Source organism: Panthera pardus, unplaced genomic scaffold, assembly GCF_024362965.1.
Source record: "Panthera pardus isolate Hobbes unplaced genomic scaffold, ASM2436296v1 HiC_scaffold_15, whole genome shotgun sequence".
Classification (NCBI taxonomy): Eukaryota; Metazoa; Chordata; class Mammalia; order Carnivora; family Felidae; genus Panthera; species Panthera pardus.
In genome coordinates, this window is record NW_026526710.1 from 10,138,510 (window position 1) to 10,409,588 (window position 271,079).

General features: G+C 46.3%; 2 protein-coding genes and 4 long non-coding RNA genes across 9 annotated transcripts; 2 read left to right on the plus strand and 4 right to left on the minus strand.

Annotated features, from left to right (window-relative positions):
- The first annotated feature begins 46,155 nt into the window (after positions 1 to 46,155).
- Positions 46,156 to 198,812, plus strand: SRRM4 (serine/arginine repetitive matrix 4). Of its 3 annotated transcripts, none has more exons than XM_053902090.1 (13): positions 46,156 to 46,711; positions 155,668 to 155,814; positions 160,130 to 160,216; positions 162,481 to 162,552; positions 165,133 to 165,159; positions 166,975 to 167,025; positions 170,227 to 170,325; positions 173,915 to 174,071; positions 187,404 to 187,708; positions 192,004 to 192,207; positions 192,939 to 193,028; positions 193,532 to 193,672; positions 195,352 to 198,812. In XM_053902090.1, exons 1-13 carry the CDS (start codon positions 46,581 to 46,583, stop codon positions 195,677 to 195,679), a joined length of 1,839 nt encoding a protein of 612 aa, XP_053758065.1. In that variant the 5' UTR covers positions 46,156 to 46,580; the 3' UTR covers positions 195,680 to 198,812. The 3 variants fall into 3 exon arrangements, with proteins under 3 accessions (XP_053758065.1, XP_053758066.1, XP_019322857.2); XM_019467312.2 differs by having other exon boundaries at positions 46,159 to 46,711; positions 192,918 to 193,028; XM_053902091.1 differs by lacking the exon at positions 155,668 to 155,814 and having other exon boundaries at positions 46,157 to 46,711; positions 192,918 to 193,028.
- On the minus strand, positions 166,692 to 193,849 carry LOC109277556 (uncharacterized). Of its 2 annotated transcripts, none has more exons than XR_002085201.2 (4): positions 193,729 to 193,849; positions 172,024 to 172,184; positions 167,721 to 167,786; positions 166,692 to 166,805 (listed from the first exon to the last, which is right to left on the minus strand). It is a non-coding gene; the product is annotated as an uncharacterized LOC109277556 (long non-coding RNA). The 2 variants fall into 2 exon arrangements; XR_002085202.2 differs by having other exon boundaries at positions 167,721 to 167,819.
- On the minus strand, positions 187,864 to 192,022 carry LOC128777005 (uncharacterized). Its single transcript, XR_008422140.1, has 2 exons — positions 191,941 to 192,022; positions 187,864 to 188,418 (listed from the first exon to the last, which is right to left on the minus strand). It is a non-coding gene; the product is annotated as an uncharacterized LOC128777005 (long non-coding RNA).
- A 14,492-nt stretch (positions 198,813 to 213,304) lies between the features above and the next one.
- LOC109277557 (uncharacterized) lies at positions 213,305 to 220,523 on the minus strand. Its single transcript, XR_002085203.2, has 4 exons — positions 220,254 to 220,523; positions 218,975 to 219,193; positions 216,916 to 218,010; positions 213,305 to 214,463 (listed from the first exon to the last, which is right to left on the minus strand). It is a non-coding gene; the product is annotated as an uncharacterized LOC109277557 (long non-coding RNA).
- Positions 215,517 to 229,222, plus strand: HSPB8 (heat shock protein family B (small) member 8). Its single transcript, XM_019467313.2, has 3 exons — positions 215,517 to 216,356; positions 222,515 to 222,578; positions 228,222 to 229,222. Exons 1-3 carry the CDS (start codon positions 215,990 to 215,992, stop codon positions 228,379 to 228,381), a joined length of 591 nt encoding a protein of 196 aa, XP_019322858.1. The 5' UTR covers positions 215,517 to 215,989; the 3' UTR covers positions 228,382 to 229,222.
- Positions 229,223 to 235,473: 6,251 nt separating this feature from the next.
- On the minus strand, positions 235,474 to 238,650 carry LOC109277553 (uncharacterized). The gene is made up of 2 exons (XR_008422141.1): positions 238,274 to 238,650; positions 235,474 to 237,112 (listed from the first exon to the last, which is right to left on the minus strand). It is a non-coding gene; the product is annotated as an uncharacterized LOC109277553 (long non-coding RNA).
- Positions 238,651 to 271,079: the final 32,429 nt, after the last annotated feature.

Here is a 271,079-nt window from a genome sequence, read left to right on the forward strand (position 1 = left end):
ATTCCCTTGTACCCAGCTGCTTACTGTCTGCCTCAGATCTTTGCTTCCCAGACCATGATCTTCTGGAAGACAATGACTAGATCTCATTCATCTTTGTATCCAAGTTCCATGAACAGTAACAGGAACATGATAGATATTCAAAAATGGTAGCTCAAGATGGTGATTTCTTTTTCCTCAGGCGAGACTGAGTTTGTATAAAATCAGCATTTCTTTTCTTTTTTTAAAAAAATTAAAATTCAAATTAGTTAACATAGAGTGTAGTATTGGTATCAGGAGTGGGATTTAGTGATCCTTACATATAACACCCAGTGCTCATCCCAACAAGTGCCCTCCTTAATGCCCATCACTCATTTAGCCCATCCCCCCCACCCACCTCCCCTCCAGCAACCCTCAGTTTATTCTCTGTATTAAGAGTCTCTTATGGTTTGCCTCCCTGTTTTATCTTGTTTTATTTTTCCTTCCTTCCCCTTATGTTCACCTGTTTTGTTTCTTTAAAAAAAATTTTAAAGTTTATTTATTCTTGAGACACAGAGAGAGCCAGTTGAGAGGGGCAGAGAGAGAGGGAGAGGGAGAGAATCCCAAGCAGGCTCTGCACTGACAGCAAGGAGCCCGTTGTGGGGCTCGAACCTACTGTGTGATCATGCCCGAGCTGAAACCAAGAGTCAGTCGCTTAACCAACTGAGCCACCCAAGCACCCCATCTGTTTTTTTTTCTTAAATTCCACATATGAGTGAAATCATATATTTGTCTTTCTATGACTGTAAAGTCAGCATTTCTTAAAGAATACTAGCCCAGTAAGGTGAAATGCTAAATATTCAGAGTGGATACGTAGTCTTTGTCTTCATGACAACTCTTCTTTTGGGGAAATGCCTTTCCCCCTCTCCCATGCTTAGTTTATTTTCAGAGCCTACTTCGTGCCCCAGGACACTGAAATTGAATTGGACATGGGTCCATGATCCAAAAAAGGTAAATTGGGAAAAAATTATTTCCTTCTGTATCATAGATTGTCAGCTTGAGACTTCCGTGGAGCAATATCACTGTCCAGTGCAAAAGCCAAGAGATGTTCAAATACATGAGAAGAAAATACAGGGGAAAGAAAAAGTGAAAGAGGGACTGAAGGGAGGAAGGAGGGGGAGAGAGAGATAGAGATAAAGAGAGAGAGGGAGAAGAGAGGGAGAGAAAAAGAGACTGGTTGATTGATTAGATGGCATAATTTGAACCCCTGGATCCAGTTATCCTAAAGTATATACAATCCTAGGATTTAGAGTTATATGAACCAATGCATTCTTTTTCATTTAAACTAGATTTAGTTGGGCTTCTCCCATTTGCATCCAAAAATTGCAGCCAAGATTAATACAATATTATATTTGCCTCTTAGACAGAAATCCTACTGGAACATAAAAGACTCTGACAAGTCCTGTAGGAAAGAAATCTGTCTCACTTTGTAGCTGTTTTTTTTTAAGTTTATTTACTTATTTTGAGAGAGAGAGAGTGCAAGCTGGGGAGGGGCAGAGAAAGAGGGAGGGAGAGAATCCCAAGCAGTCTCCATGCTGCCACGGCAGAGCCAGATGCAGGGCTCGATCTCACAAACTGTGAGATCATGACCTGAGTTGAAATTGTGAGCCAGACACTCAACTGACTGAGCCACCCAGGTGCCCCTGTTTCAGTTTGTTTAACCAAGTCTCTCCCAAACGTATTTGATCCCCAATGCCTTTTGTCTAGTAACAAGTATTAATATTTGTAAGCCTACTGTTTCTACACTTTGTGAAATATGGGACTGAAACATTTGCTAATTAGGCTAAGAGAGCATACATTTAATAAGAGAAAATGAAGGTAATTAGTGTGCACAAGGATCAGATCCATGACTTGGGTCAACATAATGGGGAGAGGGCTAATACACTGAGTTAGGGGAATTCTCTGGCTCCAGAAGACTTTGCAGCACTTTAGTTAATAATACTAGCAGTAGAGGGGCGCCTGGGTGGCTCAGTCGGTTGGGCGGCTGACTTCGGCTCAGGTCATGATCTCGAGGTCCACGAGTTCGAGCCCCGCGTCGGGCTCTGTGCTGACAGCTCAGAGCCTGGAGCCTGTTTCAGATTCTGTGTCTCCCTCTCTCTGACCCTCCCCTGCTCATGCTCTGTCTCTCTCTGTCTCAAAAAAATAAATAAACGTTAAAAAAAATTAAAAAAAAAATAATACTAGCAGTAGAGTAATAGTATTAATTCTACTACTACTAGTAATTAAGATGATTAATATTGATCATGCACTTACTGTGTGCCAGGAACAGTGCAAAAGCTCAGAGAAGTTGAATAACTTTTCCAAGGTGACAAAGCGGGGAGGTGGAGGGATCAATATTTGAACCCAGGTCTGGCTGACATGGAGACCCAGGCTCTTTGCCACTAAATGTTCATCCTTGAAAACTTGAAAATAAATCATCTAACTAGATGTATTGGATATTTAAAAAAAATTTTTTTAATGTTTATTTATTTTTGAGTGAGAGACAGAGTGCCAGCGGGGAAGAGGCAGAGAGAGAGGGAGACACAGAATCTGAAGCGGGCCCCAGGCTCCGAGCTGTCCACACAGAGCCTGACATGGGGCTCAAACCCACAAACCACAAAATCATGACCTGAGCCAAAGTCGGACACTTAACTCACTGAGCCACCCAGGCGCCCCGATGCACTAGACATTTCTGATAACTACTGGCACATTTACATTTCACCAAGGAATCCAGTCAAAGAACCTCCTCGTGTTTTCACAAGCCTGTTTTCTGCTACACCCTAGCTGAAGCCACTCATGTGAATTGTAAATACATGCTAATATCATTATATTGTCATTTGTCTCAGCGCTCCTTTAATGGGCCCAGTGTTTTCAGCTCCAGGGAGGTACAGTGCGGAATAGAAATTTTGAAAAACAAATCCAGTACCATCTGCATGCTGCTGTTTGGGGACTGTGGTTGTGATGTGAGCACAAGAGAAAGAAGGTGTCTGTAGGTGGATGCTGGCCATTTTGCCCCAACGTGCGACAACTCTGAAGGACCATTCTAGCTTCAGAGCACCCCACAGGGTTAGCCATGGCCATCTTGGGGGATGCCTTACCCCATCCTGCTTTCCCTTCCTTCCTTCCCCAGGCGTTGATCCCAACAGTGCCCCTAATAAGTGTCTTGCACACTAAAGTCTGTCTCAGAGGTGGCTTCATTTTAAATATTCATATTTAAATGTGCATTTTAAATATTACCAACTTTTCAAATTCAGACCTTCAATCTCCCCTAGAAAGTCTTGCCTGACTCCCTTACACCATCATATATCCCTCTCTGCTCCCTTGAGTCCTTGTATATAACTCAATTAGAGCATGCATCACATTGCACTGGATTATTTACTTTTGTGTTTATCTTTCACTAGACTATGGGCAGCTTAAGTGTTTTATTCATATTTGTTCCTCCAACCCCATTCATAGCTCAGGGTCTGGCACAGAATAGTTTCATAGTAAATGTTTGCTAGAGGATTCCAACCTCTTAAACTATATAAATGCTTTAATAGAAGTATTTTTTTGTTTTGTTTTTTAGATGACTGAAACCAGCTTGAGGGGATACAAAAATATATTCACACACAGAAATTAAAATTTTCAGTGAACATAACTTTAAGAACATCTGGATCAAGAGGTCCAAGTGATGGGGTGTCTGGGTGGCTCAGTCGGTTAAGTGTCCAACTCTTGATCTTGGCTCAGGCCATGATCTCATAGTTCATGAGATTGAGCCCCACGTAGGGCTCTGTGCCGGCAGCACAGAGCCTATTTGGGATTCTCTCTCTCCCTCTCTCTCTCTGCCCCTCTCCTGCTCACATTCTTTCTCTCTCTCTCAAAATAAATAAATCAACTTAAAAAAAAGAGGTCCAAGTGAATGATATGTACTCAGTTTTTCCATCTCTCGGCCTGTTTTGCCCTCTTTTGTCTTCTTTCTCAGCTGGGCTCTCAGGAATGGCAGCTCTGAGCATACATCCCGTTAAATAAACAAACCCAAGGGAAAAAGAATGAATGTCTCTTGATCCCAGTAAAAACCCAGAGCTGAAATCTCACTGGACCAGCCTGGGTCATGTGCCCATGTGTGAACCAATCATTGTGGCTAGCAGACTGACTACACTCGGGTTTTTTGCTCATCCTTGGAAGGCAGAGGGTGTCAGTCCTACCAGAATCCACAGCCTGAAGATGGGAGAGGGGTGGATAACCAAGGTAACTTACTGGTGTTCTTATCAGAAGAAGGGGGATGGATCAGGTCAGGCCAAACAAAAGATGTCCACATTGCATGTTAGGATTCTATGTTGGGGATGTTAGCAAAGACAAGAGGAGTATAACCCACTGAGGAAAAATGCTGTAGCAAACAGCAGATCCTAGAAGCCAGGTAAATGAGAGTGACTCTTCACTTTATACAGTTAATCAGGAAGCTTCCCCCTTCTTCCTTTGGTATAGTACCCTATTACATTTTAGTGTTTTCCCCCAGATTATCAGATGCACACCTGTATATGAAGCCATGTATGCCTTTGCCATGAGAAAGTATGCAAAGTCTGGTTTATCTGACAGGCTAACCTGGAGACATGCAAAACCCCCACCACCCCAGAGGGATGCAGGATAAGTGTCCATCAAAACAGGTTATTTGTGAGATTAATCAAGAAGATTTCTGTGATGGGAATTTGGGAACACTGAACTCAAAAATTTTCAATGGGTGTCTTTCCTGCAAGACTTCTCAGAGACTTTAATGTGCTAATGATCATTAAGATTTTCCATGAGGGGGAACAGATGGCAGAATTTCCTGACTCTTCCACATGGAACCATTTTTGGGACGTGCATATCACAAGGCTAGTGTTACAGAGAAAACATTTCGGGTTGGCTCCACAATACCATCTTTCAAAAACATTTGCAAAATTCTAATAATGGAATTTGATTGTTACATAGTCAGAGCTGTCAAACATGAAATGGATTTGTATGTTTATGGGGCAGACCATTGAACATAGGTATAGCTATTAAACAGCTCTATTTTAAAAGGAATTTCATTGGGTTCTTGCAGACATAAACATCACCTCAGAAGGTCACGAATCCCTTTTCCCCACCAGATTATTTATCCAAGAACATGACATTAAATCCCTTTGCTATCACAGCACAACCTTGTTAAGTTCTAGTGTCCCTTCAATCATCCTTTCAATCCCAGGCCACCATTTTGTCCATTCTTTACATTTTCTGTGCCTGTTCTTACCTCCAGGCCTTTGTTCTGGCAGTTCCCCCTGCCTGAAGTGCCTTCTTCAGCACCCCGTTTTATGGCATCCAATTGGGTACAGCCTACTAGGCTCTCCTCCCCAAAGCTGAGTCCTATTTGCCAGATTATAGTTGTGTTTTGGAAGTCACAGCTGTTGGGGGGAGAGGAAGAGTGTCTAGCTGTGTGTATACATGTGTGCACACGTATGCTGGGAGGGTCAGTGCTTGGGACTCAATGATAGAGATTTCTGGTTGTAGAATGGTTGTGGAGGAGATGAACGTCCCTCTTCCCTCTATGGTCTAGGGACACACTGAAACAGCCTGGAAAAGCAAGGAGTTGTAAGGAGAATGAACAGGGAGCTACAGAGAACTTAAGTCTTATTCCTCTTTTGGCACTTCTTGGATCTGTGATTTTTGGGTGAATCACTTTCCTGTCTGTGTCTTGATTTCTTCCTCACTAAAATGATAGGATTGGAATAGACTGGTGGTTATCATACTTCACTGATCACTGGAGTCACGTGGAAAGCTGGTTAAAAAACAGTTTTCTGGGCTACAGTCCCTGGAGAAAGGTTTATAACTTTGGGTGATGCCTGAGAATTTGAATTTTAACAAGCTCATCCAGGTGTGGGAAACATTGAGCTAGATTATTTCTAAGACCTTTTTTCCAAAACAAAGCATTGATTGATAAAGTCTGTCCTTCTGGAGTAGTGGGTTAGTCAAAGTCTCTCTCCACACCATTCCTACTACCATGGTTCTAATGGAGCCGTCAATCTCAGGACACCATCCAAGACTCAAGTCTATCCAATCATAAGACCACAGCCCTCTGGTCACTAAGAAGAACGTTTGGAAGTCATGTGACCAAGCCAAGCCAATCAGAGCTCTTCCCTTAGACATTTTGCTTGGAGCTAGAGGAGAAATAGTCTGTTCCCTTCGGTCATGGAACTCGGAAGGTCCTTATCCAGGACTGCCAGGTGCCATATGCTCTGCCTTATGAAGAAGACCTGTCTGTTGCAGGAGAGTGTGATGCTGGGCAGAAAACAGCTGGAGTGAGATGGGCAGAGTCAGAGACAATCCCACTGGCCTCGTTTCTCTGGTCCCAGTAGCTGCCCTAATGACTTCTGTCTATTCTGTGAACTAACCCCTCCTCTGTGAAACAGGAAAACCCCCTTTTGCATAAGCCAGCTGAAGTTGGTCTCTGTCACTTTCAACTAAGAGAATCCTGTGGTAAATTCAGGATTCAAACCTCAGTCTGTCTCTAAAATCTGTGTTTCTTCTCACTGCTATTCAACCTTGTCTTCTTCAATGGTGGCAAACAGCTTTTTCCATTGATGCTCCTCTGCTCCCTGCAGAAAATCTCTGCTCCTCCACCAGCTCCCGCAGTTTTTAAAGCTTAGCCCTCCTGCATGAATCTCACTGTGCTCTTTTCTTCCTCCTTTCTGTTCTGGTACTTCTTTTTGCACAAGTCATTTGCTAATGATCATTTACTGCCATGGACCATAATTTCTCATATCTATATTAAGCCTTTGTAACTTTTTTGTTCTATCTCCTCAATTAAATTATAAGCTCCTGGAGGGCAGAGGACATAAACTATATTTTTAAACACATTCTCCACCACTATGGGCACAGGGATGATCAAGGCAACTCCACTTTTGTTGATTTGTAAGTGGAGGAGCTGGGATTCAAACCCGGGTAGGGTAGCCTCAGAACCTTTGCTTGCAGGTTCTATGTCATCCAAAGCCACAGATGTGATGGATTGGGGACTTTAAGGAGAGGACACCCAGAGGAACCTGCCTGTTCATTTGGGTTGATTTGGAGAAAGGCACCTCACTCTGCAAAAGCAGCCACATCTGCCCAGCAGCAGGCAGAATTCCCAAAGGAAACAGAAGCCTCCTTTATAAATCTGGCAGACATGATGTAAGTGCAAGTCGTTAACCTTGGTTCCCTCACCTCACTTCCTTCGAACACTGGGAATGATGGAAGCTGCCCTCGTAAGATTCAGAGCTCAGGCTCCCAAATGATGTGAGACTCACATCTCTCCAGAGCCACTGCCTGGGGAGAATCATTCAGCCTCTGCCCCAGCTACAGATGAGCCCTCACCCTGAGGGGCTGCACCTCGTACTGGGAGAGTCAGAAACAGAGACCCACAGGAATCCTGGGACCTGGTCCCTGCCCTCAGAGAGTCTGGAATTTATTTGAGGACACAGCTCACATCCACACATGAAAGCCAGTTTGGAATATTTATGAGGCTGTCCAGCATCCCATGTAAACAAACAGTGCATGCTGCGTACTGGTAGAGCTAGGCTGTTTTGGAGCAGAGAGGGGCGTTGCAAATTATCTAGTTCCGGGGTCACTGAATGGTGGCCCATGAACTGAATTGGCTTGTAGATGTGTTTGACTCATACAGTGTTTTGTGTTACTTTTATATCCTTTGAGCCAACTTTTAAATTTATGAAGAATTCATATAACATACAGGTCTGGGCTTCTGTTAAAAAAAAGTAGGTGATCTGCCAGCCCTAGGCTTTTATTTGTGCATGGAATGTACCTGGGTGGAGCTAAGAAGAAGCCCTTCTCAAGCAAGGACACAGGGTTTCAATTTGCCAGAGTCGTGACCGGTTCCTATTGCCTCCCCCACTCCGAGGTCCAGTGTCATTCACTACGTATTGTTGCACGTGTACTCTTGTTTTCCTTATAGTAGAAAAATCACTCTTTATTGACCTGCTTTTCTCATTTAAATCATCAGCCTTGTGCATTAAGCTTTCTGAACGTGTCAGATCTGGTTTCTTCAATACTCTACATTAATGAAATTGAGACTCAGAGACAAGAAAAGATTTAAGCCTGACATCACAGAACCCATCTCTGAGCTCAGTCCTAGTCAAGAGGACTGGAGGCCTGGGTCTCAAACCCTCACTAGCGCCTGTTGACTGTATGTTCCTGGGAAGGTTGCCTCAGCATTCTGAGCCTCAGTTGGCCCATCCATAAAATAGGCACAAGAATAACCACTCTACGGGCTTATTTTGAAGGTAAAAAGAGATAACTCTAGCACTTTGTAGATTTTATAAAGTGCAGGGAACCCTAATAACACATCTGTTTATACAGTGATCTGAATATTCCAGTCTTCATAGTCTGTGTTTAATCTGGGCCTCACAGTTCCTGCCATTGGCTTACTTAAATCTTGGCAGTGCTGGAAAGAACCTTCAGCCTTTTAGACTTTGATTTGCCTCATCTTCCATCTTTTTAGGTTGGATAACAGAAATGTTATATTCTTGGCCCTGTATCATATGTGCTTTAAGTAATTTATTGATCCCTCTCCCAGTGCATAGTTTTACAGACATACCCCCTGAACCCTGAATCAAAATCAGAGAAAAAAATCAATTCCTTTTATGGCCCAAAATAGCAATAACAAATGGTATTTCCTGAGCTATGGGCCAAGCCCTGTGCAAGGCAGATCCTTCACATGCATTTAAAGTACACAGTGGCCCTAGGAGCACCTGGGTGGCTCAGTCAGTTAAGCATCCAACTTCAGCTCAGGTCATGATCTCACAATTCATGAGTTCAAGCCCCGTGTCGGGCTCTTTGCTGACAGCTCAGAGCCTGGAGCCTGCTTCGGCTTCTGTGTCTCCCTCTCTCTCTGCCCCTACTCCACTTGTGTTCTCTCTCTCTCTTTCCCTCTCTCTCTCTCTCTCTCTCTCTCAAAACTAAACAAACATTTAAAAAAATAAAGTTCACAGTGGCCCTATAAGGTGAGTGTACTAGGTGTCTATTGCTATGTAACAAACCACACCAAAACTTCACATCTTAGAATAGCAATAAACACTTACTACCTCACATATAGTGTCTGATGTCAGGAATTTGGGAGTGATTTGGCTGAGTGGTTCTAGTTCAAGGTGGCCCATTTGGTTGTAGTCTTATCTGAAGGTTTGACTGGGGCTGGAGGATCCTCTTCCAAGGTGTTTCACTCACATGGCTGGCAAGTTGGTGCTGGCTACTGGCAGGAAGCCTTGTTCCTTTCCATGAGGACCTCTCTGGGTACAACTGCTGAGTATCCTCATGACATGATGACTGGCTTTCCCCAGACCAACTGATTCAAGAAAGAGCAATTCTCCAAGGCAGAGGCTACAGGGTCCTTTATGGTAGGCTCAGAAGCTATGTGCTATTATCTCAGCAATATCTTATTGGTTGTCTGAATCAGCCCTATTCACTTTCAACAAGGGCTACATGCAAACTTGAATATCAGGAGCAAGGATCACTGGGGGCCATCTTGGAGGCTGGCTAGCACAGCAAGGAGTCCTATCATTCTCATATTAAAAACAGAGCAACTAAGGCTTGGAAGGATTGTATAACTTGTCTACAATTACATGCACAGTATTGGCCGAGCTAAGATTCACACTGAGATCTATCTACTTGTAAACATGCAAATATATACTCTCAACCAACAACCATACTGCATCCCAAGTATTTTCAAAACTGCAAAGCATTCTGCAAGCCCATTCTATTAGTTGATAGGATTTTCTAGGAATAGGTGTAATTTCGCTGATGAGAAAGAGATCATTCAATCACTCATTCACTCAATCATTTGTTCATTTATCTATTTAACAAATATCCATGGAATATTTGCCAAATTATTTGTTAAATAGATGAATGAATGGCTTGACCAAAAAAAAAAAAAAAAAAAAAACCACAGCTAATAAATGCAGAGCAGGATACAAACTGGGATCTGTAGGACTCCTAGTACAGTGATCTTTCCACCACCTATAAGGTTGTCTTGAATTTATTTTATGTGTCTTCAGAGCATCTTGATGAGGCCGAGAGAAATGAATTGACTTTCCACAGCTGAAAAAGGCACCAGCTTCCTTCCTCTAAATAGCTCTGAGCCTTGGAGCAGACAAGCATTCAGACCTGCACGAAAGATTTAGCTGGAGTCATGATTTGTATCTTACAGAATTTGTAATTATGGGATCAAGCCTCAGCCCCTAACATGTTCCAGGCACTAATCAAAAGTATTGTTGTAGATGGCTAACAAGCACATGAAAAGATGTTCAACATCACTAATCACCATGGAAATATAAGTCAAAACCGCAATGAGAAAACCACTTCACATCCATTAGGATAGCTAGTATGAGAAAATCAAAAGAGCAAGTGCTGATGAAGATATAGGGAAATTAAAACTCTAGTGTACTGTTAATGGGAATGTAAAATGGTGCAGTCGCTAATGAAAACAATAAGGTCGTTCCTTAAAAAATTAAAAATTAAATTACCATGTGATTCAGCAGTTGTACTCCTAGGAGCATACTCTAAAGATTTGAAAGCAGGGACTCAAAAGAGCTGTTTGTACAACCATGTTCATAGCATTATTCATGATGATTAAAATGGAAAAGAAACCCAAATATCAATCAGTGGATGAATGGATAAATAAATGTGCAGTGTATACACACAATGGAATATTACTCAGCCCTGAAGAGGAAGAAAATTCTGACATCTGCTACAATATAGATGAGACTTAAAGCCATCATTCTAAGTGAAATAGGCCTATCACAAAAGGATAAATACTGTATGACTCCACTTCTATGAGGTGCCTATGTAGTCAAATTTGTAGGGATGGAAAGTAGAATGGTGGTTAGGGGGCAGCGAGGAATGGGGAGTTGTTTAATAGGCAGAGTTTCAGTTACCCAGGTGAAAATGGTTCTGTACGTGGATGGTGTGATGCTTGCATCAACAGTGTGAATGTATTTAATACCACAAAACTGTACACTTAAAAATGGTTATGATGGCAAATTTTATGTTCTATATATTTTACTACAATTAAAAAAATACTGTCGTTCTGTAATTACATCCTGAAGACAAACCCAATGACAACTCATCTTATGGAAGAAGAAACAGAGGTTCTGAGATGCTAAGTCACTTGTTTAGAATCACATGGCTAAGAAGAGAAAGAGCTGGAAGATTTCAACCCAAATCCTTTCCATTAAAGTACACAGCCTCTCTTTCGCCTGCTCCTGGATTTGCTGCCCTAGGGAGGCATGGTAACCGTTTCACCATTGCTGGGCAGCGATTTGTCAGTCCGCGAGTGCCTTGGGGAGGCAGTTGGCTTTTATGGTCTGAGATCAGGCTGGGGAAGAGAAAGAGGCACTGGGGCCCTTGACTGGGGACAGCTGGGATCAGAGCAGCATGTCTGCTATGAGCTTGTTCCTTCGAAAACATTTCGGGTGGTCCTTGGCTGCACAGCTAGGATAATTAGCTATCCCAGAAACACCAAGAAAGACATTTACAGGTCCAACTGCTGTCGTTGGATATTTTCCTACACCAACTGGGCCAAATACCCTCAGTTTTTAAAAATCCTCAACATGCTGGGACTCGTTTTTGTTTAACTTGCAGGTGGGAGGGGGGTGCTAAGCATGACAGCATCACTTCACCTCTAGGAAAGAGAGTGGGAGCTGACTGGGCGCTGTCCCCTCTTCCCTCCCTTATTTTCCAAGGTTTGTGCCTATATTTTCCACCTGCAGCCCCTTGCTGGGAAAAGTGACACTTTAATTCAGAACAAGTGAAAAGGAGGCTACGCTCGGCTTAATGAGAAGTGACCGGGGAACACGCTGGATTAACCAAGGGAGACTGTAAAGTGCTGTGTAAATATCAGCTGCTGGACTGCTGGGGGTGGGAAGGGATCTGAGCCAGCCTGGAAACAGCCACAGCTCCCGGAGGTGAGACTGAGCAGGCAGATTTGCAATTCACTGAAACTTGGGATTTGCTGGGTGCTCTGAGACAGATGAGCTGGTTCTGAAAAGAGCTTCTGGGCCTTTCTGGGCCTGGCAGGAGCGTCTTACCGGTTACGATTCTGACACCAATTCCAACATGTGGGTTTTCCCCTCGCCACACCAAGCAGTTCTCCGACACCAGCTGGGTGTCCGAGAATTCAATTCAATTCTGGCATCATCTACCTGGTGGTAGCATCAGAGCCCACAGGGTAAGGGCTCAGTAATACAAGACTCCCCAACTTCAGATGCCAATTGCAGGTCTAGGTTGTCAGCTGTGTTTCTGGCTGGCTGGCTATAGATGGGAAGTTCCAAGGACCCTCTCCTTGGGTTCAATTAAACTGCTAGAGCAGCTCACAGAGCTCAGAGAAGGTTTTACTTACTGGATTACCCATTTATTATCAGAGGATATAACTCAGTAACAGCCAGATGGAAGAGATTCAAATGGGGAAAGGGCAAAAAGCTTCCAGTGTTCCCTCCAAGCAGGCCACTCTCCCCTGAATCTCCACGTGTTCACCAACCGAACCAGAAGCTCCTAGAAGCTGTCCTTTTGGGTTTTCATGGAGTCCTCACTACATAGGCAAAATTGATTAACTCATTAGCCACTGGTGATTTAATTTAATCTCCAGACCCTGTCCCCTCCCTAGAGGTTATGGGGGTAGGACTGAAAGTTTCAATGCTCTAACCCCATGGTTTGCTCCCCTGGCCACTAGTCCTCATCCTTAGTTTACCTAGGCGCTTTCCAAACATTTCTAAAACAAGACACCATCATCCTTTCATCACTTAGGAAATTCCAAGGGTTTTACAAGCCCTGTGCCAGGAATGAGGACGAATACTAAATATATATATTTTATTACAAATCCCAGCATCATACTCATCATCCCTTATCATCAGGGAAATGGAACAAATCAAAGCTACAATGAAATATCACCTCACACCTGTCAGAATGACTAAAATCAACAACACAAGAAACAACAGGTATTGGCGAGGTTGTGGAGGAAAGGGAACCCTCATGCAATGCTGACGGGAATGCAAACTGGTGCAGCCATTGTGGAAAAGAGTATGGAGGTTCCTCAAAAAGTTAAACATAGAACTACCTTACAATCCAGCAGTCGCACTACTGGTATTTACCCAAAGAATCCAAAGCATGAATTGAAAAGGATACATGCACCCCTATGTTTATAGCAGCATTATTTACAATAGCGATGATGTGGCAGCAGCCCAAGTGTCCATCAGTTGATGAATTGGTAAGAAATATAAGAATGTTATGCAGCCATAAAAAAGAATGAAATCTTGTCATTTGCAATGATGTGGATGAAGATAGGAATTATAATGCTAAGTGAAATAAGTCAGAGAAAGATGAATACCCTATGATTTCACTCATATGTGGAATTTAAGAAACAAAACAGACAAGCAAAAGTAAAACAATAGAGAGAGAAAAAAAAAAAAAGCAAGAAAGAGACTCAATTACAGAAAACAGACCAGTGGTTACCAGAGGGGAGGTGGGTGGGGGGATGGAGGAAATAGGTGATGGGGATTAAGAAGTGTACTTTCATGATGAGCACAAGGTGATGTATGGAGCTGTTGAATTACTATATTGTACACCTGAAACTAATATTGTTATATTATGTATATGTTATGTTAACGTATGTATGTTAACTGTATGTTAACTAACTGGAGTTAAAAATAAACTTTTGAAAAAATCAGAGTGTCACACTGGTTTATAAGCGTGGGAGACCTGGTCAAGGAAGAAAAGAAGAAGAAAACCTTATTTATGGAAAACTTTTCAGAGTTTCTGACTCAGCAGAGCCAGGGCTCATGCTGAGTTGATTTCACATGCAGGTGGCTAAAAGCTTTGGAGCTGTACATGTCCACCTTTGGACCCTGCTTCTGTCCCTTGATAACTAATTGAACTTGGATTTGCCTCTTGACCTTTCTGAGCTTCATGTTCATCATGTATAAAAGGGATTAATGAGACCCATCTGATGGGTTTGTTGAGGGAGCTGGAGAGGATTAGGTCTGTGAGTGGCGCACAGTCAGCACCCAGTACATGGAATTTGTTAATGTCATTGCTGCTCTATCATATCCATGGCTCATCATCCCAATGTTTATGAAGAACAGTCAGTCACTGATGGGTCTAGAAAGAAGCTCAGAGGGCAGGCAATTTTTAATATTGGTTATCTCTCTTTCCTCCTACAGCAGGGACCAGCAAAGTTTTTCCACAAAGGGCCACATAGTAAATATTTTTGGCTTTGCCAGCCGGGTGGTCTCTGTAACAAGTATTTAACTCAAAAGCATCTATAAGCACTGTCAATAAATTGGCATGGCCGTATGCCACAGGCTGGATTTGGCCCCTAGAAAACACTTGATAAGTGTTAGCAGAAGGGTCAGATCCATTAACAAGAACCAAGATATACAAGATACCCAATAAGTATTTGTGGAATGCCATTCATGAAACCTGAAGGAAAATTATCTTTCTTTCTCTGGTCCTCAGTTTCCTCATCTGTAAAATGGGAATAAGAAGATGTGTTTCGGGGATGTCATGAAGTTCCAGTGAACAGTGTGGTTGAGAACACTTGGTAAATCATGCAGCTTCTTTAACAATAGAGCTGTTTTTACAAGTACCATCTTCAGTATCCTCCTCCTGCTTCTTATCTCCTTAGTAAGTTCCCAGCCCTCAGCTCTCCCTCCCTTAATCCTTGTATTTTTTTTAATTTTTTTAAAAATGTTTATTTATTTTTGAAAGAGAGAGAGAGAATGGGGGAGGAGCAGAGAGAAGGAGACAGATGATCCCAAGCAGGCTCTCTGCAGAGCCTGATGCAGGGCTTGATGCAGGGCTTGAACTCATGAACCATGAGATCATGACCTGAGCGGGAGTTGGACACTTAACCAAGTGAGCCACCCAAGTGCCCCACCTCTAATCCTTTTAGACAAGGGCTTATCAACCTTGGCATTTCTTACATCTTGGGCCAAGTAGTTCTCTATTATGAGGGGCCGTCCTGTGCATTGTAGGATGGCTAGAAGCATTCCTGACTCCTACCCATTAGAGTAGATGCCAGATGGCCCCCTCACTCCCCACCAATTGTGGCAACCAAAAATGTCTAGAGACATTGTCACATATCCCCTGGGAGGCAAAATTGTCCCCTGGTTAAAAGCCACTGCATGAGAACAAGCCTAACACATATACCAAGGCAAAATTTTGGATGAAGAAAAGACCTATGGCAGTGTCTGGGGCATTCTGTGCTGTGGGAGATGCATGGGAAAATGATTACTCTTCCTGCAGAGACTCTAACGTACTAAAGTATGACCTTGGACAAATGACTTAACCTCTATGAATCTCAGTTTCCTCCTAAGTTAGGGTAAAAATTCCTACATCCCCAGGGTTGTGGGGGAAGACTCAATGGAGTAATATAAACAAATTGCTTAGCACACAGTAAGCACTAAACAAATCATAACTGTTCTCTTTTACTGTGTTTTTTTGTGGTAATTGATAATATATTAAAATTCCCTTCTGCCTCTGAAATTTCAAATTTCTTTTCAGCAATCATAACAGTTTGCAAACTGGAATGAATGGACTAGATCTGATCTTTAGACGTGTTTTATTTGACTTGCAATGTGATTTTAAAATGTTTGAATCCAGGTGCGCCTGGGTGGCTTAGTCGGTTAAGCAATCAACTTCAGCTCAGGTCATGACCTCATGGTTTGTGGGTTCGAGCCCCGCACTGGGCTTTGTGCTAACATCTCGGAGCCTGGAGCCTGCTTCAGATTCTGTGTCTCCCTCTCTCTCTGCCCCTCCCCCGCTTGCACTGTGTTCTCTCTCTCAAAAATAATAAAACATTAAAAAAATTTTTTTAAATGTTTGAATCCATACCTTACATGTAAATGTCAGGAGATTTCACCTGAAGTTTCATATTTGGTGCTTTTCCTAAAGAAGTAGGTAATTGGCTCATGCTGGGACTGGAGACCCACATGGCAGCCAGTAGCTGGTGGCCACCACCTCCCTTAGACGAGGAGCTTGCTTTTATGTTCCCCTAACACCTCACCAAGCTCTTTCAGCTTCACTTAACGGTGTTTTCCTCTTGGTATCCATAGATGTTTGAGTTTGAAACTCCTGTATATGGAATTTTTTTCAAGGCCCTTAGAACTGATGATTCTTATCCAGGTGTTTTAGTTCCTTACTTAACACCAAACCTCCTTCCAACCTAAGAGAGTGAGTCACTTACAACTCACCTTGTCTAATTTCACTGTCCTTTTAACTGTCTCATTCTTGACAAGGAGTCAGACAGAACTGTCTCCAAACTGTCATCTCAGTTTGGGGTGCTGTTCAAGTTTAAGGCTCCAGGACCCCCATCCTGTCATCTCTTCCCATTCTCCTGACCCACATCCTCCCCGAGTCCAATATCCCCCAGCGAAACCAGAACTGGCAGCTTCTCGACAACCGTTTATCAGAAGCAAGGAAATAACAGCTTTTAAACACAGTTCTTATGCTTGAAGACTGTGATCAGATTCCGAACCATTTCCAGAAGTGCCCCTTGGGGCCCAGAGGGAGACGTGGTTTCCATGCTAACAACTCCTTGCTGGCTCAGTCACCAGTCCCTCAGAAGGGAAGGTGGGTCTTACCCCCCAATGGCACTGGAGGAAATTTAAATACAAATACCCACCAGGAATAACACATACAGAAACACCAGCATCCTCCCCCCTTGATGGGAATGTGTAATCAAATGTGTTGTGCATGAATGCAGCTATAAACCGAGAGACTTATGGCACTCTTCCTTCCAGACACCCTTTCCAGTTTGCCAAGACCAGTGGGCCAACTGGAGGGACAAGGGGAGCTATGGATGGGAAAAGACACAGTTCTTTCCTGACAGGGTAATAGCCTCTCCCTCAGATTATCTTGGGCCTTAAGTGCTTTCCTGGGAGTGATAAAACACTAAGTAGACAAAAGAGAAAACAGAAAATTAAACTAGGACAGGCTGGGGTGGTCGGAAAGATGCCTCATAGATATACAATTATAATATATGCAAATTACTTAGAGTTCTCTGGTATCAAGAAAGCACTCCATATTAGTGATCATATTTATTATCATCTGATTGGCTCTGCTTCAGAGGCTGGAGTGAAAACTGGAACAAACATCTATGGAGTACTTCTGATTTATGTCCACGCTTTCAATTGTCATAACAATCATACATGGGTATTGTTACTGTCTTTTAGAGATAAACTGAGGTTCTGACTGGTTAAATAGTTTGCCCCAGGCCACACAACCCCACTAATGGTAGAGCATGGACCCATACCCAGGCCTGTCTGGTTCCATAGTCTGTGATCATATCTACTACACAACACAGCACTCCCTTATTTGAGTCTGGGTAGAGAACAGTGTTGGGTCTCTAGGGAGGGGTATAGGAGTTTGTGAACTTCTAGAGGCAACAGATATGTCTACCTTATCTGTCATTTTATCCCCCGTGTCTAGTGTAGCCCCAGAAATATAGTAGGGTGCTCAACAAATATTTGTCGGATTAATGAGAGAGCAAAGATTAATGCAAATGTATGTATCTCTGGTAGTGGACTTCTAGGCAAGGCAAAGGGGTATGTTTGTATTATCATTGTCTGTTTAATTTTCCTTCTCTGTCTGTGATTGTGAACACCTGTTTCTGTGAGGGTGTCTGTGTTAGCTTGCCAGAGCTGCCATGGCAAAATAAACCACAGACTGAGTGGCTTAAACAACAGAAAATGTTTTCCCAGTTCTGGAGGCGAGAAGTCTGAGACCAATGTCAGCAAGTTTGGCTTCTTCTGAGGCCTCTCTCCTTGGCTTTCAGAAGGCTGCCTTCTCATGTTGTGTTCACGTGGTCATCTCTCTGTGCATACGTGTGTCCAGTCTGTGTCCAGTCTCAGTCCAGTCTCAGTCTGTGTCCTAATTTCCTCTTCTTAGAAGGACACCAGTCATTATGGCAGTAACCTGCCATAATGACACCATTTTATCCTAATCTTCTCTTTAAAGGTCTTATCTCTAAATAAAGTCACATTCTGAGGCACTGCGGGCTAGAACTTCAATTTAAGAATTTGAAAGAAGACATAATTCATTCCATAATAGTGTCTGTTTTGTTCATTTTCATATCTGCAGAACTTCATAGGGGGTCTAGCACACAGTTGGCTAAGTAGGTTGGATAAATGTAGGGATGAAGGAAAGAATAGAATATGGAAGAATGGATAGAGGATGGGTATATGGGTAGGTGGATGGGTGGATGGGTAGATGGATGGATGGATGATGGGTAAGTGGATGGCTAAGTGGGTGGATGGGTGGGTGGGCGGATGGATGGATGATGGGTGGATGGATGGCTAAATGGGTGGTTGGGTGGATGGGTGGGTGGTTGGGCAGATGGCTAGATGGGTGGATGGATGGGTGGATACATCTTGGCTGTGATGCTTCACCATTATGAGAGGCCTCCTGCCAAGGTCTGACCATTAGACAGGCCCTTGTACTTGTATAATATCATCTGATATCCAAATTTGAATCCTGTTTCTACCAAAGGTCTCTGCTTTGTTTTTCTCGTCAGTGTTTATCACCATCTTACAAGCTAAGTATTTTGCTTATGCATTTTGTTTATTGTGTGCCTCCCTCAACTAGATCCATGAGGACAGAGGGTTTTCTCTGTCTTCCTTGCTGTTCTGTTCTTGGTGTCTAGTACAAAGCTGGCACATGGTAGATGTTCAGGAAATATGTGGTGAATGAATAAATAAATGAGTTAATCTCCTCCCTTGGCCCCCATCTAGATACCTTAAAATCCAGCAGAAGGCCAGCTCTATTCCTCTGAGAAACCTTCCCTGACCATTCAAATTTTCAGTGATCGTCATGCTTCTCCAGAGGTGGAAGGTGTATTGGGCTATTCTCACCAGCTGCAAACTATGCTTCCTCAGTATTCATATGCCTTGATTAAGTGAATCACATAAAATAAATCAGCTTGTAGCTTTACAAAATACAAATTCCCTAACCCTAACCCTAAATGGACTGAATTCAAGTGTCTGGGTGTAAGGCCCAATAACCAACATTTCAACATTCCTCTTTCAGCATATTCTGAATTACATGATCCTTGAATCAACTTTGAGAAACGGGCAAAGTTAAACCCTAGGAACCCAAGGTCAAAACTGCTTGGGAATGTAGTCCAGTCTCCTGCATTTATTTCTTGTAAATAGCTAGCTTTTAACTTTCCCTCCATCTATCTTGGAGGGGCTGGCATTTCTTCTGACAGATGTGTACAAACTATGCCACATGGAGATATTTTCTGATTATAGATGCTGGATCTGGGGGAGGGACACAAACCCCAACAAGTGTGATGAAGTCCAGACCCTTTGGTGTTTCTGTCACAAGGTCCCAAGTGCTTCCAGGACGTGGGCAAGAGAACTGGTTCTCAGGGCAAAGGTTGCAGATCCAAGGGCAAAGGTCCCAGGGACCAACTGATTTATTTCCTTGCTTTTGTTCACGTGTTCCTTCTTAGCCTCTCAGCTCTCACCCTGTGTCCATGGGCTTACAATGTGGGTGGTCATGGTATTATGTTGGAAGGAAGCTAAAGCTGTAGGGGGAGGGGGTGGTAAAGAAAGAGGTTTTTTTGTTTTGTTTTGTTTTGACCCTTGTTAGGCCTTAGATGTGTTTGGAAACTGACTAGGAGCTCTTATTTCCCTCCTGCCCTTCCTCCTTCCCCTCTTTGTCCTCTTCCTCTTGCTTTTCTATCACCTCTTCTTCCATTTCCCCCATCTTCCCTCATTTCTTTCCAACAGCTATCATCTATTGGGCACTTGCCATAAGCCTGGCTCTATATCAAGACTCTTACATTGTTCTATGGAGTCCTTGCAACACTCTGGGGTCTATTCTATCACTTCTCCCCTTAGGAGGAAGCTGAGGCTCTCAGAGTTAAAGTCATTTGTTCAAGGTCACACAGCTTCTTACAAGGCAAAAATGGGATTGATACCCAGGTTGTAGGATACCAAACAAAGCTCATGCTTTAGAAACATGATGCAAGGACAAATAAAACCAAATGCCTGCATGAGACATTTAGACCATAGGGCATGGTGGGGAGTGTGGCAAACTGAAGAACCCTGGTGCTGAATAAAGGAGGCTGCTGCTACTCATCTCCATCTGAATGTTGTCAGGTGGGGTCTTCTGATTTCTCAATAGAAGCTGGAAATCCACATTTTGATGTGAAATCTTTTGATTTTTAAACGCCAGCAACTAATTATTTTTCATTGTATAAGTCAAGAATGCCTACAGTTTGAATTTAGCCTGTAGATCACCAATCTGTGACCTCTGCTTGAAACATCCACTAGATTGCAGCTTCCATGGGCATGTAACATCATGACATCCATCTATGACCCTGGATTCTGTGAGTCAGATGGATCTTTGTCCTCTTGGGCATTATTCCATGACTCTCAAAGAACTATGTCAGTTATGAAAAAGGAAGGTCCAGATAACCCCAAATAACATGTTGAAGAGCTGGACTGTTCAGTACAGTAGCCACTAGTCACATGTAGCTGTTTATATTTAAATTATTAAAGTTAAATAAAATTAATATTTCAATTCCCTAGTCACAGTAGCCACATTTCATGTAGTTTTATAGCTCCTATATCAGATAGCGTGGATATAGAACATTTCCATCATCACAGAACATTCTACAGGACAACACCATTGGCAATCAGGCTCTGAGCCTACCCTCTTCTCTGCCCCCTTCCTCTTTCTGTTTCTTAATTCCCTAGGGAAATCCCCATGGGTGACAAGAGAGCTTATCTGGACGGAGAAAAGAAAATCATTTTGTATGTGTTAATGGGAGAAAGCTATTTGATCAATTCACCTTCCTCTCAATAAACATGTATGTCACTAATGTCCTTCTGAAAACATTTGCCTAAATTCTTGGAAAGTATTTCAGAACAGACAGAGGAGCAGCAAGCCCTGGGAAGAGAAGTTTTGAAGGCTCACAGTACCAGCAGTCTACACCTGGGAACCCGCCCCCCACCCCTACCCCAATGCTGTCTACTGCTGCTTCTCAAGGACACTATTGGTGCAAGTTAGTCCAAACTAGTCTTCACTCAGTAATGGGAAAGAAAATTAAATGGGGGCTTTCAAATGCATCAAGGAGGAAAGAGTTCTCGATGGGAATGTAGGACAGCTAATAAGATAAGACAAGCTTGAAATTAATGATGATTCAAAAATGCCAGAGTTACCAAGTTTCTTTTCTTTTTTTTTCTTCTTAAGGATTCAGTGAGAAAGACAAAGTGGAGAAATTGAAACATTTACCAGACATGAAGAAATTGCTAGAATAGTTATCAGCCAAGAAGTAATTAGAAATGACTTGGATACGTTGAAACGTCTGTAGGGTTGGCAGAGGGGAAGGCATAGGTATAAAGTGAATCTGCCAAATTGTTCCATGATTCAGGACCTGAGTGGGTGGGGAACAAGAATATCAGGAAGAAGAAAGCCAAAGGAAGAGCTATCTTTGCAGAAAGGATAGCCATCTGGAATCGTGACAAGGAAACTTAATGAAGGATTGGAATGAGCAACATAAAGAGAGAGGAGTGAACATTTTCAAGGTGGTATCAAACTAATTACAAGAGACAGGAAAGAGGCAGTCAAGAAGTGGCAGCTTTATTACTGATTTAAAAAAAAAAAAAAAACCTTTTGGAGGACATAGATTGCTAATACTCTTTTGAATTGAACTTAACCCCCAACCCAACCTCAAGCAAACCAATAGGACAAAGTTTGCTCTACTAAGCCCAAAATGTACCTTTTCTTCAGGTAGGCAGATCCCAAAAGAGAATACTGATGCACCAATCAGGTGGGGCAAGAGCCAGGAGTGTCACTCTCCTGGAGGTCCCTCTACAGGGAAACATGAAGAGTAGGGAATAAATGTTCCCTCTTCCATACTCCATCACCTCCAACAATATGAGATTGTCTGAAGAAAATGGTATATTGGCTTTAAGGATATAAGGTATTCAGAACTGCAAAGTTATCAGAATCTGAGGAAAATGGATGGGACCGCCTGTTCTATTCCACTCTTTTCCAGGTTCCTTGTTATTAGATTTTTACATGGACAGACTTACTGAAGCCTGTCAACTGCATGGCATATTTTCTCCTTTATTGCTTCTGCCTTCTGTGGGTTATCACACTGATTCTACTGAGTTAGTTGCTATTATCATCTCTTCATTTTACTGATGAAAAGTGGGGGTCAGGGATGTTTAATACCTTGCCCAAAGTCACTCAGCTAGTAGGTGGGGAAGCCAGGATTTGGACCTAGGCCTGTGCCTTTATCCACTGCCCTCCATTACTGCCCTAGGACAGACAAGAAACCTGACTGACCCAGCCTTATCTCTTTGTTTGCATACCAAACGATGAAAGGCATGTGTGGGTCCACAGGCATTTAGAGACTTGTCCTATCTAGCAGAAACTGAAGCCTCTCCCTTGTGCATCGCCTGTTATAAATGCAACACAGGTAGTGGATGGTTGAGAGGGCAACTCTAGAGTCAGGCAGATCAATATTCAAATCCAAGCTTAGCCACTGACTTGCTCTGTGACCTTGAACAAGACACTTCTATTCTCTGAGCCTCAGTTTCCTCACATGTAAATGGAGATTTTTCCATCTCATAGAATGTTACAAGAATTCAGTGAGATACTGAGTATTAAAATGTAACAGAGTGAACATTGAATAAAGCCATATTGTTCTTTTTGTTATAGAAGAGTCAGAATAGGAAATGCTGAACTTTTCTTTTCTTTTTTTCCTTACCCAACATGATAAGCCTCCTCATGCTGTTCATCTTTGCCCACGGTGTTCCTTTGCCTGGAATTCTCTTCCCTCCCCTTGACCCAGCTCTCCCAATTTGGTGACCTCCCGTTTGTGTTCCAAGACCTAGCTCCTTTTTGGAGCCTTCTCATATTCAAGCAGAATAAGCTTCTGACTCTACAAGTATCTACTAAATCTCTACTTCTTTTCTCTATTAAAACTCTTAAAAAATGATATGATATGATATGATATGATATGATATGATATGATATGATATGACTGTTCTTATGACTTGTCTCTCTTCCCAACTCCCAATAAGGCTGGAGATTTTTAAAACTAGAGAACCATTATGGGTGACGGGCATCGAGGAGGGCACCTGTTGGGATGAGCACTGGGTGTTGTGTGGAAACCAATTTGACAATAAATTATATTTAATTAATAAATAAATAAGCAAACAAAAAACTAGAGAACCATGCCTGAGTCATCAAAACGTCCCCTTATTTAATAAGAACACCATGTTAAATCCCCAACAAATGTTGGAGTAAAGGAACATTTAGTGTATTTTGTTATCTATTGCTGCTTGACAATTCGCCCTCTTGAAACAACATGCTTACTCTCTCATAGTTTCTGTGGATTAGGAGTCTGGGCATGGATTAGATAAATCTTCTGGCCCTGGGTCTCTCACAGGGCTGCCATCAAGGTATGGCCCAAGGCTGTAGTCAACTCAAGGCTCAACTGGGAAGGATCCACTTCCAAGTCTGCTTATGTAGTTGTTGGCAGGATTTAGTTCCTTTCAGATTGTTGGATTGAGACCTCACTTCTTCATGAACTGTTGGCTGGAGGCATTCTTTTGATTCTTTGCCATATAGGCCTCTCCATAGAGCATTTCACAACATGGAACTGCCTTCATTAGAGCGAGCCAGAGAAAGGACAAGAGTGCCAGCAAGAGAGCGCTAACAAGAGATAGTCTCCTGGAATCTAATCATGGAAGTGACATACCATTACCCTTGCTGTGTTGTGTTCATTAGAAGCAAGCCACTAGGCACGGCCCCTCACCAAGGCGAGGGGATTACACAAGGCTGTGAATATCAGGAGGCAGAGATCATTGGGAGCCATGTCATTGGCTGCCTACCACACTTAAAAATGCAGAGGGGAGCCGAGGGGCGGGAAGAGAAGGGAAGGAGATGCCAAAAGGAGAGAATGGGGAGAAGATAGGGAAGAAGAAATAAGAAAGAAGAGAAAGGAAGAGGAGGAAGGGGTTGAGTTATCAAACACTGATTGAACATCTGTCTACTTGTTCCTAGTAAGGTGACACAAAGGCATGCATGCCATAACATGGCTGCACCCTGTGGGTGTCCATCAAGCTGGGGAAATGAAACACCCACATGAGAGATGAGTACATGGCAACTCGGGGTTATCTGCCAGGTGGGCAGCAGACCCCAAGTGTTAGGAGATTTAGATTAAGGTGAGCTCATTGGGTCTGGTATGCTGGGAAAGGTGACATTGGAGCTGGGCTTGTGATGTGGTAGATTTGGGAAGAGGCAATAGCACAATATGGTGAAAGGCTCAGAGGTGAGAGGCTTCTTAAGTAAAAGGAACTCCAAAATTCCTGCCCTGGAGGATTCTAGGAGAGCCTTAGCGGGAGACGAGGCTGTGGAAACGGATGGTGACCAGGCCTTGGAGGGTCCTAACAGCCCACAGAACATTTGAGTCGCATTTTTTGGACCACTAGGAGTCCTTGATGGTGGTTGAGTGGAGCCCATATCAAGTAAGGTTAAGCACAGAAGTCTGGAATGAGAAACACTGGCTTTCCAATCCCTGTTTACCATCCGAGAGACACTCCTTGGGCAAGTGATTTAAGTTCTCTGAACCTCAGTTTCTTCTTCTTTAACATGGTACCATTTGTTGTGAAAATGAAACGGAGTAGCACTATACAGTGCTTATTAGCACAATGCCTGTTATATGATGAGCTTTCAACAAGAAGTTAGTTACTGTTGTTGTTGTTGTTGTTGTTGTTGTTGTTGTTGTTGTTGTTTCTGCATTGGGGGTGGGGGACATGATTACCCTGACACAGAGGATTTAAAAATGTCAAAGTCTTCCTCTTAGTGGCAAAACATTCCTCTGGCCTTTTCCCTTTTCTCTTCTTGGTTGTGGAGCATGACAGATGAGCAATGAGGACTTAAAAGTGACAGATGTGTCCATCTAGGATAGCACAAAAAGGGGAGGGACAGGGGGAGGCAGGACTGAGGAATGACCAAACAATGCCTGGAATCATGGTCAATGGTGCTACAGAGATTTAAGGAACTATCTTTATAGAAATATAATTCAGAGGCCAAGGCAAGGGCAAGTTCCCAGAATTTGCCTGGGGCACTGGCACAGAGGGTCTCATTCAGAGGGAGGGGTCTGACTTGGGTTCCAAAGACCAGAGGGTCCTTGGAGGTCATGTGCTGGACATCCTTCCTTGTACTGTGTTGTTATTCTTTGAAGGAGTTTGTTGACCTGAGCAACTGGAGAAGGGATGATTGGGAGGGTCTCAGACTCAAAGTAAATTAAGATCCTGAACTCTGGGATGGTGGGGTTTTGTCCTAGGGATGTAGGGAAAATTTGTTTGTTTTTTTCACCCATCATTTTCCACCCCTTGACTCTGTTAAGCATATTTATTCAGATAAAATGCACCTCCCTGGCCATCTCCTGCTGTAGTCTTTTTCTTTTCCTCCATCCCATCAAAACTTACCAGTCATGGGTTGTAGTCCCTCCAGTACATTTTACTCTCTTATCTCATAAAGTGGTGTTTCTCGGAATTTGAGCCAAGTAGCAGTGCATTTTCAATGTTGAAACTTCCTTGCTGAGATAGAGATGCAAACAGAGATACAGAGATATGAATATATCTCACCGCGGAAGTTGCTAACTATTTTGTCAAATACCTCTTAAAACTTATTCCATAAATGACAAGTTATGGGGGTTTTTGTTGTTTTTCGGTTTTTTACTCCAAAGAAGAAAGGCTAGACTCAAATAAAAGGCAATTCTTTCAATGAAATATGTTTAGCTTTTTGAGAAACTCCCCTCTACTGCTTTTGTGTGTGTGTGTGTGTGTGTGTGTGTGTGTGTGTGTGCGCGCGCGTGCACACATATGTACTGAACTATCATTTGGAAACTGCAGTCATAGGCAATTTATGCTAAGATGTTAATGACTTAATTACATGTTCATTCATGAAATATCAAGTTCCTTCTATGTGTTAAGCCCTGGACTAAATGCTGGACTTACGGAGATGAAGGAAACTTGGTATCTGAGACCAGAGGATTCATTCTTGATTAGGAAGACATTTGTGAACAGTGATGTTGACTCCAATTCAATATGTCAGAACGACAGGGGCATTTCTGGAAGGTTAAATAAAATGCTATGGGTGCAACAAAGAAAAGTGTGGAGAAAGCTTCACAGGGAGGAGGAAATGAGGGGAGGAGAAGATAGTAAGAGCTGCATTTATGGATTTACAGGATGCTAGATACTTTTTTTATAATTAAAAAAATTTTTTTTCAGAGAGAGGGAGAAGGGAAGAGGGGCAGGGGGGACAGAGAGAGAGAGAGAGAGAGAGAGAGAGAGAGAGGGAGAAGGTGGGAGACAGGGAGGGAGAAAGAGGGAAAGAAAATCTCTAGCAGGCTCTGCACTCAGCCCTGAGCCTGACATGGGGCTTGATCTCACAACCCTAGGATCATGACCTGAGCCAAAATCAAGAGTCAGATGCTCAACTGACTGAGCCACCCAGGTACCCCAAGGCACTTTAATGTCACCTCATTGTAATCTCCACAACAACTTGTAAGGTGGATGTTATGATTCTCATTTTACCATAAAGAAAGGAAGCTCAGTTGGGAAAGTCCCTTGCTAGAGATCGCCTAGTAAGAGTCAGGTATGGGGTTTGAATCAAGCCCTGCCTGATTCCAAACCCATGGATATAACCACCCCAGAAACTTCCTCAGAAAATCTTCGATGTCTGTCTGCTCTTGTCCATAGTCCTGATACTATTGACAAGGACATGAGACAGGGAATGCAAGCTGGAGTTACCTTGTCAGGTGAACTGGCCAGATAAAATGGAAGATTTCCCGTTAAATTTGAATTTCAAATAAACAATGAAACTTTTTCTAATTTATTTTTGAGAGAGAGAGTGAGTGGGAGAGGGGCAGAGAGAGAGAGAGGAAGACACAGAATCTGGAACAGGCTCCAGGCTCTGAGCTGTCAGCACACAGCCCAACGCGGGGCTCGAACTCACGAGCCATAAGATGACCTGAGTCGATGAAGTCAGACGCTCAACCCACTGAGCCACCCAGGCACCCCTGAAACGTTTTTAATATAAGTATGTCCCAAACATTACATGGGACGTACTTAAAAAATTCATTGTTCATCTGAGATTCATATTTAACTGGGTGTCCTATATCTTTATTTGTACGTCTGTCCACCATATCAACAGACCAATTCATTTCCATTTATCTTCTAACTAGAGCTTTGAGAACCTAAAAGTTCTCCCATTGCCACATTGAAATTGGATTTCAGCAAAGCAAGATGGATTTAGGTGAGCCCCCGCCACCCCCCAAAACTTTCTGAGCTGTCTATTTGTTTCACTCAAGCATATGATGTAGGGAGAGAATGTCATGGAACAGACTGGTTTCCAACAGTCTCTAAAAGAAAGGCAGGGGCAGAAGAGTTCTAGACCTTTCCAATTTGAGGATTCCATGATCCTATGGGGGCTTTCTAGGGCTTCCCACCCCATCCTCACATTCTCTCCTCTTCCGGGCAGCTGCACCTCAGCTTTTGCCTCCTGTTTCAAGAATCTCTTTGTAGGCATTGGTGCACCTAACCAGTGGGAGCTGGGAGGGAGTACACTTTCAGAGCACTTAACAGCGACAAGAGCTTTCCTTTCTTCTCTTCTCCCTGCTATTTGACAAACAAGAGGGTTGTTTAATCACAGAAAGCAGACTGAAGTGGAGTTTTTATCTTGAGCCATTCACTAAAGGGATCAAATTTGGGTTGCCTTTGAAGAAATGAAAAAGAATGGCTTCTTTCCCTTCTTCTTTCCTGTTCCATCAGCTTTAAAAAAATTGACAGTTTGAAGGGAAAATGCTTACTGCATGGAAAAGGCATAGAAAGTTCCCTGTTGGTTAAAGATGCATAATCAAACCTTTCAGGCTAATGAAACATAACACTGTCCTACAGAGTTCTTTCTTTTTTGTTCTACCATATTTCTGAAAACCCTCTGACCCAGAGCTTCACATTTTTGCCCTCTGTATTGCTAGGACTGCCTAAAATTTGGGGTCTGATAGTTACGTTAATCTTAAGATTGCTAGGAAGTGTGGACTACTGTATGGGGAGAAGGAAATATAGAGGCAAACCCTTTGCATACATTATCTCATTTAATCCTCCCAACAATCCTATCAGATAAATACTGTTCTGCCTGCTTTGCAGATCAGGAAACTGGGGCTCAGGGAAGCTCTGGCCAGATGATGTAAGATGAAGGTTTGGGGAATCATGGTCATCAGGTGAGAGTCAGAACACAGAGGCTCATGCTGCAAATCTGACACCCACTGAAAGACTTTGTTGACTCACCCTCCTTGCTCTTTGCCTTCAGGGTTACTCACCCTTACTCTAATAATATTAAACCCAAAGCTACTCTTATAATGTAGGTATTTTTCTTCTCTCCTCTTCACATGGGATGATGTAGAACAAGTCAAAGTTTTCCCACCTTCCTGACAGTTCAGAAGGAATAATCCAAATAAGGGCAACTTGCTCATTAGAAAACAGATACCGGGATTTTCCAAATACAGGTGTGAGTGGCATGCTGGTGCTGGTCAGTGATGGGGTTTGCTGACCACTTTGGAAAAGTCCCTGGATTCTAGCCTATAGACTGCATCTGTTCACTAAGTGATTAAAAGCATCGATATATAGCCACTAGGGCAGACTTCAGAAATATGCCTGGTATGGTCAATTCTCTGCTGCAATTTTTTTTCTACCGTGTAATGGGCAATGATCTGGTTATCAAGGGTCAGAGCTTAAAATACACAATGAAGAGTTGGAGGAGGGTTGGGATTAGGGCTGAGAGGGAAAAGAATTCAGGTAGTAATGATTAACCATGTCAGTCCACTCATTCATTCATTCAAATATTTGGGCAATCACTCGGTAATCTTTATTGAGTCCCCACTGTGTGCCAAGACTTGTTGAGAGTGTTGGCATTACAGCTATGAACACAAACAGATGCTATCTTCCAACAAAAAGTGTGTATTCTAGTAGGTGGGAGGGATACAGATAGCTTTGAGTGATGAATTACATTATTCATTATGTAATTAAACATGTGGCAACTGTTTCAAAGGAGTTATGAGTGTGTATAATGGAGGGGGCTGACTTCATGGGAGAAATCAAGCTAGTCTTCTCCAAGGAGGGGAGATTTTGAGTTGAAATCTTAAAGATGAATAAGAATTAATTAGGTGAGACATGGGTGGCAGCAGGGGTGAGAAAGAGTGTCCCAGGCAGAAAGAGTTGATGTGCAAAGATTTAAGGGAGAAGAAAAGAACAGGGTGGTAAGCTCTTCCTCTATCACTGGACCCTCCATCCCAGGGTTTGGGACATTTCCTTGCCAAACAGAGCTAGCGCTAACCAACAGGAGGCTTAGAGCCCATCTATAGCTCCCAGGATTCTTACCCGTCTGGAGCTCTAGAATCCATTGGAGTCTGATGGAAACCCAATAAATAGTTTTATCCCAGGATAATGCACACAGACACATAAACACAAACTTTGCAGAGAGCTTCAGGGGCTTCAGTGACCCCATAGACCTCTGGCTTCAAATACCTTAGTGTGACATTCAAGTCCTCTCTACATCTCTAGGTTCTTTTCTGGCTGCATCCCCAGCCCCAGTACCCATAAACTAAGCTGCTTCTGGGAAGAGGCTCTGTTCTCTCCTACCTACCTGCTTTAGCCTAGGCTCTCTCTTCTGTCTGGGACCTTATCTGTTCCCACCTCCACTCTTGAATAATTCTTATTTATCTTTCATGACTGAGCCATTGCTTCCTCTAGGAATCTTTCCATAACTCCCCTGAGCTGAGCCAAGGACCCCTCTCGAAACTTTTCCCATTAGAACATCAGTTATTCTGAGGGGCGCCTGGCTCAGTCAGTTAAGTGTCTGACTTTGGCTTAGGTCGTGATCTCACTGTTCATGAGTTTGAGCCCCGCATCAGGCCATGTGCTGACAGCTCAGAACCTGGAGTCTGCTTTGGATTCTGTGCCTCCTTCTCTCTCTGCCCCTCCCCTGCTCTCTCTCTCTCTCTCTCTCAAGAATAAATAAACAGGAAAAAAGAACATCAGTTATTCTGAATGTTGGATGTTGCCTGTTTAATGGTTTGGTTTCCTCCTACTGGATTGTGAGTTCCTTGAAAGCAGGAGCTATAGTTATAGTTAGACCCCCAGTGCCTAGTACAGCACCTTGCATTAGTAGATACTCAGTAAAAATTTCCTGAATAAATTAGTAAGGTGCCCTAACTTGTCCCCAGAAGTTCACTTCCTAGCCTCGTAGCTTTGATTCCTGTGGACCTGAACCTCCTTGGGTAAACACAGACTCCAGCTGACTTCTAAGCAAGGGACGCTGGTTCACAATTATCATTACACTCAGGCCTTACAACCCCCATCTCTCTGAGCAACAGGAGCCACTCTAAAGAGTTACTCACTTCAAATAAGCCCCACACTGAAGCACCAGACTCCTTGCATCTTCCAGGCGTCTTTGGACTTACTCCTACTGCTGGATCACTCCCCATGACTCCAGAACTCACTAAATATCATTATACTTATGAGCTGACATTTACCAAAGCACTTAATGTGGATGAGACCACACTAGACTAGGCTTTTTTTTTTTTTTTTTTTTTGAGAGAGAGAGACAGTGTGAGTGGGGGAGAGGTAGAGAAAGAGGAAGAGAGAGAAAATCCCAAGCAAACTGCACTATCAGCGCAGAGCATGATGCGGGGCTTGAACTCACAAACCAAACTGTGAGATCATGACCTGAGCTGAAATCAAGACTGGGATGCTTAACTGACTGAGCCACGCAGGTGCCCCTAGACTAGACTTTCTTAAACCTTGCTAGCTAGTCAAAGGTCTCTAGACCAGCATCCATGGCATCACCTGGGGGCTGGTTAGAAATGCAGAATCTCTGGTCCTACCTCAGACCCACTGAATCAGAATCTGAATTTTAATGAGATCCCCAGGGGATTCTTGATAAGCACTGGAACATAGTTTTTCATTTTGGTTGCACATTAGAATCACCTGGGGATCTTAAAAAAAAGTGGGGGAGGGGACCGGACACCATCTCAGACTAATGGAATCAGAATTTGGGGGAGTGGGGCCAGCCCAAGCATCAGGAATTTTAAGAAGTGTCCCAGTGATTCTAGTGTGCAGCCAGGGTCACCAGGGATAGAGGACCCAGCTGCAGAAGCAGCATCGCCATTATCATATCAATTCCTGGTCAGTGTTTTGCCCCACTTTACAGATGGGTAAACTGAGGCTAAGAGAGAGGTTATCTCTTACCAGGAGTCACAAACTTGGTAAGTGGAAGAGCCAAGAATTTGTATCCAGGTCTTCAGGCTCTATCCCCAACTTGCATTTAAACAAAGAAGCTTTTCTATTTCTTGCTGTACTAATGTGTGAGTTTGTCTCATGGGTGGGGATCTTGTTCCCCAAAATTTGGCTTTTAATTTGTTTAGGAGCAAGCCTTTCTTTAACATAACTAACCCAGAGTTCTAAAGCCAGGATGTTCACATCAGTTCTCTCTGTTTCCTAACTTTTCCCTAAATGTAGGAGCTTTCCCCCAAGCACTTGAGTGAAACTGCTTTATTTGCTATCCATTCATGACCTCCTTTCTTCTGCAACATACTGCTTACCCAGACTCTTAGGCATACAGTTGTAGACTCTTAACTGTGTGTGCTGTTGGCTCAGTATCAGAAAAACTGGCTGCCAAAGGGTAGACTCTTCTTCCCAGAGGATACCCAGCACCTGTCACTCTCCATGATGGTGGCCTGGCCTGGCGGTTTCTCCCCTGCCTTGGTTAATGCCCACGGTCTGGAGTTGGTAGACAGTTCAGGAGTCCAGTTACAACTCTTAACACCTCCTCAGTGTATGGCCTTGGGCAGATCCTGAACCCACTCCAGCCTTTTTCAGTTCCTTGACATGTAAAATGAGAGGTTTCTAAAAACATGAAACATAGAATTCCCATATGATCTTAGCAATGCCAGCAACTCCCTAACTCTGTTCCTAGGCATATACCCAAAATAACTCAAGCAGGGGTTCAAGCAGATGTGTGTATACCAACATTCATAGTGGCATTATTGATAGTCGCCAAAAGGTAGAAACAACCCAAGCATCCACTGATGAGTGAATGGATAAGCCAAAGGTAGTGTGTATATACAATGGAATATTATTCTGCCTTGAAAAGAAATGAAATTCTGACACATGCTACTACATGGATGAACTCCAAAAAGATCATGTAAGTGAAATAAGTGAGGCAGAAAAAGATAAATAGTGCATGTTTCCACTATAAGAGGTACCTAGATTCATAGGGACAGAAAGGAGAAGATAGGCTATTGGGGTTGTTGGGGAATGGAAGAGAGGGACTTAGTGTTTAATGGGTACAGAGTTTCTGTTTGGGATGATGAAAAAGTTCTGGATATGGATATTGGTGATAGTTATACAAGATTGTGAATGTTCTTAATGCCGCTGAGTTGTATACTTAAAAATGATAAAAATGGCAAATTTTAGGTTATGTATATTTTATCACAATTCAAAATGCAAAAACAGTTGGGGGAGGGGGATTGGACAGGTGGGTCTGTAAGGTTAGTGATTCTGTGAACTTAACTTCAACTTTCTAGGCTTGGTTAGAAGCCATTGATTTTACTATTTATTTTAAATACATGCATTTAGCCGTGCCTGGGTGGCTCAGTTGGTTAAGCCTCTGACTTCAGCTCAGGTCTCGATCTCACAGTTTGTGAGTTCAAGCCCCGCGTCAGGCTCTATGCTGACAGCTCGGAGCCTGGAGCCTGCTTCAGATCCTGTGTCTCCCTCTCTCTCTGCCCCTCCTCCGCTCTCACTCTGTCTCTCTCTGTCTCTCAAAAATGAATAAATGTTTAAAAAATAAAAAATAATAAATACATGCATTTAATCCACATTCCAACCTCCTTTTGGCAGCTGGCTATAGAGCATCTAAGGCTCTGTTCCTGATGCTTAATCCTGATCTGATGTGGGTCTTTTCCACCAATCTGTGGCAAAAGGAGTAAAAACCCACTATGGACAATATTGTGTGTTTTTCAACAAGTGAGATTTATCAATTCAGGAGTAAATTCTTTATTCTGAGGTATTTTCCTGTCTCCTACATTTTGGATATAAAGTATACTTAATTTTGTGAAATGATCATAATTATTTGCACCTGACCAAAAAAACCTGGCAGCCTCTATTTATTTTGCTTATTTATATTCTTAAAGTTATATTTGCTTGTGGAAACCCAATATCTAGGAACACTCACTTCTAACTTAGAAGAGGTCAATAGTCTGGGTGTGATGGATGGACAGAGGGACAGATGGCTCAGTGGTACCTGGAGTGGTGGTTGAGAAGGGACACTCATCAGTGGTCTTAGAGTTCATGAAGATCCCCTCCTCTCCTCATACCTGCCTTCCTGCCCCCACCCACACTTTCTAGCACACTTAACTCGCTTGGACTCCTTGCCTTCAACTGGCTTTTTTTTTGGGGGGGGGGGTGGATTTCACGGTGGGAGTTGTCATGGTCTTTGTGTGTCTTTTATTCTCTGAGTTTAGTTACTGAAAGCACTGCACAGGGTGAGGGTGGCAGGTTGCACAGGAGTGAACAAGGCAGACTGGTTTCCTCCTTTCTGGAGCTGTGTTTTAGCAGAGGGAGACAGGAAAAAAAAAAAAACACATAATAAACAAGATGATTGCAGGTGGAGATAAGAGCTGTAAAAAAAAATAAAACAAGCTGATTGGGGAAATGAGAGCAGGAGAACTGTTTACTGTGTGGTCAGAGGAGACTAGCATTTGAACTGAGATCTGAATAAGGAGGAGTTAGTACTTTTAAAAAACGTAGGGGTAGAATGTTCCAGGCAAATGGAACAGTGAATGCAAAGGCTTAAAAGTATGAACCAGCTCTGTTGTTTTGAGGAACACTTAGGAAGGTAAAAGTCATGTCCTGCTTTTCTTAAAGTTCCTCGAAAGCTCCTTATTACCCTGAAGATAGAGCCTTGATCATATAAGGTTTTTTGGAACCTTGCATCACCCTCCTATCCAGGCATACTCTGGTCACTCATCCACAAAATCCTGTTCTCAGTGTTTCCCAAAGATAAACTTAAATCAGTCACCTGGAAGGCTTGTCAAAACACAGCCCTCTGGGTCCCACCTCTTAGAATGTGCAATTCTGTAAGTCTGGGGTGGGGTGGGGGGCTGAGAATTTGCATTTCTATCAAGTTCCAGGAGATGCCCTTGCTGCACTTTGAACCCCTGGTGTGCTCTAAGCTCTGTCTTATTTCTAGGTTCTCTCCCAGGAGAGAGTTCTCTCCCAGGAATGTTCTTTCCCTCTCCCTGCCTCCTTCCCCTGGATACGTCAAACTTTGGCTCTCATTTTTCCCTGATTGCCCCAACGCAGAGAAGAGTGCTCCTTCCCTGTGTATCTTCAGTTCTCTGAGTCTAGCCCATGATATCACACCACAGAGTCACGGCCAGTTGACTTGTCTGTCCCCCACCCCGGATTGTGAGCCTATCGAAGGCAGAGATTTTCTTCTTATTGAAACCTCAGCATTTGGTACAATCTCTGGCATGTAGTCTGTGCCCAATAAATTTTATAAGTGTGTTATAATAATTAAAAGGGTCATGTGACGGGAATCACTTTTCTAAGAGTCAGCCATACTCTCCGTGGTTTGGGGCCAGAGCCACATTAAATGGTCCATTTAATATTAATTCTGGCTTCCTTCAGCTCATGTAGAAACCCACAGAACTGTCTTTCAGGTCTTCCTTCCTTATTTCTTCCTTCTCCCTTCCTTATTTCTAAGTTTCTGAAAGCAGGGAGTCTGGCTTTTGTTTCTGAGTTTCCCCACCTCCCCACGTCTCAGGAGACCTGGCCACCCCCAAAATCATCTGGCATGGGTCTAGTCAGCACCATGTTCTTTGTGTTCAGTGAACACAGGTTCTAAAGATTGTTCAGGGCCTCTGACTCAGCAAGACTCGTGAGTGGAATGGTTAAGAGCAGTCCCACCACTCAGCCAGAAAGCACATTTATAGCCACATTAGACATTTCATATTGAAGTACTTTTACTCAGCTCAGTAAATGATTTCCCCTCTGATCCCTCTCCAGGGCCCACTGTCTGCACTGTCCTGGCCACCAGAGCCATATCCTTGGTACCCAGACTGCCCTATACCTAACATCTATCTGATCAGTCAGCTCCATGCTGTGCCAGTTAAGTATATTGAATATCACCCCTGGTTAAGAGCATGGGCTTTGGGATTGGAAAAACCTAGATCTAAATCCCAGCCCTTGTACTAACCATCACCTGTGTTTCTTTTCAAGCCTCACTTTCTTCATACCCAAAAGGTGGATTACAATAATAGTTTCCCTCTTGGATTGTTATAAGGAGGGAACGAGATGATGTGTTAATTAATTGATTGGTTTATTAATTAATGCTTAATCCAAAGTGAGGCAGATAGTAATTGCTCAACAAATGCTAACTTCTGCTATTATTAAAATTGTGGTTATGAATAGTCTAAGCAGAGAAAAACATAAAGAGACTATAGAATGTCACTTCTGAGGGGGGGTTGCTGATTGGTGCTCAAGCCTCAGAGCTGCTACAGAGGTCAGGTGGGAAATATATACGCATGAAGAAGCTGGATGAGATGCAATTAGGAGTGGTGGCACTAGGTGGCATTAGGAGGGTCTGTGGCAAAAAGGAGAGCATCTGCCTTTGACCTGTCATCACTCAAATTTCCTATTTTCACGTATTTTGCAGAAATCCATCTGTAGGATAGAACACATCTGTAGGCCATATTTATTCTGTGAGCTGCCAGTTTGAGATCTCCAGGAGCCCAACCCCTAAATTTCACAGATGGGGAAGCTGAGGCCAGAGTTAGGTGTAAGAGTTGCTCAAGTTCAGTGAGGACAGGAGTCTTGGCCCTTCAAGCCCTCTATGCATTGCCCAACCTCACATAAAGATCCCTTGAAGGATATGGATGGGGCTGGGAGTGATAAGCTGTGATTCAAATTCCCAAATAATAAACCTAGTGAATTCTCCATAAAGTCTAGTTGGGAGGGAGTTCTTAAACAATAGCATTTATCACTTTTCTAAAAACAAAATTCTAAGACACATGTATTTAATCAGCTTCCTTTCCAGAGAAAAATGGCACCCTAGCCATTCTGGCTATATACTCTCAGACAAGTGCCTTCACTTCTACAGAGCCTGCTTCAGAGTGTCACTGCAAGAGGTAAATGCTCTCAAAGCGCTTGTCCAGAGAGAAAAGATTAAATACACCAGAAGTTATTCTGGGCTTTTGGGTTGTCAGGAGCTTGTGTAGAATCCAGCTTGCCTATCAGGCAAACTAAGTTTCCAGGAGGAAAATGATGCATTAACAACCGTGGTCACATCACTACACTGACTATCGATTTGTTTGGTAATTATTTCTGCAACATCCAATCCAGGGGCAAAGTGGGAGGAAGGGTGCTGCTGCAGAGAGGTATCCCCAAAGCCCCTGGCTGCAGAAGATGCCTGACTCCGGCTCAGCCTCCACATCTGCAGTGTATAGGGGCGTATGAACAGACTTTGCTTTTCTCTTTCTTGTTCTTTTCTTTTTTTTTTTTTTCTCTCTAAACCAAAGGTCAGTTGCCTTTGTCTTCTGCTTCAAAACATTCCAAGAGAGAATTCTGTATTCCTTTCAGTAGAAAAGAAGTAGCAGACAAGACAAAGTGAGCCACATTCAGAAGTTGCAGCCTATCTTTAAAAGCAGAAGGCACTGAGGCAATGTAACACCACATACACACACACACACACGTGCACGCGCGGACACGCACACGTGCGCACACACACACAATAAGGTGAGCCGTGGCAGATGGAAGGCTGCTTTTAGATGCAAAACTGGATTCTCTCAGCCAAGTTCTCTTTCCAGCTTCCTGTTTAGAAGAACGTGGATTTGTATGTGCACACACAAATCTAAATAAGACATCAGCTTAGTGTAGTAGATGTGATGCCCAGTGTGTACATGACAAATACGCGTTGCTTGTAAATCAAGGAGCTATGCTCTACACCTCTGCACGAAAGGCTGTTGCATCAGGGGCGCTTGGGTGGCCCCATGGGTTAAGCATCCAACTCTTGATTTTGGCTCAGGTCATGATTTTGCGGTTTGTGGGTTTGAGCCCCGCATTGGGTTCTGTGCTGAGAGTGCAGAGCCTGCTTTGGATCCTCTCTGTCCCTCCCCTGCTTGCCCTCTCTCTCTTACAAAATAAATACACTTAATGAAAAAAAAGGCTGTTGAACCAGACGCTAGCAGTGCCTCTTCCCAGGCCAGGAAAAGGTAGTGTCAGGCTTTTCCACAGAGAAATAATCCAGTGTGCCCTGAACATTAGTTGTGTAAATACAACTTCAGAATTTCTGTAGCATTTTGTCTCACCTGTGCTCTTATGATTTGCACTGTTAAAAAATGAAATAATTCTGAATGAGAAATATTATTTTAAGTAGAAGGATAAAGCATAAAAGGTTTTAAAATTATATATGGAGGGGCGCCTGGGTGGCTCAGTTGGTTAAGCGGCCAACTTCGACTCAGGTCACGATCTCGCGGTCCGTGAGTTTGAGACCCGCGTCGGGCTCTGTGCTGACAGCTCAGAGCCTGGAGCCTGTTTCAGATTCTGTGTCTCCCTCTCTCTGACCCTCCCCCGTTCATGCTCTGTCTCTCTCTGTCTCAAAAATAAATAAATGTTAAAAAAAAAAATTTATATATGGAAGGGGAAAATGGGGGTAGGTAGATAGGATGTCTAGACTTGTCCCACTATACCTTTTTGGCATTTTTGACTCTAGAAACATGTAAATATTTGACATAATTTTTAAAAAGTTGTATTAAAATATAATCCCTAAAAATCCAAAGTAAAAGTAAATAAATAAAACTTAATGTGATTCTATTCCAATTGACTTAATACATAGTAAGTTGACAGGTTAAAAAACTCTTAAACTGGGTCACCTGGGTTGCTCGGTCAGTTAAGTATCCAGCTCTTGATTTCCACTCAGGTCATGATCTTGTGGTCATAAGATTGACCCCTGCATCAGGTTCCATGCTAAGCATGGAGCCTGCTTGAGATTTTTTTCTCTCCCTCTCTCTCTCTCTCTCTCTTTTTGCCTTTCCCCTGCTTGCGCGCGCGCTCTCTCTCTCTCTCTCCTCTCTCTCTCTCTCTCAAAATAAATAAATAAACTTAAAAAAAATCTCAAACTGATTTTAGTAATCATATTATAGGTGGCAATGTAAGTCTGAGTGTTCCAAAATAGGCATGTGTGGTATTTGGGGAGAAAGGAAATGAGTAATTATGTTGGTGTTGCTAAACTTGGATTTCTGGCATGTCAACAAGGAAATACAAATGTAAGATTTATGATTTATAAGAAAAACCTTCAGCTCTTATTTGAGCTAGACATGTCAGTAGAAACTTGATATATTTTTTGTCTAAAAATAAAACTTCCTAGGTCTCTACGCTAAAAAGTCCTAGAAACAATGACTGACTAACTCTGTCAGGATGAATAACCCTGGAGCCCACTAAAAGGAACCAGTTCTGTTTGGAGAAATGGCTGATTCCTGATCTGGGCAGTTGAGTTTGAGACATCTTGATATATCAGAAAGCAACAGAGGGCCAAAGGCTTCTAGGGTCATATCAAAGGACTCAGAACCCAATTGAATACTCTCCTGACTAAAGGTGGGACAATTATAGCATTATTGAGAATACTAATAGAAATTAATTGAAACATATTAAGTATATTTAAATCTGTAAGTTCATCCTAAGGGAAAAAAATAACACTCAATAATACCTTAATGAGGTTGGTTAGTACACCAACCCATTATTTTTTTAACTAGTAAATAAAGGGAAAGGATCAAGTATTTATTCTGCCTTTTCTTTTTTTTTTTTTTAATTTTTTTTTTAACGTTTTATTTATTTTTGAGACAGAGAGAGACAGAGCGTGAACAGGGGAGGGGCAGAGAGAGAGGGAGACACAGAATCTGAAACAGGCTCCAGGCTCTGAGCTGTCAGCACAGAGCCCGACGCGGGGCTCGAACTCACGGACCGCGAGATCATGACCTGAGACGAAGTCGGCCGCTTAACCGACTGAGCCACCCAGGCGCCCCAATTCTGCCTTTTCTATACAAGAGTCCCCTGAGTTGCCCAGATAGTTGATGAGAGGATACTTCTCTATAGAAGTATTATAGCTAATACATGAAAATTAAGTGATAGAACACCACCACCATTTTGCAACTTCTAATACGTTAATAAATTAGGCAAAGATTTCAATGTCAGTTAGCATGACAAGAAAAGAGAAAAAAAAATCACACATTAATAACTGGGTGGAATTCTTTTGAACATAAATCTGATTAAATTTCTAGGTCCTACCATCACTTAACAGGGAATAGAGGGCACAGAGAAACATTATCAATGCTACAGGTATACAATCAGAAACATACAGATTATGGGAAAGTTTGCTAGACAAACAACCAAGTTTCTTATCAAAAATAAAGAAAAAAGAAAAATGGAATGTATATATGTAGGAGGTGGGGGATGGGTTTACAGATTAAAGGATACTTAAGGAGGCTGCATCAACCAAGCAAATTAATGGGCCTTATTTGAATCTCAGTTCAAACAAATAAATAAACAAACACTGAAAGACAATTGCAGGAAAAATGGACATTAATGAGGAAATTAAGGAGCTATTGTTAATTTTGTCTGATAAGATGATATTACAGTTACGCTAAAAAAAAAAAAAAGCAGTTTCTATCTTTTAGAGATACAGCCTGTAGTATTTCCAACTGGAATAACACAGCGTCTTGGATTTGCTTCAAAATAATTTAGAAGTATAGAAAGTGGGTTAGAGTAAAAAAAATCAACTATGGGGCGCCTGGGTAACTCAGTCGTTTGAGCATCCGACTTCTGCTCAGGTCATGATCTCACAGTTCGTGAGTTCGAGCCCCGCGTCGGGCTCTGTGCTGACGGCTCAGAGCCTGGAGCCTGCTTTGGATTCTGTGTCTCCCTCTCTCTCTGCCCCTCCCCTGCTCGCACTGCTATCTCTCTCTCAAAAATAAATAAAACGTTAAAAAAAACAAGTATGTATCAATAGTTGTTGAAATTAGAAGTGGACACAGGGGATCATCATGCTAGTTCCTTTACTTTTCTATCTGTTTGAAATTATCTGTAGTAAAAGGTTTTTTGAAAAGTGAGTCACCTCTTTACCTAACAAGTTTATTTAAGAGGACATTTTAGGAAATGAAAAACCAGAAAAAAAAAAAAGAAATGAAAAACCAGTATCACATGCCCATAGTGGAAGATAACTATAAAAATAAATTCAACGAAAACAAAACTATGTTATTAAATTTTAGTTGTCCAAGCTTCTGAATCTGAAGTCAGTTTTTCATTGTTGAAAAGTAGGTACTAATAGATGTGTTCAAGACATTTCAAGGTATGGAGATTTACCTATAATGGTTAGGAAGAAAATTGATAAAAAGGAATATTTTCTCACCACATATGACCACACACTCCAATGGTAGTTAAAGCTCCCATCTGCCTTGGTACCACCTAAAATTTTCTCAGGGAGTACCACCAGGGTTCCAAGGAATATCACTTTGAGAAATAATGGCGTAATTATCATTGGCTTTTGAAACTGGGCTGAATAATTGCATAGAACACACTCTTCCATCACTATTTTCTCTGGTCTTTCAGCCTCTTCCTTGAGTATATGCAACTCTTTTTCAATGGGAGGTCATTGCACATACCAAATCTTCTTACCACCCTGAGACTCAGTTTCCAAATCTGCAAAATTCAGATAATGGTAGTTCGTTGCGAAGATTAAATGGTGATTATAACATCCAACATAGTAACATATATATGATAAGTGCAGCTATTATTATTATTATCTGAGACAGCAATGAATGTGTTTGTCTTACAGACTTTTGGGAACTATCTGTGTTAGTCTAGTGGCATTGGAAGCAGTGTATATCTATGTACTAGAAATGTACAATCGACAGCAAAGGTGGGATTCAGATTAGCCATAAGGTGAAACTTTCCAGCAGTGAGGATTAGTAAACCCTGAGTAGTGCAATCATTCTTTCCTCCCCAAAAGTCTATGTGAAGAAGTACAGAATCTTATAATTCGCATAGTTTAGAACAAAGTTTAAAGGCACAAGGACAGATGAATTGGTCTCATTATCATATTTCCTATTATCTCAGAAATTATTTGAATCATTCATTGTTCATTGGACATCTGGAAATGGGAACAGACTGTCAAGTACCCTGATGTCCCTTGATGCTGGTGGATAATGGTTAATATCATTATACTCAGAGAAGTCATGGGCACAGAGAGAATAAGGGTTTTACCTAAGGTAACACAGTAACATTAGTGAAGTGGGGTGCAAACTGCTTCAGAATGAGGGGTAGCTATTTTTCTGAGCTGCAGATGCTGCCCTTCTTGAATCACTAAGAGGAAAAATACATAAAAATATCTTAAGCTCATGTCCTAAAGTGCCTGGATTTGCAAATCATGGAATCACTTCTCCCTGTTTTCCCCTTTCTCTAATGAAAGCACAATACCAAAAGGCAAAGAAGCACCTTTTAGACATGGATGGCAAGTTGATTTTATCTGGAAAGCCAACTTTGGCCAATTAGTGGTAACTTTTTTTTAGTTTTTTTTTTACATTTATTTATTTTTGAGAAACGGTGAGACAAAATGTGAGCAGGGGAGGGGCAGAGAGAGAAGGAGACACAGAATCTGAAGCAGTCTCCAGGCTCTGAGCAAGCAGTCAGCACAGAGCCTGATGCGGGGTTCGAACCCACGAACTGTGAGATCATGACCTGAGCGGAAGTTGGACGCTCAACCGACTGAGCCACCCAGGCGCCCCAAGTGGTAACTCTTCTTTTTTTTTTTTTTTTTCAATTTTAGCTGAATTTTTATTCCATTTTATGGATATACTACAATTTATGTTAATCCTTTCTTTTTTTTTTTCAATATATGAAATTTATTGTCAAATTGGTTTCCATACAACACCCGGTACTCATCCCAAAAGGTGCCCTCCTGTAACTCTTCAAAGAATGTGTTGAGAAGGATTCTGAGGTCTTGTCACAGAAAGAGTGCTGTGATGGACTGACTGGTAGACTGCTGGTTGGTGTCTGCCCCAGCCCACCACAGAGGATAGGCAGCAATTGTGCACATATTTGTTTTCACTAACCAGCATATCGACAGGTCTCAATTTATGAGGTGGACTGCTTGTACCTGGGAAAACAAAGCAATTCCCTGAGGGAATGAGAACAAGATGGTTATTTTTTTTTTATTTGTTAATGTTTATTTTTTTGAGAAAGAGACAGGGACAGAGACAGAGTGTGAGCAGGAGGTGGGGGCAGGGGCAGAGAAAGAGAGGGGACACAGAATCCGAAGCAGGCTCCAGGCTCTGAGCTGTCAGCACAGACCCCGATGTGGGGCTCAAACTCACAGACCAGGAGATTATGACCTGAGCCGAAGTCAGACACTTAACAGACTCAGCCACCCAGGTGCCCCTAAGATGGTTATATTTTGATAAACTGATAGAAGAACTGGAGTTTATGTCATATTAGAGAAGCCACACCTACAGTCTAAGTCGCATGTGGCACAGTCGCTGCCTATCTCTGTGCTCTGCTGGTGGCTGAGATCACTAATCCATCATAGTACTCTTTCTGGGACAGGACTTCAGAATCTTTTTTTTTTTGTTTTTAATTTACATCCAAATTAGCATATAGTGCAACAATGATTTCAGGAGTAGATTCCTTAGTGCCTTTTACCCATTTAGCCCATCCCCCCTCCCACAACCCTTCCAGTAACCCTCTGTTTGTTCTCCATATTTATGAGCCTCTTCTGTTTTGTCCCCCTCCCTGTTTTTATATTGTTTTTGTTTCCCTTCCCTTATGTTCATCTGTTTTGTCTCTTAAAGTCCTCATATGAGTGAAGTCATGATTTTTGTCTTTCTCTAATTTCACTGAGAATAATACCCTCTAGTTCCATCCATGTATTGCAAAGAGCAAGATTTCATTCTTTTTGATTGCCGAGTAATACTCCATTGTGTATATATACCACATCTTCTTTATCCATTCATCCATCGATGGACATTTTGGCTGTTTCCATACTTTGGCTATTGTTGAAAGTGCTGCTATAAACATGGGGGTGCATGTGTCCCTTCGAAACAGCACACCTGTATCCCATGGATAAATGCCTAGTAGTGCGATTGCTGGGTTGTAGGGTAGTTCTATTTTTAGGTTTTTGAGGAACCTCCATACTGTTTTCCAGAGTAGCTGCACCAGCCTGCATTTCCAAGGACTTCAGAATCTTTCTTAACACATTCTTTAGATAGCCACTACAAGTCGGTTGATGTTGGCTTTCCGGACTTGGTAAGGTGGAAAGAGGACAAATGTTAGGCAAGGAGGCCCCAGAATGTGAGTTAGACTGTGTACCCCTTCAGGGAAGGCACCATGTCTTGTTTACCATTGAACCCTCCATGCCCAGGATTATACCTAACCAATGTAGGTATTGATGAATGATTATCAAGCCAAAAATGGGCTGACTTACGATGCTAACAGGTAATGATTCCAACAGCAGCAGCAACAATACTTCCCATTTAATGGGTATTTGCTAGGAACCAGACACTGTGCTACATCCTTTACAGGTAATATTTCACCTAATCCTCACAAAAACCATCGAAATATGGGTTAATATCTCCATTTTGCAGATGGAGAAGCTCTGGCAGAGATTTGTAACTAGCCCAACGCCATCCAGCAAAACTGTGAGAGAGCCAGACTTCATACCCTAGTTCTGTCTGACTCTAGAGGCTGTGCTCTTAACAATGCAAATAATAACTTCCTTTGTAGTAAACTATGTTCCAAATGCTGTTCCATACCCTGCACGTGCATTAGGTCCTTTAATCCTTACATTTAAACACACGATAGTTACACTCTATGGAACCTTCATTTTACTGATGAGAAAATTTAAGCACAGACATGTGAAGTCACTTCTCCGTGATCATGTAGTTAGGAAAGGGCCGAGCTGGAATTTGAACCCAAGCAGCCTGGCTTTCAGGCCCTGAATTTATCTACCCAAGACTCTCAATTTAGAAGCCTCACCACCATGGGTTATCTGATTGTTTTGGAATGCCTTGGTATCCCAAGGACCCCCAAGCAAAAACAGAAGCTATTTTTCGCAGACATCCTTTGATTCCGACAGAGTCACTGTGGGTAAGTCACTTGACCATCCTACACCTCAACTTTTTCACCTTTAAAAGAGAGTAAAAGCAGCTTTCCTTCCCACCTCCTGCTACAGTTCCAGGGTCAAAAGAGGCAATGTTATGCAAATGGCACTTTATCAGCATTCTGGGAACTTAGAACTGGAACGGGCTGAGAGATGTTGATTGATCTTGTGGGGGTAGAATCCCAGCTACATCTCCTCTGCAAGTGATTCAGTTCAGACCCCAAATGTCATGACTAAAGATGGTTTTAAATATCCCAGGCTACTTAAGGGGCCAGCCCTCAGTGGCATTTAAAATGACAGTCAACTTCAGGGTGGGCAGTTGGGCCTGAAAGTAATAGCAGAATGGGGTTGGGCTGGAGGGAGGGCAGGAGACCTACTCTCCACTTTCCTCCACCTCCAAGCACCCCAGCCGGAACCCCACCTCCTGGCTGCCGCAACCCACTTCAAGAAGCCGGCAAATGCATAGCTAGTTGCCGACCAGAAGGGGTCGCTGGAGAGCGAGCAGCGCTCTCAGTCTCCCTCATAAGCGGGCTCACAAATCTCCAAATACACACATATCCAAAGCTATATACGTTTCTGAAGCCATACTCGGTTTCTCCAGGGTTCTTTCTTCCTTCTTCTCTCCCATATTGTTCTCTTTGCCTTCCTTCTCCCCTTTCTCTCCCATTCCCCACCTGTTCCTTTCAAAGAATTTCTGAAGTTCACATGGGTGTCCAGGTCTCTTGGTTCCTGTCCTTACCAGCATCAGCAAGAAGCATGGGTTTATCCTGGCTGTGATTCAGACTTGGTGCCAGGCGCTTGGAGACCTTTAGGACTTGGCAAGGCTTCCTTCCAGGAATTTGCAACCTGGGTAGGGGGAGTAGTAACTCTGCTGAAATTAAAGGGCTCCAAGGGAGAGATGCACCGAGGGGTCCTGCTACTGTCTCTTTTTCTTAATGAAAACCCTGGAGGTGACACTAGGGAAATTTTGGCCATACCCTCTCCTCTAAGGGTTTATTTGTGATTCTAGACTCTTACTTTCTGGGATTAGTGTTGAATTGGGATGGGGTAGAAGATGGGGAGAGAGATCTAAAAGTAACTCCCCCTGTAATCCTGATTTCCCCCTCAAATCCCTCTCCCTACCCGCTTTACTTTTCCCAAAGGGACTCCTCTCCTGAGACAAGCTATTTTAATTTCTTAGCATTTCTTAACCACTTTTCAGTGGTTACAGCTGAATTCCCCAGGAGTGGATGGGATGGGGTGGGGTGGGGTGGGGACACTTTTTCCTTTGGACGGGTTTGGCAAAGGAGACATTGGGCTGGCTGGCTGTGAGGCACAAAAGAAATCTTCCTTACAGCGCCACATGCACAGATGTATCGCTGCGCCCCTCTGCGGGCGGGGACCCGGCTTGGCAGATGGCGAGAAGCCGAATTGGGTAGGGATTGTCCATCAAATGGCACTTTCTGGGTGGCGGGGATCTCGCGGCGTCCAGGCGCAAAGAGGAATACAAGGGACCCCCTTTGCTGGCCTAGGCAGTGCCTTCCAGAAGTGAGGGGGTCATGTTGGTTTGGGCGGATAGGTTAAGTTTTTTTTTTACTTCCCTCTTCAATAAAAGATCCGCTACAAGACTTGCGAAGGGGCTGAGAAGGGAGGTGGCCGGGCCCAGAGGGCACCTGCTATGGTTGGCGAGGAGAGCAGGCTGGGAAGCAAGATCTCCTGCACGGTTCAGTTCGGGGGTGCCGGGATTGCTTCTCTGAGGGGTCAGCGCTGCAACTCTGTCGCCTCGGGGCAGCGGTGACAGGCACACGCCCCGCCCTTTCTCCTCCCAAGACCTGCGGGCTTTTGTTATGCAGATGGCGGCAGGAGGCTGTGCCGGAGGAGGAGGGGGTTGGTGGGGAGGAGGAGAGACGGAGAGGGGGGAGGAAAGTACAGCTCGCGCGACCAGCCTCCTCTTCCAACGTCACATTGTGCGAGAGACAAAACCCGGGCGCGCCTGAGCTCACACGCGCACGCACACACAGACGACCCTGTCGCCTCTTCTCTCCTGGCGCTGCCGAGAAAGCCAGCCCTGCCTTCCCTTCCTGGGGCGCGGAGGCTCAGCAAGCTCAGAGCTCAGCCCAGAGACAACACAGAAGGCGAAGAAAGACGGTGGATAAGCCTTCTTTCTCCCCTGCCTGCCCGGGCTGAGGCGCCCCATCCCCCGCCCTGAACCCCGATCTCTCCCACCCCACCCCTCTCTCTTTCACGTGAACTGAGCCCGGAGCCCGGTGTGCCCCCGTTTGGAATCCACGTTTCAGCACTTCGGACAGCGCCCGGGCGCCCCGGGCCCCTTTGGGTTGGCTATGGCGAGCGTTCAGCAAGGCGAGAAGCAGCTTTTTGAGAAGTTCTGGCGAGGAACCTTTAAAGCTGTGGCCACCCCGCGTCCCGAGAGCATCATTGTCGCCAGTATCACGGCCCGCAAGCCGCTGCCAAGGTAATGACCTCCTTCTTAAGAGGAAAGAGACCCTGATGGTCCTTCCTTCTGGCCTGTGTGCCCCAGAGCCCTGAAGGGTGGATGCAGGCGGCTGGGCCAGGGCGCCTGTCTTTTCCCGTCACTACTCGGTATCTCCCGCTGGAACATGGGAACTAATTGCCTGTGTGAGGTGGCGGCTGGTGAGAAGGGACAGGGAGTCTTCAGGGGGAGCAACACTCAATGGTCTGCTGACCTGGCAACTGCTATTTGAGAGATTTTGCTTTCTTAGGGTGGGCAGTGTAGGTGAGATAGGACTTAACTAAGAAACTTTTCTTGGTATCAGAGCCCAGAGGATGGGGGGAGGGGGCGGGCAAAGGAATGGTGGTTCAGGGTGGTCGGGGGTGTTGTACAAGAAGAGAAAAAGAGGGCTGAACGAGCTCTCAACAGTGTTCAGAGGTAACGGCACATTTCTATACTCAGCTCAGAAACTAGCGAGCTCTGAACATTCGACAAAAGCCCATATGCTGTTCCCTCAAATACACCCTAAACAGCACCCTCCTCCACGCCTTTCTGGTTGCCACCGTTGCTGAATCCTCTCCTCTCCTGCTTCCAAAACCAGTACTCTGAGCTCTGGAGTCAGGGGGGAGACTTCCAGGATCATGAAGATGATCTTGGAAGAGTTTTATTTGGTTTTCAAAAAGGATCTGATTGCTTTGAACTCAACCCTTAGATGGTGAAAACAGTGTGATGGGAGGAATAAGGGAAGAAAAGAAAGGCAGAAAGAAGGAGAAGAGGTTGTGGGGTGAAATGGAGAGGAGGTGGGGAAGAACATTCCAAGACAGAGAAAACCCAATCCTTTTCATAAAGCATCCAGTTTAGAGGAGTTTGAGAATGAAAGGAAGACTGTGCCCTCTGTCAGGGAAAATCAAGGCAGTAGGAAAACTCATCTTTTGCTGGTGTTGGATGAGTGGTTCGGTGGGAGAAAAAGAAAGAAGTGGACCAGGGGAGACCACTTGGAGGAGAGAGTAGATTGAAAACATGTCTGTGAGAGTGGTTCAGAGAGAATGCCTGTTCTGGCACCACTGGATCTGAACTTTCCAGTGGGTGTGGGGTGGATGAGAGGGAATCATATCTGAAGAAGCAAACTCAGACTGGAGAACTTTTCACAGTCTGATAGGAACCTAGTTCATACAGGTCTTTAGAAAAATGGGTACCTCATGTTGGGAATGGGTGGACCAGAGTCCGGATGTGGCCAGTATTTGTGGATTGGGGAGGGCGGGGGGACACCTTGTGACACAGTCTGGAGAAAAGGAATCATAGCAGCAAATGCCATCAAAAACTGGTGTTTCTCTGCTTGAAGAAAGGTTCTTTGTAGAGACTTTTGACGTCAGCAGGTTTATCTTCCTGGGTTTCAGCCATCCATTCCACCTTTGGAGTGAACCTATGTTGGCAAGTCCATTGCTGTGTTAGCCAAAGAATATGCCCTTGTAGAAGAAACTAAAGACAATTTCATTGAAAACTACAAGTGTGACATTTGGCCCGGAGTCTTCCATATATTTAAGGGATACAGGAAGAGGAGAGGAGATTCCTGGTGGTATTTTAATACAGAAACTACCTAAGTCCACCTGACCTGGCACGTTCACCCTTTCCCTGTCTGTCTGTGACACTGTCATGCCCCTTTCTTAGTCATATTCTCAATCATATGAATTGCCCAAAGTCTCCAAACCCTCATGCTTTCTGTAGCAAATCTTAATATCATGCATCTGATACTCTTATAATAGCCAACCCTCCTCCCCCAGGTATCATTTCTCTCTAGGTATCATTTAATGTCCTGGGTCTCCTTTCCCCTGGAAACCACCCCTGGAGTGAAAGTCTGAGTCATAAGCCCCTAATTTATGTCATGCTGGGAAGGATCCCCTTCAATACTTCTGTAACAGGTGTGGCCTCTCTGTAGGATAGATTTGTTTTATAGCTGTTACTCCTGGTTTGGGGTGGAAAGTGAGTAGGGAGCTTTTGTATCCAAGTCTTCATGGAAGGCTGGGTTTGAGTGGTCTTTTAACAGACTGTCTATAAAACTGGAATCATCCCCATTCTCATTGAAGCCAGCCACATCCAGTGCGGAGGTCAATTTCTACCTCCTTCCTAATGTTGCATGCTTACTTAACAGTGGAAGTACCATGTTTCCAAAGCTGAGTTCTCAGGAAGGAAAGAGACAGAGACACTGGCATAGCATCAGCTGAGTGCCAGTGGCTTCATCTAGAGGCAAGCTAGGGACTTGGTCTCATCAGAAATGTCTTTTAGTTCCATAAGTCAAGCCCAGCACATAGTTAGCAGATCTGTAGGGAGATGGAGGAAGGAAAACACCAGGCAGTTCTGTTGGTTACACACTTAATATGTGTTTATAGATAAGGGTTACCCTTCATCTGAATGAACTTCCCCAGGATATTTTCAGTGTATCTCTGAGGATAATTTAGTACCAGGATAGAAGCTTACATTCAATTGGTTGATTTCATAGCGCTATGCATACATCATACAATCGCACTCCAAGCAAAACCTCTCCTTACCTCCCCTCTTCCACTCCCCCACCCTCCATGAGGCATACTTGATGAGGCAATAGCTTTATATGTATCAAATTGCAAGCAGATGTCTGACTCAAATGTCAGAACAGTATAGCAGAGTGGGAGGCAGTATATCATAGTGGTTAAGGGCTCAGACTTGAGTTTCAGACAAACCTGGATTCCTGTTCTGGCTCTCCCATTTAGCTGAGTGTCTTAGACAAGTTTCTTTACCTTGCTGAGTCTGTTTTGTCAGCTGGAAAATAGAAATAATAATAGTAGCCATCTCAGACATTGAGTTATGAGGATTGAGTCAGGTAAAACACTTCCCACAGTGTGTGGTACATAGTGATTGCTTAACAGACATTGCTTCTAAAACAAACAGTTCAGAGTTTATAATGGCCAAAGGAAATGAACATTTTCTTTCAGTATTGTGTTCTTCAGGCCTACCTGTTTCTCCCCCAAATAATGCTGGCAGTAAACATTATGGGATTTCAGCTTCTGACAGGCAATGCATTGAGATGGAATTAACACACAGGAGGTGGGTTGGGTGTGGTCCCATAATTCTGTTCCCTGAGGGAAGGTTAGCTGCTTTCTGAAATGACTTTTTTAGTTATCGGGTGGAGGGCTGCTGAAGAATCATCTAGATCCTGAATGGATTGGTATAACATCGCACAGAGTATTCTTTTCATTTGTGTAGCAATGACCGGGTACTATTGTCAATCTAAAGAAGGCTCAAACTCCTTGAATATCACAGTTTGAACCCCTAGTTCCAATATAATTTATTATTCATATCAATAGTGAAAAAGTTTGCTGTGAGTGGTTATCCAATGGAAGACCTAACAGGGACTACCCCAGAGGAACCAGGACGTATGGTTGCCATAGTGAAGCCTCACCCTATACCAGCTGGAAGACAGTCAGCATGAATCAGAAGACACTTGGAGAGTAAGAGACCCCTCTTTTGTCTCCACCAAAGAAGTATAGTCATTTTTCCTGACATTAGTTAATTCTCTTTGTTAATTATTTGGTCCAGAAAAGTTTGCACCCAAAAGTTTAGGCTCAAAGTGGGAAACTTAAGTGTTTGAGGCTAACTCCAACTGTAATAATCGTATCACCGAACAGTAGCTGAGGGCTTAATGAATGAGTAAAAAACCCATTTGAAATTAGCGTATCAATTGTTTGTAGATGCAGGAGTGTTTGCAAAGGTCTAGAAAGGCGGCCCTCTTAAACAGCATAAGCAATTCTCTTTACAATTCTTTTGGCACGCTATTAATTTTCTTCGAAAATCCTTTCTATGCAGAATAGTCCAGAAGCAGACTTCAGCCCAGGTCTGTCTAAAGGATCATAAATTCCGAACTATTGGAGATTTTACTGCATAAAGGGAAAGATGGCCAAATTGTAAGGCAGGAAAAATCCCTTTCAACCGTTTAATTCCAGACTCCCCCTTTGTGCCAAGAGATCAGTTAGCACATTTGTGCTGACTCTGTCCTCGGGAGCAGAGTGAGGGGCAGCTGGGAGGTGATTTCCTGACAGCCTGTGGTTAAAAACCAAGGTACCAAGGGTTGTGGAGAATGCTTGCCCTGGCGATGAATGATCATTTTTCCCTGGAAAGGGAGTGTTATTGTTTGGTCGAACCTTTCTCCTTCTGAAAGGTGAAATTTGCTGAATGGTGTACAGGGGTCAGTGGGGGTGTGGGGGCGTATTATTTCTGACACGGCTGTTTTCACTTGGCAACTGTGCTGTCTTAGAGACTCGGGCTGCGGTAGATGCTGAATGAAAGTTGGACGCATTAATTGAATGAGTCCACACGGTCCAAATCCGTATCAGATTCGCTCTCTCCCAGCCCACCCCCACTCCTGATGGGCTGGGGATTCTGATCAATGCAGCCTAAGAGACACACACTCTGCAGATAGATTTGACTCTGACTAGTGTCAGAAGGAAGCTCTCTGGATATAGATGTCTGGCTGGCTGAGTGAGTAGACACGTCGGCTGGTGTGGGTACAGGAGGTTGGACTAAATACCACCTGGAAGTGTTTTCCAGGCCTGTGTGAACCTCTGTTAACTCCATCCCCACTCCAGGCCACCAGAAAAAAAAAAAAAAGAGGGGGGAACACCCCTAAAAAACTAACTCCTCTGGTAAGGAAAGAAGCCTGGGTCACGCGCCTTCCCACACTGTGAGCACCTCCAGCATGCCGCAGGGGCACAATAAATTTTTAAAAATATCCTTTCTTCCAGAGTGGCTGGATTTACCTTCCTGTGAGGTGGAAAGGCTTTCAGGGGCTTAACAAAACCAGAGTTTCTCAATTGCTCGTTACCAAGACTTATCTGAGATGTGACAGAACACCTCTGAAGGGGAGAATGTGGAACAGTTAAGAATTTGGGCTCTGAAGGGGCGCCTGGGTGGCTCAGTCAGTTAAGCATCCAACTTCAGCTCAGGTCATGATCTTACGGTTTGTGAGTTCGAACCCCGCATAGAGCTCTGTGCTGACAGCTCAGAGCCTGGAGCCTGCTCTGGATCCTGTGTCTCCCTCTCTTCTCTGCCCCTCCTCCACCCTCTCTCTCTCTCTCTTTCTCTCTCTCTCTCTCTCTCTCTCTCTCTCTCTCTCTCTCTCTCATAAATAAACATTGAGAAACAAAAAAGAATTTGGGCTCTGAAGTCAGATCTGCTCAGGCTGAAATCCTGCTGTGCAATTCGTACCTTTGGAATCTGCTAATCACTTCAGCTCTCTATGCCTCAGTTTGCCCGGCTATGAAAGACTGATCTCATGGGGTCATAGTGAAGGGTGGATGAGATCATTTATATAAAGAACATGACACAGTGCCTGGCCAAGACCTCCATTTAACGTGCTCTTGTTACCAAGACATGAGTTACCTAATGAGATGTCGGGAGAGAGTGCTAAGCCCCTCACCACCTGAGCTGGGTGGGCTGCTTGGTGGTGATGGTTGGGATTCCTTGGCCTTACCACTTGACCATCCCAGTGCTCTGTATAAGTTTTTGATGTGGTTTTAGGATTCCCTAAAGAGCCACTGGAGATGTGTAGAGCTGTTTTTAAAACATCTGACAAACTCCAATGGCAAACTAACCAAAACACATGTTTCCTTTTACTATTTTCACACACTTAATAGCTCCATGACTTTTGGCCAGACCTTGACCTTCTCAATCTTGGTTTCCTCATCCATAAAACGGGGCTAATATTAGCAGCCCCCTCCAATAGCTGTTGAGAATATTGACTGGGCTAATTTATGGAAAGTGTTGTTTGGCACACAGTAAGGGCTCCATCAGTGTTAGCTCTTACCATTAGTAATGAATTGCAGTTTTTATTATTACTATGTGCCAGGCCCATCAAGGAGGAACAGATGAATGAAAGGCAGTCTCTCCCTTGGAGGGCCTCAGAGTTTAGCAGCAAAGGTGGGCACAGACACCAGTATATATGACATGAAGCAGATTGTCTTAAGTACTGTAATATAGGTAGCAATAAAGAAAAGGAGATGTGGAAAACCAGAGGAAGGAGGCACCCTCCTTGAGGCATGAAGTCTTTTGCTGGTAGTCACACAGTTAGCCTTTGTTGTCTGACCTGTGAAATGGGAATGATTCTTTTATATTGTCAATTTTACCTACAAATGCAACGAACATCAGAATGATTAAGGTATTTGTCGCTAGTAGAGTCTCAAAAAAGACCTTCTCCCCACCCCATCCCCCCCAGAAGAAAAAGCAATTTACACTTTCAGGAGGGAACATTATCTGTTGTGGGGGAGGGGGTCATAGTCAGTGCTATTAAAGGAGGATTGTGGAAAGGAACTGCCCTTATATAAAATTTCCAACTCCTCTGTCATTGGCTCAAGCATGCAGACTCTGGTGTGGGCCATTAGGTTTCTTGTCCTTCATGGTCTAGCTCTGGCTGAAACAAAATCCAGTCTGCATTCCTTGAGCAGCCACCAATGGTGGGGGGATTGGAGTGAGCCCACACATGTTAAAGAGAAAATAACCCAGAGGGAATGAATCACCAAAGTGAAGAGGCCACATGTGGCTAAAAAATAAAGTTATGCTTCCATTAATTGGACACTTTTATTGAGCTCCTACTTGATATGGCTGTGAACAACACCAGTCCCTGCTGTCATGAGGGAGAAAGGTAATAAATGAAGAAACAAACAAACAAACAAATCATATAAGGTCAGGTTGCAATGAGTGCTATAAAGAAGAATAAAGCAGGGGAACGGGACAGCAGGTGAGGATGGGGCTGCTTTGTTGTATGGAGTGGTCCAGGGACCTGGATGCAAGGAAGGAGCAAGCCATGAGGATAACTGAGGGGAAAGTGTTTGAGACAGAGGGAACATCAAGTGCAAAGGCCCTGAGGTGGAAGCATGCTTGGTGTATTTATTTATTTTTTTTTAATTTTTTTTAACGTTTATTTATTATTGAGAGATAGAGAGAGACAGAGCATGAGCAGGGGAGAGGCTGAGAGAGACAGAGCATGAGCAGGGGAGGGGCTGAGAGAGACAGGAGACACAGAATGTGAAGCAGGCTTCAGGCCCCAAGCTGTCAGCACAGAGCCTGATGTGGGGCTCGAACTCACAAACTGTGAGATCATGACCTGAGCCGAAGTTGGACGCTCAACCGACTGAGCCACCCAGGTGCCCCGCTTGGTGTATTTAAAGATAGCAAGGAAGTCAGTGTGGCTGGAGCAGAGTGAGTGACGGGAAGACTAACAGGGATGACTCCCTAGATGCAGGCAGGAAACATATCGAGCAATTAACATTGTAAGCCAGTTAAGGACTTCCCAGACCCTTGGCTTCTAGACTGGGAACGGGAAGAGGGTAACAGGGGTGCTCCTGCCCTCTCCCTCGGGGTCCTGGGTCTGATCTGCTTCTCTTGGCTCCTCTCACTGACTCGAATGCAGCCAGGATGACTTTGAATAGCAGTGTTAGAAGCTTAGCTGGGCCCCTGCATGTGTTATGGACAAGCATGAAATTTACAATCTCTCTGATTGTGATCAATCAGATTAGGAAATTGAAAAACACACTGTTTAGACTTCCAAATAGCAGTGGCAAATCTTGTTCCCATGACGGTGAGGGTTCGGTCTATCTCTCATATCCATGCGTGCAAATTTAGACTATCCCTCTCACCCAGCTGCCCCCCTTCACTGCACACCTTTGAAGCTACAGTCTGCTTACTCTCAGTCTCTCCCTCTCTCTCCCTCCGCCCCCCCCCATCTTCATTTGAGATTTTGCTGAGGGAGCTCCCATATGTCACAGCCTCTGTGCGGAGCTCCGTGAAATAAAACACAGAATTAAGATGTCATAGAGACAAAGCCAAACCAAATACAGGAACAATGCCGAACCCTAAAACAGTCATTAAGTAATTCACGTCTACATGTGTCTGTTCAAAACAAATATTAAGATCCTCTGGACGCAAATGTTTCTCATCAGGAGAATCCCCTCGTCGCCGGATTCCCTGGGCTTACATCCCGCTGACAGCTTCGCTGAGCAGAAACACCAGTGGATCACTGTTCTCTGGCTTCATTAAAAGTTGAGCTTATGCAAGTGAGCTGGAATTTTACAAGACAGTCACCACTCCTTCGGGAAGAGAGGTGCCATCTGGGCCTGAAGTGTGTATTCCTGGTGTGTGTGTGCACACTCACTCATGGGAGAAAGTGTGTTTGGGGCTCCTTATGGCATCATGGGCCCAGCCCTGTGCTAAGCAAGCATGTTTGCTCTGTTAGCTAATTCTGTCTTCACAGTAACTCTGGGAGAGACGTATTTTTAAGACTGTCTTAGAGATGAGGAAACTGAGGCTCAGAGAGTGGCAGTGACCTGCTCAAGGATGAATGGCTGGTAAGAGTCAGAACTGGGATAAGAACCCAGAGCTCTTGATAGATGTGTGTGTAGTCCAGTACACTTTGCAGAGGAGGAAAAACAGACCAGGGAGGCGGTGAAGGCGTGTCTTGTTCAAGGTCATACAGTTTGTTAAGAGGTGAACCTAGGATCTGAACTCGGGTCTGCCTGATTACAACTACATTCTTCTCTACCTGCTGTACATCCTGTCACTGTGGTTTGGCTTTTAAGGTTGTGGGTGTTTTTGTTTCATCTTGCTCATCTTGTTTTATGTCCCGTCGGCTTAGGCAATAGCTACTGTTACAATCCCAACTCACGCCACTCTCTAGAACGCTGCCTTTCCCTCCTTACCCATTCTCCACATCAAGCCAGAAGAACCTCTTTGAAAAGCAAGTCAGACCATATATACCCCCTCCACCCATCTAAAGCCCTCATCACTGACCCTTGGTTTGCAGAATGCAGAGCTGATCCCCTGCTAAGGCCTCAATATTCTCCATGGTCTAGCTTCTGCCCACCTCCCCAAGATTGTTTCTGAAATGCTTACCCTCATTCCTTCTGTTCGGCCATATCCCTCTCTTTTGAGTCATCCAAATTTCCCATGCCCTTTCTACCACAGGGCCTTTGCACATGATGCCAGGAAAGCCCTCCCTCTCCCCTGGTGGCTAATTTATATCTACCGCACTTTCTGATCTCAGCTCAAATGCCATTTCCTCAGGGATTCCTTCCACAATGCTGTCTGAGTTACAGACTTTCTTATCATCCCAGTACCTCTCGTGATTCTCAACATGGCTGTAATTTTGAGATCATTGTTAAAGTGTACCTCTCCTAAGAGACTGAAAGCATCATGGGGACAGGGACTACGTCTATGTGCTCATTGGTGATCTCTCTCATCTGACACAGGGCAGGAGGCTAAGCAAGTGCTTGTTGAATGCATGAATTATAACACTTTCCCCTCATCAAGTCACTTTCACACCTAATAGTCAAGCATATGGAATTGCCAGTACTAAAAAACAGCAATATTAATTCCTTTGATTTGCAAGAGAAACATTGGAACTGCTGAGGACAGGACCACGTCTGTCTCTTTCCTGGCTGTATCTCAGCACCTAGGACAGTGGTCCACAGTTGAGGATCTTTGTTGAATGAACAAATAATGAGGACGTGCAGGAATAAACACATGGTACCGAAGGGGAAACCCAGAAACTTACAGAGGTATGGCATCAGAATTTAAAAAAAAAAAAATTATTTAACATTTATTTAGTTTTGAGAGACAGCGTGAGCGGGGGAGGGGCAGAGAGAGAGGGAGACACAGAATATGAAGCAGGCTCCAGGCTCTGAGCTGTCAGTGCAGAGCCCAACGCAGGGCTCAAACTCACAAACCATGAGATCATTACCTGAGTTGAAGCTGGCCGCATAACTCACTGAGCAACCCAGGAGCCCCCAACATCAGAATTTTAGAGCTAAAGAGACTTTCAAGATCATCCAATCTCCTCCATGAGGAGGTCTGAGGGCTATGTTTTATACTATGTGTAATGTATTGGAACCACAGTGTGCATGTATTTCTTACTGAGACCGATGTAAGATCAAAAGATCTTTAGGAACAGGGTGCCTGGGTGGCTCAGTTCGTTAAGCGTCTGACTCTGGTTTCAGCTCAGATCATGATCTCACCATTTGTGGGTTGAAGCCCTGCATCCAGCTTTGTGCTGGCAGCACGGAGCTTGCTTGGGATTCTCTGTCTCCCTCTCTCTGTCCCTCTCTGCCCCTCCCCCACTGGCACTGTCTCTTGTCACTCTCAAAATAAATAAACTTTTTTTTAAGTGCTTAAAAAAAGGTCTTTAGGACTCACTGCTCTAATTCAGATCTTCATTTTGCAGATGGGGGACTGAGACCCACAAAGGGAGAAGGATTTGCCCAAGTTTCATAGCCTGAGTCAGCCTGGGTGAGCTCTGGGTTCAGTGAAGTGGTGTTTGCCCAATGTCGTGTTTGTGTTTGAACTTCCCTGCTGTGATCAGGTGACCAGACACTGCTCTCTCTTGCCACCCTATCCCCTACTGTGAGATAAGGCATCCTGCCCTATAAAGACCTCCTGTGGCATATGCTGCCTGAAGCCTGGTCTGGGAATCCTGATGAGATGTCCATCTGTACCCATCCTGTGCCTAACAGAGCAGGTGAGCAGCTCTGGCTGTTTCTGGGATCATGTTTCAGAGCTTCCAGCTGATAAGGAGGATTTTGTTTGGCCAGCTTCCCTTGCACAGCCAGGTGGCAGGTGATTCTGGGGCTCAGCCCACTCCCATAAGGGGTAGGTGTCTGTGCAGTGGTGCAGGATGGGCTCAGGGCCACTGTTCACCATGTGGAGAGCTGTTTCCAGCAGGAACCCACCATCATAACAGCACCTTCTATTGGTCAGCTCCTTACAAACCAGTGTCGCGTTGCTGTGGCATTCAGCCTGCAGTCAGGATGGGAGGGCCAGAGGGCATCTTTGAGGAACTCAAAGATGGGGAAGCTGAGGCACAGAAAGAGCAAAGGAAGCTTCACAGAGCATCAGAAGGTCACTTGTGCAGTTATAGCTGAGATACGGGCCACTTGACACCCAATCCTAAGATATCAGAGTGCTCAGAGTTCCTTGGGGAAGAAGGCAGAAAAACGAATTTATTCCCATTTTACAAATAGGATGAGTGAGGCTCAGAGATGTGAAATGACTTGTCTGAAGTCATATCATGAAATAAAGCTGCATCATCATTGTTCATTCTCATTTGGCCCTCACAACAGTAAGTGCCAGTTTTGTGTCCATTTTGCAAATGAATAACTGAGGCTCAAGGTCTCCAGGAACAAACCCCGGGTCTCTTGACTCCAAGTTCAGGGTCTCCATCCCACCGTGGGACAATATCTCTGACCCCACAAGCTTGTGCACTGAGAATAGATCCAAATTCATTCCTATCAGAAACAAAGAATCGTGATTACCAGGATCCCTTTTTTAACTTATGCAAAGGATTTTATATCTCCCTTCTGATTGTTCATTCATACCTCCATCCAGCAGAGAACTTCTACTCAGGCAAAGCATAATAATGAATAAAATTTTCTCTTACTCTCAAGTTGTTTACCTGTCTATAAATGTATAAAAAAAGACATGTCTATAAATAACAAGCAATTAGCAGGCAGGGCAAGAGTTAATGTCATCAAAAAGTGAATCAAAGTCCAAACAGGTAAAGCGACTTGCCCAAGATCATACAAGTTAGCTGTGGTGCCATGCAATTTTAGATCTCTCCTATTCAATAAACCAAGATCTATGCTAGGCAGTTCGTAGATATTATTTCACTTTATCCTCATGCCAACCCTATGCAGTAGATACCGTTGTCCCCATTTTGTAGGTGGTAGAAGTGAGGTTCAGAGGATGTAAGCAATTTGGCCAGGGTTCTCACCTTGTGGGGGTCTGAGTTAGAATTACAGCCCAGATGTACTGGTCCAGACTTCTCTCTTACCCAACATTTTCTTCCCCAGAGGCGAGATATGGAGCACAAAATGTCACTTGTGAGACCTAGCTATTCTCCTGCTTTTAAGGTTCTAGATGATCACGCTGGTGGAGGCTTACTCCAAGACTGGGCTCAGGCAGAAGGGCATGGGCCTGTCCAGCAGTGACACTGACCTCACGGGGGTGGATGAGGGCTTGCCCCAGGGTATTGATGGTTCCCTCCCACACTGGGCAATCACTCAGAAGGAGAATCAGCCAGTGGAAAGTGCCTTTCACGGTAGAAGTGCTCTTCCCAGCAAGAGGATTATTGAACCATCCCTGAAGAGGGATAACCCTTTAAGACAAGGAGACAAGAGATATTGATAGTTAACCATGTGTTTTCTTGACCAGAACTAAACTCAGAAACGGCAGTGAAGAGGACCACAAGCTGAATCATTGGTGTTGAGGAAGAGGGTCGGATAATAGATATTTGTTAAGCACCAGGATTTCCTACTTTCTTGCACTAACTTGGAGGGTGATTAAAAATAGCCTTCCTTACATTATAAGTGAGAACACAGGTCCAGAAAGGTAATTTTACTTGTCCAAGTTTGCCCAGTTTGGCAGAGCTCAGACTATTGGCCATCGGTTCACACGTTACCATGGAGACATCCATCATTCCTGCCTGCATGGCACCTTTCTGTTCTTGTGGGTTTTCCCACCTTCATTCTGTCTCTCCTCTCCCTAGCCTGGAGGCAGTCTCTTTCTACTCTGGAGAAATCTTTCTTTCCTTTGTGTTTCTTCAAGACTCTCTCCTAAGTCCATAAATCCCCCTACCTCTACAGGCTTTGACTTTTTCAGAAAGAAAAAGCTAAAAACACTCTCATATTCTTCCTGTTTTCAACCCATGATGTGCTTAAATGGTAAAAAAAAAAAAAAAAGAAAAGAAAAAAGAAAATACAGGGAGAAAAAAGCCACACAGGTCAGTATCTCAAAATATTATCCCATTTCATATCTCCTTAAATCCCTTAAGCTTTTGAGATGGTAATGTTATTATCTCTAATTAATAAGAGAGGAAGCTAAAGTTCAGGAGGATTATGTGACTTCTCCAAGGTAACACTTAGATCCAGGATTCAAACCCAAGCTTGTAAGGCTCCAGTAGTCAAGATTTTAACCACCATGTCCCACTAATGCACTACTTGTGAGAAAAAAAAAAAAAAATCAAAATTGGCCGGAGACAAGGAGTGACTTCCCAAAGATCCTTCAGCAAGTCAGCAGATCGGGAACCCAGTTTGCTGATTACAGGCACATCAATGAGTACTGACATTTAATGGGCATCCTCTGCGTGCATCTGACCTATGCTCCCATCCTCCAGTCTCTAAGGAGGTTATATTCAACTGAGCCCTAGAATAAAGTTCAGAGAGGAAAAAGACATTCCTTAGAGTGTTAACCAAACTATAGACCTATGTACCCGAGTGGGTAAGGACAGGATGGTGAAAAAATGTTTCATAGAAAGTGTCAACAGCTTCAGCTTCAACTAATTGGTAGTAGTTGCCTGAAGCACTGTGTTAAGATGACTTCTGGGGCTGAATCAGTAGCAAAGAGTGTTTTGATTGATTAGTGATGTCTGTCATTAGTGCAGGAAAGGGAGGTGACAGTATGCATGCCATATATTTATCTTTCCCAGGATGGGAATGCTACAGTTCTTGGAAGGAGCAGATCAAGTACCAACCATTGAATACTTACTCTGCTGCCATGCTTTTTACATTCATTGTTTCGATGTCTGTTGATCTCAGGACACCCTCTCTCCCCCATTTTACAAATGAGAAAACAGAACCTCAGAAAGATGAGGTTCCCAAGGCTAAAGAAGCTAGTCAGTGGTTAACCAGCTCTGATAACTACTGGTAAATACATAAGCTATTAGAGTGATGAATAGACTATCAATAGGTGAGCAATCCCAGAACTTGTTAATTAGTGTGTAAATGTATATATTTGACCAGAGGGCTTTGTCTTGTTTATCCCCATACACTTAGTAGCTAGCACAGGGCCCAGGACACCCAACATGTTGGACAGCCAGCACCCAATGCATAGTTACTTAGAACTACGGACAGGTACTGTGCTAGATACCCTTAAAGGGGTGCTTCAGAGAGTAAAGAGATTTGGCTATGCATATATTGACAGGGAAGACAGGATCAAGGGCCAGCCTGCCCACTGCTGATTCTCAAGATGCCAAGCTAAGCGGACACATTTCATGATCTCCTCAGGCAAGTCAGGGAGCTGAAGCAGGACAAGGGGGAGGAAACGGGTGTCCTGCACCAAGGGAGCTATTTCTGGCTTTGTGTTCTGCCAGCAGGATGCTGGGAGGCTGTAGGAGCCGGATCTGCTGCTGGGGCTTACTCAGAGTCAGGACAATGCCAGCTTCGTCTTGCCTGGAACACCTGAATGCCATGTAAGAGGGGGACGGCAGTGGGGAGGGTTGGCTCCTCATGGAGACCAATCTTCTTCCGCCACATCTTTTCCCAGCTGTGTCCAGCCTCTGTCAAGTTTGGGGGTGATTTATCTTATCTGCAGAGTTGGCATATTACATTTTTAAAGAGTTTCAAATTATGAAGCATTATGAGATGAGTAGAATGATTTTTTTTTCTGTTTCACAGATGAGAAAACTAAGACTAATCAAGTTATTTATAACAGCAGTAACAACTACAACAGTATAAGTCAGACATTATGCTAAGCATTTCATACATGGTAACTCATTAAAGCTTCACAATATTGAGATTTATTCCCTGTGAGACAGGGAATATTGTCTCTGTTTTGCAGATGGGGAAACTGAGGTCCAAAGAGGTCAAGACTTCATTAGGCTCAAGTCCCATCTGATTCCAGAGCCCATGTGGCTTAATCTCCGTGCTGTACTGCCTCCTTGTCAAGCAACTAATTCACTTATTAATTAAGAATTTGCATTTATGTAGTGTTTTATGTTTTCTGCATACTTTATGTATATTTGTGTCTTTGAGTTGTACTGTGGTTGAACTCTCATACTATAAAGGTAGATGGAAGAGGTATTCTTTTTTGCTTCACATCCTTTGACACATCAGAAACGGTGCCCTGAGTCGGAAAGATGCTTCTACTCTGCTCTGTACCGTGCTTTGTACGGCACATTTGATATACACGATACCTTGAATAGTACAGCAACGTAATCTCTGCACTGTACTGTGTTTCTCTTCCCCAAGCCTCGATTTTGTTATCTCTAAAATGGGAGAGAGAACCTTCTTCCAAGGTTACTGTGAGCATTGGAGACGATAAACTAGAAAGAAGAGCCTAATATACCTGATACATCAAAGAAGCACCCAGTTATATACTGTGGAGTCTGCCATTTTATAGGAGTGAGCAACTACTTCCCTTGCTGGTTCTCTTTAAAGATGGGGATGAACAATTATGAGGTGACTGGCTGGAGCTAGCCTGGTCATCTGTAACTGAGAAGTTGCACCAAGTTTATTCTTAGCATCCTCTTCTCTCCCCTGTGATCCCCTGATCACCAGAAAGGAAGGGACTCGGGCCCAGGAGCCATGAAATCTCCGATATGTTTAACCCCAGTGGATGGATGCAGCATTTCCAGTGATGGGTCCTGTGTTCAAGACCTTGGTGGTGTTGGTTTCCACCTGAACAGTGCCAGGCCAGAGCTTTAGTCAGGATTGGGTTAAACTGTTTCTAGGTGCAAGAGGCACCTCTGAAAAAGTACAGGCAAAAAGAACACAGAAAATGTATTTACCATTGGAACATAGATTTTGTGATTACAAGTCATCTAGCCACGCACAGCCCTATCCTCGGGCTGTAATTATGCTTGTTCTGAGGTTTCTCAAGAAAGCTAGAGATGGAGGCATTTCACCAGAGCCTAACCTAAGTGAAACCTTAGTGCTATCTGGAGTCATTGGATTGTTTGACCATTGGAACCTGGGAATCAGTGCCACTGGAGAGATGAAGACTTCCACTCCTCCCTTTCTTTCTTATGAATCACTCAGACCACTGCAATCAATTCCTAGCACTCCTTTCTCCAAGAAACATATTCTCTGACCCTGTCTGCTGGCTGCTGATACCATTTGGCCTCAAAAAATAAGCAGACTAGATATCACCTTGGATGCTGCAAGGTCATTAAATGAGGAAAATGTAGTTAGGGTAGGCAAGAATGACAGCTATAACAGATAAAGCTTGGGATCTCAGTGGCTTAATATGATCCAATCATGTCCTGCTCATATCTCCATCCTATGTGGGTTGAAGAAGGGTTTTTCTTCATGTAGCCATACAGGGACCCATTTCCATGGCATGGCTTCAAGTTTCTATGGCATGATCCAAATGAAAGATGAGGAAAATGAACCAAGGTGGAGAGATCCCACTTGCTCTTAACTGCTTCAACCTGGAAGTAACCCAGCACTTTCATTTACATTTCATTGGTGGAAGCTAGTCACAAGATCCCATCTAGGTGCCGAGACAACTGGGAAGTGTATCTAGTAACATGTCTGGGTGGAAAGGGAAGGGAGTTTGGTACCATCCTCTCTCATAATGGGAGTTGCCTGACATTCCTGAAATCACATACCAGTAAGCATCTGAGGTCTGCCCAATAAGTTTTTTCTCCCTATGAGAAGAGGGAAAGAAAAATAAGTTACTGTCCATTGAGCATTTACTACGACTCAGGTACTGTGCTAAACTCTTCACAGGCATTAGCATGTTTAATGTACATATTTTTTTTCAAGTATATGCTGTTGTTCCCATTTTACAGACAAAGGGAGTCCCAAAGAAAGGAAGAGAATGATTAAAATCACACAGCTAGAAACCTCTGGTGCCAGGATTTGAAGATAGATCTTAACCCTTTGACCACACTGCCCACATGAAGTGCAGCGTTCCAGATGTTTGGGGGAGGATAAAACATGGTGACAGACAAAGCGATTAGCCAGTGCATGGGCCACCATTACTGTTTATTTAACACTGGTTACAAAAAAGAAAACAAGAGAAGAACTTAGCCTCTAGAAAGTTCCTTTTTGATCTTTGGGAAGTAATCTCCCCTGATTGTTTTTTCCTTTGCAAAACCACTTACTCACTTGAATGTTCAGTAACTTATTTATTCAGTGTGTTTTATGTGACAGGCCTGGTGCTGGATGCTTGGGAAGTAACGATGAACTAGACACAGTCTCTTCTCTCAAGGAGGAGAGGTAGGGTATCGGATGGATTCATTCTCCCCAAATTCTTAGAGATTATGAGAAAGGACACCAGCGATGTCGGAAACTTGGGTTCTGATTGGCCGTTGGGATGGGATAGAAACCCAATTGACTGGAAGGGTCTCTTTCCCATTCATGGGACAAACCAAGTAAGAAGGCAGATATAAAGGACTGTAGTAGTGTTTATTTAGGTCTTTCCAGAACGTTTTCCTTTTCTGGATAGTGACAGTGCCTTACTTCCATACCATTCAGGGCCACAATAGACACAATTATATTTCTCAATTACCATAGACACTCTATTGATATAGAGTTAGCATATGATACTAGGAGAGCCAGTCTCAGCCCTTCTCTGGGATCAAGTACAAGGGAGGGGCTCTCATTGGACTCAGATGGTGAGAAAGGCCAAGCTGGATAGCAGTAGTAATAGTAACACCTAGCATTTATTGAGTGTTTACCCCATTGCCAGACACCATGCTAAGCATTATATGTGAACTACGTTGCTTAATCCTCACAACCACCCTATAAGGTGGGTACTTTTTCATCATCCTCATTTTACCATTGAGAAACCTGGAGCTCAGAGAAGTGATAGCACTGATTCAAGGTCACACATTTAGTAAGAAATAAAACAGGGATTTGAACCCCAGACCCTGTGCTCATAGCCACTCTACAATATTGCTGTATTATGTCTGTTTAGTTATATCTGTGTCCTAGGGAAGAAAGGTATGTGAGAAAGCTCTGTTAGCCTTGGGGTACAGCCTGATCAAGGACCAGGGGTGAGTGGATTGAACTCATTCACTTGGGCTACACTCCTCTGCCTCCCCTTATTCCCCAAGAACTGTGTCATCCGATCAAACCCCCAAACTGCAGGGCTTTTTACCCTCATTGTCTCTAGCCTGCCTGAGCCCTGGTCCCCAGGGTTCTGTGACATCCTTGAATTCCTGATGCTCTCGGGGACATGCTGCAAAAGATTGAAGTCAGCAATTGTGTAGATCGCTGACTGTCAAAAATGAGGGCAATTTTATATATTTTTTCGGTTCCTATTTCTTCTACTTGCTTTCCCTCAAGGGTTTGAGATTGTTAAGCAGGTGAGCTGGTAAAGGTTACAAGGGGAGGTCACCAACTAAAAGTGAGATATCTCCAATGCATGGATATCCAGACATAGCTAAGATACCACTCCCAGCACGGCCCCAAAAGGAAGTCCTTTTAATGGGCAGTAGAAAGATTGGAGGGACACAGGAAGGTCCCTGTCCTCTCATATCTCAGTGGGATCTTTGGACCTGTCAACTACACACCACAAAGTCTTCCTAAGCAAACCATCATAGAGAAAATGCTGAATTATCTTTGTATTCTCTCTAGGGATGACAATATTACAAAATTGTCATATGAAGAGGCGATCAGAATATACAGCCAAAAATTCTAGGGAATAAAGTATGATAGATGTGTTTCAGAATGTTAATCAATAAAAAAAAAAGTGCTATAGGGGCGCCTGGGTGGCGCAGTCGGTTAAGCGTCCGACTTCAGCCAGGTCACGATCTCGCGGTCCGTGAGTTCGAGCCCCGCGTCAGGCTCTGGGCTGATGGCTCGGAGCCTGGAGCCTGTTTCCGATTCTGTGTCTCCCTCTCTCTCTGCCCCTCCCCCGTTCATGCTCTGTCTCTCTCTCTGTCCAAAAAAAAATAAATAAAAAACGTTGAAAAAAAAATTAAAAAAAAAAAAAGTGCTATACTCTGGATTTGGCATGTTAGTAGGTTTTCCTGGGTTTTAACTTTTTATCATGTGTTACCTTCTCATTCTAAATAAATATTCACATAAGGACCTAACTTCATTTTTGAGATTTCATACTCTTTTTCTTTAAAAAACGGCTCCCAAACTGTGTAAGCTTCAGGCCTCACACACTTGGTTATGCTCCTGGTTCAAAGATTCCAAAACCATAGGATTCTGTCTTGTTGTTATTGTTGTTGTTGTTAAGTTTATCTATTTATTTTGAGAGAGAGAGAGGAGGGTGGAGGGACAGAAAATCCCAAGCAGGATCCACGCTGTCCATGCAAAGCCCGATGCAGGGGCTTGAACTCACCAAGCATGAAATCATGACCTGAGCCAAAATCAAGAGTTGGACACTTAACCCACTGAGCTACCCGGACGCTCCTAGGATTCTGTGGTTTTTATGCCACATGGATCCAGCGTTTGTCATCAGCTGAGCCCTTTGGGGTTATTCCTACCCTCTAGGAGACAGTGTCCATTAGGACCTTTGGTTCTTAGACCTCACAGTCCTAGAAGTTCCCCCTTTGTGCCCCAAATATTTGTGAACCAGGACGGTGAACGCCAAGGGGTTCAGCAAAGCCCTGCAGTGTCGATGGCATCTGCTTCTCAATGGAGGAGGGGCGAATGAGGCAAAGAGCTCTCCGAGGAGGCCTGCTTTCCACTGGATTTCTACATTCATTGGGGTTTCTCTATTTTCCATCCCACGCTGACAGATCGAGTGAGAGAACTAGGTAGGTCAGAGTGAGGAGAGGCTCCAGCCCCAAGCAAGTAGGCCGGAGTGTGGCAGCCTACTCAACAAGTCGGCCAAGAGCCAGGACTCAAACCCAGGGAAGAGACCAGCTTTCCTGCATGCTCTGCTCCCTCAGATGCAGAGAAGGCTCTTTGCTTCCTGCTGGGGAAGAAGTGGAGACAGTTTCCAGAGCCTGGAAAATAAGTATGTCCCAGATGCCACCAAGCCACAGGCTCTGCTTCAGGAGCTATTTTCCTTCGTTCTGTTGGCAATACCCCAGGCTTCCTCCTCCATTATGATTTCACTATAGTTTGGGGGCACCCAACTGGTTTCCCCAGAGAAGATGGAAAAAAAAAAAAAAAAAAACACCGCTAAGCTGTATCACAGTCTCTGTGGCTGCAGATTCCAGTGTCTACAGTTGCACAAAAGCCTACTTTGAAATAAACAGAATGAAAGTTGTACAACAGGCTTGGTCCTGGGTATAGACTCCCCAAGCCCTAGCTGACTGTGGGGGAGAGGGGAAGGACAATGGGGGGACCATTCCCCCTTCTGAAGTTCTCCACACGAAGTTCTAGGAGTTGGGGTGGGGGGGAGGGTGGTGGCTGGTGGTTAACTGTTTCCTAGCCTGAGCCTAGAGAGGCTGGATCCTAATCTCTCAAAGCTGAATGGGCTCCATTTTGCAGATGGAGAAACAGAAACTCAGGAGCCCTTCTGAGATGTTAAGTGGAATTGTCCCCAGGGAGATTGTAATATGGCAGTTGCCAACCTTGGCCGCACGGTGGTATCCCCTGGGGATCTTTACAAAAATACGGATGCCTGGACCCCACATCCAGACATTCTGGTTTAATTGATTCGAGGTGATATCTGAGCATCAGGAGTTTTTAAATGCTCTTTAGGGAATTCTAATGTGCAATGATGATTGTGAGCCGATGGGGCAACTGTGAAGGAACAGAGAGATCTGTGTTTGAGTCTTAGCTCCACTATTTCGTAACTGTGTCCTTGAGCAAACGATTTCATTCGTGTGCACCTAAGTGTCCTTCATCTGTAAATTGGAGCTAATGGTAATATCTACACCATATAGGGTCAAAGTAGGAACTAAATGAGATAATAGACACTAAGTGCTTAAAGCAGCACCTATCACATTGTAAGTGATCAACACTTGTTGGTTTTATCATTGTCATTGTTGTTGAGATTGTATTACTAATATACATCATTATCCCAAGCCCCCATGTTGGGAAACGGAGGCTCAGATTGCTAGTCCGTTGATGGAGGGATTGGAATTCAAGAGACCCGATTCTCTTGTTCTGACAGGAAATGAGCTGTGTGACCTTGGGCAGATCTCTTAACCTCTCTGAGTTTAGTCGCCTCATCTTGCCAGATGGATCTCACAGCCCTTGGCCATCTACCATCCAGAGAAGTTGTGAGATTCCAATAAGATAATGGATTTGAATGAGCTTTGAAAACGGGAATGCACCAGAGGAATTTCAGATATTATGATTATGATGGCCATTTCGTCCCCCTCGTGCCCTGGCTGGCCCATCTGTTCTGGGAGCTTTTGGGTCTCTCTCTGCCTCCTTTGGCCGCCAGTCCTGAACTGCTCAGTCTGACATTTGGGCAGGTTCCAGGGAGGATTCTGCCCCTCCTCCATCTGCCCCTCAAGTTAACTCTTTTCTGTCTCCTCATTTGGCCTACCAGGCCCAATATCTGACTCCAAAGTGTGTGGTGATGGTATGTGAGGAGAGGTGCTCATATTATTCTCTCCCTGGGGTTAGGAATGAGCCAAAGATCTTGGATTTCAGCCAGTGGAAGAGTTGGAAGTTTCCTGAGATCTTCTAGATGGAACAGCAGGTTCCAAGCAGAGTGGAGAGGTAGAGTGGGGATTTGAACCCAGTGCCCTGAGCCCCCATCTAGTGTTCTTGTGCTATACCATCCCCACCCCATGGCTCTGAATGCAGAGTGCTTGGCTTTGGAACATGGGTCTCCTCTAGTCCCTCAACTTCTCTTGGAAGAGTTAGTGCCTGTGGCAGAATATCAGAGATCAGAGCAGGGATGTGGGAGGCGGGGTGGGGGGGGGTGGAATTGGGTGGGTGGGAGGTGGGAGTTACTGCTTCCCCCAGGAGCCTGGGCTGTCTCCCTAGGGGAATTCGTGACCTTGATGATCTTAGCCAAATCATGTAACTCCTCTGAGATGCAGGTTCCTCAGCCATGCGATGGGAAAACCACCACCTGTATATCTACTGGTCAAATGAGACCATTAGTGAGGAGGTTTGTAACCTCTCTTCCTCTCTTGCCTCTGATGCCAGTACTACTGCTGGGGATGAGGGAGATGAGCTGATTCTGCCAGCCCCATCCTCTGGCCAGAGAGCAGAACGGGGTGGGGGATGGGGGGGAACCAGGCACAGGCATCTGGGCTGCTCAGAGCTGTGTGGGCTGGGAGGAGCCTGGGAGAAGGCAGGGCCTGCCTGGGATTGGCAGCTGCAGACCTGCCGGCAGATGGTCTCCTAAGTGGGCCACCCCAGGGTCAGCTTTATGGATTTGTGCATTAACCCTTCTCTCTCCAGCAGCCCTCAGACACTAGTTAGTTTTGACTTTGACCTGACCCACAGAAGCTACCAGGTCTCTAACTGAGCTGTAGACTAGACCCTGGCCCGCATCTTACCACTCCCTTCCCCCCACCAAGGGACAAACCATTCCTTGCATGTATGGGACACTTAACAGTATGCAGAGCCAGATTCTTTGGATCCTCACGATACTCAGGGCTGGGCAAGACTGATGATTGAACATACTTTTAATATTTGTCATTTGTCTTAGTACCAATTTTGGTAAATATTAATGTACAAAAAAGAAAGTATCACTACACACTGTGAATATTTTGGAGTTTAGTCTTCTGGATTCACTAACTCACTCTTATTCTTTCCCCCTCTCTCATTTTCTTATCTTACTACTTCTTTCACTATGTCTTACTCAACGTGGGATAATATTGGGTATGTTTTTTTCACTTCATATTTTTTTTCTAATTTAACAATATAGTCTGAGTATGTTCCCATGCCAGTAAATACCCATCCACCTCATCATTTTTAATGCCTGCATAGTCTTCCATGGCAGATATTTATCAAAAGTAACTTACTCATCTCCCATTGTTGGGTGACATCATAGGATAGAGGAGGAAGCAAATTCAGAGAGGCTCAGTAACTAGCCCAAAATCACACAGCTTGTAAATAAGAGCTTGAACTTGAACTTGGGTCTTGGGACTTGAAATTCAGTTCTCTTTTTTAGGGTAAAAGAAGTTAAGGTTTAAGAGTGCTAGTGCTCTACACCAATATGGAACCAACCTCACTCCAAGGGGGAATCCAGACAAGCCTTGCTTACTGATTTTTCAGTTCACTCAATTCTGGGTTAGAGTCTCAGTCTGATCTCTATTGGCTGTGTGACTTTGGGCAACCTCACTCCCCTCTCTGAGCTTCAATTTCTTCACCCATAAAAAAAAGACTATTAAAATCTAGCTTATCAGGCCATCGGGGGGATTAGAGTAGACAAGAAATTGCTTGCCAAGTATGTGACACATAGTGGGTACCTGACGGTGAAGCTAATACTATCCCATTGTTGCTAGAATTTTTGGTATTATTACTTACAAGAATATGAATAATATTAATAATATAATCTAATATCTATTAGCATTTTCTAATATCTAATATTATCTCATGCTATCTAATATCTAATAATATCAGAGCTCTAATAGTAGTATTAGCCCCAGTCCCAGGGGCTGTAAGACTTCCAGCAAGTCCCCTTACCTCCACTGACCTCAGTTTACCTGTCTGAAAGCAGGATGCTTCCCTTGATGATTTCTGAGCGTGATTCTATTCTCACTCCCAGCTCCCTATGAGAATGCATGTTAACCCTTGCAGGCCTGGTCTGGCTCCTCTCCTCCATCAATGATTTTTTTCTCTTCCCCCACCAGCCAGAGCCAACTGGCCTCCCCTCCCCCACCAGCTCTCTGGGCCTTTGACACTAATTGATACGGAGTATTCCCTCTAATCCTGCCTCTGCCTCGGGGGCCCTTGTTCCTAGGGCATCTGCTTGGTGAGAGGAGGAGGAGGCAGGGCCTACCGCCACCCGCCTGTCTGCCATCTGGTCCCCTTCCCCTCCCTCTTCTCAGAGCCACCAAGAAAAATCTGTAATGAATCTGTGGCCCCCCGCCCAAGGGGGTGGGGTGAGACCAGGCACATGCTGGCCGCAAACACGAGTTCGAGCTGGAACACACACACACACACACACACACACACACACACACACACACACGCTTATAGACACAATTATTAGCAAAGCTTTTGTGCAGCTCTCTCTGGCCTGCTCCGGCTGAACAGCTGCTAGGAGGGCTCAGGAGTGAAATGCTAACAGGAGGGGAACTTTAATTATCCTACCGAATGGCATCTTTGGCAGCCCCCAGGGACTGGACGAAATGGGGAAGAGGGAAAGCAGGGGAGAGAAAGACAATTAAATAAGAGAATCCATCCGGGGGCAAGAAGGGGTGCGCTAGCTAGCTAATGGAGAGGAGTGACGGGGAGATTCACGTGGCTCCTCACCACAAAGAGCCAGACCTTTCTCAAATCCAGGGGTTGAAGAAAAGATCTGGAGAAGTTGCAGGTTCCCTCTCTCTTCCTGGGTCCTTCTGCCCTGCATGGCTTTCTCTCACACAGGCGACAGGTCTGCCTTCCAAAGCTTGGTGTCAAGGGCAGGACTTTGGACTCTGCACATCTGGGTTCTAATTCAGCTCTGCTCCTTGCTGGCTCTGTGACCTTGAGCCAACTACTTCACCCCTCTGAGCCTTGGGGTTCCTCTGTGTGAAATGGAAATAGCAGTAATACCTACTCACGGGGTTGTTGAAGCAGATAAGATCATTCATTCAAAGAGCAATGTTTATGGAGGGTGTACCAGGCCCTATGCTAGTCAGAGTTACAAGAGAACATAAGAGAGACTGGGGAGGAGGGGAGGTGCAAACAATGCACAAGGAAACCAACTAACAAAAAAAAGTAAATTGTGACTAGGGCCCCAATGCCAGTTACTTCAAGGAACTTTTCCTTCCTCTCCTGTCAGCCACAATTTTTCCCCTTTCTTTCTTAGTTTCTGAGCTGGTGTGTGGCACTTCTGTAAGGGGATATTCTAATGTTTCATGACTGTTTGCCAATGCAAGTATATTTTCCCTGTGTCAAACAGCATCAAGCTCAGCGCCTGGTACATAGCAGGTGCTCAGAAAATATTTTCAGACACACCTACGTATCTTAAGCAGTGGGGGGTGTAAAGGACCAGCCCTTACATGGGAGGCCAAGAGGGGATTATGCACTTCAAAAATCCTCTTTGTTCTTTTAGAGTTAAAAACTAGACATTTTGCACCCTCCAGATTGGCATAAACTAAAATGTGTGATAACAGCATATTTTGATGAAGAACAGGTATACCTGTACGTTCCTGGTGGGAGTATAAACTTGTATGATAGTTTGGCATTTGTCAAAGAAAAAAAAAAAAGTTGCCTACTCTACGCCCAGCTTTTGATATCATTTCTAGAGGAAAAAAGGAAGTGAGTTCGAGAGTGTTCATTGCAGCCAGGTTTGTTGTGGAAGAAAGACCACGAACAGCCCAAATACCCTTCAGGAGGAGAAATCGTTAAAGAAACACTGTGTAACTGTGAAATACAGTGCAACACTTGAAAAGGATGTATCAGTATAGATTTCTAAGAGATTGCGAGAGAAAAAAGCAATTTGCAGCATGATGATAATATTTTGTACGCTGTGCATACACAAAAGCGTTCTAGGTGTCTGTATAAGTAAGATACCAAAGGGCACCATATACTGTATATAAATATATATGCATAGAAAAATTTCTCAAAGGCTGTATACCAAACTGCAGGTGACATGTCACTGCTGGAGAAGGGGCCTGGGACTTGGTGGGTTTTTAGCTTGATCTCGGTGGCTTATGTATTTAATGAGAATGTTTTCATAAATGTCAAGATTCTTCTCTGTTTTAGTTTTGTACACAAACATTAATTTTAAAAAAGAATGGGTAGAGGGCAAATAAATAGCAAAACAAACAAACAAGTCCTACAAAGAAGCTTAGGATTTCCATAGTCAGGTTTTTCAACCTTGGTGCTGTCAACATTTGAGGCCAGATCGTTCTTCATTGTGGGGACCCTCCCTGTGCACCCTACACCCTAGGATGTTTAGCAGCATCCGTAGAATCTCCCTTGCCCCCTAGTGTGACAACCAGAAATGTCTCCAGAGATTGCCAAATGTCCCCTGGGGAGCCAAATTGCCACTGGTTGACATCCACTTATCCAGTCCTGGAAGTCCAAAATGGCTGGACAATCAGGACTTTAGGGCAACTGCTACAAATCAAAAGATGTCTGAAAGCTTTGGAAATTAAAAAACAAAAAACCCACATTGAGTGGTCTCTTGCCTTCTTATGGGACTAGGGAGGAGCAGTTGCTCAGTGGAAGGAGCCCAGATGGAGTCTGACAGCCTGACCTACAGCTTCCTGGGTAGCCATCTTCACATTTATGAAATGGGGAGACTAGCATCTCTTTTATGTGGGTCACTGTAGGTCTTGGGCATCTTGATACAAATGGCGTGGGTGGAAATCAACATACCTAGTTTCAAATCCCAAGTGAGTAACCTTGGGCAGGCCACTGCACCATCCTAAGTCTCTGACAGGGGGATGATGATAATACCAATACCAATCTTGTGGGTTGGGTTTGAAGATTAAATGAGATAATGTCTGCAGGCCCTTACCAGTGCTCTGGTATGGTTGAGTGCTCAGTAAATGGTGGCCATAATGCTTTGGACGGCAATGTTGTTGATTGAACATTAGCCACTGACCTGATATAATCCAGTAGGATTTCCATGGGGAAGGGCATCAGAGTTTTTCTTTTCCACCTCCCCCCGGAGGCCAGATGTCTGCCCTAAAGTGAATGGGCACCGTTCATTCATTCATGCAGCAGGTGCTCACTGGGGACCAATTCCTTTGGACAGAGATGAATCACACAGGGTTCCACCCACAGAGAGCTCCAGGGCTCCACTATAACCTGGCATCTGACCTGGGACTCACCTGGGTGTCTTTCTAATCAAGGTTCCCGTGACACAATTCCCAGGAGGACGTCCCCTGACACAGCAACACTGCTTGGAGACAAAGCTTTCTGTGAACCATTCTCTACCACCCATCTTCCCTGCCTCCATAGTCAGCCTTTTCTACCTGTCTTCCTTTTCCCTTTCAGAATTGGAGGGCAAAATGATGGCAACCTTAATAATATAGTTTTCTGTTATTTTTCCTGTTTTTCAACTTGTCTGTCTCCCCTCTTCTTTTAATCAACCCAGTGATTATCTTTGTCTTCGACAGTGGCCCTCTCTCTTTTTTCAGCGTCACTCTAGCTGACTCAACCAACTTCTCCCTTCAATACCACGTGGCCTCCATCTTTGCTCTTTAAACCATGGTTCTTTGCTATTTTTTCTGCAAAGACCCTGCAGATTTCCTTTATTGTTTTTTGTCGGTTACCCCTTACCTAAGCATTTCTAGTTTTCCTGTCCCAATTGATAATACCACCCCTGCTTAGTGATTTTCTCTGTTGACATTTCTTATGTCTCTGTTTACTCCTACCCAAGACAGAGTCTGACCCAATTACCTTCTCAACTTTAGGGAAGGCAGGAGAGAAAAATCTCACCAGGTGTTTTACATCAACCCGGGAGATAATGCTATTTACTCCCAGCATGCATTGGGCTACAGGTGTAATTAACAGAAGGATAGGTGAAAATTGGATCCCCCTCTAATGTCTCCAGATATTCCTGCACAATGGGGAAGCATCGTTATTATTTCTTTAACTAAGTGACATGAACTGCAAGAATATCAGATCGATGTTTGCACATGAGTAATAAACAAAACAAATTTTGGAGTTAAACAATTAAGCTGCTTACTTTTCTGTACCAATTTATCCCTCCAGCAGCGTAAAGAACATCAGCAATGACAACACCACTAAAGGACTCCTAGTATCTCTAGTTCAGTGATGAGAAAATCGGGCCCAGAGAGGTTGAGCAGTTAACTCAGTGTAACATAAGTGTAAATAGAACATGAGCTGGGGTGAGTACTCATACTGATTTCTAGACTTTAAGGGCAGTACTGAATCATCAGCTTTCTGCTATTTTTAAAACAAGTTTTAATCATGAAAGTAACACATGGCAATAGTTTATCAAAAATACTACAAAAGTAGTGAAAGGCATTTCACTACTCATATCTGCTAGAGACAATTACTATTTTGCTTTCTTATACATCTTTCTAGAAATGTTTCCTATGAGAATACTATATACTGCATCAGGAAATGTGTCTCTTCTTCTTAACTTTGTATCTTGGGTTTTAAAATATATCACAATAGGGGCGCTTGGGTGGCTCAGTTAAGCATCTGACTTCAGCTCAGGTCATGATCTTGCGGTTCGTGGTCCGAGCCCTGTGTTGGGCTCTGTGCTGACCGCTCGGAGCCTGGCGCCTGCTTTGGATTCTGTGTCTCCCTCTCTCTCTCTCTCTCTCTGCCCCTCCCCCGCTCACACTCTGTCTTTCTCTCAAAAATAAACATTAAAAACATTTTTTAAAAAATCACTACATTTGGAGTTTCCATGTTCTTTGTTAGAAGTAGCTACATTGTATTCTTTTGTGTGGATGTACTATTTTTTATTTAATCAATGCCCTGTGACTCACAATCAGGTTGTTTTCAGGATTTTTGCTACAACAACAAAAAAAATACTACAATAAGCATTTGGGTACATCTTTGTTATACACTTTGGGAGTAAGTATATATGCTATAAATTCATAGAAGTTGAATTGTTAGAAATTCCCAGAAGATACTGCCCAATTGCTCTCCCCACAGTTTGCAACCCCTGCCCCTCCCAAGGGCATGGTCTTTTTTCCTTGACCTTTGTGAGACTGCGGGGGGGGGGGGGGGGGGGGAGTGCGGGGGGCGGGGAACGGGGAGGATTATCAATCTCTTTCCTCCATGCCCTTCTGAGAGTTAGAAGTAGTGTCTGCCTATTTAAGTTCCCTTACTTTAATAATGAATAAAAGCACACATCTTCACATATTTGTTGGTCATTTTGTATTTTTCTGTGATTGCTTTACCTCTGATGTCCTTCATCCATTTGGTAGAATCGAGTTGATTTTTTTTTTTTTTTTTTTTTTTAGTTTGTAAGAGCTCTTTGCATATTAAGGGAACTATTCTTCTATCTGTCATGTGTGTTGCCTCAAATTTTATTTTGTTGCTGATGAGAATAGAGATTCAGAACAGACCAAAAAAAAAAAAAATCATAGGTGGCTTTTAGAGAAAAGATAGAAAGTGAAGCTGGATTCTGTCTCCCTCCCAAGTCCTACTCATACCAACAATGATTTGCTGTAACAGGTAGAGAGCCATGAGTCAGAACAGGTATGAGGACCTAATCTCTCCTCCTACTGGACCTGGGTTCCAATGAGGGCATGTATTAGGACAAAGAAAAACCATCTGCAAGGAGGATCCTGCTATTTCCCAGATCCAAGGTACAGTTAGCAGCCTGGCCCCCATTCCCAAAATGCCACTCCCATGTTTTTAAAGACCAGACATAAGGTAGTATGTGGCCTACAGGAACTCCATAGATTTTAAATTTAGGAAGGCACAGGGGCGCCTGGGTGGCTTGGTCGGTTAAGCGTCCGACTTCGGCTCAGGTCATGATCTCACAGTCCGTGGGTTCGAGCCCCGCATCGGGCTCTTTGCTGACAGCTCAGAGCCTGGAGCCTGTTTCAGATTCTGTGTCTCCCTCTCTCTCTGCCCCTCCCCTGTTCATGCTCTGTCTCTCTCTGTCTAAAAAATAAATAAACATTTAAAAAAAATAAATTTAGGAAGGCACAGGAAGTGAAGAGGTGGGGGTTCCTCTGGGACTATTCAACTTCAGAAGGTGGGGAAGGGATGTGCTTTCTCTGCTCAGTGAGGGACCAGCACATCAATGGCCACTGAACCCATGGGAATATATTTTGGCAAAAACCTAAATCCCATTAGAATGAGAATTTCCTACAACCCAGTTACACTAGCCTAGAGAAATCCTCAGATGTGTCCAAATTCTGTTCAAGAAATTGGTTGAAGACATGACTGATTGGGTTAATGTTTCTTAGTATAGGATTGATGCAACTGTGAGAAATTAGGAACAACGTAAGTGTCCAACAAAGGAGGAATTTTTAAATGATAAATCACCATCTACCCAAACTATGGAATGCAACGAAGCAATTGAAAGGACTGAAATATTAAGTTTGGGCATGGAAAGAGGGCCCGAGGGTGTTTTGTTGGGTGAAAAATGCCAGCTGCAGGTGGACAGATGGATAGGAGAATAACTAGGACTGAAGGATCCTCCTTTGCTTCCCCAACATAGAATCGATTCATCAGCAAGTCTATCAGTTCTATACGTAGCCTGAACTCCTTCTCCATCCCCAGAGCTTCTGAACTAGTCAGAGTTGCCATCATCTCTCACCTGGACTCTTAGGGACTGTCTTCCAAATCTCTGCGTCTATAGTCACTGGAGTGGTCATTGAGAAACCAAGCCAGTGCCTGTCACTCCTCTGCTCAAAACCTGCTCTCCTCTACTGTGATGAAATCCCAATGGCAATGACCTCAGCCTCCTTCTACCCTTACTCCCTACCCCCATCTGCCCCCGACCGTTCCTTCCTCCACATGCTGCTGCATCCACAGGGGTCTCCTTGCTGGCCCTCCTGCATACCATGTTCTTCCCAGACTTAGAGCCTGCACACTTTGCCCTGGACTGTTCCTCCACCAGATTTGTGCATGGCCAGGTCCTCCCTATTCTTTAGATCTTAGCAAACATGTCACCTGCTCTGAGAGGACCTCTCTGGCCATCTGTTGTGAGTGGAAAATGTCCCCTCTCAAATTCATGTCTCCTCGGAACCTCTGAATGTCACATTAATTCGAAATAGAGTCACTGGAGTTGCAATTTAAGATGAGGCTGTACTACCCAGGGATACAGGAGTGCTGATGCATAGGGGCACTTGTACCCCAATGTTTATAGCAGCACTTTCAACAATAGCCAAATTATGGAAAGAGCCTAAATGTCCATCAACTGATGAATGGGTAAAGAAATTGTGGTTTATATATACAATGGAATACTACTTGGCAATGAGAAAGAATGAAATATGGCCCTTTGTAGCAACGTGGATGGAACTGGAGAGTGTTATGTTAAGTGAAATAAGTCATACAGAGAAAGACAGATACCATATGGTTTCACTCTTATGTGTATCCTGAGAAACTTAACAGAAGACCATGGAGGAGGGGAAGGAAAAAAAAAAAAGAGGTTAAAGAGGGAGGGAGCCAAAACATAGGAGACTCTTAAGAACTGAGAACAAACTGAGGGTTGATGGGGGGTGGGAGGGAGGGGAGGGTCGATGATGGGTATTGAGGAGGGCACCTATTGGGATGAGCACTGGGTGTTGTATGGAAACCAATTTGACAATAAATTTCATATTAAAAAAAAAAAGATGAGGCTGTACTAGATAGAGTACAGTGGACCCTTAAGCTAGTATGACTGGTGTCCTTATTAGAATAGAAGAGTCACAGATATACAGGAAACAGCCATGTGAAGGCAGAGGCAGAGGTGGAGTGACGTAGCCACAAGCCAAGGAACACCTGGGCCACTAGAAGCTGGAAGAAGTGAAGAGAGACCCTCTCCTGAGTCCTTGGAGGGAGCATGGTTCTGACAACACCTCGATTTTGGACTTCTGGCCTCCGGAACTGTGACAGAGTCAATATCCATTGTTAAAAGCCACCTGGTTCATGATGCATTGTTGTGGCAGCCCTAGGAAATGAATACACCCCTGCCCCAATCAACCCTTGCCCCCAAACACCTTCCACATCACTCTATCAAGGGATCCTTCCTAGAAATGCATAGGCTGTGCTCTTTGCCCTCAAGAATTCAGGGGCCAGTAATATATGATTTTTAAGAAAAACAAAAGGCTATTGCACTTCTCCAAAAGAACTAGTTTTCTAATCAAGAATTATGCAAATCCTATAACTCAGACTTTGTAATTTTCCTCTTTGTCTGCCAGGAGACTCACACCCCAATTGTGGATGAACACTCGTGACCCTGGGAAAGATTGTACCTTACAAATCCTTGCTGTTTTCCCTTCATTACCCTTGACTTCTGAGTGTCATTTATTTCTCTTAATTCTGATTTTGCATCCTTTATTTGTGTGTTTACCTATTTTACTGTGGCTTGAAGAGCATATTGGTAGTTTTTTTTTTTCTTCTTTTACACCATCATGCTATGAAAGTGCTTGAGAATGGCAAGGGGACATAATGCAGCCAGGCAGCCTGAGTCTGAATCCCAGCTCCAACACTTACTGGCTCGGTGGCCTCACTGAGTCAGGTTAGTTCACATCTCTGTACCTCAGTTTTTTTCATCTGCAAGCTGGGAATAAAGTAATACCTACCTTATAGGATTGTGGTGAGGACCGAATTAGATAATATTTATAAATACCGTGGGGTCTGGAACATGGTAAATACTATTATGCTTGTTAAGTAGCCAACTTCAATATCTTTGTGAAATAAAACCTCTCCTGAGGTGGGAGCTGCATTGTCCATCTGCAGCCTGGGCTACAAGCTCCTTGATGTTCTTTATTCCATTTTGCATTTCCAGCTCCTATGGCTGGCACTGATAGCTGCTTGAGAAATCTTGGTTGGATGAGTGAATGAATGAGTGAATGAATGGATGAAACCTAGTTCTTTCACCCATCAGGTGCACCACGGTAGACAAGTCATTGTCCCCTTCTGGACTTCACTCTCCTCAGCGTGAAACTGATATACCTTAAGGTTTCTTCCAGTTCTAAAGTTTCCCTGATTCTATGCCTAAAGTGGCACACTGTGCACTAAAGGGTCCTTGGGTGAGACATTGCCCTGTCTCTGGATACTTTCTTCTGCAGTTTTCCCCTACAGACCATGGGCCTGGGTGTCTGGGCTGCCCATGAAGCACGTGCTCAGTGGGCAGGCAGCTGCTGTGCTCCCTGAGCTGGGGAAGCCAGGAGGAAAGCAGGAGGAGGTGAGGGTGGCAGGATTAGAAGGGTCTTAGGAAGCAGGGGTGGAGACATGTGTGGGTGAGTAGCACTATGCAGGGGACACTGGGAGACTAGAATCTTGGGGACTTGGAGATTCCTAAAAGCAGGAAATAGGAGTGAGTTCTTTACACTGAAGGAGGTGAAGAATGAAAGCGATCCAGAGTGAAGGTTTTCTGGCATCCTTTGGGGAGGGGTCCATCTCATTTTTTTTTTTTTACATTTTTATTTATTTTTGAGAGACAGAGCACAAGCAGGGAAGGGGCAGAGAGGGAGGGAGACATAGAATCCAAAGCAGGCTCCAGGCTCTGAACTGTCAGCTAAAAGTCGGATGCAGGGCTCGAACCCATGAACCGTGAGATCATGACCTGAGCTGAAGTCAGACGCTTAACCGACTGAGCCACCCAGGCACCCGTCATTTTAACTCCAGCATAGACCCTCCCTCAACACCCTCTTTCCCACCCTCGACAAGTGCAGCTCTGTCTCACTCCTCCCAGCCCTCTGCTCCCACCCGCCAGCTGCTCTCTGTCCCATCCTCTGGACTCAGACTGCCCTGTGTTCACTTCCTGCCTCTGCCACTTAGTGGCCCTGTGATGTTGGGTAACTTACTTAACCCATGTGAACCTCAATTTCCTCATCACTGATGGGGGGAGGATAACTTAGTAGGTTGTTGTGAGTGTTAGATGAAATATTGTAAACAGAAGACTTAGCACAGCGTTAGGACATAGTATGAGCTCACAACATGCTAGCCATTATAATTATCAGAAGAAGAAGAGAAGCAGAGAGAGAGAGAGAGAGAGAAATGGGGAGGGAGAGAGAAATGCATTTGTTCAGGCACCTGAAGAAAGAAGACCGAGATGAATGGGTTTAATTGAAAATACTGGGTAGCACTCACACTGAAGAAGAATCCCATGGCCAGTACTCCAGAGTAACAGAGGGAATTACTCTGTCCAATTTTCTTTGTTATAAGTTGAAGTTTGATATCCTGGATTTATTTAAAGTGGGGCGTATCCACTCTCAAGCCCCCTAGGAGTCATGAGGACCCCACTGAAGATTCTAGAGCATCCATCCTGCCATCATTCCTAGTGGTGGCTGAAGTTTGTGTCTCCCTTAGGATGCTTTGGTTGCAAGAATCCCAGACTCAGTAGAAAGGGGTTTATCACAGAGAGATTCCCCCAGAACACAACCGCTCCAAATTGCCAGATACAGCCCTCGCTCTCCATCACCTCCTAATCTGCTCCCCACAACCGGCAGACTGAGTCTCCTTGTCCTCAGTTTCACATTCCCTGAAGAGAGGACCTGATTGTCAGAGGCGACGTTGTGCAAATCAATTTGACGTAAATCAAATCCTAATTTAAATGCTCTAGGGGCTGGCTCCTTAAATATTTTAAGAGAGGCTTAAAAAAAGGAAGTTGAACACAAAATCCTTTGTGCAATATCAACAACGAAGCCCTAATCCAAGACATGTCGACCATCCCTGGGTTAAAATCACCAATTTTCTGCAGGCGGAAGCTGCCTGCAGACCCAAGCCTGCTGTCTCCTTTCCCGCAACCAGCATGGGATTCCCGCAACCAGCAGTCCCTGCAGATCCCTGGGATTTAAGTTCCCCCAAGCATTTTCCCACCACCCACCCACTTCAGCTACGTTTGTTTTCATTTTTTCACTCGCAGCCCGAAACCCCAAACAACAGCAGCATTTTGCCTTCTGTGACAGCAGCTGCCACTTCACCCTGTTACCTCCCCAAATAACACATTATTCATTTTTAACCCCACGCTTCAGAAAAGCCCCTTTCTCTGTCTACACAGACATCCTGCCTCAGTCTCCCTGAAGTCAAACTGTCTCCCTGAGAAATTCAATCTATGGCCCCAGCCACACATCTCTTCTCCAGCTATTTTTATTTGAAGAGTAGGGCTCTGTGAGTATTGAGCATTTCAGAGCGGGAAGGGGGGTGTTTGAAAGGGAAAGGAAATACCAGCAAATTCATAGAATGGCAGGGAATCAAGGGGTCCAAGAGGCTACATGAACTAACAGTTTTGAATCCTGCAGACTAGGGTGTTTCGTGCAGCTAGAAAGGCATTTTTCCCAGAAAAAAATCACACACATATCACAGCACCAGGGCTGCTGCATAGCCACAAGGTGCCTTTGTGAGTTAGAGAAGGGGGTCCCCTTCTCTGGATGGACTTCAGCCTCCATTTACCCCCTGAATAGGGTATCCCTGTGCAGATAGCCACTTGTACAATTGAGGGTGGTAGCCCTGTGTGAACTCCCTGCTAGGGCTTTCCCTCTCCAGTTTAGTGCATACTCTCATGTTGCTGATGGAGCGCTGAGTTCTCAGGGTGGGGAAGTGACATTCTCAAGGTCACACACGGAGTCAGTTACCTAGGCTGAGAGTCTTGACTCTGTGCCCTTCTTGTGTTATCCCCCTCACCCCACATACACAGACCCTCCCACCTACCTCCTGATTAAATAGCCAATTGATTATCCTCACTCTACTCCGAGGCAAAGCCACCAGTGTAGTAGATAAAAATCTGTTGTCTAAATATCTAAATTAAATCCTTGTAGAAGATGCTTACATTGAAGTGTTGGTAAACCCAGTGGCCCCAGGCAGGGAAGAGCTATTTGCCTTATCAGTACAGTCTGGGTTGAATGATCCGTTTCCAACAGCGCAGGGAATGAAATCATGAAAAGGATAAGAGTCAGGATGGAGGGGGCGTGAGTTGGGGCTGGTGGCACTGAAAAGGTGCCACTCGGAATGGGGAGGCTGTCCTGAAGAGGGTTGTTCAGGTGTGTTAAAGACAGGCCCAGTGTGAAGGCACAAATGAATCGCCCAAAATAGATGAGATTTCTCTCAGTGGTAATTGCGGAGCCGGCGAAAGGTTTTATATCGAGAGCACCGGAAGGAAAGAGCTGGGGAAATAAAGAGGATCTTATTTTGGAGCCAAGAATGAGGAAGGGCTCTTTTTTTTTTTTTTTTTTTTTTGAAAAGGGGTGAAGGTGGTCTTTTCCAAAGAAAATGTGGTCCTGTTGGATGGATGCTGATTGCCCTGCAAAAGGGCACTATCGTGGCAACAGGTGAGTGACTCAGAGGCAATGGAGAGGAACCCTGGGTTCCATTGGTTGCCTGACTGACTTTGCTTGTACTTGCTCCTTCTCAGCCTTCGTTTCTTCAATGAGTGAATTACTCTATTAGGCAACAACAGTTGCAAACTGAGTGTTGAACCAAGGAAACTAGGCATGAAGAGCACCTACTGTGTGATTCCATTTCCATTTAAGCGCAAAAACAAGCAAAACTCATCTAGAAGTTAGAACAGTCAGCAAAGAGAGATGAAGGAGTGACCAGAAAGAAGTGAGCACGGGAGAGTGTTTCCAGGAATTGGGAATATTCTGTTTCTTAATCTGGTGGAATTCATTGAGCTCTGCCTTGATAATCTGGGGGCTCTTCTGTTAAGTCTGTATCTTTTTCTTAAAAGTTTGCCTAAACAAAGAAAAGGAGCTGACCCTGTATTCAGAGTCTCTCTGAAGAAATAGAATCTGTAGGGAAAGGGCCACCTGGAATTCAAGGCAGACAACTAAAGAGTTATGGAAAAGAGACACAGTGACAGTCAGGAGAGATCAGCTGATTTGTAGGTAGGGCAACGTATGGTTTCATCAGAGAATAAGGACTCTTGGGACACCTTGGGTCACCTGGGCAGGCAGGAGCCTGGGCAGACCAGAGAAGGACCTATGAGGGGATATGCACACCACTGCCCCCCAGTGGCCGCTGAGGCCAGAATCCCTCTCCTACAGGGCTGTGAATTCAGGCTTTTGTCCTATCCCACCAGGGGTCCTATGCCTGAACTGAAGTTAGTAGACTTGGATGTGTTTATGTCTCAATCAGAAGAGGAGAATGCTTGTTTTCTTTCTCTAACAGAGAAACCTCCACTCCACCCTCTGATGCGGGCTTCATGTTTGTGTGTTCATTTCAACACTCACTCTGTGCTGGTCAATGGTCTAAATGCTAGGGATATAACCACAGCCAAGACGATCACCCCAAGGGCCAAGATTCTAGGTGGCTGTTGAAGGCAAAGAGAGGATCTCCACAGGATTTTCTTCACAGACAAAGAGCTCCTAAGTCAGCAGTAAAAATTTAAGCCAGATGCCAAGCAGAACTTCCTGACTGCTGGATATGAAGGAGGGAAGCTTTACTGGACATAGATTTCATATATCATGGAGCTGAGTTGCAGGCCATAGCCCACCCAGTATTGGCAGAGGGATTGTGAAATTTGTAAATCATTATATACACCTCAAATTGAGGCCCAGACCACTGCACCAATTAGAGTGTTTTCAGTCACTGCCCTACCCCTCCCCCAAACTATAATGGAAAATGGCTTAAATAATAAGGAAAATGTATTCTCCCACTTACAGGAAGCCCTGCAGGAAGATTGGTTAACTCATCAACTCAACTAGATCTCAGGTTTGGTTCTGCCATTCTCAGGGTGTTAAAGATGTTTCCCCTCACCATGACGCGAAGGCCACCGTACCTCCTTCCATTATGTGCAGACACAGTAAGACAGAGCATACTTTCTCATGTCCTCTTGTAGAATTATATCACGTGCTGTACCTAAGCCAATTACTGCTGAGGAGAATGGGCATCCATGATTGGTTTCAATCAATCAAAATTCATTCTCTGGTACGGTAGGAGAGCCCAGCCTCCCCCCAGTGAGGCATGCTGTCTTGCCCCAGCCCAAATGCCTGAACAGAATCAGGATTCTGGTTAACAAGGAGTCATTCCTGGATCACTTGGCAAAGGGATGAACACTGTGACTGGCTTACCACTTGAGTGGTAAGGTATCTTTATTCTTCCCTCACTCCTTCTAGACCAGGAGTTAGGGGGACTATGACAGCTGAGATCCCAAAAGGTGTAGCAACTCCTTTGGTCCCAGTTGAGAGCCATATGACAAAGAAAGAGGCCACAGGTCTCAGGTCACATGGCCAAGGGCCACCTGTTGTGTCTTGGGGGAGCAGAGCTAGGCAAGTCCTTAATATCATCCCAACAGCAGCCCACAGGCACTGAGCCCTTAGTGCATACCAGGCTCTGGTCTCCTGAAAGCATCCAGTGTGATCTCACATGCAGATCAGATCATGTCACCAAGCTGCTTAAGACCTTCCAACATCTTTTTTTCTTATTATTCCGAGAGGAAAACTCCAAATCCTTAACTTACCCTCCACAGTGCTGAATGATTTGCTTCTCTATAAACTCACACCATTCTGCCTCTCCTGCATTTACTCGACTTCTTTCCCTTTCTTCATTGCCCCAGACCCAATACATAATAGGTGCTTAATAAATATTTGTTGCATGGATAATTGCTTTTCCCCGGCCAAAAATCTTACTTCCCCTCTTCCACATTCTAGTTAACTCCTATTTATGCTTCTTCCTTAATGATTCCTTCTCTTCTTGCAAATGAAACCCTCGTCGCAATTCTCTCACAGAATGCTAGACTTTTCTTCACTGTGCTTATCACAATTGTTTTTGGTATATTTATGTGGTTATTTATTTAATGTCTGTTTTCTCCATCTATTTGTGCATTTCAAGAGGACTGTCTATCTTTCTGTCTTCCCTGTATTCCCAGTGCCTGACACATAATGGGGCTTAAAAATAGTAGCTGAAGCCCTGGGAACAGGGTGGTCTGGCATCATCCAGCATATTAGGGGCTGATGAGGGCCAGAACCCAATTCTGCTGGCTTCCAGCCCCAAGTTCTTTCCTGGAGCCTGGGAGGCTCATGGTGCATTTCTGTGTGATTACCAAAGGTGCCCTCTCTGGGTGGTTGAGTTCTGGCTGATGCAGCCTGATAGCAGGGCACACAGGGTGGTGGAGAGAATGTGGGCTGGGTTCAGCCTCTACAAGTCCTGTAGGCTGGACACCTTTGTGCAACTCATCAATTGCACACACACACACACACACACACACACACACACACACACACAGAAACCCTGCTCTTCACAAGTCCCTGCGCTGTGTGTATTCTACTCTAAACATTTCCTTATATGTCCTGGCTGGCCCCCTCCTCCAACAGGCAGCTTGTCAGCTTTGATCTTTTAATCCAGGATTCGCTAGAGCATGATTGACGTGCTTTTAAACTGAGCCTCCCTGGGGCTGAGAGCTGCTCCCATGGAAGCACAGGGACAGACAGTCTGGCCAGGTCTCTAAGCTGGATCTTGGGGCCTTAAGACATTTTCTGGTCCCTCTACATTCCAACCAGGCCGATGTGGGGGGCATAACATACATGTCTTTCAGAGCTCTATCAGGGACTCTATGTGTCTCCCCAGCCTTGTATTGGGGCTATAAGAGGAGAAGGGGACCATCAATTGATAAGCATCTATTGTGTGTCAGGTACCGTTCTGGGTACTGGGCGAATAGGAAAAATGAGAGAACATGCTTCTGCCCTGCACAGAGCTTGCATTGTATGTGGGGAGGCACCTGAGTTAAAAAAAAAATACAGCATAGACTAAGGAGTGCCTTGACAGGGGTCTGGGAAGACTGTTTTGGGTATCCAGAGCAAAGGCATGGAACCTCAGTGTGTGTGTGTGTGTGTGTGTGTGTGTGTGTGTGTGTGCACAAAGGATAAGGATCTCCACAAGCAATGACACTTGTACTGTGACGTTAGCCAAACACGGAGCGTAGGAGTGGGGTAGTGTTGGGGCAGAGGAGCAGTGTGTACAAAGACTAGGAAATAAGGGGGAGTTGTCTGTATTTCAGGGTGGTCAGTGTATCTAATGCAAGAGGTAAGCAGTGAGAGCTGAGGCTAGACATGTAGACAGAATCCAGATTATAGAGGTGTTAGTTCTGTGAATCCAAGTTTTCTAGAAGCAGTTGCCAAGACAGGATTACACATGGAAGGGTTTTACTAGGGGAACTGCCTGAGAGATAAATGGGGGTGGGGGGAGGGAGACTGGGAAGGCTGGGAGAGCATCAGACCTTGGAAAGAGGGAAAGGAGGAGGAAGAAAGCTTGAGTGGAAGCATCGTAGCCAGCTGTGCAGTCTGTGGAAATTTCAGCAAGGTTCTTGAGGAGTCCTCAAGCCAAAGTTGGCCATTAGAGGAGTTGTGTGTGTCCCTGCTTTGGTATCCAGCTAGTATTCCAGCTTCTGACTGGAAGCAGCCAGTGGGAAGTATGACCTTCCCTTCTACAGAGGTCAGAGCTCAGCATTGCAGGTCTTGGGTCAGTTATGCTGCCCGTGGTTGGAGATATGGGAGATACATGCTTATGACTGTCACATCTGAGTTTGATTTTCTTCTAGGGAGAATGGGAAGCCACAGAAAGCTTTAAGCAATTTATGTTATTTTTTAAAAACATCACTCTAGTGGTGAGGATAGGTAGGGAAAGATCATAGAATAAGTTCAAAACCAACAATTATGGGGTGGAGTTGTTGTAGAAACACAGGGAAGAGATGATGTTGACCTGGACTTGAGGGTTATGGGTCAGTCACATGCAGAAATGGACAAATTGAAGTTATATTCAGGAGACAAATAATTAGAACTTGGTGGCTGTATGTGAGAGGTGAAACCAAGGACTCAAAGAGACAGAGACAGAATGAGGAGAACATCCATCACATATCATTGGTGTGCTAAATATAGTATGTGGTACAACAATTTCGTTTAATTGTCACAACAACCTGGTAAATGTTATGGTTCTAGATAGTGGCATTGGTGCCCCCCAGTCCATCCACACCACACCAAGTGATCAGCCTAAGCTAATTGTGGACATCCCATTCTCTTACCTGCAGTTGTTTTAGGAATGAGTGTGTGACCCAATTTATGACAATAAGACATAAAGAGAAGTCTGCTGGGAGACTCTGGAAAGATCTCTCCTTTGTAAGAAAAAGTCATATTTAGAGATGGTCTTTTCCTTTCTCTGGACATTCTGGTAATTTGCATATGATGTCTGGGACTGTCAGCCAATTTGAAATCATGACAGAGCAGCCTGAGAGCACAGCCCTCACATCAAGGATGGGAAAGCAAAAAGATGGAAGGAACCTGGGCTCTCAGTGACATCACTAAGTCAGTTGATAAACCTACCCTGTAGTCCACCTGACCAACTGGACTTCGTGGAGTTAAGATCATATATATTTACTTACGGTTTGCGGCAGTTTGAGCCAGAGCGTTCTGTTTCTAAACACATACAAAGTATAATCCCTGTTTTATAGATAAGTAAATGGAATCTTAAAGTTATCTATCATGGATGATAGATGTCAGAGTCTGAACACAATCCCAGGTCTTCTGACAAGGTCACTTTCTTTTGTCAATGACATTTTTCCTCTTTGTTGTTTTTTTAATGTTTATTATTTTCTTTAAGAGAGAGTGGGGGAGGAGCAGAGAAAGAGGGAGAGAGAGAGAATCTCATGCAGGCTCTATGCTGTCAGCACAGAGCCAGACATTGGGCTCAAACCCACAAGCCACAAGATAATGACCTGAGCCGAAATCGAGAGTTGGACACTTAATCGACTGAGCCAACTAGGTACCCTGACAACTTTCCTCTTTGATGTCAACTCAAATCAATTAATAAGGATAAAGCTAGATCTCTTGCCCTGTATGATCTTAAAATACAGGGCAATGAGAGTCAGATCTACAAGCACTAATTGTGCCCTTGCTGTATACTCTGCATGATGCAAATCATTGGGGAGGACATAGATGACCTAGTTATTAGCCCTGCTTTTGAAGTTTATGATATAACTGAGGAGAAATGAACATAACTGGAGACTAGAATAGTAGATCATTTTTAAAGAGCACTTATTGTGTACTAGAAAATGGGATAAGTATTCAATACATCTTATAGTTTATTCCTCACAACAGACAACAGAGTATTTATTATAACTATTATTACTATTATTATTAATAAATTACTATTTATTATTTATTATTACTATTTATTATTACTATTATTGCTATTTACTATTACTATTATTATTATTACTATTATAATAATATCAGATATAGAGGCACAGAGAGGCTATTAAGTCACCCAAGATCACAAAACTGGTATAAATGGAATTTAGGGCAGCCTGACTCCAGAGCCTGTACTCCTAACCACTATGCTATACTGCCTCTCCTAACAGAGATCGATTCATGCAAGATAGAATGAAGCCAAATGGTGTACATACAGGTTGATAATAGCTAAAATTCTTAAACACGTATGTGTAGGTACTTTGCACATGTTATTGCTAATCCTCAGTGGTTCTCAAACTTAAGCATGCATTAGAAACACCTGAAAGGATTGTTAAGGAAAAAAATTGCTGGATCTTACCCCCAGTTTCTGATTAAGCAGGTATGGGATGGGAAGGGGAGTCTTGGGATTTACATTTCTAACAAGTTTCCAGGTGATACTGAATGCACTGTGAAAGCCACTGCCTTAGAATAACTCTGTAAAGGAGAGATTACTACCCCACCCCCCGTTTTGCAAGCGGGGAAACTGGCTTATAGTAAACAAATCATCTGCCCATACCTCACAGTGGGTAAGTGCCAGACCCAGGATTTGAACTTGGTTCAGCCTGACTCCAAAGTCCATGTTCTATCTATTGCACCACAATACCTCAAGATAGAAATGCACCACAAATTTGGGAGAGAAGACTGTGGGCTGCTCAGGGAAGGTTTCCTGGAGGAGGAGGAGACCTTGAAGGAAAATGAATTTAAATTAGCCATTTCCGGCTATAGACATGACCAGAGGAACACTGGTCTTGCCACATTATAGCATGCAAACACTCCTGCTTGGATTTCTACTTAGTGGGAGGCATTGTGGTGAGGACACACAGTAAGAGCTGCTCCATAAAAGGGAGGTATGGGCAGATTACATATCCTGGAGAAGGATAATAGCAGGGATCTCGGAGGCAGGAAGGGACTGATTAAGGAAACCACTTAAAAGGTAGACACAGGTGGGAAAGTAAGTACTATGCCCCATACCCAAAGGTGAGGAACAACTTGCAATATCTTCTTTCGTGAGAGGGGATGAGTAGCCTTTACACCACCCCTATTCATTCCCTCAAGTAAGAATGAAGAACATGGCTTGGATATGTGCCCATCAGAATCTGCTCCCTTATTCCCATACTAATTTCCTCAATCAAAGCCAAGGACAAGGGCAGTGATTTCTCCTTTGTCATTGAATGAAAAGTGATAATATTCTGTGACTGAAGGCACTGCAATTGTTAAGCCTCAAGGAAACAATCAATGAAGACAGAGACACAAGTGTGAGCAAACACTTCAAAAACTATAAACCGAAGAGAGAAGGTTTATGCTGTGTGGTCATCAAGGTTAGAAATTGGACCAATAGGTGGAAATCCCCAACTAAGAACGTGCTAATAATTCTTGATGTCATCTGTCAATCCGGTCATCAAGCCATTCACAATTTCTAAGTTTGGGATTTATTTTTTTATAAATGATCTGCCAATATTCCGCTCTGTGCCAGGGATGGTCCTAAGAGCTTGTTGTGTCAAACAGAAATGGTTGTTGCCTTCATCGTTGGTCTAAGTCCATCTTGTTCCAACTTAGGCTTAGTTTTGAAGTTAAAATATTTTAAGCCATTTTTCAGTGAGAGAAAATGTGTATAGTCACAACTAACCCTTGTCCTATACCCCCGCTTCTTCCTGCAGTAATAATACACGCCTTGGTTGTAATGAAACTTGCTGAATATGCCAAAAGTCACATCACTCCTAGTCCTTTCTCCTCCAGGGAGCGGGAGCCTTGGATTAAATGCAGACATGACATGGTCAGGGACACATTAAGCAGGCTGCACCACATAAACGTGATAGGAGTGCATTCCGATGTAGGAGAATGCGTTTCTCCATGAGGACGACCTCCCAGCTAATGGCCCATCCCTCAGGGACCCACACAGCTGTCCCAAGGCATTTCTGGGGTCTGAGAGAGAAAATCCATCAGCCATTCACGACGAAGCTGGGGAGCGCTTCAGCTCTCTAATAGGGTCATTAGCTGGGTAACAGATGAATCTGAACAGCGACAGAAGGGCGGAGGTAACTGAAACACGAGAGAAAAATACACAGTGAGCTTCCATATTTTCTCAGAACACATGTTGTCTTCAGAATTCCCTCTACTGCCCAGCATCATGAAATGTCAGAAACCAAGGGATTTGTAAAGAGCAACTCAGAGAACCTGGGGTATGCCACAGGATGAGAAAGAACCTAACCGCAAGGGAGGGATGACAGATTTCCAGAAAACGGCAAGCTAATCCTGCAGAGCTGTTGATGATATCATAGGGCACTTATAAATGCACTCTTAGTGATTCTGTAAGCCCAGGAAGTCAGGCAGAATGATTTGTGAGAAACCAGGGACCGTGTTCTAAGCAGAAAGTTTAGTTCTGGCTTAGGAATTTATTCCATTGTTGACTTGTATTAATTAAGCCTGCTTTCTGACTATAAAAAAATGATACGTGTTCACTGGGGAAAGTACAGCAAAAAAGAAAATAAAAATTACCTCAAATCCCATAATTTAAAGATAAATGCTGTTAACTTTTTATTGATATCCCTGCAGTCTTTGGTCTATGCATACGCATACATCTCTCTGTTTTGCGAAATTAAAATCATATTTTATAAATTCATAGTTTTAGAAACTGTCTTTTTCACACTTACCAATATATCATGAAATTTTCATGAGTTCCCCCCCCATATTGAAAACTATTTCTCATGAATACTATTTTAATGCCTATATTGTATAAATACATCTGGTTGAAACATACAATAAGTGATATTCAACCGGTTTTAACCTACAAAAATGGCAATTTCATATGGTTCACTGGTATTATAATTGATTTCTCCAGCCTTATATTCATTGACATTTAGACTGTTCCCAAATGTTCTCAATTACAAAAATTTTGCAGTGAACTTCATGTGTCCAGATCTTTGCACACATCCATGATTATTTCCTTCTGGTAAATCCTTATGTGCAAGTTATATATTGCTGTGTAACAAATTAACTCTATACAAACTAGCAGCTCAAACAACACACATTTTTGGCTTAGTTTTCATGGATCTGGTTTAACTGGGTCTTCTGCTTCAGGATCTCTCATAAGGCCGACATCTAGGGGTGGGCAGAGCTGAGGTCTCCTCTGAAGGCTCAGCTGGGGTAGCATCTGCTTCCAAGTTCACTGAGGTGGTTGTAGGCAGGATTCAGGCCTTTGTCAGCCATTGACCTGAGACCTCCCTCAGGTCCACGCCATGTGGCTTCTGCATAGAAAAGCTCACAACATGGTAGCTGTCTTTGTTAAAGCCAGCAAGTGAAAGAGTCTGCTAGCAAGATGGAAGTTATAATCTTAATGTAACTGAATCACAGAAGAGACAGCCCATCACTTTTGCCATTTTCTTTCGGTTAGAAGCAAGTCATAGGTCTCAAGGGGAGGGGGTTACACAAGGAGATGGAGATTTGGTGGGGAGGGTATAGTCATCTTAGAGTCTGGCTATCACATTCCAGAAGTGACTGCTAGGTAAAACTGTAAGAACAATTTTTAGTGTTTTGAGATTTATGGATGAATTTCCCCTTGCCATAGTTGCATTAATTTGTCTTCCCACCAGCAGTAAACAAGAGGACCTAGCTGTCTGCAGTCTCACCAATGCTGCCTATTTTCATTTTTTAAAAAGTCCTTTCAATCTGATAGGGAAAAGATGTTATCCTGTTTTTATTTGTATTTTTTCCATAACATTTTTTTCATGTATTAATTGGTCATTGTATTTCTTCTTTTATAAATTTCCAATTCATGTCCCTTGCCCATTTTTTTTTTAAAGGCTGTTCACAGTTCTAATATAATAAGTGTTTCAATAACTATCTGTAATGCATGTTTTAGATGTTTTTCAGGTTTTGTCATTTGTTTTAAAATCTTGGTTGAGGGGCACCTGGGTGGCTCAGTCGGTTAAGCGGCAGACTTCAGCTCAGGTCACAATCTCGCGGTCCGTGAGTTCGAGCCCCGCGTCGGGCTCTGGGCTGACGGCTCAGAGCCTGGAGCCTGCTTCCGATTCTGTGTCTCCCTCTCTCTCTGCCCCTCCCCCGTTCATGCTCTGTCTCTCTCTGTCTCAAAAATAAATTTAAAAAAAAAAGTTAAAAAAATATATATATAAAATCTTGGTTGAGAAGTTTACAAAAATATTTAATATTCTACATGGTCAAATCCAACAATCATGTGCTTTGTGATTTCTTCTTTTACCTTTATTTCCACCCCCAAATCAGGTATGTTAGCATCTAAAGTTTATTTTTTATAATTATTTTATTGTTGCCTTATTTATCTTCAACTCTACAAACCAGTGGTTCATCTTTTCTCTCCTGTCTCAGCTGGGTGATGGTGTGATAGCACCTCACTAGTGTGGATTTCTGACTGAGAGCAAGGGGCCCCAAGTAGGGTGTCAGAATCTATCTCAGTGGCATGGAGGAAAAGGATGGAGGGTGGAGACACTAGTCCTGTTATTTCAGGATGTTGTTTTTAGTTTTGTTGTTGTTGTTGTTTTGCTTTCTTGCATTGATTATAACCTTTGACGGAAATTGTAAAATAAAAGAGATAGTAGCAGGTGTCTTTGTCAAAAATGTTCCTAGTGTTTTGTCATGAAGCATGATGTTCTTTTGTTCATTCGAAATTGATATTCTTTATCAAATTTATTCCCAGTTCAGCAACATTTCAAAATTATCTATAATGAGTGTTGGTTTTTAAGGGGGCATTAACTTAAGCAACCCCAATATTTTTTCTTATTTGACTTATTGGGATAAATCTTATGGGTTATGGCCCTTTTATCTCAATAAACTTCTAGTTTCCATTGGGTGTTATTTGATGTAGGATTGGCATTTGCATTTACAGTGAGATAATTGGTGGTTGTTATTATTATTATTATTATTATTATTATTATTGTTACTATTATTTTGGTACTAGGTTTATATTAATCTTTTTAAATACTTTGGGAAACTTTCTCCTTTTTCTGTGTTTCATTACATTTTATAAGATATGGGATTGCTGATTTTTGGAAGTTTGAAAGATCTTTCTCTAGAGCTATCTGGGTCCAAGACTCTTAACAGAGTTAACTATGTAACAAACTGTTCAGATTCTCTGCCATCACTGGTCTAGTCAGTTTTTCTGCCTCTTGTGCTAATACGGTAATTTATATTTCCCCTATAAGTTGACTATTTCATTGAAAGTGTTTAAAACATATCAGCTAAAAGTTATAATTATAGTCCTGTCATAAGTTTTGATCTGTAATTATGTTCCTAATTTTATATATATATATTATATATATATATATAATATATATATATATATTCATTTCTTTTACCCTTGATTAGATATGATGAATTATCTATTTTAGAATGAAGTTTTGTATTTAAATATCAATTCTATTAGCTTTTAGTTTTTTTCTAATTCATTAATGTCTTTATTTATTTGCATTCCTTTCTTCTCTTGTATTTGCTGACATATTTTAAAGAAAACCCTAGAAATCATTTCATTTAATCACTGCATACTTCAGAATGCATCTCTTAAAAAATATTTTTCTAATTTCCTTAGATATATTTTGTGGTTCTTCTTCTACTTTATTAGATTGCTTTTTCTTAATTGATTTTTTATTCTTTCTTAAAAGAAAAGCATTTAAGACTATGAATTTACTTCTGAGTACAGAACTAGCAGCATGTATTAATAAATTTGATGTGTAATATTCTCAATACCACAGTTTTCAAAGTTAGCTACAGTTAAAGTTTTGGTTCTTAGTCTAATAACTATATGGAATTAATACATATGTTCATATATATCCCTCTAGCTTTCTTGTTTAAGTATTTTAGAAGCAATTCTAGTTTTATTGCAGTGTGACCTGTTTTGCAGGTTGCTTTCCCTGGGAAGCAGGTTCTGAGGAGATTAGCATGCAAGGAATTTATGACAAGGGATTCTGGGGTCAAGTGACACCTGTGGTAGGGAAGGGAAGGAAGGGGAACAAGTTGAGCTGCAAGAGAGTCTCCATGGAAGCCTCAACTAACCCCACAGAGAGCTTTGAAGTTGGGAGAACCCTTCAGAGTTGCCTGGAGTTGGGGTAACTGTGAGGGAACGCATTTATTACCCGCATCAATCACTGAATGCAGGCTGCCTCTGAAAGGGGCAAAGCTTTGGACTCTTGCAGTAGGAGCAGTCTCTGAAGGGTCTGACAGCTGAATGCTGTCTGCTGGCAGGACTCCCAGGGGCTGGGAGAATACACTCTCCATTATTGAAAATGGATCTGGGCAGGATATCCGAGTCTCCACTACAGTTGCAGAAATTTCTAACTTTGGGATTTATTTTTTTTATAAATTATCTGCCAATATTCCAGAATCATGTTTATTCTTAAGAAGGCTAAATGTCTAATATATATAATCTATATAATTCAAACTCACTGGTTTTTATCTACTTGGTTTGTTGAGGAATATTAAAGTATTCTCAAGTAATTATGAGTTGACTGTTTCTCCTTGTATTTTTTATTTAATTTATTTATTTATTCATTTATTATAATTTTTGCTTTATACCTTTTGAAGTTGTGCCATTCAATACATAAATACCCACAATATTGTATCTTCATTATGGCATGAATCTCCTGCCCATGAAACCCCCTCTTTGAATATTGTTTTCCTTTGGTTTGGATTCTGTGTTCATTGATATTTTCACCCCTTGTTTCCTTTTACTTGTCTGATATATCTTTGGCCATACCTTTATTTTCAAGCATTTTGTGTTATTTTCAAGGTATGTCCCTTATAAAAAGCATATAGTAAAGTTTAATTTTTGGTTTTTAATTTTTGACACACAACTGAGAATACTGGTGTTTTGATAATGGAATTTAACCCCTTTATAATTATAGTCATAACCAATATAACATCTTACTTTATGTCTTATTTTAATATTTGCTTCATTTTCTGTTTTCTAATGTATGAACTATAGAATTCATTATGTTGATTAATTTCTTACTGGGCCGCACTATATTCTTGAATTTTTTTCAGAATATATAGATTACAACATTTAATACTTACCTTTTTTAAAAATTTTTATTTGTCTTTAAAAATTTTTAAATGTTTATATCTGGTGGCAGGCGGAGGTAAGGGGAAGAGAGAGATGGAGACACAGAATCCGAAGCAGGTTCCAGACTCTGAGCTGTCAGCACAGAGTCTGATGTGGGGCTCAAACTTATGAACTGTGAGATCATGACATGAGCTGAAGTCAGATGGTCAACCGACTGAGCCACACAGGTGCCTCAATACTTACCTTTTTAAAATGTGGACTTTTTACTCTTCAGTTGGAACATTGACTTCATTAAGTACGTAATCTCTGGATCATGATATTTCCCCTCAAAACTGTACTGTTCATTACATTTCTTGGTGTAGAAGTTTGAGGACTGCCTGATTTGGGATTTTCCCCCCCTTAATATTAACCTTTCTTCCTGCTTTGCTGGTAAAATTGCTTCTTATCATTGAAACTGAGAAAATTTCACCAAGATATATAGTTGTTTGTCTTTCTTCATTTTTTTCCTGTAACTTGCTAAGTCTGTTTGATCTGCGGATAAAAGTAATTATTCAGCTCAGCAAAGTTTTCTTTATTATTTATTGGTGCTCTTGCCTCTCCTCATTCCACAATGTTGGATGTTGTGGATCCATTCTCTGTGTCTTTTATTTTTCTTTTTTCCTTTACATGTGTCTGAATCAGGGGATATTTTCTTGAACTTATCTATACATTTTTCTTTTAATGCTCTGTAATATGCAACCTACTGTTTAATGCTTCTATTGCAATTTTATTTTGAATTCAGCCAACATGATTTTCATTTCCCTGGAATTTTCCAGATTTCATGGGTACCACTCTCTGATGATCTATTCTAGCTATATAGATGCAATGCCCTCTTTTATCAAGAGGGCATTTATATTAACTCTTTATGGTTGAGTCTTCTTATTCCCCTCTTCTAAACTTTGAGTCTTTTCATATGGCCAAGCATTATTCTCTGTTTGCCCATGCTTACAGAGTAAGGTCCAAGCTTGTTATAAATTGGAAGCCTGTGTGGGTTCTAAGAGGGATTTAGTAGATCTTTGGTAGGATATTTCAGGCCAGATGGAGAGAAAAGGGAAACATTTAGATTTATTGTAATTTTCCTTTTCCTTTTCATAGATTCAGCTGCTTGGAGAGATAAGAGAGGTAGCTGGAGCCAAAGATATCTTTGGCAAGGAGCTTTGCCTGTACAAAAGATTTTCTTTTTCTTATTTGTAGGGAAGCCAGAGTGGCCTCAGTTTTGGTCAGCAAGATCACAGCAGTGCCCTGACTTTCTTCATGACCTAAGTATGAATCAGTGCCATAGTGAATTCCATCTGGTGTGGCCATTGGCTTCACTTCACTTTCCAGAGATACTGGTGGGTTCCAAAATTGTTCCTTGATGACTTCATAGCCCACCCTGGCTTCTTGCCAGGTGTTTATAAGGTTCAGCTATTGTCTCTTCCATTTATTTCTACGCCCTTTGTTTTCAGCACACAGTGGCTTAAAACTGAGCTTGGGCCTTTCTTCGTGTCAACCCTATACCTTGCTGATAATTTTGTATGTTCTTCTGTCTTGTGAGAGTTGCTCTTCTTCAGCTTTTAGCATAAACAGAGCGTCTTATGGTCGAATAAAGGAACAACACTGTTTTCTCTCTATGTTTATGGTCTGTTAGTCATTTCAGATGGCATTTTGGGGGCCACAAGGGGAGCAAGATGGATAACGCCCCTGGGGAGTTCTTGATTGCTTGACAGCAATTATGAGTAGTGCCTTAGGGAATAACTGTCCAAGTTTAAGGGAGAAAGAAAGGGGAAAAGAAGTTGAGTGCAGAAAGGTAAGGAAGTGAGGGGTAAAGAAAGAAGACACAGGACAGAGAGGAGAATGAGCCTACAAGTTGGTCTGTGATGCCCACTTGAACCTTATGGTATCTTCCACTGCTCTAGCTAACTATGTCGAGGGTCCCTAGGATGTCCCCAGATCCTCTGGTGGTGTTTGAGGAGAATGATGATGCCAAGGGTACTGTTTTGGGTGAACTCCTTGCCAGTCTTCTTCACTTCTGCTACCTGCTGCTCGAGGGAAAGAGAGCACCCAGAGGAATTTTTTTTGTCTTGTTTCCAACAGGTCTTAAAAATAGGTTGTGATGGGGCGCCTGGGTGGCTCGGTCGGTTAGGCGTCCGACTTCAGCTCAGGTCATGATCTCACGGTCCGTGAGTTCGAGCCCCGCGTCGGGCTCTGTGCTGACAGCTCAGAGCCTGGAGCCTATTTCAGATTCTGTGTCTCCCTCTCTCTCTGCCCCTTCCCTGTTCATCCTCTGTCTCTCTCTGTCTCAAAAATAAATAAATGTTAAAATAAAATTAAAAAAAAAAATAGGTTGTGATGGGAGCAACAGGGGATGCTGAAGGTAAGGCAGATGTCCACACCCCCTGCTGGTAAAAGCAAGCAGTAACACCATCTCTTTTCCTCCAGGTCTGGGGTAGATCACTGGTTTGGCCTCTCTTGCTCAGATGGGGACAGGAGGAGGATGGGGGCAGAAGGGGAAAGGGAGGGAGGGAAACAGAGAGAGAGAGAAGTCTCAGAATGAATGCCATCTAGACTGCAAAGTGCCATACCATATGAGAAAGGAAATGCCCTAGGAGTTAAGGACTGTTATTGGAAAATAGACTTTCCTGTTTAGAATGCAAGAGAGTGAGGCCATGTGGTTGGAGCTGGAGGGGACACTAGAAGACAAGAAGAGAGACAGGGCACCACTAACCCTTCAGAATAAGGATTGGACTTCTCTTAAATTTATATAGATGTCTTTGTGCTTCTCCATCACATTACAGTCTGGGTGAAAAATTATCCCAGGCCTACCAAGGAAAATAGTTCTGTGTGAATCAAGGTTTTGTTGCCAAGGGCCACGTTAGCACATGGAATTGCTTTATGGGTCAACATGGCTGATTTATTTATATGTGTACCCTGTGGGTGTCCATTAGGCCTCTCAGACTGTGATCACCACAGGGACAGCTGGCTTATATATATGTTGCCTGAGCACGTGGTAAAATCCCTGTAACACATTTGCTAAAGATAAGGAGAAGGAAGGCATGAAAATGTATCTGGGCTGCCTCTGAGTCCAGGGCTGCTACCCAAGACACCTGGGTTCTTATTCAGACCCCTTAATTGCTGGGCACATAAATGGTAAATAGCATCATCTGGCTGAATTTCAGTTTCCTCAACTGTAAAATGGGGGTAGCAATATTCCCTGCTGGTCTAGAATGTCAGCGAGGTTTCATTGTGGCTGAAAGACTATAGGAATGACTAAGTTTAAATATATAGGAATGGAGGCACTTGCGTGGCTCAGTTGGTTAAGCGTTCGACTCTTGATCTCGGCCCAGGTCATGATCTCACGATTCATGAGACAGCCCCACTTTGGGATCTGTGCTGACAACGTGGAGCCTGCTCGGGATTCTCTCTCCCCCTCCCTGCCCCTCCCCTGCTCATGCTGTCTCTCTTTCCCTCTCTCAAAAATAAATAAATAAACAAACTTTAAAAAGAGTACTGTAGGAATACTACAGCAGGAGGCAATAATACTATTATATCCATCTAGTTATTCATTCAGCAAAACCGTTACTGAGTGGAAGTCATCTCCACTACTATGGGCCATGCCCTTTGGTAGGTGCTGGGGACACAGCCATGATCAAAGTAGGCACCATCACTGTCTTCACTATGCTCACAGCCCAGTGGCTGAACGCATAACTAATCCTTCTTCCCTGTCTTGCTTGTAGACTTGCTTCTTTATCTTTGAAAGTCGAAACATTTACCAAGATTTTTAGGTGTTTGTCTTTTCTCATTATTTGTTCCCAGAACTTGCTAAGTCTATTTGATTTGCCGATAGAAGTCATTCTTCACTTGGCAAAGTTTTCCTTGTTTTTCTGCCTGATCTTTTTTCTCCTTCTTATTAGACAATATCGAGTGTCCTGCATTCATGCTCCCCATCTCTCTTTTTTTTTTATCCTCCTCTTTTCCACATCTTCATGGAATGTTACAAGGATATAGTGTCCCCAGGAACTTGCTAATGAGTCCTCTCACTGCCCACGTAGACCCAGGTTATTTTCAGCTCTTCCTGGAAAGCTTAGGATTCTCCCTCACTGTCCCTCACCTTCCATGAAGATGGGAGGCAAGGGGGTGGGAAAGAGTTGGATTGGCCTCTTGATGTCCAGCTGATCTCTTGGTATCTGGCACCACTTACTAAGAGCAGATTTGCCTGCCTCAGTCCTTCGTGTCAACACTGTTTAAATACAAGAAGCCACAAGAATTAAGGAAGTCAGGGATGGGACTTGGCTCAAACACAACAGGCATCATTTCAACCTTTATTTTTCAGAGCACTCTAACAGTTGAATCAAATGAGTTCTCATCACCAACAAGCACTGACATATGATGTTCTGCCATAGAGCTTTCTGGTGCTCCCCTTAATGTACAAGACCATGATGCTGTGGTTGGTGTTGACATATTGCACAGTGCCAAGAAGGCATGTTTACACTGTAGCCCGTGTAAAGGGATGTCCTTGAGCACACAGGAATGTCTCCAGGTGCACCTGGCTGCAGTAGTCCCCTAGTGATAGGATTAGGGGTGACTTCAATTTCCTCCTCCTCTTCTTCCCCCTCCTCCCTCTTCTCCTTCTTTTGTTGCATGTTTCACATGTTCTATAATTTTCATGTTTTAGCACTAGTATCACCAATATTATTATTATTTGTTTCGGGAACTTAGCATATCACTCCTCACATCAAAGTTTGAACCAATGTGCAGGGTGATCAGTTGGTGCTGATTTGCTCACGACTTTCCTGGTTTTAGCACTGAAAGTCCTGTATATCAGGAGTGCCCCCCACCCCCAGTCCTGGATAAACCAAGATGGCTGGACATCTTACCAATGTAATATATAAGCAATGTGGCAGCTGAATAATGAAACAAAAAAGAAAATACTGACATGGATATTCAGTGCTGGACTTGGGAAAGCTGGAATAGAAAATGTGACCTGGAATGAGGCTGAATTGTGACATTTGCCTTTGATACCTGAATGAAATACTGGAACTTGACATCCACATTTTCAGAAGTGGCTGGAGATGGAGAAAGCTTTCCTCACTCACCTAGACGTGGGGACAGGAGACAGTGCGTAGAGCATGTGCACTGCCTTTGTATGCAATGACCTCACACACTGATTAAACATGACCTAGTTATTTCCATACTCTGACCAATTGGACTGACAATGTTCACCTGGCAGAAGAGGCCAGAAATTCTCCTAATAACCTTCCCAGAATGGAGAGAGAATGGGTGGAAGTCACCTCCGCTAAGTGGCAAGGTATGAATGTGAGGGAAGGAGGAAAGAGGCACCTGTCCCAACATCAATGGCAATGAGAACAACAGTAGTAATAGAGGCTACACTTTACTGATTGTTCATTATGATCCAGGCATCGTATTAAGCTTCTTACCTATACTCTTATTTGATCTTCATAATAATCCTTACTGTCTAAGACATGTTACCCCCATCATTCAAGTGATGAAACTGAGGCACAGACAGGTGAAGCCATTTGCCTAAGACACCCAGCTAATAGGTGCACATCTGGGATTCAAATCCAGTTCCATCTGAGCGTAATAAGCTGATCTGGTCCTGAAACCACAGACCTCAGAATCTAGGAATGACCTTGGAAATCACATGGCCTAATGTCTTCAAATCGGAAGATGAAAAGAGCCTCAGAAAGACCCCAGGACTTTCCCAAGAACATAAAGCCAGTTAGTGACAGAGCCAAAAGCCAGAGATCAAGCCTCCTGACTCCCAGGTCAGTGCTCTTTCCAACTGACCAGCAGTCCATAAGGTAGTTAGAATCCCAGGTAGGCGAAGCAGGTTGTGCAGTGGGGTGAGTGGGCGTAGGGAGCTGCAGGCAGGCTTGGTGGGAGAGAGAAATGAGGAAGAGGCTGAGGGTACAGGATAAAGAAGGAGCCAAGAAGGAAAGGGGTGAGAAGAGGGGAGATGGGGAAGGAACAGGAGGAGGCATGATGTTAGAGAAACAAGATCTGCAATAAATAGGAGGGATGCTACAGAAATTACTTTTTGAATGGCATTTAATTGGTTTATTAGTGTCATTCAGTTGTGGTTTGATTTGATTCAAACCTCTGATGTGTGTGGTCCACCACCCACTGAGGACACTGCTTCACAAACAGGCTTCACAAACAGCCACAAATGGCAGACGTGAGAGGAGGAGGTGGGGGGGGGGGGATGACAGAAGATGAAAGAGAGGAAAAGCAGGGTGGTGTGGAGAGGTAGGATGGATGGAGGTGAGGGAAGGGGATAGAGACAGAGAAGGAGGGGAAGGGAAAAGAAATGCGGAGGGTGGGAGAGAAGACAGAAGAAAACCAATGCAGCAAAGAGGAATTCAGGATCAATGGAGACCAAGGGGGTCAGAAAGCTACAGAGTATGGATGCTCAAAGGGGCAAAAGCAAAGAAAAGGCAAACAAGAGAGATAGGAGGCAGGGAAGGAAGAAAAAATTTCAGGGGCACCTGGGTGGCTTAGTCGGTTAAGCGTCTGACTCTTGATTTTGCCTCAGGTCATGATCTCATGGTTTGTGGGTTCAACCCCCGCATTGGTCTCCATGCTGAGCAGGGCGTCTGCTTGAGATTCTCTCTCTCTTTCTCTCTCTCTCTCTCTCTCTCTCTCTCTCTCTGCCCCTCCCCTGCTCTCTCTCTCTTTCTCTTTCTCAAAATAAATAAATAAACTTAAAAAAAAATCAGGCACACCTCAGAGATATTGCAGGTTCAGTTCCAGACCGCAGCAATAAAACAAGTCAAATGAATTTTTTAGTTTCCCAGTGCATATACAAGTTATATTTGCACCATAGTGTTGTCTATTAAGTGTGCAATCATATTATGTCTAAAAAGAAACCCGATGTCCATAACTTAATTTCAGAATACTTTATTATTAAATTCTACCCATCATCTGTGCTTTCAGTCATTATCACTGATCATGAATCACTATAACAAATATAATGATAATTAAAAAGCTTTAAATATTGTGAGAGTTACCAAAATGTGACACAGAGACACAAAGTGAGCAATCCTGTTGGAAAAAAAAAAAGGTGCCAATAGACTTCTTTAATGCAGGGTGGCCACAAACCTTCAATTTGTAGAAAACTCAGTCTCTAACAAGCTCACTAAAATGAAGTACAGTAAAATGAAGTATGCCTGTGTAAGGGGAATAATGAGTTATAAACACACACACACAGCTATGTCCCAGGCATCTCCTGAGGACTCATTGGCTAGACATTCTCTGGACTAGCGGGCACCAGGGGTCTGCCTGCCATGGTCCAGGCTATTCTCCAGTCTCCTGCAAAGGAAGCCCTCCTTTGTCATCAGTGCTCTGTCCATCCGAATGATGGATGAGCACATAGATGAGCAGCTCCCTGTGGATACCTCTGGAGACAAGGAGATCCAGCTGGGAGGTACAGACTGGTAGCATCTCAGATCTGCAAAGACACAGTCTTTTTCACAGATAGGGAGTTGGGGGCCCAAAGAAGGGAATGGAATCAGAAGTGAAGTTTCCAAAGCTGCTTGTTCTGCCTCCTAGATCAGAGCTGGAACCCCAACGTCGGGTTGTTGGGATAATTTCATGCAATGGTTGTGGGTACAGGTGTTGGACCCACACAGATCCAGCTGTGCAGCCTTGGCCAGGTTAACTTACCTCTCTGAGCTGCACTTTCTGTAAAACATAGATCAAGGTTGCTATAAGGCACCAGGGAGATAAAAATATATCAGAAGTATTTGGAAAAAGCCTGGCACATGCAAAGTACTTGATATGTTATGATTTTTATTATTAATAAAAGAAGGCACTGAGACACCCAGAAGAGTCAGGCAGATTCTCCTTAGCTAGGACTTGAGAAGGGCTGTATGGCATTGTGATTATGAAAATGAATCCTATAAACCAGAATGGCTGTGTTTCAATTCCAGTTCTGCTACTGAATGACCTTGGTCAAGTTAATAACCTTGCCGTGCCTCAGTTTCTTCATCTGCGAACAGGGATGACACTAGTTCCTACCGCACTGGGTTGTTCACCAGGATCAAATGAGTAATACGGAGGAAATGCTTAGAGCAAGGTCTGATCTGATCCCTAGTAGGTATTAGATACTTTTAGATCTCAGTATTAGTATTTCTGGGGTATATGGATGTGGGGACCAAGGACCAAAAGGTGGATACACCCAGAGGCACATGCAGTTGATGCAGAGCTGAGATTTGACCCCAGACCTGACCGTTGGCTTAGGATTTCCCAAGACCCAGAATCCCTGTTCAAGAGTCTTCGCACATTGCCACACTTTCCAAAGGTGGTGACCCTCCACTCCAACCCTTCCCCATTGCCAGCAATGTGTAGCTTCTCAAGCCTTAGCCACATCGTTGATGCAGATGCCTTCTTTTGAGGAGAGACAGCAGAGAGTGTTGTGACCCAGACTTTGGAACTCCCAGACCTTTCTCTACCGCCTCTCACCCCCCCCCCAGCACACATAGGCATCCACACCCAGACACACACATGGACACGCCTCCCTCTCCAAGTGTAATTACAAAAGCTAAGTCAACGTGGCTGATAGTGACCGACTGGGAACATGGCTGGATGTGCTTCCAGTGCTGATTCCAGGGGCCAGTAATTTTCATATTCATCTGTGAAATGGGGGTGACATGACTTTTTATGGAACAGAAAAAATGCGTGTGTAGCTAATGAGCTGTAATTCGGAAGAGCTCCTGTCTTGATTGGGACTAACTCTTTTTATAAAGAAAATAATTAACAATCACAATGATTCACTGGTGGAGAAAAGAGGTCTGCTTTGGGCACCATTAATTATCCCAGAGCTGGTGTTCTGGGCCTTTTTATCTCTTCTTAGACTGGCCTAATGGCCAGGGAATGAGAGGGAAGCAGAGATCCTGCTTTACCCCCATCGAAAAGCCTTTGCCACAGCCCCTGTGAGGGTGGGAGGGAGAGGAAATCACAAGTGTAACCTCTTAGCCAGGGTAAGATCTCTTGGCTCCTGTCCACACTGAAGCTCACTCAGGGAATCTTGGAGCTGGAAGGGACTCTGAACTTTGGGTTAAGTCTGGAGGTCTGTGTTTGAATTCCAGCTCTGTGGCCTTTAGCGAGTTACTTAACTTCTCTGAGTCTCAGATTGCCAGCAGGACCTGGAAGGGTCATTGTATGGATTAATTGAGAAAACCTCTGAAACATTGTGGAGCTTAGCGGACATTTTATAAATTATTTTCATGAAGGATTCAGAGTTCAGTCTCATCATTGTGCAGTTAAGGCCCGGAGAAGCAAGAGAACTTGACCAAGGACACACTGTTTGTGGTAAATCTGGGATAAGAACCCAGGTTTCTTTTGGACCTGTTGTTACTATCTTTTGTTTGTGTCTCACTTCACCATGGTGTACCTGAACTGTTCATTATCTAATCTCTCTTGATTAGATCTATCCAGATATATCCAGAACACTGATGTGACATTGCTTCAGCCTGAATTATCTGAATACAATTTGGCTTCTATTTCACAGGTGTAAGGGAAGTATGGCCTGAAGTAGAACATGGGAGGATGCTGCACTCACAAAGTTCAGTGTTTTATGGCTTGGCTATTCCATTTTCTTACTGGATGGCATAAGCAAACCTCTCAAACTGGCTGTTCTTGTTTCCTTATCTTTAAAATGGAGATAGTCATTGAATCTCTGACATAGTTCAGGAGATAATGTCCATAAAGTAACATTTAGCAAATATGTTTATTAGCTATTGCCACAATAGTGCTATGTAACAAATCACTCCAGGATGTCCTTTTTAAAAAATTTTTTAATGTTTATTTATTTTTGAGAGAGAGAGAGAGAGAGTGTGTGTGGCGGGGGGGGGGGGGGGGGGGGGGAAGCAGCAAGAGAGAGAGGGACACAGAATCCGAAGCAGGCTCCAGGCTCTGAGCTGTCAGCACAGAGCCCAACGTGGGCTTGAACTCACAAACCACAAGACCATGACCCAAGCCAAAGTTGGACGCTTAACCAACGAGTCACCCAGGCACCCCTCACCCCAGGATGTCTTAAAGCATTAATCATTTATTCTTATTGATGCATTGGCAGGTTTAGGTTGAGTCTAGCTGGGTTTGGGTTTAGATCATTCATTTCTTTGGGTCAAGTGACTACCCAGGACAAGTTCTCATGGGATAGTAGAAGTGTAAGAGAGACAAGCAAGAGCACACGATGTCTCTTAAGGCCCAAATTTGGAACTGCCACTGTCATTTCCACCCATACTCCATTGGCCAAAGCAAGTCATATGGCCTCCCCAACCTTAGTGGGGTAGAGAAATAAACCTACTCCTAGTGGGAGGAACTCCAAAGTCACATGAAAAAGGGTGTGGACGGAAGGAAGCAGGAAGAACAGAGAACAATAATACAATCTACCACAATATACAGTAGATGCTGGCAGTTCTTACAAGAGGCAAATATTTGAACTCAGTAGTTTGAAAACTAATACTGCCTTATGTATGCATGACATTTTACAGTTTTCAAAGTTTCCCTTTCTCAAATGTTCTCATATGTTGCCTTCACCACAACACAAGAATTAGAACATCCGTTTTACAGTTTGGGAAACTGGGTCTCAAGAGTAGTAATGGGGTGGGGGGGGAACTGGGTCTCACCTCCCAGATCACAGAGCTGGCCTAAACCTGGGTCCCTTTACCTCAGCCCCATATCAGAGCTGGATCCAGGATCTCATATGGAAGGAGATGGTTCCCAGTCTCTCTTACCTTCCTTCTTTTCTTCTAGAATCAAATCATCAAGACATATTCAGTCTGCCCATGTGATGGGGAAGAAGGAGCTAGACAGAGCAGGCAGAATAAGCATAAATCATATGCTGTGGGGTTTATTCTCACTATCTTCCTATGGTAGAGTTCTCTAAATGCCACCTGGTGTTGAAGGGCATGGAAAAGAGAACTGGGTTCAAATCCTACCTCCAGCTCTTATTTGTAATTTGATCTTGGGTGTGTGAATTGATTTCTTTGAGCCTCAGTTTCCTTACTTGTGAATGGGCATAATAATAATAGCTATTGCAGAAAGAGGTTGTGAGGACCCATTCCTTAATTCAAGAAATATTTATTGAGTACCTACTATGTGCCAGACACTATTCTAAATGTTAGAGGTATAGCCATAAACATAAGAAAGTCTTTGCCCTGTGGAGCCTAAATTTTAGTGGAAATAAAGAGGCTATCGGCAGATGTACCAGAAAATACACAGTATGATAGATGGTGATAAATGCCACGGGAACAATAAATCAGGGTATGGGGGTAGGGAAAGCCTGGAACTGGACAGTGGTCCCAGGTACCTTTTATATCATGTTTAAGGAAGGCCTCACTGATGAAGGGATATTTGAGCAAAGATTTGAAGGAAATGTGGGAACAGTCCAGGTGACATCTGGGGATGCTTTCCCAGGCAGGGATGTGCAAATGCAGGATGGTTGGGGAAAGTTGAGAGAAGAGGAGAATGAGAAAATTGGAGAGTCAACAGGGGGCCAGTTTGCACAATGATTTTGGGTGATTTATAAGGACTTTGATCTATACTGTTTATATTGGAGTGAGATGGGCAGCCTGGGTTTGAGAAGAACAGGGACACAGTTTGACTTCCATTAGAAAGGGTCATCCCTTAAGAGAACAGACTTACGGGGACTAGGGCAAGGATTTAATGAGATACTACATGTGAACTACTTAATATAGAGCCTGATATGTTTTAAATGATCAGGAGTGCATAAGTTGGCTTGGGCTGAGGGCTTTGGTAACAAGACCACAAAGCAGATGGCTTAAACTCTAGTTTATTTTCTCACATTTCTGGAGCCTGGAAGGCCAAGATCAAGGTGTTAGCAGGTTCAAGTTTCTCTGAGGCCTCTCTCTCCTTGGCTTAGAAATGGCTGCATTTTCTCTGTGTCCTCACATGGTCCTCCATCAGTCTCTGAATTGTCTGTGTTCTAGTCTCTGCTTCTTAAAAGGATACCAGTCATATTAGATTAAGGCCCACCCATAAAACCTCATTTTACCTGAATTACCTCTTTAAAGATCTTATCTCCAAATGCAGTCACATTCTGAGGTACTGGGGGTTAGGACTTTAGCATAAGAATTTTGGGGAGACATAGTCAATTCAGTTTATAATACATAGTAATAACAAATGCACTAGTAAATTGGGGTGCTGGGGTGGCTCAGTCAGTTAAGTGTCTGACTTTGGCTCAGGTTATGATCTCACTATTCATGGGTTTGAGCCCTGCATTGGGCTCTGTGCTGACAGCTTGAAGCATGGAGCCTAGTTCAGATTCTGTTTCTCCCTTTCTCTCTGCCCCTTTCCCACTCTATCTCTCTCTCTCTCTAAAATAAATAAACATTAAAAATTTTTAATACAAAAATAAAATAAATTTTTAAAAACCTAATTGTAAATTATTGTTACTATCTTTATGCCCCATTTAGGACGTCTCTTGTCTCAGCCAATTACACACTCTTCTGTCTGAGCAATACCACCCAAGGACTGACACACACTTTGAGCCTTTTCCTACCCCCTTCCCCACACTCTTTAGTCAACAAATATTTATTAAGCACAGACTCTGTTTCAGGTAGTGGGATACTGTACTAAGCAAGTACAGTCAGGCTGTTCAGTTGTTCTTGACATGACATGGTTTTGAGAACCTTCACCATATTTAACAGACTGTTCGAAATCTTGTCTGGATCTCCTTTCAGGAAGTACTCGCTGGGGAGTCTGGGTGGTTCATTCAGCTAAACATCTCTTTTTTTTTTTTTTAATTTACATCCAAATTAGTTAGCATATAGTGCCACAATGATTTCAGGAGTAGATTCCTTAGTGCCCCTTACCCATTTAGCCCATCCCCCTTCCCATAACCCCTTCAGCAACCCTCAGTTTGTTCTCCATATTTATGAGTCTCTTCTGTTTTGTTGCCCTCCCTGTTTTTATATTATTTTTGTTTCCTTTCCCTTATGTTCATCTGTTTTGTCTCTTAAAGTCCTCATATGAGTGAAGTCATATGATTTTTGTCTTTCTCTGACTGACTAATTTCACTCAGCATAATACCCTCCAGTTCCATCCACATAGTTGCAAATGGCAAGATTTCAGTCTTTTTTTTTTTAATGTTTTTATTTATTTTTGGAGAGAGAGAGACAGAGCATGAGTGGGAGAGGAGCAGAGAGAGAGGGAGACACAGAATTCGAAGCAGGCTCCAGGCTCTAAGCTGTCGGCACAGAGCCCGATGCAGGGCTTGAACCCACAAACCGTGACATCATGACCTGAGCATCCTGAAGCCGGACACTCAACTGACTGAGCCACCCAGGCACCCCAAGATTTCATTATTTTTGATTGCCAAGTAATACTCCATTTTATATATATATATATACACACCACATTTTCTTTATCCACTCATCCATCAATGGACATTTGGGCTCTTTCCATACTTTAGCTATTGTTGATAGTGCTGCTATAAACATGGGGGTGCATGTGTCCCTTCGAAACAGCACACCTGTATCCCATGGGTAAATGCCTAGTAGTGCACTTGCTGGGTTGTAGGGTAGTTCTGTTTTTAGTTTTTTGAGGAACCTCCATACGGTTTTCCAGAGTGGCTGCACCAGCTTGCATTCCCATAAGCATCCGACTCTTGATCTCAGCTCTGGTCATGATCTCACGGCCCCTGCTTGGGATTCTCTCTCTCCCTCTCTTTCTACCCCACCCCCCCCCACCCTCTCAAAATAAATAAACTTAAAAAAATAAAGTAAACATAAAAGAAGTACTTGCTGATTACTTACATGTGCCAGACACTGTTCCAGGCTCTGGTGATGATAATGCTGAGCAGGACAGGGCTGTACTTTCAGGAAGCTCCTAGAGATTTGTTCAGGGTATCCAATCACATAAACAAACCCATCCTGATAAGTCAATGGGTGCTAATAAATGTTCCTCTTTTAGAGATCTTGCAGTTCTTTCGAACCTGAAGCATATGTTGTCTTGGATGCTAGCTCACTTGTTGGCATCTACTAGTTGGTGAGGACAGGCGTCATGGCTATCATTTTTCACTACATATCCAGTATGTAGCATCATGGTTGGCATACAGTGGGTGCTCAGCAAATACTTGCAGAATGAATAGATGGACCTCAAGGTGCACTATCTGATATGGTAACCACTCACCACCTGTGCCTCTGTCTGTGTAAATTAAAAATTAAGCAAAATTAACTTTCATTATTCAGTGTATTATTTACTTAAGATTAAAGTTATTACTGAAATTAAAAAGACATTTTCTCCGTCACCCTAGCCACATTTCCAGTGTTCAGTAGCCACGTGTGTTAGTGATTACCCTAAGGACAGCACAGATACAAGATACACAGCGTCTCCACCAGTACAGAAAGATCGCTGATCTGGAACACTGCTTCTCAACCGGGAGTGATTTTCTCTCCCAAGGGACATTTGGCCACATTTGGAGATGTTTCTGGTTGCCACAACTGAGGGGTTGCTACTGGCATCTAGAGAGAGAGGCCAGGGATGCTACTCAACATCCTGTATCCACAGGACAACAACCCCCTGCAACAGTAGTATCAAGATTAGGAAACCCTGTCCTGAATTATCTGTCTCCATGAGGGCTAGTCCAAAGGGTGTCCACCTGAGGCACTTTGTATCTACATGAGGTTGTGCTGCGTCTTGGTGGATGACAGCTCACATATCTATAACACTCGACAGTTTACAAAGTTGAGCTGTCCTATGTAATTCTCTAGGGCTAGAATCACTCCCACTTTATGAGAAAAAGAGAGCGAGGCTCAGAGATGTGATGTCTCAGGAGGGAGCAGAAATGGAACTCAAGGGTGCAAGTTAAAAGGAGGCTAGGTTTTCTCAGTTAAGGAAGAATTTTCAAGCCATCAGAGTTTTCTTCAAGTAGGAGTGAGTTTCATATCATTGAAGGTATTCTGACTGAGATTTCTCCATGGGGCTGTGTTGCCCACAGTACTCCATGGAATACTAGCCCGCAAGATTACAAAACAAAGGCTCTATTGCACAGATTTTTGAGAAAGGCTGCATAATAACCCATTCCCTTCTGGGCTTTCATATTGCAGTGAATACATTACAGGCTCTGATAAGTCCCAGCAACAAAACTTGATTTTTTTTGTTTAACCCAGTGTTTCTCAATCCCATTTAAGTAGACGGTCCCATTCTCATGCCATATAGGGGAGCAAGCAACCATTAACATAGAGCCAGTGTTCAGTGCAGCACTTTTCGGTAAATGCAGCTTTACAGCTTAGTCAAGCATGGAATGAATTATCAAACAATCCCCCTGTCCCTTGGGTCTGTGTATACTTCTGTTACTGTCTGTGTGACCACAGGCAAGTCTTGGTGTTCGGCGAGTCATCTGGTGTGTCTGGATCTGGGCTAAATGACTTATCCAGGGCCACACAAGTAGCATGTACAGTTCGAAGCTTGGCAGGCATTTATTTATCATTTTCCTCCTTCTGACTCTTGGGAGTATATTTGATTCAATGCGAAGTCTTTCTGCTCCAGAGCCTAAATCAGACGCAGTGGGTCCCTATCATCTCTCTGATGCCACATTCCCAAGGAGAATTACATCACCTGCCTTGTTTAAAATATATCACCGTGGCAACAGCGGCTGTTCTTATGTGGATGTGGATGGCTCCCATGTAGCATTGGATGTGGGTGGGTGCTGGCTTTTCCAAAAGAGAGAAGTAGGGCATGAGTTTCATCTGATAAGAACCATGTGTGTCTGTCAGGTGGAAATTGGGTGGATGTAGATGTCAGCATGCAATGCAATGTTTGCAAGACGCACCTGGGGTAAGACCCTTGGGAATTGAAGACTTTTGTTTTTAGTTTAGCTTAATTCCAACCAAGTACCAACATAGAGATAATCTAGGGTGCCCAACTGATGAGAGAGAGTGACAGAGAGAGAAGACATGGTGGAACATAGAAAGAAAAGGTCCTTAGAGGATAGATAGAGTTTGGGGTGTGTGTTTTCCAGGGTACTGGACCCCTATTATTTTTTGTCTGAGATATTTTAGGTGGCCCCATGGACACAGCTTGAAATAACATGTAATAACAAGGAGAGAAAGCAACTGCCCTTTCAGTATGCTTTCTATCCTTCCCTGTTGTCAAAGATTTGTCTCAGTTTGGGACTACCATGTTTTTAACACCTCTCAACACTCGCTAATCTTCCTTTCTTAACAAAAGAGGGAGCAGGTGTCAGGCTCAGAGCCTGGGGCGGGTAGCAGTAGATAGCTAGAATTTAATAATGTTCCTTTGTTTTCATCATATCTATTTTTAGGGCTATCTTCTGTTTCTGAACAGGACACTGGTTTAACAGTTTCAGATGTGAGATGAGGTTTCTTTTGAAACTAAATGTATTAGGTCAAAAAGCAAGTCAATTTCAAAACTAATATTAAACAAACGCAGGTATAAGAAATACATGCATAAATGGACAAAAATCACGACTGGCCTTGTGTGAGCAGCTGAGGTTTAGGAAATGTTTCGAGTGATACGTGGCTTTGGAGAAACCAGGTCTGGGTTATGGGCCAGCTCCCTCATGTACTAACTGTATTGTCTTGAGCAAGGTTTTGAGTCTCAGTTTTATAGTCAATTAAGTAGGGATAGAAAATTACCTATCTTATATGGTTAATGTGAAATGATCATATAAGATACATAGTAAGGGCTCAAAAAGGGATAACTCCCACTATACATATTTTGTGATTAACATTAGTTTGTATACATAGTGCCTGTAAAGGTATCAGGTTTGGGGTAAAACAAACTTCTCTCTGGGGCGCCCGGGTGGTTCAGTCGGTTGAGCGACTGACTTCAGCTCAGGTCTTGATCTCACAGTTTGCGAGTTCGAGCCCCGTGTCAGGCTCTGTGCTGACAGCTCAGAGCCTGGAGCCTGCTTCTGATTCTGTGTCTCCCTCTCTCTCTGCCCCTCCCCCCTCTCATGCATGATCTGTCTCTCTCTGTCTCAGAAATAAACATTGAAAAAAAATTTTTTTAAACTTGCTGCTCAACGTCCTATAATAGGAATATTTATTGAGTACTAACTCTGTGCCAAACCCTGTTCTAAGCCTTAGACATGTCTAATCTCATTTAACATTCCCAGTGATTCCACAAAGTTAGGGGATATTAGTATCCCACTTTACAGGTAAGGCACAGGTAAGTAAAGTAACTTACCAAAAGTCACACAGCTAAAAGGCGGCAGAGGCAGGCCTCAAAACCAGGCAGCCTGATTCTAGCATGCATGCTCTTAACTACTCTCATGGAGGGGCGCCTGGTGGATCAGTCAGTTAAGCATCTGACTTCGGCTTGGGTCATGATCTCACAGTTCATGAGTTTGAGCCCTGCATCAGGCTCTGTGCTGATAGCTCAGAAACTGGAGTCTGTTTCAGATTCTGTGTCTCCCTCTCTCTCTCTCTCTCTGCCCCTCCCCCACTCATGCTGTCTCTCTCCCTCTCTCAAAAATAAACATGAAAAAACAATTTTTAACTACTCTTGTGGATACCAGAAGCCCCTATATTTTGTAGATGCACAGTAAATTTTTTTGTTGATGATGAGAGAGATTGTATTAGTTAGGAGTCCTTTGGTTTCCAGGGACATAACCACACCAAGGTAGCTCCAGTAATGAAGAGAAGTGTTGATTCTCATAACTTAAAAGTTGAAAGGCTACAGGTCTAGCTGGATCCAGGAGCTTAAAGACTTGTCCCCCTATTGATTTCTTAGGCAAGCTCTCTTCTTGGAGTGACAAGAAGGCTTTCATTAGCTCCAAACTTTCATCTTATCCTTTTTAACAACTCCTAGCAAAGGAAGGTCCCTTCCTAATGGTTTCAGTAGAAGTCCCAGAATTGAGTCTTACTGGGTCTAATTGGCCTGGTTTAGATAGGTGCCTACCTATGAGCCAATCACTGTGGCCTGGAGCTGGCCTGAAAACACCTTTGCCTGAGTCAGGTGGACTGAAAATGAAAAGGGGTGAACCCTCAGAGAAGAACCCAGTGCTTGTGTTATAACTTCAGCAAATGGATGCTCAGCAGGGCAAACTTTGCTGCCTGCAAAATCTTATAATCTTCATTGGGAAGATTCATGGGCTGGGGGCCTGCATCAGGAAGGAGCAGACTGGGGTTTCATGACCTTTCTTCTGCAGATTTGCTCTGTGACCTTGGACAACCCTGTAAGCCCTCGTGGGTCTCTGTGTCTTTGGTTGTTCAGTGACTTCTTGTCATCATGCCTCCCAAGATTATTTTAAAGAGCACATGAAATAGTGTTATTTATAAATGTGATTAACATTGCAGCTTTTCTTCCTCCATGGTTTCTATAAAAAACACACTTTAGTCCAGGTTTTGGGGGTTCTTTTCCCAAATAGCTAATAATCCTCTCCCAATCCCCATGTTACCAGTCCCTGCTGGATTTTTAAGGCTTGCCTTTATCGAGAATAAAGTACCACAAGAATAAAGGGCCACAACATTCAGTATGCACTTTGAAATAAACAGTTTCAAAGAGCACAAGTGAAATCAAGTGACATCTTACCAAGATGTCTACATGCCAAGATACTACAGGGCAAAAGCTGTGCTCACTATTTTGCAAGCACCACCTCCTTCTGTTGCCCTGACAACTGTTTTGTCATGGGTAACAAGAGGCAGGGAGAACAACACAGGAGAGCCGCGTTCAAATAACACCAAGTTCAAATAACACAAATAATGCCGGAGAACTGAGTTCAAATCTGCCTCTAAAATAGAAGCAGGACCCACCGCAAGCCTGAGCTTCAGTTTCCTCATCTGTAAAATGGGAACAACACAGAAGCTATGTCGTAAGGTTATTGGAAGGACACAATAAGCTGTAGAACATAAGGTGCTTAGCAACATGCCTAGCACCTAGTGGACACCTGCCCTAGGTCACAGGGTGGGTGGGCTCCAATTCCAGCCCTGTCTGCCTCCAGACTCAGGCCAAACTGCCTTACAACAGAAACACATCTCTTCTGGGGTCATCTTGAGCTTCCAGCGATTCAGGGTCTCTGGCCCCTCCAGTCTGTCCAGATTTGCTCTGTATACTCAGGCTACAAATTGCTGCTGCAATGTCCTGAAATAACTCTGCTCTTCCGGCCAGCCCCCCTCCCAGGCTCCCTCCCACTAGGCCCAGAATAGCCACATACATCATGGCTCCAAAACAGCCTGCAGGATGCTTCCTCCCCTTTGATAATAGCTCAGCCCTGTCTAAATGCTGGCATAACCAGGGCCACAGTGCCTGATGCAGCCACAATTAGGCTTAGGTATGCTATGCCATCATGTAGGGATACACTTTGATTTCACTTGTGAGGAGAAGTCACACCTGTCATTATACTTGGCTGGGGATGGAGGCTGGACAGATGATGTTATCTCACTGCCTTGATAGAGAAACCAAAAGGCTAGTTACAGGTCCATAGCCATGGTCTTATGTGACATTTCCACGTGGCTTTCCCATTTATTAAGAAAGCCAACATCCCTGTCTCGCTTATAATTTCCATGCTGTGGCCTGTAAGGTTTTGCCAGACCCGATTCCAGTGCCCACCTTTCAGACATGATCTTACTCCTCTCTTCCCTTTTTTCATTTTGCTCATGCCTGTTTCTCCTCTTTTTAGGTCTTCAGACTCCCTAAGCACTCTCTCTCCTGCCTCAGGGCCTTTGCTCAAGCTGCTGTCTCTGCCTGGATGCTCTTACCTAGCCCTCTTTTGAATGGCTATTTCCTTATTGCCATTCAAATTTCAATCAAGTCTTTCCTAGTCCCTCTCAACCCTGCTTTCCTTTGTTGCACATACTGCAAATTATAATTATATTTTTTCAGAACATTTATTTCTTTAATGTCTGTCTCCCATACTAAATTGTGAGCTCCATTACAGTAGAGACCTTACCTGTCTTGTTCACGAAGTTTTCTCCAGATCACAGTGTGTGCCTGACCCATAAGAGCAGCTCCATAAATATTACTGAAGGAGAGATAATGTTGACCACAATGTTATATGGGAAGCATCACCACCCCCCCATTCAACAGATGAAAAGACAGAGGCACAAAGTATGGAGGAGTTTTCCAAGGTAACCTTCAAGGCTAGGAACAGAACAGAAATCAAACTCATTTCAGACTCTCAATCCAGGGTTCTTTCTACCCCTCACAGCTGCTTTTAGAACAGTGATGCAACCATGATTTTCCCCCAAGTGATGCGAGGACAGTCTCCTCCGAGCAAATAGACTGAACTAAATCTTAACTCATGGATACTTGATCACTGAAAAAGAAGAATGGGGGATGGTGGTCCCAGCAGAGGGAACAGGAAATGCAAGGCATGTAAGTGCCTCATAGCAAGCACTGAGCATATGACAAATATTTCCTTAACTTACTCATCCATCCATTCACTTATTTGTGCCATATTTCCTTGAGATCTATGTGCCAGACATTTGGGGGGCACTAGAAATACATAGGTAAATAATAATACAAGACACCTATAATATTAGTTAATATTTATCGAGCCCATGTTGTTTTAGACACTGTTTTAAGTGCCTTATGTGGACTATCTCATTTTTTAAAAAATGTTTATTTACTTATTTTGAGAGAGAGAGAGAGAGAATCCCAAGCACATTCCATCCTGTCAGCACAGAGCCTGACGCAGGGCTTGACCTCACGAACCGTGAGATCATGACCTGAGCCAAAATCAAGAGTCAGACACTTAACTGGCTGAGCCATCCAGGCACCCCTGGACTATCTCATTACATTACCATCCTAAGAATGAGATCTACTCCCTAAGACTGGTACAGGAGTCATGCCCATTTTACAGAGGGGTAGGTGGAGGCTTAAAGACATTAAGTAACTTTCTAGGGGCCCCTGGGTGGCTCAGTCAGTTAAACGTCCAACTTGGGCTCAGGTCATGATCTCACGGTTCGTGGGTTCAAGCCCCGCGTCAGGCTCTGTGCTGACAGCTCGGAGCCTGGAACCTGCTTCCGATTCTGTATCTCCCTCTCTCTCTGCTCCTCCCCTGCTCTCACTCTGTCTCTCTCTCTCTCTCTCTCAAAAATAAATAAAGATTAAAAAATTTAAAAAAAAAAGACAGTAAGTAACTTTCTCAGGTCACTCAGGTAGGTAGAAAAGCTGGAATTGAAATCCAGACAACATAAGCCAAACACTCAAGTTAATAACTCAAGTGGTCATGTCGCCCCTCCTGTAACTCTTCTTTGGAAGAGGGTCCATCATGTTACAGAAGATTTCCAGAAATAATGGCAGGAGCATTCTTGAGAAGTATGAGCCGCTTGCATAATCCCTCTCCACCTCTTCTGATACTCCCTACAGTTTGAGACCCGCCAGCCACTGTTGTTCCTGGAGCACACCCTCTGGCCCCATTCTCCTGACCCTCCCCCACTCCCTTTTCTCGCAGACACTTGTCCCCTTAACACCCTTCACCTTCTCTCTAAGGTTGTCCCTGCCCATGGTGGCCAAATTCAGTACCACCCACCCCACCTGCCGCTGTCTCTGATACTCAGCAGACTCTCCAGTTGAGAGGTCTGTGATCATTTATTCCCCTGAGCAGAGCCAGACATGGAAAAAGTTGCCTTCAAATCCTGCAATTACCTCTCCCTGGATTGCAGCTATTTAGCCGGAGACACCTCCGCCCGGCCCTCCTGCGTGCCCAGCAAGCATAAGGCCTGTGAATAACAGAAGAGCATTTTAGGGCTCTTAGGGCAGTTCCCAGCCCTGAAATCACTTCTGTGTGTGTGTCTTGGCTTAAGAAACATTGATTCTACCAATTAAATGCCCTCTCCCCTACCCCCTCCTCAGGACTTCTACTTCACCCTTAGTCCCTTGCCCACTCTGCTGAAGAGGCTCAGTAATGTTCATTCATTCATTCATTCATTGTGAAAGGCACTGAAGTAGACTCTGGGGGTATAACACTGAGCCAACCAGATACAGACACCTGATAAGAACTTACCTTTTCTCTCTCCCTGGGTGACGGGGCTACAGAAGATGGACACTTATCAAGGGCTTGGGTAGCCAAGGACAGCTTCTGGAGGAGGTAATGACTAGGACAAATAGGACAATGGATGACTAGGATATAAACAAGACAGAAAGCGAGATATAAATAGGAGTTGGCTAGGAAAGAGAAGTAGTGGAAGGTGAACCCACTATGTGCAGACTGAGGTGAGAAAGCCAGGCCCACCTAGGGAAATGGCTACAATGTAGCGTGGTAGTTGGGAGTTGAAAGAGAGGGAGATGGTGAGTATAGGAAGGGATTGAATTCTCCTGAGCATCACAGAGTCAGGATCTTACCTTGAAGGCAATGGGAAGCCTCAGAAGGTTTTAGGCAGTTACGTCTTCTGTGCCTCTCATGTCAGTGCTAAGCTGGTTCTTGACTTCTCTTTTGTATCTCTCCTAGGAAATCTTTGTCCAGGGCCACATCAGATCCTGGTAGCCCAGAGCAGGCTATATATCAAGACCGAAGTGTTCAGCACCTCTGGGGAAAGGAGAGAGGGTGCACAATCACTTCGTGTTGGAGATAGATGGAGGTTTGAGCTGATTGGCTCATTAGGCAGTTCTCTGCTTGATGCCAATGCAATCCCTTGGTGCTGAGGAGCATGACTAGAAGAGAGGAAGTAGCCTTAGGGTGGGCTGAGTCCAGGCACTGACCTTGACCGCTGTGTGACTTTGTGTAGATTTAACTTACATTTCTGGACCTTGGTTTTTCCATTTATAAAAGGCAGTGATTGGAGGACCTTTCAACTTTAACATTCCATGAGTATAGTGGGTATCAAAGAAAAGGAAAATGATATTGGAGACAACTGAGACCTGAAAACATCTCATATGTTAGTCAATGATGCAAAATCCCCCTTTTTAACCACTTTGGCAGACACATGGACAAAACAACAAAACAAAACAAAAAATTAAAGAGAATGATGGGTCCCAAGGAGAAATGGCTATTGATGTGTTGATGTGACGCTCCTGTCCCACACTGCTAAACATTCATGGGCATTTCCACGTGTGTCCATGCAAGCATTCCCATATATTCGCGCATACATGACATGGATGACTAGATGTGTGTACATGCACATGCATGCACACATGTGCACACTCATACACACCCTCATCCATTTACCCAAACTCCCTGAGTACCCCAAATATTCTTTACAGGGGTCAGATCTCTGTAAATGTTCTACCGTTGTACCTGAGTTTGGTACACACACACACACACACACACACACACACACAAAGAATAAGTTTTTGTATTTTTTAGAGCCTACACAAGCAGAATATCCCAGGCCCTAAGATGTTCAGCCAAGTTTTAGTGGAAACAAAGGAGGTGAGGTCTGAGTTAGCTGATTGGGAATTAGTCAACCCCTCCATGCATTGTTTGTATGTATTTTTTTATTTTTATTTTTAATCTTTATTTTTGAGACAGAGAGAGAGAAAGAGTGAGAGCAGGGGAGGGGCAGAGAGAGAGGGAGACACAGAATCAGAAGCAGGCTCCAGGCTCTAAGCTGTCAGCACAGAGCCCAATGCAGGGCTCGAACCCATGAACCGTGAGATCATGACCTGAGCCAAAGTTGGACGCTTAACCAACTGAGCCACCCAGGCGCCCCTGTTTGTATGTCTTTGACAAGAATCTCTCCCAAGTATGGCCCAGAGAAGTATAAGGACAGAGACTTCAGCTCCATTTCACTCAACTTCCCATTCCATCTAAGCCTTGGATAACAATTTCCATATGCTGGATTCTCTGCATCTCAGATTCTAGGTCTTCCAACTTACTAAAGACATAATGACATCCAAAAACAGGCTTCTGGGATGAGATCCGCTCACTCCTGTTCTTATCAAGCATCTTATCAACCTTAGCTCATAGTCTGAAATGGGAGGGCTGAACATAATCCTCACCAGTCAACCAAATTCTGGTCACTGGCTAGTTTAATAATGAAGCCCTAGACTCCATCACTTTACTCCCCACCTCCTCCTTTAGGACACCCTACTTCCTGGTTTCATCTGAACATGCCTGCTCCCTCCCTGCACCTCTTAATGTGGAGTGTGCGTGTGTGTGTGTGTGTGTGTGTGTGTGTGTGTGTGTGTGTATCAGCATGTGTGGCAGGGCTGTGTACACAGTGGCAGAAAAGTCCTTGAAGGTTGAAAGAATGAATAATGGAAGGGAAACAATCCCCCTTGTCAAGCCCCAGACCGAAAATTCTTCAAGATGGACTCAAAAATAGCAATGTTTCCCGCATGTTAATTAATCTGTTCCAAAGGTGGGGACAATGTCCTTGAGATTGGAGGCTAGAAAAGAAAAAGGTGTAGCCCTGTGTGTGCACTTGGCGTGTAGGCAGAACTTCTGCTCAAACCCAGGGGCTTTGCTGATTCATGTCCCTGAGAGCCCCACAGTGGTTCAGCACCGGGGACAGCGGTCATTGATTAAACAATTTAAAGATGCAGTGAATACAACCGTGGAACACTTACCTGGCTGCAATTCTAGCCATCCTTACCTATTGAACCTACTAGTTACATCACCTTTCAGATGTCTCTTTATGAGAAATGTGTGGTCCTGAAAAATTCTATGTAAATCTATATTTTATAATGTGGTCCGTTCAGAAACACGTTTATATATTTCCAATAAATCTTCCAGGAGGATAGTGTAGGAGTTTTGAAGCTTTAGTCGCCCCGATTTCTGAAAAGATAGATGTGTCTAGAGGATATAGTATGACTTAGTGGTTAAGAGCATTGTAGGAATATATCAGGGTTTGTTGTCACTATTGGCATTTTGGCCCAGATAATTCTTTGTCTGGGGAAGTGCCCTGTACATTGTAGGATGTTTGCAACATCTGCAGCCTGTATACACTACATGCCTATTATACTTCCTCAGTTGTGACAACCAGAAGTGTCTCCAGATACTGTCAAATGCGCTCTGAGGCCAAAATCTCCGGCATTTATTGAGAATGTATGGAATAGATGTATCGGATCTGAATCCTGTTCTGCCACTTATTAATGGCCTTGGGCAATTGTTTTTTGTGCTCCATGGTTCTTTCTCATATGCAAAATGATGGCAACATTTGTAATTACCTTATGGGGCTACTGTAAGGACTGAATAAGCTATCGTTTGTCAACTTGTTCAGCATAGTGATAAGGCACAGTAAGCCTTCAGTAGATACTAGTATCATCAATAAAGTGGTTGTCTTCTCCTTCCTTCTCCTTCTCCTTCTCCTTCTTCATCACCATCTCAGCCATTTAACTCCAGAGATCATGCTGTCATATTTATAAATCATTCATTCAGAAAGCATTGCTGTTATCTATTAAATAGTTGATACTCTGCTAGGCAGTGAGTGTTCAAAGATGAATAAGGTACTGTCTCTTTCCCCAAAGAACCAGAAGTCCCAGATTTTATCTCATGGTCATAAGTGCATGTTACTCCCATGGTAAGTATGCATGAAACTTTATCCTGCATGTATCAGTAAGGATAGGCTTAGTCTTCCTGCAGCAGCAACCAACCCCCAAATGTTAGGCTTATGACAACAAAGGTTTCTTTTTATGGTCACACTACATGTTCATCATGAGTTTACAGGAATCTCTGCTCCATGATGTCCTCTGTCAAGAGCCCAGATCAAATGAACCTCTACCACCTGGAATGTCTGTAGTTACTAGGGCAGGGGTAAAGGGAAAATGGTGAACTGTACACTTGCCTTTAAAGGCTTCTATCCAGAGGTTACACACAAAAATCCCTTTCACACTTCATAATTCAAAGCAAGTCATGGCATCATACTTAAATTTGAGGGGGAGGGTAAGTATAATCCTACTATGTGCCTGAAAGCAGAACTGAGATATTGATTAATGGCCTTAATAACTAGTACACAGCCATTTTATAAAAGCTAGCCATTTGGCTTGTGGGGGGATATTGTGAGCAAAAGTGAAAGATTCTATCTAAAGCGCTCCCCAGAAACAACCCAATAGTTCCATCCTTCTAGTGATGAGTAAGAAGCAGTACCCCACACAAAAAAATATGGCATCCTGTTCTCTTGAGCATGGAGAGAGCAGACAGGAGAAAAAGAGGGAGGAAGATGGAGAGAAATTAATGGAAGCCATGAGTCTGGTGTTCCACCTCTATTCCTAAGCCACAACATCAGATTCCCAGTATTTAACATGCAGTGATATTAGACTACATTCTTAAAACATCATAAAAGGGCTCATGCTTTTCAGAAGAAAACAAGAAACAAAACAATACCCCCACATCTGGTTGTTCTTGTTATCTTCTGAAAATAATTATAAGGAAATTTTAATTGGAGTGGGGTAAAACCAACTCCATTGATTTATAGCTCAAATAGGGATAATCCACATCAAGGCTCCATTGGCCATTTCATTTTGGCTTCCAAAGTCTCCATTATTAATTCATTTCTAAAGTGATCTCTCTCACTCCCAAGGGGTATATCCCAGTAACTACGTGCTTACAATACTCTATTTGATTAAAATTTAACAAGCTATGTTATTGGCAAATAAACTATTTATTTCAGTGCTGTTGCCAATGCCAAAAGGAATGTTTCGAACAAAGAAATGGAATTGACACACTAAAGAGATTGTCATTAATAATTCACAATAGCCAAAAATGCACGCATATACATATTTTTTTCAGTGATGGCATTAGAGTATAAAAAAAGCAGAGGAGTCAGCCAAAGTCCTCTGGTTTCCTATTTATTAAAAGGGGGAAAACCAAGAAATTGAACTTAGGTTGTTATGTGGTGTAGTGGAAAGAATAGTTAAGAAAACTAGGCAGAGCCCTGCTATTAACTTGCTGTGTGACCATAGGCAGGCCACTTAACCTCCCTAGGCTTGTTTTCTTCTTTTTGAAAAATGGGACTAAGAAAACTTTGTTTATTTAAAACTCGGGGTTTTGGTCAGGATGCAATGAGAGAAAAAGATATAAACATGCTTTGGAAATGCAGCAAGTGCTTTATAAATATCAGAATTAGATTGGTAACTCTTCCTTGTTCCTTAAATAAGACACTGTTTTATCTGGCAGAAAGTTGTGGGAAAGGGTTGGGGGAGCCTGTTTGTCCCTTTGGGAGTTTTTATATAGTCTCGGGGAAAACCCCAAGCTAAGTTTAGCTTCTGCTGATGAAGACATTGATCTGAGCAGATTTCTCCATCAACCCATATGTCCCCTGCTCTATTGCTAGCATTAATAGTTATAATTTATTTAGCATTTAATTAATATACACCAGGAAATCATGCCAACCTCTTCATATAAATTATCTCACATCCACCCCCATGAGATGGGCACTATTAGCACTCCCCTTTTCTAGACAAGAAAACTGGGGCTCACACATGTCCAAGGCTACTGGACTGATAAGTGGTAGAGAATCAGGAATCTACCTTGGATCTGTCTCTGGGGGCTCAATTCTTAATCACCTCTCTCCTTTGGTTTTCATGTTGGTTGAGGACACGCTATTCTTTTTTGCCTCCTGCTTACCTCCACCAGGGTGTAGTCTGCTCTGGGTAAGTCAGATCTCCTGAATGAAACATGGAAATGTGAGATGGTTGGAATGCCAGAAGAGCACAAATCGTAGACGAACTTGAGTAAGGGTTGTTCTCCATTGAACTTCAGAGTAGCTAGAACAGTTTTTCATCCAAAGTAGGGGTTTAGAAAAATCTATAGGTAGGTAGTTGGATGGATAGATGATGAATGGATAGATGGACGGATGGATAGATAGATAGAAAAAAGGTGGATGATGGATGGATGGATGGATGGATGGATGGATGGATGGATTTCACACTTAATAGATGGATAAAGAGATAGATCAGCTGATTTAGGATCCATGAAGAAGTAGCCTTTGTTTCCTGTTTGCCTTTGAAGTCTTGCTTGACAGAGAATAATCCCTCAATATGTGTTACCAAATTGTCGTTACTATTCACCAGTATTAGCTACCCATCACTTCAGTGGCCCCAGGTTTTGAGTGCTCACTGAAGATATCATTTTTTTCAGTCCCAGTCATAATGTGTCATTGGCTAAGTGCTGGTTTAAGCTTTTCCCCTGAGTAATAACAATAACAACAGCTATTATTTATTGAGCCTTCTTTATGTGCCAAGCACTGTAATAAGGCTTTTACCTGATTTACTATAAATATACAACAAACTCACAATGTTGATAATGCTGGCCCCATCTTACAGATGAAAAATACTGACTGTTGGAGAGGCAGTCCAGGTCTATCCAGGCTAAACAGGGGCAGAAATTGGATTCAGCTCTAAATGAGTGCAGCTGCAAAGTGGGTGCTTTTTACTCCACTCTCCTGGTTCTCAAAATGTGGTCCCCACATCAGCAGAAGCAGCATCACCTGGGAGCTTGTTAGAAACGCAAATTCTTGGGACCCATCCCAGACCTACCAAATCATAGACTCCAGGAGGGGGCCCCAGCAATCTATGCCACAAAAAAAAAACCTTCAGATGTTTCTGATACCCACCCCATCTTGAGAACCACTGCTCTAATCCAGAAAAGTTGCTTCCCTAGATTTCACAGCTGCATTTATCCTAAATTATCCACACCCCTTCACCAACTGGATTTAGGGAAGGAATTTGTGCCAGGGAACAAGTTATATAAACCGCCCCCTCTTTCCTCAACCTACTGTCATCTCTTGTCAGAATCCCTTCAGGGGCCTCCTGCCTGCCTTCCTACCACTGGCTCTGGCCATTCTCCACACTATTCATACATGCATGCATACATACATATTCGTAATATCATGCATACACTGAAGCCAGAGGGGTCTTTCCAAAGAGTGGACCTGACCATGTCACTCTCCTGCCTAATGACCATCAATAGCTCCCCACTGCCCACAGGATAAAGTCCGCACAGTACTATGGCCAACCACACTCTGCAAAGTCGGCTCCTGCTGGCCTTTCCAGTCTCATTTCTCTTCTTGCTCCCTCCTTCTGCTCCAGCCACCCCTACTGCATGGCCACCCAGTACTGTCCACTGTCCACTGCCTTCATAGTTCTTTGGTTTAATTATGTACCTTTGGCATTTCCACAGGACTGTAATCTCCATGAGGGCAGGAATCATATCGGTTTTTCTCAACAGCCTATCCCCAGAGCCTAGAACCATGCCTGACACATAGTAGGTGCTCAATAATTTGTACAGACAATACCTTGGAGCCCTGTGCTTTCCATCACAACATACCATATTATAACCACCCTAGTATAGTTTGTTACATTTTTGTGAATCTGTCGGGTCAGAGCTTGGGCTCTAAAAGCCAACAAGCGTAGATTTGAATCCTAGCTCCTCTACCCACAGCCTCTGTGAACTGGAGTATGTGATTTAATGTCTTTGAACCTCAGTTTCCTTACCTGTTAAGTGGGGATAATAGAGTAGTTGGGGAGATTAGATGAAGTGTTGCACGTAAAACTCTTAGCCCAGTGCCTGGCAGATGTAGGCTAGCGATTGGTTTTTATTAAATCAGGTCTTCCCAGCTATCAAATAGTGGTGGCATAACCCTACCTTGAGGATGTTCACAAAATGCAAGTCAACTGGGGATGTCCATCCAGGTGGGGACAGAGCCTGGGACCATAGCCACATAACCTAGCACTTAAGTGTCAGGCTCCTGATTCAGAATGAGAAATGCCTTGCTCCTCAACCTCCCAGCTTCATGAGCTTGGGCAAGTTTCAGGGCTTTCCATGCCTCAGTTTTCTCATCTGTAATCCAGCAATGGTAACACAGGACCTATGTCATAACTGTTGCAAGAATCCAATGCAAATAGAGCGCATAGAACAGTATTACTGCTGGCTATCATCATCATCATAACCACCATCATCGCTATTGTGATCCAGCCTGGGAGCTGGAGAAAAAGCAGCCTTTGTGCAGACTGCTTACCCCACAGCCGAATCCTCTGTTCTGCCTCTTTCTCCTTTCCTCCCCTTCCTAAACTGGTCCCTCCGACCAGCAAAGAGAAAGGCTGGGTAGCTGCAGTGGGGGTGGGGGAACTCCACTGGCTTTTCCTTTTGTGTGTGTGCAAAATCACCTTGAAGAGCTGCTGTTTCCATGGCTTTGGGAGTTTTAGATATTTATCTCCCATCCATGGTGGACCCCTGGGCGCGGTAATCCACACTCGGTATGCCACGGAGCTTCTACTGCCCTTGCTCAGAGCTGACTCCTTCCGAATACCCGCCATGGAGGTGTCGGGAACAGCTGATGGGTCTCCAAAGCCTAGAGATAAAATGGCACTAGTTCCCATGAACTGATCCTAAAAAGAAGGCAAGGCTTAGAAATGGAGAGGACAGGGATGGTGGGGAGAAGGAACAAGAAGGCCTGGGGTCTGGGAGAAATCCCCATGCAAGGCTTCGGGTGGGGGTAGGGCAGTGCCTCTCCATGAAGATACTGTTCTGGGTGTCCTTTTTCCCTGCCTGTGTAGCACTGTGGAACTGGGCATTTGGGGGTTGGAGCTAAGCCCAAAGGATGTAATTCAGCGGGCTGAGGGAGAAAATGAAGGAAAGAGCCATCAGGCTTAGGGAGATATCCTTGAGGGAAGTTCAAGGTGAGGCAAAAATAGAAACAGGAGAGCCCCACATAGTACAGTCAACATTTAAAGAGATGGAAAGCAGAGCAGGTAGAATAAAGTGAGTGGTTTGGCCTGTTATCTATGGTTCACACCCCTGGCTGGGCACTAGAATCACCCGCCTGGAGAGCTTTCTATAAATATAGATACTAGAGTTTACCCCTCCCCAACCCGAGAATGGGGCCCAGGATTGTGCATTTACCGAAAGTGCCTTCCGTGATTCTGAAGTAGCCCAATGAGCACAGGCTGCAGACACACATTTGGGAACCATAGATTTTGATAATTGAAATACAACGCCAGCAGCCAGAAAGCACAGCGTCAGCTTCATGGGACGCTCCAAACCTGATCAGGGCTGAGCCTGTATTTTGGAACCTGGGGAAAAGAAGCCTGTGAGAGAAAGGAGCAGGTGGGGGACTGATTGTGTATTTCCTACAAGGGAAATGAGGACGCAGGCGCTGAGCTAAGGTGGGCAGCTCCTGGAGCACTCTTAGCCAATGGGATGGATACACACCCACCCTCTTGCTTCCTGGATGGAAGAGAAAAGGATGGGCCTCTATCTTCTGGGCCAGCCTTACAGAGGCCAGTTTGTTTCTTAGAAGGTGCCTGGAATCACCACCAGCTTACCAACTATCACCTAAGTAATGGCTGCTTGGTAAGGTTGGACCCAGATGTGGCCAGCTTTGTGTGTTCCCAGCACTTTTGAGGATAACAGTGGGGGGGGGGGACACTGGGGTACCACTGGGACCACTGCTAGATGAGTTGGGGGGGACCACTGGGACCACTGCTAGGTCTGGCCAGTGGCTTCCTCAGGAGAGGAATTCAGGTCCTTTGTCTCCAATCATGATTTAAAACTAAAATGTGTACACAAAATGCCTAATTTGGAAATGTTAGCAATAAATTTGAGTGTTTGACAAGTACTGTGCAGTACAACCAAAACACGTCCATGGGCTCATTCCTTCCAGGAGCTTCTTCACACAGGGGATTTTTTTTTTCAAATAAAAATAAAAATAAAAAAGCATCTGACCACTTTTTACCTGGCCACTAAATGAATAGAGTTTCGAATCACTTGCCTACTCAACATCTCTTTATTGGGGCCAGGCATTGTTCTAGGCGTGGAGGGTTCAATGATGAGTGAGACAGACCACAGCCCCCTGATTTCGTCATATTTTAGAACTAGAAAATCTTAGAGCTCACCTATCTCTGTAGCTTCCAAACTGCACTCTGTGGCACTATCTCGGGGCTTGCCTTGAGTGGTCAGGTATCCAAATTACCAACACTGCTTCAAGCAGAAGGGCTCTGTTTTTATCTGTCTTATGGGGGAAGGTTTTAGCTGGCCATCACATCTACAAATGGAAAGACTAAGGATCACACAGAAATCGGTCACCAAGCCAGCAAGAAAAGCTTCATTTCCTGGCCACGCAAGAGCTAGAATGGACTGAGAATTTGCTTTAATTCCTTTTCAGGCTGTCCTTTTTTCTGGTCCCAAGACCACCCTTCCACTATCCCCCTAGGGTGTGACTGGGCAATATCCAAACCTGAGTTTCTTCATCTGCATAATGGGTACTAATTATAGCACCCTTCCTCCTCAGGTTGTTGTGAGATCAGGAGGTAACTCTTTGCAGGCACAAGAGGAAGAATTCAATCAAAGGTAACCATGAGAAGGTGTTATTACTCTTCAGTCCAGCTATTTTTTAAATTTTTTTAAATGTTTATTTTTTTTAATTTTTTTTAACATTTATTTATTTTTGAGACAGAGAGAGACAGAGCATGGACAGGGGAGGGGCAGAGAGAGAGGGAGACACAGAATCTGAAACAGGCTCCAGGCTCTGAGCAGTCAGCACAGAGCCCGACGTGGGGCTCGAACTCACATACCGCGAGATCGTGACCTGAGCCGAAATCGGATGCTTAACCGACTGAGCCACCCAGGCGCCCCATAAAATGTTTATTTTTGAGACAGATACAGAGCATACGCAGATAAGGGGCAGGGAGAGAGGGAGACACAGAATCTGAAGCAGGCTCCAGGCTCTGAGCTATTGGCACAGAGCCTGACGCGGGGCTCGAATTCACCAACTGTGAGATCATGCCCTGAGCCCAAGTCAGACGCTTAACCGACTGAGCCACCCAGGCGCCCCCAGCTATTCTTTAAAAAAAGTGGGGTCCTCGGGGCGCCTGGGTGGCTCAGTCGGTTAAGCATCCGACTTCGGCTCAGGTCATGATCTCGTGGTCCGCGAGTTCGAGCCCCGCGTCAGGCTCTGTGCTGACAGCTCAGAGCCTGGAGCCTGTTTCAGATTCTGTGTCTCCCTCTCTCTCTGACCCTCCCCTGTTCATGCTGTCTCTCCCTGTCTCAAAAATAAAATAAACATTAAAAAAAATTTTTAAAAAAAGTGGGGTCCTTTCCCCCTCTACTTACTCCAAACTAAAATAGAAAATGGACTTACTAGAAGATAGAGGGAGAGAGTGGCAGCTGTCACAGAACCAGAGAGGCAACGGATTTGAAGAAAGATCCCTCCTGTCTGCCTCCTTCCCTACCTGCTCCCCAGACAGCCCTTCCCATGCCTTCTTAGTCCCCGATCTCGATCTCGCATCTGAGGGAAGCGTGAACAAGGGAGGCAGAAAGAAGACTTGTTTTCTCCCCCCAGGCTGTTGGGGAAGGGAGAGCAGAGCTGCCCTCTCTGAGTTGATTGATGTCGCGCTTGGGGATCTGAATTCTCTGATGTAATTACACTGTGTGCTCCGTGCGATAAGGAGATTAATCAGTCCATTACGCAGGGGCTGTTTTACCCACAGATGGAGGTAATTGAACGGAGACGTCGGACATCTCCGGGTCCCAGCCAGCCAGTCTGCTCCGGTTACAGGCAGGTGGCCGGCCTCTGGGCAGCTAGACCATCTTCCCCCAAGAGGAACAGTAACTGCTGTTGCTACCACTTACCTAGCTTGTTTTGTGCCCCCACCCCCTTAGATTCAAGGTACTTTGTTACATCATCCTCAAGGTCACCCAGCGAACTGGCTACTCTCATTAGCCCCATTGTACAGAAGGAATAACTGAGGCTCAGCTGCTTTAAGACACTAGCCCAAGAGTCACAGAGCGAGTCAAGGTTCTGATGTGAATCTAGCTCAAGTGGATTCAGATGTGCCCACAGTCACTGTTGCCTCTGAAAGTGAACAAATAAATGAGGCCAACACCTAACAGCCAACTTGTCCATTGTCTGGCGACGTGAGTGAACCACTGGACAAGAGGCCTGTGTCATCTCAGCTGGACACACAAAGAAGGAAAGAATATGACTCTCCAAGGAAAGAGCTGGAGCTAGTTTGCAGAATGGATTGCCTGTCCCTGAAAAATAGGGAAGGGCAGTGATGAATATGCAAGAGGGCTTGACTCTGGCATTACCACTTCATTGTGTGACCTTGGGCAAGTTGTGTAACCTTTCAGAGCCTTGTGGAGCCATTTTCTCATCTGAAAGCCAGCATCATACTACCTATTTTGTAGTGTTGTCATGGCTTAAAAGAACAATATAGGTAAAGTGCTTTTTTTTTTTTTTCTTAAGAGCCTGCACAGAGTGTGGTCTCATTAATAATGCTGTGGCTGATGGTGACGTTGGTGGTGGTGAGCTGTGGCCATTTCGGGTATTGGGTACATTTCCCCCTTAGGTTAAACACTGCTTCTTACCTTCCTTTCCTCTGCTTTCCATGGGACTTACTAAAGGGAAAAGAAAAAGCCAAATCATGTTTTGTGGGCATTTCTGACGTTCCTGGCTCCATCTAGGCCACTTGGCCAACATCATCCTTATTCGTTACTCACCATAAATCGCTCCAAGAAATAGACGTTATTTTCACCCCCAACGTAGAGGCGGGGAAACTGAGACTCAGAGGTTGCATGGATCAGAAACCCCATCTTCACAAACCAGCAAGGGTCATTGTGTTTAGTATGAAAGATTACCGCCACTTAATTCAGTAAATATTAAGTGCTTATTAATCCCTCTGGTAAGGCTGCAGATACAAAACCAATAAGATCCGTTCCCATTGAGAGCCCAGCCAGGCGGGCTAGAAAATCATATATATAAACATTATTTAAATGCTCTAAAGCAGTCATTATCACCTCTGGCTGTATATGGGAATAAATTTCTGGGAGGAAGGGAGTGCTTTTAAGAAATGTAAGTGCCCAGGTGCCTGTCCTAGAGATTGTGTTTACTTGATGGGAGATGGACCTAGAAACACCATGTTTAAAAAGCTTCTCTGGTGACTCTGTGAGGCACAGGTCTAGAGGGCAGGGGTGCTAGATGGGCTATCGCTGGCTACGAATGAGCCAGTGAATTTACCCCATCTAGTGTATGTGACGCACTAGAGTTATCATGCTCGTCCTTAGGATATCTCAGACACAGGGAGAATGGAAATAATGAACCCTCATGGGGTATGGAGGAAGATCCCAGGCGGAGGGGGATTTGAGTGAGTCTTTCTTGAAAGAGGAACCATGATAGAGGCCAGTGTCCCTTCTATAGGGCTGATGATTTGTGTGAGGTTAATCAGTGGCTGTCATCCCTAATCTCCAATTGAAATAAATGTTAAGCTGGTCAAAACCTTGAGGTCAGTAATTTTGGATCTTTCTTATTCCTTCCTAAAACATCTAACCCAATTTTATTGAACACTTAACGATGTTGCTTACCAGGCATTGTTTCTTCTTATTTAAAAAAAAAAATGTGAGCAGGATAAAAAAAATCAATAAAAGTTTTATATTAATAACCACTCATTGTGTGAGCGTGTGTTCTGGACCACCTGATGACGATGAGGATGATGGTGACCGGCTGCCATTTATTGAGGGTTTACTATGTACCAGCCACTGTTTTTAGCACTTTGCATGGATTAACTCATTCAGTCTTCACAATGCCCTTCGAGGTAGCATTTTTGACTCTCCCCGTCTTACAGATGAGAAAACCAAGACTCAGAGGTTTAGTAACTTCCATAAGGTTGTCGTAAGCTATGGGTAGAGATCTGAATTCCAGGAGGAGCAGCCTGGTCTGATCAGATGACCCCTGGGCTCAGGGGCAGGATGCTTGGGTTCTGGACCCAAGCACTGTGACTCGTGTGCTCTTTGTCAATTCAGATGAGTGATTCCTCACCCCACTCTGTGCCTCAGTTTCCTTATATGTGAATTAAGTCTTTGAACCTCTCAGGTCTTAAGATTTTATGACTCAAAGGTGTAAAATACAAAAATATAAGAGAGATTGGGGAGAAGGAAGTGGGGGCTGGCCCCCCGGGATGGAAGATTTATTTTGAGAAGTTGTCGAGGTCTGGTATTCAACCACCCCCCCCCCCCCAAGGAAGTCAGAGTACAGCTGGCACTTTGCTGATTCAGAGGAACGGCTGGCAGGGGAGATGGGAGCCAAATACACTGAGAATCTGTGTAATCAGAGGAAATGTCTCCATGATTTGCCATTATAATTCTCGATAACAAACTCAGGACTCCAGCATCAATACTAATAACTAGTTGAAGGAGGTGGGGGTTAGGAATGAATTAAATTTTTTTTGAAAAACTGTTTTTTGGTAAAGCAGTGGGGAATGTTCTGGGCTCCTAAATTTAAAGGGGGTATTTTTAGCACCTGTAATCAAACCGACTTGCGTAAACACATCTGCTAGAGTATTGGCATCAAAATGTCTTTGCCGTCTTCATCGTCTTCATTTTATATCTCTTGCAGCCCTCCTGGGACCCAGGGAGAGTTTCACTGATTTTTTTTTTCCTTTCATGATGTTTTTCCAAATCAACTGAGTGAGAAAGTCAAATGGAATATTTTCCTTTCTGTTGAAAGCTGCTGGGTCGCTACCTGAAGAGTGGCAACAAGATTCTCAAGCGTCAGTGAGTGTAGGAATCGCCTGGGAACTTTGTAGAAAATGCCGATTCCTGGGCCTTGGCCTCAGATTCCGGGGCTCTGTGTGGGCTCAGCATTCTTCATTTTACACAAACATCCCCAGTGATCCTGATGCGGGTGATCCACGGACCACCCTGAGAAATACTGGAGAAGGGAGTCAAGCAGCCCTAAGATAAGATTCCGGCTGTGTCATGTTGCAGTTACTATCTCTGAGCAATTTACTTCACCTTTTTTAATACCAATCACCTCCTTTATAAAATGGGATATTAATGGCACCTACCCGGTAACTCTGTTGTGAGACTTAAATTCAATGTAATAGCTCAGCACAGTGCCAGGCATGTGATGAATGATCCACAAATGTTAACTATTATCATTATTGTTAATTATGACTACCTGGGAAAGTTATTTTCCTTTCTGACTCCAGGTTCCACATATGCAAAGTGGGAATAATTATAATGATACCTAAAAATCAGCTTTAATTCAAGGGTTGTGTATTAAACGAGAAAATGTCTGCAAAGCTCTTAGCACACTGCCTGGCTCATAGTAGGTGCCACATATGTATTTATTGAATGGATGGATGGATGGGTGGATGGATAGATGGATTGATAGATGAATGAATGAATGAATGAATGAGTTCAGTGAGTGGTTCAACATTTGCCTTCCACGAACCACAGACTAGAGTGATTTTGAGAGACTTCCCCTCTCCAACACTGTAAGGTGTACCTGTAACAAACACACCCAGTGCATGGGGCTCTTGATCTCTAGACCCTTACTTCTTGGAGTCATTGTGGCTGTCACAACCCTAATCTTCATGTCACTCTAAACCCCACCCACTCCCAAATGCATCCATCTGAGGGATGGCTCTACAGGATCTGACTTATTTGGTGGCTCTGAAGATTCTCCCCCGCCTCAAGAAGACATGGGGATCTTGGGGGGGCAGGTGGGATGAATGATATTCAAACATCTGCTGGGTATCATATTTGTGATCCTGAGAAAGCCATTGCACATCTCTGTGCCTCAGTCCTCTGCTCTGTAAAAGGAACCACTGCAAGGATCTATCCATCGCTTCCACCCTGGTGGCGTGAGCATTTGCACACCTGTTGTGCATGAATTGTGAGTTATTGTAGGTTCCTGATCTCACCGTAGCTTTCTCAATCCCAGTATACTTCCTACAGAAGTATAGTAAATGGGGGCTGGTTGACTGAATGACTGATAACTGAATCATGATATCCCCAAGAGCTCTCGTCACTGCTGCCCACATCCTAACAGGGCCAGAAAAGCAAACAAACAGTAAGCCTTATCATACTCACTCATAGTCAAAGAGGCAAGAAAGCCTCCCAGATGAGAGATGGTGGTTTTGATGTTTTGTTTTGCAAGGAGGCTGCAAATCACGCACATTATCACAACAGTTATTGTGAAGTCGATGCCCACTCATTCAACAACATCTTTAAGGAGGGCTAGACACTGTGCTAGGTTCTGGGGACAAAACGAATCAACAGACTTAAGACCCTGCCCTCCCTGCGCTCACAGACAATTACCATTTCAGGTAATGCTTGGCATCATAGGAGAAAGCATGGCTATTCTGACAGCATTGAAGAGGGGCTGCAGGGCCAACCAGACACTGAGGGAGTGGCTCGGGAATATGTGATGTCGGGACTTAGGCGGGGAGGGGAAGGAAGGGTGTTTCAGGTAGAGGGAACTGCGTATGCACAGGCATGAAATCATGAGCACATGAAAGGTTTGGGGAAACTCCACTGGTTTGATGTGCTTGGAACAAAGAATTCAGGCAGGAGAGGGAATCAAGGGCTGGAAAATGATGGTCTGAGACCAGATCATGTCTGGCCTTCTGATCCATGGTAGGGAGTCTGGGCTGCTCTGACATCAACAGGAATCCAATGATGGATTTTAATCAAGGAAGTGACTTAATGAGATGTGCTTTATAAAGATGCCCCTAGCTGCCGCAGACAGAGATTGGAAGGGCAGAGAAGGGAGACGGGGAGACCAATTAGAAGGCTATAATCCAGCATCTGAACTGCAAAGATACTCGTCAGAGTAATTTCTTTGAGGCATTTGGTCACTGATTGCCGGCGATCTTCCCCAGCCCCGTGTGTTGCAACAACTCTGAACGGTTTAGAGAAAAGCCATTTAATCATGCCCGCCTGCTGCATTGCACGCTCAGCCCTGACCAGTGGACGCATTCTTTGTCGGAAGCATTGTGAGTTGTACTGCCAGGAAAGGGGACCTTGGGGTTGGCTACCCCCCAGTAAACCCCAAAGTATCCTGTGTTGTCGCATCCTCAAAAAGCTCTGTCTATTATGCCTGATCATTTCCACCCGTGAAACTGTCAGGATCGCCTAGTCAATTACTAGTCAAGTGGGGTAATGTGCATTTCATTAGGAGCCTCTCATTTCAAATACACAAGGCCATATATGAAATGAAACGTTCTGGAGTTATTTTTTTTTCAGCCAGTGATTAGATGCTGTAATTAAGAAGGCATTGTGCCTGATTTCCAATCTTTTTTCTTTATTTAAATTTAATTGATTTTCTCCTTGATTTAATCAACCCAAATTCAGCTACCTGGGTGCCCTTCTCTGCTCGGATGCTTAGGAGAACTCTGGCGCTTAAAGAGGTAGGGCCATGTCCAGAAGATGTAGGGTGTCGATTTAGGATCCCCAACCTTGGTTAGCTGGTGTGAGAGGTGTCAGGGTGTTGAGGAGCCAGGTGGTTCTATTCAGGGCTAGAGAGGGAGGAGAGAGGAAGGGCTGGTTTTAGACTTTGAAACCTGGCTCTGCTTTGTGACATTGGGTGACTTATTTAACCACTCTGTGTCTCAGTTTTCTCATCTTCAAAATAGGAGGAATAATAATGTCGCCCTCATAGCCTTGTCATGAGGATTAAATGAGTTATATATAAAAGATTTAGAACAGTGACTGGAATAGAAATGCTAAAAATATCGCTGAGATGTTATTATTTCTGTATCATTGTCCAGTGACTCACTTAATCCTCTATATTGCTGTGGGATTGGGTTATTCCCATTCAAGGTATAGAAAAGGAAGCTCACAGCTAGTGAGTGGCTGAGCCAAGATTCAAGTCCCCATCTCAATTCCAAAGCTGACACTCACATATGCTGCCCCTCCTACCTTGTGGCTTCTTTCTTCCCGTGTTGAACATGAGCCTCTATTTATAGCTTCTTTAGTCAAGGTCACCCGGCTAGTGGTGGCAGAATTGGGACCCGAGCCAAAGTGCTCTGAGTGCAGTAATGGTCCCATTGTTCCTCAGCTGTGTCTCAGAGAGGGCAGGCAACTTCTTTAAAGTCACACAGCAATTAAGGGCTATACCATACCCTAAAGCTGCTCCTTAATCCTATTTTTCTGAACATTCTTCCCCCAACAGTCCATACATATAACAGATGACGTTCACCTACACATCACATACCCCTGCATAGACCCCAGATCACATAATGATAACAATTCAGCTCACAAACTGAATTCCACACCTTTATTTCCTGCTCTAGGAAGCATCTCAGAACACAACTCAGGGTAAAGGATTCTATTATAGGAGGAATTTTGAGTCCATTCGCTTTTTCATTTAACAGATATGAACAGGACCCTAAATGTGTACAAGCACTATTCAAGAGTCTAGGGAAACACAACGGACAAAAAAAAAAAATCCCTGCCTTCATGAAACTTAGATTCTGGAAGGGCGGGGGGTGGGGAACACATACCTAAACAAAACAAACACGTAAATGGTTATGTTATAGTACAAAATGTACTAGAGAGGGAAGTAAAGCAGGAAGAGATCAGCATACAATGGGGAGAGGTTGTGATTCTAAATAGGGCTTGTATAGGGTTGTCAGGGAAGAAATGTCACTGAGAAAGTGACATTTAAGCAAAGACTTGAAGGAGGTGAGGGAGGAAGTCATGTGGATGTTTGGGGGAAGAATGTCTCAGGCAGTAGGATGTCTCAGGGAATAGCATATGCAAAGGTCCTGAGGCAAGATTATGACTGACACGTTGGAGAAACAGCCCAGAAGCCAGTGGGGCAGGAGCAAAGAGTAGTAAGTGAGATCAGAGTGACAACAGAGGCCAGACTGTGTGGGCCTTGTAATTATATTGGCTTTAGGGAAGCCACTGGAGGGTTTTGAAGGGAGGAGTGCCTGATGTGGCTTGAATTTCAGCAGGATCCCTCCAGCTGCCTTCTGGGGAATAGACTGCAGGAAGACAAGACAGAAGCAGGGAGATCCATTATGAGGTTCTTGCAAAAACGGAGGTGAGAGATGATGGGGTGGAAGCCACCTGGGAGCAAAGACATGATTGGATGCAGGATATATTTTGAAGACAGCGTCTAGACTGCTGATAGGTCAGACCTGGGTCTTGCGAGAGAAAAGTCAAGGACAACTCCAAGGTTACCTCCTGAAAGGAGAGGATTAACTTAATAACTGAGATGATGAAGATCCATATATTTATACATCTATTTTAATTGGAAACTGTTCCCAGATTTTTGACCTTCATAACCATTAGGAACAAACCCATGACAGAGTATACAGTTGATCGTGATGGATCCACATGTCATGCTATGCTTGACAAGCGTGGAGTCGTTCTGCAGGGAGACATTTCTCCCATGAGTTGGTAGCATCCCTGGCTCTGGCGTGTGGGTCTCAGGATCCACGAGTGATGGAGAGTGGACTGATCTCTCAGTGGGGGGGTCTCTGGAGGGCTTTGCACCTCTCCCGAACGCAAGCCAAGACTCTCCACAAAGAGAAGGAGCCCTACACCCTGTCCAGTCTCTGTCCCCGCCCCTCCCGTCCTCTGCTAGGTGTGAAGACGGACAGTAGAACACCTTCCCTCCACTCCAGTGTGGCTAATTCCACCACCACCCCCCTCACCCCTGCCTCATGGCCCCTTCCTCTGTCTCTCCCATCTTCCTTTCAGCTGAGGTAATTTGGGAAAATGTGGACCTGTACAGGCTTTGGTTGAAAACATTTGATTGATCTTCTCAAATGGGCCATTCTCTGGCGAGAGGGAAGAACGTGTTTGTGATTTCCCCCCTTCTTTTAAATTGCAACAAAAGGAAAAATCCTATTTTCTTCCTGAGACTGTTCCAGTACATAAGGATGCGTTTGAAATGCTGAGCCATGCCAGCCTGGCTGAGGTGGGAGGACGGCTTTGTCCACTGCCAGCCCTGCACCCAGCAGCCCCGCCTGAACTCCTCTCCCTCCCCCTCCTCCCCCTCCCCTCCCCCTCCCCCTCCTCCCCCCTCCCCCTCCTCCTCCCCCTCCTCCCCCCCTCCCCCTCCCCCTCCTCCCCCTCCTCCTCCCCTTCCCCTTCCTCCTCCTCCCCCTTCTCATGTTCCTCCCCCCTTCTCATGCTCCCCCTCCTCCTCATACTCCTCCCCCTCCCCCTCCTCCTCATCCTCCTCCTCCTCCTCATGCCAGCCCTGCCCTGGGCCTCCAGCCAGTGGAAGCAGCTCTGGCCGAACAGGCGGGCAGGGATGCAGTTTCCAGGAAGAGCATCAGCAGGGTAGCCTGCAGCACAGGGCTGGCGTCTGACCCTCACTGGAGCAGGCTGGGTCCCCTGTCTGTGCTCTTTTGGAAGAAGGGTTTGGGCTGGGGGAACCTTAGCGTCCTGTCCAGTCTTTGCACCCTAAAAATGCTTGGAAGAGAGTATGCTCGAGAATGTCTGGGGAAGGAAAGTGAAAGTGGAAAGGAAAGGGGAGCAGGAAAGGGAGGGTATGACAAGAGAAGTGAAGCCTAGCGTTTCTCCGAGTTCAGGACTCCTTTGTGAAAGTTCCAGAGAGGTCAGGCATTTGCTTAGTGGCACGCCTCACTTGGTGCCTAGGCATGGCTGAAGCAGGGGTGCCACGATTGCCCTGCCCGTATACCCTCAGTGACCACTGAGTTCCTGAGCATGCCAGCCTGACTTCCAGCCAACAGACCTGTATCGCTTCACCTGAGGGCTCTCTCTGGCCACCGAGCCCACTCCGCCCAGATACAGGGCAGGAATTAGTGCCCCTTGGGAGCTGGCCTTCAGTCGTGGCTGCTAAGAGTTGAAGAACAAAGCCTCGAGGTGCCTCAGGTGTTGTGTGGTCTGCGGGTTCCAGGGTTCCCCAGCGGGATTATTCTCCTGGTGCCCACAGTGGTAACTGGCTTGGTATCACACCCATCAGTGGCTCCTTGCTTCCAGATCCTCCCTCCCCACGCCCCTGCCAGAGCTTCCCGGCATCACATCACAAATAAATGACTTGCCCCTTCGTCTTTCTCTCTAAGGCTGGACGTAAGAGAAAGGGAATGGTCCCATGCCCAAAGGCCAGGGACATTTATTGGTCAGCTGATGCTTCAGAAAAGGGCTCAAACCCACTGTGTTCAGACAGAGCCGAGGGGACAGTGCAGCTGCCCACATATTGCCAGGTGTCTGACGTGACCCTGGATCTTCGCTAGAGGATGTAAAAGCAGGGGGGGGTGTCCAGACGCACAGGGGAAATCCACCCAACAGGACCTGGCTATGCAGGGACACAGGGAGAAGGCTTCGGAAGTGCGGAGAACAGCACAAACAAGACATGGAATTTGCGAGCATTATTTAAAAAAAAAGTCTTGAAAAGCACTGTTGCACTCTTGCCATGTACTGGACACATCACAAAATGTGTGACCTCTCTGTGTTCATTGACACAGAGACATCGGCACACTTCCGTTGGCCCTGTGACGTTGGCACTATTACACGTTCCACCTTACAGATGGGGAAGCCAAGGCACAGAGAGGTGCATTTGTCTGCCTGAGGCCATATAGCCAGTATGTGGCAAAGCTGGGATCCAAACCCAGGCCTCTGGGCTCAGAAAGTCCGACCGGCGGGAGGGGAACACCTGGAGGAGAGAAGAGGGAGGCCAGTGGGGGTGGGGGCTCCTGGACACCAAGTGCTGGGATTCAGTTCGGCCTCTGCACCCTGGAGCTGAGGAGCTGGTCTTCTGGCAGGTGGAACGGATGGACACCTGCAGCGGGCAGCCAGGGGGAGAGCCACACGCCTTTCTGCGTGCAGTGTCCTCAGGGGAAACCTGGCCGCCCTTCTGCGCCTGCTCACCTTGGAGAAACATCTGTTACTCGTGTCAGTGTCCCGGGACTCAGAAACTGTCCCTAGAAGGCTGTCTGTAGCCACTGGCTTGATTAGGCTATTTATCCATTCAGTTTTCCCATCCAACCAATATTTATTGAAGATGCACGATGGGCCTGGCACCTTCCTAGGTGCTGAGGATGCAGTGCAGCAAAAGGCTCAGACTTGGCCTCAAAGGACTCATAGTCTTGTGGTGGGGAACAGAGAATTAGACAATCGCAGCGGAGGGGTATTGTGAGAATAGAGAAGGCACACAACAGACTTAGTAGTCTGGGAAGGCTTCCTAGAGGAGGTAACATTCTGAGTTGCAGTCTGAAAAATGGGCAGGAGGTCCTCAAGTCGAAGAAGGCAGGGTAAGAGACATCATTTCTTAATTCGTAAACACAGAGCACTTACTGTGTGCCAGGCACTGTTCCAGGAGCTTTACGTCTATTCACTATTAATCCACGAAAGAACCCTGTGAGGTAGGTACTTTTACTGTCCACATCTTATAGATCTTATAGATGAAGAACTAAGGTGGAGCACAATGGCTGAGAAGCCTCAGAGGATGTCAAACATGGCGAGCGCCTCTGGGGCCATGGACCTTGAAGGCCACCACCAGAGCCATGTCGAGAAGGCGGGGCTTGCTCCTCGGGGCTCTGCAGAAGGGAGTGACGTGCTCAGACCTTTGCTTGGGAAATGACCCCACCTGCTGCACGGAGGGTGGGCTGGACAGGGCCAGGGGGACAGAGGACGCTGCCCCTGTTGTCTCGGCGAGAGATGAAGGGGGGCTTGGACTAGGGGCGTGGCAGAGGAGGTGAAGAGAAGGAGATGGATGTTGGGGTTCTCTGAAATGAGGATGCTCAATCTGCTGATGCAGATGTGAGAGAGAGAGAGAGGGTCCAGGGTGATGGCCAGGTCACTGCTCGGATGAGGAGGTAGAAGGCGGAGCTAGAGGAAAGTGGTGGGGCCAGTGAGGTTTGCACAGGTGAGGGGGGAGGTGCCAGAGGCCCTTCAGGAGGAGAGGTAGAAGGGACGGTTGACACTCCAGTCTCAAAGTCAGAGACAGGAAATAACTAGGGTGACTCTACCCCCCTAGGACACTTACCGTCAGTGCCCCCCTTTTAATCCCCAGTGTCCCGGCGGACTATGAATTACATGGTCACTCTGGACATACCTGACCCTGCTGCACGATGTGCCTTGACATTGAGAACATCTGGGTCCAGGCTCCACCTGCCTTACACACACACGTATCTGGACACATGTTGTATGTTCCTGTGAATAGTCATAACTGGGTGCAAGTTAAAGTGTGGCCATGAGTATGCACTTCCTAGGGAGGCAGCATCGTTATGGCTGAGGAGTACAGGACTAGTCTAAAGATCTGCGCTTTAGCCCTGCCAGGCGCCCACACTTGTCTCAGCCCTCGGGTCCCACACCAGGGACTGAGAAATTTGTTGAGGGAACCAAGGCTCTGTCTATACTCCACCAGCCCAATGGGCAATTGGTAGGATCAAGCCATTTCAATGATTTTGTTTTAAGTTTTATTTATTTGGTAATCTCTACACCCAACGTGGAGCTTGAACCCACAATCCTGAGATCACGAGTCACGTGCTGTTCTGACTGAGCCAGCCAGGTGCCCCTCAGTGATTTTTTTTTTTTAATGGCATAGCTTTCTGTCCCACTCAAACTATATTCTAAAGCAATCTGAGTGGCCAGTATCTCTCTCCATGAAAAGGGAGATGCCCTACCAGAAATCTACAAAGGCAAGTCCACTCGGGGCTTATGCAAAAGGATGCCACAGGGCCTTTGCACAGGAAAGGTATGAGTAGGACAGCATATAGCTTTCTAGCTGTGTGTTTCTCATCTCTACCGCCAGCATATAGCAAAATATCTATAGGAAGAAACCAAAGCTTTAGCTCAATGGTGGCTCCCTAAGGGTGATCAACACTCTCAAACAGGATTTTGAACCTGGGAAATATCCTTCTCAAACTCTTTGCCACCAGTTTCTTTTGAAGGCTCTGTGTCTCTCAGTTCTGCCCATGGTGATGGAGTCAGAAGGCAGCTTTTCCACGACTGCCAAGCCCCGGCTCTAGATATGGATCACGCAGCTGTGGGACACAAAGCTTTCTTGGCTCATTGCATGATGCTCTCAGAAGCCCAAAGCAGGAGACACTTTGGGTTTCACGGGGTCCACAAGCGGCCCCCATGGTGCCCAGCCCCAAAGGTACTATGCTGTAGGGGTTAAGACCACGGATTCGAGAGGCAGACGGTCTGTCTCTCCCACCTGTTAGCAGTTTCTCCTCTTGCCTTGGTTTCTTCACTGGTAACACAGAGTTGATAACTGTAGCAGTCTCAAATAATTGTGGTGAAGATTTGCCAGAATAAACAAATGCAACATAAAAATGGATGCCGGTGGAAGAAATTAGGAGCGGGAACAAAGAGAGAGAAGTGGCAAAAGGGCCTTTTGGCTGCCGAGGCCTTGCTCAGAAACCCCCGGGGGTTCATGTGATGAATTTCATTCAGACTGTTTTTTGCCAGATTGAGAAATGCAGGTTCTGTGTCAGAAATCATTGCAAATTCCAAATTAGTGAGGTTTCATGGTCCGCGGAAAGGCGCTGGAGGGGAAATTGGTCGACGGGGTGTTTTTTAGCTGTCGGAGCAAGCTGGCTGATTGATTGAGTGTCTCGGTCGATAGACTGTGCAGACAGCAGCCAGGGAACCGGGTGCAGGCGAGGAAATAGGAAGAAGACAGAACGCCAGTCAGCATGGGGGAGGCGAAGACATGGTCAGCAGCAGAGAGGGACACAGTTACACCAAAAGCTGGGGAGACACAGTCTGGACTGTGTAGCCCTTCTCGGTCTGGAGACCAGGGACACCCAGGCACAGTTCCTTGAGAACTCTTGAGGTCCCTCACTTGCTCGCTGTATGTCCTAAGGCAAGTCACTAGACCTCTCTGAACCTCTGTTTTCTGACCCAAAACCAACCCTTACAACACCATCTCAAGGGTTTATTATAGCACTTAAATGAAGGAATGAGTTTTCAATGTCTGATGAACTGCCTGGCACATGGTGGGTACTCAGTAAATGTGAGGTCCCATTACTTTAACACCGTGGGTTAGTCAGTATACCTGTGCTTCAGCTTATGGACTCAGAAAATATGTTTGTAGGTGACAACTCGCATCCTTAAATAGGGGGCTAATGGGCCACGTTGGTAGGTTCTGAGCCCTCCTGTGGCATTCCCAATGTGTTCAGAAAAAGGTCAGAAGATGGAGATGATCTAGACCCAAAGAAGCCTCTGACTTAACGAAAATCTTGGAATTAGGCTCTTCCGAAGTCACTGGGCCTGGTCTTCAGGGTCCCAAGCTCTTCTAGGCAGATTGGAAGCCATGAACTCCTCAAAGATGAGGGGAAATGGATAATCCACAAGACTCCTCACCAGGCAGAAATTCCTTCTCACATTGGAGCTATCAAGCCCCTTTCAATAAGAGTTGAAATTATAATTACAATAATCTGATATTGTGCTTAGTTTAATAAGTGTATATTTTCCGCCACCACCATGGGTGCCTGAGTGGCTCAGTTGGTTAAGCGTTCGACTTCCACTCAGGTTGTGATCTCATGGTTTGTGGGTTCGAGCCCCGCGACGGGCTCTGGGCTGACAGCTTGGGGGGCCTGGAGCTACTTCGGATTCTGCTTCTCCCTCTGTCTGCCCCTCTGCTGCTTGCACTGTCTCTCGCATTGTCTCAAAAATAAGTAAACATTTAAAAAAATTTTTTAATAAATAAAAAATAAATATATATTTTCCACCGCCACCTCAGTGAAGTATTATTGCCATTTTAAAAATGAGAAAACTGAGGTTAAAATCGAGGAGAGCTCTTCCTCAAGGTCATGCTGTAATATCTTAGAGGGATTTGCAGAGTTTCTGGAGCCTGGTGGAGTAAAGAATGTGCTCCTTATAGGGCTACGGGCAGGGACGGGGGTGGGGGGGGGTGGGGGGGGGGTGGTCAGAAAAGGAGGGTATGATTATTGAGCTGAACCTTGAAGGATGGGTGGGTTTCTTTTTACAGACAAAGAAAGAGGGGGCGCTGCAGGCAGAAGGATCAGCCTGAGCAAAGACAGGGAAGTTGGGCGCCTGTGTCCCAAAGGCTATTTACAATGAATAATTACAATTACAATGACAGCTAACATTGATTAAGTGCTTACTCTGCACCGGGAACGGTGTTAAGCACTTCATGTGCATCACTCTACGAGCCGGACAATATCATTAACCCTGTTCGGCAGAAGAGAAATGAAGTGACTCGTCCAAGATCACAGCTTGAAAACGGCAGAACCAGCTTCCCCGCTCCAGTTTGTCTGATTCCAAAGGTCTGGGTGGCTCCTGGGTGCTCCCCAGGGTACACAGAGACACCTCAGAGCTTAAAAAGACCTCAGCCCATATGCTAGGGAGGGGCTGTCCCAAGATCCCCTGACATCTCCCGTGATGTCTGTGTCCCTGCCACAACTCACTCCTGCTCCCAAGTCCTCCTAGAGCCGAGAGGAACCCATCAAAGTTGGTGGGCAATAATCACGAAGCTGACTGCCTAATAAAGATAAAGCTCTCTAATAAACCCGCAATCCTGCGGTAATGGGTTTGACTTTTAAAAGGCAGATAAAAGTCCCAGTGGAGGGACAGACCTTTCCCATCAACTCCTTAATCAGAATTACTGTGGAGGAGCCATTTCCTACAGGTGGGACAGCTGGATGCCTGGGCTGGCATTGAGAAATGACCACTTCTGTGTAAAGCCAGACGTCTGCTCCTCCCAGAGATCCCTCTCTCCCACAGGGAATCCTTTGTCAGGAAAGAACCCTGATGGCAAAGGATGGGGCCTCTGGGGCAAGCCTAAAGGAGGGCGGGGAGGCTGGAGAGGGCGTGGTTTGAGAACTCGCTGGTGATTTGTGCTGAAGCTGCGGGGGCGGAGTCTTCTGAGAGCTTCCCGCTGATTGGTGGAGTTCTGATGGGCCAACCTCTCCATTTATTCTGGCTCCACCGTCGTTGTCATCATCATCATCAAATAACCTATACTGAGCGTTTCTTATGTATCTGGGAAATGTGCTAAACATTTTACAACCACCTTATGAGGCAGGTAATATTAACAACTCCATTAACATTTCCCATCCTCAGATGGGAAAACTAAGGCTTGTTGATAATAAATTTAACATCCTGTGGGTCACACAGCCCAGAAGTAGCAAAGGGGAGATTCAAACCTATGTCTGCCTGACTCCGGAAATTACAGTACTTAACTAACCATTGTTTCTGCATTTAGTAGTTTGAAAGAGGAAACACTTGGTTTGGGTCTGGGTCTTTGATGGAATTCACAAGAAATAAAGCCGGAGACAGAGACTGGGGCGCACATGACTTGTTGAGGACGTGCTCTCAGGAGAAAGGAAGTGAGGGAGCAGGCTAGGGCAGGGGCAGAAAGCTCAGGGAAAATGTAGTTTCTACTGGAGTGTAGCCTCAGCCTGATGCCAGGGGGAGCTCTGGAGTGTGAATTAAACCTTAGAGTTGGTCCTACTTTGAGGCAAGTGGGCAGGTCTTTTGTGCTTCAAGACAGTCAGTCAGTCATCAGCTATGGACTGCCTCTCTGCCCCACCCAGGGGTGGACATAACCTTCTGGAAAGGGGCGCCTATGAGGCATTTGCAGCCAATATTCACATCAACCTAGGACCTGACCAACAGCATCGACTACAGCAGCAAAGGAACTGAGTGGTGGTCCCTGCACAGCCCCTAATTTGTCAAGTGTCTTTGAATGTAGCCCTTGCCCCCTCTGGACATCAGCTTCTCCAGGCTTGGGTTCAAAGTCCTCCCGGGCCTGGCCTAGCTCTGACAGGTTCTGACTCTGTGATCTGGCCCACTGCCCCAGCTGGCAGTCTGTGTTTCTGTAACCCAGGAGGAGAGACGGGGCCCCTCGGGTGGTTCCAACAGTGCGAGGCGAGGTGTCTGACAGCTTTCCCCCACTGAAGCCCTTTATCTCACTGCTCTGCTGTGTTATTTTAAAACTAACGAGCCCAGACCTCAGGAGCTCACCGCCTGCCCGCCGCCTGCCATCGAGATTTGTGGCTTGTCTGTTCTGTCCTCTCTGCAGATTTCAGTGGCAGCTTACTCTCTGCTTGTTAGGAATTTTCTTCCAAACCTCAGCATCAGGAAGGAGGCGTATGTGCATGTGTGTGTATGTGCCTGCAGGAACACGAAGTCCAAATTGCACCATACTCTCAGAAGCCTCAACTGTAGTTCTAGATGATGAAAGAGTCTAGTGGGTGGCTCTGGGACGACAGGGAGAAACAAATTCATCCCTGAGTTATTGAAAAAGAAAGAAGGCAGGACACAGAAGGGAATGGGGCAGGGGCCATTGCTAGGTTCTGAGGTAGCCACTCGGCTTGGTGGTGGAGAGCCACGGTCCCGGTGTAGGGAGGAGCTCCTGAGACACTCAAGGGCACACCAACCTCCCTGCGCTCCCACTTTGCAGAATCCCTTGCCTTGGGCTCTTTGGGGAAAGGGGCTCAGAATCAGCAGTGAGGCTAGAGAACAACGTGACCTATCCTGAGAAGCGTGGCTGATATTTACAGTGCCGCCATGGAAGTGCTGGGCGTGCATCGTGCCGTTTTATTCTCATTCCAGCCCTATGAGGGTCATATGATTTGTGTTTCACCAGAGAGGTGAAGAGATTTTCCCAAGGCCACCCAGTTGGTGGGTGGCCGGGCAGACTCTGTTTGATGAGTCTGATCACCATGCTCTACCGAACCCTCCGCAGACCAATCAGTCTTCCCCGTCTGTACGGCCTGTCTTGTTCCTCCAACCTTGTCCTCTTTCCTTAGGGCTTCCCCTTTCCTGGGTCACTTTCATTCATGAGAGTTTATGTACCTGACCCATGTCTTCCTCTGGATTGTAAGGAAAGCCTTCTTGGGGGAAGCAGCATGTCTGGAGCATCTTAAAATGACCCTCCACCAGGAGTAAAACAAGGCGTAACAGATAAGTGAATGAATGAATGAATGAATGAATGAATGGGAGGAGTCAGACACTTTATAGTGCAGCTGACCCAGGTTTGAATGGCACAGGATCCACTTATGTGTGGATTCTTTTCCATAAATACGGCACAGGACTGTAAATGTATTTTCTCTTCCTTATGATTTTCTGAATAACATTTTCTTTCCTCTAGCTTACTTTGTTGTAAGAATACAGTGCATAATACAGATAACATACAAAAGATGTGTTAACCTACTGTTTACGTATCAGAAAGGCTGACTGGTCAACAGTAGGCTCTTAGTAGTTAAGTTTGGGGGGCAGTCAAAAGTTATACATGAATTTTTGACTGCACGGGGGTCAGTGCCCCTAACCCCTGTGCTGTTCAATGGTCCATTGTATATTTTAAGAGCCAGTCCACCAGGCTGGGGCACTCCTGTTGAGCCATCTTGTTATTCGAAAACCTCACTGGCACAGAGCTTAACCGACTTCCTCAGTTTCCCACCTCACTGTGGTGAGGTGCTCTATCTAACCCCAAGAAGATCCAATCTTATGGCCTATAATACCATCTAAATGCCAACATCCCTCAAATGCACTTCATCAGCGCTAATGTCTTCTTTGAACTCCAGTCTTGGGCACTCAGCTGCCTACCTGCCATTTCCACATAGATCTCTAATTGGCATCTCAAAACTGGCATGTCCCAAATGCCCTTCTCCACCTGCAGCCACCCCAGCTTAGTAACCAGCAGCTCCATCCTCTTGGTTTCTCAGAGGAAAACCTAGGAGTCACCCTTGACCCCTTTTGTTCACACTTCCGTATCCAATCCATGAGCAAACTCCATGGATTCCAGCTTCAACCTGTGTCCAGAATCTGACCACTTCTCACCACTACGGCAGTGATAACCCTGACCCCAGCCACCATCTTCTGTCAGGTGTGTGATTGCAATAATCCCAACTGGTCTTCCTGTATTTATCCTGGCTTGCTTGCCCACTACACTCAGCGTGCCTCCAGGGAGACCCTGTAAAGCCTAAGTCAGATCTCATTGTTCCCCTTCTTGGAACCCTCCAATGGCTTCCTGTCTCACTCAGAGAAAAAGTCAAGTTCTTGCAATAGTCCAGCAGACAGTCCATGATCTGGTCCCTTATTACCTCTCTGATGCTCCCTCCTAATTTTTGTCCCCCTTAGTCAGCTCTAGCCTCATTGCGTCTAGTGTGTTCCTACCTCAGGGCCTTTGCATTGACCGTGCCCTCTGCCTATCATGCTCTTCTCCCGGGCATGCATGAGGCTCCCTCCCTCAGTGCCTTCAAGTCTTGCTCAGATGTTACCTTTGAAGGGAGGCCTTCTCTGGTCACATTTAAAATTCCAGCCCCCTCCCAGTAGCATTCCCAGCTTTCCTTATCCTCTGTTTCTCTTCTGTATGCACTTTCCAATACCCTACGTATTTCCCACTTAATTATGTGTATTTTCTGCTCTCCTCCTCCCTCTGCCCATCCCAGTAGAATGCAAGCTCCGCCAAGCAGGGATGGTTCCTGCCTTGTTTTCTGTTGTGTCTCCGGTGCCTAGAACATGGCCTACATATAGTAGGTGCTCAATAAATATTTGTTGAGTCAGTGACTGAGCAAAGAATAAGCGAACGGTCCCTGGCAGCGCTTGTTGGAACCAGTCTTTACTCTCTTGGCTCTTGAACCAAGGCTCCTCCCTACCCTGGACTGGAGGCTTCTGTCTTGTTCCCAGAAGATCCTGCTTGCTTGGTGCCTCCTCCAGTAGTGGCTGTAACGATGCCCAAAGGGACTCACCTAGCACAGCCCCTCCCACGGCAGGAAAATATAGTCAGCCACTCATGCTCCATGGAGAAACCTAAACCCTGTCTGCAATTCCAGCTGGTAGAAAGGTCCTGAGGATGCCCTGGGCTGAAGCCAGAGATGTTATTCTTGCCTGTGGTGACACAGCTTAGAGGAATCAGGGCTTGAACCCAGGTCACTAGGACCCCAGGACCATTGTACTTTCTCAGCATCACCTAATTACTTTTTGCAACCCGTTCAAGTGGAAAACCACAGCACTTTGGAACTTAGCCATTTCCCAAGTTACAGGCAGCCTATATTCCAGGCAGTCCCAAGAATCCAATCCAATCCAATCCCCCTTTCAGTCACTTGCCCTCTTCCTAGGCAAATAGGCAATCGACAGGCCAGCCTGGGGAGGGGGAAATGACTGGCTGAATTTGGGGTTGATGGGAGGGCAGAGGATGGATGTGTTCAGTGATGAGAGTCCACAACCCAGGCATGTCGGGGGCCTGACCTGCTTGGCTGAGCTGGGTAAGAAATGCTGAGCTGATTTTTCTCCATATGGTTCTTTTGTCCTTTGACCTGAACTTGGGAACTGGACAATTTTTGATATACAAGAGTGTTTACCACACACACATACACATGTTCCCACACTCAAATGCTCTCAGCCGTGAGAGCTGAACTAAACCATTGTCATCTTGCCCGAAGAGAGAGTGTGCTAGAGGGCTGTGCTTGTCTATATAGGCAAGCCTTCAGGGTCGGGTCCAAATCCTTTGTGAAATCTACAATCTGATTACTCCAAGTGTGGGTTCCTGGGGCCACAGCAGAACCTGAGAACTGGTTAGAAGTGTAGACTCTTAGGCCCTAACCCAGACATGCTGAGTCAGCATCTCCAGCCTAACAAGATCCCCAGGAGATTCATGTGCACGTGAAGGTGTGAGAAGCACCTGTCTGTCCTCCACATGACCCTCAAGGACCCAGTCCCTGCCTTCCTCACCGGTATCAGCTTCTTTTTTTCCTGCACCCCATGTCCATTGCAACATTATTTACAATAGCCAAGACATGGAAACAACCTAAATGTCCATCAGTGGGTAAATGGAAAAAGAAATTATTTTACGTAAACACAACAGAATACTATTCAGCCATGAAAAGACAGATGTCCTGCTATTTGTGACAACACGGATGGACCTTAAGGGCATTTTGCTGAAGTGAAATAAACCAGGCTCAACTGTTGCTTTCCACCCTCCACCCCACTGTCTCATTCAGCCTACTGCCTCCTCTGCAGTTATGTGAAGTTCACTGCTGTGTCCTGATGTCGGGCCTTTGCACATGCCACTCTACTCTCCTGACCAATTTCCATATATCTTTAGGAAGCCTTCCATGGCCACCTGCCCACGTTCCCATAGCCGGATTAAGTGTTCTCTCTCTCTCTCTCTCTCTCTCTCTCTCTGTGGTTCCATGGCCCTCTGAGATTACTATACCGTATTTCCAGTTGAGGGATCTGTCTTCCCCTTGCAGGCTGAAGGCAGACACAAGTCTTAATTACTATACAGTCCTTGAAATCTGATACTAAGTAGGTGTTCAGCAGACAGCTGTTGAACAAATGAATTAAATAATGAGGGAGATGCCAGCTTCATAAAATTTCTTATTTCTCATTCGGTCCTAGTGGCATGAGCATTACTGACCCTGAGCCCAGCTATGTCTCCCTCAGTGGCTCTCTGGAATCCCCAGGCTTCCCCCCAAGCCCCTATACTTTTTCTAGCCATGGTAGCAAACTCAAAGAGTCACAGCTCCTGCAGATTATCCCCAACCAGGCTTAGTTAACCTTGAAAAGGTCTTGGTACCAAGACCTCAGGCAAGGATATTAATAGGGCCCAGACTGAAGCCCCAGGAACCAAGGCACAGATTAGCCCAATCCATCTTGTCCGTAGGCTGAGTCAGCCCCGTGATAAGGCTTGAGATTTCTAGTGGACTCGTGAGCTGAGGGTGTGGGCCTTCACTCTTACTGAAACAGGCAGACGGTAGGTATCTGGTCGGCGTGGGGACAAGGACGGACCATCCACAGGCCTGAATGCACGTGTAGAATAAGAACCTGGGGTGTGAACCTTGGATGGAAAGCAAGAGCCTTTTCCTCTCCAGGTCTCAGTGTCTTCATCTGTGTAATGGGGATAAGTTCACTACACTGGGCACCTAACAGAGGGTTGTCAATTTCAGTTGAGATGCTGGACTAGTGCTCTACACCCAGGAGAAGCTGTTAAGGGGATGAAGGCAGTAAGCGTCCCCAATCTAATGACCAAATGCCATTCCTCTTTGTGGAATATAACATCCAAGCCAAACTTGAGATACAGCCCCTTCTCCAAACACATAAAACAAGTCCCTGTCTTATGATGAAATGACCAAGATTCACCCTCTACCCCCACGTATGACTTCCTTACATTTTCAAAGTGTTTTCCAGATTTCTCTCCTTTTTCCTCAGTTGATTCCTATAAACAGGCAGGGCAGCTACTATTCTTGCCTCTTACTATCCCCGGGTCTCAGGTTTTCCACCTGTACAGTAGGGATGACCATGCCTGTTCCTGGGTTTCTGTGAAAGCTTAAATGAGATGGTGCATGGCCCCGGTGTCTGGCACAGAGTAGATGCTTGATAAATGCTGTCTCTGCTGCTGTGATTTAGTGACACAGAAAGAGCACCAGACTGGGGGTCAAAAGGCCATGGTTCAGCCACAGCTCTGACATGAGTCACTCATTGTGCAGCCTTGGGCAAGTCCCTTGCTTCTTGGGGCCTCAGTTTCCCCACTCAGTACAGAGGAGAGCCAGGGTGGGGGACCCTTCCTCCTCCCCTCCAACATTATTTGTCTCTTATTCCCCAGTCGGTGTTTAACTCAATCTAGTTCTTGGGGCACGGGGATCCGTACCCAACCCAGGGCCCAGTGAGCACTTTGCTGGGAGCAGGGCGCTTTGATGTGAGAAGCAGGGAAGCAGCTAGGGAGCCGGGCATCTCGGAGAGTTTTGTAGAAAGTTCAGGCCTGACTTTTATCGGAGGCTGGGAATCTGCTGGTTGCCATGACTACAGAGAGCAGCATCTAAGCTCCAGGTCGTTGATTAGCAGGAACAGAGCGGGGAAGGCCTTGAGGAATTCAGCACGCACGGCCCCCTCCCTCCCTCTGTGAAGTGGAGTGTGCCGGCCCTTGACTTCACTGTTTTAGCTGTCCCCTGAAGATCTCGCCTCCTTTTAAGTGCTTTTTTATGCAACATCGAAGGGCCCTGTGGTAAAAATGAGGCAGCTGCCGGGACTCCTCAGCAAAAACAGTACACGGAATTTTTCTTAAAGCCCTGCAAGGCTGCAGAGCGGGAGGTGGGGAAGGAAGCTGGCGGGGGGTGGCTTGGGGGAGAGGGGCTCCACGGCTGAGGTCTGAGTCCGCTGAGATGCTGTCTCAACTGAGGCGGGCCCTTCTCCTTGGACCACTGCTTCTTTGTACTAAGGAGAGTTTGCCTCTGATCTGTGGTTCCCACCTGAGATCAGTCATCATTTATCTATCCATCCATCAGTCATTCATTCGACAAATGTTTATTGAGCAAAAAGGGCACACTATGCCAGGCACCATATCCCTGGGGATTCCGTGGTGAGAAAAGAGGCTAGTTCCCACTCTCGTGAAGCTAACATTACAGTCTAGTAGACAAGTGGTTAGCAAACAAACATATAAAATAGTCATTTCAAACAGTAACACAGCAGACTGCTGTGCTGGCGGCAGGTGAAGAGAGGGGCAAAATCACTTAAGGGGGTCAGAGAGGGTCTCTCTGAGAAGGTGACTTCTGAACCAAAGGAAGGAACTGGCCATGCAAAGAACTGGAGGAACAGCATGCCAGATGGATGGAACAGAAGGGCAAAGTCTCTGAGCAAAGGCCATTTTCCACATGAGGGATGACAGTAAGGAAGCCATGTGGATGGAGCAGAGTGAGGGATGGACAGAAGGGTAAGAGATGGGGTCTAGGGTCGGGGCAGACGCCGGATCATGCAGAGCCTTTTAGTTCTGGCAATCAGTTTGGATTTACTCTTAATCCAAAGGAGGCGAAATTACCAGGGATGTTTCTTTAAGATGCAGATTTCCTAGTTTCACCCCTTTGAGACTATTTATTATGGCTAGGTTGGGACTGAGAAGTCTGTATTTTTAAAAGCTCCTTGGGAGCCTCTGATACTGTGCCAGGTTTGGGAAGCCTGGGACTGCATGGTCTCAGAGCCTCTTTCAGTTTTAAGGAAGCAGAGAAGCCAAGTGTCAGAACATCTTGGAAAAAGATCTTAAAAGTTGTATGATATTATGGAGAATTCCTTTCTTCCTTCCCTCACAACTCCCTATCCGCCTGGTAGAATTAATTCTGGTTTTGTTTGTTTTTTTAGCTTGTTTGCAAAAATCCCAGATGGGGTACCTAACACAAGGAAGGTGAAGCCAGCGTTATGGGGGGAAAAGAACAATCGACCGTATCAGGTTATAACTGCAGCAACGCCACCAAAACATCATCGGGATTTGCCAGTCCCTGATGCTGGCGATGGTGGATGAGGGTTGTCCTCACCCTAAGCCTGGTCCACCAGAGCCTGGCAGTAGCATTCCCCATCTGTCCCTGTGCTGCAGATAACCCGTGCCTCCTCTCCCTCCAGCAGCGGAAGTCACTGAGACCTTCCACACAATGCCAGCTCTTACTCATCGTCTATTTATTTTCTGCCACATTGCTCACATCAGTTATTGTTGTTTATTTTTCCCTTTTGAGGGCTTGCCTCGGACACAGATTTGGGTCATGGTTTCCTATAATGCCCCAGAGTCCAAAACCCCATTCTTACGTGTGTCCAGCTCAAGGCAACACACATCCATTGATAAGTTCGCTGATCACTTTTCTAGGAGAAATACGGGGTACAATAGAAAATGCACCAACTGAGCCATCGGAGTTGACTGAGGCATTGGCTGGTTTATTTCCACCAACTGTGACGTGAAGGGATTAACTCAAAGCATCTCAAAATCCCTTTCTAACTCTTTGAAACAAATGCGTGTTCTCTTTAGCCAATGCATGTGCTCTTTCATTTATTCATTGCACAAATGTTGAGTGTTTACCACGCAGTGGGCTCTGGGGCAGTGAGACACAGTCCCACTCCCAGGGAACTCATAGTCTGGTGTGAGGAAAGATAATGAAATGGCAACAGCTCGTATCAGGAGTTGCAGTCATAGTAGCAAAAGGACTGTTATATCCGAGGATAGGGCTTAGATCTCCCCCTAAGTCTGCCCCCGGCGTCACCATCTCTACCTCATCAGTGGGGACCCATCCTGCCGGTTGCTCAGGCTCAAAACCTTGGAGTCATCCTTGACCCCTCCCCTTCTCTTATTCTCTCCCACCCACCTTTAGCCAGCAGCAAATGATGCTAGAGTCCCACTTTCAAATATCAGAATCTGACCACATCTCATCACCTCCGTCACCAACCCACCGATCCGAACCTGGACAGTTGCATGCACCTCCCTCCCTGTTGCTCCTCCCTTGTGTCTAGTGTCTTCAGCCACTGGGCTGATCCTTCTAAAATGTGAGGCAGACCACGTGAGTCAGTCCTCTGTTCGAAAGCCGTGCCATCTCAGCCGCAGAGTCCCATGACCTACAAGACGCGAACTCTGTTCTCCCCTCTTACCACACCCTAGCCCTGCTTGCTCTTTCTTGTGAATATATGCCAAGGGTCTTTGAACCTGCCATTCCTTCCGCCTAGAGCACATTTTCCACTTCCCATGGATAACTTGTGTAGAATCTGTACATCGCCAGGCAACGGATTACCCCCCCCCCCCAAAATCTTATAGCTTAAAACAACAAACAGATCTGATGTCTCCCCATCAGGAATTTGGCTGGGCCACTCTGGCTGGGCATCTCGCGTGAGACTGTGGGCAGATGTCAGCCCGGGCTGTAGTGTCATCTGATGAGTCACGACTGGGGCTGGAGGGTCCAATTCCAAGTTGGTGTGTGCACGTGGCTGGTGGCCGGAAGCCTCGGCTGTTCTGCAAGCGGGCTTCCCCATAGCGCTGCCTGAGGGTTCTCACCCCGTGGTGACGGCTTCCCTCAGAGTGATCAGTCCAAAGGGGGCGAGGCAGAAGCCGCCTTTGTGACCTGGTCTCGGAAGTCACGTGTTATCACTTGCACTGCCTTCTAGTCATTAAAAGCGAATCGCTAAGCCCTGCCAGTATTCAAGGGGAAGGAAATTAGGTTGCATCTTTTCATGGCAGGTCTGTCAAAGACTCTGGAACACATTTTAAAACCACCACTCACTGCAAGGTGAGTTCCTATTCCTTTAAGCCCCCATCCCCCGGTTACTTCCAGAGTGGCCTTCTTCCCTGATACTCTGTACAAAAGAACAGTCACCCCCTCCCATTACAGAATACTGTTTTATTCTCTCCATGATTTATTGCCATCCAATAAGCCACGTTATTACTTGTGCATGCGCTTAGACCTGCTCCCCACCCCCACCCCCCGTCTGGAATGTAAACTCCGTTATCACAGGGGACACCTCTCTCTTGTTCACTGCAGCCCCACACTTAGAACTGGCCTGGACGCAGGTTAGCCTAGGCCCGGTCAAGTATGAGAGGAGGCAAGTGTTGCTGGGCACTGGGCAGAAATTTTAAGCTCTGAGTTGTTTGAGCAGAATCAGGACAGAGTTCCATATGAAGAGACTGGAGGCATGGGAATGGAGCCCACAGAGTAGGAGAAGCAGAGCAGAGAGGTGTAGGGAACGCCGGAGTTCTGGAAGCCTGGCGTGGGCAGTGAGGAGGGCCGGACGGCCCCGACAAGAATCTCCATCCCTCCTGGGCTTGCCACATCTCTCAGCTCTGCTTCTAAAGATGCGCTGATAAGCGGCTGACAGAGACGGATGTGTTTTGCTGCCCTTCCTTCAGTATTGACTGGGTTTGGCCTGCTCTCTGGGCAGCCCTAAGGAGCAGGGGGCTTATCAGATGCATTCATCCTGAGTCATAAAACCAGTCCTGCACTGGCTGCAGGTGCTTGGTGCAGGAGAAATGCTATTGCCTGTGGTCAGTGCTTGACCCGGACTCTGCAGGCAGGGTGAGGAGGGAGGGGCACTCCCTGGATGATGCCAAATCCACCTGTTCCTCCCAAACTCCTGAGGTTGGGGGCCAGGAGATATGAGTGGCAGTGTCTTCAAAGACTGAGGACCTAGGTGACTTCCTTCTCCTTTCTGGGTCCCAAAGAAGGAAGTGGGACTCAGGTAGTTTTCCTAGAGTTGTCTGGGGCTCTTCTCAGAGGCAGAGGGATGAGCTTCAGGCCTTCATGGGAATTGCATCCCAGGTAGGTGGCCTCATACCTGCCAAGGACACCAAAGTGGAGCAAAGGGGAACGGAACAGACACTTTTTAAGGCCGTTTTGTTTGCTTTATGTTATCTCGTTTTCATAACCATCCAGCAATATAAGGACTAGTGTTACTCCCTATCTGATCACTGAGGAAAGTGCAAAACAGAGAGATGGAGTCTTCTATCTACTAAGTGGTGGAAACAGTGTTTGAATCCAACTATGTACACCTCTTCCATCCGGGGATAAGGCAGGGAAATGGACAGAAGTGGCAAAGGGGCATTGGAACTGATTCTCTCATGCTTTGGCCTCTACTGAATGTTTTGAGCAAGGATGTGGAACACTGGTTTCCAGCCTCTCCCTGTGGTTTAGTCAGGATAGGATAGGATAAGCAATGCCACCGTAACAAATAAACCCCTAAATCCCAGTGGCTCAACCCAACTAAGGCTTATTTCTATCATGCAAAGTCCGATGTGGCTCAGGCATCTCTCCTCCGCCAAGTAGCTTCACCTTTCGGGGTATCTGACCTCCAAGGTCACTGCAACAGAGGGAGAGAGAGCTGGAGAAGGCACACAGACCTTGCTGGCTCAAATCGGAAATGACACACGTCACTTCCACCGAGAGAACAGTGGCCAAAGATAATCTCTCACGGTGCCAACCTAACTGCAAGGAAAGTTGGGCCATATTAGGATGTCTCTGAATGTCTGATGAACGCGAAGACCTTGTCATATCCTAACAATTTCAACCTCTTTATTTGTTCCCCTGTAGGACAGAACCCCAGAGCAGCCCTGTGGTTCCAGCTCAGGATGGACCCTCGGAAAAGCTGAGCCAGCATCTGGCCACCGAGGCCTTGGGCACCAACAGCTGGGAGAGAGACAAGGCCTGCCGGGAGCTCAGTCCTGCCAGAGCACGCAGGTGACATGCTGACCCAACCCTCTCTGGGGTCCAGTGAGGAGGTTCAAGTTGAGAATACAGAAGTGAAGTTTGTCTTTCTGGCCACTCTTCCTCTCCTTCTGTTTGCAAATTCCTCTTTCAGACCCTTAAACCCAATCAAAAGTCAGCACACGTTTTTTTTTTTTCTCCTGTAGAGGACCAGATAGCAAATATTTTGAGGACCAGATGGACTCGGCCACAGCTACTCAATCCTGCCCTTGTAGCACAGAAACAGCCACAGACTCTACGTAAATAAGGTGTATAGATGCATTTCAATAAAACTTTATTTATAAAGACAGGCTAGATACAGCCTGGGGGGTCAAAGTTTGTTGCCTTTGCCTTAGATGATCGAGCTAGTTCCTGTCCATTTTAATGACTCTATAAGCTACTTATTCCCAAGTCATGACTTCAGCCCAGATCTGTCTCCTGAGATCCAGATCTTTGCATTTATTCCTTAAATTCAGTTATTCAACCAGGATTTCTTGAGCACCCATTGGTGACAGGCACAGTGCTGACATCTGAGGACACACCGTTTTACTGAGGTTCGGAGAGGTAATGTAACTTGCCAAAAATATGGCAGCCAGTAAGTGGCAAAGTGAAGTTTTGAAATATGGTCTCTCTGATCTTAAATCCTAGACTAACACCTACCACCTTATACTTTGATGCTAATGAAAAAGCTAATCTATTCCCTGGCTTCTATTTTCAAGTTTTGCACCCTGCACATATAAAGCCTAGTCTGCATTGGCCTCCGGAGAATCAATTTTGTTGACAACATGGTCCTTATTATCTGGTTTTATCAGCTGGTTGAAACTAACTCACCACTCTCTCACTACCCTGGGCTTGTACCTACCCCCTCAGTGACACGTGGAAAATGAACCTAGTGTCCTTGCCAATGGTGTGCCCTAGATATAATCCCTACCTCTTCCTGTTGCATCAGAGGGTGTCAAAGCCATTTTACAGGTGTGGAAACTGAGGACAGTAGGTGGCAGGATCAAGATTAGCCTGAGGACCCCTGATCTGGTCCAGATTCTCTCTTTATGTCCTGGAGTTGTTGGTTTCCTAAGGTACAGACTCTAAACTATATTAGGCACCCATCTGAGAATTACATGGAAGCTGTGAGTGCTGCCACCAGGGAAAGTGTGGATATGCTCCAAGAAAACTCCCCAAATTCCATGTACCATTTCAGAGGATTCATAGACTCCCAAGGCCCATGAGCAGGGCTGTCTAGTTAAGAATCTGAATTCTGGGGGCGCCTGGGTGGCTCAGTCGGTTGAGTGTCCGACTTCAGCTCAGGTCACGATCTCACGGTCCGTGAGTTCGAGCCCTGCGTCGGGCTCTGGGCTGATGGCCCAGAGCCTAGAGCCTGCTTCCGATTCTGTGTCTCCCTCTCTCTGCTCCTCCCCCGTTCATGCTCTGTCTCTCTCTGTCTCAAAAATAAATAAACATTAAAAAAAATTATAAAAAAAAAAAAAAAAAGAATCTGAATTCTGAAGAAGTGGCTTGGGAAGCCAGAATATCACTCACAGGTGAAGTCCACTTCTCTACCCAGCCTACCGTCTCGGCCGCGGGGTTTATTTAGGCTCTGATGTCAATGGGGGAGAAAGAGTGAAGTCCTATCAGCTTGGAGAAGTGAAGGTCAACATCAGATCTGGAGAATTCTCTCCAGGAAACAGGAAAAAAGCTGTTTCCATAAGAGGCTGAGGGAGATGGAGAGAGGGGAGAGAAAGGGCATTTCTATACTTCAAAAACACTGTCTCTCAGCCAATCCAAGGGAGAGACTGTGTCATAGAGATAGACGTGTACTAACTGAGCAACTTTGGGCACTTAGTTTTCCTTCCCAGGCCTCAGTTTTCACAACTATAAAATGGGAATATTGAGATATACTTCTCCTAATCAGAGTGAGGATTAAATCAGATACGCATGTACAGATCTTGACCGTGAGCCTAGAATGTGGGGGGCGCTGGAAATGCCGGCGGGGGTGTCATGGAGCCTGAAGAGCAGGCTCTGGGCATGAAAATCTCAACAGGGATGCCATGTTGTCACTTTGGCTGCGGAGAGTCCCTTTGACTGTGGAGCGTGTTGCTCCCTTCTCTTATCTGAGACCCACTCTCTGACATGCTAAAAAAAAAAATAATAATACAATAATAGAAAGTACATTTTTACATGAACTTGCTGAAGACCAGGGCGCATTGCATGAGTGAGGGCCTCATTGCTTGTGACAAACGTGGGACACGGGTATCATGTTTTATTCCCGTCTCACAGATGATGCATGTGATACCCAGAGAGGTAGCTGAGCTAGGAGGTAATGGAGCGGGAGTGTGTCAGCGTCTGTAGCCAGCGTTCTTTATGGTTGCAGAGTCTGCATGTTTGACCATTGTGAACGGAGCCACTCCGTGTGTAATCACTAAACACTTAACTGCTGCACATTTCGTGGCTGCTTGTGTAACTGCGGTGTTACTTACTTAACCACTCGTCTGGCCCCTCCAGCCCTGCTGTGAGGGCACACCTAGGCACACAGGCACAGGAGGAAGAAAAAGGTAGAGGGATTTGCGGAAGGGGTTGATTTTCCCCTCACAGACCTTAAATCCAAAGTCAAGGCCTTTCTCCGTTGGACCCCATCGCTCACAGAGGAGGGTAAGCGGTTCCCAAGCCTGCTTCCCTGGGACCCTGGGGTTCCAGAAAAAGAAGTGAGAATAATTGTCTGAAACATTGAGATCTTTCTCTATTTTATAAGATACAGCTTTAAGGATTTTTTTCCTTTTTAAGCATTTCTTCCTTAAATGTTTAGGGTTTTTTTTTTTTCTTTCAAATTCCTGGCAATGGTTACACTGTGAAGTGTTTATGTGAAACAAGATAATTTAACAAGTGGCTAAATTATTGCATCTATTCACCCCTCATTAGGTCACCCAACAAATATTTATTAGGCTCTTACTCTGTGTCAAGCACTTGTTGCCGGAAAAATTTGGAAGTGGCCTACCACAGTTACACAAGCAGCCCGTCTGCTTCCTGGACATGTGTACTGTGCTTTGTGCTGTATAGCACATAAGTGTAGTTAAGTAGTGAGGTACTTAATCCTGTGATATTTGATTTAAGCCTGCTTAAAGTGACTCTCTTGAAAACGTTCTAGATATAACTATGCAATTTTTATTTACTGGCAATGCAGAGACCTTAACAGATAGTCTAGTCGCTTGGTCATTTTTTCTACTACCCATAATGATCCAGATTCTTAGAATGGAATTCAATATGGCAGCATTTGATGATGGCCTTTAAAGAGCTGGGTGACTTCCAAAAGAAATGTCCACATAAACAAGTTTGAGAAGGCAGTTGGTTTTGTGGGAAAGCTCTCTGGGTGGGAATTACACAGGACTTGACTGCAATCCCACCTCAGATGCAGCCATGGGCAAGCCAGTTCATGATTTTGTGCTTTATGGTCTGTGTCTGTAAAATGAGACCCTAAAAGTCATACCACCCTCAAAGCGTTTTTGTATATGTAAAACGGTTGGCACATAATAAGGGGATCAACGATAGTGGTCTTAACACTAGTAACGACAATAGTATTCTTATTGATACTACATTTTCCCGGTAACGTTCAACTGAGTGGGCATGTTTCAGTCCCCAAGCAGTTATTCTTCCCAAACCCATCTCCTTTTGCCACAGGATAGTGTTTTAAAAAAAATCCCTGGAGCCTGCCCCAATTATAAAAGGAGATAAGTTGACTTCATTCAGCTGCAGCCAGAGCATTTGAATTTAATTGAATGGGAAATAATTATTCCTGAAGAGCAGAGGTTTTTGAGGTTCTGTGAAGCGATATAAGATATGTATCTCATTACATTAGACCTCGGCAAATATACTTTTAATAATCAGCTGCTACTTAACATAACTTCCTCCTCCTATTAAATTTCCGGCAAGAACGATGGACATGAAGTACTGGGGAAGGGGGGGGGAGGGCTGAACTGCTGATTAATTATTTAAAAAGTGATTTATTTACCAAGGTGAGCCATTTGCAAATTCAATAATAAATCTATTAAGGAGCAGTTAACCTCTATAACTCTGTTTTAAATAATCAATTGGTGTTTGGGTAACAGTACAACGTCTGTCTCATTAGGTCGGCATTAACTCCTTATTTGAAGTGCTTAATCTGCAGTATGACCAAATCAACCATGAGGTGGTAATTAGGTATTCGCCATGGGTCGTTCATCCTCCAAGGAACTGGGTCCTCCTTCCTTGGCAGCAGCAGCCCTGGTTGGGGCTTGGGGCGTCCTGGGTTCTCTAATACCTGACTCTGTGCTCCCCACAGTGCCTCCTGTGACAAAGACCTGGCACCACCAACTTCCTCCAGGGGGAAGAAGAAAAAGAAGAAATCCACCCGGAAGAAGAGAAGGAGGTGAGCGTCCTAAGGGGAGATGAAATCTTAAAGGTGGGAGAAAGGATGAAGTAGGGGTAAAATGGGTTTCAGAGTCAAACAGTGACTCCCCTTGGGTTTGAATCTCTGCCTCTTATCTAGCTGTGTGACTTAGGCAAGACCCTTCACCTCTCTGTGCCTGTTTCCACGTGTATAAAATACTGTTACACCTGGCGTTTGTGAGAATCAGATGGAGGAAAATGGCTGTGGAAGGAGCTGTCATAGTGTCTGGCACACAACAAATGACCAGTGAATCAGCAGAATCATGACCATGAATATGACTTTTTTTTTTTTGAGAACTTACTCTGTGTGGAGGGCTATGCTCTAAGCACTGTGATCTCCATGTTGTCTTTTCCCTTTGACCACAATTTACCAAACAGTATTGTACCCATTTCAGAGATGAGAAAAAAAAAGGCAGGGGACAGAGGGTGACAGATTTACAGGGATCCCAGGCTCCTCAGTTGATTCTACTACTCCCACCTAGCAGATGAATGCCAAGGAAAATGAAGTTTATATTTTTGGCCAGCAATTAGTCTTTTGTACCCCATGGATTTTTTTCTTTGTAAAATCTCTTCTAATTTTTTTTTTTAATTTAAAAGTACTTCCAGACTTTCTTCAAGACGACAATTATGTCCAGTGTTCCAGACCCAGAGGGGGTCAGGTTGAAAATCTCGCCAAACCTCAGAGGCAGTGTTTGAAGAGGCCTGCAGGGGGCAGCAGAGAGCAGTGTCTGGATGACTCGGGCCCCAACTCCAGATTTTCCGGGTTCTTGCTATGCCCTTTTAGCCTTGTTCTAAGGCCCAAAGAAGACCCAGAGGGGAGTGTGAATGAAGACCCTACATCGTAGGGTGAGGGGGGGGAATTGGGGCAAGTGGCTTTGAGGTTCCTGATTTTACGGGTGGGCAGAACACTTCAAAGAAGGAAATCAGGCTTCACTAATTCAATTGTTCATCCAATAAATGTCCCCTGGGCATGTGTTTGGGGGACAGGTGCTGTGGTCCAAGAGAAGTTGTTCTCAACCCTGCATTTCCCCCCAAAGACATGTTTTGTTTGACCTACAAGGGCTTATTTTGTCTTTTTTTTTTTTTTAAGTTTATTTATTTATTTAGAGAAAGAGAGAAAGCAGGGAAGGGGCAGAGGAAAAGAGAGGGAGAGAGGGAATCCCAAGCAGGCTCCACGCTGTCAGCACAGAGCCCAATACAGGGCTCGATCCCAGGAGCCATGAGATCATGACCCAAGCCAAAATCAAGAATCAGGGCACTTAACCAACTGAACCACCCAAGTGTTCCTCTTTTGTCTAATTGGTGGCCATCATTTAAAAACCAGATTTCACACGAAGATGTGTTTTTCTGGTGACTTGTGTTGAAAAGGCAGGCGTTCCAGAAGCCCAGGGCTGCATTCCCACATAAGACCTCCGGCCGATCTGAGAAGCAGATGCTCTCTGGTTCACCACAGTCCTCACCACTCTCTATTGTCTTACACCCCTCCTGCTGAGAGGCCCCTGTTGGCATTGACTTTGAAACTCCTAATCTGTTTCAGCCTTGGTATTTTGTCAGTGGTGAAATGAAAGATGCAGAGATGAGCAGTGACATGCCCAAGGTGACTTCATGGGTCGGGGGTACATCAAGCTTGGAACTCAGGTCACTTGAACTTCAGTCTTCAGTCATAGTCAGGTTCCTGGGGTGGCTCTTGTTTCTTGGGTAACCCCTGAGAGCACCACCCGTGCCGACCACAGCCTGACGAGGTCTCCTCCAAGGGCTCGGCCCTACCGGGGAGACAGGGTGAGGCACAAGAGAGACCTCAAGTATCTGAGAGGAAGGGCAGAGCTGAGGGGAGAACAGCAGACAAAAAAGGGATTGAGAGCAAGGCCCCTGCTCTCAGTGAGGCTTCAGTTTGAAGTTCGGCTCGTGCACGTCCTAGCTGTGTGTCTTTGGACGAGTCACTTTACCTCTCTGAACCTCACTTTCCTTGTCTGAAAAAGGAAGGTAGCAATTGTCCCTACCTAAGGAGCGTGTGGAAAGATTACATGAGGTAATGCCTATAAAGTACATGGTGACGTTGAAAACAAATGCAGACTTGATTATATCAAATAGATAAATGCAAGTACTGTTAATGTCAGTATCAGTATTATCCTTGTGTGTGTTACCGAAAGAGCTGAGACCCTGTGTGGGGACCGGAGAAGGGTCTCTGAAAGCCCATGCTGGCCCTTAAGAACATCCCTCTGAAGGTGTCTCCTCCCCCGGCAGGTCCCCATCATACAGTCCATCGCCTGTCAAGAAAAAGAAGAAGAAAGGTTCCAAGAAACATAAGCGACACAGGTATTGTCCTTCTTCCTCCTCGGCAAACACCCTCCTCCTCCTCCGGGTGGGGTGGTGGTTGGGGTGGGAGTGGGGGACACCCAAAGTTCACTGGGAAACTTATCATTTCACTTATGTACAGTACTCACCTGTGTGTTGTTATTTCCTTTTTCTTGTCTAACTTGGAACTTGGTTGCAAGGACCCGAGGCCCACTAAAGCCAACTCCGGCCCGTAGGGATGTGTGATGATAAGGAGGCAGGAGTGTCTCAGGAACCAGTCAGACCTCAGTGAGGGGCTGGGACCAGGCTGTGGAGAGCTGGTAGCACCCAAGCAGGATACACAGTCCCTGTTCCACACGGGGAGACATGGCTGCACCCTGTTCCCATGTCTTCGTGTGGCAGACCCGGCCACAAGAAGACACAGGAGCTCTCTGGCTTGTTCCTTATTCCGGATTCCCAAGGAAGGGCCTCTCTGGTGGGTCCCACTTGACCTAGAGGATGGGACATGTAAAACATGGCTTCTGGGATTGTCCACCCTTGTGGACGTCGTTAAGGGGCATTGTGAGCTGGACACACATTCCGAAAGGTGCCCACTACTCACACACGTACACACACACATGTATGTGTGTGGGGGGGGAGAATTAAAGAACTGGAAGGATGTACACCAGAGGACTCAAATCTGTGGCTCATGGGCCAACTCAGCATTTTATAATTGGGAGATTGCATAATAAAACAAAAAAATCAAGTTTTCCAGTTCCTCCGTTAAATCAGCAGCTCTGCCTTCACTGGGCTACTTTTCCCACAGGAGGCCACCAGCTAGGGTTGAGGGATTGCTGTGCATTTAGACACAGCATAGGTGCTCTCGTGTGCTACAGGCCCCACTTAGCGCCCCCTCACACACATTTACGAAGCCGGCTTGGCCCCGGGGGGCAGGGAGTTTGAAATTCCCAGTGTAAGTTCTTTGCTATGTTTGGCTGTGGACGGTACGGAAAGCGCGGTATATATCCTTTTTTGCTTATCCCTCTCTTCCAATCTGCCTACATCAGTGGTGGATTACTTGTGCAATTAAACAATCAGTGGAACAAAGGAGAAGAGTGCATGTAGGTTTCCCCCCTGCATCCCACCCTTGGTTCAAAGTTGCCCCCAAAGTGGCTTTTTCCAAGCCAGGGGTGTGGCCACATCTCAGCCCTTGTTGCCAGAATGGTCTCAACTCAGTCTGGTGTCACCAGCTATGTCCACTGCCTGCCCAGACATTTCGACTGTTGAGTCCACGCTTAGCACAACATGTGGGAAAGCTGATTAGCAAAACGTTGTTAATTTGGTGTTAGAAACCTTTCCCGACGTGGGGTCCCCTGTGGCGGCAATGCCGCCTTCCTCTGCTGACCAATCTGTCCTATTTTGGGGGACCTTTCCATATCAGGATCTTAGAAGTCAAATGGCTTCTCACTCAAGGGTTTCTCCTCATTGAGAAAGAGACTGTGCCAGAAAGTTAGGAATGGCTTTTTCTGCCAGCCACGCTTAGCCCAGGAGGTGGAGATTAAGAGGGGAAGATGCTGTTGCTGGTATTTTCCAAGCCACCTGCTACGCACCACCCTACTTCTGGCCCTGCTTCTCCAAGCTTTTGAGATGTTGGGTTAATGATAGTGGACTTTTTTGGAGATAGGAGCTAGGGCTGGGGGATGCATAGAGATTTTTCTTTCTCTCCCCTCCATGAACATGGCTTCAGGGCTAAAGTAACAACAACAACAACAAAAAAAAAAATCCCATTTTTCACATCTATTTATTGAATACCCAGTATATGCCATGAATAAGATTCTGGGCTTCGGGAACAGAACAGTGACCAAAACCCAGCCCTGGACCTCAAGTGGCTCACCTTCTAGTGGGGAAGATGAGTCATTATAATGTGCATAAGGTAGTATAAGACTAAGCTCAGAAGCTCACCCAAGCTTGGGGAACCCAACCAGCCTGAGGGGATCAGAAAATGCTACAAGGAGGTGATATCTGAGCGGAGCTCTGAAGAATCCCTAGGACTTACGTGGGTGGAGCTGTGTGACCTTGGGCAACTTAACTAACTTCTCTGCGCTTCAGCGTCTGCAAAATGGTTGTTACTAGAACTTCCCAGGGTTTGGGTGAAGACTGAGCGTGTGGGAGACACTTAGCATGGAGCCTGGCGCAGTTAAGTTCCACACGTGGGAGCTGGTTGTCCCGTGATGATGAGGAGGAGGAGAAGAGTCCACCGCTAGGCTCACCCCACCCGGGGGTAGGGGAGGAGGCAGAGGACTTTTGTATATCCCCTTCATCCACCCCCAACTGAGACAGGCCCGCTGACAATTTTGGGGTGAGGACTGAAGCTCCGGTGGGTTTGACTGAAATTCAAAATGCAAACCAGTATCTCCCATATGGTGTCCGTTGTCTGAAATCTGTGACAGAAGGAGGATTTGCCGGGTGTCCTGACCCCCGTGTAGCATGATCATAAATGCACTGATACGTTTGTCCCAGGAAAACAAACCTCACACTCACCTGTATTTATTTTCTTCCTTCCTCCCTCCTCTCTCCCTTCCCTCCCTCCCTGTCTCTCTTCCTTTTAATTTCTTTAATCAGGTCATTCTCCAAGAAGAGAAGGCACAGGTAAGAACCTTGTCATTTCTGGCTGCTTGCTTCTGTTTCCTGCTTTCCTAACAAGGTTTTAGGCAGCTTCTAGAGTCAGTTCTCCGTCTCCATCTCTGTGCTCTTGAGCACAACCCCTGCATCTTCCTGGGCCTCAGTTTCCTCCAAAATGAGGGCCTTGGGCTGGTTTCCCTGAAACTTCCAAGCCAGCTTTTGCCTTCCGTCAGGCTGGATGGTTGCTCCTGGACCAGCCCCCACCAATACCCCTCCCTGGAAAGTCTGGCTACCCTGGTCAGAGTCTGTTTTATCACGTTGAAATCCCAGGTTGGGGCATATAGGGAACCATCGGCCCCAGCCACCCCACCAAAGCCTTCCCAGATCTTAGCCAAGGGACAGAGACTAAATCCTACTGGACTGGAACACTGGGTGAGCACAGATCGAGCTGTCACCTACAGGGTAGCCACTATAAATTGGATCCTGCACTAAGCCCCTGCCATGTGTGTGCGCGTTCAACCTCCATTGATCTCCATCATAACCCTGTACAGTGGATGTATTTATTCTTCCCATTTTACAGATGAGGAAACTGAGATTTAGACAGATGTGACAGGCATGTCCACAGACACAGAGTCAGGTGACAGAGCCAAAATTCAAACCCACGTCTGTCAGACACAGGATCAGGACACCCTACAGTGGCTTCTTAAATAACAGCCACACCTAGAGCAGTTGGCAGAGTGCAAAGTTCTTTTGTTTATCCAGTTAACAGGTAGAGAGCGATTACCAATGTCAGCCAGCCTCCCAGCCCAGCAGCCTGAGCAATGGCCCCACCTCACGGTCAAGGAAACTGGGTCTTCCAGAGGACAGGTAACTTGCCTGATGTCACACAGCGACTGAGCAGCAAAGCTGGGACGTGAACCTGGACCTTTCAGTGAGGTCCTGGGCTCTTCCACTGCCCAGGCTGAGTCTCAAACACGGAGATAAATCACACGGCTGACGTCAAGGTGCAACAGCAGTTGTATAAGGTTTTCCCTTTATCCAGGACCTAGGCTGGTCCTGCATTCCTGGTGACCCCCCTGAAGCCAGTCTGGCTTGAACTACCAAATAGCATTCACCCTCCCTCTGGGGCCTCTAGTTGGTAATGCGGGAACCCGCCTCATCACTGTCCACCAGACCCGTCCATACCCCAGCCCTCTGACTTAAAAAAACAGCAACAGATACTTAGATAATCACGGGCAGTACGTTACAGAACCGGCCAAGCTTCATGAATCTTCAGAGTGTCTCCCTATATATTCCATTCTTTGCTCTTAGAAACTGATTGAACATCAACCGATAGCCTAGGCTCTGGGGACCCATGGTCTGGGGCCACATCCTAGCTCACCTGTGTGATCCTGGCCAAGTTTCTCAGCCTAGCTGAGGCTCAGTTTCCACATCTGTAAAATGAGTACGTATTAAATAAATGTGCCTCTGCCCACAGATTGCAGGGAGAGTAAAATAAGACTGTTGACGAAAAGTATTTAGCAGTGTTTGCTTACAATAAATCCTTCACACATGGCAGGTATTATTATTACCTTTATTTATGACTGTATTATTAAGCTCCCAGAGCTGGCCATGGCCCCCTGCGTCACCTCATTCTCAGTCTGTGTGTGGGTCACTGTCTCTAGCTGAACCTGCTGGGTGAAAAAATCAGCAGTGACTGCTCTCCTCTTGGAAATGATTAGCATCTGTCCCCAGACTGCTTGGGTCTTGTAACCTCGGTGTGTAAAGCATCTTAACTACTGTTTCTTTTTATCTGGAACTGGGATTCTGCATCTTTTAATTAATTGGCCATTTCTCCATTAGCTCCTCCAGCCCAAAAAGCAAAAGAAGGGACGAGAAGAGGCACAAAAAACAGTAAGTAGGGAGCACCTGGAACATTCTTTTCTCCAGTTTCGGGGGGAGGCGGGGAACTGACCTCTGCATAGCCAGAGTGTGGGCGTGGCCAAATAAACGTGAGGTGGGGGTGGGTGAGAGGAAGGAAGGCAGGGAAAGGCAGAACCGGCTGATGAAGGGCAGTTTGGGTTTGGGTATGTGTAAGTGCACGAGGTTGTGTATGTGACGTGCGTGTATTTGTGTGTGCGTGAAAGTGAATGATGTGCGTCTGTGTGCCTGCAGTGCCTTGTGGATACATTTCTATGAAAGGCGTGTATGTATAGTATGCACATTGTTTGCAAACGTCTGTACGTTTTTCCATCCTGCAAACATTTGTGTGGAAGGCGTGTACAAACGTATGCAATGGGGATAGTCTGTGTGTGGTGTATATTTGTGTCCACACGGAAGCATTCTGTATGCTTCTGCTTACGTAAGCACGAACGCGAACAGTGTCACGTGGGTGCAGTCTGCCCGCGTGCTGATTTTCTGCACCCTGCGTGTGCACCGCTTATCTACCCGCGTGCATTACACGTATGGAGGGTGTGGGGTGGGGGTGGGGGGGTTTACCTGGGCACACAGGTGTGCCGTGTGTGCGTGAGTGGTCATGGGGGCATGATCACGTGCAAGCACACGCGTGAGTGTGCTTGTGAGTCCGAGCCTTGGCTGCGGGGGCTTACATCATGGAGATTGCAGCGAAGCTCCTACCCCCGGTCTCGGGGCCCCAGCTGGTTCACGATGTATAGCTGGTGGTGGAAATTCAAATCAGCTGGTGCTGCCTGCAGAGTTCAGTTCCCAGACAAATTAAAAGTAAATGTGGTTACAACCCACCTACTTTATACCCTGCAAATGTTAGCACATGTGTTTTCCAATCAACTAATATTTTATCTCCCGCCAAGAAGCCTCTAAAGTGAGGACCAAATGCAATAGGATGAAAGGCGGTTGGCTGTTGGGGAGGGAAAAGAGGAGGCAGGGACGCAGAGGGAGGGCACCTCGCTTTGCTGCCTGAGGGGTCACTTCATCCGAGGTCAGTGCAAAGGAGGGCATTTGAGCCACCCCCACAGGGGCCTGGGCAATGCTCCAGAAGGAAACAGTAGAGCTCTGAATTAGCTCAGGGAACAACTTCCCGATCATCAAGCTTGTTCAGTTCAAGTCAAAAGGCATTCACACTAAGCGCAGACCAAGCACATACTCTGAGAGACCTCGGTATCACTTGTCCAGTGGGGTGCAGTATAGACACACAGAGCCAGGGGCTGGACCGAGACTCTAAGAGCACTGGTGGGGATTGTGGGGGTGGTCATCACCGAGGCTGACTGCTTGAGGGCAGCAAGGGGGCCACTCTCCCTGGTGCCAAGAGCTGGATGAGCCCCAGAAATTACTAGGTGATGCAAAAGACAAGCATCATCAGGAGAGGGAGAAGCAAGAAAAACAAGGCGCCCCTAAGATAAAGGATGGTTCTTCTTGCCAGGTTCTATGGTCGGGGATGCTTCTAAACAAGTGATCTCTGGAGAGATTGAGCCTGCTTGTATTCACCATCCCTTAGTAAGGCCCTAATACATGGCAGGCCCTGGGCTGGGCCCGAGGACAGAGCTTAGCCAAATATTCTTCCACACTCAAGATGCTCACAGTTCCCAGCGGAACACAGGAGCCAGACAAGGGACAGGTCACAGCACAGTGATGGCGGCTAGGAGCCCAGGGCATGGCGGCAGGCTTGGCAGTGAGCAGGGGCTTCCTACAGGAGGAAGTGTGTAGACTGACTGGAGTGAGGACAGAGGTAACCATTCTAGGCTACTGGTTAGGCACATGGTTTAAACTCTCTGCCTCGGTTTCTTCATCTGAGAAGTAAGAGAAGCTACTTCATACGTTGTTGTTGTGAAGGCAGAGATGGGTCCATTTAGACTATGGTGCCCGGCAGGCAATATGTGTTAAATATGGGCCACCTGTCATCATCATCCTCAGAAGGACATCATGAGCTGGGACATACATGAGCCAGAATACAAGCAGTTGGACTTCCTTGAGCCTGCCCAGCCAGAGCAGGAGACACCACACAAGGAAGCTAGAGAGCTTGGCAGGGGCTGACTCCTCAAGGTGCTCGGGGTTCAGGATCAGAATGCATACTTGACATGAGGGCAATGGGAAGGGTTAACCAGGGCAGGGATATGGTCTGATTATCACATTAGCAAGAATCCCTGAGTCCTTTGTTGGAATAAGCAGGCTACCTCCCAATAGAGCCCTCTCTAACTCCCACTGACATCGTGCCTTGGCCCAAACCACTGACATTCCTTGTACATACTCAGTGACCATTGTCTCTGCTGCTATTACTTCTGGGTCATTATTATCATTTAGGGGGAACTGAAGTAACCTGTAATAATACCACTATTAGTGGTAGTGGTGGTTGTTGATTGTTTGTTGTAATTTCTGTTGCCAGTGATGTTTCTAACTCTGAAAGCAGGTCTTTGACTCCATGTGAAAAATCTGGACTTAATTTTCCAGATCTGAGGTTATAAATTGGCAGCCCAAAGGCCTAATTTACTCTGCAAATGTGCGTTCTTTGCCCCCAGTGTCTTGTTAAAAAATGACCTTCCACTTAAAAATAGGAATCTTTTGCATAAAAATCTGTATTTCTACATTCACTTGAAAAATTAGAAGATCCAACAGCACGCCAATATTCTGGAGGCAAGGCCACTTCTTTCTTTAGCTTTTGCCCGACTGATTCACACAGTACAGTGGCTGACTGAGATTGAGACCCCTGTCTTAGGTGGGAGAGAGGTGACGAGGGGACGTGACACTCCTGGCAGGTGTGGTCTGCGTCAGGGCGGGTGGGTGCGGCGGGGTGGGAACCCGAGACCCAGGCTGAGTCCCAGGCTGGCTCCTCCAGAGGAAGCCTTGCCACTCACTTGTGTTCAGTATGGCTGGCTGGAGAGGCCAACCGCCCGAAGAGCTGGGGTGATGGGGAGTGGGGCGTGGGTAGGGGGAGATGCCTAACTTTGGGAGGGACAGTGACTCTGGTGCAAGAGGATGATGTATGTCACAAGATCAAAATCTCTCTCTCCCTCCCTCTCTCTTCCCCCTTCCCCACTCTCTTCCCTCTCCTGCTCCCCCACCCTCTCCTTCCCTCTTTCTTTCTCCTTCCCTCCCCCTCCCTCTCTCCCCTCCTCTGACTCACTACTTTTCACCGCCCCCAAGATCACGAAGCCGGCCCCGAAAGTCTCACCGTCACCGCCATCACCATTGCCCCTCCAGGTCCCAGAGTTCGGAGACCCGCTCCTCAAGCTGTGAGAGCAGGTAACCCCTCTCCCCAGGGAGCCTCCCCCAACACTATCAACACCTCCCTGTAGAGAAAAGGGATGGGCTGCCTCCAGGTACAGGAACAACACTGAGCACACGTGTGTTTCCTAAGGGCCAGTGACCACTGCCACTGCCATGGTGTGAGGTGCTGAGCCCTCTCCCTGAAGTAACTACACGATCCCCTCTGCTACCCCATGAGGTAGCTACTGTTCTTATCCCCCGTTTTGAAGATGAGGAAACTGAGGCACAGAGGGGTTAAGGAACTTGTTAATCAGCTACTAAGTGACGGAGCTAGGAATGAACTGCGGAGTCTGGCTTTGGACTTGGTGCACTCTCTAAGCGTTGCTCTAGGCACAGAGAAGCTGAACAGCCTATGAAAGCACCAAGTACCTAGTTCTGCGGCCCTTGCGAGTCGGGTTTCTCCTAACCAGGACCCTCTCTGTGCTGACACATTAGCTGTCCCGTGTTCAGAAAGGGGAGGAGGGCTCTCTTGTGGGTGAGAAGAAACGGAGCGCGGCTTTGTTGAAGTCGATGTTTGGAACTGTTGATGGCCAGAGGATGCACCAAGGCCTCCGGCTTCTGGATGTCACAGGCCGCTTTGTTCACCCCTGTGGGCTTCCCCCATATTTGGCGACACGCTCAGGTTACCCAGGGAGATTTTAAAGTGTCACTGTCCTGGGGGGGCTGGGGGGCTCAGTCAGTTAAGCGTCCAACTTTGGCTCAGGTCACGACCTCATGGTTTGTGAGTTCAAACCCCACGTTAGGCTGTCACTGACAGCGTGGAGGCTGCTTAGAATTCTCCCTCCCTCTCTCCCTGCCCCTCACTGCTCACTCTCTGCTCACATGCCCCTCACTGCTCACATGCCCCTCCTCCCTCTCTCCCTGCCCCTCACTGCTCACATGCCCCTGCATGCTCACTCTCTAAATAAATAAATACATACATACATACATAAACTCTTTAAAAAAATAAAATAAAATAGGGGCACCTGGGTGGCTCAGACGGTTAAGCATCCGACTTCGGCTCAGGTCATGATCTCGCAGCTTGTGAGTTCGAGCCCCACGTCAGGCTCTGTGCTGACAGCTCAGAGCCTGGAGCCTGCTTCGGATTCTGTGTCTCCCTCTCTGCTCCTCGCCTGCTCATGCTCTGTCTCTCTCTCTCGAAAATAAATAAACATTAAAAAAAATGTTTTTAATAAAATTAAATTAAATTAAGTTAAAAAGTCACTGTCCTGGTCCCACCTCATCCCGCTTAAATCAACCTCTAGAAGAAAAAGGAGAAAGAGGAGAGGGGGAATATTTTCCTAGTTCCTACAGGCAGTGTGCTACAGTTTCAAATACACTGTCTTTTTTTTTTAATTTTTTTAATGTTTTTTTTATTTTTGAGAGAGAGAGGGACAGCATGAGCAGGGGAAGAGCAGAGAGAGAGACACACACACACACACACGCAGAATCTGAAGCAGGCTCCAGGCTCCAAGCTGTCAGGACAGAGCCTGACACAGGGCTTGAACCCACAAACCATAAGATCATGCCCTGAGCGGAAGTCAGACGCTTAACCGGCTGAGCCACCCAGGCGCCCCGCATTTTCTCTCTTGATCACCCCAGTCACACCATCAACTAGACCAGGGCTTCTCCACTTTGGCTGTACTTTACGGTCACCTTGGAAAATTCTTGAAATGCCAAATTCCTGGATCTTACCCTCTTGATGTTCCGATCTAGTTCAGAGGAGGTGGGGCCAGGTCAGTGACATTTTTAAATCTTCCTTCAAGAGGCAGATGTGGAGCCGAGCATGAGAAGCATTTGAGGAAGGAAACGCAGACCCTGACGTGTGCTGCCGTCACCAAGTCTTTGTGTTTCCCCTAAACACCAAAAACCATAAAGAGCATCGGCATCAGACAAGGTTGCTCTGTGACCCTGAGTGGCCAGAAAAAAACAAGGCCCCTCTGTTGTCAGGCTGGAGCCCAGATAAAACAGGAACTTTGTCCAAGACCCAAAAGTGACCCAGCGTCTCCCTATCCTGGCTAGCGTGAGGGACTGTTGTTCCTTTTCCAGTTTTAGCCTTGGCCTTGGTCTGGGCTCCAAGATTTATGAAGAGACCCGGCCAGAGTATCACCTCCACTTAATGACAGCATCCAATCCAGAACAAAGCCCCAGTTCCTTGAAGTCACCTGCTGCCCGCCCAGAACATTCCCGTACAGGGACAGCCTACACGTCCCTGTGGTGTGTGCTCTCCCTCACTGCAGGGAGCAGTAAATGCGCTTATTCAGCCACAGGCGTGCTCCTGGTGGCCTTTGTCCGGAGGGCATTGGCGCACTGAGCTCAGGTGCATTACTGACGTGGAAATGCAGAAAACTCCACCGTGGTGAGCAAAGGCATCTGAGCAAGGTCACAGTGAGTGGCAGAGTTGGGTCAGAGACCGGGTCCGGAGGTGACCCAGCCTGCGCCCTTGACCCCAGGCCCAGGCTGAATCGGCTCTCAGCGGCTAAGCCCTGCTGGCCTGGGTCAGAGGACAGTGCAGAGAGCTTGCCCTCAGCATGCTGCCCTCTACCTCACCTCTTAGCGAAATGGCTACCTCTGCAGACCCCGGCCTCGGCCCCCTTCTGCGGTCACCGCTCCCGGCGATGTTGCTGTCTGAGCTCCCCAATGCCTGTTGGGCTGAGGGACGCTCCAGTAGGCACTGGCCACACACCCAGTGAAAATGATCGGGAGGTCCCAGAGTCCAGAGGGACATTTCAGAGCATGACCAAGAGGCATTGCTTCCTACTGGGGCGGAAAAGTCTGCCCTGGCCCTGGTGCTGCCACTTTCAAGCTGTGTGACTTCAGGCAGGTTCCCAAACAGCACTGCGCCCCAACTTCCTCATCTGTAAAATGGGAACTACCTGCCGTGTTTGTGTTGTGTCTTCAAGTTGCAAGAAATGCCCTAAGAGGGCAAGTGCCATGCAAATCAGTAAGGTGTTACTTTTATTACTACTGTGGCCCAGAGCTAACAGGCTAGCAGAATCTAAATATGCCCTTTCTAAAGAGTCAGAGATTCCTTTGGGTTCCGCTGCAGACAGGATAGCCAGGTCTGACGAGCTTACGCAAGGCATCTTTGCATTTTTGTCAGCTACGTTTTTTTCAAAAGTTTTGGGTGGCAGTCAATATAGGATGTGTCTGTGTCACAGATGGCAAAGTCACGCACAAAGACATACGGATGTGTCCGGTCATATTTATAGGCAAACACAGTGGGACACACCCAGGCATACACACGGTCACATACAACCATACTGACAATCACACACGCAAAGGACACTAAACCAATCAGGCTAGGGATGTTTTCTATCCTCCCAGCTACATTCCCAGCCCCAAAGACAGTGTCAGGTACACGAAGAAACATTTTTGGAATGAACAAATGAGAGAGTGAGTGAATGAATGGGCAGGTGCAGGGGGCAGATGGGCAGATGGACGGACGGAAGAACGGCAGCACACGTGGTTCATACAAACATACCCAAACACATTCCACGGTCCTCAGATCCTACTGGCTCTGCAGCCACCCCTCTGCCATGCTCCCCTTCAAAAGACCCTCACGCCTGTCTCCCCTGCCCCCCAGGCACCGCGGCAGGTCCCCCGAGGAAGGGCGGAAGTCCCGCCGAAGGCACTCCCGCCGCTGCTCCAAGACCCTCGGCAAGGCCAGCCCCGAGGCCCGCTCCAGCCACCCGCCCAGCCAGCCCCTCCAGATGCTCAGCCTCCTGTCGGCCAGGGGTGTAGTAAGTATTCCACACAGCCTCCTCGGCCAGTCTTGGCCATGACACTGGGGGGAGGTGGAGACACAAGTTCAGGGCAGTGTACGGCACACTTTAATTCGGTTTTGGGCAAATACCACTGTTTTTCAGACCTCAGTATTGCTTAACCAAAGGGTCACTCACCAGCCTTTAGCAGCACTCGGTTGGGGGAGGAAGTAAAGCTAAAATACCCAGGCTTTTTATCAGGGAAACATTGAAAACTACATGTCGGTCTCCAGAGTGACATCTGCAGGAATGCATGTGGGAGACACTGGAGGAGGTTTCTTTGGGGAGGAAGGAAAAGAGGGGGTCTTTGATGTATCAGAGGCATTCCAGCATTTCAGTGAAGTCTGCATCTTTGACACCAGCTCGCCTGCAGCATTGATTAGCAGCTGGGCTTTGATTTCACCTATATAAACACGGCCTTGACTGTATATGAGAATTTTCCTTCAAGGAGCTCATAGCACTTGATCTGTGTCCTCTCATGTGTCTACACAAGGTCTCAGGGAATTGGGGGTATGGCTGCTCTCACTGGTGCCTTTCACAGATGGGACAGAAAAACCAAGGCTCAGAGAGGTTACGGTCTGAGGTAAAGCCACAGAGCAAAGCAAGAGTGAATCCGATTGAGCAACCCCACATTGAATGGAATCCTGGAATGCTCCCCTCAGGTCAATAAGGAGGAGCTGGAATGTGGCTTCAGACAGTCTGACACCAGGAAGTTTCCCCGGGCAAGGGCTTTAGAGTTGGATCTGAACTCAGGTCCTAGCTTTGCTATTTGCGGGTTGTGTGGCTTTGGGAAAGTTGCTTAACTTCTTTGAAACTCAGCATTCTCATTGGCAGACTTGAAATAACACCACCTGCATATGGGGTTGTTGGGGACATCCAGTAAGATAAAGTATGCGAAGGCCTTTTGTCGATGCTCAGGGGATAGAGACACAAACGGGAGGAGACGCAACGTTGACACAGACTCCAGTCGCAGCTGACAGCTGGGAAGGGGCCTGTGTCTTCTAGCTACGAGTGAATCTGAAAATTCAGATGAGGTGAAAGAAAAGAGAAGTTCAGGGTGCTTGCAGGAAGGTCAAGGAAGGGAAGGCCGTGGTAAACACTAGCTGGGCCTGGTTGACGCAAGTTATCACCTGCAGTGCATTCTGGGAAACTCTTCTTTACCAGGCAAGGCACCCTGGCTCACCGAGGTCTCATTTTGTCCACATCCTCTGCCTAGCTAGAACCATCCACAACTTTCCCAGCTCCCTCCCCTCTTTGTAGAAGGGCCTTGTGGTTGCTGAGTAGTTTGCAGATGCGAAATGCCCACCTGCATTCCGCGCCCCCCCCCCCCAGCCCACCACCACTGATGTGTTATAAAATGTCTTCCCAGCATGGCAGAGAGTCTGTGGAGGCCTAGGTGGGTGCAAGTCTTGGCTTAGCTGGACAATTCCTTCTACTCCTCTCAGCCTCGGCTTCCAAACCTGGAAAATGGGCATGCCAAGCTCATCTGTCTCCCAGGGAATTGTTGCCAAGTTAGAAATCAATTTAAAATAGCAGCAAGAAGAGGCAGAAGAATTTAAATGAGTAAAACTCACCCTGTCTTTCTGGTCCTGGTATTTGTGGCAGCCCAATTGGTGGCCCCAACTGACTCTCGCTAAAAAGTGCCATTGGGCACAACTGGCCTGTTTGATCCCCTTCCTGGGATGGTTTCCTAACAGGCCAGGTCTGTCCAGATGTTGAAAAAGGCTGGATGTGACTAAAAACAAAAAACAAAAAAGTGTGGTCCTCCCACACCAGCTGGTAAGGAACCAGTTTGGCTATTGGTTCTTGAAGTCTCAGTGCCTCCCACGGGTCCAACCCCTCTCAGAAGACCTGAAGGCCCATCTGTACCTACAAGGGACAGGCATTAAGAGCTCCCCTAGCTCAGTGCCCTGATTCCAAGAAGAGAAAACTGAGACTCAGAGAAGAGAAATGACTTCCGTGGGCTGTGGCAAGTTAGAGTTGTTCAAAACATGGGGCTGTGCTTATGCCGTCAAATACTGGCCCTGAGCTAGGGAGAGTTACTTAAACCTTTTCGGGCCACAGTTTCCTCATCTGTTTAAAAAAAAATGCACATAATAAGTCTTTTCTTCAAAAACCCTGCTGTTAGGACAAAAGCAAACTAGTATGAGAAACTGTTCGGCTCGGTGCTTGGCCCAGGGGAAAACTCAGCAAATATTAGTGGGTGTTATGACTACAGCTTTCCGGGTACTGCTTGTGCACTTAGCAACTGTGGGACCTTGAGCAAGTTGCATAAACTTTCTGTGCTTCAGTCTTCTCTAAATCTGCAAAATGAGGGGAACGGTGAGACCTGCCTTGTAAGAGGGATGTTACGAGGATTCGATGAGTTAATGTAAGTAAACGTTCCAGACTGTAACACACAGAGACAGCCCTATGAGCCACGCACTTTTGTTAGAACGAAAGTAGAGGAAGAAATGCTACTTAATGGTGGCTGCCAATAATAGGGGAAATAGTAATGGGGCAATGACAATAGCAGCAGCACTGGTAGCAGCAGGAGCTGTAGCAGCAGGAATGAGAGTGTGGCTCCAGGCCCAGGCTAGTCCTTGCAGGACTTGGGAGCAGAGCCGGGGCCTCTGTTTCCTCTGTTTTCAGTTTCCTTCATCCTAAATAGCAGCTGCAGCCCCAGTGGCTAGCCCCACCCTACTCACGGTTGTCTGACTTCTGGGGGCGTCAGACACCCCCAAGTCTAGCCCTCCGAGTGCCCTCCATGCTAGACCCTTTCTCCTCTTCTCTCTTGCAAAAGGCAGAGATGGATGGAGGTGCCAGGTTGGACCACAGGTTTCCTGAGCTCCCTATTAAAGAGAACAGCAAAGGCACTGCCCTTGGAGAATCGTTTCAATCACTCATTCAAATCTACCAAATATCCACAAAATAATCCATCAAGGGTCTGCCGTGCCATGGCTCTCAGGATCCGGTGAACATAGAACAGTCTGTGCTTTCTTACGAGGGAGACAGACAAGGTAAAGACTGTAAAAGACAATACACAACAACGAAGCAGAGATGCTGAGATGCGGGGGGGTAGGTAGCAGGCAGGGAAAGGAATTAGGGCTAGCATTAGGTTAGGGCAGAGAAAGTAACAACTAACTGAGAAACTGGTGGTGAGCAAGAATCAGCCAAAGGAAGCAGGAAGCAAAGACTGGAGTCAGGGATGGAGGCAGAATTCCAGGCCAAGAGATGGGGTTCTAGGGATAAGCAGGAACCTGAGTGTGAAGGGTCTTCTATGCCATGGTTCCTGCCACACTCCACTGCAGGTATTTCCTATGCACGGCTCGTTAAAAAAATCAAGGACTGGCACATTACATCAAGGGGGGCCTATCTGCATACATGAATATGCAAATTCAGGGCTCTGTCTTATTGAAATCCTAGTTGGTGAGCTAAAGATAACCTGAAGCCCTCTTGCTCAGTCAGAGTCCAAATCCAAATGGAGGGTCCCAAGGAGATGATTTGGGGACCCTTCACAGTCTCATTCACGTTCTTTATCTCCACTCAACCATCTCTGTCCAAGGCATCGGGGAGACAGAGATGAATAAAACACTCTTCCTGAACTCCAGAGCTCAGTCTGGTAGTCAACAGCAGGCTGCAGTGCAGCGAAATAAGTGTTGTAATTAGGGCTGAGATTGAGTCAGTGAGCACGAGTTCCTCCTTAGTTGCCAGAATATTCAAAAACTTGCACAATAGTTGGTTAATAGACCCTCTCACCACACTACCCCCAAGTCACCAAAGGTATCCCCTCCCTCCCGTAGTACCTCTGGACCTTCTCACAAGTTCAGCAACTAAAGAGTGATACCTGATAGCCTTAGTACCAAGGCCAGCTACCTTTGGATGAGGCAGTATCCACACTCAACCAGTTATTGACTATTGTGACTATCAACCATGGTGGTGATGGAAGTAAGTATAATAGGTAGTAAGACCACAGAGAAAGGACCAGACAGTGTTGCCTTGGCGCCTGACGGGGCTTTACAAATAAAGGAACATTTGAGCTGAGCTTTGAAGGATGGGTTCCCCAAATTGAGATGGCTGATGAATAAAGGGAGGGGGAGATATTGCTATGTGCCAGGCACTTTTGTTAGAACAAAAGTAAAGTAACACTATAAACTATCCCATATTTTGCACAGCTGTTGGGGTTTTTTTGGTCTCAAAAACACTTCTTTGAGGTAGATGCGACTATTATCACCATTTTTCAGAGAGAAAAACAGGCTCACAGAGCCAAAGAGACTTAGGTAGGTGGCCCAGCTGGGAGGAAGGGGAGCTGGTATGTATCATGGCTTGTGTCTCAGAAGCTTACTTTCATAGCCAGAGGACCGACTGGACGGCAGAGAGGTTGGTGGTGCGAAGCCTTGGCCAAGCCCTTTCCCTGTTGACATGGGGCTCTCTGTTAAATCTGCCCTCACTGGAGAGGGAATCTGGAAGAGGGCTGATCTCTAGGACGCTAGACCAAGGGGAAGGACAGGCTCCCTTCCTCCTTCAGCCTCCAGCTTTGGCCAACAGTTGCCATGTATTCCTTGCCGACAAAAACCTGCAGACGCCATAAGAAAAAGAGAAATAGAAGGAGACGGAGAAAGAGGTGAAGGAGAAGGAAGAGAAGGGGAAGAAGGAGAAAAGGAAGAAGAAGAAGAGAAAGAGAAGAAGGAGGAGAAGGAAGAGAAGAGAAGAAGGAGAAGGAAAGCAACAGGAAGAGGGAGAGGAAGAAGAGGAAGAAGAGGAGGAAGGAGAAGGTAGAATGGCAGCAGAAAGAACCTGAGATCCATAAAAGAGAGCCTCATGAAATTTGTTAACAGGAGGAGGCAGGAGAGGGCAGTGATGAAGACATGGGCTTTGGAGCAGATCTGTAGACTCTGGGGTCATGATCTTGTCTCCCTGGGAGACCCTGGGTAACAACAACCAACGGAGCCAACTGAGCACCAACTATGTGCCAGTTGCTAGGCTGAATTCTCCACACGTGCCACCTCATCTGTTTCTTATAAGAGCCCTTCAAGAGAGCCCATTTTACATTGAGGAAACCATGGCCTACAACAATTAAGTGAAAAGGAGCTACATGAAATGGAGAAACCAGGATCCAAACCCAGAAAGTCTGACCTCAGAGTCCATGTGCTTCATTATAAGACTTTCCTTGTGTCATTTCACTTCCCTGGGCCTCGGTGTCCTCATCTGTACTTTGGGCTAATAATCATACCTACTTCATAGGGCAGTTGTGAGGATGGAGTGAGTTGAGGTGTTCATTCATTTAAAAAATATGCATTCAGCACCCACTGTGTGCCAGGCACCGTTCCAGGCAATGGTTGAACAGCAGTGAACAAGACAGACAAGGATCCTACCCTCATGCACTTTCAGTTCTGTATGAGAAACTTAGCCCAATGCTTGGGACATAATCGACACTCAATATGCAATCATTGCTAGTGTGATTATTTGTCATCGTAGTGGTGTTATTAAACTTACTCCTAATAAACCCAGATGTGATGGGTTCAAAAAGCTCAATCATATCCACGGTCTGAGGTGACCTTCAGAACAAGCCAAGAAGAAAGGCAGGATGGAGGTATACATCCCACTTTGCAGGCAGGGAAAAGGAGGCTAAGGGAAAGCATATGGCAGCCCTGGTCTTCAGACCCCTGGTCCAGGCTCTCGCACATCCTTGCAAAAGCCTTTCGAGCTCTCGCTCAGCTGAGAGACTCCACATGCCACACCATTTCACTGCAGTATAGAGAAGAGAAGGACCAGAATGCGGAGGAAGGGCAGTATGAAATGGGAATTTGCAGGACCTGTTCTGGTTGTTGTTGCCATTGCTGTTTTTTAATGGAAAGTGGCATGAGGTTGTCAACTTCCACCACGTCAGCTCAGAATAAAAGAAAACCACCATTTTCTATCACGTAAATGACATCTTACCACCAGAAGATGTAGTACTGACCTGCCCTCCGAAGAAAGGATGAGCCCTTGAATCAAACACATTCAGCCGGATGAAAAACTCATTACAGTGAACTTATTTTCCTCCAGTTCAATTTGGGCTCGTGCAAAATTTGCCTGACTGGATCCATATAGAGAGTTTTGAGAGCCGGTGGGCTGGGGGCCAGGAGGAGGGGCTTCAGAGGCATGATGGGACTGAAATTGCGATTCCCTCTCAGCTTCCTGTGGTGGGGAGGGGGTGGGGGAGACAGGAGGCTGGACCACCTCCTTGGGTCCAAGGTCAATTGCAGCGTATCACTCTGAAGGATCACCCAGTCCTGAAAGACTTTGTCATGTTCCCGCCGTCCCCACATCCCGCCTGCTTTCACACGAACTCCCAAAGGTCAATGAACCCATTCTTTTGCTGTCTTCCTAATTAGTGTACAAAGGAAGATGTACAACAGCAAGGAAAATAAACTTAATGTCTTTGTGAAACAAAAGGATTTTTTTTTAAAGGAATAACCAGAACCCTGTAGCTAAAAGCTCTGCCACACAGCTCTATATTCACATGAGAATTCCCAGTCCCCCATATGGCAGGGAGGGGAAAAAAATTTATAGCCATTTCTCTCCATGGGGCCATTTGAAGCTCAGTAAATGGACTTGTTCAGTTTAATTGGAATTCTCTTCTTGATTGTATTTTTGTAACCTATTAGGCCGTGCTGCCTCTTGATCTCAGAATTCAGCTGAAATTAAATTTTGAAGTGTAAGTGAGAGGTTGCCTTTTTTCCCCCGTTCTTGATTAAATAATGATTTGAAACAAAAACAATAAATAACAGTGCCAGCTTCCCTGGAGGGCTGAGAGAGACTCCCATGAAACGCCAGGAGCTGGGGTTTGTGGTGGGGGGATTTAATTACTTATTAGAAAAACCCAAGTGTTAATGTGGAGTATATTAAGGAACAAGGAGATGAGTCAAACTTGTGAGTTCAAGAGAAAAAAAAAAATCAGAGCTTCACATTGGAGGGGGCCGAGGGAGAGTAAAGGGGAAACACTTGTTTGCTTTCTCCCAATGGTCATAGATTTGTGAAATACAGTTTGTTCTTAGGAGAAAAAAAAAATCTGAGCTTGGCAATTTTGACCCAGAAGGGAATAGCTTGTAATAGCTCCAGGGTCTGGATATGACTTAATGGCTTTGGTCTCCTAGTTCCTTCCATTGACAAAAGCCTAAGAAGGATGCAAAGGATGGAGATGGGGAAGACAGTGAGCTCTATTTCATGGTTCTGGCAGGGAGAAATGGAGCATACAGGATGCACGGTCAAGGTAGCAGCAAACACTTAGAACACAGGGTCACAAACCTAGATGTCTCGGGGGCCAGGTAGTTAATTGATATAACCAACTGGAACCCCATGGGGTTGGGGGCCAGAAAAACTCATGCTCCCCCCCCCCCCCCCCCACCTAAAATGGGCAGCTGCAATTCTCTCAAGCCGATTATTAGTGAGCGGGAATGTGGACCCAATGTTGTCAGATCTTAGTCTTTGGCACAAACCAGAGACAGAGTTGTTAATGTGAAACTGTCTCATTCTACAATGTTGGCAGTTAATTCAGATTTACTGTCGAGCAGGCTCCCTACTAAGCACATATATACTAAGTGGGCTCAAGAAAACATAGCTGAAACAAAACATCACTTGGCCTGCCAGTTTTCCAGTGGTGATGTGGGGTGTTGAAGCAGACGCTGTTCATTTATATCCCTCCACCCTCTCCACTTCAGGCCACACAGCTAACTTCCAGCTTCCAGAAGATGCTCTCTGGCCGCCAAAGACCATTTTGCCTGGCCATGTGGCAGTTTGGATGTATTAGAGAAATGACACCCCTTGGGTGCAGCCTTCAACTTATGAGTGGTGGGGAATAGGTACATTAATACCCCAGCTCCCTCCTTGGCTGAGATCAACTCTGGAGTCGGTTCCTCACTGGCTCCCACAGTGTCCTCCAGCTGCTCACCGTGGCTGCCGGTTTGTGATAACCCATCTTTCATTGGTTCCTCCTCTCCCTCACCTCATTTCCCCACTCTCCTACAGAAGTTCCCTGTCCTCTCAAGATAAACTACCAGCACTCAAATTCCTGTCTCAATTTTGGGGATAATCCATATTAAGACAGATGTTTTTTCACCTAGTAATTAAGCAGATCTTACGGGGGCTGAGTTTTTATGCTAAGCCTTAAAGAGTTTTATGCCAGGTCCCGTGAGGGCATTGTTACTGGATCACGGTGGGTCTAGAATGACTCTTCCTAGAAAGTATCTTGAGCACCATGTTTTAGCCTAGCTACAAGGACAGGGGCAAGGATCAGTTAATACACAGAAGAGAAATTCCAAACAGAACTCTTCAAAGACGAATTTTGCGAAGGCTGTTATCTAAATGAGGAGCAAGTAGGAGGCGTCTTGTCATGTCAGTGTCAAGTGGACAACTGTTTGCATCTTATATGAGTATTTGTCTAGAAAGGAGCCACTCCGAGATGAGAGGACAGAGACAAGAACACAGAGGCCTCTGTTGTCTGTCATGATGTCCATGACTCGAAGGTCTCCTTTGCATGATCATGGCTGTCACACACCTCCAACACACACACATCCTACCTTCGGCTTGGCTCCCCTCCATACCTTTCCTGTTCTTTGTGTAGGGTGAATGGAGAGCTCTGGAAAAGGGAGAGTCTGAAACTAAGAGGCCATTAAACTATCCAAACATCTCTAATGAATTTATTAAAATGCTCCTTTCACCTGGAAATATAGACAGAGCCCATCAAGGCTTGTAAAAACAAAACCAAATAGGGTTAAGCCAAAAGAAGCAGAAATGAAGGTCTTTGGGCTCCCACCTCTTACGGCATCCACAGAGTAACCCTTTAAGGAGGTCAAATGGAATCAGAAGATTTGTATGTCCAGTGCCTGCTAGGGATGCTATGGAACGCTGGTTGTGCCCCATATGCAAGTGACTCATCTTGGAATTAAACCCCACCTGCCCTCCATTCACCAAGGCAACCGTGAATACCGACCTGAGCTGCTTCAGCCTAGAGAAAGGTATATCTTTTTCCTAATCTGTCTGGCCAGAGGAAACACCTGTTTCTAACTCCAGACCCAGGAGGAGCACCTTTTTGTAATCTGAACAAAGTCACTGTATGGGTTAACAGCCCCATTATGTGCAAATGGCCAGCCCCAGTCCATTTTGTAAGCTGATCTCCCAGAGGAGTAGAAGATGGAAAGGAATTCAGGAGACCAAGCATAACTTGTCTGGAAGGCTTCTCAGATCCAGAGCTTCTCACCTTAGCATGGAACTTGATGCCACTGAAATATGTGGACAGAGCCTCTGTGTGCTTTCTCCAAGGGTCCTGGGTCCGAGGAGGGCCAAGAAGGAGAGGAAGAACAGAAGGTGATTCCTTCTCTGCCATAGGCCTGGACCTAGAACTCAGTTCTAGAGGTTATCTCTTGATCACAGAGCCAGCCCTGAGCTGGTCTTGAGACATCAACCTTCAGCTAAGAATCAACCTAGTTTTTTAGAACTGTTTTGAATATGATGGAGGCCAGTCCCTCTTTTAAAAAGCCATCAAGTAAGTTCCCAAAGTTGGCAGTTACCCACTTGGGCCTCACCAGGGCCTGATCACTCGGCCATCTTCACCACTGAATTAAGTTAGGAAGGGCCCAGGCTTCTCGAGCTCAGGCTTCTAAAGGACTATGGAGCAGCTTCATTCATTCAGCCAGATTTAGTGAGCACCTACTCTGCGCCAGGCACTGGTAGTTACTTGGGTACAACGCTGAACTAGTCATGCGTGGCCTCTGTCTTCAACAAACTCCCACCCAGATGGAGAGACAGGCAATAAAACAAGAAATTACCCCACTGAGTAACAGTGCTGTGACACACAGAAGCCACTCATTTTTGAAGGAGTAAATGAATGAAAGAGCGAATGAATGAGTGAACTATGGACTGTTGTGCTATGTACAATGGACTGGGGGGTTAGAGAAGGCTTTCTAGAAAGTGATTTGTAACCTAAAGGATGTATAAATTTAGCCATGTGAAATGGAGTAATGGGGAAGAGTATTCTAGGCAGAGGAAATGGCATGTGCAAATGGCCTGGGCTTGGGAGGGCAAGATGTGGTGGCAAAGCCAAGAAAATTCTAACATATCGGCATAGGTCGTGGGGGTCACGGTGGGGGTATGTGGAAGAGATAAGGTCTGTGAAGTACTCAGGGGTGGGTTGCAAAGGATACTGTCATCCATTTTGAAGAATTTATATTCATCCGAAGAAATGGGACGTTTAAACAAGCTGGAGATGTTGGTATTTTCAGGCACCAGAGTCAACCCAATGAGAACATTTCAGAGGACCTTTATCTCTGTTTTCTGGAAGGATGGAAAAGCATGATGCCTTATACAGTTCTCAGTTCTAATTACACAAGTTACGTGTGTATAATAGTCATGGTCAGGTGGAGACAAGCTGAAAGCGTCTCTGTGAACTCAGAGTGTGGGGTTGAGAAGGTGAACAGGGCAAAGTCCCCTTCTGTATCCACTAGCCTGGAGGGGCCTCACACTCAGGAAATCCTTGCCTATGGGGACCCATGATGCACCAGGACAAATGCATTGGAAGTGGTAGCCAGGGCTGGGAACAAGTACCTGGGAAGAGAAAGGCCAGCCTGAATGCCCCAGGGTAGCAAGCCAGTTACAATGGATAGATAATGGAAGCTGTTATACTCACAGGCCCCTTTGTTTGAGTTACCTTCTAGCCTTGTTCTCCCCAAAAAGGGCTTGCCTGATTCCCTGCACCCATCCTGGAACCAAGCTCCAGTCTGAGAGCCCATCAGTTTTCTCATTCCTGACAGAGGTGGTAGAAATACACATGTTACCAATGAACTCCCAGAGGTGGGAAAGATACAGCATCCGCAACTGCAAATGGGAAGACAAAAAGGAGGCGCTGAATGGGAACAGGGCCTTTACCGTCTTTCTAAAGAAGTCTCACTCAACAAAACTCCACTTGAGCAACGTTATTTTGAGATCCCTTGTCCCAAAGCAAAGCTTGCCAGATCACCAAGCAGATATAGAGGACAGGGACGGCTGTGCTGGGGAGAACTTGGTAACGCTGGACCATCACCCTGTCTGTGTGCAAAGCCTCCTGGGAGAATCCACAAAGGAAGTTCCGCCTCCCCAGTCCAGAAGCTGACATCCTGAGCCGCCAGAGTTTGCTGTGATTCTCGCAGTTCTGGTGTCTCTGTGCCTCACCCTCGTGACCAATTGCTGAGAAGGCAGACATGGTCCTTTAAGAAAGCCCAAAAGTCCCACTCCTTTAGGCCCAAGTTACCTGTAATAAGGGGTGGGAGGGAAGCAGGCTTTTGACGGTGAGGTCTCACTGATACTGGTGGCCCCAGGACAAGAGTATAGAAGGAGGCCTACATACTGGATGTCTAAATGTTTATAAGTCAAGCCAGCAAACCTAAACAAAATATGTTCTCCTATCCTGGCAAACATATCTCCAAAATGATCTGGAAAGTCAGGTTTGAATTTAGAACCTCAGACCCCTAGAGTGGCCGGCCACAACATGGCAGTGGGGGGTGGGGGCGGTGTCCCTGCCTCAATGCCCTGGTCCCTCCCTTTCTCCTCCTGCCTCTTACACCAACCAACACCGTGATGGGCCTCACACACACGCACATAGACACCCCAGCCTGAACACCTAAGCTCTGTACAAAGAGTCACCCTTGGACCTAAGAGTGTGCACACCTAAAGCATGGTTATGTCCCCAGGAGAACAGATCCATGGATGAGCCTGCAGAGATCCTGAAAGGGGTCCCAAGGGCCATTTAAACAGAGAACAGACAATTCTGGGATCTCAGTTACCCATGAACTGGTAGTGTCCTCCTGGCCTCACAGATCTCTTGCCCCATGAGGATAGTTACTGCTGGAGGAGGTCCAGGGCAAAGATTCCTCTCGCCCACAGCTAAATAAGCACAGCAGTATTGGCAGAGGCCAGACCAAACCCACTGTGTCAATCACAGCTGTGACACTGGTCTGAACGTTTTAAGGAAACCACCCACTGTGCTTCTAAACACAGACACCATTGCTTTCCCAAGGGCTGCCTCAACCTCCTCTCTTCCTTCATCTGTCCCAGTTCAGACCCAAACAGGACTCTGGGAAACCCTCCCCATTCCCATTCACCCCAAATCCAAATGTCCAAGCCCCTCCCAAAGCCCTTTGTCACAAGCACACCCTCGTGGTCTGGATACCCAGACGGAGGCAAGCTCTAGCCCCTACTGCATTTTCAGCAAGGGTTTCTTGATCCAACTTGGGCATTAAGGGACTGATGAGGTTAGTGTTGATGGCCTTGAGGTCCCCTTGCTGAGAAAACCAAAAGATCTGATGCCTCACCTGTTAGGAACACTGAAAAACCAAAACTCAAAGCTGAGGGCCAAGTGTAAGGGTGTGCAGAAAGGTGTGTGTTTTTTCTTGTCATTTTCGACTCTAATGATGGACTCACGTTGCCCGCTCTTCCCTTTCTCTTACACCTTACCTACCTACTAAAGGAGGAGCTCTTGCTTGGTAAGTGGATATAATCCGCAAAGACATGAGAGAATTTATTAGAAGCCACTCGAGAGCCTTAGCTACCTTCTCCAGGGGGAAAAGGACACACACAAATAATCGTAGAGAGCTTTTTTTTCGTTTGTTTTCAGTCAGACTATTTGACTTCCATTTTTTTTGTCCCCCTTTCTTTTCCCCTTTAGTTGAAAACTACTAAAATGTCATTTTGTGACCTTGACTTTATATTTAAAAAAAAAAAAAAAACTTCTCTTTATTTCATTTCTTTTCCCCTTGCAATATTTGTTTAGGGTTCTATTCAGGGAACTTTTTTCTTTAAAAAAAAAAAAAAAAAAAAGTCAAATTCGTTGAGGATTTGGTTGAAGTTTAAAATTTTGGCTTTATCTTTTTTTTTTTTTAAGTTCCAAGATATGTTTTTCATGTCCATTGCCCCATTTCTTTTCCCCTCCCCCTTCCTTTATTTTTATTATTGTTTTAGCTTAAGGGTGTTTATACACCCCCCCTTTCGATTGAGTTGTCTGTTTTGTTTGAGTTAATTCATTAGAAATTAAATTTTGTATAATTTCCTTTTTCTTTTGTTTAATCTGGATCGCATGCTTTTTCTCTGCATGATACCTAAATCTTCCAGTTATTCTAGCAGGGGGTAAAAAAAAAATATCTCCTTTCTGTGGTATTCTTTCAGGAATTTGTGCTTTTGTTTTTTGGCGTCTCTTCTTTCCTCTTCTCTCTCTCTTTCCTTTCGTTACAGTGCATCATGACGGTAAACATTTCTTGGTTATTTAGACACAGTGCACAGGCCCGGCGATCAGCAGTGTCCAACGGGTGTTTTTGCTTTCAGATCACTGGGTCGGGGTCTGCAGCTGACCTCTTTACCAAAACAGCCAGCCCGCTCACCACCTCCCGAGGACGCTCCCAGGAGTATGACTCAGGCAATGACACCTCCTCGCCACCCTCCACGCAAATCAGCTCAGCCAGGTCACGGGGTCAAGAGAAGGGGAGCCCCAGTGGGGGCCTAAACAAGAGCCGGGAACTCAACTGTGGAAACACCTCTGATTCAGGGAACTCCTTCACCACCTCCTCACCCCAGAACAAGGGGGCCACTCTGGAGAATCTCTCCCCCACCAGCAGGGGCAGAGAGTCAAGGTCAGTGCACTTAGGCTGGGTGGGGGTGGGGGGTGGGGGGTCCTGCCTTAGCTCCACCTTCTGTCTCTCACCTTAGCCCTCTACCCACCCACTCCCCACTCCTAACCCAGGACTCTTTGATTTGCAATAGAGAGAAAACTCAACTCAAACTGGCATAATTTAAAAAATATATATCCAAGGATATCAGCTTCGGGTACAGCTAGATCCAGGGGCTGAAAAGTACATCACTGAGAATCTGTCTTTCCCATTACATCTCGGAGCTCTGCTTCCCTCTCTATTGGCTTCATTCTCAAGCAGACCCTCCCAAGCATGGGCATATATGCCAACCATTCTACAGGTTAGCCAGCCAATGGAAGCAGAATGCCTCTTTCCCAAAAATTTCAGCAAAATACCAAGGCAGATTCTCATTGCTTCTGCTTGGCCCATCTTGGTTCATCTGCCCACCCTTGGATCAATCACTCTGGCCCAGGAGATGCTGTGCTTTTGGCAAGAATTTGTCACACGCTACCATCAGGGCTAATGAGTAGTCTTCCCACATACACAAAACTTGGGGGAGGTCTGGTTCTCTGAAGGAAAAGTCAGGGTATTGATATCAGGAGGGACAGAGGCAGGTGCACCCGGGTGTCTCATTCAGTGAAACCTCCGACTTCGGCTCAGTTCAGCTCAGGTCATGATCGCATCGTTCATGAGTTCCAGCCCCGCATCAGGCTCTGCAATGACAGCATGGAGCCTGCTTCGAATCCTCTGTTTCCCTCTTTCTGCCCCTCCCCCACTCTCGCTCTCATGCTCGCTCTCTCTCAAAAAATTTTTTTTTGAAAAAATTTTGTTAAAGGAAGGACAGAGGCTGGGCAGGCAAAAACAAATGTCAGTTTTACCATTAATCTCAGGAGAAAGTCTAACATTAAATCCATTGAAAGTCAACTGTCATTTTAAAAAGTTCAAATGCATTGAAAATCTGTGGCAACAGAAAAACCTGCTCCTGGATGTTTGTAGCAGCTTTATTCATAATTGCCCAAACTTGCAATCAACCGAGACATCTTTCAGTACGTGAATAAATAAACAAACTGTGGTCCATCCAGACAATGGAATATTATTCAGCAATAAAAAGAAATGAGCTATCAAGCAATGAAAAGACAGGGAGGAGCCTGAAATGTATATTGCTGAGTGAAAGAAGCCAATCTAAAAAAGGCTACATCCTGTATGATTCCAACTATATGACATTCTGGAAAAGGCAAAACTGTGAAAATAGTAAACAGATCGGGGGGGGGGTTAGGGGGTGCGGAGGGATGAACAGGTGGAGCACAGATTCTGTGTGGTGACATTGCAATGGTGGATACATATTTTACATTTGTCAAAACTCACTGGGTTCACAAGAGTGAACCCTAATATAAACTCTGGGCTTCGGGGGATAATGATGTCAGCGGCGGTTCACTGATTATAACAGATGTATCACTCCGGTGTGGGCTGTTGAATGGCGGGGGAGGTTGTGGGTGTGGAAAGTACAGAGGGTTCCCATATACCTGCAGAGTGTGTGTCTGTGTGTGTGTGTGTGTGTGCACGCACGTGTGCACGCATGTGTATCTTAACCCACTTGCTAGATGCAGTTTTTCTGCAGAAAACCCTTTCATGCAGTTGCTTATGAGCCAGCTGTAATTCTAGTTCATTACCCCCTTACTCTCTCATTCAAGAAATCACAGCAAAATGCTAATCACTGAGGATAATGTCACAATAATAGCTAGTAAAAATCGCTGATCACTTACTCTATATCATTCACTCAGTTACTTATCCCTCTCCTAGTTTTCAGGCACCTCCTGAATGCCAGCCACTCAGCTTGGTGCTGGAGATACAAAAATGGCATGGTCCCTTTCCTCGGGAGCATGTAATTAATGGGGCGGATGCAAAGATACAAGAGGGGTGGAAAAGGTTTGCGGGTATATTCTGCCATGCTAACAGTGGGGTCTTCTTTCTTCTGGGGGTGGGAGTCTGCTTTTGTTCAGAGTGGCCAAGATTTCAGAATGATAGCCGAAGCCCTAGCAGTGAAGCTGTTAATGGCTTCTTCAAGGACAGAGCACCCTTTTGTCCCCAGCACACACAGCCCACTTCAGTCCTGGACAAACAACTTGGCATCCACACGTAGCCTCTGGTTTGCCAGCCCCAGGACATCTCTGGCCTCAGTTCACGCCCAAGCCTGCCTGGGAGCAGGGCTCCCAGGGCTGGGTCAGAACAAATGTCAACATCTCAAAGAAAAAGGAGTGATGTCCCCAGATGAGACGAAGGACATACTTCAGGGCAGAAGAAAATAGAATAGCACTAACAACCACAATAATGATAATGGCTGCTAACATTTGTGGAGCCCTAATTATATGCCAGGGGCCATGCCAAGTGCTTGCCATGGACAATCTTCCTTGATTCCTCCTTGAACTTTTATGGCATAGGCATTACGATAGACCTTTTTTAGCTGATGGGGAAACTGAGACTCAGAGTAGTTAAGAAACTCAGTTCATAAGGGCCAGCACCAGGATTCAAACACGTATCTGTCATAGAGCTGAAGCTAAAGCCTGAGTAGCATCCAGCAGTTCCCCGTTTAGTTTGATCTTATGTGAACAGCCAAATTAAATAATTTAGACCCAGCCTTTCATTTTGAAATTAACTGATCTCTAAAGTCATGGCTGTGTATGTCATATCAGCAATGAGCAGAGGGCTGAATGGAAGAGGTTATCATTGGCTCTAAATCAAGGGAACCTTCAACAGTGAAGGTAGGAGACTGATGAAGTGGAGGGGGCATGGGCTTTGGAGCTGGACAGATCAGGGTTTGAGACTCTGAGTGGCCTTGAGGAAGTAATTAACCCTTCTGAAGAGAATAGTGCCAGTTCCATAAGGTCATTGGGAGGATCATACAAGATGATGCTTGTTTAGCACCCAGAACACTAAGAGGCTCAAATGTTTACTTCACAACTATTTATTCATGACCTAGGCCAGATGAATCAGGCTCTGTCCAAGGTGCTGGGATACAGTATCCAGAGACATGAGTCCTCTCCCTCAAGCTCAGTGACTGGAGGAGGAAGAGACAATTTTAAGACCAAGTGAGGTCTTCTAGGGACAGGGGCGCGGGAGGTGGAGGGGAAGTGGGGGTGGTGCCTAGGGGCTGGGGGCTATGGCAACACATTGGAGGTCACCCAACTAGACTTAGGGGGATGTCAAGAAAGGCTTCCCAAAAAAGGTGAGGTCAAACTAAAACCTGAACCATGAGTAGTTATTGTTAGGTGAGATGGGGAGGAAAGAGGGTTGCAGGCAGTGTGAATGTTCTGAGGCCTGGAGACAGGGAAGGAGCAGGGGGATTTCAGGAGGAACAAGTAGTCCATTATGGCTGGAGTCAAGAGAGGAAAATGCCAAGAGCTGAGATTGGAGGGGTGAGCAGGGGTTGGGTCATTATGAGCCTGGAAACCCTATTAATGTGATTTGAACTTGACTCTTGGCACAAGCCAAATGAACATGCCCTTACTGAGAATCCAACAGGAGCTTTATATGGCCCTAGGCAGGGTAGAAATACAGAAGACAGGACCCTGCCACTGGGTGATTTTGAACAAGCCATCACTCTTCTTTGGGTCTCAATTCCCCCATCTGCAAAATGGGCTACACCGAAAGTTTCCCAAACTTAAACCACCTACATGGCACCTGCTTGATTTTAATCATATCCCTGTACTACTGGTACTCTTATTTACCTTGACAAACTCACTTTTTTTTATATAAGGAAACTTATACTACTGTCTTACATAGAAAATTTATAGCATTCATCCTAAATAGAAAGCACCTGCAAAAATACATGATTTTTTATATGAAAATACATAAAAACAGTGGATTTAATTCTTGTTAGTAACAGTTGCCTGCCCAAGGCTCTTGAGCACCAGGCCTGGGAGACTGCCAGTGTTCCAGAGATGGTGGAAAACCCACTAGTACCCAATCCAGTGTCTCTAATGTACTCAGATGGGCTGAAAAAGACTCAAAAGGGAATAAATCTCTCACTATGTGATTTGATGTTATTTACCATTATGCTCGTGCCCACTAACCTAAAATACTCTGAAGTGCCCCCTCTGGAATGCATCCCCCTCTGTCCCTAATCCTCTACCAGCTGTGGCCTAGAAAGTCTTTCCAGAGGTAGTAAGATGGGACTAGGTGGAAAGGGGTTTCTGAGGGCACCACAGCCTGGGCAAAGGTAGGGAGAGGAGTGTTACCTAGAGATGCCTCCAGGCTAGCGGTCAGGCCAGTGCTAACAGGTGTTCTCCCCACATCTGCAGAGGATTTCAGTCGCCATGTCTGGAATGCGCGGAGGTGAAGAAATCCGGTTTGGTCCCAGCCACAGCCCGGAGCTCCCCCATGAGAGGATGCTCCCGCAGCCCCTCCTATGCCAGCACCCGCTCTTCCAGTCACTCCTCCCGATCCCCAAACCCCAGGGCCTCCCCCAGGTACACCCGAAGCCGATCCACCTCCTCCGGGAAAAGGTGAGTGCAGTTTTGACCTCTGTTCTGCAGCGCTTTCGTCCTTAGGGAGCTAGTTAAGGTAACTGGAGATGTCCTTTGACCCACCGGTGAAAGAAGTCAGATTTCAGTTTGAATGCCCGCTACTCCCATTCCTAGCTGGTGGCCTTGGGCCACAGATAACCTCTCCAAGGCTCAGTCTCGTCATCTGTAAAATGAAAACATTAACGTCTCGTGCCTCGGTTTCCCGACTTACAGAATGGGCTTAATAGTACCTAACCCTAGGATCTGTTGAGGATTAAATGAGATAATGCACAAAAAGCATTAGTTCAATGTCTGACACATAATAAAATACATAACAATCATAGCTAACATTTCCTGTGTGCTGGCTCTGTGCAGTATGTGATTTGCCCTAATTTACTCATTTACAATTCTATAGGGTAAGTTCGATTATTTACCCCCTTATATAAATGAGAAAACAGAGGCCCAGAGAAGTGAAATCACCTGCCCAAGGTCACACAGCTAATAAGTAGCCTTAGATAGTAAGAATTCAATCAGAGGAAGTGGTCGATATTATTATTAATTGCCCAGGAAAGGGCCAGTCAGTTTCCTCTGCCTGGCGTCCAGAAAGAAAAAGGTCACCCCCTGAGGACCAGCTGAATAAAACCCTACACTTCCGGGGCGACCCCGGCGAAGCCCAGCAGGCCCCTCGGAGACTGTTTACTCTCCCGCAGGTCCTACTCTCGCTCTTCCAGCTATTCCTCCAAGTCTGGCAAGAGGAGCCCCCCCAGCAGAAACTCTCGATCGCGCCGCAGCCCCAGCTATTCGCGGTACAGCCCGAGCAGGTACAGGCCCCGCCCCCCAGGCACAGGCCACGCCTCCCAGCTCACGTCTGGGGAGTATCACCCAAGCCCGCCCCGCTTCCCCCTTTGTCCAGCACTGCATGAGTAGGGATGGGAAGATGACCCAGCATCCTCGTCTTCGCTGGAGTTATGTTTGGGGGCCCTAATGCACCCGCTATACCCACACCCCGGCCTCTTCACACACCTAATACTCCCCTTCCCCATATTCAGAGCCCCCAGTTCTTACGCACGCACCAGAGCCCTCTTGACGTTCACGTCCTCGCCCCCGTGGCAGCCGCGCCCCTGTAATGCCCACCCTCGAAGGCTGACACCCCTGCACGTGCCCAGCCTCACCCCCACAGTACACACCCACAGCCCCTGGGGCCCCGGGAGGAAGCCATCACCTGCCGCAGTAGGGTGAAGGGCACAGGTGAGAGGCAGTGAGTGCCCCTGTCCCACGCGTTCACGCGGGAAAGCCAGCCGCAATAACCCCCGCACCCCTTCAGGGAGAGGGACCCCAAGTACAACGAGAAGGACTCGCAGCAGCGGGAGCGCGAGCGAGCGCGTCGGAGACGGCGGTCCTACTCGCCCATGCGGAAGCGCCGGAGAGACTCCCCGAGCCACCTGGAGGCGCGGAGGATAACCAGGTGAGGCCAGGAGGGCCGGGGGTGCCCATCTCCACCCTCATTCCCACCCCTCCTACCGTTGGGGCCTCGGGCCCTCCCCGTGTCCCCTTGGAGCTGGAATTCAGGACTGTGGGAGCTCAGGCACGCTGCGGGCCCTGCAAGGAGGAGGCAGGGCCTCCGGGGCGGGGCCAGGGTGGGTGCCTGGGACAGGGGCGGGGCCAGCCTGAGGAATCTGGTGGGCCGAGGGGGTGTGGCCAGGGTCTGTGGAGCGAGCTGGGGTAGCGTCGAGGCAATGCGGGCCACAGCCGTGGGCCAGGGCCTTTGTCTGGGGGTGGAGCCGACCACTGGAGGCCCAGCACCCTCAGACCCACATGCCAGGCTTTAGTAGACTCTGACCATACCCTGCACCAACTGAGGAGAGGGCAAAAGGATCGTCTGGGTGCCAGAGGGACTTAAGCGGGGGAGAGCACTGAATCTGGAGTGCATTCTTGGCTGTGCCACTTTCCAGATGAGCAGGGAAAGTCTCTTAACTTTCCAAACGCTGTGTTTTCACCCATGAAATATTGAAGGAAATAACTCCCAGGAGTATCACGAAAATGAAATGAAAGGGGGCAAAGAGATGTGAACAAACTTTGTAAACTTAAATGCAGAACACTGAAACCCGAGGCGTGCCATTGCTATTGATTGCATAGACAGACTAGGTGGATACGGTTTCTAACCAGTAAGCTCTTCACAGAGAAAAAGCCATAGAAGAGAAGCCTGAGGTCTGAGTGGACCCAAATTCCTCAGGCCTTGAAACCGGGAGGAGTGGCTGAGAGCTGCCCTAAAACTGGCTCCTGGCAATCGGTTGGGCTCCTCCTCCTGGCCCTCCAAGGGTCAGCTACTCCTTCCAGAGACCCACAGGATGGGGCTGCGGTGGGGTTCGGGTGCCTGGTTCCTCCTCCCCAGAGATGACCTGGAGGAGGAAAAAGAACCTGTGCCCCAAACAATAAAATGGGGTAATGGCATCACCTTCTCAGATATCCCACAGATCACCGTGGTACACAGGGACTCCTATACCCTTGACCAAAGGTGACCAAAGGTGTCCTTGGGGTTGACTTGGAGGGAGACAAAGTGGCATTTCTAAAAGGCTCTCTCGTTTCCTTAGTCGGTCTCAAATAGTCCATCTTGATGAACCCATTCAGTGTTTCCCAAACTTCAGTCACCCAGCAGCATCTTTTGATTCGTCTGTTTAGGAAGTGTACTACTGTTTACTTAATTTCTTCAAATAGATATGCCCTTTCTTAGAGGTCCATACATCTAATTCAAAAGGAATACACCACAGTATACTATAGTAAATGGAAAAGCAGCCTCTCTTACCATAAATAGAAGGTTCTGGTAAAAGTAAAAATAGCAAAACAAAACTGCCATTAAAGTCTAGACGTAGATTCCTTCGCCAGCTGGAGGCTCTGAGCCCTCGGCTTGGTTTGTTAAAAAGTGAGGTTATCACTTCTCAAGACACCAGCGCTAGGGCTGAGACCTTGCCCTGGACGGTCTGAGGGCAGCGAGAAGGGCTTAAAAAGAGTGTTTCCGCTAAGGGCCTGGGAAGTGGAAGGCCATGCCGCCCCCCCCCCCCCCCCCCCGGGGGACCGGGCTGGCGCGGTCCGGGTCGAGGCTGGGCGGAGTCTGGCCCTCGAGCAAGCTCCCTCTGGTCTCCGCAGTGCCCGGAAGCGCCCCATCCCCTACTACCGGCCCAGCCCGTCTTCATCCAGCAGCCTCAGCAGCACCTCCTCCTGGTACAGCGGCAGCAGCGGCCGCTCTGCCAGCCGCAGCTATTCCCGCAGCCGCAGCCGGAGCCGCAGCCGCAGCCGCAGCCACAGCCGGAGCCGGAGCCGGAGCCGGAGCAGGAGCCGCAGCCGCAGCAGGAGCCGCACCCGGAGCAGGACCCGCACTAGCAGCAGCTCGGGCTCCCGCAGCCCCAGCCTGGGCTCCCGGAGCCGGAGCCGGAGCTACAGCTCAGCAGACAGCTACTCCAGCACGAGGCGCTAAACGAGGGCCCTCCCTTGAGCCGGCTGCCTGGGGGGTGGGGGGGCCCTTTCCCTCTGCCGGCCTCCCCTGCTCCCTGCCCACCCTGCCTTCTCCTTGGTGACAGATATTGAGGGCTCCTGGACCCTGTCCTTCCTGCTCTCCTGGGGGGTAGGAAACAAAAGTACAGGGGCTTCGGCCTCTATGTCAAGCTGCTAGGAGCCTCCACCAGCACCACCCTGGGGCTCAACACAGGCCTGGTCATAGGGAGAGAACCATCCTCTGTTGGCACAAAAACCCTCCAGGTTTTGTAAGAAGCGATGGCTTCATGACTCAACAGTTTGGGCCTGGCCAGGAAAAACAGTTTTGCTAACCCACTGCTCACAGGATGCATATGGGAGGCTAGGAGTCATTTGTCACACCTGCCCTCATTCTCCTCTCATCCCGTCATGTGTGGACCCTCACGGGGTGGGAGGGGATGAGAGGAAACCAAGAGCAGTGAGGCCCAGGAGAGGGTGTTGCGCCTTTCACCTCCCCAAACAGGCCCAAGCAAAGGCCCAGAGGATGCTTGAGGGGGATAGAAGGGGACCTATCTGAGTGGGGAATGTGGATGTTTCAGTTGGTAAGAAGTGTCAGGAGGTAGGAGATGGGTTCTCTGCCTGTGAATATAGCAGCAAAGGGCAAGGGTCATTCTGCCGCTCCCAAGATCTCGGCACAGTCAGGAAGAGCAGTCCAGTAGATTCTAGCAACGGAGAGGCCACCACATGGCTTAGACAGCCTCTTGGCTGTTCACAGGGCCCCTGAACCTCACTGAGAAAAGACACAGTGGACAGTCAGGACAGCTTGGTGTGCAGCCCCACATCCCAAGTTTGCCTCGGCCCCCACTGGCTGGCACCAGCTTAATTCCACAGGACCATCTGCTGAACATTCCCCAGGGCCGTGGCCGGCTGCCAGTCCCCAGCGCCAGCCAGTCTGGCCTTACCCTCCAGTTGGAGCCTGCCTGCCCCCTCCCCACCGCCCAGACTGCCACACCCTGGATCCCACCCAGTGTGGCTGAACCATCTAAACCCGCCCTCAGCCTAAGCTACCCCCTTTGCCTCTCAGGAATGTTGCTGGGATGGGGTATAGTAGCTCAGGTTTTGGGGAAAGACCCAAGTCCAGAGAGTCTGGGGGGACAGGGGCTTGGGAACTCCATGGCTTCCAAGGCTTCCTGTCAGCCAGAGCCCACCTTTATTTCTGCCCTCACCCTGTCTTCCCCCTGCCCAGGGCTGGGCAGCATGGGTAAGCTGATCTCTGACACACAAACACCACCAGCTGCTTCACCCACAGAAGGCACTGAGAACAGGGGTGTGAGGGAGAAGATCCTTAAAATAAACTCCTGGGCACCCCCCTCACCAGCTGACCGGCTTTCCGGAGCCCTGTGGGTGAATGTCAAGTTTGCGGTGGCAACAGCGGCAGGGCAGGGCATGGAGGGAGATAGTGAGGGGGGACAGTCCGCAGCTCTGGATACTGGGGGGCGAGCTATGGGGAAGCAGGGACCAAACACTCTTCTTCCTTCACACCCCAGGGACAGCATTTGGAAAAAAAATCCCCTTTCTTGACATCAGTGACCCATCTCCCCGGCCCCTCGTCTTTCCCAGTCCATCAGCCCGTGGGGCCAGAAACTGCCCTGCAAACTCCCGCAAGTCCTTCTTCCACCAGGAGAGCAGCGAGAGGTGCCCCAGACAGCACGGGGTGACCTGGCCTTCCCCTGATGCCCTCTGGCCCGGCCCTGGGCCCCACCCGCCAAGACTGACAGATGCCAATGCTGTCACCACAGAAGGCCGGATGGCAGGTGCCTGGGACAGGGGCAGGTGCCCTGGGAGGACATGTACAGCAACTGTAAATAACCCTCTTCCCTGCCCGGGAAACCAGCCTGGGCTCCAGTCTCCCATCACGGAGACAAAGTCTTCTCCGAGCCGCAGAACCTCTGGAGCCACGGACCCTCCTTAGCAGGACAGCAGGGAGAGAGGCCTCGGAGCCTCCCGTCAGACTGCCTTCAGACAACTCTAGGGGACCATTTTGCCTGGGGCTCCTAGCAAACCTATTATTTATTTTATTTATTTATGTTTATTTATTTATTTATGTGATGATCTCTCTCTCTCTCCCTTGGTTGCCATTAGCAGTATTCAACTATTTATTTATTTATATGGAGAGGTGTGTGTGTGTGTGTGTGTGTGTGTGTGTGTGTGTGTTGGCAGGGGGCGGGGTGCTTCTGAATTATTTTTGTGCATCTCTTTTTTTCCCTCGTGTCTTTGTGGATGAGATCTGAGAGGCCGGATGTGGCTAGGGATGTTGGCTTTGTTCCCGCAGGTGAGACCCACAGAGCTCTAAGTCCAAACAGCCTGGAATTGGCCTGGGGAGGGGGACACCTCAGACCTAAGGTTCGTTATGTCAGTGAAGTTCAGGCTTGCTCTCCAGCTCCCTGCCCACCAGCTACCTCACTGAGGTATCAGAAAAATGAAAACATCCACAAGGCTTGTGAGCTAAAGGCCTGAAATGATACACTGGAGTCACAGCTCACATGGGGGTTGGAGTCTAAAGTTAGCATAAGCTAAGGTAAAACTTGCAGCCTCAAAATCGTCGGTGTGAGTGCTTTAGGGAGGCACCTGCTGGGAGACAGATGTACTGTATGTCGCCCACTGACAAGGCTTCTTCGTCAGTACTGCAGGAGCTGTCTTGCGTTTGGGGGGCCATGGTGGTTGAACTGGCATCTGGTTTAGCACTGGGATCGAACTTTGAGTGGACAAGGAGAAAGCAGGGCAGGAATTGGGCTGAGGGAGTGGAGAGAAGATGCACATGGGGTCTCACCCTTACTCCAGCGGAGACAATAGTGGGCAGGATCACTCCGTCTCTGAGCATCCTGGTGGGTTTCGTGTAAATCACACATCCTTCTGCTTCCATTGTAGCTAATTTCTCCCCATGCCCTGAGGCTTTTCCAGGCTGCTCTCTTCCTTCTGCAGGAGGCCCACTGCTTCCTGGAGTGGTATCAACCTCCCTAGGAGAGATACACAGACCCAAAGTAGAAGCCTTTTGCTGGGATCTCCTGCTTTCCATCAGGGAAGAGCACAAAGCTATTTCAGAAATTAGAGAACGGAAAAAAAAAAAAAAAAGACAAGATGAAAGGAGCAGCCGGAAGTTCCCCCAAGAAGGTCATTGAGGGTCACATCAAGCCAGGATCTAGTGGCCTTTCTTTACCAGTCCTGCCCCTCTGACTGGCAGTGTCTTCCTGCTGCTTGCCAGAGAGGCCCCGCCCCCACCCTCTTTCCAAAGTCATCATTCACTGCTTTGAAATTGCCAGATTCTCTGGTCCAGCTTTGAGTTTGGTGAGACTTTTGCAACATCCCTGGTCGTTTCCCTGGCAATGTGACTTTACCCTGCTCTATCCCAACCAAGAAGTACCTCCAGCCAGGGGAAAGTTGCAAGAAGGCTGCTTAAATGCCTCCAGGGGGAAAACCTCTGTCCCTCCCTCTTGCCCAATGTGCTTCTCTAATTACCTTTACATTTCCTTTCTTTTGCATCCAAAATTAAACAGCTTCTTGGGATGCTGGTGACCTTGCTTAACCAAAGGCCCCAGCCACCCCCCCCCCCCCCCCCCCCCCGCCACCACCCCATGCCTCCACATCCCTATTTCTCTGCCTATTTTGCCCACATTACCTTCTGCTTCCAGGGAATGAGACAAATCAGCTGAAATCTGCTGGTGGTGAGCATTCATTTTAAAAGCCAGCATTGGAGGGTGTGACTTGAGGCCCAGAAACATACAGCCCACCTGCAGCCTTTCTGGATGAATGAACCTGGACAGATCGATTCATTCCTCTGGGCCAAAGATTCCCCCTTTGCGAAGTAGGCGAGTTTTTGAGATACAATCCAGAATGTTGACCTGAGGGCTGAGAAATTGTCTAAAGACAGAGTGAGTTCACCAGGACTTAGAAGCAAAAAGGAGAACACCCTCATTTTCAGGATGTTCTCAATCATTAGAATAAAACGTATGTGAATTCCTTCAATTAAATTAAGAAAAGCTAACTCACTCAAAGCCCCCTCGAGGTCTGACCGCACGCATTCCTATCTCTGTCTCTTCCTTTCTTTGTGAAGGAAAGTCAGTCTTTCAGAAAAACAAAATTGAGATGTTTGAAAGACATAAGGGTCTCAGTCTCAGAGAGCCCCCATCATTTCATTAGCTCAGAACCGTCCTCTTTCCCAAAGGCTTTCCTTGAAGAGAGCCAACATTTGGGTATTCCTAAAGGTTCCAAAGCCCTTTTTTTTTTTTAAGTCTCACTCCCATCATGTGTCCTGCTATATTCTTTTCCATGAATATTCACAATCGTCTCACAAGCATCTGTCTTGCCTTGCTTGGCTCTCCAGCTAAACCAAAAAGTTTGATTAAAAAACAAACCAGGATTCCTCAAAATGTTCCCTCCTCCATCAGCCAGCTGCATCCAGTTGAGGAACTTCTGCTTAGATACAGTGTCATCAAGCAATGCTTTCCTGAAACCTCTTCCTTGTCATCTCTGCACGCATGAGCCAGTGCTACTGAGACTTGGCATCTCCCCTCTGTCTGTGGCTATTGTTTTGTTTTTTGTATTTATTGAGGGTTTTGGGTTTTGGGTTTTGCATTGTAAATACCATGATGGGGGCCCCCTCATCAGATCATGGCTTATTTAATAATTTATTCCCTATTTATTAAATGGTATCGAGAGAGGAGAGGGACCCCTCTTCCCCTAAATTGCTATTGGAAATCGGTCCATCAATCAGCTCTGGGTGTGGCTGTCTGCAGCAGGGGCATTATCCCCCAGGTAATGAGTGCTAGAATCACCCAGCAAATTGGAATTGGCAGAAAAGGAGTCTTCAGTCATACAAATTAAACTCAAAAGGAACTAAAACACTGGTTATCTCCGGGAAAACCTCATTTTGATGGAAATTAATTGAGGAATAAAATGCCTGTGCACGAACCAACTTCTATTAAAAAGTCACAACTCCTTGAAAAAAGAGAGAGAGAGAGAGAGAGACAAAATTGTAATTCCTTTTCTCTGGCCAAGAAAAGATATGCCTCATCTTCTAATGAGTTGAGCCAAAGAGACTGGAACAGGATTCCTTTGTGATTCTCTGGCCCGTGTGTGTCTGTCTGGATGAAACGGAGTGGGTCTCAGGCCTCAGTGTTACCATCTGTAAAATGGGATTTGGCCGAAGTGTTCTTGGCAGGGTGGAGGGGAGGGGTTCTAACTCTGATGTCATGAGCTCCAAACTGTCAGGTGTATGGTCCATATGTCTTCTGCCGACTATAGGTTGAAGGATGTCTCCCAAGGAAGGAAATAAAACACGAAGCATGGACTTCATTTGCAGGGTAAGGTTGTAGTAGCTGAGTCCCTCAGTCAAAAATGGGAGGCCTTCTAGTGCTGCCACCTTATATAACTCTTATATCCTGGGTTAAAGAAGCCCTCTCTCTTAGCTTGAACTTCTCTCCAAGCCCAGACATCCAGAGATGTCAAAGGAGAGACCAAGAAGTCTTCAGCGTTCGCTGGATTTAATCACTGTTTACGTGTCAGGACATATTTTGTATGGTTGTTCTAACAAGCCAGTGACATAGGTCATGTTGCCATTTTCCAGATGAGAAACCTGAGGCCTGGGAAGGGGGAGCTGGCATGCCTAAACTCCCTGGAGCTCAGATCCACCTGGCTCCGTGTCCCACTCTCTCGGTGGCTCTTTCTTGCCAGGTGCATGTTTGAGAACTCTCTGCAGGGTCTTTTCTCTCCCAAGTCTTGGCTGCTCGCTCAAGCAGCCATTGGCCAAGGACCTAGCAGGATCCACTATATCAGCCCAGTAGGCTTGGTGCACCCCAAGGCCACCTCTCCACACCGGGGGCTGGAATTCTCATCCGGAAGACCCCAAACAAGGGGACCCGGTACCAGCCTGGCTCGGCCTGAGAAGCCAGCCTCTGCCTGGGACATCCACATCAGAGGGAGGAAGCTCCTGTGTCCGCCAGCATCCTGGGACCCTGTCCTCCACCTAGTGATACCGTGGCCATGGCTTGTTTGATTTCTGGTGTCCACAGCTAAGCATAACCTTTCCGGGGTTTCTGATTTTTCAGCCTGTACGAAACATGTCTCTGTTACAATAAAAGGTCCCATGGTATGGTGTTCTCATATGTGGCCCAGCATCCTCTGTCTATGGGGGGTGCCCAGAAGCAGAGAGGGAGGTAGGGTGGCAGGGAGACGGGGACAGAGAACATCTAAGCAGTACCTGCTGCATGCACACATTGTCACGTTGCTCAACACGTTTCTTTAATCTTCAAAACAAACCTGCAGGCACTGTGTTGCCCTAAGCATTTTACATGCGGTATCTTAGTCATCACAACCCTATGAGGTAGGCATTAGAGTCTCCTTCCTACAAAGAAGGAGACTGAGGCCCCAGAAAAGCAAAGTCACTTGCCCAAGGCCACGGATTCAATGATAGGATCCAGGCAGGCCGACCCCAGATCCCAGACCGTTCACTGCTCTGCCCCACAAGACTTCAGCTCATGCAAAGGGTCATCAGTTCTCTTCGGTAGAAGAATTTTTCTCCCATGCATTAATGGTCAGGAGGAAGTTCAGTGCAGGGCACACATTTGGGGCCCCAAAGATCTGGATTCTAATATAGCCCCTGCCGTTACTAGCTGTGTAGCACTGAACAAGGACGGCACCCTGTTGGGACTTGGTTTGCTCATCTATGAAATGGAAACAACAGTAGCTCCCTCCCTGGGCTGCTGTGGGAATTAAATGGATGGCGGCTCTAAAAAATCATGTGTGTGGGAGGTGCTCAGTGAATGTTAGTGAGCGTGACTACCATTCCCTAAACCGAGACTGAGCCGTGGGAGTGGGGCTCGTGGCGACAGCCATAAGTGGCCAACTGGGAACCGTGGGGTTCCTGCAAGGCCCTGTGGAGGCCTCCAGAAATGTTCTCGGTGTCTGACTTTGGGGTTTCCTGCCGTAGAGAACAGAGGTTGAAAACACCCATGGGGACAGGCAGGTGAGGGAAGGCGGCAGGGTTAGGACTGTGGGGACCCAGGGAATCCAGGACACCATTGCCAGATCGCTAGCTCAGCTCAGGATTGCCAGATCTCCCCATTTCTCGAGAGAATGTGAATTTTTATTTTTCATTATTTTTTAAAATTTTTAGTGTTTATTTATTTTTGAGAGAGAGGGAAAGAGAGAACGAGTGGGGGCGGGGCAGAGAGAGAGGGAGACACAGAATCCAAAGCAAGCTCCAGGCTCCAAGCTGACAGCACAGAGCCCGACGTGGGGCTCGAACTCACAAACCCTGAGATCATGACCTGAGCCGAAGTCGGACGCTTAACTGACTGAGCCACCCAGGTAACCCGAGAATGTGAATTTTTAGACAAAATTTCCTGATTTTCAAAACGTGCATTAACTCAATCTTTTTTCAAACATTATGCAAAGGCAAAAAAAAAAAAAAGTTATGCAAACACACATACGGATAATGTATATCATCCCAGGGGCCAGACAGGTCCCCCATCCTCAGGAATACAGCCCCTTGTCTACAGCAGAGTGTCTACACCCGACTAGGGTATCAGCTGGGGGAGAAAGAGCAAACAAAATAGGTTACCTACTGTCACCTCCCCTTGTAGCTTGCCCCTCTAGAAATCTCCCTTGAAGATCAATTGGTGGGATGAACCTCGCTGGGGTACATCCATTGCTCTCTGCCACAACCGCCATGACACCACCACACACACATGGATTTCTCTCTTCCCAAACAGGCTGTCGTAAGGCAGCAACCAGAGTCCCCTTATGAGGCTTCACTGATAAGTAATAGTGGTCATAATAATAATAGTTACCTTTTATGGATCGATGATCATGCACGCACCGAACCTTATCAGGCATTACCTTCCTTGTCATAACAACCCTGTTTAGCCCCATTTGACAGATAAGAAAGTTGAGAGTCACAGAGGGAGTGCCACGGAGCCGGTGGGTATTTGAACCTCGGTCTGTGGGCCCCAGGACCGTTTCTGCTGCACCTCTTTACCCCTGAAGGCAGGAGCCCCATAACTCAGAGCTAGCCCTCCGTAAGGGCCCCTGATGAATTTTTCTGGAAAATGTGTCTGCCGGGAAGCTGTCCCTGTGATGCCAGCCATCCCTCAGTGACTCACGGAAGAGGCCTTCACCTTTCCGTGTCCTGCTCTGGCTCCTGGTTGCAGGAATCAGGTGTTCTTCTGGCTAGGCTCTTGGTCTGAAGAGGCCCCCCTCCCCCTCGCAGCCTCCACCGTCCTGGCTGCTAGAGAGGGAGAGCGGCTTCTGGAGATGGCTCTCTTTCAGGCCAGATTAGCAGCTGCCCAGGGGTGCAGCCGAGGTAGCATGCAGCCAGCACCCTTAGCGTCTGCAGTCCCAGGGACACACACAGCCCCCCCTCATGGTGAAGGCCGTGAGACAAACAGGGGTTCTGGAGGACATCAGAAGATCCAACTTCCCAAGAGGCAGGGGCCAGGGAGTCTTGTGACCTAAGCAAATCAAGCCCCTCTCTGAGTGCTATAGTTATTTCACCTGAAGAAATTGGGTCAGACCAGTGGTTCTTAATGCTGGCTACACATCAGAATGAGCTGTGAACTTTACAAAGCCACCCACACTTGAGTCCCACCCACTCCCAATAAGAAGAATTGCTTGGGGCGCCTGGGTGGCTCAGTCTGTTAAGCATCCGACTTCGGCTCAGGTCATGATTTCACGGTTCCTGGGTTCGAGCCCTGCGTTGGGTTCTGTGCTGACAGCTCAGAGCCTGGAGCCTGCTTTGGATTCTGTGTCTCCCTCTCTGCCCTTCCTCCACTCACACTCTGTCTCTCTCACTGTCAAAAACAAACATTTAAAAAGAAAAGAATTGCTGAGGGTAGGTGCCAGGCAGTGGTGTTTTTTAAAATGTTTAGGGGCACCTGGGTGGCTCAGTCGGTTAAGCGGCCGACTTCGGCTCAGGTCGTGATCTCGCGGTCCGTGAGTTCGAGCCCCGCATCGGGCTCTGTGCTGACAGCTCAGAGCCTGGAGCCTGTTTCGGATTCTGTGTCTGGAGCCTGTTTCGGATTCTGTGTCTCCCTCTCTCTGACCCTCCCCTGTTCATGCTCTGTCTCTCCCTGTCTCAAAAAAAAAATAAATAAAATGTTAAAAAAATAAAATATTTATTTTGAGAGAAAGAGAGAGAAGGGAGAGAATCTTAAGCAGTCTCTGTGCTGTCAGCACAGAGCCCTACATGGAGGCTTGAACCCACAAACCGTGAGATCATAACCTAAGCCAAAATCAAGAGTCAGGTGCTTACCCGACTGAGCCGCCCAGGCGTCTCAAGGTAGCAGTGTTTTTAAAGGCTTCCTAGGTCATGCAGATATGAAACCAGGATTGGGAACCGCTGAATTACATGGCATGTTAAATGTCACCTTAAATTCTCAGGTGTGGTATCAGAGGTGTGGCGTGTTACAAGCCGCCACAAAGGTATTGATAACGCCAGCAACAACGCCACCCAACACTTACCTAAGACCCACTGTGTGCCGGGCATGATTCCAAGCACTTCACATATATCAACATAAATTACATTATTTCATCCTCACGGGGTCCTTAGGAGGCAGGTACTATTTTGATGCTGATTTTACAGATGCAGGAACCTGAGGCACAGACCGGGTGCCCCACTAACATAGCTAGTCAGGGGGTGCACCGCTGGACCCCAGGATGTGGGTAAGTTCAAAGGGACTCCTCAAGCAGCCTAGGAGGTTCAAGGAAGGCATCGCAGGAAAACTGACTGATGGCCCGGGAAATGAGCAGAGTGGGTCAGGCCAGGAAAGGGAACTCAAGAAAGGGGAGGAGGACAGGGGATCCCAGGCTCTTGTGTGTACACACAAGTGCGTGTGTACAGGACCAGAGCAATGACTTCCACCTGCCAAAAGTAGGCTCTTGGTCCCCCGCCTACCCTGGGCACTCCTTCCACAGTTCTATGTAACTGGTTTACTTGTTCACGTCTTCATTGCCCATCTCCAAAAGGACAGAAGCCTTGTCTGCTGCCTCAGTCATCTCCCCCCTCCCCGCCCCCCCCTACCCCCCCATCCCTGTGTGCCCAGCAGGGGCAGCTGTCAAATGATTAAATCTGCTGGGTTACCAGCTCTGCTTCCCTCCAAGTCCCATGCATTTTTGAGCTGGTTGATTTTTACTTTAGGTCGAGGTTGGGGAGTATGGTTAGGAGACTCTGGCAAAGCAGTGATATGTCCCACACAGGGACCCTAAGGATCTCTCACGCACACATTCTTCCAACGAGGGGCTGTGTCCCTCCCTGGAAGTGAGAGAAGGCAGCGTGGGGATGAGGCAGACACACGTGAGCACCTACTATTCACCCAGCACTGAGTGTAGTCCCTAGGATAAGAGGATGGTGTGATCTTTAGAAGGCAGTGTCTGAGAGCAAGCACTTGGGAGTCAGAAGACCTGGGTTTGAACCTGACTGCTGCTTCCTAGCTGTGTGTCTGTGTGTAAGTGGCTTCACCTCTCTGAGCCTCAGGCTCCTCATCTTTCCAGTGGGGATACGAAAAGTATCAATCTCATAAGGGTCTCATGAAGATTAGCCAAGGTGGTAAAAGGTAAAGCAGAGGTGATACACTTTGCCCAGCACCTGAGTTAGTATCATTGTTGCTGATACCAAAAAGGGGGGGGGGGGGGTAGGCTCAGTTGCCCAGGTGAGCTCATAAGTTTCTGGAAGGGTTTCAGGTCACCTTGGCAAAAGTCCAACAGCCTCTCCTCTCACCTTTCATCACCTCAAATACCAAATTCTCAAGAGAGGCACTCCCAGCCGCCGCCCTCCATGAGTATCTTCTCTCAGAAGAATCTAGAGTCTCCTAAGTAAGAACTTGGCGATCTCCCCGGGTATATCTCCACCCTGATATTTGATCATCTTCAGAGTAATTATTTTTTTTAATGCTTATTTATTTGGGGGGAGGGTACAGAAGATCCAAAGCAAGCTCTGTGCTGACAGCAGCAACCCAATGCGGGGCTGGAACTCATGAACCGTGAGATTGTGACCTGAGCTGAAGTCGGATGCTCAACCAACAGAGCCACCCAGGTGCCCCTCAACCAGATTAATTCTAACATCAATCTAGAGGGAAGACACGGGGCACCGTTCAGCCGTTTCCTCCCACAGCCACAGGGTTTCCACTGCCTCTGAATCCTGGCTCTAACACACGCTATATCATGGCCCACCAGTGATGAGATGACTCACAGCAGTTTTTCTTTGGGTCTTTTTTTGACCCATTGCCAGTGAAACTAGTCAAGTGCTTTCTCAAGGTGTAACACTGGGTCCCTTTGACAATCTGCTCTCAAATCTAAACCCCAAATAAACAATACCAATCACATCGAATATATTCATGTTGCCAAATGGAAAGGGGTTGGAACAGGTACACACACGCGCACACACACAGTTTGTTTTTTTCCTTCACTTTGAAGCCCATTTCTAGCTTAAGGCTCCATGACCTCCCATGCTTGGGCTTCAGAGAATCTGTGAATCCTTTGAAATCACGGGCAAACTTTTAATGTATGAAAATACCAGCATTTAGGTGCAGAGAAGCACATATTCCCCACTATTTTCCAGAGGAGCCCAACTTGAAGCCTTTAGGATGCTTCAGCAAAATCTGTCGTTACTCTCGTGGGTACGGCAGTTTCTAGTTGCCGCCCAGCAGTCACTTACCTTTTATCCACGGTAGTAAAACCCCTGTTTTAACGAGCTTCATAGCCACCCAGAATAAAGACTGCATTTCCCCATGTTCCTTGCAGCTGGTATAGCCACGTGACTAATTTGGGCCAATGAGATACAGGCAGAATTTCCTCACATTTCAATAAAAGAAATTGTTATATGCTTCTCCCCTTCTTCTTCACCCCTTTTTTCTTCCTGCTGGCTGGAATGTAGACGTGATGTCTGGAACTCAAGTGGCTCCCTGGTCCATGAGGTGGCTTTGGGAAGTGAGCCCATATAAACAGAGCAAGAAGACGGAAGATTCCCAGTCTCTGAGGGCTTTGCAGAACAGGGGTAGCATGTCAGTAACAAGACAGAATGTCTCCGAGCTTTAATATTAAGAAGAAATAAATTTCTCTTCTCTTTTGGCCACGGTTATTTTGAGCCTCTGTTGTTCACAGCTAAGATGAATCTTAATTCATACTCAGGGTGAGGCTAAGAGAGTGCTCAGAAGGAGGTATCTTGTTTATCCTTGTCCTTCTCTATACGTCCTCCTCATCTCCTCCAACCTTCCTCCCCTCCCAGCACAAACCGTGAGAACCCTTTTCAGGCCAAACCCTCCGAGGAGCTGTCATTCCCAGACCTAAAAACAACACAAAACAAACTTTCCAAAGCAGTTGCCTGGTGTCATGTCACCAACTGGTCAAACCAGCTCCTGCTCTGACCTCAGAGATGGAAACGGGGGGCCTCAAGATCACAGGCTCTCCACCTCTCCCTCCCTCCAAGGATCTCAGAGCCACCCCTCTGCATTAGTGACTCCAATGGCACTCTACCTAAAGGTCTCAAACTGAGAGGAATAGGTACCACTTTTCCAGCAAAGGCTCTTGGCAGAGAAGCAGATAGAATGGTTTATTAGAATGATATTCACATTGAGGAAGTTCTTTTGAAGCAATACCAACAACCACAAAAACGCAGAATTTGGAGGTCGATCCATCAAAATTGTCTGCATCATGATGAAGCAAACAAACAAATCCAAAATTTCAGTCTTAAGGGAAGAAAGGTTCGTCTGTCCGCCATGTCCATTGTGGACCAGCAGGGACACCCTACCCATCAGAGATGTTGGTGACCATAGTGCAGAAGGAAGGAAATCACCCAAGGGTCCTCCCGTCATGGAGCGGAGGTCTCCCATGGGTTACTCACATGCTTGGAACTGACGGTGACAGATATCACCTCTGCTCACCACTCATTGGCCACAACTAGTTACATGGCTGTTACCAACCACAATGGCCTCAGGAACTGTGTTGCTTCCTATTACGTGCCCTGAATTTTACTGAATCCCAACTACGTGCTGGGTACTGTTCTAGGTGCCCATGACACAGCCCTAAACAATCAGACCACAGTCCCTACCCTCGGCCCCCACAGAGCTTAGGTTCTAATGGGAGGGGCAGACAACAATCGAGGCCTAAAATGTAACTCAGTTCGCTGCCGGCGCTATGAAGAAAAACCAGCTGATGTAAGAGAACATGACTTCAGATCAAATGGTTGGAGAAGGTTTCTCTGAGTAGGTGAAATTTGAGTAGAGACACAAATGAAGTGAGAGACCAGTCCTGAGGAAATCTGGGGGAACAGTGTCATAGGCAGTGGGAACGGCACGAGGGAAGTCCTCAGACAGGAATATGTGTGGCTCTTCTGTCCAAAGGACAGAAAGAAGGCCACCAAGACTCCAGCACAGTGAGCAAGGGGTGGATGACAGCAGGGAATCAGATCAGAAAGGTAGCCAGGAGCCTCAATTTGCTTCATGAAACTTTTGTAGCATCTAAAATTGTTTTAACTGTTGACTGATGATTTGCTTATCGATAGGCGTGAGAACACAGACTTGTGTCTCATGTCTAGCCCCTAGTCTAGTGCTTTGCACGTAAGAACTTAGTAAATATGTGATGAATCAATACATGAGTAAATGAATGAATGGAGTCTCCCCACTCCCCTGTGTCTGCTCCTCCGCACATGGTCAACGATCACCATCACCATCTCGCGGTTGCCCGTGTCTTACAACCAGATGGGGAGTCTGATGTGCCCTCTCCTCTCCTCCAGTCCAATCCCTCAGCCAAAATGTTTCTGCTTCCTTAATACATCATGGATTATGTCCACCCTTTATCTCTCCTCAGCCAACAACCCAGCCCAAGCCACCATCTTCCCAGGACCCTACAACAGCCTCTTCTCTGGTCTCCCTGGAGTTTTGTCCCCCAGTGCCCTCTCCACAAGTAGCAGGTGATTTTCCTAGAACTCATCATACCACTCTCCTTCTCCAAATAGTTCAGTGGGTCCTCAAAATGCTCAGGACAAAGCCTAACTCTTAAACGGGGTCCAGAAGGCCCTACATCATCTGGCCCATGTCCACCTCCCCAACCATTTCCCCCCTCATGATCCATGCCAATTACCCAGTGAGATAGGTAGGTACTTCTGACATCCCCCTTTTACAGATGACAAGGCAGAGGTTCAGAGAGGCTAGGCCACTGGCCCAGAGCAGCCCATCTGGGTCTGTTCAGGTTCCTACCCCCAGGCTTCACTATCTTTCTTAAGCAGTAAGTACCAACACTGTTACTTCTTTAAAAAAACAAAAACCAAAAAACAAAAAGCCTGGTTAGTTGAGGTACTATTTCCCCCGGCTGCAGAATGACTATTTGGGCTGTGAAAGGGGATTTCAAAAGCCCTGATAAAGGCCCAGGAATAAGTAGAGGTTCCCTGAGAGCCCTTGGCTAGGGATGTCCCTCTTTGAAGATGGGTGGAGAGGGGGTTGCGTGAAGCCTCTCCTCCCACAGCTGACCCCTGACTCCCTTCTCCCAGGGACATATGCAGCTAAGAGGAGCTCCCATTGAGTCCACTGAGCCCTTGGCTCCGAGAAGCTTTCACACTGGTAACACATAAGGATCTCTCTGGTTGACACGGAGATGGCTTGTCCCAGGCAGCCACCAGGCTTCCAAATGTCAGTGGGTTCCTGGTGTCACTTGTTCTACCGAGAACGTCTGGAAGGGCCCAAAGAAGTTTCCAGAGAAGGAGGCCCAACGAGAAGGTGGAGGGAGAGGTGGGCTGGTGAACTGTGGTCTTTCGGGTCCCTTATGGGTTTGGACAGCGCTTGCTCTGGCCATTCAGTGGGGACCACATAGCATAGCCCACTGGACAGCGAAGCATACAGGCTTAGCAATCAGCACACATCTGCCTCTGTGCCTTCAGTTTTCAACAGAAAACGGGGTTAACAATATACTACTATCTCATAGGGTTGTCATAAGGAATGACAGAGGTAAGGTAGGGTCTTTAGTGGAGCTTGGCACGTAAGAGTTCTCCAGCAATGGTGGAGATCATTACTATTTTGTTGTTTGGGGAGCTGTTATCCACAGGCTCATGTGGTGGTGCGGAGCACGGACTCTGGAGCCAGACTGCCTGGATTTGAGTATCAGCTCTGCTACTTTGTAGCTGTGTGAGTTCGTGCGAGTAATTTAACCTCTCTGTGCCTCAATATTGGTGCCTCAATATTGTCGTCTGTGAACAGGGATAATAATACCTATCTTAAAGCAATTTGGATGAGGATTAAATAAATCAGTTTATGCAAAAGACAACTATTACAAAATGTTAAATAAGTATTATTATTATTACTTGCAGAAGTGGTCAGAGGAAGCGATCCCTGTGTTCTGTATAGAGCGTGTTTGTGAGACTTGTCATGCATTTCTGCCCAGAGCCACACATACACCGTCATGGGGGGCTTAGTTGGCTTGTGCTCCGTATCTGGCCTCGGGATCAGAATTGGCCCTTCTGTTCCTGACGCCAAGGGGGATTAACTTGCCTCACCTTCTCGAGCCAGACCAGGCTGGTCCCCTGGAATGGATCAGGGCGGGAAGAGAAACGTGCACAGGCCCAGGCTCCTAAGATTGTGAGATAGGATAAGAGACACAGAGAAAAAACCCAGCTTGCTCAGGACTGCACTTAGGCAAACTTCATGACTAACCAGAGATCACACATGGGTAGTGTATATATTGCCCTGGCGGGAATAGTCGGAAGCCTCACCCGAGGGGAGGACATTCTGCCCAGGACCCTCAGTCGGGACTCCAGCGGGGGCTGTTCACCGAGGGGCTCCCCCAGCCAGAGGTTGGATGTTGCAAGTACCTGATTTGATGTGTTAACCCTTCCCTGTTCTTCTCTATACTCTCCCCCTCTTTATGTTTACTCGAATTATTTAATTCCATATATTCCCTTTCCCATATAATTAATAAAACTTTCCTCCACAAAACAGAAAGCGTGGCTATCGTGAATTACTGTTATTCAGAACATTCTGGAAAGAATTTTGGACATAATAGTAACAGGAAGCTAGAGCTGAATAAATAAGCATTAGCTGTGTAGGATTATGAGGGCATTGACTTGGGTAGGGAGGGACCACGTGGGTTGTTTATTTATTTCATTTATTAATCATCTTGTTTTTGCCCGGGCATTTGGCCAAGGAAAGAGCACGGGGCTTGAAGTTCAGACACAGCTGGGTTTAGAACCCACAAGCTGGTGGCCTTGGACAAGTTCCTTCCTGTGCTGAACCTCAGTGTCCTCATCTGTCAGATGGAGATGATGATGGTATGAACTTCTGGGAGGGGGGGCTGTGGTGAGGAATAAATAAATAGCACGCTTGGAAAGCATTCCACTGGGTGCTGGCACCTTCTAGGCACTCTGGAAATTTTAGCCCTATTCTAATGCTGTTATTGTGTACAGGGTCTGCCACATGTGAGCCAGGCAATTGTGACATGGGGTCGCTAACGGGACATCACCTGCTTGGCAAGACCTGCCGAGCTCCTACAACGCACCGGGCACCCTTCCAGGCATCGGGGATGCTGCTGCGAGCAAGACACCTGAGGGTCCTGCCCCCGTGGAGCCGAACGTGCTGGAAATTGCATTGGGGGTCTGAGAAAGGGAATGGAAAAAGACACGAGCATACACCTCTCCTATTTGCTGCAGGTGTGCTGGGCTCCTGGGGCGTCCAACGGAGGGAACTCTGACGTGGGTCTTTCTCCATCTGGAGCCTGAATGCGGCAGGCCGCCAGGATCTGCGCCCACGCCTGGTGTGAGCCTAGAACGGAAGGGCCAATTCTGATCCCGAGGTGGGTCTGTGAGCTCCAGACCCCTATAACTGTAGAGAAAACACTAAACAAAAATGACATCCAGAAAGCCAGGCCTTTGAGGGAGCCACAGGCCCCCCCCCCCCCGCCCGCAGGCCCTACAGACCCAACCCCCTGTAGAGTTAGGGCTCAGGGGTGGTGAGGCTGGGTGGGACGGTGTGGGGGGGCGGCTGGAAATACCTAGGGGAGGACGGAACGTGCAGTCTTGCTGCCATGGAAAGGCAGCACAGGAAGAGCACAGAATTGTGTCTGCGTCCTGGCACTTCCCCTGTGACTTGAGGCAGCTATTGCTCCTTCCTGGGCCCCTGTTTCCGGGCTGCAGGGTGATGTCACCCTCCCCCTGGGCTGTTTGAGAATGAACTGCAGTCCTTCCCATGTGAAAGCTCTAAGAGGAAAGTAGCCAAGAAAACACTTGTTCTGGGACCCGGGGTCGAATATTGCCCCCAACCCCTGCCCCAATACTCACACACGTGTACGCACACACACACACACACACACACACACACACACAGTCCACAGGGTCTTTCCTTCCCAGAGAGAGCCAGCCTGGGGGCCCCCTCCCCTACCTGGCTTCTCCTGGTCCTGGCCCCATGTTTTCATCTGGCTGATGACAGCCTGTAGGGCTTACTGACTCCTCTCCAGGAGGCTAGGTCAGCAGGATGAGCAGCTGCCTCCCTCCTCAGCTTCCCAAAACGGAAGGCTGGCCTGACCCAGAAACGTAGTGAGAATCTGGGGGCGGGGGCTGGGGGAGGGAGCACATACAGCAGGCACGTGGGAGGATCACTGGACAAGACCAGGGGTTCCCAAGTCCCACTGTGTGGCCTTCGGCAAGGGGCTTCACCTGTCTGAGCCATGAGGGTCCACTGAGGTGATGAATAAAGTGCTGGGCACATGGTCTGGTACACAGTCAGTGCTCAGTTAAATGTAAGCCATGACGGTGATTATAAACCGTAGTACAGCAGAGGGGTCAAGAGCCAAACTGCCTAGGTTCGAATCCCAGCTCTGCCACTTAACTGGGTGTGTAGACAAGGGTGAGTCGTGCAATCTCACTGAGCCTTGGTTCTCTCAGCAATAAAATGGGGATCATAAAAGTCCTTTCCTTATAGGGCTATAGGGGGATCGCATGTGTTAATATACATAAATTTTAAGTGCTTAGAACAGAACCTGGAGCGTGGAAAGTGCTGGATAAATGCTAATGTTTGCTATTTCTGTTTTCTAGCTGCACACCCTCCCTCCTCTCCTGCTGGCAGCATCCTTGAAATGAGAAGGTGGATGAAGGCTCTTGTGGGAAGGAGGCCTAGAGAGGAAGGAGTAGGAGGGTCTTCTAGAACACACCCATCAGCAGACTCACCCATAAATAAACACATAAACACACTAAGCGCTCCACCCGCTCAAATCCACACACGAACGGCTGGGGACCAAGCCACCCACCCAGAAACCTCACCCTGGCCCCGGCCCAGGTCCCAGGCAGCTCCGGCTTTCTTCTCTGGGTCACACAGTGATTCTCCCCGTTCTGGCCTCAGAGCCAGCCAGCCAGCCTCGCCCCTGCTGTAATTATAGGTGCGCTGAGGCTTCTGTGCCCGGCCATGACGTCAGCCTCAAGCTTCTAGCCTGATGATCTCACCAGAGTCAAGTGGGGACCCAGTCACTCGGGATGGGGGAGCGGGGGCACCTCAGCCTTCCTCTCTCTGCTAGTGGGGGAAGGAGGGTGGGGTCTCTACCAGTCAGCTCAGCACAGACCCTGGTCCCCCCCACCCCAAGCCCTGTCACCTGGCAGCTGTGTGCATACCTGCAAAATGGGGGTGGTGATAACATCCCCGATGTTGTGACGGTTCAACGGGTTGGCACGTGCTCGCCACAGAAGCATAAGAGGAGGCCAAAAATGATGGTAACTGTTGCTCTCCATAGTATTATTTTTAGCAAACGGCCTCATGCAGGCACTGCTGAACATCAAAACGATTTCTCAACCAATGACTCATTGAATTCCTTAACACCCCCACCCCACCCCACCCCACCCCACCCCAGGAGGAAGGCAGGGCTGAGACCCTGAAGCCCACGGGGGAGGGAGGGAGGTGGGGGAGAAGGGCATGCCCAACTGCCCACCTGTTGTTGGGGACAGATCAAAGTCAGAACGCAAGCTCAAGGGGCTGTTAGGTAGAAGGACGGTTTACAAATTCATTCTCCAAGCTATGTGGGAGGGGCAGGGAAGTCTAGAACAGGTCCTCTGTGGGCTCCCTGTGTCAGACCAGACCGCCTGCCCGGGTACAGCACCTTCTGATAATTATCATTATTAACAGTCATGCGGGGCTCCCATTGGCTAACACTTCCTGTGATAGTTTCCTCATCTGTAAAATGGGGACAGTGGCACTCCCCTTACCTCCCGGGATTGGTGGTGCCGTTGAAGCCGGTTTAATATTTGGAAGGCACTTAGAACAGGACCCAGCATACAGCAGGCATCATGCAATGGAGAACTCCAAACTGAATATGCGAAAGTGTCAGTCTGCTAAATGTTTAAGGATGGTTACCTCATGTGTTCCTCATGACACATCCATGCAGTGGCTGGCTACTATGGGGTCCATTTTACAGCTGGGAAAACTGACAGCTCACAGGTGGCTGGGGAATAATGTTACTGCTCTCAGAGGACACTGAAGGCAAGTGTCCACGCCGGGTTGTAAGTGGGCATTGCGGCCCAAAGCCACCTGCCTTCAAATGCACTGGGCTCCCAACCCTCTCCCCTCCTTCTGCAGGAGGCAGCAGGCTCTGGGGAAGGTATTACCGAGGGTGACCTGAGCCGTCAGCAGGCAGAGGGTTATTAATAGCCGGCCTTTGCACTGAGAGTGGGGAGGCGGCTCCGGGAGTGAGCCCTGGGAGAGGGGGCGGAGCTGAGCCCAGCTGGGGGGGGGGGGGGGGGGGGAGGAGAGTGTCCGACTGGCTGGCTGAACTCGGCCCCTCCCCTACCCCTGGGAGCCCAGCTGTTCCCTCAGCGGATTCTCAGGGGCTGGTTCATCACCTCCGAATACTCCTGTGACAGGAGGCGCTGAAAAACCCGCCTCCAGCCCCAAGCAGCAATAAATAGAAGGCTCTCAGCCCTGAAGAAGCAAGGAGAAGTTTCTAGGCCTGCGTCCCTGGGTTTATTAAGCTCCTGACTCTCCTCTAGACAGCTCAGTGGCTCTGGCTGAGAGCCTGGACAGTCTGGGAGGACAGTGACTGGCGGATCTCTGGTGAGGCAGAGCGGAGAGGGGCCCTCTGGAATTCTGCTGGACCAGCTGGTGGTAGCCTTTGGAGTGTCTTTGGGGGCAGGGATCCCAGCCGGGTGCACACCCTCTGTCCTTGGCAGTGGATGGTTCAGCATTTTCTGAAGCAGAAAAATAAGCTTGGAGGGCCAACCCACCCACATCACCTTGCTGTGTGACCTTGGGCAGGTGGCTCCCTCTCTCTGAGCCTCCGTTTCCCCTCCAGCTCAGCAGCCATGGCTGACGGTCAGATGCCCTTCTCCTGCCACCTCCCAAGCCGCCTGCGCAGAGACCCCTTCCGAGACTCTTCCCTCCCCTCGCGCCTGCTGGATGATGACTTTGGCATGGACCCCTTCCCGGACGACTTGACTGCCTCTTGGCGCAACTGGGCCCTGCCTCGATTCTCCCCGGCATGGCCTGGAACCCTAAGGTCAGGCATGGTGCCTCGGGGGCCCACGGCTGCAGCCAGGTTCGGGGTACCTGCTGAGGGCAGGAGCCCCCCACCCTTCCCTGGGGAGCCCTGGAAAGTGTGTGTTAACGTGCACAGCTTTAAGCCAGAGGAGCTGATGGTGAAGACCAAGGACGGTTACGTGGAGGTGTCTGGTGAGTGAGGGGCAGGAGTGAGAGAGAACCCGGGAGAAGGGTGTAGGCCTCAGCCCCGGGAATGGCCAAGAGAATGTTTGTTCCCTTAGAGGGTGAGCTGTGACAGCGTGACACAGGTGACTTCAGGGCTCAGGAATGCAGGCCACAGAAGTTATCTTTGTGGAAAAGCTGTCCTCTCCCTGGCTTCCAGGAGACACCTCAACCTGACCCAGTGGCTGGGGCCTTTGAGGGCTGAATCTATCAGTCAGAGCACAGTCAGGGAAGTAGAAACCACGTCACAGGTTTTGACAGAGAAAAAAATTAATAGAAAGGGTAAGTCAAACAGATAGAGAAGAAATACAAAGACAAGGACGAGATGGGGCACAGTGTCACAGCACAGTCTAGAAGAGTGTGTCAAGTGCTATGCTACGATAGAGCTAATGATCAGCGCAGGTTTCAAGAGGAATGGGGCCCCTTGTTCCAGATAAGGGCACTGAGGCCTGACGGTCACTATGAGGATACTAATTGGGACCTTGATTGAGCATTTACTCTCCGCTAGGCACCGCACTCTGCCCTTTACCTGCATCTCAGTGAAGGCAACCAGAGGAGGTGGGGCCTGTTTGTCTCCTCTTTTCACAGATGAGGAAACTGAGGCACAGAAAGCTGAAAGTAACTTGTCCAAGGCCGCCCGGATTCAAACTCAGGCTGTCTTGGGAATTGGGAGGCCAGAAGAGATTTGATGATTTATTGAGCACCTACTAGGTACCAAAAACTGGACTAAGACTCTTAGATTCCTTCTTCCAAGTAATCCTCACTCCGGCCCTGAGAAGCAGGGCTGTCTGCTCCCATTTCACAGCTGAGGAGGCTGAGGCCCAAGCAGAACTTGTCCGAGGTCACGCCATGAGTCAGCAGCAGGAAGAGTCTAGGCCTGCCCAGGACGCCAGGCCCGGGGTCCTTGCCGCCACATCCCAGCCTGGGAGAAAGGAGGAGGAGACAGGAGACTCAGTCCCTGCTGGGCAGGGGAACAGCTTTCTCTCTCTTCCCTCCCAATTAACGCTCCATTAAAAAGAGTGTGTTCCCGGCACAGGCTGGCAGGCCAGAGAATCAATAAAAGCCATTGCAAGGCAGGCTGGGCGGATACAAGCCCTGGCGGGGGCAGGCGGCGTGTAGGGGAAGTTTTCAAAGCCTCACAGGGCGGAATTGTAAACATCAGAGGCTCTGCCGGGGGTGGTGGGCCAGGAGACACGCTGGGGCCATGTGCGGATGGAGGGGTTCAGCCAGGGCGTTCCGAGTTGGCTGGTGGCCAGGCCTGAGTTCTGAAAGTGGCTGTGCCACACTAACCAGCAGGATGCTCAGAATGTTTATCTTTCCCGTGCTGTGTTTCCTTATCTGGAAATCGGGGTTCTGGTGCATGAGGATTGTTGTATTAAATGAGCTGACGGGGGTCAAGTGCGGACAAGGGTTCAGTATTGTTATTGCTGTGATGCTGCTGTTATTAAAATGCTGGGCACAGAGCAAGGCCCCAGTACACCATAAATCGTAGATGTTCTTTGAGACCTGGGTTCAAATCCCGACACTGCCCGATGGAAGACTGCTCAGAAAGTCTTCTCACTGTTCTGAGCCTCAGTTGCCTTATCTGCAGAATGGGGATCATGATAATATCTGTCCTGCAGATCTGTAGGGAAGATTAAACGTGAGCTGACAATATATGATAATAAATGCAGAGAGTCTGTAAAATGGAGCTAATAATAGTGTCTGCCTGGCACTCTGTAAACGATTATTATCACCACCTCTCCCGTCTCTGGTTTTCATTCGGACTCCAGAGTCTTCCACCCTTGGTTGGAGGTGTCCCCGTGCCCTCTGGCCCCTCCAGGAGACCCCTGAAGTATATCTCCCCCATTCTCTTCCTTTCTACGTGCTTCTTTAAAAAAAAATTTTTTTTTTTAATGTTTATTTATTTTTGAGAGAGACAGAGTGTGGGAGGGGGAGGAGCAGAGAGAGAGGGAGACACAGAATCAGAGGCAGGCTCCAGGCTCTGAGCCGTCAGCACAGAGCCCGATGCGGGGCTCGAACTCATGAACCGTGAGATCACGCCCTGAGCTCAAGTCAGGTGCTTAACTGACTGAGCCAGCCAGGTGCCCTTCTAGATGCTTCTTAACAGGTGGGTCCTGGCAGCTCCAGGCTGAGACCTCAGCTAAGCACCTTACTAATGCAGTGGCACTGAATGAGGCTTTGAGTGGATCATGGAGCCTCAGTTTCCATGTTTGTAAAATGGGGTGGTTGGGTGCTTCAATAAGACAGACAAAGCCTTTTTAGGTTGTAAAATGCTTCATAGGTATGTACTTAGCACCCTCAGCTTGACAGAATCCAAATCCCCTGAAAGTACCTATAGAGACTCTCATAAAATGGATATGAAGTCAGATTGATATCAGGGTTCCGTTTAAAATCAGCTCCAATCTTTTATCCTATATCTCATAATGACAGACCTATTCTTCTTCAAGCACTCGGTGTAGGCACTGTGCTAAATGCCTACAAATGTTGGCTCCCAGGTTCCTCATGTGGACTTGCAAGGAAATATAGGTAGGTTTGTGACACCCACTTTACAAGGAGGAAATTGAGGCTCAGAGAGAGTCACTCACCTGAGATCCCCTGGTCCTCCATGGCAACGTCTGAAATTCAAAGCCAGGCCTGCTGAGACAGTTCCGAGTCAGAATGGCTGGATTTTCTTCTGATTATGCGGCCTTGGGCAAATCCTCCCACGTCTTGGGCTTCAGTTTTACTGTTGGCCTTAGGTCTTAGGAGGAGTTGAACTAAATGAGCATTTGCCAAACAGTACATTTTAAGATACCACGAGGCACCTGAGAAATGGAAGGAAGGCGGTACAGATTTTTAAAAGGTGCCAGAGGAAACAAAATTGTAAACAGGTCTCCTTACTGCAGGACTTATCAGAGCTTTGATTTGCTACATTAATGTAGTTTATGGCTCTCTGGAGACAGCCCTGTCTTATCTGACCATATATGAGTGTATAGTTCCAGGCAAGTGTTTGGAAAATGCTAGACTAGATGCTTTCCATGATGCTTATACACCCCAACTCGCACCCTGCAGCCCGCAGCCAAGAAATGTTCTCTTCATGGGCCACTGGGCCCAGCCCTTGCCAAGAAGAAACTGGAAAACCCAGAGGCCTTATTCCCACCCCCTCTCCTTAATCCCAGGGCCTCTGCCTCCCCTGGAAACAGCACCTTCTTTCTTTAGCTGGGCCAATGGCTTTCCCTGAAGTGCTGACCCCTGCTTCTTGGCACCTACACTTCTCTGAGGCATGTTGAAAAAATAGCAGCTGTGAGGGGCCTCTGGCTTGCCCTGCCTCCAGATGAGTTCTTTTTTTTAAAAAAGAATCATAATTACTTTTTTCTGTTTACGAAAATAAAATATTTCCACGGTAGAAAACATAGCTAGGAAAGCAAAATAAGAAATTAAAAATCACTCATAATCCTTAAGCTGCCCCAATAAATAGATATTCAAATAATATGCAAATAGAAGCTTCAAGATGAGCCTCTGGTAGCAGCATCCACTTTCAACCAGGCTCCTCTTTATGGAAATCTGGGAGCTGCCCCTGCTCAGAGATCCTCCCCTCCCCAACCCCAATACCCTATTTTCAGGGCCTGGACAGGGAAGCTTAGCCTTTCAGGAGTAGTCCTTTCTCCAAACATCAAAAGAAGCCACAAGCCTTCGCCTTCACACGATATTTTTACCACTTACAAAGCAGTCCTGTGACTCATTTTCATTTGCTACTCACAGCAACCCCCAAATTAGGAAGCTATTGTCACCCCCATTTTAGAGAAGAATAAACTGAGGCTCAGAGAAGAGTAGAGATGGGCTAGAAAGTGTTAGAGCAGAGACGGAAATCCAAAACCCGAATACCTTTGCTCCAGCACTCCAAGCTGTGTGACCTTGGGCATATCACTTAACCTCTCTGAACTTCCGTTCCCCATCCACAAAATGGTAATAATGAGAGTCCCTGCTTTCTAAGGTTGTCACGAAAATTAAAGGAGTCGCTATTAGTAAGGGGCTGGGACAGTGGCTCACACCAAGAAAGCGCTGTATAAGAGTTTGTTGTTGCTTATTGTTCCCAGGACACCAGCGGTGCAAAAGGGCTGAGTCAGAGGCATTGGCCAGTCCCCAGGGGAAGCAGGCCTCTCTGGAGGCCCAGGCTCTGGGGGGGAGGGTGTCAGAGAACAGACAGTGCTCCTCGGCCACAGGCCCGGTTAGGGCTGGACAGTTGGTACTCACGGATTTGGCGGGCCCAAATCAACTCTCCCGGGGGCAGCGCGTTCAAAGCATAGCATGTTCTGGGTACCCAGACCCTGCAGTTAAACAACGAATTCCTATCAGTGGACCCCTTTCCACCCAGCCCGTGAGAGAATAAATTGATGCAACCTTTCCTAAGGGCAATCTGGCAATACAGAGCAAGTCTCAGAAATTCTAGAACTTAGAATTTATCCTAAAGATGTCGTCAGGCCAGATGCAAAGATCCAGCTGTAAGAACGTGTGGTGCCGTGAGGTTCTCTCTAAGGTCAGATACCGTCTCACTGCCCAAAAAGCCACGGATTGGCTAAATGAACTTAGGGGTCCCTACAGCGGAACGCTGCGCAGCCGTTAAAGAAATCACCTTGCCGAAGAATATTTGGCAAGACGTGGAGAAATGATTATAATGTGTTGGCAAGAGATAACAGTTTTGAGCATAATGCGCAATATGATCCCATTTCCTAAAATCTGCGATATGTATCTATCCTATATAACACTTATGTCCATACAAAGAAAAGTCTGGAGCGTATACAAAAAATGTGGTCTTGTCGCAGTGATGGGAGGACAGGTAGTTTTGATCACTTATTTCGGCATTTTCTACATTTTCTAGCATACACATGTATTATCTTACAGTCAGAGCAAAGTCAGTAATAAAGAAATTAGGAATAATGAAAAAACAATTGATAACATAATCGCCTATAAATCGTCAGTTTTTTTAAGACTGGGGCTGCCAAAAAAAAAAAAAAAAATCCCACAAGGTTATTTACACTCTGGATTCCACAGCCTCTCAGAAGGGTGTCCCCGTGGAAATGAGGGTTCTTGGCCTGGGAATGTGGCCCCACAGATGAGGAACAAATAAAGATAGGAGCTGAAAGGCTCCACCCTGCCCTAATCCGGTTTGTTTAAAGAGAAGTTAGAGACTCTCCCCATTAAAAAAATAATAAAAAAGGAGTAAGGAGCAGTCAATAGGCTCAGAAGTTGCTATGTAAATTGAAGGTGATAGCCAGTTTGGGCCCAAACCTTCTTATCTTTTCTCTTCCTCAGGTAAGAAAACAGCCCCACCCCTGCTACCCTCTAGAAGGTGGGGCAGGTGGAATTTCAAATCTGTGGTGTCTAAGGTGTCATTTCTTAAAGAAAGCCCTCTTTCAAGAGTCTGGGTGGGTTTTTTCTGTTTTGTTTGTTTGTTTGTTTAGCAGATTGAAACATTATTTCCAGGCAGTTCATCCAGTTTTAGGTAGAGATAATGTGGCTCAAAGAGCTAATTTCGGGCTGGAACAGGCAGAGGGGCATCAGACCCGCAGCCCTCGGTGTAGACTCAGAGGGAGCTGGTTCAGAGCTAAGGCCTGCCATACACCTGCTGGGTGACCTTGGACCCATCACTGGACCTCAGTTTCCACATCAGTAACCAAGGGGGAAAGAAGCCCACCTTCAGAGCTAGGAAAGACTGTGCGTCGTAAAGTCAACTGGGTGGCAGACTAGGGCTCAGCATGTGACCCCACTTCTTTTCTACCACCCCTCCTGGGATGTTAGCTTCAGGGTTCGACTGGCTGGTTAGGGGAAAGGGCCCAGAGGCAAGACTTAAAAGATACAACATGTGGTTCAGTTTCCGTGATTTCCTAAATCTAACTTGTAATTACCTACAAACCACCGTCTAGGCCTCCTGTCTGGTCCGTCGTCTTAGTTCATCTTTACGACAGCCTCGGCTCAGGGGGGTCCGTTTAGTAGACGAGGGACCAGAGAGGCTCAGAAAACTGGTGTCTCTGACCCCAAGTCAAACGGCGAGGCAGGGGCAGGGGCAGGATTCGAACCCAAGTCTGAGTCCTGACCAAAGTCTGGGGGACATCGATGCTTACGCGTGGCATTCCACTCTCTTCTAGGCAAACATGAAGAGAAGCAGCAAGAAGGTGGCATCGTTTCCAAGAACTTCACGAAGAAAATCCAGTAAGTGCCCTGGCAGCGTGGGTTCCAGGGTGAGGGTGGAGGAGTGGGTAGGGCCTGGGACCCAAGATCTGGGGCATCTCCGTCTTGGGCATCTCTCTTTCCAGATGAGCCCCAGTGAGGGAATTGAACCCTCACACCTAAAGGGGAGAAAGTGTCACAGAAAACCTGCCGTAGGGTCCCGGAAGAGGTTAAGTAGATCATGCTGTCACACCTGGGCTCAGTGCCCCGCGAGGCGGGAAGTTAACAATGTCACTTTACAGATGAAGAGCCCGAGAATTAGAGAAGCAAAATGATTTGTCTGTGATTCCGTGAAAATCGAGGCACTCACCCCGTGGCACGCTTGAGGGAGGATCTCCACCACCATCAAAAAAGACCCTCCCTTGGTGCCCGAGTGCCCAGTGGATTCTTTCAAAAGGGTGCCTGCTCTAAGTGTCCCAACGCAGGAGAGGGTACGCCTTCCCTACGGTATCCACAAGAATGGAGGCCGAACTTGTCCTGACATTGCTGTTTCCTCCTGGGAGGGGTTTGGAGGCTGAGAGGTTGGGACATGTGAAGGGTGGGTTTTGCTGAGGGCTGTGGGAAGGGCTGAGCCGGGGGAATCATGGGAGCGGCCGGAAGACCACCAGGCTGGGCCAGTGAATCGAAGCCACACCGGGGCCCTAAGGACGATGCCTGTAGGGAGGGAGACGACAGCCGGGTGCTGCTGGTAAACACCTCTTCCCTGTACTCAGCAGTTGTCCACTGCGTGCACTCTGGCTCCAAAGCCTTGTCCCAGTCAATGCCTTTAATCTTTGCAGCGGGCAGAAGAGACATTACCCTCCTTGTTTGCCGGGGAAACTAAATTCCCAGAGGTGTAAGGGGCTACCTAAGGTCCTTACAGTTAGAATTTAGCCCCAAACCGATCCCTGAACTCGGTTCAGTGCTCGTGCCCCGGAGCAAAGGATGCCCTTTCTTCACCTGTAAAAGGGATGGGGGTGGGTCTTGATTCCGGAATCCACCGACTGAAAATGAAATGAGATCAGAGCACAGCCACCAGCACCCAGCTGGTCCTCATAAGTGGCAGGCTATTATTACTCTCATTGGTGTGGTTATGGAGTCTCAACTCCACCCTCGGCCCTGGCAAAAATGTCCTGGTCTGGAGAGATTGCACCAGCTGAATTCTGAGGCTTCCTTCAGCTTGGGGATTCTGCAGTCCTGTCTCTCCTGCCGTGTGCCCATTCCTGACCCGCCCGGCGCCTCTGAGTTCTTAGAAGCCCATGGACGCTTCCCAGTAAGGCAAACAGCTAACTGTTTCTCTTTACGCTCGCTGGCTCGCCTGCCATCCCCAAGACCCACACCTCTTCCTGGTACAGCGGCCAGATCACACGCTGCTGAGAGGGAGAGGGGGGAAAAGAAGGGGGGACAAGTGCGGGGGAGCTGATGTTTCTTTGAAGAGACTCAAATAAGGTCTCAGGATGGAGTCACCGACAGGGCAACTCCGTGGAAGGGATTGAGCTGGAAAGAAGTCAGCGGGTTAATCATCTTTTAAAAACGTGGATTTCCCCATCTCTGATGCCTCCGGGAAAACAGCTTGCTGGGGTGATTTGACCAATGGAAATGTTTAAAGTTTCTCAAGGCACAGGCTGCTATTCGGTTGGGGTCCAGCAGCCGAGCTGAGCTTCTTGTTATAATATTGGGCTAGCCATTGTCTTGAGCCCCACAAGTGCCCTCCCTAGCCAACCTGGCCTTCCTGACCCTGTCCCTGGGATCCTCTGAGCCCCCCCACATGCCAACAACAGGGGGTCCCCAGGACCCTCCTCCATCACTATGCCATGTATTCCTCCATTCTGTCTGGTCATTGTCCAGCTGTGCCAGTTGCTAAATATTTTGAAGCTCACCTCTGGGTATAGGGAGACCTGGCTCCATGATAAAGAAAGTGGGTAACTTAGAACAACCAGCTGAACTGCTCTGAGCTTCTGTCCCCACATTTCCTCTGGACCAAGTTGTGATGGGGAATGAGAACATGTGTGTCAAACATTCAGCACAGGGTAAAGGCTCAGTGTTCAGTCTGTGAGGACTAATACTATTTTAAAAACTCTGCAAGGCTGGAGTCACATGAGAGCAGCTGGGACCTCCCAGGACCCCCTGGCTCTGCCCAGCCTCTAGACACCAAAGATGGCCCTGGCCCACTCTCAGGAGGCTCCATTGACTCTCCCCGGAAAAACTCTGGTCATCAGAGAACAGGGGGAAGTTCCTTCAGCCAGAATAAGATCCTTGGAGTTTTCCACCCAGGCAGGATGCTACAGCTGTTTGCCTTAGCCATGACTAGGAAATTCGTCCCAACACATCCATCCCCATGTGAAAGGCGCCATGTTGATTGGATGAGGGGGTGCAGGAGAGATCTTGTGGGTTGGGAGCAGGGTAAGACTGTAGATGGGATCTTTCCATAGCCAACTTGAATGTAAGGACAGGAAGCAGGGGACGCAGGAAGTCATTGATGGAGGATGCTCAGAGTCAAAGCAAACTTTAGGTCCCTGCTCTCCATCTTCCCAGGTATCTGTTTTGCTATTTACTGACACCTGTAATGTGTCAAGAGCCATAAGAGGGGTATAGGTGTAATATTATTTCACCTGTAAAAGAATCCTGTGGAGCCAGTGTTATTAAGTCCATCTTGTGGATGAGAAAACTGACGTTCAGAGGGATGTTGGAATTCCACAAAGGTCACACAGCTAGTGATGAGCCAGGTCTGGAATTCAAACACAGATCTCCCCACCTTCAAAGCCTATGACCTTCCTGCCCAGGTAGGGGAAACCGGATTGCAGTCATTTGAAGACCATCTTCAACTACTCTCTGCTTTATGTGTTTACATTCCCATATTATTAGTTGCTTAAGACTTCTTTCCTTTTTGATCAGGTTGCTTTTGAGAAAGTTAAAGTACCACCACTAATATGTTCACTGAAGAAGGCAGTCATAAAACAAACCCAATGAAAGAAAAATGTGGATAAGTTCCAACTAGATAGCATTACCTGCTTAAGGGTTTAAGCCTTAGATCAGCTCTGTCTCTGTTAAAAAGCGACAATAGCAAGGAATAGAGGCTAACAGCTTTAAAGATCATGGCAACACTTAGCTGAGATGTTCATTCGGATGCAAATGGAAGGATTGAGAGAGAATGGAAGAAGAATAATTTTCCCACCATGGTGGTTCAACATATAGGTCACCTGGTGAGAGACCTTGAACAAGTCTATTTTTATCTCTGGGTCTCAGTTTCCCCATATGTAATATGAGAGCACTGTCCTGAACAATCAAGAAGATTCTTTTAGGTTCAGACATTTTTTAGTTTGGTGATACCACAATGTGTGCTAAAATATTCACAGCCATCCAGGTTCCCATTTAAATGGTCAGTGACCGTAGTAACAATGTAGAGGCTAACATTTATTGAGCACTTAGGGTATGCCAGGCACTGGGCTAAGCCCTTCGCTTTCATTATCCCATGTAATTCTCCCAGACAGAAACTGTTAACCCACTTTTCATATAAGGACGTAGGTTCAGAGAGGCTAGATCACCAGTCCAAGGTCACACAGCAAGAGTCAGAATTCAAACTCAGATCTGCCTGCCTGCAAGGGCCATGCTCTGGACCATGGCTGCCCTGCCCCATTGCACCAGGTATGCTACGGGTTAGCATGTAAATAGTTAAACGGAGTCGGCCCATCCCCGGCAGTGGGAGGGAGGTCCAGACTTTTGGCCTTGTCTGTGCTTCAAGTTTGACTTGGTTCCTGCCCAAGTTCCCTCTTTTTCTTCCATCCTTCCCAGAAAGCCCCTTGTTAATCTCCGTAGCTCTAATTTGGCAGGAGTCTCCTGGGTAGATTCCACTCATGTGGCTACATGTTGCTACTCACAGAGAAAACTCCCCAGCCCCTTCAGGAAGGATCCTGCCCTGGCCAGGAACGGATCTGCCTCATTTCTTGGTTCTGTCATCAAAACCCCTGCATTTATAACAGGCAGAGTCATCCTGGACCAATGGAAAGATCTATGCTGATTGACCCTCCTAGCTTCCCTACCCTAATCCTTTTCTCAAAAGTCTGGTGCCAGAGGACGCAGTAGAGCAGAGCATCATGGGTTTGGAGACCAAGATTCCAATTCCATTTCCATATGCTTCTTACCAGCAGCGTGACCTTGGGCAAATCGCTTCACGTCTCTGTCCTCAATTTCCTTGTCTGTAAATCGGGACAGTGAGGGAACTTGCCTGGTGGGATTATTGTTAACAACTAAATGAGATGATATGCAGGTGAAGGTCATAGTTTCCATCATCTTTATTTATAATGGCATCCCAGCGAGGCCATGAACATGTTCTCACAATACCGGTAGTTTGATGAAGGAACCATGTCTCAAGATTGCCTCATTTACCCAAAACGATCCAAAAAATTATAATATATAGCTTCAGAACTGGAACCAGAGTTGGATTCAGAAATCCTGTCTTTGATGTTCTCACTCACTGAACATGTCACTTGATTTCCCCAAGTCTCTGTTAAATGTTTTATGCAACAGGCATATTAATTCCTACCTATTAGCCATTGGAGGATCATTATAAAGTTCTAGCCAGGTAATGCCTATAAATGTGTTTTGAGAACAAAGCAATTATGACCTGCCAAGAGCTACTTCAGATGTGACCCAAATCAAGGCTCATTCTTTTTTTTTTTTTTTTTAAGTTTATTTATTTACTTTGAGACAGAGAGAGAGAGAGCACAAGCAGGTGAGGGGCAGAGAGAAGAAAAGACAGAATCCCAAGTAGGCTTCCCACTATCAGCACAGAGCCAAATGCATGGCTTGAACTTACAAACTGTGAGATCATGACCTGAGCTGAGATCAAGAGTCGGACGCTTAACCAACTGAGCCACCCAGGCACCCCTCAAGGCTCATTCTAAGCATCATAGAGTAGCTTACTGTGCGACCATCCTGTTCCATCATTAATTCACCAATAACGCGTTCTCAGCAGGCACATGGCAGATGAAAATGTGTTGCCTGCTGTGACACCTTACCTATGTTCTACAAAGGGAGGGGAGTAGTGGCCATTTCTGCCAGCAGCCGGTCCATTGTGAGTAGAGGGACCTCAACCAAGGATCAAATATCTGGGCCCCAGGGACCTTTTAGGTTACTGTTCGAACACCACTTTACCATTTGCAAAGCATGTTCAGACTCTGTCTCACTTCAAATACTATACAATTTTAATATTCCTATCTCCGTTTGCAGATGAGGAAATTAACTCAGAGCAATTGAGTGACCTTCCCAAGATCATACAGCTAGAAAAGGGCAGAGCCAGGATTCAAACCCAGCGTTGTATGCCCTAAGAGCCCAAATTCATATCAGAAACATTTTCTTTTGGGGCGTCTGGGTGGCTCAGTCGGTTAAGCATCCGACTCTTGGTTTCAACTTAGGTCATGATCTCACGGTTCGTGAGTTTGAGCCCCACGTGGGGCTCTGAGCTGACAGTGCGGAACCTGCTTGGGATTCTCTCTCTCCCTCGGCCCCTCCCTTGCTCACGCTGTCTCTGACTCTCTCTCTCAAAATAAATAAAGTTAAGAAAACTTTTCTTTCAAGTGAAAAAAAGAATGTTTAAGCCATATTAACAATAATACATGAATAGTATCTCGTGCTTCTTTCTCCTAGGCTTCCTGCAGAGGTGGATCCTGTGACAGTTTTTGCCTCGCTTTCCCCAGAGGGCCTGCTGATCATCGAAGCCCCCCAGGTCCCCCCTTACTCACCATTTGGAGAGAGCAGTTTCAACAACGAGCTTCCCCAAGACAGCCAGGAAGTCACCTGTTCCTGAGACCCCAGTCTTGGCCCATCTTTATCCCTCCCCAACTGCAGGGCTTCTCTGTATTCCAGAGTACATTACTTTAGCTGAATTCATAGATTTAGTGACTAAAATGTTAGGGGTGGGGGTGGACTGACCACGGACTCCCTGGATAGTGTAGTAGTAGGTTTTTCCACAGGACGGTACAATTGGCAGGGTCCTGCTCAATTGCATTAGGCCAAAATGCTGGGAGATTGTTTCTTTACCTTTTCTATCATGATGAAGATGTTGCACATTCTATAGTTGCAGAACAGATAGAAGGGGACATGACATTTCACACTGTATCTTACCTTGCAGCTAATGCAAAAGGTTGCTTTTCTCTGGGGACCTCCCTGTCACCCAGATTCCTATTCTGGGCTCCTGGTTTCCATGCCTGCTCCATGGTTTGGTTGACGGAGCCCACTGGCTCACCCCACTGTGTTTCTGCAGCCCTGGTCTGCAAAGGGGTATAGATAGGTCTTACATCCCCATATGGGATTTATCCAACAGCCACATGAAAACAGTGCCTTCTGCTCTTCACCCAGGCATTTGTAGCATGTTCCCAAGTTGGCACTCCCTGAGGACTCTGGAAACCGATGTATTCTCTGGCTAGAGTCTCCCCTTTCTCGTGCCTCCTATGTCCAATTTGGGATTTTTACAGAGGGGGCTGTCTCCAAACAGCTCCACCAGGAACCAAGCAAAGGCCAGACAGACTGGCAGGCAGGCTAGTGGTATTGTGTATATGAGTGAGATGTGTGTGTCATTGTTATTTGAATTGTGCTGTTGTTTAGGGGGGAATTAACAGTAAATAATAATAATAAAAAAAAGGAGCTGATGTTCTTAGCTTTGTGTGCTTCTTTTGGTGACAAACTAAATGCTATGCCACTTAGATACCCAATATCAATTAGGAATGCTTGTGGCTGCAAGCAGTGATACCCAACGAGGAGTGGTTTAAATGACATAAACATCTGTGTCTAACTTTGTAAGACGTCTAGGGGTGAGTGATTTCAGAGCTATTTTTTCAGTTCTTATGCCACGAAGAGCCCAGAGATCTTCCTCTGCCATCTCTGACAGGTTTACAAGATCTGTCCTCATGTTTGCAAGATGGCTGCAGCAGCTCCAGTCATCTCATCTTCGTGTGACAACACATAGAAAAGGTGGGGGTAAAAAAAAAAGGTCTTCTCCTCTGACTTTCTTTTTTATAAGTGCACAAGATATTTTCCAGACGCTCTTAGAAGACTTTTTTTTTTAATCTCATTGACCAAAACTGGGCCACATGCTCTGTCCCTGGAGCCAGTCCCATTTAATCCCCATGACAACCCTGAGAAGTAGACATCCATTTTGCAATGAAAAAGCTGACGCTAAGTGGCTTTGGTAAGTCACAGGATAACAACAGAACTCGAACCTAGATGATTGCTTTCGGAAGAATTAACGAGGAGCTCCTGGGCTGATTTTCAAGGGCATCTCTAAACCCACAAATGACAGCGGAAGTCAGTGAACATTTCCCGAGCACCTACTTGCTGAGTCCTGTGCTAGGAGCCAAGCATATAGTAAACAACGAGCCACAATTTCTGCCCATAGCAGCTCACAGATCCATAACAAACAGGCAGATAAAAGCATGCCTGTCCCTCACTTAACTCCTTCTTGTGTACCAGACACCATGTTAGTGCCTCCTGTGTGTAATTGGTGTTCTTGCTCAGCAACTCTATGCGGCATGTTCAACCCTCCTCTCCACTTTACAGATAAGGGAGCCGAGGCATAGAAGGGTTAAGGGCGCTGCCCCAGATCACACACCTGGTAAGTAGGGGGCCCAGGCAATCTGACTCCAGACTTACTATGAAATATTACCTCCTGCTGCCTTTCTCTCGACAAAGAAAATGTAAGGGTGGCTTCAGTGAGTCTGTCACCTTGTGGGAAGAAGAGAGAGATGATATTTCAAGTTGGGGCTTTGCAGGGGGAGGAGGAGAGGGATGACGGGTAATCATAAGAGGGGGAGAACCTGTCAGACTTGAATACGGGCAGGGTTGTATGACTTGGGCAGGTAGGGGTAGGGTTGGGGGGAGAGGCCTCACCAGCAGAAGAAAACACATGAGCCCAGATGAAAGGCATGCCCTTTTTAAAATCTTTTTATGGTTCCCCATTGTTGGATGGATTGAGTACCTGCCACTATGTGAGACTTGCAAGGCATTATGGGATCTGTCCTTGGGCTATCTCTCTCTGCCCTACCTTAACCCCTTACCCACACCCTCCAGCCCCACCTAACTTCCCCTCTGTTCCTCCAACCAGACAAGCCCTCTCTTTGCTACTAGAACCTTGGATACACTGTTCTCTCTCTCTCTCCATGATTCCTTTCTGGCTAATTCACCCTCCTCACTGGCTAATTCTTTAGGGTCTCAGCTCAGACTCCCACCAGGCTGGCCAGAGCCCCCACTCACTTACCCCTACCCGCATACAGCACACCATATAACAGCTTGGGTGTCTGTGCAGCGGGAGAAGTAATAACAATCATAAAAACCAAAAGTAACCCTAACTGCCCTACTTTCAAGGATGGGAGGAGGAAAATTTCTACTCCGTTGATGTTTGTTCAACAAATATTTACTGGGCACCTACCACGAGTGACACAGCATAGTGGGTGCCTTTACACTGTGAGGGTCTGGTGACGGAGGGAGGAAAATGAAGCCATTATTTCCACGGTTGCCACTTCCGGGCTCATGAACAGGGGGACCCCGAGTGGGGAGAGTGGGAAGCCCACCCTCTGTGTCTGCTGTGCTAAGTGCAATGTTCGGGACATCAAGTAATAAATGTGTAGTGAACAAATGAATGGCGAGGGTAGGTCACCCTGGAAAATTGGGCCAAAGGCATGATCTCAGTTCTGAGAGCTTCCAGCTTAAAGACACAAGCCTTGACATCAAGCTAGATGACTCGGCCCTTTGCAGGAGATCTCCAGCAAAATGAAAGAGTGTTGTTCCTGAGCCCTCGCTTCGATGATGATGCTGGGACAGGGGGTGCCCGGAGCCTGCTTCCCCACCGGACTCCCTTGACCTGGCTCTCAGGAAGCCTTATTCTCAGCCCCCACCTCTGCCCCCTCCCAACTGCCTGCCAGCCAGCGGCTGCCAATGGTGATATATGGAGATGCCTTGATTTGACCTTGAAGGGAAGAAACAAATTAATGTGTCTTGAAATAAATTCCCGGAATCAGCGCTGGCTTCTCTCTCCCCCCACCCCCACCCCCCACCCGGGGCCTCACGAGTTGTGCATCATAATGTGAAAATCAATACTGTCTCTTAAATGAGCCAACACCTGGAGCTGGCAGGGGGTGGGGCTGCTGGGAGGTCCCTTCCCACACAATGTCCGGACCCTGGGAGTTGTCGAAGGGGTGGAAGGCTCAAGGCCTGCTGGGGGACCTGCTGTCTGGTTGCTGAGGGCTGGCCGAGTCACCTTGTCTGCAGCAAGGCTAATAATGCACCTGATCCCCAGCTCCAAGCCTTCCTGGGTGCAAGCAGAGGTGCTCTACCTGGAGATTCCTGAGGGAAAGGGAAGGGTAGCCGCGTGCAACAGCATTGCCGTGACTATTCTCCAAGGATAACTGAGATATGGGGAAAGGGAGACACTCCAGGCCCAGCCCCCAATTCAGCGATTCAAGGTCTATTCACTGAGTGCCTTTCTTCAAGGTCGGCACCAGTTCAACTGTATGCCCAGGTACGGCGGCAACAGGTGTCCAAATATTGAAATACTTCAGTACTGCTTGATAAGCAACACTGCCTGAGCCTCTAAGGTGACCCCATTGTCCTAGCCTGTCTCAAGCATGTCTTTTTATTCTGATGCTTTGACCACTTGGGGACTTGCCTGGGGACTCCCCCACCCCCACCCCAAGCTTGGCTAATTCCCAGAGGTAGTAAAGGGCGCACCTGAAGGCACACTTTTTGTATGAAAACCAATGAATCCAGAGCCCATACCGACCACATTCTTCATCCCAGCCTTACGCTCTGAACCACTATCCACCGGCCGTTCGCTGCCGTTCATCGTCCAAGGTCAGGTGCCAGACACTGAGAGACAGCCCCTGCTCCCCAAAGCTGGCTGAAAATATTCGGTCGAGCCCATCCTAAGCATGTCTACCCTGCCTCACCTGTTCCTTCCTGCAGAGACCACAGGGAAAACTCCTGCTCACATTTCCCCATTCCCTCTGCCTCTTAACGGCCTCTGGTGCTTCTCCACACGGCCCCCTGCAATGTGACAAGCCATCTCCTCTTGGGACCTGTGAGCATAATGAGCAATTTTTTCAACAGTCCATCATCTCCTGATCTTGTGGCTTTGCCATAACCAAATAATCACAAAACCTCCATTCTAAAACACAGATACCTCCCCTGCCCTTCGAGTCCCTCTGGGAATAAGCAACTGCCTTGGGAGCCGTGGCCATTCTGAATAGTCAGTGCCCGGCCCTGCCGGTTGTTAAAGGTTTGGAGTATCACCCCGCCCTGCCCAGCCTACTCTGTATCAGGGACAGTACTAGACCCTGGAGAACAGGACAGATGTGGGAATCCACCCTCATGGGTGTAATGGGGTTTCAGGCAATAAATGAGCGAGCAAAGAAAACAGCAGGTTCCAGGGCAGGACTGAGCAGGGGCTCTGAGATCAGGAAGCAATAGGGCTGGAAGGGATCTGCGTTCAGACACCACTGTGTGTGTCGCCTTGTCACTTGACCTCTGCAAGTGTTTTGTTTCTTCACCCACAAGAATGGAGGGTCGTGATGCGAGGCTGATATGAGGATCCAAGGTGTGTGTGAAAGGCTGAGCCCACAGGCGTTAGCGCAGGGCGAGGCCACAGTAAGCGAGGAGCAGCAGGTGGCCTCAGCCCGGCCCCTCCTGAGAAACTGAGTCTAGGGTCTTCCAGGGACCCATGGTGGGTTACTGAACCACTGGAGACCCTGAAGTCTGCACCTGCAGCTGACATTTTCCCAGCATCTGCCTCCCACTGCTCAAGGTCTCCATTTGGGAGAAGAAAAGCAGAAATGAGGGGCATTGGAGGGATATCAGCTTCCATTGTCCGAGCTCTAGAAGAAAGGAGACACCACACCTCCACAACCTCAGTGGCCAAGCGCACTCCCTGCCTAAGAATGAACCTGTTCTTGTACATCAGGAGAAAACGGCATTTTTAATGAAAGAGGAGGAGGGTTGGAGCCCCTTCAGCTGTCAGCACAGTCCTTAGGGCACGGCAAAGGCTCAGAACATGGCCTGTTATCAGCACCATTGTTAGTGTGGGTTATCTTGCAAAACTGTGGAGAGGGTTCATTTAAAAAGAGAACACAGAGGGAGGGACAGAGGGAAGGAGCCGAGAACACACTGATGGTTTGGCCCGTAGCATTTTCCTCCCTGGAAGACTTGGAAGCAGGTTCCCTCAGAACCCTGCTTGGCTGGCTTCACACTTTTCCCCCTCCAGGTCCCAAGCGGAGGTGCTGAGATTCTCTCCTCGGCTGGAGCCCAGACACCCAGCCTCCAGCACCTCTCACTGGCCCAAGGGAAGGGTAAGGGTGAGCTCATGCTCTAGAAACATTTCGAGAAATTCTGGTGTTAGTGGTCTGGGGGCGGGGGGGGGGGGGGGAGCGGAATGCAGCCTGGGCATGGATATGTTTTTTAAATTTTTTTTTTACATTTATTTATTGTTAGAGCACAAGTGGGGGAGGGGCAGAGAGAGAAGGAGACACAGAATCCAAAGCAGGCTCCAGGCTGTCAGCACAGAGCCTGACGCGGGGCTTGAACTCACAAACTGCGAGATCATGACCTGAACCGAAGTCGGATGTTCAACCGATTGAGCCACCCAGGCGCCCCGGCGTGGATATTTTTTAAAAGCTCCCCCGGGGGATTCTAACTGGCTGCCAGGGTTAGGAACCACTGGAGAACAAGGTGCTGGGACAGGGGCCTCACAGGAGGAGCCCAGAGGAAGCTTGGATTCTGTCCACAGAGGTTGGGAGGGTTATCAGGGGCTAACAGGAAGAATTGATGTCAAAGGTGGAAACCCCAAGGATGAGTATTAACAACAATAGCAATTACCAAATGGGTGTTGTCTGTGCCCTTCACCTCCCGTTTTCCATTTAATCTATAGCCAAACTGCAATGATCCAGAAATGTGCCCAAGGTCCTGCAGCTGGGAAGTGGCACAGAAGCTAAGACCGTTTTAAACTCCGGCAGACTGGTGCCAGAGCACTGTGTTACCTGAGCCAGGGAGCAGGTGGCGGGCGAAGGGGTAAGAGTTTCTGGCGTCCAAGTAGACGTGTATCTTGGAAAAGACAGAACCCTTAATCCTCTGTGTCTTCATCTGTAAAGTGGGACTCCTTTGCTGCCACCCTGAGTATCCCCCAGAAGGTGGCTGGGAAGATGAGCAAAAAGTTTATTAACTACAGAGGATACTACCTCGGCGGCTCAGGAGAGCAGGGAGAGCAGAGGAAAGGCAGTGGCCAGCTGTCTTGGAAAGGATGCCTCGTGACCTGATACCACGGGACGATTTCATTTTTCCTATGCCTGTTTGTGCTCTGTCAGAGCTGCGTGACAGATGGGCTTGTTCTGGTCCTGACAGTGACAGCTTCTAAAATCCACAGCAGACAGGATGACAGAACTTCCTGCCGATAGCTGTGCATGCTTGTGCGCACACACGCGCCCGTCAGACCCTCAGATCTGAGCCGGCACGGACGCGGTTGTTGGAGGGCAAATAATGTCTTTGCAGAAGTGACAGAAATTGAGAATCTCTGGGTGCGTCCAAGATTTCACACTAGATTGGCAGCTCCCCAAGTGAGTTCCGTAAAAAGAAAAAGAAATGGGGTGTGTTCAACTGCCATAGAATTTTGGAAAGTGCTGGGGTAGACCAACTTAAATGTCTTTCTTTAGGGGCGCCTGGGTGGCTCAGTCAGTTGGGTGGCCGACTTAGGCTCAGGTCATGATCTCATAGTTCATGGGTTCGAGCCCTGCATCGGGCTCTGTGCTGACAGCTCGGAGCCTGGAGCCTGCTTCCGATTCTGTGTCTCCCTCTCTCTCTGCCCGTCCCCTGCTCATGCTCTGTCTCTCTCTCTCTCTCAAAAATAAACATTTTTGAAAAATTTGTTTAAATGTCCTTCTTTAATCTGGCAATGTGCATTGGGAGCTGCAAAAGGCAAGAACAGCCCATAGCTCTTGATGGATAACAGATTAGCCCTCAAACGTACTGACCTAAAACAATAAACATTATCGTACAGTTTCTAAGGTTCAGGTATTTGGCTGAGGTTCAGCCGGGTGGTTCTTGTCGGTGTCTCATTACATTGAGTCAACATGTCAGCCGGGGCCGCCATCATCTGGAGGTTTGACTGGGGCCGGAGGGTCTGCTTCTGAGCTCGCTGTAATGGCTGTTGGCTGGAGACCTCTGTCCCTCACCATGTGGGCCTTCCCATGAGGCTGGTTGAGTGTCCTCAAGGCAAGGCAGTTAGCTTCCCTCGGAGCAAGTGGCCCCAGAGGGAGCATGAGGCAGGGAGGCCTGACGTGTCTTTTGTGATCTATGTAGCCTGAATATGGCATGCTGTCACTGTAAAGGAACCTAGAACAGATCAGAGTCTGTTTCAACCTGAGTCAAGGGATCTGGGCTTTAATTCTTGCATGCCAACACTCATTGGCTAAGGTCTGCTCCAGGATGGGAGTGGAGTGTGCAGACATCAGGCTCCTTGACCCTGTGAGCAAAGTGGTCCTAGCAGCCCCAGGACAGTTCTGCAAAGAGTCACAGATGCAAATCTGTGTCACAAGAGTACCCAGCAGCCTGGCGTGGTGTGCACAGACAGAAAAAGGTGTAGAGGAAATCCGAGCAGACCGCTGGCAGCGTCTGCTGCATTTAAACTCACGAAGAATTGGAAATGACAAAATGGCTCAAGGTACGGGGTTCGGTAGACAGATGATGGTCCTTCCATACATTGGGAACAAGTACGCAGCCATTAACTCTCACGCTCCTGAAGATGATTTAGTGTTGCGGAAATAGCACACGGGGAAAGCTGGCCTCAGATAATCAGTATGGATGATAGTCCATTTAAAAGAAAAAGAAAATTGCAGCTCCTTTTTAGTTATTTAGTTGTTATAAATTTGTGTAAAAGTTGTTATTTTGGGGGGCCTCTGGGTGGCTTCATTTGGTTAAGCAGCCGACTTCAGTTCAGGTCATGACCTCACGGCTTGTGAGTTGGAGCCCCGCGTCGGGCTTTGTGCTGACAGCTCAGAGCCTGGAGTCTGCTTTGGATCCTGTGTCTCCCTCTCTCCCTGCCCTTCCCCTGTTTTTGCGCGCTCTCTCTCTCTCTCTCTCTCAAAATTAAATAAACATTAAAAATAAGGTGTTTTGGTCTTTTTTTCTTTTTGAAGAAGGTGGATGTTCAAGTTATTTTTTTTTTCCTTTGTGTGTTTTTGGGTTTTCCAAATAGTCTGCATAGAGAATGTATTGCCTTTGAGACAACGAAAAGCAAACTGAGTGGTTAAATCTAAGACTCGATTCTTGTAAGGGATGCTTTGATGTAATGCATCACCTGATACAGATTTCACTTCCTCTCCTACAACGTGGCATTTGCAGACCATATGGAGAAATCATGTACACAGTCTGCATACAGGGACTGCCCTAGTTTGAATTCTGCTCCACCATTTACTGGGTGAGCCTGGGAGAAGATCTTAACGTCTCTGTGCCTCTGGCTTGCGGGCAATGACATAGGGGTGATGAGAGAATGTCCTGTAGAGCTGCGGTGGGGAATAAATGAGTTAAGATATAAGAATAAATGAGTTAAGCAATTCCTGGCAATATAGACGCCTTCCCCTACCCGGCCCTCGATCTAATGACTAGTCTGCATGGCTGAGGTCTTGTTTTGTGCTTCCTCCTCTCGTTAAAACTACCTTGTCCCACCTTTGGGGCCCTGCCAGGCCTAGGTGGGTAGTGATGAATGAATCATGTTGCCCCATCACATGCATCTGTGCTCAAGTCTCCGTACCGGAAGCCCCGGAGGGCCCTGTGCAGGTCCCTGGGGTGCTTACCTAGGGCTTCTGCCTGGCAGCATCTGTGACCCTTTCCTCTGGTCTCAGCCCCTCAATAGCTCGTGATTATGTGTAGCTTTGCAGGGACTTTCCATCAAAGAGCCCTGTCCCAAGCTAAACCTATCAAGGCCTTTCTCGTGGGAATGTGACATTTTTGCAAAGATTCTGGGATGGGAAGTAGCTGAAGCTGATTCATCCCAGTGACAGTCCCCTGAAGAGATGTTCATTTTTCTTACTTCCTAGATCCCTGGAGTGGCCCCCTTCCTGGCCTTCCTGGGGTCCAGTGCTTAGTTTTCCTGTCAATTATTTGAGTTACACCACATCCTTTTCCCCTGAATTAGGCGGAGTCTATTTCTTTCACTTGAAAATGGCAAACATCAGCTGCTATTATAGTGAGAGAGGGAGAGGGACAGAGAGAAGGAGAGGGACAGAGAGAGGGAGAGGGACAGAGAGAGGGAGAGGGACGGACAGCGGGTGAGGGGCATTTCCACTGCAAGGTGAAACCCGGACATCTAGTCCAGCTCGATGACTGACTCCTTCCGTGACGCTGGGAAAGTCCTCCCGCCTCTTCCGTTGAGCCTCTGTCTCCTGGAACCATCCCACGGATCCAGTGACACTGGGAACCCTGTCCTAAGCTCCCTGTGAGTCTCCCTGGGATTATTCTACACACTCCGTAGCCCCAGCCATCTCGTCTAAGCTAGCACACCCATTTCTGGCCCAGATCAGCTCTCCGGAGCTCCAAATGCCTCCTGGACATTTCCGTGCAGGGGCTTCTCAAACTCCCCACCTGCAAAAAAGAATTCAGTGTCTCTTCTTGCAGACCACTCCCTCCCTTCCTCTGCCACTTTAGAACAAGGCATTAACACACACCCCTTCTTATCAGCCGGTCACCAGGCATTGTACATACTCTGACGTCCTCTGTCACATGAGTCTTCTCTGTCCAGGTGTGGTCACTTTACAACATTCATCCACCTGCTTATCACTAAGTCCTTAGAAGTCCCAGAGGTGGGTAGTATCCTCAACTGGAGGAAAATGGGGAATCACAAGAGAAGCAATCTGCCCAAAGTCACACAGGAAGTAGGAAGCAGAGCTGGAATTTGAACGTGGGACTGTCTGAGCCCATAACCCATGCTCAGTTCTCCCAGGAGCCCCTGTCCATGTGCCCGAATTCAGGAGGAACAAGATTTGGGCCAAGCGCTTTCTGGCCGGTTACTAAGGTCCCCCGTGCAAACAGCAACAGTGTTGTCCGTGAGCTCATCTGATCCACTTTGCTCCACCCAGTTCCTAATCTGGGCTAATCTCCTAGACAACCAGAGTGATGCAACAAACAGAGGGGACCTGCCAACTCCTAGATAGCTTCCAGGGCAGGACTGGTGCGAGTCCAGGATGTGGTGGTGGTTGGGGGCCACTGACGTCCGCAAGGGCTCCAGCCCAGAACCTCTCCTCTACCTAGTTACCACTATGTGCCCCGAAAGGACCCAGAGCCATCCAACATCCAGTCTTGGCAGGGCGACCAGGAGTGGAAAGCCTTGGGAGGCTGGGAGCGTGTGAGCAGTGAGCACAAAACACTCGCTGTGTGGTCCTGGGATCCTAGGGAAGGTTCCGGAGACCCGGGTTCCAGCATGGCCCTGGGAATCACTAGCTCTATCTGGAACCTGTCAGGAAACACGCAAGTCCCAAGTGTGCGGGCATCTGAACACCTCTGACCTGCCTCCACCGTGATCTGAGCCCACAGATGCTACAGCATCTTCCACCCTTGTGCCCACAATTTTTTAAAAATATTTTCATGGTGGTAAATAAAATACATAACAAAATTTGCCATTTAACCCAAGTGCACAGTCCAGTGGCATCAATGCACAGAATTAATAATGCAAGCGTCATGGGGCACCTGGGTGGCTCCATAGGTTAACCTCCGACTCTTGATTTCGGCTCAGGTCATGATCTCACGGTTTCGAGAATTCGAGCCCCGTGCCGGGCTCTGCGTTGGCAGCCCGAAGCCTGCTTGGGAATCTCTCTCCCTCGCTCTCTGCCCCTCCCCTACTCACACTGTCTCTGTCTCTCTCAAAACAAATAAATAAACTTAAAAAAAAAATAATGCAACCATCACCACTATCTAGTTCCAAAACCTCTTCATCACTGCAAATGGAACTCTGTAGGCGTTAAGCGATTGGCTCTCCATTCTCCTTCCTCCGGTCCCTGGTAATCTCTAACCTACACTCTATCTCTGTGAATGAGCTTCCTCTAGATAGCTCATAGAAGTGGAATCCTGTAATACTTGTCCTTTTGTGTCTGACTGCTGTCACCTCACGTCATGTCTTCAAGTTCGTCCCTGCCGTAGCAGGTGCCAGAACTTCCTTCTTATGACTGGATAATATCTCATTGTATGGATACACCACATTTTGTTTATACATCCCTCTGCTGCTGGATACCCCACGGTCAATTCATCCACGACAGTCAGAGTGATCTTGGGAAAATATTACTCAGATCATGACTCAACTTTATTCAAACCCTCCTAAACTCCTTAATTCATTCAGAATAAAAGCTGTAGTCCTTATTATGGCTACAAAGTCCTAAAGGATTCTCTCTGCACATACATTGCATTACCTCTGTGCCCCTCTAACCTCACCCCTTCCCACTTTCCCCACTCCACCCCTTGCTCTTCCGTGAACACCTCGGGCACACTGCTGCCTCAGGGCCTCTGCATATGCTCTTCTCTCTTCCTGGAATTCTCTTCCTCCTTCTGCGTGGCTGGCACTCTCATCTCCTTCAAGCATTTGCTCAGCTGTCACCTTCTTCTTGAGGCTCATCCTGGACTCCCTCTTTAAAACTACAGCCCACCTCTCCTTCATCCATCATTCCTGAGCCCCCTCATCAGGATCTATTTTTTCCATAAAACTTGTCATCTTCTTTTTTTTTTATTAAAAAAAATTTTTTTAATGTTTTTATTTATTTTTGAGACAGAGAGAGACAGAACATGAGCAGGGGAGGGGCAGAGAGAGAGAGGGAGACAGAGAATCCAAAGCAGGCTCTAGGCTCCGAGCTGTCAGCACAGAGCCCGACGCGGGGCTCGAACTCACGGACTGTGAGATCATGACCTGAGCTGAAGTCAGATGCTTAACCGACTGAGCCACCCAGGCACCCGAGACTTGTCATTTTCTAACATGTTATCTAATTTATGCATTTATTATTTCCATTGTTTGTTGTCTGTGTTGCACCCCTAGAATGTAAGCTCTATGAAGATAAGGATATTTTTTGCCTGTTTTGTTCACTGACATATCAGAAGCTGGTATGCAGCAGACACTCCATAAATATTTGTTAAATAAATGAATGAATACGAGTTGGGACAATTGGCCTCACTTCCCTGAGCCCCTGAGCTTCCATGAGTCAGGGATTATGATCCATCCATGGGGCTCCAGTGTCTCGGTGGGAATCACATAATGACTGTCACGACCCTTTGTAAATTGTAAAGCATTTTGCAAGGTAGAAGAAAATGGATCTTCGTGAAATGCCCCTGAGGCCGGATACTTTCCATGACGTAGCTCATTTTATTATCCCCATTTTACAGATGGGGAACACGGAGGCTCAGAGTACCTTGCCTCAAGATCTCACACAGATAAGGGGCACCTGAGTGGCTCAGTCAGTTGAGTGTCCAACTCTTGGTTTCGGCTCAGGTCATGATCTCGAGGTTGGTGAGTTTGAGCCCTGTATTGGGGCTCTGCACTGACTGTGGAATCTGCTTGGGATTCTCTCTCTCTCCCTCTCTCTCTCTCTCTCTCTCTCCTTCCTCTCTCTGCCCCTCCCCCTCTCTCTCTCAAAATAAAAATAAACTTAAAAAAAAAAAAGATCTCACGTAGAGAAAGTATAGGGAGTCAGATCTTCAACCCAGTTCTCTGGCTTGTCCTGTAAGTTGCTTCCTGCTCTGGTATCTCAAACGCCTAAAGGAAACACCCCCTTTTCTCCAGGGACCAGCTGTGAGCCCAGGGGAATAATAATGAGGATACAGATAGGAATAATAGGTGCCTTTTATTAAGAGCTTCCTACATATGTCAGGCTCACTTTACTATGTGTCAGGTGCTTTAGGTCTTTAGGTATTCTATCCTCACGAGATAGAGGGAAATGGGTATTATTATTCCCTCATAACGGACGAGGAATTCAAGGATCAGAGAGGTCAGGCCATTTGCTTGAGGCCACACAACTAATAAATAGCAGAGACAGTATTTGAGCCCAGAGCAATCTGACTCCTGTCGCATCTTAAAAAGGTCCACGATTGTAAGACGTGGTTTCTCTAATGCCACGGATGCCCTCCACCTCCAGCACCACCCCTGGGACCTCCCCACCCGAAGCAGACCCAAGAGGGTGTGTCTGCTGGTGGGGAGGCAAACCTACCACGAGCACCTCGTGACTACCCCCTCCGTGTGAGCAGCGAGATCCAGAAGGAATAAGGCGTTGGCAGGAGCTGAGATGGGGATCCCACGGGGCCTGCACTGCCAACAAAGACAAATGAATGAACCAGTCAGCAAACCAGGGCAGTTCTACCCCTGAGCAGAACTGTCACCGGTAAATAAATCATCGAGGCCCCACACCGGACATGCCAATTTCAGCAGGAGAGGAGGAGCACATTTATCTGCCTGGTGACACCCTGGCTGTCTTCAGGCGGTGAGGGGGTACGAAAACACTCCCCAGCCAGCACCCTGCCCGGGGCTGGTTCCAGCGGGAGGGGGGAGGGGCGGGGGGTGGGAGGGGAGAGAGGGTCTCTTTGCAGAATAGTGTTTGCCTCAGACTTGCCACCAATGCCCAGAAGCAAAGTCCTCATGCTTTCTATGCCTTTAAAAATGATCAAGGGGCTCTGGGTGGCTCAGCGGGTTAAGTGTCCGACTCTTGATCTGGGCTCAGGTCATGATCTCAAGGTTTGTGAGTTCGAGCCCCGAGTCAGGCTCTGTGCTGACAGTGCTGAGCCCGCTTGGGATTCTTTGTCTCCCTCTCTCTGCCCCTCCCCCCCCCCGCCCCAAATAAATAAATAAGCTTTTTTCAAAAAAAATGATCAGACTTCTAGTAATAGCACATACGGAGTGCTTCCTATGTGCCAGGCATTGTGGAGAGTTTTTTTTTTTTTAATTTTTTTTTAATGTTTATTTATTTTTGAGACAGAGAGAGACAGAGCATGAACAGGGGAGGGTCAGAGAGAGGGAGACACAGAATCTGAAACAGGCTCCAGGCTCTGAGCTGTCAGCACAGAGCCCGACGCAGGGCTCGAACTCACGGACCGTGAGATCATGACCTGAGCTGAAGTCGGCTGAGAGAGTTTTTAAAGTAAACATTCTCTCACTAACAGGCTAGAAATAAGTTACTGTCCAGGAGTTTCTTTTGCATAGGAAAATGATTACTTCGCATGTCTATTCTTTTTTTTTTAAGTTTTTTAAAATTAATTTAGAGAAAGAGGTATAAGTAGAGGAGGGCCAGAGAGAGAGAGAGAATCCCAAGCAGACTCTGTACTGACGAAGTAGAACATGATTCCGGGCTCGAACCCGTGAATTGCGAGACCACGACCTCCGTGGGGAGAGAAAGGATGCTGAGGTCCAGGGTACCAGGGTCTCAGAGCCAAGCTCCCGCCGTTCAGAGGAGCCCGGTCACGCTGCCTTGCCAAGTTCTGCCGCATGCTGCCAAACTCCACTAAAATCCCATTGTCCTTGGGAGGGGCTTGCACACTCTCCAGCGTCACTGGAGATGTCTGTGTTTGATCTCAGAGGGAGAAGGGGCTAGCACTGGGTTTGTTACATACAATTCTCCAAACGGCCCCATTTGACAGACGAGCCTAAGAAGGTGAGGGCACCTGCCCACAGCCTCAAGCCACTGGCGGAATATTATTGTAAGGGCTCCCAGACTTTCCCCATAGGAAGACTCCTGAGCCCCGACTAGCCAGGGACACTCTGCAAGTGGCCCCTCCTTAAAGACCCACCCACTAAACCCTCTTAAGTCCCATCTGAGGGTCCCTGACTCTGTCAGCCAACACCCCAGGTAAGTCCTCATCGCCACGTCTCTCACCTCTTCGGGGACAGAGAATAAAATCATCAACAATCGGAAATCTGCAATTAACAAAAACGATGCGAAGTTGGGATTTGTTTTGTTTTTGTTTTTTTGAACAGGATCATAATAATGAAAGAATCAGGTTACAAAATAACATGTGCAATGCGATCCCATTTGAAAATTGCATAAAAACAAAAGCCCTGGGGGAAAATATATCCATTATTAACAATGATTTTTTGGAGTAAGGGAGGGAAGATTTATTGGTGATTTCTGTTTTATTATTTTAGCTTATATGTATCTTGTTTGTTTATCAGCAATATATAGGCAATGTGTGTCTTACTTGGATAATAAAGAACAAAATAAAACGGGCTTTTTTCCCCCTTGAAAGAACGCGGTGAGTATTTTGGAAAACTGTAACGTGGCTGCTTGAAGCATTGCAAGCTTCTATGCCAGTGGCTAACATTGGTCTCCCATGGTTCTCTGCTTAGCTTTTTCTTATGTCTCAGGGAACATAATATAGCTGAATCTAAGCTCTGAGTGACAATGGGACAAATAAATAGACAAGTAGATCATCAGAATTTCCATCATCTTCATTTCTAGATGGCAAAGAGAAAGGAAAGGGGGCTTGTCCATGTAACTCATAAGTTCCTTCTCCGGCTTTCTCTCTTGGTTCCTCCAACATCCAAATGGACATGCCATCAAATGCCCTTACGGCTCCCAAATTCCTTCATTGCAAAACCCCATGCCTCCATACATTTGTTTCTCTGTTCACTGATTCTTTTTCATCTTTGTGGAAGAATGTGCAGTCCAATGGCCCAGGCCCCTGGTTCTGAAATCCCAGTGCCTGAGTTCAAATCCCCTACTCCATCTGAGTTCATAACCCCCACTCTCTCTGAGTTCATATCCCCTACTCTGCCTGAGTTCAAATCCCTACTCTGCCTTTGTTCATATCCTCCACGTCTGAATTCCTATCTTCTACTCTGCCTGAGTTCATGTGCCCCCTCTGCCTGAGTTCAAATCCCTACTCTGCCTGAATTCATATCCTCTATTCCACCTGAATTCATATCCCCTACTCTGCCTGAGTTCAAATCTCCACTCCACCTGAGTTCATACTCCCATTCTGCCCTTGAGTAACTGGAGAATGTTGAGAAAGTCACTTCTCGTGTCTGAGGCTCAGTGTTCTCACTAGGAAAAAGGATAATTTTCATTTCAACTCCTTGGGTTGATTAAAAGAAATAACGTTTACAAAGTCCTTGACAGTATGTTGCAGCCACCATGAGCGCCTCTCTCTCCTTTTCTCTTCTGTATTTTTCCCTCTCACGGAGGTGAAGGTGGTGTTTGGGGACATAATGTTCTCTTATCCTTGTAACAGGACTTGTCCCTCTCACGTCTTCCCAGAATCGAGAGATGCACAGTCTCAGACGGGCAGAAGAGCCTCGGACAATTACGTGCTCAAAGCCAGATCACCAACTCACCAGCTTGCTAAATTTACCAAACATGGCTTGAAGACTAGCTTTCTTGAAGATGTTCAGTGACTATGAATATGGCCTTCTTAATAAATTGGTCTTAAATATATTCTCAGCAGCTCACTTTGTCTAAAAGCTAAATATCATGGGAGCTGTTTAACTCTCTTATGACTATCTTCTAATGAAGAATATATTCTTGAATATCTTAGAGTCTTGAATATAATTAAAATATCTTGAATAAATTTTTTGATAAGAGTATTCGAGAAGTATAAATTCACTGAAGATTATCAGTGAGCATATTAAAATACCGTGTGTAGAAGAATGTAGTCATTGGCTACATTCAAGAGGAGTATGTTGATACTCATTAACAATACTTGATGAGAATTCTCCTAAAGTTTAGAATAATTGGAAAATTTGATTTGGACAATTGGCCGTTAGCATTTTGATTTTTCAGAGAACTACATATCATAGATTTGATTTTTCGTGGATTTTTGGTGGAATTTTTGGTGGATTGGCCTCAGCGCATCTCTTACGAGATCTGAGGGAAGTCCACCAAGATTCACCTCCAACTTTGGCCAGAGTCCTGACCCTCCCGCTCTGCCCTTGACCCTCTGGGGTATTCCTCCCCATTCTGGGCTTTGAGGGAAGGCTACATTTTGAGAGAAGCCTGCCCTCTTCCTTTTTGTCAACTCACAAGCTTTTAGTTATGTTCCCGGAATGTGGATAATGGACTGAGCCAAAACTCAAACACAGAACTCTGGGTTTGAATTCCAGTTTCTACTCCTAGCCAGCTGTGTGATCTTGGGCAACTGACATAACCTCTCTGAGCATTTCGTGGGCCTATTATTGTTTTTAAATGGATTTATAAATACATATTTTAAAAATCTATCAGTTTTAATTTCTAATATGGTACATAATGGCAGATATAACCACACAAGCACACTCTTTGGGGGTCCCCAGTGATTTTTAAGAGTGTCAAGGGATCCAGAGACCAATGAGTCTGGTAACTGTTAGATTAGATTATTTCAGAAAGTCCAAGAATCTGGGGTTGTTGTGGGCCAAGCACTCATGAGTTCCTCATTCATCTTCATTTATTCTATAACACATATTTAATGAGTGCTTCCTATATGCCAGACTTTTCTAGATCCTGGGGATAAAATGAAGAGCAAAACACAGTTCCTGGCAGGGAGCAAATCAACTCAAGGGTCCACTGAGTGACACAGGCACGCACATCTTATGATGGTCGTGAGGCAAGAGCAGGGAGAGACTTGTGTGGACTGGGGAGAGGGGGCAGGAAGGGGATGACACCCCGGTCTAGAGACCAGCGTTTGCAAAACAAGGCAGCAGTGAGAATGGTTTGCCAGAACACCCTTGGCGTGAAGAGGGAGACTCAAGTGAAGAAGGTGAGCAGGGGGCAGCAGAGGGGATGAGGGTCCAAACATCTCCGGCGTTGATCAGGAACAGTGATCTCTGCCTTCAGGCCAGGAGAAATCTCAGGGTCTCAGAGAGGCAGCCAGAACAGATGCACGGTTACCCAGAATGCCACAGACTAGTGATTTAAACACTGGAAATTTAGTGCTCACAGCTCTGGAGGCTGGAAGTCCGAGATCAAGGTGCTGCTGATTTGGTGTCTGGTGAGACCTGCCTTCTTCACTTGCAGACAGCCGTGTCCTCACACAGCCTTTCCTGCGTGCACGTGTGTGTGCATGTGTGTGCACGCACACAGTGAGCTTATAAAGACACCAATCCTATCAGATCCGGGCCCCACCCTTTTTTTTTTATTAAAAATTTTTTTTTTAAGTTTATTTATTTTTGGGACAGAGAGAGACAGAGCATGAATGGGGGAGGGTCAGAGAGAGAAGGAGACACAGAATCTGAAACAGGCTCCAGGCTGTCAGCACAGAGCCCGACGCGGGGCTCGAACTTATGGACCGCGAGATCATGACCTGAGCCGAAGTCAGATGCTCAACCGACTGAGCCACCCCGGGCGCCCCATGGGCCCCACCCTTTTGACCCCACTTAACTATAGTTACTTCCTTGGAAGCCCCACGTGCAAACACAGCCAACCTGGGGGTTGGGGCCCCAAAATATGAGTGTTGTGGGGAACACAAACCTTCCAGTTATCACCACCTCCCTGCTGCATTCTCCTACGCACACCCACTGAGAAAGAAATTGCTGGTGGCCAAAACAAAAGCTTCCTCCCTCCTACAGGGGATGGAGAGGAAATGCAAAAGAAAGAAATATTCATCCAAGCAGGGAGTATTTACAAACTTGGCAAGTGGGCAAAGCCCTCCCTGATGTCCCCCCCAAATGCAAACAGTCACCCGAGGCTTCCATTACCGCAGCCTTAGTTTACCAAACTAAACATATTTGCCACCAAAATGCTTTTATTAGTGGTATGATGAGGATTTTTTTTCAGCAAAGTCATTACTGGAATAGGAGCCTGTGGACATTTAAAGAGACGTCACAGAGGAAGCCTTCGCTGGCGGCTTGTCTTCATTTCCTCTCACAGGATTTACATCAATTCCTTTTTTGCCCCCTCTCCTTATTATTTTTTAACTCTATAAAAATATTTTTTTAATGTTTGTTCTTGAGAGAGAGAGACAGAACGCAAGTGGGGGAGGGGCAGAGAGAGAGGGAGACACAGAATACGAAGCAGGCTCCAGGCTCTGAGCTGTCAGCACACAGCCCGATGCGGGGCTCAAACCCACAAACTGTGAGATCAGGACCTGAGCCGAAGTCGGACGTTTAAACCCACTGAGCCACCCAGGCGCCCCTATATAAAAATGTGTTTTGAAGGAGAATCAGAAACTCAGAAGAAAATAATCACTCACATTCCCCCCTTTCAGAGAAGGAAACTACTATTATAATTCATTTGTTTTCTCTTCCACATTCATATTTTGAATAGAGACCTTATCATTATTATTACGACCACTATGACAATTTCTGTTTTACAAAAATGGTATCAAGCTTGGCTTGTATCCTCTTTTTTATTATTATACATCATGAGTACCTTTCCACGCCAAGAAACACCGACTTCGTTCTGGATGTGTGCCGACTCCACTATTCCATTATATGGATGTCTTATATTTACTTAAGTTGTCTCCTATTGACGCACGTGTAAATGATTTCTCATGTTTCATTCTTATAAACAAAGCTGAGGTAAGCATCCCAGCAACTAAATACTTGCAGTCACTCCGGCTTTCTTACTCAGGATAAATTTCTAGGATCTGTAATATTTGCACTCACTCCAGCTTTCTTTCTCAGGACAAATTCCTAGGATCCGTATTTCTGAATTAATGGAAATACAGTTTTGCTGATTATTGTTGCACGGCCACAAAACACATGCATATATATTTTGGTATCAGAACGAAGGGATTCTTTTCCCCCTTTCCTACCTCTTGTTGGGAGGCATTTTCAGAAAGACAGAAGGAATAGTTTAGATGTGTTGAGAAATATAGCAACATTTCAAGGTTAGAGTATGGGATTTCTTTGATTATGAAATTGGAATTGCATCACAGAAATGTAACTAACTTGAGTTCAACTGTCTTTCATTAAGTCCATCATCGATTTTTTTTTAGTTTACTATTATTTTTTTCCTGTTCTTTTTGTTTGGTTTTGTTTTTTAATGTTTATTTATTTTTGAGAGACGGAGAGAGACAGAGTGCGAGCAGGGGAGGGACAGAGAGGGAGACACAGATTCTGAAACAGGCTCCAGGCTCTGAGCTGTCAGCACAGAGCCCGACGCGGGGCTCGAACTCACAAACCGTGAGATCATGACCTGAGCCAAAGTCGGACGCTCAACCGACTGAGCCACCCAGATGCCCCTATTATTATTATTATTATTTAGTCATCTCTACACCCATTGTGGGGCTCAAACTCAACGACTTGGAGATCAAGAATCTCATGCCCTTCAAACTGAGCCAGCCACGCACTCCCATCATTGATCTCGATGCACCATTATTTTTCATAAAATTAAGAAATTTTTTTATAAACTCTTGCAATTCCGTTACCACTCAATGCCTTAATAGTCTTTTTCAACACCTTAGTTGGTCACGCCATGCCTCCTCTGAAATTCCCTTCATCTCTTCTGAGGGATGTGACACTTTCTCTTGGATCTTGTTTCCTGACTCGGTATGTGACAAGAAATCCTTCGGCAGCTATCTCGGTGACAAAATGCAATACAGCCTCATCTACTGTGGTTTCTTACTTTTTAGCGGTGCAGTAAAATTTGATTGTTACCTTGCAAAAGGATATAAGACTGGAGTCATTCCCCCAAAGACAAGCATTTGCTTCACTAATGTGCAACCTCTACCCCATTGTTCTGCTTGGAGGCCTTTTTGTGTATAGGGAAACTTTCCACTTCAATGCCAAAACATATCACAGTGTAATCTTTTGGAAGACATTTTAAGCAGCAACTAAAATCAGCCTGTGGGGGCACCTGGGTGGCTTAGTTGATTAAGTTTCCGACTTTGGCTCAGGTCACGATCTCACAGTCCGTGGATTCGAGCCCCGCGTCAGGCTCTGTGCTGACAGCTCGGAGCCTGGAGCCTGCTTCGGATTCTGTGTCTCCCTCTCTCTCTGCCCCTTTCCTGCTTGTTCTCTCTCTCTCTCTCTCTCTCTCTCACACACACACACACACACACACACACAAATCGTCTGTTAAGTTAATAAATACCGGAACTAGAATCCAAACCCAGATTTGAAGGCTCTAAAGGCCATGTTCTAGATCATCGTACTTTTGAAGAAATATTAGAAAATATAGAATAAGCAAAGAAAGAAAAAGTATTCCCATTCAAAATCCCAGCAAGTTATGAGGCTATTGAGAAACTGATTCTAAAGTTTATGTGGAGAGGCAAGAGACCCAGAATAGCGAACACAATTTTGATGGAGAAGGTCAAAGTTGGAGGATGGACATTACCTGACATCAAGACTTACTATAAGGCCACTATAATCAAGGCAGTGTAGTATTGGCGAAAGAATAGACAAAGGATCAATGCAACAGAATAGAGAGCCAGAAATAAACTCACACAAGTATAGTCCACTGATCTTTGACAAAGAGGCAGAAGCAATTCAATGGAGAATGGCTAGTTTTTCCAACAAATGATGCTAGAATAACTGGGCATCCACATGTCAAAAAGCAAAAACAAAAAAGATTCTAAACATAGATAATATACCCTTCACAAAAATTCACTCAAAAGGGATCATAGACCTAACTGCAAAATGCAGAATTGTAAAACTTCTGGAAGACAATAGGAAAAATCTGGGTGACCTTGGGTTGGTGATGATGTGTTAGATTCAATATCAAAAGCATGACCCACAAAAGAAATAAATTGCTAAGTGGGACTCCGTTAAAATTAAAAACCTCCACTCTGTGAAAGACATTGTTAAGAGAAAGAAAAAATAAACCACAGATGGGATAAAATCTTCGAAGGCTCATATCTGATAAAGAACTGGTATCCAGAATATACAAATAGCCTTTAAAGCTCAACAATATGAACACAGTAATTCACATAAAAAAAATAGACAAAAGATCTGAATAGATGCCTCACCAAAGAAGATATATAGATGGCATCTCAGGATATGAAAAGATGCTCAACATCATAGGTTATTAGAGGACTGCAGATCAAAACAATAATTAGATGCCACTGCATACCTATTAGAATGGCTAAAACCCAGAACACTGACAGCACCATATGCTGATGAAGATGTCGAACAGTTAGGAATGCTTATTCATTGCTGGTGAAGATACAAAATGGTACAACCATTTGGGGAGACAGTCCTGAAGGTTTCTTACAAAACTAAACATATTCTTACCATACAATCCAGCAATTGCACTCCTTGATATTTACTCGAATGAATTGAAAACCCATCTCTACAAAACAAAAACAAAAAAGGCTGCACTTGAATGTTTGCAGAATCTTTATTCTCTATTGCCAAATCTTGGAAACAACCAAGATGTCCTTTAACAGGTGAATGGATAAACAAACTGTGGTCCACCCAGGCGATAGAATATTATTCGGTGCTAAAAAGAAATGATCAAGCCATGAAAAGACATAGAGGAACCTTAAATGTGTATTGCAAAGTGAAAGAAGCCAATCTGAAAAGGGGTCATACTGTATGGTTCAAGCTGTATGTCATTCTGGGAAAGGCAAAACTATGGATACAATAAAGAGATCGGTGGTTGCCAGGGGTTTGGAAGGAGGGAGGGAGGAAGGGAATGATGAGCTGGTTGAGAATAGGGGATTTTCAGGGCAGTGAAACTATTCTGTATGACACTGTAATAGTAGATACATGTCACTATTCTTTTGTCAAACCCATAGAACGTACACCAAGAGTGAACCCTATGTAAACTGTGGCCTTCACTTATTAATAATGTACCAATATTGGTTCGTCAGTAGGAACAAATGTACCACACCAATGCAAGATGCTAATAATGAGGGAAACTGGGGGTGGGGGGTGGGGGGCAGTACTGGAAACTGTACATTCTGCTCAATTTTGCAGTAAATCTAAAATTGCTTTAAAAAACACCCATTAATTTTGAAATATATATCCATAAAAACCCACCACACAAAACAACCACTGTTCACTGTTCCGTGGTTAAACCTCCAGTCTCCTTCCCATGTAAATACATTTATATATTTAATGAGAGCACCATCCACAGGAACATTTTCAAGAGTTTCAATGCAAGTGGCCAAAATTTTCCTCCAGAAAGGTATCTATTTCCACCACCCACAGAAAATATGAGTGCCCTCCTCCCTGAACCCTGACCAACACAGAAACTCCAACCAGGTTCACAAGCGACCACGTGGCTCCTTGTGTTAGTTTTCTTTCCCACCGCAAGTGTTAAGTCCTCAGGGACCCTCCGCCTGCTGCCTGCTGTACCTAGCTGTGCGGGCAGGAAGCAAGAGCAGACCTGGCTGTCTCCTGAGGCTTCAGCTGCAGAGAATCTAAGAGGCAGAGAGTCCAGGGAAACTTGAGGCAGGATGAGATCTGGCTGTTTGCCAGGCTAAGATTGGTCGATAACGGTTGAAAAGTTTTGTTAGGGTCAAGTCAGGACCTCCCCGACACGTCTGCTCCAAACTCTGGCCCTTTTGGGACAATACCAAAGTACATTCTACAGAGTCCTACACACGATTCCAGTCCAAGGGCAAGACAGCACAGAGGACAGGAGAGCAAGCTGAGCATTGGACTGACATTTGGAAGTTACAAACCTAATTGTATGTGACCTTGGATAAATAATCTTCCCCTAAACTGTAAGGTTAAAAATTGTCTAAACCATTAACAGTGTGGCTAGCAAAGCTAAAACAGAGGGATTTAGACTGTAAGCTCCGTTGCTGGCATTCAAATCCTGACCCAACACCAAATAGCTGTGTCCCCTGGAACAAGTTACTTACCCTCTCTGAGACATAGTTTCCTCACTTGTCAGATGAACATTAAAATGGTTACCTCATAGTATTCTTGTAAGGATTAAATGAGATAATCCTTATAAAGTGCTCTGCACATCGTAAGCCCTCCCTAAAAGGAAAATGTTCTGAATATTCAAGAGCCATTAGGGACCAATGAACGTCCTCCTTTCTCCACTTGTTTGTATATGGGGTGACTGAAGCCCAAGAAAGAAATGTTTTGCCCGAAGCCACGCAGTGAGTCACTATTCCTGCCTGAAAGTTTGGGTTTTGAAGCCCCAATCCAACAACCTTTTTGCTGAACCACAAAGAACTCTTGCAGAATGTAAAGTGCTCAGACCATGACCTCTCCCCATTCACTGGGCTCTGTTTTGCCTTGGGAGCCCCAATGAAATACAGGACAGATGCATTTGGCATCTCAGGCAGTGGGTCTCTTACAGAGACATTACTTAGGACCCGAGTCTGTTCAGCACAAAATGTAATCACTCCATCAATACTGAGACACAGCTTATCAGAAAACTGGGGACTAGCTCCGAGGCACCCGGTTGCCAAGAATGCGTATGTTGGTTTGCTTTGTCCTTTGGATCTTAAAGAGCCAGCCTCAGAGTGTGGGGACCAGGGAGCTTCATTCCCTGGATGGGGCATCTAGTTTCCAACTAACAGCAAAGTCCCCAAACCTTCATTTGCATGCATCTCATTGTTCCCTGGGAGGAAGGGTAGCTCTTCACAATCCATGAAGACCCCCTGTGCGGTCTCACCTCTGTACCTTCCGTCACTAGGGATCCCCACCACGCCCAACCTGGAAGATCATTCCCCACCAGGTGTTTCTGGCTTGTGTCTCTGTTTCTGCGCCGACTCCTTCTTCGTCTGATCCACAAAATGACTCCAGTAGGGGGCACTATGCTACGCTTATCAGATCCCCCTTCAAGCTCACTTCCCAAGCTTTGGAGGAGAGTACACTGCCCAATGTCTCATTCCCTTTCCAAGACAGCTGGCATAGACACTGGTCGCTGTAAGAGCCTAAGACCCAGTGTCTTAACCCCAGTCTGGTATACTCTGAAGGCATGGACACGTGGATCTAACAAAAATCCCTGCCCTCTGTTGCTCACATCCTAATGGTGAGGACAGCCAGATGTGCATACACATGCCACAAACACATACACACATACATTATATATGATGTATGTAGTGTGATGGTAAGTACTATGGAGAAAAATCAGAGGAAGAGAGTTAAAGAGAATCATTTTAAATGGAGCGGGGTCAGTCAGGGAAGGCCTGGATGAGAAGGTGGCATTTGAGTGAAGTCTTGAGGAGGTAAGGGGATGAACCACATGGATATCTTGGGAAAGAGTGTCTCAGGCAGATGGTTCAGCAAGTGCAAAGGTCCTGAGGTAGGAGCATGCCTGACATTTTTTAAGAAGACAGCGCATAGTGTGGCTGGAGGGAGGCATTAGAAGATGAAGTTAGAACTGGGTAGGATTCAGGAATTAGGATTAGGGCTTAGTAAGCAATTCCAAGGACTTTGGCTTTTATTCAGAACATATGAGAGACCACTGGAGATTTTTGAGCAGAGAATAACATATTTTTCCAGGACTTGTAGCCGTTGCTTTCAGAATAGACTGAACAGAGCCAGAGTGCAAGTGGGAGACTATTACAACAATGCAGGTAAGGAGCTCTGGTGATTCAGACCCGGACTAAGACTGCAACAGATATTGTCAGTTTCTAACAAATTCCATTCTCCCTTTGTTCCATAGTAAGAGCAGAGCACATGGCTGCTCAGTTGAAGACTACATTTCCCAGCCTCCCCTGGGGCATCACAGGACCACGTGACTAAGTTTTAACCAATGGAATGCGCCTGGCAGTGATATGTTTAGCATTGCCACATTTGCTTAAAAGAAAATTGTGCATCATGTTCTTTTACTTCCTTCCCCTTTATACAAAGGCCTAAGGATGTGCTTGGATGCAACCGAACCACACGGATGACAATGTTAGGGAAGGAAGCTGGGTCCCTGAGCGAGGGTGTGGAGGAAAGCCTGACATATTCCAGTTACCGCTCACCTCAGGACAGTTTCACGAATAAGAAATAAACTTCTGTCTTCCTTAATCCACTGCATTGGGGGGTTCTTTGTTACAGCAGCTTAACCTTTACCTCAACTAATACGCAGACTTTTATGGAAGGTTTAGTGATATCAGGAGTGAATTACAGTTCAGTGCAGAACAGGAAACAACCAAAAATGTAACACTCAACATCTCCCTTCTTAAATCTCCTTAAAGTCTCACGGACTGTCTTTTCCCTTAGGTCCCTGCCTGATACCTTTTCTGTTTATGGCTTCTCATTCCCCTCGCCTACATCCTCCTCCAACTTCCCTGTGCCAGGGGACATCTATAAAATCTTATTCTATTTTGCAAAGCAAATGAATATTTTCCCGATCTCCATCGCAGACAGCTCCAGGACTTTCCGTGGCATTATTCAAAATTCTTGGTGGCACGTCCTCAGAGAAGAAAGATCCACCTTACCCAGGTCTCCATCTTGATCCTAAGAATTAGCAGAAATTTTGAAATCATGTTTTCCTTTCACTCTGTTAAGCAGAAGGGAGGGGGCTGGTGGTGCAGAGGAAAATATTATTTTCCTCGAGCCTGAGAAAACCTGAGTTTGCTCCTGGGGTTTTAGAGTCCCTCTCCCCTATCCTCAGATAAAAATACACACACAACGGGCACCTATACATATGCATCCACATGGTTCTTTCTCATGTACACATGCTCGGGCACACAGACAGCAGAGTCGTGAGGGAAGACCCTGGGTTTGTTCCTTTCTGTCCCTTTCTGCTTTCAAACCCCAGCTCCCAACAACACTTCCCTGGCTGACGGCTCTGTGACCTTCCCGTTCACCGATTCTTTGGGTGTCTCACCAAAATTCACAGTGGGGACATTCTGCTCTCTTATTTCCTCCCTGCTTTTATGGTCTGTTATATTCGTTAATAGCACCATAAAGTGAGTTGTAAAATGAATTAGAAACAAGGTCTCATCTCAAGGCCCCCAGAAGCCAAGCAGTCAGGCTTTGTTATCATGTCAGAAGGGCCAGCTTTTCCCCCAGAACAAAACAAGATGTCTAACAGGGCTACCTACCCGTGGGATGGCTGTGGTTGGCTGAGTGTCCACACCACCTCTCCATCGGGCAAGTCAATGGCAGAAACACCTCCAGGATCTGACCAGGATTAGCCTCCCCTGCTCCTGGGCGTGAGGGCAATGGAGAGGAATCAGTGAGGGGAATTCTGGGTGTCTTTTTGTGTCTCTGTATGGACACGTGTGGATGTATACTATCTGTTAACTGGGTGAGTTGTGCACATCCAAGTGTATGTTATAGACACGTAGTGATCTCTATGCACATGTGTGTATGTTTATGTGTTAACGGTCCCTGCTTATCCCTCTGGGCTGTTTCATACCATTCTTCATTCTCTGTGCTAAATACAGGTGCTTCTAAAATTCCTTAATTCTTTCCAATCTCTCTGGTCCTCTCTGTATGCTTCTTTCTTTCACTGTCTCTGTTCTATTTTTCTCTTTTTCTCTTACCCTCCTCCCCCCTACTCCCTTCTTCCCTCTCTCCCCCTCCTCCACACCCATCTCACCTGGCTGACTCCTACCTCCCCCTTGCTCCTCAGTTTAACCTCACTTCTTTCTGCCCCAGCTCACTGTTGGGTAAGCACCCACAGACCCCCTCCCTCCGCCTTCCAGAACTCTCATCAACGGTATTGCCAATTCCCTTTTCTTCCCTGTCTGCAGTGGCTGTGCATGGTGTCTTCTTAGTTAAGTGCCAACCTTTTCCCCAAATTACCTTCCCTGTAGGGTTCTGCATTCGAGTAGGAGAGATTTGGGGGAGCTTTGAAAGGTGGATATTATTAAAGTCAAACACAGAGACCACACTTGAGAACTCCCTGAGCAGACAAAGCAGTTAGTCATACAAGCACAGCTTAATACGGCTTATTTTGTAAGACAAGTGGGGTTAACTTGACCTGGGTCATTTCTTGCTTATGCCTCTGAAAATCCTAAGCGACCCTTAAATATTTCCCCAAAATTGGTATGAGGTAACCACTAACCAACTCCCTTTAAGAGAATTCTAATATTGTAACCAGTCACCGTATAGAATAAACACTCACTGTTTGCACACTAGATAAGGTGCATTATAGCAATGTATCCCTGAACATCATTCCATGTTTTGGTTTGAGTGCTCCAGGCTTGCAAACTGTCTTTTTGGTGAGTGCACAAGAAGCTGTTAGTAATTACAGGTAAGTAACTCATTGGTTTTACTTTTTTTTTTTTTAATAAACTTTAACAACACGAAGCGGCAGCCATCTGTGTTTGTGCTAGGAGCGTCAGTGTAAAGCTCAGTGCTGTTGTAACTCCCACCCACAGTCATGGAGCCGGTGGCTCATCTCATTAGGGGCTTGCGGCAGAAGATGGGCCCGTGGCCCCTCCATTTCCTGCCAGCTCTTCTCTTCCACCTTCTCCAAATCCCAGGCCAGATTTGGATGCGGCTCCATGGTCTTCCTAAGGATCACAGCATCACCGAAGTCTGGACGCACCGAGAGCCGTACGTGGGTCTCGGAGAAAGACCGGTGGGGATTCTAGCTCATCTTCGTGGGTTCGACTTTGCTCTTGCCATCTTGCATTTCACATACATATGTTCTGATCAGCAGCCCTGCTGACTTCAGGCTCAGCATCCATGCAGGGGCAACGGATTTACATCCATGCAGGGGCAACCATAATGCATAATGGTTTTGCTTTTCCAACCTGCTGGAGAGCCTGGAAACTCTCTGGGGACAAGACTCCAGCTCTCAACTTTTAGGTTAATGCAGTCGTTCACGGCTGAATCCCCAGGGCTGAGAGCCCACCCACCACTTGAAAATAGCTCAGTAGGAAAGCTCCACACTCAGTCTTACAGTATCTGTGTCTTCACACGGTGATGCATGTGTATGTGCACACGCATGGATTTCTACATCGTTCTGATTAGATCAGCGGTCACAAACTGGCAGGCCTGGATTAAATACGTCACACTATGGGTTTTACTGGGTCCTCGGTGCTTCAACATTTAGAGGTCGGGTGACAACATACCAAACCCAAGTTTTAAGCTTCTCTTAAAAGATCAAAAGATCAGGCAGTACTGAGACTGGGCAATGCCCCATGGCAGCAATTGGGTGAATCTCGGTAACCACTGCCCCCCTTTAGATGGGACTTGTTTGCGTTATTTTCTGGTTCCCGTAGAACTTGGAGTTTGGACTCTTCTACCCCTGGGCTTCTTTTTTTGTGAAAGGACATAAACTTCTAACTTGTGTCTGTTTCTTGCAGCTGAATGGGATCCTAAATGATACAACAGGCAGCACCATGTTGCACACTTAAGAGAAAGGGAGCAGGGTACGTGGGTGGCAAAGTGGGTTAAGTGTCTGATTTCGGCTCCAATCACAATCTCATGGTTCATGAGTTCGAGCCCTGTGTCGGGCTCTGTGCTGACAGCTCAGAGCCTGGAGCCTGCTTCGGATTCTGTGTCTCCCTCTCTCTGCTCCTCCCCCGCTCAGGCTCTGTCTCTCTCTCCCTCTCAAAAATAAATTTAAAAATGTTAACAAATAATTGTTTAAAAACAGTGGAAGGGCAGGGATATATACTACACTATCAAACGCCTTCCTGTGAGTCAATCACACATATACCCTGAATGCAAACACACACAACAGTCCTTTTCATTAGGCTTCAGTAAAGCGTCTCCACCAGACAGAGTCCCCTAAGGGTGGGGAATTGGGGTGGCTACCGTCTATTTAAGTCATTCTCCCACTCCCTAATTGCCATGGGATCTTCACTACAGACTCTTGGAGCTTCCCATCACCGCTTTGGAGACCTCTCTCTCTCGTACCTAAAGCAGATGATGCTAGTACTCTGCCCATCCCCTCATCACACACCAGCACACCCCCCCCCCCCCCCCGCCATCTATCACATACCATTGACTCACCACGAAGATGCCTCCACCATAACCTGGCTTCAGGATGAGCAGATCCAAGATAATTGAGCAGGTGGTGCAGCCACACTGAATCCCTCGTAGCATCCCAATCCAGAGGATTAACTCTGCCTTGAGTTATTTTATCAAGACCCCCCCCCCCCCCAGTTAGCACAGCTTTAACGAAGTACCTGATACTGTTTCTGTATGCATATTTAGGTGTGCATTCATTTCTATTTGCATACTTCCTTCTCTAAACACATATGGGTCGGTGTTTCCCATACTAGGTGCATTATGTGATTTTAAATCCATTGAGTGTATGTGTGTGACACTGTGTGTATGTGGATATATTTACCAGGGGCTGTCTGCATACTAAAGTGCTTCGTATAGACCTGGAACCATACAGGATTCCTTAGGATCTCGTTCAATTTGCACAGTCCCTTATAATAAGATGGTGCTTTCCTCAATTTATGCAGACAAAATTCATGCTTAGAGGAGAAAGTCTTTCAGCCAGGACAGAGCTACAAATTGTAAGCTTGTTGTGTCTGCTGATGATGCCACCCTCCTCTCCACACACACCCCCATCACCAACCACTGCAAATGTTGGCTGCAAACAGCTCACACCTGCACACCTTGCTCAGAGATGCCCGGAAGGTTGCATCCCTTTTGTGGGGGAAGATTCCAAGGCCACTGACTGGCCGATGCGGGCGTACAAGAGGCCGCCAGTTATTTACAGGAGAAGGAGAGTGAGAGAAGCAGATCTGGGCAGAGCAAGGAGCTAGGCACATGTGATTTCAGGAGAAATCTAGTCTGAATCCCCATCTCCGGTTCGGCTTTTTGGGATCCTGATCTAGACATCGCTGGACAGAGTTGGAAGCTAGGTTCTGTCTAAGAGCCTGGGGATTTTCCTCCCCAACACACTGCCTCCTCCCTTGATGTTCGTGTTACAATTCATGCTCATCTGGGTTGATTTTCCCATACCTTTCTCCAGAGGTAGTCATGAATAGGAATTGTTTGTTTGTCTAAAAGCAGAGTAGAAGCTAACTGTTTTAGACTGTGAAACAGTGTAATGGACACTGAGCCTGTTACATTACATTTTATGGTTTTATAGCAATTACACTGCATTTTATGGTGTCATAACATATTACATTTTATGGCTTAATATCAGCTTTAATACAAGACACCATGGCCCAGAATTTTAACAAGGGGAAGCTTCTCCTGGTGGGATGGTAATGGGCTTTCCGCATGACCACAAGCCTTCCAGCAGGAAGCCAGGGAAGGTGCAGCCCAGACTAGGTCTCCCTCAAGCCTCGATAGCCACCCCATCCTGTGCTTCCTCGGTCAAGCTTCGCTTTCTTGCTAGGGGTCCTTGTGCAAACTAGGAGAACAGCTGTTTCTCTGGGCTTCCAGCCCCACACCCCATCTCTCTGTTACCCCCATTTTCTTGTTCACACAGTAAACAGGATGATCCTTCTGGAGCACAAAGCTGATCATGTTACTGCCCTGCTTAAAACCCATCTATATCGGGGCACTTGGGTGGCTCAGTAGTTTAAACATCCAACTTCGGCTCAGGTCATGATCTCACGGTCTGTGGGTTCGAGCCCCGCATCGGGCTCTGTGCTGCAGCTCGCCTCCTGGAGGCTGCTTCAGACTCTGTGTCTCCCTCTCTCTGTCTGCCACTCCCCTACTCATGTTCTGCCTCTCCCTCTCTCTCTCTCTCTCTCTCAAAAATAAGTAAACATTTAAAATAAATTTTCTTTGAAAACCTGTCTATATCTTCCCATTGCCTTCAGGGCCAAGTCTATACTCAGGTCCAAACTCAGCCTATGGTTCAAAGACCTTTCTACTCTGATCCACAGCCTTGACTCACCCATCCCCCACCCCCCTCCTGCCACGTACCCAATGCTAAAGCCACAGTGACCTTCCTGCCATTCCCAAATGTGTTGTGTCCTTTTGAACTCTCCTGCCTTTGCACATGCTGTTCCTTCTGTCTGGAATCCCTTCCTGGATCTTTATTTTTCTATGCAGTCATTCACCAGATACTTATCCAGCACCTGCAATGCTGGGGATCGTTGTGCCTGCTAGGGATGCACTCAAAACGTCTACTCTCATAGAGCTCACTTTCTAGTGGGAAGAGATGACATTGTATTAGTCCTTCAAAAGTCAACTCTGCGGGAATACAGAGGACAGAGAGATAAAAAGTAAGTAAGGCAAGAGCAGTCTGTGCTGAACGCGGCACATGCTGAACAAAGTAGCTGCTCAACCAAGGGGAAAACAAGACACACCGAAAACAGAAGTGTTTTTCCTTCCAAGATGAAATACTTAGGTTACTAAGGAATGTTGAGCCCACCCTTACCCCTTACTTCACCTCTTACCCCGCCCCCATGCATTCTTCCTGAGTTTGCTATTGTAGATGCATAAGGGGTCACGTACGCAGAGTCATGGTGTCTCTCGTAACTTATTTTTCTGCTTTCGTTTCCACATTCTATTGTTCAAGTCCCAGTAAATACAAGAGAGCTACCCAGGTTGGGGAGTTGCTTAAGGGAGTTACATGATCCTCTTTGTGCTGCAGAAGGATCATTCTGTTTACTGTGTAACTCCCTTGCTTAAGGGAGGTTTTCTTGGTGGAGTCCCCTCTGGGCCTCTCATTGTTCCAAACCATTTGGACTCTCAGTAATTCTTTTGTCTCACATGGCACAGAGCTGCGAGACACAACTCAGGTCACCTCCTCCTGGAAGCCTGCCCTGATGGTCCCAAGTAGTGAGATAGGCAGTCCATCCTGTGTCATAACACTTACCGCAATTATAGTCAACTCTTCCTTTCCCCACCTTCCCCAAAGGCAGGGACGATGCCCTACCCATGTTTACTATCTTATTGCCAAATACCAAGCCCCTTGGAAGTGCCCAGAAAGATAACCAAAAAAGTGAACGAATAAAGTAAGAGAGAATGAATGATTAGTGTGATTTAGGGGTGCCAGTGAGATTGCATGCCCATCACAAAACGTCTCCAGCACAGATGCCTCAAATCCTGCCACCCGGAAATTCATTACTTTAGGTTAAGAATTGTTCACTCCCAGCCATGCTTTTGAATGCAAATGGCCCTGAAAGTAAGATGTTTGCATGAATTATTCCATTAAGGCTCTTGGAAGCTGGCTGGAGAAGACAGGACATAAGTGAGCTGCTTACTGCACTGGAAGATAAAGAGTGAAGAAAAGGAAGGACGATTTGCGGAGGGCTCCAGCCTGAGCTCAGGAAATTGGTTGCAGATATTGACAAGTATATTGACTAAGAAGGCTTGGGAATCATAGCACTATTAGAGGGCTCCTAGAGGGGAATGAAACCAGCTCTGGGCGAGGCATGGGGTTCTAGCCCTGGTTTGCTGTGCAACTTCTGGTAAGCCCCTCAGCCTCTCTGGGCCTCAGTTTCATGAACTATAAAACAAGGAGGTTGGGCCAGATGTGATCAGAGCCTCTGAGGCACTGACAGAGCTAACTCTCTTCCACCAGCTGTGGCCTTAGGCAAGCTACTTAACCCTGTGTGCCTCAGTTTTCTCATCTATAAAATGGAGACAGGTGTAAAAAATACACACTCCTCAGAGGTTGGTGTCAGTACGTAAGTTAATACAAATAAAGCAATGAGCACAGAACCTGAGCGATTGTAAGCACCCAATAAATGTCAGTTATTATTAAATGAACCAAAGGATCAACACTGGAATCTCTGCAAACCACAGAAGGCCAGCGCTGGCAAAGACTTTACTGCAATAATAACAGACCAGTAATAGGGGCTCACCATGGGCCAGGCACTTGGCAAGTGCTTCATAAACTGCATCTCCCTTGTGCCTCACAGTGACCCCGTGAGGTGTGCTCCTCAGTGAATCCAGACTCACCACAAAGCTCAGAGCAGGTGCGAATGTGCCCAGGCTCACACAGCGGCAAGGGGCATACTTGGCATCTTGAACCAGGATATACTTGATGCCAAAGCTTTTCATCTAACATGGCAAATTTTCAGCCCTTCTTTCTGCGTATTTTTCACTAATTCTCTTCTTTCCGTCAAGGCCTCTGATGAAACATACATCAGGCCATTTGAAGTCATGCCACGGCTCACTGATGCTCTGTTTGGGTTTTAAAATTTCTTTTCCCTCTGTGTGTTCAACTTTGGATCATTTCTGTTGCTAAAGTCTTCAACGTCGTGAATCTTTTCTTCTGCAACATCTAATCTGCAATTCTTTCCACTTGGTGTATTTTTCCTCTCACACGCTGTAGTTTTCATCTGTAAAAGTTCAGCGTGGGCCTTTTCGGTGTCTTTCATATTCCTACCTAACATCTGAGACTCGTGGAATACAGTTAGAATACCTGTTTTAATGTCCTCATTCGTTAATTCCAACATATGTGTCTGCTCTGGGTCCATTTCAATTGATTGATTTTTCTCCTCATCATGAGTTGTGTTTTCAGGTGAGAATTTTGTCAGGGGGGTTCATGCGACCCACTGGTCTGGGCCAATAACAGATGTTCTGTTCCTCTAGCAAGTGACTGGGCCAGGAATGTGAATGGAACCCAGGTCTGACCAATGGACCATGAGGGAAAGTCTGCATGCAGGGAGACTCTTGGCAAAGGCTTCCTCACTCTCAGGAAAGAAACCAGTTGCCCTGGATGTGACCATTTCTCGATGGAACACCAGGAACTGCTGTGTTTATTGGACACTCAGAGTGTGCCAGGCCCTGTGCTAAATGCATTAAGGCATGTGATTCTAACCACACACCTTTGCAGCATTTATTATCGTGAGGATCATTTTACAGATAAGGACACTGAGGGTCAGAGTAGCAAACGCTCTCTCCCAAGGTCACAAGGGGTAGCAAAGGGCAGAGATGGAATTGGAAGTCAGGTCTCTCTGACTGCAAAACTAGTGACCTTAAAATCCTACTCTGCAGTCTCTCTGTGTTTAAAAAAACAAAAAAACCCACCCTTATCCACATGATCCCATTCCTCTCTGATCCATATTCATGATGCTCAGAGCCAAGTAACTGGGGCTGCCAAAGGGTGCCGAGAAACCATCCTAATGAGCTTGCTCAGCTCCTCTTCCGAAACCGCATCCCCTGCTAGGCAGTGAGGCCTCTTCTGTCAATATTGACGCCTCTCTGAGACACTCAGAACCCGCCATGGACGGAGGAGCAGCTGCTGCTGAGATTTAAAAAGAGAAAGGAAAAGAAAAAAAAAAAAATACAAATCCCCTCAACAGAGCTGCGGCTTGGCATTGCAGACCCAGCAAACCCCCGTGCATCTGGGGATCCTGGGGTAGAAAGGGCCAGATCCCAAGCCAGCTGACCGGCAAGGTGCGTGGCCGGGCCCCTGCGTCCGGGGTCTGCTCACCTGCCGATTCTGCAGCACCACGGAGCACTGGGGAAATCTGCTCTGGCAAAGGGATGATGCCTCCTTGCTAGACGTGCCCCGGGGGCAGCTGTGGTTTTAATTCCTGGACCTCCTCATGGGCACCACCTGGCCTGCAGCCTGCTGGAGAGCCAAAGTCATGCTCCAGAAGGACATGTTTCTGGGAGGGGAGGAATCAGGTTGGAAAAATAAAGGCTTTTTGAGAAGGACGATGCGATGCAAGAAGCACCAGCTGTGGACTCAGACAGTCCTGGGTTTGAATCCCACGGCACGCGAGTTACCCTCTCTGGCAAATGGGGTTTGTTCACCCAACAAATATCCATGCATCCGGAGACGACAGTCCAAGGTCATGGGGACATAAGTAAAATGCCAAGCACACAGCCTGGCACCTCGTACATCCTTAGGAAATGCAAATGGATCATGCAAGGGTCACCAGCCCGTGGCTGTCGTGTCCAAAGGGACAGTACCATGCCTGCGAGACAGAGTTTGTCATCCAGCTCTGTCACCGACTGTCATGCCACCTTGCCATGACTCCACGTGATGCTTAATTGTATGTGTCTACTTGACTGGGCCACTGGGTGCCGGGACATTTCGCCAGACATTATTCCAGGTGTGACAATTAACATTTGAATCAGTAGACTCAGTTAAGCCGATGGCCCTCCCCAGTGTGGGTGGGCCTCATGCAGTCAACCGAAGACCTGAACAGAATTAAGTCTGTATTCGAGGGAACTTCTCCTTCCCGACTGTTCGAACCCGGGTGTTAGTCTTTTCCAGCCTTCAAACTTGGATGGAATCATCAGCTTTTCTTGGATCTCCAGCCTCGCAACTTTCAGGCTAGATATGTATCATTGGCTCTCCTGATTCTCGGGCCTTGGGACTCAGACTGGAACTATGCATTGGCTCTCCTGGGTCCCCAGCTTGCCAACTGCAGATCCTGGGATTTCTCAGCCTCCATAATTCATTCATGTGATCCCGTTCCTTGTGTTATCTATCTGTCTATCTCCTTCTGGTTGTTTTTCCGGAGAACACTGACTAATACACTCCACCTTCCCAATTCTCTTTCTTCCTCTGGAAAGTGATGATAATCAGTCCTACTTAGTGGAGTTATGAGAACAGGCAATTACAGTGTATGTTACAATATATTTTGCCAAGTGCTATGAAATGGATAATTACAGCTTACTGGGGAACCCAAAGGAACACATGATCCAGTCTTAAAAGAATATCTTCTTGGGGCGCCTGGGTGGCTCAGTTGGTCAATCATAAGGCTTCACCTCAGGTCATGATCTCACGGTTTGTGGGTTTAAGCCCCACGTCAGGCTCTGTGCTGACAGCGCAGAGCCTGGAGCCTGCTTCAGGTTCTGTGTCTCCCTCTCTCTCTGCCCCTCCCCAGCTCGCATTCCATCTCTCTCTCTCTCAAAAATGAATAAATGTTAAAAAAATAAATTAAAGAAAAGAATATCTTCTTAGAGGAAGAGAGTTAGTTGATACCAGAAAAGGGTATGGAACAGAATTTCAGGAAGGGGGAACAGCACATGCAAAGGCCAGGAGGCCAAAGAGTATGTGGCCTTCTTGGAACACTGAACATAGCTCAATATGACTAGTGTTGAAGCACAGGGCTGTTTTGTATCACATTACTAGCTTGGTGCTTAACTGGAAGGCAGTGAAGAGCCATTGAAAATTTCTTAGGCACAATAGTGCCATAAATGTATGGGACTTTAAACAATTCATCTTAACCTCTTGGAATACCAGTCTCCTAGGACTAACATCAAATAGCTCCACCTGCCTCACTGCATTTTTGCAAGGCTCAGATGAAGCTATGTACCCTAAAGGGCCTTGTAAATCATTGAGTGCTTGGCAAATAGAAGGCAGGGTTATCAGCCAATAAGTCAATATTGTTATATCAACTTCAAGGCTTTTGCATCCCCACCAGTTTTCTGTAACCAAAGCCACAAGTCAAATAAAATATGGGGGAAGAACTTATTGGACAAACCCGAGAACTTTTGATTAAAGGTAGAGATTTGTTAGTTGCCTCCCTGGCACCTGTGTTAATCCAGGTCTTCCAAAAAAAAAAAAAAAAAAGCTGGGAATGGGCCTGCCTTAGTATTCCTCCTACACTCAGCCACTGGCTGGAAGCCACCCCAGGGAAACGCGACCTTGGTACAGACAGTGGATTTCAGAGCACGGCCGCTGATCCACTGTGCTCCCTGCAGCCAGAGGTCTGAGAGGTGCATGCTTATCGCCACAGTCTCCAAGGCCCTTCTTGTGACCACAGTCCTGAACCGTTTTAAAAATATGTCTCCTTCCTGTTCTCACTCCACGGGACTCCGATCTGAGACATCATAGTCCCCTGGCTGTGACTACACAGTTGATACGTTCATGGGCACGTGACCTAAGTGGTCCAATTAGAGTTTCTGAGTTGCAGGAGGCCCAACCCTCGGGGAAAACACACTGATTTCTTTTCTCTGGATCTGAATGTACAAGGATGAAGTCCAGGAGTCGTGGCAGCCCCGTTGGCCACAAGAGGCAGGCCCCTCTGGGAGAGGCCACAAACCAGAGAATGGAAAATTACACAAAGAAGATATCATGTGAGCTCATAGTTTGTTTGTTTTTTTTCTTTCAGACACTCTTGGAGCCAGAATTCCTCCCTTGACTGTTCAATTTTTTTTTTTTTTTAAATTGCATTCACATTTTTTTCTTTTTTTAATTTAAGGGCTCCATTGAGGTATAATATGCAATAAACAGCGCAGATTTAAAGAGTACAATTTGAGGGGCGCCTGGGTGGCTCAGTCGGTTAAGCATCCGACTTCGGCTCAGGTCATGATCTCGCGGTCAGTGAGTTCGAGCCCCGCGTCCGGCTCTGGGCTGATGGCCAGCAGCCTGGAGCCTGCTTCAGATTCTGTGTCTCCCTCTCTCTCTGCCCCTCCCCCATTCATGCTCTGTCTCTCTCTGTCTCAAAAATAAATAAACGTTAAAAAAATAAAAAAAATAAAAAAATAAAGAGTACAATTTGATGTTTTAATATATGTGTACACCAGTGAAATCATTACCACAATCAAGGTAAGAGCATTATCCATCACCCCCCAAGTTTCTTTCCACCTCTCTTAATCCTTCCCTCCCGCCCCTTGCCTTGGGCAATCACTGATCTGCTTTCTGTCACTAAAGATAAGCTTTATGTTTCCTGAATTTTATATAAAGAATCACACGGTACATACCTTTGTTTTTTTCATCTCACTTCTCCCATCCAGCGTAATTATTCTGAGATTCATCGCTGTTATGTGTATTAACACGTCATTCCTTTCGATGGTTAAGTACTACGCCATCATATGGATGTCTCAGTTTGCTTATCCATTCACCTGTTGATGGGCACTTGGGTTGGTTCCTGTTCAGGGCTATTACAAATAAAGTTGCTACAAGCATTATGTGCCGGTCTCTATATGGACATATGCTTTCATTTCTCTTAGGTAAATGCCTAGAAGTACAAGAGCTGAATCGTAGAATAGGTATAATTTACTTTTTTTTTAAGAATGCCCAACTTATTTCCAAAACAAGCTGTACTATATGACATTCCCACCAGCAGCAGCATCTAAGAGTCACAATTCCTTCACTCCTTGCCAGGGCTTGGTAGGGTCAGTCGTTGGAATTTTAGCCATTGCAATGGTTGTGTAACGATATCTCATTGTTTTTTAGTTGGCTTTTTCCTAATGACTAGTGACGTCGAGCATATTTTGCTGAACATATTTGCCGGACCCATAGCTTCTTTGGTGGACTGTCTGTTCAAATACAGTCCTACACTTGTACAGCCTCTCTTTCTCTTCCCTTTGTCCCTCTGCGGAAGAGGACCCCTCCCCTCTGTGCCTACGCCGCCCATGTTATCTCTCCCACTTTGCAATCACGCACTTACGGCCCATCAGGTTGTCCCCGTGGGCCCCTGGAGACATCTCTGTCACCCTGCAGCCTGGACACTTGGAATTCAAAGTCCTTTGGCCTCAACACTGCTGTGTTTGAGGGACAAGGGAACTTCGGGTCCCCCTACTTCTCTGCCATGTTGGATCCCCTGCTCATATAGTTTGTGCAGAGGCACCTGGGTAGCTCAGTCAGTTAAGCGTCCAACTCTTGGTTTTGGCTCAGGTCATGATCTCATGGTTCATGAGTTGGAGTCCTGAATCTGTGCCATGTTGACAGTGCAGAGCCTCCTTGGGATTCTCTCTCTCCCTCTCTCCCTCTGCCCCTTGCTCTCTCTGTCTGTCTCCAAAATAAATAAACTTAAAAGTAATAAAAATAATTTTAAAAATTAATTAAAAACTAGTCTGTCCATTTTTATTTATTTTTATTTTTTTTTTTTTTAATTTTTTTTCAACGTTTATTTATTTTTGGGACAGAGAGAGACAGAGCATGAACGGGGGAGGGACAGAGAGAGAGGGAGACACAGAATCGGAAACAGGCTCCAGGCTCTGAGCCATCAGCCCAGAGCCTGACGCAGGGCTCGAACTCACGGACCGTGAGATCGTGACCTGGCTGAAGTCGGACGCTTTAACCGACTGCGCCACCCAGGCGCCCCATAGTCTGTCCATTTTTAAAATTGGATTATTTATTATTGAGTTTTGAGTTCTTTATATATTCTGGTTACAAATCCTGTATCAGATGTACTATTTGCAAATATTGTCTTCCAGTCTGTGGCTTGTCTTTTCCTTCTCTTAACAGTGTCTTTGAACGGCATGCAATGAACTGAATGTTTACGTCCCCCTAAAATTCATAGGTTGAAATCCTAACCACTGAGGTAATGGCATTGGAGGTGATGAAGTCATGAGGACAGAACCCTGATGAATGAGATTAGTGCCCTTCTAGAAGAGAGCCCAGAGAGCTCCCTCTCCCCTCCCACTGTGTGAGGACACAATGAGAAGGTCCAGTCTATGAAACAGGAAGTGGGTCCTCACCAGACACTGTGTTGGCACCTTGATCTTGGACTTCCAGACTCCAGAACTGTGAGAAATCAATTTCTGTTGTTTATAAGTCCCCCAGTCTGTAGTATTTTGTTATGATATCCCCATCAGACTAAGCGCAGCAGATTTTAATTTTGATGAAGTCTAATTTGTTCATTTGTTTTTATAGACTATGCTTTTGATGTCATGTCTAAGAAACTTTTTGCTTAAACCAAGGTCACAAAAGTTTCCTCTTATATATTCTTCTAGAACAGAATTTCCCCACCTTCATGCTACGGACATGTTGGGCCAGATAATTCTTTGGTGTTATTAATAGGTCTTTGCTAAACTCACTTATTAATATAGTAGCGTTTTTGCAGATTCCATAGGATTTTCCACATAGATGACCCGGTTGTCTGCAAATGAAGATCATCGTTTCTTCTGTTACAATTAGATTGTCTTTTATTTCTTTGTCTTGCCTTATTTCACTGGCAAGGACGTTGTTAAATAGAAAAGGTGATAGTAACATCCTTGTCTTGTTTCTGATATTAGGTGAAAGAATGCAGTCTTTTATTATTAAATATGCCAGCTGTGGGGATCCCACTTTACAGATAGATTTTTTTTTTTATGGGCAACATGTTCAGTCAAGGGCTAATTATTCCCCACCAGTGAGGCCAGACCCTTCTGCACTCTCTCCGGTGCCCTGAGATTCACGAGGTGTTCCATTCAGTCTGGTAGGAACCGTCACTGTCTCAGCCCAATGTGAACTCTCAGCACTGTTATCTCCGCTCCTTGCAGATGGTTCTTTTCCAGGCTTTGGGTAGTTACCTTGCACTCATGGGCTGATCAGTAACCCTCTCTCATCTCTGAAGTTCTCTGCGTGGCCTGTGTCTCTCCAGCACCTTAGCTAGGAACTCTCCCCACTACAGATTCCCCAGACTCTCAGCTCTGTCTTCTCAATTCTGGTCCATCGGGCTCCCTCTTCCCATCCTGCAGCCTGGAAACCCTGTCATGGCAGAACACCGGGGGCACACCTAGGGCTCACGTCACTTGTTTCCTGCCTCCCACAGGTCACTGTCCTTTGTTTCTTGAGCTCCAATAGCTGGAACATCATTGTAGCATATTTTGTACCATTTTGTTTGTTCCAGGCAGGAAGTTAAATCCCATCCCTGTGACTCCAGCCTCATTAGAAGCAGAAGGCTGCTCAATGGTTGAACTACTGAGTCCCAGGTCGTGTTGGACTCCCATCATCTGTTAACGAAAAGTGTTGTAATTATTACAGTTCTGTGGCTTGTCTGGTCTGGGGCAAATGGAGCCAGAGAGCCTGATCTTGCTCTGGATAAAAAGCCAGAAGGGTCAAGAGGGGCAACGGTTATTGCTAATTATTCCAAAAGAAGGAATTGGAACAGACATTATCTGGGTGGTATTGAGAGGTAGTGACAGCTGCAGGATTTGAAATGAGAAAAGGCTTGGGCTTGAATTCGGATCCAGCTACACCTGAGGAAAATTACTTAAACTTCCCGACCTCCAGTTTCCTCATCTATGAGATGCAACTAACAGGAGTACCGAGCTTGCGAGGTTGCTTGAAGAGTCACGAGGATGACGCCTGTGAAGTTCAGTGCTTGGCATGTCGTGAACTCCGTGCCATGGGACAAAAAGTGGTGCTGTTAGTATTATTTAAAAAAAAAAAAATTTTTTTTAACGTTTATTTGTTTTTGAGACAGAGAGAGACAGAGCATGAACCGGGGAGGGGCAGAGAGAGAGGGAGACACAGAATCAGAAGCAGGCTCCAGGCTCTGAGCCATCAGCCCAGAGCCCGACGCGGGGCTCAAACTCACATACTGTGAGATCGTGACCTGAGCTGAAGTCGGAGGCTTAACCGACTGAGCCACCCAGGCGCCCCTAGTGCTGTTAGTATTATTAATGTGAGTGCTGTACTGCTCTAACTCCTCTGATGGCGATCCAATTGCGATGTTTTCCTCGTCCGCATCTATCGCTTGAATAAAGCCTCGGTCAGATCTCTGTATCGCAGGTCCTAGACCCCTGGCCACCCCCACCCCAACCACATTGTATGAGCTATGATGTCAGTCCAGAGATCATCGGGATCAACAATGGTTTAGTTTAGTTGGTCAAAGCAGAGCACGGAGACAAAGGATCTGGTTCCCATGTGGATATGTGGGCTCTGAATTATTCAAGTTCTTCGACTGGACGTTGTGCAGAAGATGCCTATCACTATGGCTGCCCAGCCACAGAGCCTCATAAAGGGAAATGCCTCTCCCCCCTCCCCTGGTTAAGACCCCGGGCAACCTTGATCTGCTGATTGGACCACACCTGATTAGACCTACTCCACCTGACCATATATATAGACTGGCTGGTGACACAGGGCCACAGCCTGCTGAAAAGCAGATGAGCGGGGCCACTGAACAGCCTCTCTCCTTGAAATGTGGACTAAGGTATATCCAGAGACTGAAATAGTCTGACGTTGGCCTTGAAATAGT

What these genes read in the sequence shown, in the direction of transcription:
- SRRM4 (XM_019467312.2), top strand. Translation starts at nt 46,581, where the DNA reads ATGGCGAGCGTTCAGCAAGGCGAGAAGCAGCTTTTTGAGAAGTTCTGG. An exon ending in TCCTGTCGGCCAGGGGTGTA is followed by an intron (nt 174,072 to 187,403) that starts GTAAGTATTCCA and finishes TTTTGCTTTCAG; the next exon opens with ATCACTGGGTCGGGGTCTGC. An exon ending in TCGCGGTACAGCCCGAGCAG is followed by an intron (nt 193,029 to 193,531) that starts GTACAGGCCCCG and finishes GCACCCCTTCAG; the next exon opens with GGAGAGGGACCCCAAGTACA.
- HSPB8 (XM_019467313.2), top strand. Translation starts at nt 215,990, where the DNA reads ATGGCTGACGGTCAGATGCCCTTCTCCTGCCACCTCCCAAGCCGCCTG. An exon ending in CGGTTACGTGGAGGTGTCTG is followed by an intron (nt 216,357 to 222,514) that starts GTGAGTGAGGGG and finishes ACTCTCTTCTAG; the next exon opens with GCAAACATGAAGAGAAGCAG. An exon ending in AACTTCACGAAGAAAATCCA is followed by an intron (nt 222,579 to 228,221) that starts GTAAGTGCCCTG and finishes TCTTTCTCCTAG; the next exon opens with GCTTCCTGCAGAGGTGGATC.